We start from the raw sequence: 288,358 nt of genomic DNA on the forward strand, positions 1-288,358 counted from the left end.
TGAGAAAAAAAAAAAAAAAATTTTGAATGTTGAATGTTGAATATTGAAATCGAATGTTGAATGTTGAAATCGAATGTTGAATGTTGAAAATGGATACGAAAAAAAAAAAAAAAAAAAAAAAAAAAATTTGAATGTTGAATGTTGAATATTGAAATCGAATGTTGAATGTTGAAATCGAATGTTGAATGTTGAAATCGAATGTTGAATGTTGAAAATGGATATGAGAAAAAAAAAAAAAAAAAAAAAAAAAAAAATTTTGAATGTTGAATGTTGAATATTGAAATCGAATGTTGAATGTTGAATATTGAAATCGAATGTTGAATGTTGAATATTGAAATCGAATGTTGAATGTTGAATATTGAAATCGAATGTTGAATGTTGAAATCGAATGTTGAATGTTGAAATCGAATGTTGAATGTTGAAAATGGATATGAGAAAAAAAAAACAAAAAAAAAAAATTTGAATGTTGAATGTTGAATATTGAAATCGAATGTTGAATGTTGATATCGAATGTTGAATGTTGAAATCGAATGTTGAATGTTGAAAATGGATATGAGAAAAAAAAAAAAAAAAAAAAAAAATTTGAATGTTGAATGTTGAATATTGAAATCGAATGTTGAATGTTGAAATCGAATGTTGAATGTTGAAAATGGATATGAGAAAAAAAAAAAAAAAAAAAAAAATTTGAATGTTGAATGTTGAATGTTGAATATTGAACCAACTTGACATCCGTACCGCCTTGTCATTTCTTATCACGGAAACAAAATTAAATCAATTTGTAGAGAGCCGTGGTGTTTTGGTTAGTGCATCGGACTACTATCACTAAGGTTCCTGGTTCGATTCCCGTTTGAGATGAAAATTTCAGGAACTCATGCAATTTTCGGCTCTCCCTCGACACCATTTGCGAGTATCGGTATGGTCTTGAGGAAACGATGATAGTCCGTCGGAAGGGGACAAGAAATGGCTGACCCGTGTTAAGAGAGAGCCATAATCTTGCACGTTAAAGACATCCTTGTAGATTTCGAAAGAGTAAGCTTATGCCGCTACAAGGCAGAACTCGCACCCGCAACGTGGAAAGGGATTAATATAAGTTGCAAAACGTGTTTCCCAATCCACTATAAATAAATATGTTTAAACATAAATCAATTTCGTTCTTGACCATTTGACGATCCCTGTCTGGTGTTTGATTTTTTTTTTTGAAAAATACTGAGCACGCAAAATAAGCATTTGAATCACGAAGCACGTACAAAATTACATAAGCACAACATTTTGAACACCTAGCTGTTTTGCACGACTGAACGTGTAATAAAAAAGTAAAAACACGTTGAACGAGAAATAAAAAAAAGCGATCACGTTCCACGAAAATAACCCTTTACCACTCTCCATGAAAGTTAATGATTTTGCATCGTTTTTTTAAAGATAGTTTTACATGTTAAGAAATTCTATTTTTAGCATTAGTATTATCCGAATGGTTTAAAAATAGCCTATAAATAGAATATGCATAATTCATGAATCGTGACGTAGGGCGGTCTACGGGATCCCTTCTTCCGCTTACTAGCCAATCAAAATATTAAATATTTTAATCAAATAGGAACAACTAAAGGAAATCTTCCGTATCAAAGACATTGTCATCCGCAGCCAAGCCGTATGATGACCATAATTTAATAATTACCATTTATACTTCATGTCAAAATGCCATGTTTAATATAAAAAAAAAATTGACTTACAACAAACCAATGCTAATAAATTATCACTTAATTAATAGTAAGAGCACTGAGAAAACTTGCACTAGTCTATTAAAACTGGCGAGATATCTATAATTGTGAAATACCTTCATCTAAATTTTAACTTTAGTAATTATATTGATGAAAATTTAATAAGCTCTCGAAAGTGAAGAGAATATTTTAAGCTTTTTCTGCTATCCGAAATAACAATTGTGGAACATTTTGTATCAAAATCATTTGGCGATACAAAAAATCTTTTTCTTCTTTACGTAAATCTCTACAGCGTTGGATCCTACTCAGCTAGCTATGTTCTCTTATGGAATCATTGTTAAACATATTAATGTTTTCAAAAAGAAACTATTCCAAATGTTGAATGGAAATTCCCTAATTGAAAGTTTGAAATGCACAAATTTAATTAGGGACGTACATATTATTTACACGAATCAGTCTTAGTATTTTGACCATTATGCAGATTTTAAATGAATAGCATTTTTATCTCAATAAAATCTATGAACGGTTGGCAATGATTTAAATTAGTGTCTACTTCACGACAGTCTTGAACACTAAAACTTAATATTAAAAAAAGACACTGATATTTTTAGTGTATGGTACAGATTGGCTGTAACTGTGCACCACAATTCAACATAGAAACTTATTGTGGGAAAAAACCCGAGAACTCTCCATGTCAGACACTGTCAAACATTCAAATATTCTATCCACACTTATCTGTGTCCATACTTGTAGATAACAAAAAGCAAAAAAAAACATACATACAATGCCAAATCTTTATCATAAATAAGCATAGATATAATTGAATACTTGAAGTGCAATTATACAAAAATTAAGACTGATTCGTGCATCAGAAAAAAATATAGTGTAACAAGAAAATATATATAGTATAGTATGTAGGCATATTTGAATTCAAAGATAAAAACTAATGGCATTTGTGAAACTTCCAAGTCAAATAGACAAAAATATCTTTCTGCTTTATTAATCATTAATAAGAAAACATTTTTTTTAAACTTTCAAAGCAAGATGCAAATGATATGTTACTACTTAGAAATAGGAAGCTGACAATTGGAAAGTTGAAATTATCATGTTTGTTATAGATTCTACATTGACGTCGCCCTCTCTGTTAAAAAGGGGGATCCAAACCAATGACCCCCCCCCATTGGATCCGCCAATGATTAAACATAGAAGAAATGCAATCTTTTAATAAAAAAAAAACTGAAAATGTTTAACAATACGACACGGAGACAGAATGTTCTTTTTTTATTTTGCTGTTGCTGTTGCTAATTATCCACTGTTGCAATTATAGTTGCTTTCTTTTGGAGAAGTAGGTTGCTGAAAGAAAAAAAAATTGTTCAATAAAAGCAGTTATTTCATTATTTTTCAATAAATATATTTGTCATGTCATTTATATGCCAGAAGGTTATTCTTGAAATAATATCCTTTAATCCTGTAGAAAAATCTTTGTTATATCAATCACAATGTCAAACCAGGCCTTGCGGTCATAAAACTTTCGAGTCAGTTTTTTGTACCCGTACTCGAAAATCAACCAATCAAAATGCTGGATTTCATGTTTCGAGCATGATTTTTGTGCTCCGAGCACTGAGCAAAGTTTTATGACTTCAACCCCTGGTTTCACACTTCACTGATTTTAAGTGAACTAAAATTACAGGAGTTGAGCCATATAATTTATTATCAATTGTTTTAAATAACAATAAAGTATAAAACTTTATGAATATCACAGTTAGCACCCCTGATTTCATCGCGTTGAATATTTTTCAAGAATACACAAATAAAATTAACTAAAGTCTAAATAAACGGAAAAGCTGTGGAACAATAGTAAATGAAATTAAAATGAAAAGAAAAACATAGCGGATTCATCTTTAAAATTATAATTGCAAAATATAAGATGTTAAAATACCATAAATTATGTAAATAATTGTCTAATATAGTAACTTTATTCAAACTTAAACATTATTTGTACTCCAACCTAATGAAGGTACAACTGAAGGGGAGAGTACATACTTGCCAGGTTAAACGGCGTACGGTATATTGTAGTGATGTCCCCGATGGATTGTCAAATTTTGAAGGAATAGAACCAATTTACTGCTATAGCCATAACTAATTGTTGATATGACATGCAGTTAAAACTAATGTTATACAAATATTTTTTCTGGTAGAGTATTACAGGAGAGCAAGTGTGAGAGATAGTAAATGTGGGAGATAGTAAATGTGGGAGTGAGCAATTTTGAGAGAGAGAGAGCATGTGTGAGAGAGAGAGCATGTGTGGGAGCGAGCACGTGTGAGAGAGCGAGCGTAAGTGCGAGTAGGTGCGAGAGAGACAGTGAGTGTAGGTGCGAGAGAGAGTGTAGGTGCGAGAGCGAGTGTAGGTGCGAGAGAGAGTGTAGGTGCGAGAGAGAGAGAGCAGGTGCGAGAGAGAGAGAGAGCGGAGGTGTGAGAGAGAGAGAGAGAGAGTGTGTGGAGGGTGAGAATGGAGGGTGTGAGAGAGAGAGAGAGAGAGAGAGAGAGAGAGAGAGAGAGAGAGAGAGAGAGAGAGAGAGAGAGAGAGAGAGAGAGAGAGAGAGAGCGTGTGGAGGGTGAGAATGGAGGGTGTGAGAGAGAGAGAGAGAGAGAGAGAGAGAGAGAGAGAGAGAGAGAGAGAGAGAGAGAGAGAGAGAGAGAGTGAGGGTGTGAGACGTGAGAGAGAGGCCGTAAGCGCGAGTGAGGGGGCGGAGATGCGAGAGAGAAGGTGCAGGTGCAAACAGGTGCAGGTGTGTGACGTGAGAAAAGAGAGAGCTGAGTGTGAAAGAGAGTGCAGGCGTGAGAGAGAGTACAGCCGCAAGAGAGAGTACAGCCGCAGGTGTGAGAGAGAAGGTCAGTTGTGCGCAGGTGTGAGAGACCAGCACATGTGTGAGAGAGCAGCGCAGGTGTGAGAGGGAGTGAGAGAGAGTGCAGGAGAGAGAGCGTAGGTAGAGCGCAGGTGAGATAGAGAGCGCACAGGTGTGAGAGAGAGCGTGCGCAGGTGTGAGTATAAGGCGCAGGAGAGAGAGTGCGCACGTGTGAGAGAGGGAGCACAGGTGAGACTGAGAGAGAGAAGAGAGAGAAAGATCATAATAATAATAATAATAATAATAATATCTTTATTTAGAGAGAGTAACTCATTTGGATTACACCAATTTTCAATAAGGCTCTCTTAATACAATAATAATTACATAACAAATAAACAATGCATCAATAATAATGGTAAATAAAGATTATGTACAATTTAAAATACAATAAACAATTATGATATGGCATTACAGTAAAAATATGATGGTAATGTTAAAAGTACATAGATTTGTATCTATGTTTAAATTCGGATACTGTATTTGATTTTTTTATTGAATTAGGAAGAGCATTCCACACTTTTGGTCCATTGTACGAGAAACTAGACTTATACAACTCTGTATTTGGTTTTGGAATAATAAAATTATCTGAGGATGAAAATCTCGTATTATATTTTTGGTTTGCAGAGGCTGATACAATAAGACTGGACATATATTCTGGAGCTAAGCCAAGTGGATAAAGGTAAGCTTTAAAGAAGTTTATAGGTAATAAAATATCAAACAATGTATATTTTTGGAGATACTCCCTTAAATTTCTGAAACAATTTTTTTTTCTCAAAAAATTTAAAATCAAAATATGTATAAGTAATAAATTAAATAAATCGTATTCCTTTACATTCGATAAATACAAAAAAAAAATGGTTGGTGCTTTCAATATACTGCCAAAAAACTTCATAGGAATACGTAGTATATCTTGTTGATTGAGAAAAAAAATGGCGGAAAAAAGCTGATTCGGATTCTTACCGTATAATTAGCATTGTCATCATTTTAGTCTCAAATCGTAAGAAAGATAATCTAGAATCTGCTAATACTTTGCTTTTTAAACCATTTTATGAGCTATCAAAGTCTTCTATGAACAAAGGGGTTGACATGAAGCAAATTATATTACCCTGTATTGTAATTAAGAACAACTCCAATGAGTCCGAACATCTGACGAAACCCCAAAACCTGACCTGAATACATTCTTTGCATTTTTGGTTTGACTCGGCAAACGTTTGAACCAACATACTCCAGCACTCGAGCCGATCATGTTAACACGAGACCTCCGAGGCGTTTGTATATGTCAATGCGAATAAGTTGTCAGATAAATTTGGGTAAATCATAAATATTAAATACTAACAATTTATGCAAGTTTTTACTTAATCCCGCCCCGGTTTCGAAAAAAAGTCAAACATGTAGATCGAATTATCTCTCTTAGATAAATACTAACGACATTATTGACCAAACTTAAAAATCAATAACAAAGGATTAAGCTGCTAAATATTCCTGTTAGAAATAATGTATGCGTCTATTAAGTTATAATAGAATGTAACGGTACAATCTTAAACGAAAGATTTTTTTGGCAATACCTTAAGACTATTTGTTTTCAACGCATCCCGTACCCTTGATAGCAACGCCAAAAATTCACGCTAGACAGCTTCTAATGGGTTTGATTTTATTTGAAAATTATTCAATGAAATATCTCATTCAAATCAAAGTTCTCATGTTTTATCATATTGTAATCACTTATTTCACATTAATGGCACTAAACTTTAGGTTTTAGGATCAATATATTATTTATGATAAACGCTAATTTAAAAATGCAGCGTTAGATCGCGTAATGAATGACTTAACCTTTAGTTGTTAGAATGTTTTTGTAGTTCTAGAAGCGAACTATTTAAATGCATATCATTAATTGTATCTAAACGAATTAAAAATGTATAAGGCAGAAACAAGGGAGGTTAGGGTTTTCTCATTTAAAAAAAAAAACAAAAGTAGGTTGAGAACTAATTTTGTGATACGTAATTTAACCAAATAACTTGCTGAAGAGGAAAGACATATAATGTGGCCGTTCCCCCTCTCATGTTTTATGCCCCACCTACGATAGTAGAGGGGCATTATGTTTTCTGGTCTGTGCGTCCGTTCGTCCGTCCGTCCGTCTGTCTGTCCGTTCGTCCGTCTGTCCCGCTCCAGGTTAAAGTTTTTGGTCAAGGTAGTTTTTGATGAAGTTGAAGTCCAATCGACTTCAAACTTAGTACACATGTTCCCTATGATATGATCTTTCTAATTTTAATGCCAAATTAGAGTTTTTACCCCAATTTCATGGTCCACTGAACATGGAAAATGATAGTGCGAGTGGGGCATTCGTGTACTGAGGACACATTCTTGTTTACCTTGAGTTTATTGTTGAATACCTACAATTTTTACAAAAAATATCAAAAGTAGCAATGGAACAAATTCATTCAAATATGTGTAGTTTTCTTTCTTCGGACAAACAGAATATGAGATTATTTATTTCCAATATGTTTTATGAGTTATATTTCTGACAAATAACTTTCTTAAATTTCATTTCATAATAATTTAGCCGCTTTCTGTTTCAAAAAATGAGATTATATAAATTTACGCGTGCCAGTTCATGTCATGCATTCATTTGCATTGCATTTGTTAATCGTATCACGGTTTGTAGTGACAATCTTTTCAATTTACGTTTCAGGATATGAATTATAACTGTACAGTAAAATTTAACTGTCTTTTAATTATCGTTCATTGTTACTCTTACAGTGCTAATTTTATGTTTGTAAACATTCTCAGTTTTATTATTTCTTACGTAATCTTAATATTTTGGCAACCTAGCTGTAATCATCATCGTTTTTTATAATTTTTTGACTGAAAATTAGTTAAATTCAGCCACTGGACTGATACCTTCCGTTATTTGAAAGTAAAAAAAACTCTTCCAGTCTGTGACTTAGTTCCGCTAGTGGTTATGGGTTCTGTAAGCAGGTAAATGTAACATATAAAAAAGAAGATGTGGTATGATTGCCAATGAGACAACTGTCCACAAGAGACCAAAATGACACAGACATTAACAACTATAGGTCACTGTACGGCCTTCAACAATGAACAAAGCCCATACCGCATAGTTAGCTATAAGAGGCCCCGATAAGACAATGTACAACAATTCAAACGAGAAAACTAACGGCCTTATTCATATAAAAAAAATGAACGAAAAACAAATATGTAACACATAAACAAACGACAACCACTGAATTACAGGCTCCTGACTTAGGACAGGCACATACTTAAATAATGTGGCGGAGTTAAACATGTTAATGGAATCCCAACCCTCCCGTAACCTGGGACAGTGGTATAACAGTACAACATTAGAAAAACTATAAAAATCAGTTGAAAAAGGCTTAACTCATCAGATGGAGAAAAATACAAGTGGACGTGGCCGGGTACTTGTACATCCCGACAAAAAAGACACTAGGAACAGATCTGAGAGTACTCGCAGTTATCTGACTGCTAGTTCAAAGCCACTAACAACTAATTAAACAAATCATGCATCTAAGACTAAACTATCAATCCGTACACATCCAACATCCAATGGATTTAGTGTAAAGACATCATGAACAGCCAGAGAAAAACATGACCTTGTGCAATGCCAAGTTACAGGTATCGATTGTAGATCCATGAATGTTTATATGTACAGTATATAGCATACTAGTAATATTTAGTTTGCTTTTAATTTACTGATAACAAAATCAACATTTATACCAATAAAAACAATATTCAATGATCTTATTACAGTGTTTCATTGGTAACCTTTTAGAATAAGTTTATTTAAAGGAGCGATAAGTTTACATGGATCATTTCGAAATTTCCGGGCACGGTGAACAACATTTCCGTAAAAATGAGGATGTGCTATCCCGTTTGAAATAAGTTTTCTACAAGTACAACCAAACTTCAAAACCAAATCTTTATATCTACGGAAAAATTTATTGAAGATTTTAAGTAATTTATGGTAACGATATCCCTGGTTTAATAATTTACCAGTAATACATAGATTACGTTCGTTAACAACAGACACGGGCATAGCGAACGAGTTGTGAAATATAAACACCGTAAGATGGTGCCAAAGGGACATCACCATTTAAAAATGGAAAATTAACAATAGGGAACGAAAAATCGTTCCTTTTGAATCCAGGAAAGGACAGTTACTACCGAATAAATTTGATTTATTCAAAGTAAGATCCTTGGGGTAAATTTCAGTAGTATATTGAGAAAATTCTTGATTTTTTAATGAAAAAATATCCTCAAGATAACGGTAAGTGTTGTTGAATTTATCTATAAAATGCAATTTTGATTGGTCTTTACTGAGTTTAATCATAAACTGTGATTCGTAACACCACAAAAACAAGTCTGCTATTAAAGGGGCACAATTAGTGCCCATGGGGATGCCTACAAGTTCAACTTGTCTCATTGGCACTCATACCACATCTTCCTACAACTATCTTCAACTTTGTACTTGTTTGGCTTGATAACTTTTTTGATCTGAGCGTCACTAAATGAGTCTTATGTAGACGAAACGCGCGTCTGGTGTATTAAATTAAAAGCCTAGTACCTTTAATAGCTATGATAGGGATTTTGGAGTACAACAACAAAATTATCTACAGGAATCCTAAATCTGGATGGGGTTACCAGGATAAAGATTAACAAAACATGCAGAATAAATGGCAAAACAATAATGAATATAGCAAAAGGCAAAACAAACCAAGAATAGAGAATAATAGGTTGCTTAAATATAAATAAAAAATAGAAGGACCCTTAAATTAACACTCATACCATGTATTAGGAGACGTACGTTATATTATAAAAACAAACATCGGCATATTCCTATATCAGAGTTAACAAATGAAAATTTGTGTTCAGCTAGTTAAAGTAGATGAATCAGGAATCATAATTTCATTTTAATAAAAACTGAAAATTTAACTATTTTGTACATTTTTATGAGTGTGTGTGTGTGTGTGTGTGTGTGTGTGTGTGTGTGTGTGTGTATTACAGCTTTTTTCCTAATGCACCGAAGGGCGAAAGTTAGACTTTGGTTAGCTTGCTTGCTTTGTTTGTATATTGTACAATAATTATTGCAATTGGGATAACTTCAAATCAAATATAATATATACAGATTTAAGTTTGCCTATATAAATAGATTAACATCCTGTTATTATACGCGCTAAAGACCACTCGACCAACTGGGCTTCACAACAACAAACATTTCGGTGTCCGTGTGTTTCCTTTTCTCGTCAGTTTTTAATCTAGCGTCGTGATACAGTACGTAATATATAAGGCATGAAGTTGGAATTTTTACAGAATAGCCAAAGTTTTAGTCTACAAGCATTAGGGTATAAGCTCTAATTGATAATAAATAAATTTGGTGTATTTACTGTCAACTGATTGGTTAAAATTATTAGTTTTATTTTCAATGTTATCAATTTTGATGGCGACACGCCCACTCTGGCGTTGAGTATTCATACGCCAACATGTGTGTATGTTGTTATTGTCAAGATAAATAATATAAAAAGTTCTTGGAGCCTTATTTTTGATAGAAATTTATTTATAATGAATGGCAATAATTTATTTTGATTTTATTGAACCATAAAACTAATTTTTGACTCTTCACATTATTTTTACATAATCCACTTCGCGGATTATTCAATGTGAAGAGTCAAAAATTAGTTTTATGGTTCAATAAAATCAAAATAAATTATTGCCATTCATTAAATATATATTGTGTTGATATATAAGTTTGTTTTCTCGTCGTGTTTAATTTTTTATCGTTAAAAGTTAATACATGTATACGTGGGGATTAGTTTGATTGATATGTTGTGCATTTCACATGGTTATGAATCAATATTATGTTTAATAAATCCTGAATTATTACCATGAGACAAAGGCATGAAATAATTACAACACATTTTATTCAATCTAAAAGTTAGATTGAGAGTACATACGTTACTAAATAAATAACTGTTAAAGTTACACTGTGAATACTATTTTATTTACGTTGATCAATACAATACTTTTATATATAATATAAAACATATTGTAAGCATATTTCATATTGCGTATAACACGGTGGGTGACCCACGAGGATCAGGATCTGCCTATATTTCTGGAGCACCTGAGATCACTCTAGTTTTTATTTGGGTTTCGTGTTGATTATAATCTAAAGTTTTCTATGTTGTGTTTTGTCTACTGTTGTTTGTCTTTTTTTTTAGGTATGATGATGTCAGATTGTTTACGACTGACGAGTTGAATGTCCAGAGGCTGGTCTAGCCATTCTAAAAAGGGGGTTTCCAGCTACTGGAAAAAAGGGGGTTTCCAGCTATTTACCCGTTCAAAGTCATTGATCGTCCAGAAAAAGTGGGGTTCCAACCCCCGGACCCCCCCCCCCTTTGGATCCGCCACTGATGTCCGCCTTTCGTTTATTGTAAAAGTGATAACAAATGCAATCAAATAGGTATAGGCAAGATGGTGACCACTTCTACCTTCTCTCTAAAATATCTAATCATATTAGAATTATTCTTCGTAAAAACATATATCTGAAGTTTTTACACAGTCACTTAAAGATTATAAATATTTTTTATTAATGACAATATTGATAAGATATTGTCAACATATTGTTATTACGTTTTGTCAATCTAAAAGATATTGGAGACAATTTTATCTCAATAAATGGGTATTATTTTTTGACATACGAAATACATATTTCAAGATCTTGAAATAAAAAAGTTAAATACCAGTACTTGTTCTAACAGAATAAATAATCCAATCGTTATATTATGTTCACTATAGTATTGATCACTACATTAACGAAAGATGGAGAGAATCGGAGACGGTAAGGGCATGCATGAATTATTCGAGACGGAGTTGTACCAGTTCCTGAATTTCCTGAATTTTCCAGGTGCATAGCCTTTTGCTTGCCAGAAAAGTGTCAATATAGCGGACAAGGAATGAAAGACTTGTTATTAAAAAGATGTTTATGTATCCACTTACATATAAGAACATTCAATTGCCTTTTAGCCTTTTTACAAACATTGGATAGATGGCAATTAAAATTTTAAATTCAAATGTGACACTTCATCTTTCACATGAAATAGAAATACCAATAAAATTAAATAACCACCTTTTATGACGTATTTTTGAACCACATGGAAAAAGAGTAAATTCTATAGGATTATCCTTAAAATAGAATGTCTCGCTAATAGAAAATAAAATGCGAAAGAAATGTAATAACGTTAACACCACACTCCAAGGTAAATTGAAGAAAGGGCAGTCCGTTTAATTCGATTAACCCTTAGGGAGCTACCGTTTCATTTTGATTTTTCTTTTAGGGTGGGAGACTGGGCTGAAAAATTGTGAGCTGTATTTTTTGTAGTTGTAATTTCTGCCAGGTCTGCATTTTCATTTTTCGCTCTATTTCGTTCTGCATTCATCCTGCAATTTTTTTAAAACTCAAAACTCCTGTTTTGAATATTTTTTTCAAATTTCATCCTAGCGGCCCCCAACCCCTTTCCCACATAACAATCAATTGGTAGCTCCTTAGCGTTCGACTATATCTACGAATTCAACAGACTGACAAGCAACTATCCTATTCCTGAAATGGTACAAGCGTTTACAGACAAAAATGATGGATTAATTAAACCTGGTTTTATGGTGACGTTAGACACGTTTTTACTCATTTGAATCAATATCAAAGAAGTTATATGAAATAGAACTATTACTCCAGAGAGATATATGTAGGTGGTGCGGTTCTTTTGTTGTTGAGTGTAATTATTGCCAATCATATAAACACGAATACAAGTTAGGATGATCTGGGTCCTTCATTTATTATTCACTTTTAAGCCGTTTGTCTACTGTATATTCTAATGTATGTAAAAGTATAAAGTTCGATTCTTTTTTTGTGGGTTTCTTTGGTTGCTGAGTATAGTTAGTATCAATACCATACACATGAAAACAGGTATATAAGATAGGGTCAAATTAAAAGTCCATCTGATAGATAGATTATTCTCCTAAACTGAGACTTTTTCCCTGAGGAGAAGTCTTAAATCATATTCGATATCATGATATGAAATATATATAGCTCTCTAGGTACGATATCTCTAGGTACGATATTGTTGTAAGGCTAATTATTTAATGGTAAGTATAAATATTTTACTAGTCTTCTTGTAAGCAACAGGTTATTCTAATTAATATCTACAGTCATTGGTTTAAGTAATGGGATTTTAATTAACGACCTATTTAGTCATTCAAAAGATTGAATGAAATCGATTATTGTTATTCATTACGCTATGCTCTGTGAACATGTAAACATTTAAATACCTGTTAAAATGAAATGGTATATATATTCAATTTAAATAATCCGTAGCGTTATTCTCTTTTTAAAAGTACTTATATATGTATTCAACTTGAGATATTGCATTTGAAATTGCAGTATTTATTAATAAAACTTTTAGAATTGTAGACTGAGTCTATGTTTAAGGTGTATGTATACATCACCAAACGTAACTAGCAATAAATGGAATTATTGATCCACTATTGTAAACAATCAGGTGAAACTTGTTTACACGTTGCTATAGTAAATGTTTTGTTTATCATTATGGATGGTCGGCTAACTCTCTTATCAATTTCCATTTACGTATATATCCAGTATGAACTTGATTTATCTTTATTTTTTCTTGCATGATATTAAGTGCAACTAACTTTTAACCAATAAGATTTAAATCTTCACCTTTTACGTACAGATCCGCATATATTTTCTAAAGTTAAAACAAATTCTTGAACAAGTTTACTCATGCGCTTCTATGGGTGGTTAGATATTTAACATAATATATTTAGAAATTTTTAATCTATATAACGGTTTCCTGAAGTCTTTGTTGTGTCACGTGTCTGTCAAAGTAAACGGTAACGAGAATTGTTTACACTCTTGAATTTACCAATAGCCAAAGCAGTAACGGTAAGGCATTACATTTTTTACTGATACATTTTATTATTGATTGCTAATATTGCTTGTACAGTTTTATTGACATATTAAATTGTTTCCTGTCGTACACTGAAATCAGATGAAAGCAAAAAAAAAAACAACCCAAACAATAACCGTTTATTTCTAAATTAGGCATGATTACTTAGCAAAATTTTATTTCACATGCTATTTTTTTTATGGTACATGCATACACACAGTACAAGTAATGCCGGAAGGAATGAATAGGTTCAAATACGGATATAATATAACCGAGAAGCCCCGCCCGTCGAAAGAGATGCTATTAACCTCTCCCTTTTTCGTTATTAATTTTAAAGATCAGACGAAAATATTACATTTGAAACTGTGTCCTTTTAAAAATAGCGGTTACATCCCTTTTGCCATCGCGTTTATTATTTGTTTACTATGGATACGAAAAACATCTAGCGGACTGAATTTCATCAATGAGTAAAGAAAACTTATCGAAAAAAAAACAGGTTTATGTAACGATATAATGATTGATTGAGTCGCAGAAATCCCTCGTATTGACCGTTTGGCGAGTTTTTATAGGTCACATCTATTCGTTTGATGCATTTTGTATGCATATATGCATAAAGTTACATGGGAAGTCGTAAACATTATCTATAGAAACCATCGATCGATCAAAACGTTCAGAGTTAAATTGGTCATGCATAGTGAAAACATATTAAATAGACGGATAGGATTAACAATAACAAGTCAGGAATCAGATGCGGATTTAGGGTTGGAGTGGTCAGGCTACTCTTGTGGGGAACATTTTGATTGCTTTAATAAGAAATCACTGAATCATGACGGAACCGGGATCCTCTTTTTCGGTCCGTGCCCTCCCCCTTTTTTTTTGAAATCCTAGATCCGCCTCTGAGATAGATGTGGAACAGAAAATAATAAATCCTACTGAAACAAGTGGATGCTTGGTCAGAATCAAATATTTTGTCTAACAACCGGTCACTACAGATGACCGCTTCATAAAATAAAAAAAAAAAATTAAAGGATGTTCTAATCGGACTGGACGTTTTTATGTATATATATTTTACTAAAAGACCGCTCCTCTTATCAGCATCTGTCTTATTGTTAGTATGGAGAAATTGCCTTATTGTGTGGTATAGTTACGGACTCTGATCCAACCATTTTGAAATAGGGTATCGGTCCATATCTAGAACACCATGAAACGTTCACCTAATTATCAACAACACAATAAGAAAGGGGGGATGGTTCAAACCCCCGAATCTGCCCTGGATCCGCCAATTAGATATTCGAGGTATAAAGCAGAAATAAGGAATAAACAAAGGTAGTAAGAATATTTTGGTGCCATCTAATTTGTATGTAACAAAAAATGTAGGACACCAGGTGTCTATTAATAACCAAAGGATGTAGAAAAACAGACTAACTTTATGCATGATAGAAGATTTTTTTAACATAATTAGTATAAAGAAAATTTGAAATTCATGCATACCCCCCCCCCTTTCCCCTTTCCCCTAAATTGAAAAAAAACCCTCTGGATGAAAGGATGAAAGCTTACGTGTAAGGGGAGGAAATCGAAACTACGGTTGGTCTTGCTTTACATCATAAATATTTAGTCTTCCAATCTCATTTTAATCCTGGTGTAAATTATCCTTCTATATATCCTACTAAAAGAAACTTCAAGGACAATTTGTTACTCGGCAACAAACGTGAGGGGAATAGAAAAAAGCTCGCCCCCGTCCACAACGAAAAAAGTTTAAACAAGACTTAGTTATTACCTATTCACAACCCTCATTGCATTCTTTTATGTATACTTTAACAATCACTTTCTAAAAAATACAAAGTCAGTATTCTGTTTTACAATAAATTTAGTATAATGATCGTTTCAAACATTGGATTTAAAGAAAAGGTTTGGTTTAGAAAGTTTACAGTATGTTTATTGATTTTAAAATACAATTTATTATCCGCCTATGGTTGTCTGTCAAATTTAAATGAATTTAATATTTATAATACGTCTTTGTGTTATTTAATGTTACAAAGATATTTGATAGACAATAAAAAGACTGGATTTATATTATGTTTATTGTCAATTTTATATAGGGTGGAAGTTTTATAGAACAAATGCAGTGAAGTTAAATATTGACAATTTATATGGTTAAACACATTGAAAAAGATAGTAAACGTTCGAAGGATATGCTTAAATATTGTTAATTTATGTGGTTTAAACATTGAAAAAGATAGTAAACGCCCGAACGAAATCATTAATGAATTTGAATGACTTTACCCACGAACTATAAGCTTTGGGATCAAGGCCGTGACAAATCGATAATTGTTCTAAGTTTATAAACATACCGTTTTCATGTAACCTTATATCTTTAAAAACAATTTTGACATACAAGAGTCGACACACTGCGTTTAAAAATACCAACGGTTAATTATATGAATAAGATTCACTTAAATAGTATGTACTCTTTGTGAGTTGTAAAACAAACCGCGATATATATTTTCTTCCTTTTCAGACAAAATGGCAGAAGGTGGAGATATTAACGATGTTATCGCCTCTTTTAAAAAATTCAACTTAGTTGGATTAGCTAAAGGCAAAGACCCAAACAAAATGACCAACCAAGCATGGGGTAAAATGGTCCAGGATTGTATTGGAAAAGATACTACAACTAAACAGAGAATGGATTCCAGTGTATGGCCATACGTCAGTGATAAGGCAACTAAGTACGTAACAGTGTCAATGGGAGATATGAAGACAGTTTATCAATGATATTCAGGGGCGGATCCACTGAGCAATTAAAAAAGGGGGGAGCAGGGGTTTTCAACGCAAGAGGTGGTGATAACCATATGTCCCCATTCAAATGCATTTATCATAAAAAAGGGTGGTTCCGATTCAAGAAACCCCCTCTTTGGATCCGCCACTGTTATGATCGATACATTAAAAAAGAGGGACGAAAGATACCAGAGGGACAGCAAACTCATAAATCGAAAATAAACTGACAACGCCATGGCTAAAAATAAAAAAGACAAGCAGACAAACAAAAGTACACATGACACAACATAGAAAACTAAAGAATAAACAACACGAACCCCACCAAAAACTAAAAACACACGGTCTTTGATAACATTGCCTCTAATACCTAGTCAAACATCATTTTGTTCTTCAAATATAACTGTCCAATTTCAGTCTTGGATTTTCTTATATTATCTCTCGTGGCTTGCAACAGGGGAATAAAAAAAATCCACTCTGTTCAAAACAGGAAATAAACAGGAAAAGACATTGGGATATATGCATAAGCGAACGACAATTTATCTTCAAGGGAGAGGGGGCTATGTTTTTTTTCCCAAAAAATTATTCTAAACACCAATATGACGTATTAAAATATTGTGGTCAGGCCTAGTATATTCAACCACTTACTTATCATATAATTTTTACAGAACACTTGATCTAACCAATGCAGCCAAATGTAATGAAGCTTTGGACAGGGCTGCTAAAGTTTATAAAGAAATCAAAAAGAGCAAAGATAGCGAGGACGATATCCGAAAACAACTTGCAGCGAAAATTTGTAGCAGTAATCCAGATGTGAAAAAAGTTGTATGTACATAAATATCATTATGAAATTCAGATACTTTAATTAAAAAGTTTTTACGATTTGTTAAATTTTAAGATTACAAACTCGACTTTTAGGAGTTTTTCTTCTTCAGCAAAGCAGGTTTTGGCGAATTTATTATTTTTTTCAATTTTTATGTTAGGGGGGTTCTGTTCTGATTATCGTTAGGGACGACATCAAAAGTTTAACGTAGGATAAAAACTTAATTCACATAGTTTTTTTTCACTGACCCAACCCTCTCTCAACTTAATTTGGGAAAAAATGATTGACCAATATGGATATCATATATGTAAAATCGATGTAAAATAAACAGCAATTTTTACCATCCTTCATTCAACACTTTAATAAAGTAATTCGAAAAATCAATCAGAAATAACACGATGTTTTGATTTATATCAATTATATAAATCGAAACATAATTTCTCGTTTTGTTTATATAGATTAGACCGTTGGTTTTCCCGTTTGAATGGTTTTATACTAGTAATTTTGGGGCCCTTTATAGCTTGTTGTTCGGTGTGAGCCAAGGCTCCGTGTTGAAGGCCGTACTTTAACCTAAATGGTTTACTTTTTTAAATTGTTATTTGGATGGAGAGTTGTCTCATTGGCATTCACACCACATCTGTCTTTATCTATATAAAGGTTATTCCTGATTAATTTTTCGAATTATTTTATAATTTAAGGCGTTAAGAAACCTTTGGTGACCCCACAGTTTAAATGTCTATCGTAGGTACATCGTGAACAGTAGTCGTTACAGACAAACGTTCACGTAAATTGTCCCAGTCAATGGATGAATTTAATGTGTCAATCAATGGCCACAGCCACACTGTTTTGAATTTCATTCTAAGAATCGTGTTTTCATGATCCTAGCTCAAAAAATGTAATTATAAGTATTGAATGCTTCTTTTTGTAACTTTATAGGGTCGTAAAAGTGTTGACAGTGCGCACATTTTTAGAATGAAGCGCTTCCGCGCTTCATACAAAATGTACTTTGGTCAACGCTTTTACACCCCAATAAATTTACAAAAAGAAGCATTCAATTCTTAATTGATCTTTTGATGTCGTCCCTTCGGCGTGTATCATTACGATAAAAATAACGGACCCCGAAATGTCGAACGTTATACATTTGGTTGGGAAAAGGAAAGCCATTGTCAGGTCTCTGCATGAAGTAAGGTTTTTCTGTTGTATTACTCTTTAGTTTAAAAAAGAAGATGTGGTATGAAAGCCAAAGACCAACCGTACAAAGGCTGTATAGCCAGTCGTTAAAACTTCCATATATATATAGTGCCAATGCGACAACTCTTAACAAGAGACCAAATGACACAGAAATTAGCAACTATAGGCTTTAAGCTCTCTTTCATTTAAATAGTTTCATTTATTTCTAAAATGCCTTTATAGTTACATAATGATTATATTTTCTTTAAAGAAACTAAAAAAATATTTTTAGTAATTATATTTTCATTAAAGAAAGTAAAAAATATTTTTAGTCATTTTCAAAAACTTAATATTCTAATCAATATATGTGAAATTTGTTAGACTATAATATGTGTAATTAAGGAATGACTAATATTTTTTCTGTCTATGAGGAAATAACATTAAAAATTTGGTGCACAGTGAATAACGCGCGTAGCGCGTTATTTAACAGTGTGCACCGCATTTTTTTAAAAAGTTATTTCGAATAGACAGAAAAAATATTACAGTCATTTCTTATAATTAATTCTAAATTCCATTTTAAACCGTGGAAAACCATGAAAAAATGTTGATGACGTCACGGTCACATGACTAAATTATATCTATGGGCTGATAACAAAATAACGTCAGCCAATCAAAAAACGTGTTTCATCCAAAATTAAATTATTTTAAAATAATTCCAAGAATAAGTCAGTATTTCATGACTGCAACACGTTTAAAAGTCCTTATCACCTTTATTTTATAAATTTAGAAACATTCCTGCAAAGAGAATATGGTACTTTTGTCATAGCAATTTTAAAAGGAAAACCAAGGTTAACATCATATACTTTCCTTGTTTTTTCTAATAAATGGTTGTTTTTCATCCAGTGGCAAATATTACATGAACAATATGGACGATGACGTTTTTATGGCATATCAATAAGCACTTCCTAGTAGCAAGAACAACATAATAAGTCAGATTATGATACATAAACAAAACAATAGGTCCTCAATACATATTTTTGTTTGAAGTTTAGGATTTTTTTTTTGATGATTTTTTGCTTGCCTGATTCTTGAATATTTGTAGACTAAGTTTGCACATTTTTAAGCGTACAGGGCAAACATGATCTTTTTGGGTCTTTTTTCCAAACGTTAAATACACTTACACTTCTGACTGTGGTATAAAGCAACGATGATAACAAATGAGTATTAGTTTCATAGATTGCTATTTTGGTGAGTAACGCCTCTTGTCTTTTGGTTATTTCAGGCACAATCTTCTACAGGGGGCGTTGGCAGAATGACAGACACCTCAGGCTATACTGGTGCCCATAAAGAAAGATTTGACGAATCTGGAAAAGGAAAGGGCGCAGCAGGACGAGAAGATAAAAGTGACAATACAGGTTATACCGGCCAATACAAAGGGTCTGGTAGTTACGGAAAGAAATAGTTGCGAACACTTACGGAGAAATGACGTCATAGACAATGATGCTGCTTTGTGTGACTTGTTATATTTATATTTATATGCAATACGTAGAACCGTTGCAATATTTTTTGACTGTAGACAAATTTTGACTGTTCAATAAAATATATAAGTGTTTATACTTTAAGTTTATTATATATGTAAACCTATACTCATACCTTGACACAAAAAGATGAAGTTTATAGGTATGATAACTTTTCTAAATAATTTTGGTTTATTTTGCTGTGTAAATTCACTGTTAATAATTTGAATTGAATTGATATTAGAGTATAAAATTTAGAATGGAAATTGGGAATATGTCAAAGAGCTCGAGACACCAACCCGACAAAAGAGAAGATAACAGTCGAAGGTGGTATAGATGTTGCATTGAAAAGTTGTTCCGGCCCGGAATCGACCAGTATACGGAATTATCCAGCATGCTGCTCAATAACTACACAACCCTCAAGTTCCGCTGGAATCATCAAAGTGTTTGGATTGATTTAACACAAAGCACAAATGCTGAAACTAATTTCTGTCAGCAGTTTGATACTGCTAAATAATTTCTTCCCTATATCATTAATCATCAAAATGTCGAATTTTTAGTATTTTTGTTATACTTACTTTTTATATAATCATGATAATAGAATAATAGATATAAGAAGATGTGGTATGCATTTTTGACAAATGCTGTATTACCTATAAACATATTTCTGTAACTAAGTAAACAATTTTAACTTCTGAATCTGCTAAGGAGAAATTTTGAAATACATTTGATTTCAATGCAGAGTTTTTTCAGATTTTGTCATTGTAATGGCAAAAAATGTATTTTATTTCGAACATCCGGAATCAACCAAATCTACAGCGATGAGAAAAAAAGAGAGTATTTTCATACACAACACAAGCCATGTCTGTTTTGAATGAATGTTTTTTTCATAGAACTCTTACCACTGATAGCTTTGAAATTTAAAAAATGGCGACTGGAAACTTACAAATATCACGTGACTCGTGATGTACGTTGTAGATCCTTATTTGTTAGTAAGACGAATAAGGCGTGACGTCGAACAATAGTTGTTGACCATCTGCAGATAAACATTTATTGTGTGTATTGATATGTATCATTTTACATTAATTTAATTTTCAATGTAATGCGTCTTCTGAGTGGCTGACGTTGTTTTGTTTAGCAGCTCATAGACATGATTTTGTCATGTGACCGTGACGTCATCAGCGGTTTTTTGATGGTTTACTCCGGTTTAAAATGGAATTTAGAATTAATTTATAAGAAATGACTGTAATATTTTTTCTGTCTATTCAAAATAAATTAAGATGAGGAAATTCCTATTTAACCCCACTGGAACGTGGCGAGAACATGACAATGCTGGTGTTTATTCACCCTGTATGTCTATTTGTCAATTCGTACTGTTTTATTTTATACGTATGATCTTGCATTCTATTCGAATTGTCTGGCCTTCTATTCGAACTTTACTCACTCATCCTCTTCGTGCTTGTCAGCACATAAGGCAACCAGTAGGTTCGAGTACACAGTTATTTCGTAGTGCATTTCTTTTAGACAATAAATGGAAATAAAAAGAAATCCCACCTGCGCTTTCTCAATAATATTTTTACAGTGTTATGTACTACTTTTGGGACAAATTATATCAAAATTATAGAAAACTTCATCGGCTCTAACTCAAAATATGATCAATTTTATGTTCAGGGGGTCTTGAAATCTTTTGACAGCTTCCGAAATATTTATTATTAACCTTTTCAGCTGGACCAAATCACTACTTTACTTTAAATTTTTTTTAATTTTCTCCCCTACTTGCTATTTGAGGCATAACACACGAAGAAATAAATTTGGAAGGGGTACAAAAAAGATTGGCAAGTAATACACTGTCCACACTAGGGACTATATTCGTCACGTGGACAACGAAAATCAAGGACAACGAAAATCAAGGGACGATAACTGTGTACTCGGACCAGTAATCGCCACATTTGCCTGTCTTTTGCCTTCTTCTCAATCTCCTCCCTGGTTTTCCCAAGGTCTTTCATCTCTGATTCTACCATTCTGCGCTAGGTCTCTTTTGGCCTCCCTCTTTTTCGTCTATCATCTGGTGTCAATCACAAAGCAATCTTGATGATCTCCTCATTTCCTTTCCTCAATACAGGGCCAATCCAACGCCATCTCGTCCTTTTAATATCCGTCTCAATACAATACTGATTTGTTTTGTGGTACATGTCTTTGTTGGTTATAGTATTGGGCCACACTATCTTACAGATTTTCCTCAAGCAAGTGTAATGGAATGAGAAATGCTTTTTCAGGTCTGATTGGATAATTCTCCAGCATTCTGCACCATATAGAAGTACTGACGTCACATTGCTGGTTTATATTCTTATCTTTGTAATCAGACAGATCAAATTGACCTTCTCTTCCATATGGGCTGTAATTGGCAGCGTGCATATCTGGCTATGCTATTTCTGGCTCTTATATCTTTTTCTGTTACATTAGTGTTACTTAACATGCTTCCAATATATGTTAAGTTTTCAACCTCTTCTATTTTCCAAGTACACTGGTTGTATTGTGTTACTGTTGATGTTCATGAGCTTGGTCGGGCCTATACTTTGTGCTGTTTGATTTAGTCTGGTGGTTTTATTCTACAAGTTGTTCCTGTTGCTGGAAAGTAGACAGATATCATCAGCAAAATTTAAATCCTCAAGAAAAGAGTTCATGGTCCATCTGCTGCCTGTAATTTCAGTTCCCAATGTTGTTCTCATACACCAATCTATTGATGTGATGAATAAGATCGGAGATATAATACACCCATGTCGTACTCCAGATGTTACTTAGAACCATTCAGACCGTTATGTAATACACATCATTCATAGTTGTTGTAGAAAGCTTGTATTAAGGTGATTATTTTAAATGGTTCACCATATACTCTACGGATGACTTCTTTTTATACTGTCAAAGGCTCTACGAATGTCGATTAAATAAAGAACTAGTTGGTTTTGCCACTATATACTCTATTATATTTCTGATGGTAAAACTATGTTCGATACATTCTCTACCTGATCTAGACCCTGCCTGCTGTTTTGTCAGAATTTCAAATAGAATATCATTTATTCTGTTTAAAATTACTCTCAGTAGTATCTTGCTTGGTACTGGCAGCAATGTTATACCACGCCAGTTGTTATAGTCACTTCGGTCTCCTTTCTTGAGTATTTTTATTATAAGACCCTTTGCCCAATCATTTGGGAATAGTGTCATGACTCCTGATATGTATAAACAGTTCATGAAACATGCTTGTGCTAATTTCTATGTCTGTTTTGAGCATTTCAGCTGGTATTGCATCTAAACCAGGTGATTTCCCGTTCTTCAGTTTGCGTATTGCCTTCCTGATCTCATCCCTTGATACTTCTCCAATATCTATGTTTAGTTCCATTCCATTTGGAAAGTGTATCTAGGTATGTTGTCTTATCTGCTTTTGCTTTACGTTTTTCTTCTTTGACTTTGACTGAATATTCTTTCCTTAGAGTAGTTTGGATTCGTTCTGATTGTGTGCTATTTAGTTTTGTCTTTATGTAGTTTCTCTGCTGAATGCTAATTCAGGTGGCAAAACTGTTCCATTTTTTTCCTTAACGTTTTCGGGGTCCTAGAGTGTTTCTTGATGTTTCTTTAAACACAGTTTCAATCACACTCCATCCCTGTTCTATGCTTGGAATCTGTTTCTGAGCTCGATCTTAAATTTATTCAGAATTTCAGGTTGTTTTAGTTCAACTGTGTCGAAAATTTCCCTCTTGGTGGTTCTATTCCTTACTGCTTTTTTTTTTTTTTTTATCTTCAGCCTAATTGACCACAAATCAAGTGACAATCACTACCACAGTCTAGTCCCCTCATAGCTCTGACGTCACAAAGTGAGTTTTTCCATCTTCCGTTTAGCATCAAATGATCTATCTGGTTTTTGTCACGACCATTTGGAGAGTTCCAAGTGGTTTTATGGATGTTTTTGTGTGGAAAAAGTATACTTCCATTAACAAGGTCGTTATTTCCAAGAAAATCTACAAGTAGTTCTCCATTTTCATTTATAGTGCCAAGTTCATGTTTGCCATTACTCTTTCTCTATTTAAGTTATCATTTCTTACTTTAGCATTCGTGTCCCCTAAGACTATGAGGATGTCATGTCGTGGTGTTTTGCAAGTAATACTCTGAAGTTTCTCATAAAAAGTTCTTTTGTTTCATCATCTGCATCATTTGTTGGTGCATAGCATTGTATAATTGTCGACTTGGCATATATTGAATGAGATCTTGCAACAACTATTCTCTAATCTACTGGTGACCATTCAATGAGTGCACCTTTAGTCTTTTTGTTCATGATAAAAGCAACCCCTTGGTGATGATTATGATCCTTTCTACCTGAATATATAATCGTTTCATCAGTAGATGCACTAACAAATCCACAGTCAGTCCACCTGCGTTCGCTTACTCCTATAATATCAATATTGTATGATTACATCTCTTTAACTACCTAGGCAGTCTTCCCACATTCATTTTTATACACCACGCAATTTGTGTCCGGTATGATGTTTTTAATCCGTCCATCTATTCATCCGTCAGTCCTGTTCTTGTCATCGCAACATAATTTCACGAGACTCTGTAGATAATAAGGACATACTACGTAGATATGCATATCGACAGAAAATTATGATACAATTTTTTTTCTAGGAGTTGTGACCCTTTGAATTTATTAGCCTCAATATACTATTGCAACAGTTTGCAATCGCAACTCCTCTGAAACCACAATACATAATTTCATGAAACTTTGCAGATAATAGGGCCATACTACATGTATATAGATGTGCATATCGAAATTATGATTCATGTTTTTTTCTAGGAGTTATGCCCCGTTGAACTTGCCTTAATATACTACTTCAACAGTTTTTCATCGCATCTTCTCTAAAATCACACAACATAATTTATGAAACTTTGTAGATAAGAAAGACATACTATGTAGATATGCATATCGACAGGAAATTATGATTCAATCATTTTTCTTATAGTTATGCCCCTTTGGACTTATAAGGCTCAATATACTACTGGAACAGTTTGTCATCGCATCTCCTCTGAAACCATAACAACAGAATTTTATGAATCTTTGTATATAATAAGGCCACGTATATCGACAGGAAATTATGATTCAATTATTTTTCTAGAAGATATGCTCCTTTGAACTTAGAATGTTTGCCTAAATATACTACTGCAACAGTTTGTTATCGGTGCTCCTCTGAAACCACAAAACGAAATTACAAGAAACTTTGTAGTTAATGAGGAGATATTATGTTTATGTGCATATCCACAATTTTTATGCCTCACATACGATAGTAGAGAAGCATTATGTTTTCTAGTATGTGCATCCGTTTGTCCTTCCGTTTGTTCGTTCATTCGTTCGGTCGTTTGTTCCGCTTCAGGTTAAATGTTTTAGTCGAGGTAATTTTTGATGAAGTTGAAGTCCAATCAACTTGAAACTTAGTACACATGTTTCCTGTGATATGATCTTTATAATTTAAATGCCAAAATAAATTTATGACCTCAATTTCACGGTCCACTGAACATGATAAATGATAGTGCAAGTTTCAGGTTAAAGTTTTAGGTTAAAGTTTTTGTCAAGATAGTTTTTGATGAAGTTTAAGTCCAGTCAATTTGAAACTTAGCCCATATGTTTGCTATGATATGATCTTTCTAATTGAAATGTCACATTAGATATTTTACCCAAATTTCATGGTCCACTTGTCGCAGGAAAAATGGGTAACCAATATAACATCGACTTGGGATGAGGAATAAGTCACCATAAACCCATAAACTAGTCGTGGTAATGCTTGTGGGCCATTTCTGCATTTAATGAGTCGTCCAATTTATAAATACTTTATTATATAATCTGCAAGTATACAAATTGTAAACCAAGATTACAATTATGTTCCAATAAATATGAACAATATATTTGACTGAAATATTTGCATGCAACGGAGCTTTATTCTGACCTTAACTTGCATACCAAAATGCGGCTTTCAAGCCATACTGAATTCTATATATGAAATACTAAAGTAACTTTACTTTAATTGAAACATTTTAAACATGGCATAAATAATAAATAAATTTACAAGTACCTGCGGTGAGTTTAGTCTTCCGCCTTCCTGATTGTAAAAATGACCAGTGACTAACTTGAATAGTGAAATTGTATTAATATATATATGGTTAGTATTGCCGCGCTTTGAGCTCATGCATAACTCATGCTATTTGAATATAAATATATATCATTTAAATAATAATAAAGAATCACTTTAACTTTCTATTGTACTAATTTAAATATTGAGTACGTAAAGCAAAACATAGCGTATAAAGCTATAGTTTATTTCAAAATACGCAGCGCAAAACTATTGTCGTCAATCGTCAAGAAACATGAGTATGAAATATGAATATGATATGAATGGAAAACATATAACACTGAAAACACAAATAATATGAAATGCTTAATAATGAAATAAAATGGATAAATATATCCGGTGACACACTGAACATAGAAAATTATAGTGCGAGTGAGGCATCCTTGTACTATGGATATATTCTTTTTTTTTTATCAGTTGATAGATATATACCTCGTGCGGGATTCGAACCTACAACCTTGGAATTAACAGACTAGTGATACACTATGCCAACGACTTAGACCACTCGGATTATAACGAGCCCCTTTGAACTGGTAAAGGTATTTCGTCAATCGATATATATAATACCAAAATTTACGGTACGGGCAAATCCTTTAACCCTAAGCCATAACCGAGTACAAACGTTTAAAGTTGTTCGTACCAAAGAATAAATCCATAGAAAAATAAGGCGATGTGGTATGATTGCCGATATGTCAACTACAGCAAAGGGCATGGTTATTACATTAAACAAAGATCGGACAGACATACAACAAAACACGTAAGGTTGAGCAACATAATTCGGGGAATTCATGGTCAACTAAAAGAACCTGGTCCTTAATGGATTATGCCAATTTTAGAATTCAGTAGTGATTTTTCTTAGTAGAAATGTTATAAACAGGCAATAGATGACGTAAATTTACATTTTTATCAACCATATTTTAACAAAATGACACAAATAAAGATATACATAAAGTAAACGATTGATGACAAACGGCTTTCTAAAACCTGCCTGTGAACGGTTCTAAAAAAGTGAAATACTGTTAAAGTCTTGTTGCTACTACCGTCAATAAATATTGACTGAAGACACGACAAAGGTAACAAACACCCTGTGGTCGGGATGTACAAATTTTAAGAACAGTAGTCGATGATCCCTTTAAGCCTCGATTCGATAGATTTTTACAGCAATAACCATGCAAAGGGTTTACAGTTCGTTAAATTTGATTTTTGGTTGTGTGGTATCCCGAATAAAGAAAAAATAGAACCCCCCTTTTTTTTTTCATAAAATAAAAAAAAATCCATTTAGCAAAGCACTGGTTTCCTATTTTTTTTGAAATGCAATAAAATGTTTGTCTGACATCCGCAAAGGGAATGAAAACATATTAACATCAAGGTTGTTATGAACTATGGCTATATCTGAATTATAACATACAATCTATCACTTATATTCACTACATATTTCTGTCACTAAGTTTTATACTAGTCAAGGTGTTCATATCAGTAACTTACTAAAACATATTCTATTAAATCGTATAAAAAGGAAGTTCAAATCTGTATTTCTCCTGTTGAAAGAGTCCAAAATGAATTTCGAAGTGTTCGTATTTCTCTTGCTGAATTCAGTCCATTGCCAGGCTTTTTTGTTGGATACTGTCACTCAAATTTCGCCAACAAAGGATCAACCCCTTACCGATAAACATTTTGATATTCTTATGGACTTGCTGATGGAACAAAGACGGTCACAAAGAAAGCAAGATCAGGTTATAACACAAATAAGTCAAGCTTTGTTAACACTGCAACAGGAAGTAACGAGATACCAAAATCAAAATCAAAGTGGATCGGTCCATAATCGACTCCTAGAATGCAAAAACAAAACTGAGAAACTGCAACGCGAACTAGAAACTGTGATAGGAAACTTTGAAATCATGAAGAACGAATATATGCTGGTTGTACAAAACTTGACCAACGTTGACACAAAAGCTAACCAAATAAACAAGGAGATTGTGATGTTAAAAAATCTAAAGTCTGTTACAGATTTACGAAATATTTCCGACATTTTTAATAAAACTGACCGTAATGAACTAGAAATTAAAATGACAAATCATAGAATGAACGAAGTGATCAACGACGCTAATGCAAGAAAGCAAGATGTTATAGCTCTTTATAACAAAGCAGATTTAACAGAAAGCAATTTGGATAAACATTTGAAGAAATTGTCTGACAGGGGTATGTTCATTATGAGATTTTCGTTTTATATCAAAAGCATGTTAATCTAGGAAACTACACCTTTGACAGCTTAAGAAGAATAACAAAATTGAATCATGATTTCTTATAAGTTTCAAGAATCTCCTTAATGATCATAATTTATTGATTTTCTGAATATTTAGTGATACATATAAAACAGAAGATGCTGTGTGATATCAAATGAGACAATTTTTCACAAGAGACCAAATGACCCAGAAATTAGAAATTATAGGGTACCGTACAGCCTTCGACAATGACCAATGCCCATATCGCATAGTCAGCTAGGAAAGGCCCAAAATGACAAATGTAAAATAATTCAAACAAGAAAATTAACGGCCTAATTCATGTATAAAAAACAAATATGTACAATGTAACACAGCAACAAACGACATCCACTGAATTACAGGCGCCTGACTTGGGACAGACACATGCATACATAACATGACGTGGTTAATGATGTCAGCGGGATCCCAACCCTCCCCTAACCTTGAACATGCATTACTACAATCATTGTGTATAACGAGGCCTTCTCGCTATGCGTTTTCATAACTTTGGCCGTAACTAAAGAGAAAGACTTTAAACAACCTTAAATGAAGTATTAATCTTGGCTTTCACTAATATGTAGTATATTTAGCGGTAAATAAAACATGTAACCAGGCTCTTTAAAAAGTTGCTATTGAAAAGTTTGATAATTAAGCGCAAAAAAGAGTTCACTACAAGCGAATAGGTTGGTTGCTGCTTTTTACTATTAAAGTTCATTTGTTAATCTTACCTTATCCATATTTAATCATCCATATTAAGATCAAGAACAATTACAATAAATTCAGAATGCAAAGTAAAGCGGGCCATCCGGAATGAATGGCTTCAAATATGATATGCCACAGGAAAATATGATAGTCAGAGCAAGGACAAATATTCTAACCATAAACATGTCACAATGACTCCTTAGAAAAATCAATTATAACATTAACATCTTGGTGAGTTCAACGAAGTATTCACAATGTCATGCTTAGTACAGTGTCCAGATCATATGCCTCTATTCATTTACAATTAAACAAACGGAAAAAAAGTGTTTGAGGTTTACTGATTTTATTGTTTCAGAGGCCGTTTAAATGAGTGATTTTATCATAGTCTCCAACTGACTTTGCGGCATAATTCAAAAAAGTTCGGCTTTAAAACAATTAACATATTTGAATTTAGAACAAACGTAAATAATCATATTTCGTGTATCTCTATTATCAGTTTTATTATATCTATGATACTCAATAATGCGGCATCTCGCTAGAAAGAAATATATTACTGCACTTCACGGCGAGTTGAATCAATATATAAAAAAATCTCGTCATAATTAATGTATTAAGTTTAACCGATTACGTGAGGTTTTAGTACGAACAATGAAATTACTTATAGGTTGCAGTCTTGTAATTGACTACTTCATGTTGAACAGCTGATTTTTGAAATAAAAAAAAATGAAAAATGCAACATAGAAAAAAAAATTCATGTTCATATCATGTATGTACTAATGTGAAATTGTGATGTAATCGAAAAAAAGGGGGTCTTGCCACGAAGAATAAAAAGAAACTTAACCCTGAAGTCAAAACATTTTTTTTCTACTTTCTGTTTGCTGTTTTTACTAGGCCGCACCACTTCCAGTAAACCCGATATCCTTCCACCTTCCTGGATTGATATCCCCCAAAAGATGCAAGAATTTTTTTAAGTCTTTATTTGTGTTTCAATTCAGCATAAACCTATAATCAAACAGAAAAAATTGAGTTCAGAAAAAGATACAGAAAAAAATGCACTATTTTGTTTCCCTCCATGTTTTGACACGCACCGAAAACTGGAGTTGTAATACTAGACTGGTACCTATAACAATAATGACATGTCTTCAAAAAATAAATCATTTACTAAGTTTCATTTAGTAGCCATATTTGAACATAAAAAATGCAATTATAAGAACTGTTTGGTTGTATTAATAAAAATAACCCCACTATTAAAGCAATACCCCTTTCTGAAAATAGGCAAAATTTGGAAATCAGTCGTGTCTATCAAATGATCTGTTAATCTCATTCTAGCCTATCTTTATAAATGTTTTCTTATTATTTAGATACTATGAAGCTAGAGGAGTATTCTTATCTATTATTTTTATTTTTTTCCTTCTGTTTGATTGAACCAGATTCAATAGTTAACCCCTCCCCCTTTTTTCCATTTAATCTACCCAAGTAGGCCTCTTGTTTAAGTCAAATTGAAAAACCATGCAAAACTTTATCATATTGGAGAATTTGCTACAATACAACTACCTAGACACAAGAAAGACCCTACCTTTCTCTTTTTTGATTATACTGGTCTTTATACATGCCTACTTTATCATGGTTTTAGCCTGTACTTGACACACCAATGCATATAAAATTTGAAATAAAATTTAAGAAAAAACAAAATGAATACGTACTCAAGTTGGTGTTTTTTGGTAAGAATTTTGATAACTTGTCACACCTAATCACAAAAATCCTTGTCATGATGGATAGTTTTAGAAAAATTCTACTTTTTAAACAAATTTTTAACTCAAATATGGAATTTCCAATTAACCATGCAGTGCCTCAGATAGGAAAAGAAGTATAGACTCATGCAAAATGTACATTTTGTGAAAACTTTTTAACCAAAAGTTCATTTTATACATATTCTACCTAAATGTCAACAATTGAGCCATAATAATAATACCCCCACAGAAAAAAGAACACTTTTGTATGTAGCTGTCTCTTCAACTTTGCACTAATTTTCAATAAAACTGTGCAACTAGAATTTTCATCACAAGAAGAAGATTTCATTGAGGAAAAAATCTTTATATGTTCTTTTTAGTTGAAAATCATGTATGTAATACCATCAAAATCTCAATTTGCCTAAAACTGTTGTGCTTGATATCTATTTATACTTTTGAATGGTGTCTAGTATGAAAAAGCATAATTATTACATAATTTCAGTTTTTTCAGTGTAACTTGATACCTCATGATTTTTTTCTCTTAAAAAGTCCTTAAATCATGATGTTTTATCATTCTGGGCACACAAAAGTCCACATGAGCTACTTCATTGCAGTGAACATATAAAAAAATTTACCCTATGCAGGTTGCAGTCTTGTAATTGATTGCTCCATAGGCTTACATGTTAAACAGCTGATCTTTGAAATAAAAAAAAAAATAAAAAATGCTTCATAAAAAAAATTTCATGTTCATATCATGTATGTACTAATGTGAAATTGTGATTCCATCGGAAAAAAAGGGGATTTGCCATGAAGAATAAAAAGTTACGTAACCCTGAAGTCAAAACATTTCTTTTCTACTTTCTGTTTGCTGTTTTTACTAGGCTGCACCACTTCCAGTAAACAGGATATCCTTCCACCTTGCTAGATTGAAATCCCCTAAAAGATGCAAGAATTTTTTTAAAGTCTATATATATATATATGTTTCAATTCAGCATAAACCTATAATCAAACAGAAAAGTTCAGAGTTCAGAAAAAAATTCAGAAAAAATGCACTATTTGGTTTTCCTCCATGTTTTGACATGCACCGGAAATTGGAGTTGTAATACAAGACTGATACCTATACTATTAGTTACACAAATTACCTATACAATTAGTTACACAAATTACCCATAGTATTAGTTACGCAAATTACCTATACTATTAGTTACACAAATTACCTATACTATTAGTTACACAAATTACCTATACTATTAGTTACACAAATTACCTATACTATTAGTTACATTACCTATACTATTAGTTACACAAATTACATATACTATTAGTTACACAAATTACCTATACTACTATTTACACAAATAACCTATACTACTACATTGTACTAGTTACACAAATTACCCATACTATTAGTTACACACACAAATTACCTATACTAATAGTTACACAAATTACCTATACTATTAGTTACACAAATTACCTATACTATTAGTTACACAAATTACCTTTACTATTAGTTTCACAAATTACCTATACTATTAGTTACACAAATTACCTATACTATTAGTTACACAAATTACCTATACAATTAGTTACACAAATTACCTATAGTATTAGTTACGCAAATTACCTATACTTTTAGTTACACAAATTACCTATACTATTAGTTACACAAATTACCTATACTATTAGTTACACAAATTACCTATACTATTAGTTACATTACCTATACTATTAGTTACACAAATTACATATACTATTAGTTACACAAATTAACTATACTACTATTTACACAAATAACCTATACTACTACATTGTACTAGTTACACAAATTACCCATACTATTAGTTACACACACAAATTACCTATACTAATAGTTACACAAATTACCTATACTATTAGTTACACAAATTACCTATACTATTAGTTACACAAATTACCTTTACTATTAGTTTCACAAATTACCTATACTATTAGTTACACAAATTACCTATACTATTTATTACACAAATTACCTATACTGCTGCAAGTCACACAATTTGCTGGTATTTACTGACCAACTATATTGCATTAGGTCACTAGCACACTGTGTAACGAATTTATCTTAAGGACTTTCTCAACATGTAGTTTTTAGACCAGTGGTCTATTTGAGTGATCAAGTCTTCAATATTAAGAACCTACTTCCTTTCGTCTATATAAAATCAAATACCAACAATAAAAACTTTATAGCTTGTTCTTTGTCTTATTAATTTCTTCATTTGTTGTCCGGGTAAAACGTTTCAGATTTTTCCTTAACGGCATGTTTTTTTCAATAATTGGACGTAACACCATTACTAACCGTGTATTAAGATAAACCATGCCTACTTACCCCAATTGAAATATACATGAACACAATCTCCACGCGGTCGATAGGAATGTATAGGAGGTGAAATTTTTCATATTCTTAATAAACGTATTCTAAATACAAGGTTAGCTTCAAATAGCCTGTTGGTACATGTATTACAAATTCAAAATTAGGTGTGCCTATATTTACATGTATTTAATATTTTGATTTCAGTTTTTATTACTGCAAGACCAATAGAAGGCAATTATAACGCAGGACAGATAGTAACATACGAATCAGTGGAATTGAAAAATGGAATAAAGAATGTGACCTCATTTCAAACTTCCGGTATTTTTACGTGTGAAAAACGAGGCATTTATCAGATTTCAATTTTTATCACGACAAACCCACACACTTCGCGTTTTATTGTTTTCAAAAACAAAAACTATATAGCCGAAACTTTTAGTTCTTTTAAAAGTTATTATAGCACTGGATCGACCATAATTGTTACGCAGATGGAAGTTGGCGACACTATATTGGTCAAAGCTATAAGTGTAGCCTCCTATGTTTATAATAGTTACGAATCCGGTATTTCAATTCTGCAGTTACAGCGATAGACAATTTACAAATGCTGCTTTTAAAGTTATAAAAGAAATACCACGATAACATTTATAAGAAGAATTATATAATAATGCATATATTACATAACGTTGTTCAGTCTTTATTTTTCTATGTTGTGGTTTGTTCACTGCACCTTACATTTAATTGTCTGTTCGTCATATTCGTTTGCCATGAACTTGTCAGTTTGTTTCTGACCTACATGTATACTTTTGCATGTCTCTTTGGTTTCTCCCCCTCATTGCTGAGTTCGATCTGAAAATGATGTTTGGTTTTCATATTATGAGTGATTAAAATCCATACTCATTTATATGATTATATAGAAGGTTCATGTCAGGTAAAGGGTTACATTAAAGTTTATTGTGTTTCTCTGTTTTAAATTGCTTAACTTTTCAATCTTTTAAAGCATTTGTCAAATATGTGATTTTTATATCTATTTATTTCTGTGTTTGTGTGTGTCTAAAACTAATGCTGAGATGTTTCTATTGTGAGTGAAACACAAACGTCTGCCATTATTTGATTCATTAGGTTGATGCAATTACATTTATCATTAACTCATAACAAGTATATGATATGTATTATCGAGAATTGAGTTTGCTTTGACATGTTTAACGCAAGAGTCTGTGTAGATTATTGTTCACACAAAGCATAATACCTATACACTTGTGTCGTGGATGGTTTATTTTAACCCTGCAGACTATAATCGATGTTATTTCTTAGTGACATATGCAGGCCAGTGGGGAGGGTTGGTTGGAGTGTTGGAGGGTAAGAATTGGATCCACTCCTGAGTTTTTGGAAATTTGGATCCTCAATACTCTTCAACTTTGTACTTGTTTGGGTTTATAAATATTTTTGATTTGAGTGTCACTGATGCGTTTGCAAATCAACCGATCAAGAGATTTACCAACGATCCGGTTGATTTGCAAACACAATATGCGTTATATTCTCATATAAAAAAAATGAAATTAAAACTGTTATGCAGGAAGTGGCTGTACAACAAAAAATGACACATAAATGGATCAAAACTGTATCGTATGCCCTTAAATCTACTAGCTTTTCTTGAGTTACTTTGCTCCCTTTCTGTGTCTCTGTTTTTTCTGAATTTTATTAATTAATGACGTTTCATAGGTCAATGATCACATCGTAGTGACACGTAATACTGCGTAGAATAAACGTACAAAACCGCAAGAAAACGTGCGAAAACGTTTTTTAACCGTTGTGAACCGAATTAGAAACGTACTGACCCCTTGTAATACGTACTGAAACGTAGTACAACGTAGGTTATACGTAATAAAACGTATTAAAACTGAGCAAAACCTGTCCCGTGTATTTATCGAAAAACCTAACAAAACGTAACAATACGTATCAAAACTTGGCATAACCTAGTAAAACGTACGGACCATTAAAACTTGACAAAAAAATACATGAACGTAGCACTTCAAACGTACTAAAACCTAGCTGTCGAAACGTGACAGTCTGACTGGGGCTTAACTCAACGTCAAATCTGTGAATGTGTGACCAAGGCATATGCGACCGCCCTTGAGCATAAAACTGCATCTTACTCTAGTTGTGTTCATTTAACACTGAATAACCTGAACAGACGTGTAACTGCAGATAATACATTTTTCATGTGTGTATTAATTTAGAATTATTCAAACTGGACATTTTAAGTCATAATTGACTACCACTCTCTAAATAGTATATATATACGGTGCAGAGCTATAAGTATTAGTCGATATACTCACCATCTTGACATAATAACGTATCACATATATATTCTGATTTGTTGTTTTATGAAAGGCTGAAATAATTTGCTTAATAAAGGCAACGTTTGTCATAAATTTTACTTTGAAGTCGTCCATCTGTGTCAATATTGAGGAAAAATCAAGGTAATTAAAAGCCCCAGTCCCACTAGTCCACGATCACACCACGCTCACCGCGATCTAAAATAAATTCAGATCGTGGTGAGGTCGAGGTATGAACGGCATGGAAATGTTAATTTTCGTTGTTTTCACGATGATACTACGTCCTCATTACTCTTCTACAACGATCCCGCTACGATTGTACCACGTTTTCACCAAGCTTTTTCTACGATTATCATGATCTTACTACGCTCATCGCGTTCTCAATACGACTATACCACGAGTTATCCGATTGCAACACGACCGTACTAAGCTTCTACTGCAATTATAGCACGTTCTTACTACGATAATAATATACTACGCTCATACTACGATCGTACTACGTTCTCGTCAATAACGTCATTTAAGAAATAATTCATGGCAGCCGTAGATTTGTTTTCATTTAACCATGGGTTGGGCATTTATATTCGAAAAATAAATTGAAATGGATTGATTTGTTTATTCTGCTGTAGAATAGAAATAAATATATTGTGTCTGAATCTTTGCCTTCGTAAACTTGGGATTTTGATGTCGAAAATTGAGAATATCTGGCAGTATACATAAGTTGGTCGTAACGCGGAACAGCCGTTTTTGTGTATTACTGCGTTTGTGCTAAAGGTAGAGAAAATTGACAAGAGGTCCGAATTACATACACACAAACAAAACCTGGATAGATTTAATATTTAGTATATTTTATAATAAAATGACAATGAGAATGATGGTCGTAGTATGAACGTAGTCAGGTCGTAAGAACAGCGTGATGAGGACGGCATGGGTGTGCTAGAATCGTACTATAGTCTTGAGCAGCGTGGTATAAACGTGGTATAGTCGTAGAGGGAACGTAGTTGGGTCGCGGTGAGAACATGATGGTCGGATTGAGGTCGTAATAACGTCGTTGTAAGATCGTAGCGCAGTCTCTCCGAATATAATCACGCTTTCGATACGCTCTCGCTACGATGGTACAGCGACCTTTGCGATCTTACCACGAACTTAGTGCGCTCTCGCCACGCTTCTTCTACGATCTGATATCGCCACGACTGCACCACGATTGTTTTGAACATGTTCAAAGTTGGCCACGCTCATCACGATCTTGAAGACCTCACCACGACCGTGATACGACCTTACTGCGATCTGCACGATCGCACTACTAACGTCAAAATTTGCATTTTTCAAAGATCGTAGTGCGATCGTGGCCTAGTTGGACTGCGATATAAGAAACAGTCATTCTAGTATCAGTAGTATTCTTAATTATATTAAGTTCACTGGGATATATGCAAGTATTGCCTGAAATATGGGTTATTAAGTGCAATAACATCATTAATATATCTGAAAGTAAAATTAAAGAATTTCGCAAGGTGCTTTTTCTTTTTGTCTTTTAGAAGTTTTTGAATGATTCTGCTTCATACGAATTATACATAAAAAAAATCGGCCAGTAGGGTTGCAGAATTAGTACCCATTGGAATACCGACTGTCGACTGTTGAAGTATCAATCCTCCAAACTCAACAAATATATTGTTAATCAAAAAGTCCAGCATTTTGATAATATCATCTTCATATTTTCAGGTCGTTTCAGTGTGGTTCTTCACAAAATAAGAATTATTTTAACACAAAACAAGAAATATGCACCTACGAATTCCATTTTTATAGAAAAAGCTCTGTTTAATGAGATTGTGCAGTCGAACTTTCAATTGAGAATGGGGAATACTAGTTTAAAGCGTAGAAACATCAAAAGTCTTAATGTTCCTGCCTCAGTCTTAAATGAGAAAAAGAAAAACAGATTTTCTAGTCTCAGGATAAGACATTACATGTCGGAAAATTAACTATGTGTATTTTAGTTCCGATCAACTGTCATTAATTTATGTTCATTTTACAATGCATGTATTGCACACTTATTTCAATATTGAAATATCAATTATTAATACGTGTTAACTTGCTTTGTATTTCTGTAGTATGAATGATTTGCTTTGCTAAACAATGTTCCTGCACAATATTTACAAAAACGCATTATCTGAATTGTAAAACTTCTGCCAATCTAGGCACACCTCAAGAGAGGCACACCTCCAGAGTCGTGTTATAGTAAATGTTTTAATTTTTAATAAGTAAAGTGAACAAAAGTTTAGAAGCATTGGTTTATAACGCAAGCTTTTAAAGTAGAACATCTTCATTTTCACTGAACTAAAAATTTATTGTTGTTTACAATATTATACTCATTGGTTTTGATTGTTATTGTCTTCATCACTCGAAATCATGTTACTGTTGTGACGGGGATTTTATGGTTTTTTGTTGTAATGTTAACTTCCCAGGGAGGTCACTTGTTAAGATGGTATTACGGTTGTCTTCGGTGGTTTCTAAATTGGAAGACATGATGTTGATTTGCCTTCTCTCGTTTGCTCAGTTCTCCTACGGTTCTTGTAGGTAGAATGATGTCTGGACATCTGGGGACTACATGTCGTTGTTGTGGACTGGCTTGGCAGCGAGGGTGGGACTCGCGCCTTCTTACCCTTTTTAATGAAATAAATAAGACAACTCAATATGCTGGTTGGAACAAGGATTGTAATGTAATGTTTCTTTTCTTTTTGATCGTAAAATATTACAGGGCATAAATCATACAGATTAATAATAGATAACATTATCAATTGACAATAATACATGCATTTCTATCTCAAATATTGCTCGAATTAAACTTATTATATTTATTGAATTATTTCCTATTAATTTGCAATTAATTAATTTCATTTAATTACTTTAAGTAACATTATATAACTTACCTTTTTAATGAAATAAATAAGACAACTCAATATGCTGGTTGGAACAAGGATTGTAATGTAATGTACGGGCAGTAGACTTATATTTGCTTTTATAGTCACTATTCATTACCCGACATTCTTGTTCCCCAGACAAGATTGAGCTTCTTGGAATGTGTTGCCAAAACATTTATTGCTTCATAATATGCAAATTGTATGTATTTGTTTTTGAAAAGCATTTGGACTTTTATTTCTCAAATTAAATAAAATAATATTTTTGGAAGAATTTCAATTTCTGATCTTTATAATAATTGATAATTAAAGATTTGTTAAATTTTAATTAATATCTTGTGTACGTCAATCTTCGTATCTAAACTTTTTGATTGGTTATTAATAGCATTCTTGTGTGCCTAAATGTATTACTGAATATTCATGATGCTGTAGTATCTACAAATTCTGTGAATATGGTTATAACCTTGGATGTAGTATCAATTCGATATACATCTGTCCGTCGACCTAGCAACCTTCTAAACGCGTGCCAAATAACTAATGAGGTTCTTGACTTGTACTATTTTTGCTTAACACGAAGATAATGCTTGTTATTCGCTATCTTCTTTATGTGTTTTCTTTTTACTTTATTTTCCTATATCAACGAATCATTTGACATTTATATTATCTTTTACTTGGAACTATATTAATAACCTATAAACCTATATTTTTGTTTAAATAAGATCTATTTTATTTCAATTTCTAATTATTTCTAAAAACGTCCTAAATCCTTTCATAACATTACCCCCTTGTTAAGTTTGAAATCTCCTGATTTCATTTTTTTTTTTATATATATATGATTGTTTTGAATTTATTTTTTTGAATCTTATTATCTGTGATTGATATAACTTTTCCTATGAATTGTTTTTGCAATAAATGAAACACAAATACACATACATACACAAAAATATACAATGCATGCACAATGAAAAATATTAATATTATTATGCCGATCCTCTTCTGTGGTACAAAGGTCCACCTGCGAAAATATTGGAGATCTGTCTTTGGATGTACTCCAACACTCGAAAATAAGTCATATGGAGATCTGTGTCTTATGTACTCAATATGCAAGTGAATAAAATAACATATTCTCTCTCTCTCTCTTTCTTTGTCATTTAATTTATATTGATTCAAATTTAACCTGATTGTTATATTTTTTATTGATTCTGTTTTTACTTATTTTGTATTTATACACGAAGATCGGACTTGATTGTATGAATTCCACCAGATTTTTATAATTTTTACATATTTTTTTTTTTTTTTTTTTTTTTTATTTACTTAATTGCTTTTGATTTTATTTTTGTTATTTTTAATTCTTTAATTTTTCTACCCTCCTTTATGTGTATTAGAATTGTATTATAATCTTTATCAATAATATGTAAGTTATTATTATTCTGGTTTGTTATGAAAGTTAAATTAGTTATACATGTATATCTATATGACAGATTGTTCAGAAATCTCAACCTGTTTCTGAAGGCAAACTGCCAGTTTAGAAAAAAAAATATTTATGACTGCTCTCGCGTGCCAAAAATAAATGTATAGTGATGATTAACTATCAAAACATATGTTCATATCTCTGACCATCTTACATTTCTTACTTATTAACAAGGTATTAACGCATGTTCAATTGTCTGACAAATATTTACTATAATAATGATCTCTGTTATAAATTTATTTAGTTTCATTTTACTCTCTATTTTTGTTATGAATATATCTTATCTTTAATATATTTATATATATATATATCCTTGTCGACTTAGTTTTTAATAATAGTCTTTTATTTGAACAACTACAACAAAAACAAAAAGGATATGCTGCAATCATGTAAGCATCATTTTTAGAGTGATTTAATCATTTATTTTGCCTACCCGAGTAGACTAGTACCTTTGAGCAAGTGGCCTGGGGCTCTTATTTTTGCTCTTTAGTTGGGATTTTGTCTCGTCGACATTTTCCCTCGATAAGAAATATCTTCCCTCATTGTTTATAATGGGGAACCAAATATTTGAAACCTAATATTACGATCAACTGCACTCATTTTGATGTTTAAAAAGGACCTCGTTCAAGATACCTTTTATTTGAACCATATCTCCTTAAGTAATTGTTCATGTTCATGTTTATTTTTACCTATGACTTCATACTTTGCGAATACTAAAAATATCTGTTACTTCAGATTTTTATTTTGGTAAAGACTAAGCAATCGATTTTTAAGAATATAATGTTATAATTTAATGTCAGATATAAATAATGAGAGCAATCAAGTAGTTAGTTAATCAAATTTAGTTAAAATTGTTATAAAATACATTTGTATGCGAATTGAATGAAATGTCACTTTATTTTTCGTTTAGAAGTATTCAAATTTAATCTTTTTTATACAAATAATTTATTAATTAATTAATTTTTAAAATTCATTTTTTTTTTACTATATATGGTTTCAGTAGAGAGAGAGAAAGATAGTAAAAGCAACAGTCTTACCATACAATGTGAATACCACATAATACGCGTTGAAAATAAAATTACTGTCCATAGATAATATTGGAACTATTGTTAGAAAACATTACTATTGTTCGTATGTGGTTTAACAGTCTGTTCTTGTTTGGTCCTTCGGGTTGTCACACAATTGTGCATAAGTAACTAATTGTATCTGTTTCTGTAAGAATTGGACGAATCGTCATGGATCGTTTTGAGATTCGGGCTCACTAAATTGAGGTTCTATAGTAGCTATTTTTCAAGTGGCGATTGACCGGTATGGTATCGTTCGTAACATCACATAGGTAGATATTTATGAATTGGCTTAGGGTACTGTTTGTTTCCTCCTGATTGATAATTTTCTGTCTCCAACTGGTAAGATCGTTTGAATCGTCTCTTTCTTTGTCCTCATAAAGAAGGTTTGGGTCCTCCGCCAGTTGTTGTGACGGAGTTTTTCTCCGTCAATTGTTGTGACGGGGATTTTATGGTTTTTTTTTGTTGGTGGAGGAAACTGAACATGGAAATCTCTTGTTAATGTTGTTATGTTTTATGTTTTTTTGTTGTAATGTTAACTTCCCAGGGAGGTCACTTGTTAAGATGGTATTATGGTTGTCTTTGGTGGATTCTAAATTGAACAACATGGTGTTGATTTGCTTCCTTTCGTTTGCTCAGTTCTTCTACGGTTCTTGTAGGTAGAAAGATGTCTGGACATCTGGGGAATACATGTCGTTGTTGTGGACTGGCTTGGCAGCGAGAGTGGGACTCGCGCCTTCTTACCCTTTTTAATGAAATAAATAAGACAACTCAATTTGCTGGTTGGAACAAGGATTGTAATGTAATGTACGGGCAGTAGACTTATATTTGCTTTTATAGTCACTATTCATTACCCGACATTCCTGTTCCCCAGACAAGATTGAGCCTCTTTTGCAAACGATGGAAAGTGTTGCCAAAACATTTATTGCTTCATAATATGCAAAATGTATTTATTTGTTTTTGAAAAGCATTTGGACTTTTATTTCTCAAATTAAATAAAATAATATTTTTGGAAGAATTTCTATTTCTGATCTTTATAATAATTGATAATTAAAGATGTTAAATTTTAATTAATATCTTGTGTACGTCAATCTTCGTATCTAAACTTTTTGATTGGTTATTAATAGCATTGTTGTGTGCCTAAATGTATTACTGAATATTCATGATGCTGTAGTATCTACAAATTCTGTGAATATGGTTATAACCTTGGATGTAGTATCAATTCGACATACATCTGTCCGACGATCTAATAACCTTCTAAACGCGTGCCAAATAACTAATGAGGTTCTTGACTTGTACTATTTTTGCTTATCTTGCATCTTACATAATGTATGTTTCTTATGATTGATGAACTCTTTTCTTTGTATTTTCTTCTTGTTATATTTTCTGATGCCAATAAGTTATTTGACATTTATATTCTTTTTAACTGACTTAATAAATTAGAAATATATAATTTTTGTTTTTATAAGCTCTATTTTATTTCAATTTTTAATTATTTCTAAAAGTGTCCTAAATCCTTTCATAACATTACTCTTAATCAACATACCTAAACATTCATTTATATATCTTAATATATTATATACTACAGAACTAGCAATCAAAATCGCAAGTCAATCACCAGCTGAGAAAACTAGAAAATTACACTCAACAAAAACACACTGACAACTAAACACTAAACAGCCAGTTTAAAATTCAGAAACGTTCATCTTAATTATTATTTATACCAAAGTTCATGTTCCAAGTCTAAGACATCCATTTGATATCAATAAATATCTAAATATACCACATTTCCAATACTAAATCAACAGCCACATGCACAGATATTACCGTAAATTGTGATAGAGCGAAGGAGTTGACAGCTTTTTAGAAAGTCCTGTAACTAAATGTCAGACTCATTTTAAGATGTTCAAATGCACCAAATCTCATCAGCCATACCTGATATTTACTGTTCAATGAAAGAAATTATATGGTCCAGTCTCTTTCATCACTTAAAAAATAAAACCCACGTGTGTCTAATTATAAGTAGTAATATGAACTATTGTATATGGAGAATAAACTAGCAAATTAGTTATTGGATTACTGTCTTTTAACGTATTCATAACATCGCAATTTACTCATATATTACAATACTTATGTTTAATCAATACCAACAAACCAACCATACAATGATAAGCATTTGTTACGTAACTAAACAATAATGTAACTAATGGTGCAGGATTTTACCCTTTTGGATGACATAATACCGTTTCATCTTTCGGTATGGCAAGCCGTTTTACTATTTATTCTAACTTCAAGATACATAATAAACTTTATAAGACATCTAATATACTTTATGAGATATCTTATATAGTTTATAATATATCTTTTATAGTTTATGAGATATATTATTTAGTTTATAAGATATCTTATATAGCTTATGGGATATTTTATGTAGTTTATCATGTTTTAGTACGGTGACAAATAAAGTAAATTTGAAAATTTAATGGACCGAAACACCTCACGGCTAACTGTGGTCTTATTTTATAAATTAATATAATATCCTTTGATTCAGGCATGTCGTAGAGTGCCAAAGTGATGCAGATTTTTGAAAACTACGGTCAAAGGTCAAAAGGGGGGATTTAAAAAAATCAAAAATGTACACATTTTGGACAATTTCTCGAAACTCTCATGTTAATTGAGATTTTTTTTCTATGGAAGCATACCCTGGGTATGCTCCACGAATGTCGCTTATCATATTCATGTCTGATTGCCAGAGATTAGTGATACATACCTTCGATCGCAACATGTAAAAAAATGAAAAGAATATCTTTATCTACGTAAATTATCGACAAAAAATATCCATAATTAAGATTTAGTTATACAATGATATATGGCCACCAATAAAGATATTTTTGGGAAAGTTTTGTTCAAATGCTATAAAGAACAGAGGAGAAATAAGAACTGTAAAGTTTACACACGGTCAATGATGTAATAAAAAAGAAATAATGGAATTCTTGGCTGATTATTCAAACTTAAAAGGATGTTAGAACTATAAAAAATTATTAGTCTTCATGTTATTGACACTATAGTATACGAAGTTTTTTTTTATGTTAATAAATAAATTAGAACTAGAGCAAAAACACATTGAGAAGATGTGTCCCCCCCCTTTTTTTTATAAAACAACGACAAACATGGTGGTCGTTTGTTGATGTGGTTCATTAATATTTCTCGTTTCTTGAGTTGTTATATAGATAAGACCGTTGCAATGGTTTTCCCTTTTGAATGGTTTTACACTAGTCATTTTTTGTGGCTCTCGATAACTTACTGTTTGGTGTGTGAACTACAAACAAACACGATTATAATACACTAACACTAGACACAAATATGCACATCAATTTTAAAAGGTAACGGAATACTCTAGGAATAAAATAGATGTATTTGTTCAGATCACCATGTACCGATTGACCATTGCTTCTGGGATTATTTTAATCGGCGGTGAATTTTTTTTCACTGCAACAGATGTGTCAATATAATAAACAGCTGTGCCATGAGCGCATGATACGCCCAAAGTCTTGTGTGGAAGATTATGCAATAATCATAAATAGTTTCTGAGAAAGTTTTAAGCAATAACCATTTATTGTTTTTGAGACACGGCGGGACATGTGACCCCCCCCTGTTTTTTTTTGCAAACTAAATATCACTAAAATAAAATTTTGAATTAAACCAAAAAGTATACAGATCTTTAGATTAATATACATGTAACAAAGAAGCGTGTACAGTTTCAAGCAATAATCATAAATTGTTTTTGAGATACGGCGTGACATGTAAAAAAAACTCCCCTTTTTTACAAAATACTCAATAACTCAAAAATAAAATTTTGAGTTGTCACCAAAAAGTATACAGATCTTTAGATTAAGGTCAATTCCGCGAAATATTGCGACGTTTTGTACGAATTACGTCCCTTTGACCAGATTTTGCAATGTTAAAATTTCAACCGGCGACTTTTCAATGGGACAACGGTAAATCTGACGGAAAGTATGTATCTTCTAGGAGAATGAACTTGTTTGCTAAAATTGAAGAAATGCTACAGGATTTTGAAAATGAATATGAAAACAGTCATGAAGACGATCTTCAAAACGAAAATCAGGTGTTTGAGTTTGGATATCTGCCGACCAGTTAAAACAAGTGTAAAAACTGTTGATCACTGTTGCTCACCACTATTTCTACATAATTGTGATGAGGTAAAACAGTGCGGTCTCGGCAGTATATTGAACTCTGACACAAAATAGTACTTTTGATGTTATTGTTTACTTAAACTAACCAACAAATATGCAAAAATGAAACTTCTGGTGAAAGGGAAATATATTTAGACCATTTTGAGTCAAAATTCACTTGTCTATGAGTTTGCGTTAAAAATTCAGGATTAATGCGCTACATAGTACACTAATTTAAGATTTCCAGAAAATAGGGAGTTATTTTGGTAGTACCTGTGTTTTCAAGATCAGAAATTTCATATAAGACTTTAAACATTGGTTGAAAATTGGCATGTAGAAAGGTGATACATGTACAATTCAGGATATACCTGGTTTCCTTGAAGTTATATACCTATATAGAGTAATTTTCTTTCAGAACGACAGGTCATTCTTTTTCAGAATCAACCCGGACGATACCATCGTTCAATGATATATGCTCCAAGGCATAAAATAATGACCTGTGTGAGGTCATTATTTTCCTTGATAAACATGCAATCTATGATTTACTTCAAAACTTTATTTAGTTTTTTGTTGCCTATTTGGAATTTTATTTTTCAAATTTCAATCGATGATAGGTGTAAAAGAAACCGTCATTGTAGTCCCGCATTTTAATTTTGGTTGCTTACTTAACGTCCAGTGGCAAATATTTCATGCATGTTCAGAACGTTACGTTATAGATAATGCATATTTTAAGGTTTTTCTTGTCGTAGAACACAACGAGGGGTGTCAGGATTGATCAAATGAAAGACTGCAGGGCGTATTAAAACCTGAACGTATTAGAAAGGAATATCCCACTTTAGTGTTGTCGGTAAAATAGGATACTAAATTTTACAAATCTTTATAAAATTAAATTTTTGTTGACGGTATATTAGTCAGATAATGCATATTTTAAGGTTTTTCTTGTCGTAGAACACACCTCAGGGTGTCAGGATTGTCCAAAGAAAGACCTCCCTCCGGTCGGTCTTTCATTTGATCAATCCTGACACCCCTCGGTGTGTTCTACGACAAGAAAAACCTTAAAATATGCATTATCTATAACTTAAACTTACGGTAAAATATTTAGATAGCTGTGAAAATTGCAAGATTCGGTTGAACAGATAGGGATTTTTAATTGGTGGTCTGACACCTTTATTTTCGTTTTCCTCCCAAAATAACACAAACTGAATAATCATAAGAAAAGATGACAAATGCGACTATACCTATATAGAACACAGAGGCATGATAATTAATTCATTGTAGAAGGAAGAGAAGCGACACACAAAATTAGGTCTACTCGTTTACTAGTATAGATACTCTAACTTTTCTTTTACAGTACTTTGTATATCCCCATCCCTGTTTCACTTGAATTATTGTCAGCTTATTCGAATATGAGCATGTTTTCTGGCACGTTTAAAATAAATGCAATTCATCTAATGTTTGAATGTAAATTTACACAATCATGTAATTATAAACATTTAGCATGTTTTAAAAACAGGAAGAAATGTTTATAAGTGCAACACACGGTATTTTTGGACAAGAAATCATTTTTTCTTACACTTTAAAAATTCAAATGAAGTAAAACAAGAAATCAATCTGGTTGACGCAACAATGACAATCTGTTACACAGAATAATAGTGGTGCATTTCTTTCCAGTGGGTCTCAATCAACACTGATTTACAGAAATCTTGGTAAGAATTTAGTCTTAGATGCTTGATTTTTTTATTAGTTGTTATTGGCTTTGAACAAGCTGTCAGTAACTGCGTGTAGTGGCGGATACAGAGGGAGGCATGAGGGCGTACCCCCCTTTTTGCCTGGACTAAGACTAGACTTCGTAAACTTTGCCATTTCCCGTGTATTTAATTTTTATTAGACAATTCTTTTCATATAAAGATTTTTTTCGCCAGTATTTACTGATTATTTCAAAAGTAAAACTACAAAATACTGAACTCCGAGGAAAGTTCAAAACGGAAAGTCCCTAATCAAATGGCAAATTCAAATGATAAAACACATCAAACCAATGGAAAACAACTGTCATATTCCTGACTTGGTACAGGCATTTTCAAATGTAGAATATGATGGATTGAACCTGGTTTTATAGCGCTAAACCTCTCACTTATATGGCAGTCGCATCACCGTAGAGTGATTCGGTATGATTGAGTTGACCAGTTCGTCGAAAAAACGTCACTCAGTCATTTTGAAATTCAAATTACAGGAACACATTTGCAATTCTGAGCATGAAAAATCATGACACCTTCAAAGCGACAAAGGAGTGAGCAAGAACGTATTGACTTCTATTTCACAATTCAATTCCAAAAAGTTATACTTTATTATAATCTCATGAAAAAAGTTGCACATTAATATTATTTACCTACGAAATTAGGTTTAACCCCAAACGCCCGCGCCTATCTTAAAATAACATAGCTGAATAATTATCCCCAGTCAATATAAGCTCTGGATAGATTTAAAGCGCAAGGTTCGAGCCATTGTTTGAGGAGGCGGTCTGAGATCTGAGAGTATGGCCGTATTTAGATTGAAAACAACAATCTTGTTCACTTTTTGGCTAATAGAAACGAAAATTTCCAACAAAATAATATAGCATTAAATGAACATAATGAATAAAAAACGGGCGTATTTTTTTCGGGACGGGGGTTTGCATGAACTGATATATTGAATACTTTTATCAAGATCAGACTGCAACCTGCCTGCTGATGTGGCCTTTATGTCTCCATTTGTCGACCGTCATTCATAAATTCGTTGTCATTTCAGACTCATTCGTAGCCTTTGGTTAATTTTCAATTGTGTTGGGTAAAACATATCAACCAAACATTTGTATAAAAATTGCTTGTTTGTCTTTTTTAACTCTTGTCGTTCGTATTGTAAAATTCATCGAATAGCGCGGCGTGTATCTTGTTTACAACAAGAAATCTGTGAGTGTATGCTAACTTAACATACAACAAGCGAGAATTTTCCATGTCTATTTTTTACTGACAAGTCCCACATCAAATATGTCAGTTCATAGCTGTTGACCCATACTATAATTTTATGATAGACAATTTATGGGGAGAATACAACATCAAAAATGTCCAACTCTTACATTTAACAGCAACTATTAAATATACATGCCCACGTCTAGAACCGTTTAAAAAGTGCATTTTACACTTATTTTATGTTTTTTAGTAAAAAAAAGGTCCCAAAATTTGTTCGCCTCGCTCCCCTCGGCGAATTTAAAAAACTTCGCCCCACTTTGCAAAATCCTGCATCCGCCCCTGTATTCTATATGTAGTATGTCAAAACTGTCCATACAAAAACCCTATATTCACTGCGAAAAGACATCATGTAGCAGGAAATAAGCAGAATGGGGTGCAAGTTTGGGACATTAAAACTAAACTAGTCTTGTACGGTAAGACTAGATATCCCCTGTTTTGAAAATTATCACACCATTCGGAACAATTAAAAATATTTTTAAAGTAGCGAAAAGGAAATGAACCACATAAATTAATACTGGTCATAAATTCTCCGCTGCTGTCAGTCAGTCATTTAGATGACACTAAACTATTATACATTTAAATATTTAACCTTCTTTACGGTTGGAACAATAATTTAATATTCATACAACAGTTTTTAGACTATAACAAATGAAAAATAAACAAAAACGATGTTTCACGATCATTAATCCATCGCTACATTTTGTATTCTGACGTGTTTGTTTTTTTCTAATGGTGTTTTCTTTCACGTCCGCAATTTTGTTGAAACTTTCGATATTAAAAATAAAATACAAATCTTTTTAATAGATACATGTATAAATAGTTTATGGTTTAAAGAGTTATACATGGAATATTATCCTAATAAAAGAACATTCAGTGGATCCTTAAAAGAATTTTCTTACTAGTATTGATTCGTATGGTTGTCTCCTCAAAGGAAATTGTTTTATATATATATACATATATGGGTAAAAATTAACCGAATAAAAAATAAAAATGTTCCCTGAAAGTAGCATCTCAAATATGAAATAGAACTGTTTTCAATTCTATTTCACCCATAAAACTTGAAGGTCGAGAACGAGATTATATCGATCAATTCTATATCATACTACTACTATATACCTACTTAAAAAATTGGAGGGGTCCTGATTCCGAAATCCCGGACTTTAAAAAATGAAATCCAGAAGTCCCGAATTTAAAGTAATTTAAAATAAATCCCGCCATCCCGAAATTCGAAAAAAGAATTCCCGGATCCCGAAAAGATTAATTCCGAAATCCCGTGTTTAAAAATACCCGATCCCGGAGTTCCGTCCCGGTCCTTCCCCCTCCCTCATTTGTGTGGATGAACTAAATAACAAAACAAACATTTACGAGTCATGTCTCAGCCTACATTTTGTATGTGCGATTGTATTTTTTTTGTTTTTTGTTTTTTGTTGTTTTTTGTTGTTTTGTTGTTTTTTTTTGGGGGGGGGGGATTATTTTGGTAGGCATATTAAACATTAATTTGTACATCTGTTTTTAAGTTATATCTCAATCTCCGTATGTTTGGTTTACTTGTAAATGTTTTACACGATGTATCTTCTGGAAAATACACCGTGCTTCAAAGACCGTGCAATGTCTTGAGAGAAAGCGAAAATCAGAGAGAGAAGGACATTAATTTATTGTCACCTATAATAAGATCTCAGATGTATAAATAACCGCACGACACTCTCAATAATTTGTAGAATCGTTGATATAATGTTTGTTTATATATGCGATGTTAAGCAGTAGTATATGGACAGAACTCGATCTGTCGTGATATAGTACCAAATAACGAGCTATTACATGTTCCGCTGCTAAAGTAACCGTTGTTTTAAAAAATTTGCCAAATCATATATCGAAACGGAGAAAAAATGCAAACAGATGATCTACACGATAGTCTAAGAGATTTACGAATGGGTTACCCAAAAAAGTGACAAAATTCAACAATCTCCCATTAGAGCAAATATTAATAAAGATCACAACCCTGACCACATGCACACCTTCAATATATGTACAAACAGACAACAAAGTGAAAACGTTCTAGGATTCAAACTGTAGATGTTATGCGGATTAACTATAATAGGGGAAGGACGGCGGACAGAGGGACAGGGGTAACACCCCTCCCCCCACTTTCAGTTGCGGGGGCATAACAAATTATAGCTTCAATTACATCTTTTATTGCGTCAACTTGTAGATTGTAGACAGTAAACCTGATGATTTCTATTTTTATGTTTTTACTATTTTTGCGTTCATGTACTTAGTAATACAATGTATTTTTGTTTGAATTAGTAATTGTTTTAGATATGTGTATTGATAATGAACATACATGTATCATATTTTTATAACGTATAATTTCTTCCTAAAATGTTCCATAAAAGAGGGTCTGATTGGGGTTAACGGAATACAGAATAATGGGCAAAAATTGCAGCATAAAAGGCAAAATAAAAAAAAAAAAGAAAAGAAAAAGAGCATAATGGGGTGCCTAAAAATAAAGAATAGAGAATATTGGAAATAAAAAATAAAAATTAATGATAATTATCCAGATAAAAAGAATCTATCAATACGAAACACATATTAATCGTGCATAATCAACACGAAGAACGTTGGAAATAATTAGCATGATAACTTGACGTTATGTAATAAAAATAACGACGTCACGAATTTTGATGGTTTTTTTTTTGCCAAAATGTTGAGTTTGCGTCGCTTCTACATGGAAAACGAAGTCGGTGACCATATTTTTTTAACATCATTTAATTCGCAAGACAAAGAGGAAGAAAATGTTAATTCAAAAAAAAATTCTATGGAGCGGTTTACGTGATTTATACCGGAAAATTGTAGAAGAAAAATACAGATTCCCGCTATATATTTAATGTAATTTAGTACCCTCTCGGACCATTTTAAAAATGATTTTTTCGGGTGACATAAAGTTATTTTTACATTTTCTGATGTATATTTTCAATATCTAATCGAGTTCTAAATTTTTAAAAAATCTATGGACTAGTTCATTTACTGATCCTTGACCTTAAGCGCAACAAAAAAAAAAAAATAAAAAAATAAAAAAAAAAAAAACACACTACAATGCAACATAAAAATTTCATATATTTTTACAATTGACACCACAGAAAAAATATACCATTGCATTTATGTATAAGATATCATAACTAGGTTTAACCTACATATAGTCTAATCTTATCTTAAAATGTTGGAGTCACCGTTTGCCAAGTTGTCTAGGTAGTTCAACTACTGCATCACTAGCCTTTCAACATTGAAGTTAACATTGTGAATTTGAATCCCTCACGTGCCAGCTGCGCTCGACCCAATCTTAAATTGACTAGGGTTATTGTCAGTTTCCCTACCGAATGGCAATTGTTGACAGCCACAAAATAACAAACTAGTGCTGAAAGTGGCGTTGAATACAAAACAATCAATCAAATTAAGTAGAGAGTTTAAAGTTTTTAAAACAACGACACTAAAAGCGAAAAATTGGGTACAATTGTGTTCACATATTGTAGATATTGAAATGATATATAATTTCTGATTTAAAAGACTACCGTACATGTAAAAAATCGCTGATGTGAAATATATTTGAAAAAATGCAAATGTTAAACAAAAGATGTAAACCATTTTGCATATTCAATAATATTGAACAAAGCTAATCAACATATGTCACGTATGATTATTTTACACCTACAGCGAATAGAAAAATAAATACTTCAATTTCATGTACTATTTGAGTAGCCACTTGAATTAAAAGGTTATCTTATTATTATTAGGTTTGCTATTACAGATTGTGGTATTAAAGTGTTCATTTATTTTCTAATCAACGAAAATCCGTCTGATCTAAAATTGTCAGCATATGTTGTTTGCTAAGATATTTCTCTCTTTTTTTACACCTTGGGAGACGATTTATTATTTTCTGAACGTTCAATGAGTTATTTGTTTGTTAACAACTATTTGTATTAAAATAAAGCGATGTAGTATTATTGCCAATGAGACATCTATCCACCAAAGTTCAACGAAGTGGATGTATGCAATTATAGACAACCGAACAGCCTTAAACATCGGGAACAATCCATACCGTATAGTCGACTATAAAAGAACCATGCATGAAAAGAAAACAAATACATTTGAATTATATCACTCATATCAAACTTACAAATAAGAATAAAATACTCTATGGTTGACATACATCAGCAAGAGTAGGTAGAGAACGCAGAAAATGTTATCCTGAAACATTCCTTCAAAATTACATTAGAAATTGATATTCTTTTTTTATGAAACCACACACAGACATTCTAATATCATTTTATTAAGCATTGAGTAAGGTTTATGTGTACAAAAAGTCAAATTCACATTTCTACAAACTATAGCATACTGTGAATTAACTAAAGCATAAGTTGGCTTATTTAAAAACCAAACCCGTCTGTTCGGCTCTTGACGGTGACTTCAAACTTTTGTATTATCATATTTTCAGAGCTTGCAGCTAACAGTCATAATTTTTAATCTGATGCATTCAAGTACGTCGATTCCCATCTGAACAACCTTGAATATATAATCGATGTTAACAAATTTTCGTTTTAGTAATACAGTATCAGGATGAAATTTTGTTGTTTGATTGTAATCATCCTCTTCACAATTCGTGTTTCTAATGGCGGAAGTAAGTATTCTTTATGTTTAATCGTACACAGGTGGGTGCTGTCATCACTTATACACCATGTTCACTAAAGGCCTAAACAAGATTTTTTTTGACTGATTTTTTTTCTGCTAAAAAGGTTAGTATGTTACGGGTTCACTGTTGAGAATAAGGCGAAAGTCAAAACTAGTTCCGCATAATTGTTAAGTTTCAACATGATTCACATCAATACATAACTGTATTTACGTGCAAGACCACTTTTAATCAATAAATGAGACTTATAAAATATCAAAGTATACAGCGATTGTATACAAAAGAGGTAAGGGGACATTTTATATTGGAATAAAAACCAAAGACGACAAATGTTGATGTTTGAAAGACACAGTAGTAAAAAACCATAATCGTTACTTTAGTTTAAACTAGCAGTTTATATTTCGTTTGTGCTGTTCTGGTGTGCTGTCGTAAATTCATTGGAGTTGTTATTCTGTAGTTTACATGTAATAATGTACTATTATACTAATTATTTATATATTTCTATGTGCTAATGTTTTTGTGTTTGTTTGTCCTGTCTCGTAGTGTTGTAATTTTTTAGCGGAGTTTTGCCAACTTTGAAAAATATAAGCAGGAGGTTTGACTATCCATAAAACCAGGTTCAGCCCACCGTTTTGGTCTTAAAATGTCCCCTTTCAAGTTAGGAATATGGCAGTTGTTTCAGATAGTCCGTTTCTATGTATGTTGGCGTTTGATGTTGTTGATGTTTAACGATTCTGTTGTTTCTGGATTTTTTCCTCTCATAGTCAATGTGTTTAAGTTTGTTACCTGGATTTTTTTTATTATAGTAAAATTATGACTTTTGAGCAACGGTATACTACTGTTGCCTTTATTTAGTTACCAGTATCTCTATATGGAGCATGCTGAAATTGATGTAACGATTTTTTCCTTCAATTAAATTCGACAAAAAATTATAAATAACTTAATCTAATGTTTCTTTTAATTACATCTTATAGATAAAATGTTGTTCATATGAAGAATTCAACTTATATAAAAAAAGTAATTATGAAAGGTTTGGTTTTCAATCGATATGAACCTATTGTACTTTCCATAAAAGTATTACTGCAACGAAGATTTAAGATTATAACTAAACACATTATCCTAAAAGAGTTATTTTCTTATTGTATAACGCAGAGTTTGAAGCTCATAATGTCACATTGTGTTAAGGTGGTACCCAACACTTTCACTAAAATTGAATTAGCTCGTTTAATTTTCATAAAATTGTGTCAAAGTATTTACTTTGACCCTTTAACAAAAATTTGAAAATTTTAAAAAATTTTGAACCAACCGTTTTGTCAGAAAAATTACACTGGTTATATAGCAGTTTGACAAACACCAATTTTGATCATTGAGAAGCTTAATATTCCCTTAACAACACAACGTAATTAAAACGTTGAGCTGATTTTACAGAGTTACCTCCCTGTAGTGTTAGGTACCACCTTAAGAACTTTACTCTTTAGGACTCACTGGAGATTGTTTGTCTACAAATGGTACATGTGGAACAAGCGGTGTTACTTGTGTTGCTGCGTTTGGTGAAGGATGGATATATAAAGGAAAATGTTGTTATGGAAAACCATGTTGTAAATGTAAGTAATCTTATATACCATGCGACAGTTCCTTTACTTGTCCCTGCTATTCAAATAGAATGACACATAGGCATGTGTTGGAATAAAAGATCATATTGTAAATGAAATTAAACAATGTTGTTAGCAAATTATAGAATATCTTGTTGGTTTTCCCTCCTTTAGATAGTATTTCTTAACTGCAAAGAACTCCAATGAAAGCGAATACTACAAACCAACTTATTTTCGCAGATACTTAGTTTCGCGTTTAGCCTTTTCTAGCCCATTTCGACGCGATTTAATTTCGCGTTCTCAAATTTACGTAATGTAGCTAAGTAAGCAAAAATCCAAGTTTTACATATTCACGACGATTTATATTCGCGGTATTTTTCTTTTCGCGACAGTCGCGAAAACAAAAATCGCTTCCAAAAATTAGTTGGTTAACAGTAGTTAATGTTTCTTATGACGACGACAGTCCCATCTCATGTTTAGAAATAACATATACAGTGCCCTGAAAACTTTTAAATTTGAAATTTTAAACAAGATGTTCATGATGCGATCATGTTTTTGACATTGCTGCATGTATTTGGTACTGAGATGGTTTATTGCAAAGTTGACCTTAGAATGATTTGGTTAATTTTTGTATGTCATTTAAAAACAAAATATAGCCCTTCGAATGTTTCAGTCTATATACATCAAAGCATTCGGCTTAGAGCGTACCTTGTGAAGACTTCATAAAAACGCTTTAGACGCATGAAATTTACAAAGTGTTGTTTTCATTCTTTATGCTAGAGATTTCAGAATTCTGTTTTTTTCCGTGTTTGCTTTTGGCTTCGAACTTAACTTCATATTCACGTTTACGTAGTCATTGAGGTTTTCAGGATTATGTATGCCCAGTGTATATGCTCTTTCTTCAAGTTGCGTTTGAACTCCCGTTCTTCAGTCTTGGTCTACAAACTACCGTACATACATGTTTGATATCCTTTGAATTTATTTCATTTCGATTATTTATGAAAAATGGCTGACGATATATTTGGACGTGAATCAGCTGTTATAGGTAAATGATAAGGAAAAATTATTTAAAAACTTCTTCTTTTGAACCTAACATTCTACTAAAATATATTATTTTAATGAAAACCTACCAAGCCTTTGCTCTAATGTATAATCTGTTGAGCTTGGTATCAGAGCAGAACTTTTATATTTTTAACAGGCACGTGCACGTACATGTAATGCGATATGTTTAATATTTTATTTTACAGTTATCAAATATAATAAGATCAATCAATCAATCAATCAATCAATCAATCAATCAATCAATCAATCAATCAACCAATCAATCAAGTGATCAATCAATCAAATTATACTTTGAAAAAATGTTAATCTAAACAAATTATTTTTGTAAATAATTCCGCTCAAGCCGGTGCTAGGAGCCGTTTTAAACTTGTAGTGAGGTTAAAGTTTTTTTTAAGCTCCGTGTTGAAGGCCTCACTTTTTGATTTTGAGAACACCAACAAAAGCGCTCTTTGTGTGGTTTTGTTTTTGGGCCATGGATAGATACCCTATATCAATTTTTTTTCTATAAATGAATTATAGGTTTCCATTTTATCAAATTAAATGTAAAAAAAGATTACAGTGGAGAGAAAAGCTAACATAACAAAAAAAAAACTAACATGGCTAAGTTTTGAAGTTTAATATAATTGGTGAGTTTAATTTATAATCTATACCCTTTTTTTTGCACAGATTTTCCTGAAAGTAAAAACTACAGCTGTGGATTTGAGACTGTTGCATCATGTGTTTTTGAGGATTCCCTCCTTGATGATTTTGATTGGTCACGACAATCTGTAAGTTTTTCAAATATCTGGTCTGCAATTCACAAAAAATCCGTTCGATTTACGACCAATGATATATTATACGTATAGTTTGTCAAGATAGGCGGACGATATCAAAATGAATATTTAAACTCAAAAGTCGAAAGAAAATGAAATTATATGGCTCCGCCCACATAGTCCGTATTCATATCTACATTTGGGATTAGCTGAATTTATGGAGAACAAACTTATAAGTCAATGATATTTGTTATTAAAATGATTTAATATTTTAATATCTTGTTTGTTCACAGATTGTTTTTTCATTGTAAATGTTGTATTCTTGTCTTTTAGTTTTGCGAATATACTTTGACTATAAGCCTTTTTAAACTTTTTTTCTTTGTTACACTTTTGTTTGCTTTTAAAATTATTAAGATTGTAACAAAATGTTGATTGCTATACCACTATTTTGACATCTTTACTTATAATATCTCCTTGTTTTGTTCACAAATCGTTGTCAATTTAATGGAATTCTATGCGACTGTCATACAATTAGGAGATTTTGCTAGCTTTAAAACCAGGTCTAATCTACCATTTTTACATTTGAAAATGTCTGTACCAATTCAGGAATATTACAGTTGTTTTTCATTTGTTTGATGTGTTTAAGCTTTTGATATTTCCATTTGTTTACAGACATTTCTTTTTAAATTTTACTCGGAGTTGGTTATTTCTATTAATTTACTTTTTTCATAAAGTTATTCATATCTTGGATTAACGACTTTTCGTCTGCATAAAATATAAAGTTATAGTCAATGAAACATGATCAGGGTATTTCAGCTTTGTGAGGGAGTTCAACATAGATCGAACATTTTGAAACCACGAATTACAAACTGATTATTGTCAATATGGAAAGGGTGTTATTAAATAGATTAATTATTATTTTTATTATGAATTTAAGGGCTGACAACGGCTCGTTTCATTTTTTATATAGAAAGAAACTGTGCCTTACATTGTATTAACATGAGACAAAAACATCATGAAACTTTAAGATCATATGTGAACTACCATTTAACTTCAAAGGATGTGGGGTTACGTTTTTTTTTATAAAAAGATATTCTGATCCCCAATTTGATGACAAAAGTATTCTGTTCAAGCAGACGACAAAAAAAACCCATTATGAATGCAAATTTCCCCATACCTTATAGTGTTAAACTTTGCTAAAATAAATAATTTGATTGATAATAAAAAATATCCCTCCCCCTTTTGAAGTTAAATGTTTTCTCCCTAAACTGACTATATGAAGACATCTAAATGTCTTTTTTTGTGTCAGGTTTTAAATCTTAAACATAATAAACGGAAATCTAATTGTTGATCAGTGTTTAAACTTTTTATGATTTAGGGTAAGACACCAACTTCGAAATGGAAGACTGGGCCCTTAGCAGCGGCCGAGGGGACTTATTACATATACACAGAGGCCTCTGATAGGAGTAATGAAGATAAAGCTATACTCACAACCGAAGCTACTAGCTTACAAGCTAACTTTATAAGTACGAAGTTGGCATTTAATTTCATTTCTCCAGTGATTGCGTTCATTTAAATTTATGTTAACAAAACAAATGACTGACTGGGAGAAGGTTATTACCATACTTGAATGTACATACATGCCATCAGTAATGTCAGGACTGAGACAATATAAAAAATTCAGCTCATGATGTTCAAGGTCGGTTCTAGTTTAAGTTATTTTCTTTGTGGCTATCAACTTTCGTGATTTCTGAGAAAAAAAGTTGAATCCAGAGGATATAGATTTGTAGATTAAGGATAAACACATTTGGAATTATCTTAAACTACGTTTTTCATTGAGACGGTAATGTCATGACTGGAGGGAACACAATAAATCACTACAATGATATAAAACAAAAAGGGTTTGTCAGGAATGGTGAGGTGTGTTATACTTGGAAAACCTTAAAATTTGCTTTATTTCACTTATATACCATATTATTTCCCGGTAAAAACATGCAGATTTGGAGGATACTATATCCCATTTTACCGTTCTTGCATGAAATATTCTTTCTTGATGTCTTTAGGTGTTATTCGTGGCTCGGTACTTATACATCCCGTTAATGTGTTTGTATTATCTTTCCTTTTTGCAAAGTCAGCACCAAATCTTTGAGCTCACGCTTGACTTACAATGAATTAATCGAGGATGATTTGAAAATTTGAAAATTGAACTATTCACAACGAATCGTATAACATATAATGTCTTAATATTGAAGAACATGCCATATTTATCACACCTTTTGTATTAAAATGTACGTTTGTGCAAGGTCAATAAAAGCCGGGAGTTATCGAAATATCAATACTATTAGATCTCTTTATAGTATCTTGATTATAAGCTTTATTATTGCACATGTTGCAGCATGCCCTTATTGTCTGTCCTTCAAGTACCATATGAGAGGGGTTGACATAGGATCATTAGAAGTATTTGCTGGGGATAAAACATCTTCTTTGACAAGTATCTGGAAAAAAATAGGACCACAAACCGAAGATCCCGTTAAATGGGACACTGGAAATATAGACATACCACAATATAGTAATCTTGTTGTAAGTATAACTGTGGATTCATTTATTTTCTTGGGTACCAATTTTCGTGGATTATGGAAAACTATTCAATTCCGTGGTTTTCCTAAAGTCTGCATAGAAACCAATGGAAAATTGTAATTCTTTGAACATTTAAATTCGTGGTTCCCATTTACCAACGAGATCCACGAAGATTCGACGACAAATACTGTATCCATTGTATATAAATCATATATCAAATTAAAACTGCAACAGTAACTATGGTTATACCATAACAAAAATATCATGTGTAAGTATAAAAATTAACACAAAATAACTGAAAATGAAAGAAATGACAGTATAAACTTACATTATTTTTGCGTCAGATAATTTGTTTAAACCTTGAGATATACCATAAAAGTACATATTATCCCGAGTTGTATGTTTTTGTTGCCGATCAAAATCTATAAATATGTTCAATACATTTATTTATTAAGGGTAGCATGGCGATTTTTTTTTGCAAAAGGGATGGAATTCTCTTACTGGCTAAATCATGGTAAAAAATATTTACAGAAATATTTTGAAAAGTAATATTTCCCTCTGTACTGTCTGGATTTCCCAAATTATAAAGTCAATAACCTGTTGTTCAGTGGTTGTCGTTTGTTGATGTTGGTCATACGTATATTTGTCTCATTTTTTGAAATAGATATTCGACCATTATTTTTCCTGCTTAAAATTGCTGTACACTCATTATGGGGACATTTTTAGCGTGCTGTTCGGTATTAGCCAAGTCTCTGTGTTAAAAGTTATACTTTGACCAATTATGATTTACTTTGTACAAATCGTTACTCTAATGCAGAGTTATCTCTTTTGGCACTCATACCACATCTTCATATATCTACTTAATATATTAAAAATACATTTTATTCACTATATTTAGTAAAGAAAGCCTTTTGTATTTACTCTATCAAATATGGTTCTTCCACATTTTACAAGGCGGCACAAGTGTTCCCACTTTTTGTTTAATTTAGATTCAAATTACGTGGTATCTTTTTGATTCGCGTCACGGTGCGGAGCTATTTGTTTCAGTCGACATACACGCCATCTTGAGTAAATTACCTATCACATATAGATTCTGATAGATTGCATCATGATGCGGCAGAGATAATGCAACACCTATTGGCTAACAAAATGACATTAGAAATTACAGACTTTTCTCGTCTCTGGATAAGACATCAAATGCCGGAAAATTAACTATATGTATTTCAATTCCGATCAACTGTCGTTAATTCATGTTCGTTTTGATATGCAGTATGCACGATTTGCTTCAATTGCTAAACAAGGTTCCTATACAATGCATTATCTGTATTTCATAACTTCTGATAATCTAAGCACACCTCCAGTGTCGTGTTTATTTTTAATTGTTTTAATTTTCAACAAGTAATGAAACATTTTAGTGGCATTGGTATGTAACGCACACTCTTAAAGTAAATCCATAAATGCATCTAAATATACCACATTTGATAATACTAAATCAATAACAACATGTGAACATATTACCTTAAATTAGGAAAGAGCGAAGCAGTCCGTAGCTTTTCAGAAAACTCAAAACGGTATTGCGTTAAGGTTTACAACTTCTGAGAGAAGCATACTAGATTACACTTGGAAGTACATGTAAAACACTTTCAAGTATAAATGATATAGGTGAACAAAAAAGGATTACACACTATGAAGTTGGTGTCTTTGCATGTCAATTATATTTTCAAATATTCTTGTTTTTTTCCAGGTCACAATAGTAGGGTCCTGTGGTGTTGGAGCGAGGGGTGACATTGCCATTGATGATATTTTACTAAAGGCTGGTGCATGTTGTAAGCGTTACTTTATTATTATCATTGAGAATGGAAATGGGGAATGTGTAAAAGAGACAACAACCCGACCAAAGAGCAGACAACAGCTGAAGACCACGTACTGATGTGCAATTTACAATGTTATCAGGTAGTTTGTTCCAATCGGTTAAAGTTCCTTGGAAAATAGGATTCTTTTCTGTTCTGTGTTTTGCAAGACGGAATGTGAAAGCTGTTCGAGTTTGATTGTCTTGTTTGTCTTTTTTGTTTGATAAATGTATTATTCGTAGGTATTGTAACCTTTTCGTGTTTCCAACGCTTGAAGTGTTTCCATATTTTTTAGTAACTTACAACAATACATGGATAGCATTGAAAAAGTTCAAAGGAGGGATTCACGTTTTGTTACTAAAAAATATGGAAACACTTCAGGCGTTGGAAACATGTTCCAACACCTTGAATGGTGCAGCCTCTCTTACAGAGGAAAATATTCGAGATTAGTAATGCTATTTAGAATTGAACACGAAAAGGTTACAATACGTATATATTCGTATTCTACCTCTCGCTACATGTATAATAAAAAAATCGATGACAAACGTCCAAACCAGGATTGAAAAAAAAAATCTACGACTACCATGAAGTTTATCTTAATTTAATGATGTTCGCAAGAAGTGCTTTTGAAGTTTTCCCAGATATACAAAATCCACTCGTTTTATCCATTTTCATTATTTAGTGCCGTTACAATATTTTCCTCGCTAACCCCTTCTTTTCTTTATATTATGTTATGACATATAGTTTAACAATTACTATCTAAAATGCTATAAAATCCTTGTTATATTTTTATATTTTTTTTCATCTTTTTTAGATGCTTGAGAGTAAACAGACAAAGAAAGAACACATTAGAACCGAAACAATAATTGTTCGATATTGACAGTTAATTATACATAACACTGACCATGTTATATTTAAAAAAAAAAAGTTAACTTATAACAATGAGCATAATCCATTGTAACCATTGAATTAGAATTAATAAAACTTATTCAACAAAACTAACCAACTACCATTGATACACGTATAGCTAATATTATCTTAATTATATAACACAACTAGTATCGTTTTAATACACTGCAGTAATTAATGTCTGCAGCTATAGAACCGTAAATGCAAATAAAATTCAGAATATGAGAGAATTCCATTGTATTATCGAAAAGCAAATGAAAAAATGAATAAATGTGGATGTAATAAAATACTTCTGATCAGTTTCTGAGAAATAGGAGATGTCTTATCAAGACTTCGAAGTCATTAATATTGTAATAAAAACGAATATATCATTATACAAATGACTATTCGGTGAGCAATCCGTTTATTTCTTTTTTTTGCTGTTAGTTTTCTCAATCGAATAGTTTCAAATTCATGTGTAGGCCTTTTATAGTCGACTACAATGTGTTGTTTTCCTCATCATTGAAAGCATACAATTGCCTATAATTGCTTATACATCCACTTTATATGACCTTTGGTTGATATTTGTATCATTGGTTATCATACATCTTCTCCTTTTTTCTATGCTACACTACAATTTTTGGTGAGGTTGCTGCTTTTTTCTGTCTATATTTATTCAATTGCAACATTAGTGGGGCGGCTTAGTACCGAAATTTGACAAAATCATGCAAATGGTGATACAAGCATAGGATTTGGCACATACGTTCTTTAGGGTGTACTTTAGCATATAAGAGGGGAGGCAAACCAATTTTTTATTTTTTTCACGGCGGCCATCTTGAATTTAAAATTGATATCATTTTGCTAAATATTTGAAATTTTAAAAACAAATCGACACGTTTTAATGTGACTTTGGCCATGAAAACTATTTCAAATACAATGAAATGACATGAAAATATGTCAAACAGACAATAATTGTAAAAATGAATCAACACTTCCGGTTAGGGTTGTAAAAATTTCATACGATCGAGTTAAATAATAGCGGTAAGGATATGCTGTAAAAATGTCCGTTGGTATATAGTTAATTATTTGAGATATACAGGAAGGTCGATTTATATATTAATCTACCATATTTACCGATACTAACAGCTACATGATCACAATGTTGTACACATCTGGTTTAGAGGACTTGCATCTACAAGAACATGTTTTCTTGCAGCCACATTTTCCTCCTGGCAGGATTCTGCAATGGCTACCTACTGTGTCCTATTTGGAAACCACAACCCATTTACTGTCTCATTAATCCATCCCAAATCGCCCGGACTAGGTATTCAATTCACTTTCTGTCGTTTAATCGCTGAATGTCTTGAGGGATAGAGAGTGCATTTACTTCATGAAAAAGAGGGATTTGTTTGCCCTTATTGTATATCCTTCAGCTGACGATTTCAGTTGATCAGATGTGTGCCTGACATAAACAACATTTGGTCCAATTAGTTTCCCTACTATCTGTTGAGTAAGCTGACTAGCGAATTCTTTTCGCCATTTCAAAAAATTAGCTATTAAATAAACAAACTAAATCAACATCAACAATTTAACGATAGAACGATAACGCAAATATTGTCTGAATAAAATATCTCAAAACTTTTGATATTCAGGTCAAGGTATTATCCTTTTACCATCCGTATAGCACTTTTTTGTATTGAATTTCCCTGAATTCAAGTAATCCATGCAATTAAAAGTTTGCTTACAGTCAGCCTGATCGTTCCTTCTGTATCATTTAACTCCCGTGATATATGTACACTTTTCAGAGGAATACATCCCTCCTTCTTGTCTCAGTTCTCTCGCGTTAGAACATCCTGTCGATTCAGGTACGACTCAATGACTTAATAATTGGGCCAATCATGGAGTAATTTGGAGCACTTTAATCTTATAAAGCTGATACTGGACCCCACAAGTGGACTGATTTCAAGCAATGGTTAAGGACAAACGCCTAGTAAAGACAAATTCAGTGGTTGTCGTTTGCTTATGTGTTACATATTAGTTTTTCGTTCATTTTTAACTCACCTGACTCAAAGGGCCAAGTCAGCTTTTCTCATCACTTGGCGTCCGTCGTCTGTCGTCGTTCGTCGTCCGTCGTCTGTCGTCCGTCGTCGCTAACTTTTACAAAAATCTTCTCCTCTGAAACTACTGGACCAAATTTAACCAAACTTGGCCACAATCATCATTGGGGTATCTATTTTAAAAAATATGTCCGGTGACCCGGCCAACCATCCAAAATGGCCGCCATGGCTAAAAATAGAACATAGGGGTAAAATGCAGTTTTGGGCTTATAACTCAAAAACCAAAGTATTAAAAGCAAATCTGACATGGGGGGGGGGACAATTGTTTGTCAGGTCAGGATCTATCTGCCCTGAAATTTTCAGATGAATCGGACAACCCGTTCATAGGTTGCTGCCCCTGAAGGTTGAACTTTGTAAATACAGCTGTTTTTGAAAACCCTCCTCTTTTGGGGAGAAATTGAATATTTTTAAAAAATAATTTTGTTTACATACTGGTTCCCAGTTATGCTCTCTGTGTTCCATATCGCAGAGACATAACTTGGGAATGTTACCAGTAAATAAACACGTGCATATTGTTTACATTGAAATCTGTGGTAACCTTTCATTCGAGGTAGGGGTAGTTAAGAAAATTAGTGTAAGTTTAAACTCTGAAAAGTTCAGGCATATAAACGTTGAAAATATGCCGCACAGCCCTATATTTTGACCTTTGAAAAAAATTGTGGTGCAAATGAACTTTCAATTCTAGGATAAGATTTTTTTCAAAACTTCATAGTAAAAGTGGTAAAGTTTTAGCCGTAAAAGGAGTTCCTATGGGAAATTGCACTGTCAATATTTACAGAAATGCAACCTATATAGGGTGAAAAAGGGGGACATTCAGAATTTAACCAAATTTGCTTTATTTTACAGATTTTAAGGAAATTAACTCAAATATGAAGTTTTATAAATATTTAATGAAGATTGATAGAATCCTGGGCCTTAGATATGATGACTCAGCATAAATTCACAGTTAACAGTATGCATAGTTTACTTAAAGTCCTGGATACAAAATTAATTCATAATATTTGCATATTTGTAAGTTGAATTGTTATGAAGTGCTTATATTTACTCTTCGCAGTCATTGAAACTCATAGATCCTTCCTGAATATTATTTATAGAGTATTTGTGTCCTTTCGATAACCCAAAATTAAGCCGCAACACCTAAATCTGCTTTTTTTGTCACCACGGCATAATAAGTACAAGCTAGAAAAACAAAAATATCTCAAGAAAACTTATAATAGTGTGTTCTATCCTGAATATGTACTAAATATTCCAAATTGCTAGAAACAGCAGAATGATTTAGGAAATTTGAGGCCCCAGGGGCAAAAAAACATAGAAAATTGCCTACCCCTGGGTAATAAAACAAATAATTTAACTTGTAAATGCTATGCTTTTGTGATATTAAAGTTCTTGATATAGAAAACAATAACTATGCTTGGAAGTTATGCAAAAATCAGATGTTAGCAGTCATCTCTGCAACATGTTAAGTGAATTAATATCTCAGACTGGTATCTGCATACATACAACTATTGCAAATATGGCTTTGTTTGAACACTTCTAGTATATATAGTAGCTAAATTGTGTCAGATATATGGTTACAGATGTTACTGTTGTGACAAGAATTCTAAATTGACCATTTGAGGCAGAAAATGTGTTCTTTAATTGAGAAATAGGCATACAGTAAGATGTGGACTGGAGACAGAGGCTGGAATGGATACTTTATATAATCTTGAATGTTGTAATGATTGACTGCTAAACATTACATTTATAATATTCTGATATGCTTTCAATATGTTATCAAAACAGTTTTTAACAGGTCCTAGGCATTTTTTATCAGAAAATATGCAAATAGGGTAAGCTGGCAATAATTAAAGTCTTGTTTTCAAATTCTGGAAACAGGGGAGGGGGTATAAAATATATAGTAAAGAAAAACTTAGAGTATACACAGTGATTTCTTTAAGACTATAATTCTGATAAATGAGTATTAATGTGAGAAAAACTGATTTTAGAGAGTTTTCTATTTGAATAAAAGTCTGTATAGGTTGCACTTTGTAAATACAGCTGTTTCTGAAAACCCGCCTCTGCTGGTGGACTATAAGTCCCCTAGGATATCACCAGCCCAGTAGCCAGTACTTCGGTACTGGCATGAAAATACGGATTGTTTGTGTTATTAAAATTTGCTGTTACAAAATATCAGAAATTATTTTAAATTAAGGAATGTATCTCCCTCATGCAAAGCTCTGATTCCTTTCACTGATTTGGCTATACTTTTTGGACCTTTTGGTTTATTAGCTCTTCATCTTTTATATAAGCTTTGGATTTCAAATATTTTGGCCACGAGCATCACTGAAGAGACATGTATTGTCGAAATGCGCATCTGGTGCAAGAAAATTGGTACCGTTAGTTTTATTAGGGAGAAATTGAATATTCATAGAAAATTAATTTTGTTTACATACTGGTTCCCAGTTATGCTCTCTGTGTTCCAAATCGCAGAGACATAACTTGGGAATGTTACCAGTAATTAAACACGTGCATATTGTTTACATTGAAATCTGTGGTAACCTTTCATTCGAGGTAGGGGTAGTTAGGAAAATTAGTGTAAGTTTAAACTTTGAGAAGTTCAGGGCATATAAACGTTGAAAATATGCCGCACAGCCCTATATTTTGACCTTTGAAAAAATATTGTGGTGAAAATGAACTTTCAATTCTAGGATAAGATTCTTTTCAAAACTTCATAGTAAAAGTGGTACAGTTTAAGTTGTAAAAGGTGTTCCTACGGGAAATTGCAATGTAAATATTTACAGAAATGCAACCTGAATTGGTAATCTTAAGGAAATTTTGCTGTTTTTGGTTATTATCTTGAATATTATTATAAATAGAGATAAACTGTAAACAGCAATTATGTTCAGCAAAGTAAGATTTACAAATAAGTCAACATGACCAAAATGGTCAGTTGATCCCTTTAGGAGTTATTGCCCTTTATAGTAAATTTTTAACCATTTTGTAAATCTTAGTTATCTTTTACAAAAATCTTCTCCTCTGAAACTACTAGGTCAAATTAAACCAAACTTGGCCACAATTATCATAGAGGTATCTAGTTTAAAAATATGTCCAGTGACCCGACTAACCAACCAAGATGGCCGCCATTGCTAAAAATAGAACATAGGTGTAAAATGCTGTTTTCGGCATATTACTCAAATACCAAAGCATTTAGAGTAAATCTGACCTGGGGTTGAATTGTTTATCAGGTCAAGATATCTCTGCCCTAAAATTTTTAGATGAATCGGACAACCCATTGTTAGGTTGCTTCCCCTGAATTGGTAATCTTAAGGAAATTTTGCTGTTTTTGGTTATTATCTTGAATATTATTATAGATAGAGATAAACTGTAAACGGCAATAATGTTCAGCAAGGTAAGATTTACAAATAAGTCTAACGACCGAAATGGTCAGTTGACCCCTTAAGGAGTTATTGCCCTTTATAGTAAATTTTTGACCATATTTCATAAATCTTGGTAATTTTTTTCAAAAATCTTCTCCTCTGAAACTACTGGGCCAAATTAATCCAAACTTGGCCACAATCATCTTTAAGGTATCTAGTTTAAAAATTGTGTCCGGTGACCAGGCCAACCAACCAAGATGGTCGCCTTGGTTAAAAATAGAACATAAGGGTAAAATGCAGTTTTTGGCTTATAACTCAAAAACCAAAGCATTTAGAGTAAATCTGACAGGGTTAAATTGTTTATCAGGTCTAGATCTATCTGCCCTGTAATTTTCAGATGGATCAGACAACCCGTTGTTAAATTGCCGCCCTGAATTGGTAATTTTAAGGAAATTTTGCTTTTTTTGGTTATTATCTTGAATATTATATAGAAAGAGATAAACTGTAAACAGCAATAATGTACAGCAAAGTAAGACCTAAAAATAAGCCAACATGACCAAAATGGTCAATTGACCCCCTAAGGAGTTATTTTGTTTCCTTTATAGTCAATTTTTAACAATTTTCATAAAATTTGTGAATTTTTACTAACATTTTCAACTGAAACTACTTGGCCAAGTTCATTATAGATAGAGATAATTGTAAGCAGCAAGAATGTTCAGTAAAGTACAATATGTAAGATGTTCAAACACATCACCATCACCAAAACACAATTTTGTCATGAATCTATCTGCGTCCTTTGTTTATTAATCACATGGACCGAGGTGAGCGACACAGGCTCTTAAGAGCCTCTAGTTTTTTTTATTAATATGGCCGTTAGTTTTCTCGTTTGAATTTTTTACATTGTCTTATCGGGGCCTTTTATATACTGACTATGCGGTATGGGCCTTACTCATTGTTGAAGGCCGTACGGTGACCTATAGCTGTTAATGTCTGTGTCATTTTTGTCTCTTGTGGACAGTTGTCTCATTGGCAATCATACCACATCTTTTTTTTTTATAAACATTAAGAATGGGTATGAAATGAGGTCCAAAAACTTAATTCAACCGTCGATTTAAATCAAAAACTATCAAAGAACTACGATTTAAACATTGACATGTTGTAGTATGGATCAAATGTAATATATTTGTATAACCCGAAAAGAATAATCAACTGATATATGACCGGAAGTGATGTTTTATAACTTAAATAAGACAAATAAGCCTTCATTCACTCTATCTAGTAACATTGTGAATACATCCAATCAGTGTGTATGCAGAAAGGTACCTGCATTTGATGTCATTTGAAATCAAAGATGGCCGCCATGATGGGATGAATTTTTGTCCTGGCTACCCCCTTCATATGACTATATACACCTGAAGACATGTTCTCACAAAGTTTCATGCTTGTATCACCACTTGCATGATTTGTGTAGTAAGCTGCTCAACTACATGTATATGATACCTCATTAACATCAATTATAATTGAACTTTACATAGGGGTAAAGTTAGGTTACCCTGTTCCTTTATCAACTAAAATGGTGTTAAATTATTATCAATATCATTTTAATTGTTTTTATTAAATTTCAGAAGCCAAATCATAGCTCTTACAATATTACCTCCGTTAATGTTCAGATGTCTCGTTTTGCCATAATTCTTTTAAGCGTTCTAATCTATCTAAATGAAATGTTTTTTGTCATGATTGTTATTTGTTACGCAAACAAATTGACTTGGACGACTTATTCTGGATCACCTTAGTTCGATTTACATACAGGGCAATAAAGTTTAAATGACATTGAATCTATTTCTTTTTCATTGAATAATAACTGGCTAGTCTGTGGTGCCATATAATTATCACTGTCTGTCTGTCCCGCTGTCAACATTTTATAACGCATGATAATTCAAAATTGTTACATTTCATTTCTATTTTTACAAAGTCTTTATAAATAAAATGTTTATATCTTTAAAAGGAAGGTATATGTCAACTTTTGAGATATTTTATATATGACATGCTATTCCAAATTGTTTCCGGGTATGTCAAATCTTCGGCTTGAGAACATTCGAAAAATGTGCTTAAAACTAAGTTTCGTCTTGAGAAACATCTATATGTGCTAGGATTTCAAAAGAAATACAGAATATTAATAATACATCGGTTTAATTTTGAAATGGAGACCGATTTTTGGTGTCAAATTAAATGTAAGGGAAAAATAGTAATTAACAATAAATAATCTCAATTTTAATCACCTTCAGATCAAGGCCTTGAATGAATTGAATACAGCTGTAATAATATGATATTATGTTTTTTATAAACACTTTCCATTTTGTGGTTAAAATTCAAATTTTTGGTTATAAAACTCAAGGATTGAAACAAAAAACCTAACTCACGAAAAGTAATCAGATCATGTCCGACTTAAGTAAGGTGTAGCTAAAAGTGTAGCTTCCTTTTTTTTATTATGACAATTACAAATCCGGTATTTCAATTGTGGAGTTGCAGTGATAGACAATTTACAAACGCTGCTTGTAAAGTCTTAAAGACTCGTGGTATTCAGTGTGCACCACATTTTTTATATGAAAACATATTGCAGTCATTCCTTAACTATAACATCTTGTTCGGATCAGTCTTTCGTTTTCTGTGGTTTGTGTACTGCACATTACAGGTGTTTGTCTTTTCGTCGATTTTCGTTTGCCATGGCATTATCAGTTTGTTTTTGACATAAGCGTTTGAATTTCTCTTTGGTGTACCCCCCCCCCCCCCCCCTCTTTGTTGAGTTCGATCTAAGAATTGTGTTTTGTGTAACTATAGTGAGAGGATAAAGTCCATATCTATTTATATGATTAGATGAAAGGTTTACATCAGTTCAAGGGTTTCGATGAAGTTTATTTTCTTGCTCTATTTTAACTTTTCAATCTTTTAAAGCATAATGTTGTCAAATATGTGACTTCTATATGTACATGAGGCCCCTCATGGGGGGGTCCTAGTAATCACATAATCACCATTTTTTTGCCAATATAATCACATAATCATTAAATATTTGCTTATCTTTAGTAATCAAATAATCATAAACTAAAAATACAGTCCTAGGTAATCAAATAATCATGAAATATTTGGCTTAATAATCAAATAATCATTAAAAAAGCGGCCAAGTAATCACATAATCAAAAACCCCATGAGGGCCCTCGTACATGTACGTTCTGTGTGTGTATGTTTAAAACTAATGCTGAAATTGTGTCTATCGTATTTGAAATACAAAAATAGTCCATAATTTGATTTATTAGGTTGAAGCAATTGTATTTATCATTCATTTTTATATCATAAGTATAATCGAAAATTGAGTTATTATGGGAAGAGTCTGTGTAGATTATTGTTCGAATAAATAAAATTGAGAATAAAGCATAACAACTACACAATTGTATCGTCGATGGTTTATCATTATTATCTAAACACTGCAAACTTTATTCCATGTTATGTCACAGTGGAAAATGCAAAAACAGGGGGAGGGGTTCCGGTGAATGGAAACCCTTTTTGCTTGACAACTAATGCTTTTGTATTGGAACATATGGTGTGACCACCTTTTTATATGACTCGCATATATTGGAACCCAAATTTAAAAAATTACTGGATCCACGTCTGTGTTTCCTATATATGTGTAAAGTATTTGTCGCTGGTTTAATTTATGATAAGGATTGTATGACATGTCGTTTCCAAGATATTGCCTTGTATCGTCCCTTGACTTATTGTTTCATTTTTTTGTTTTTGTATGGTGTATATGTTGACAATTTTACACAAATAGTCGTGTAAGTATAAGAGAAGGTTTGAAATCCTACCTGAACAACATGATTAAGCCTGTGCATATTTGTGCTAGTCCTTAGTCAGGAATACTATGGTTACAATTAACACCTATATACAATCGTCTGTTTGTACATATGAATATTATGAGTATAACGAAATCGGAAAAAATATCTTTTTGGGATTAAACGTCTACCTTTTAAACTTGTGATTTTGTTTTAAAAAATTTGGTTCATTTATATGTTTTGGAGTTTACGATGAAGTCCATTTCGCCGAACGTATGTATACTGACGGACTTTAAAACGCAAAATCATGATTGATCCGCAGATAAAGTCTACTCATTTTTACCATACATCTCTTTAGGAAAATACAATATCTGACTTACCTGGGGTCATTGAACATACTGGATCGTTGTGCGAATTTCCTAAAGTGAGATTTGAAACCAATAAATGATTTTTTTAAAGGTTTTTCTTTGTTAAACAATTCTTTGAATCCATACTCCGTCTAAAATCAGTCAAACAATGTTGCAACTCCATATTACCGAGACTGAGTAACACAAATCTAATTCAGTCCATAAGAATATTGCCGGCTGGAAAACGTGAACGCGTTGTAATCAGACAATTTGACGACAAAAAACTCGTTTTACTGTTCTTCCAACAGCGATACAAGTAGACAGGATTTGTTGATGACCATCAATGACCAGTTCAATATGAAGTGATAATGCAATGTCAATAGAATTTGAATCCTGTACAAGACGGTTGCAACTCTAACTGCTAAACAGACATATTCATGTCAAACATGTTTCCAAATAACTAAAATCCTAAAGAATCGACTTCAGCAAAAACATCCAATGCATTGAGTTTAAACTGCAAAATTGACAAAAGATATTGAAATTGGTGGGAAAAAGGCAAAATCAGTAGGTACAAACAGAACTCAAAAGATGCCCAACAGAATTGGTGGATATTTTCTGACAATCAATTTGTCGTTAGTTACAGAGAGTCATTACATTCGACGGTGAAACATTTATTGATAAGGGGAGAACAGGGTTTCATTGCATACCATATGCATTTGATTTGAACATTAAAATGACGTATCTAATTCTAGTTTCGAACTGTTATATTTGTTAGAAAATGAAATAAAGAATGAATTATGTTCATCATTTGTTTCAAGAAAAATGCATCTTTGAAAATGGAATTTAAAAGAATAATATAATGTTGCGTTTCTAAAGTCGGTCAGTATACATAATTGTTTAGGAGACAGCTGAAGCCCGCCTTTATGTGTGGAATTTTCTTGCTGAGTTGAAGATCTATTGCTCTGGGTTTTGGAAGAGTTGTCTATTTGACATATCACCCGTTTTCATTATCAATACTGTGTTCAATCTTTTTTTAGAAGACAAGAGAGTTTTAACCACTTGTTGACATGTACACTTGATTTATAGACATCTTGCGTTAAGTTGGTTTGTGTAAAAAAAATATAAAAAGCAGAACTGTCCATTCATAACCATTTTTAGCCGAAATGTCTTCGAACTAGCGCAATTCATTCATTTGTTATTTGTCTTTAATCCGCTGATTTGTCAGAGTAGTCTCCCTTCTCACATCAAATGTCTCTAAAGGTTATTGGTTTTTGGTATGAGTGACAATGAGACAACTCTCAATCCAAGTTACAATGTGAAAAAAATAAACCTTTATAGGTCAAATTACAGCCTTTAACACGTAGCCTTGACTCACAGGGGACAGCAGCTATAGAGTACCGGAACATGATTAATGTAAAACAATCAAACCAGGAAAACCAACGGTCTGATCTATATAAAAAAGAGAAACGAAAAACATCAACACACGACACCTACTGATCATCAGGTTCCAGTTACATAGGATAGATGCAAACAAATGCAGTGGGTTTAACCTTCACCCTTACATGAAACAGTTCTATAACATTACAACTTAGGAAGATACACTGTAGCAAAGAATATCAATTGAAATGTCTTGAATAGATCAAAAAGAAATATAAAAAACAAGTAAATATACACTAAACAAATTAATTTGATTAATGACACAACATAAATACAATATGTATATATTCTATACTGTCAACTACTTGGATAGAATTTGTATAAAAGACTATGATTAGAACAATTTTGTCGGTCATTAACTTGTATTGAGATTTTCACCTGAAATAAACAAGATAAATCGACCCTCACAATAATTTATGATTCGCCTTAAGCACTCATTTCGAAGATCGCCATTGTTTGCTTTTTGATCGAATGTACAATGGGAGGGGCTTGTAATTCAGTGGTTATGATATCGGTTGTTAATGTACATTATGTTTGTTTTCATCTGTTGTTTTGTCAATTAATCTGGTCATTGTTTTTCTCGTTTGAATTTTTTTAAATTTCGTTATGTTAGAACCTTTTGTAACCAGTATGGAATTATATCATTTCTGTAAATAGTATCTCCTTGGCAATCGTACCTTTTCGCTTACTAGTAATTGTATAATTGAGTAAATTTCATCAATCTGGTCGATGGCCTACACAGTAATGTGTAGGTGTCACATTCACAGATTAGGTCGCCGGTTCCATTTCGGTATTAATATCACGAATGATCTCAAAAGTACAGATTCCGTCTTCCGATACGGATGTGATACGGATGCACAACGATGTAACTACGGGTTTTGACGTATCTTCCAACTGAAGGATAATGTAGGACAGGGGTCATTAGGGAGTAAAACGGATCAGTACATTAAAAACAGTTTAACAAGGATATACTACGGTTGTTTAAGTCGTAGTCAAATGTTGCGCATGTTCAAAAATGGTCACGGATCGATATACAAGTACGTACTACTACGTATGACTACGGCTACAATACAGAAATCCACAGACCAATTGATACAAATTGTCATAAATGATGCTGGCTAATATCCGTAAATAAGCCAGCGTCAAATCTGTGAATGTGTGACCGCCCTTGAGCTTATATGGTAAATTTCTGAAGCACCCGAGTCTGCACTAAAATTTGCAATTAGCCTTTTCAGAATCTAAAGCATCATGGGTAATTTCATTGTTCGTTACCCAAAGTGAAAAAAACGTTACGTCATTGGTTGAATTTCCATTGTTTATAACGTTTTAAACCAATCAAAACGCTTTGGTGAACGCTTTCGAAAATATAACCCAGGATGCATTAGATTCTGAAACGGCCAATTGTTTGACTGTATTTTACTCTAGTTGTGTTCATTAAACCCTGAATAGCTGAACAGACGTGTAACTGCAGTAATGATATTTTCACGTTGTGTGTATTAGTTTAGAATTATTCAAACTTGACTTTTTAAGTCATAACTCACTACCACTCTCTAAATAGTATTGTTGCTTTGCATCACGGTACATAGCTATAAGTGTTAGTCGATATACTTGCCATCTTGAAATAATTACGTACCACATAAATATTGTGATTTGTTGTTTAATGAAGGCTGAAATACAACAAACGTTATTTGCTTAATAAAGGCAACAGAAGTATACCGCTGTTCGAAAGTCATAAATCGATTGCAAGAAAACAAATCCGGGTTACAAACTAAAACGAGGAAGACACATCACCTAGAAGAGGAAAACAACAAAACAACAGAAACACTTAAGTGCAACAAAAAAACAAACGACATTGCAACACACACAGAAACTAACTATAAGATAACTGCCATTTTTCTGACTTGGTACCGGGCATTTTAAGAATAAATGGTGAGTTTAACCTGGTTTTGTGGCTAGCCAATTCTCGCACATTTATTGCAATGTTCAATAAAACACTAAAATGACAGTATTACATGACAGGACTACAGTACAAATAAATGCATATTTCCTCTTTATAACTTTCTGATTTTGATTATATCATCTTCAGTATATTTTCAGGTAGTTTTAGTGTGGTTCATCACAAAATAATAATTTATCTTAAAGAAATGTGTATCTACGATTTCCATTTTTATAGAAAAAAAAGCTCTGTTTAATGTGATTGTGAATTCAATCTTTCTATTGAACACGGGGAATAGTAGTGAAAAGCGTAGAAACATCAACATTAAGTATGTGTATTTCAGTTCCGATCAACTGTCATTAATTTATGTTTATTTTACTATGCATGTATTGCACACTTAAACTCAATATTGAAATAATAATCATTAATACGTGTTAACTTGCTTGGTTAATCTGCAATATGCACCATTTGCTTTGCTAAATCATGTTCCTGTACAATATATACAAAAAACACATTACCTGAATTGTAAAACTTCTGTCAATCTAGGCACACCTCAAGAAAGACCCAACTCCAGAGTCGTGTCTATTTTTAAATGTTTTAATTTTTAACAAGTAAAGTGAACAAAATTTTAAAAGCATTGGTGTATAACGCAAGCTCTTAAAGTAGAACAACATCATTTTCACTGAAACTAAATATTTACTGCTGTATAATTATACTTATTGGTTTTGATTGTTAATGTCTTTATCACTCGAAATCATGTTACTCTTAATCAACATACATAAACATTCATAATGTATATATCTAAATACATTATATACTACAGAACAAGCAATCAAAATCGCAATTCAATCACCGGAAACTAGAAAATCACACTCAACAAATACACGTTGACAACTAAACAATGAACAGCCAGTTTAAAATTTCAGAAAAGTTCATCCTAATAATTATATATACCAAAGTTTATGTTCCAAGTCTAAGACATCCATTTTATATCAATCAATATTTAGAAATACCACATTTCAATACTAAATCAACAGCCACATGCACACATATAACCTTGAATGATGATAAAGCGAAGAGGGTCACAGCTTTTAGAAAAGTTAATCTTTGTATGCTTTGGATTTCAGATGCAACTTGAAGATATTTGTAATTTAACACATTTCCAGTAAATTTCAGACTAATGTACCAAATCAATCAAGTCTCATCAAGCATACTCGACAATTACTGTCCAATGAAAGAAAATCATTGGTCAAGTCTTTTGCATAGCTTTAAAAAAAATAATAGTACGCAGAAATATGAACTATTGTAAAGGGAGAATAAACTTACAAATTAATTATTGAGTGTTGGATTACTGTCTTTTAGCGTATTCATAACATCTCAATTGACTCATATATTTACAATACATATGTTTAATCAATACCAACAAACCAAAAATATTATGATAAACATTTAGTATACGTGATTAAACAATAATGTAACTAGTGCTGCAGGATCTGACCATTTTGGATCACACAAGACTATCCGGTTCATTTTTCGGTATGGCTATTCGTTTAACTATTTTATCTCACTTAAAGATATCTAACACACTTTATAAGATATCTTATATAGTTTATGAGATAGTTTATAAAATTTATAAGATATCTTATATAGCTTATAAGATATATAGCTTATAAGATATCTTATGTAGTTTTTAAGATATATAATATAGATTATAAGATATCTTATGTAGTTTAAAATATATAGTTTGTAAAACATCCTATATAGTTAATCAGATATCTAATAAATTATATGATATATCTTATACACTATATAAGATATCTCATGAAATAAAGTTTTCTTGCTGTGTTAAAGACCAATTGGTGGCCTTCTGCTGATTTCTGCTCTTTGGTCGAGTTGTTGTGTATCATGTAGAGTTTAGAAAAATACCAGTTCATTTCTTTCTAACCTAAATTTTGAAAAGGTTGTGTGGCATTTGTTATCGTTTGCCGAACGCTGCAAAAGTAGAAACAAATACATCGTTCAATCAGTGTTTACTGACCCTTTTCGAACTTTCAATAATGCATGCAAATGTTGTTTCTAAACATACTTGTTACGGGGTTATTAAATGCCGCCGGGTTCCTTCAACCAACATAGTAATAAATCACTAGACTTTTCACCGTTTTCTCTATTTCATATGTATGGAAGTGTGATGCCTATAATTATGATTATTACTAACAGTGTTTCGGGATTTTTTGCTCATACTGGTAATTAAGCATGGATCCCTTTTAAAAAGTCTCCCAACTCATGCAACTATTGCCTTGATTTATCGAGTTATTCTTTTATATTTGTTTTGGCACCAGGGCAAAGATTTCACGGTATTGTATGTTTTTTTGCATATTGTTCAAATGTTTTCTTACAATTTAACTAAAATTCAAGGTTGAAGTTAGAAACGAGTTCAAATGTTTTCTTATAAATTTTACTAAAATTCAAGGTTGAAGTTGGAAACGAATGTAGCGTTGTACTAACAAACGATGAACGACATTTGTATCACGAATGACGCTTGTCTGTGAAATCCATGCCCAAGTTTGCAAAAATGTGAAAACATTTTCGAATATCTGAACAAATACTTTCAATATGTTTCAAAATACATAGGTTAATGGGGACAGGCCAATTTTTCGCGCCTTCACCCTTTTTGACAAAATCCTTTTTTTGTTTGTTTTTTCCATTAATTTCAATTACTTTCGTGTTTTTCAGTGTACTATGAACATAAAATATACTAGAAATAATTTGCAATCGCTATTTACTTTCAATTCACAGCGATCACTGATACATCTCATAGAGAGAAGGTACTTCGCTTTGTACCTTATCATCTATTTTCCTACGCGAAATCTAGGGAGGAATCACTTTTCTAATTTATTACATTTTGTAAACAACTCATTCCCTTTGGGTCAGTTGTCATGAATCGTTTCCGCAAATATTCCTCTGTTTAAAGTGTCATCACTCTAAATATATTTGACGTCTATCGACAGAACAGATCAGTTTTGCTCGTCGTATCGTCGTATTTTGATTCGTAACTGACGGAAGTATTGTATGGGCGACAATTCTAAATCCAGTTCCTTCATCTGATGTTTCTAATGTTATTGAACAACATCATAAGGTACGAGAGTTTCCGATAACAGTATAAACAAAAAATAAACAGTAAACTTTCTCTACTTTATTTATACTTTAAACTGTTGTGAAGAACTCTGGTACATTATCGTGTTGTTCAATAACATTGATAGTAATTAAGTTCATTTATATGTTTCGGAGTTTAGTGTGACGTCCATTTTATTTGAACTAGTACTCAACTGTCCTAAGAGGCCAGCTGAAGCCCACTTACGAGGTCGGGATCTTCTCGCTGTGTTGATGGTGGCCTTGGCTGTTCTCTGCTGTAATGGGACGTAAGAAAAAGGAAGGGACAACAGTTATTGTATCCCTGTAATGTAAAGTTAAGAGAAATACTAATTTATCACACACTAAAGATTTTCATATTTTGCAATAGACTTCAGAGAAAAAATATACAATTGAAATATATATGTATATATATTTTCTGTGCTTTGAAAGAGACATGTGAAATTCCGATGATGACGTCAAAAAAAAAAGTGTGAATCAGATAATCAATATATAACAACACCAAAAAGTACATACTTTGCACAATCAATTCGATAAACGAAGGAAAATATAGTTTGAACAAATCATGGTTGCATACCTTGCAAGTATCATTTAAGCACTTTAAAATCAATGACTGCGGTTAGTTCATTTGATCATGTTGATATATGCCTTTTTGTGCTTTTTGGTTAAATATTTGCTTGTTTTATCGGTAGAAAGATACTTATGGTACTTGTACATTCTGTAATTATTGTTTATGATATTCCCGTATTGTTGTCTTTCATTTTGCTAATGTGCTGTTTCTTTATGCCTTTTAAATTTGGTGTTACTGTGAAAACCTGTTTGTTGCTCGTCTTTTATTTTTGCTATATTCTTTGTCTATATGCCTTTTCATGTTTCTTCGTTACATAAATGACGTGGCTCTGTACTTATATATCCCGACATTTTGTTATTGTACTATGGTAATTTTTTGTATTCTTGTCTTTGATATTTATTAATATGCTTGGTCTGTATGCCGTTGTGTGTATCTTTATTTCATGTTTGTAGTTTTTATAGGGATTGGCACTGTATTTTTGGCACTTTTTACCTATTATGTTTGTTGTTTTGTTCGCGCATGATTTTGATTTTGCCATTTGATAAACGACTTTCCGTTTTGAATTTTCCTCGTAATTCAGTATTTTTTGTGATTTTACCTTTTAATTTGTGAGTATTACAAAATACGTTATCAAAATATCAAGACCAAATAACATATTTAATCAAATATTCTATTATTATTCCTTATTCTGTATTTTTCATGCAAAAAATATGGTGATGTAAAGATAATTGTATATAAAATAAGCTGATTACAAAGACATTTCTGTAAAAAAAAAGTACCAATGGGACGAATACAAATATTCCCGCTTGTTCAAACAATCCAAGGACGACATTAACAGTAGTCCATTCTCTGTTATGTCAAATTTAGGGAAACACCAGTTTATTACACACTTAAAATTTTCATATTTCACTCTAGACTTCACAGGAAAATATATAATTGCAGTATATATAAAATTGAGAATGGAAATGGGGGATGTGCCAAAGAGACAATAACCCGACTAAAGAGCAGAACACGTGGACATGGACGTCATACTTAACTCTAAAACATATAAATGATCTGAAATTAAAAAAAAAACATTCAAGACTCACAATGCCAGAGTATCCTTGCTTGAAACAGTCGGGGATACGCGAGGGGGAGGCGGAAGGAGGTAAAATGTTTTGTGAGATCTCAAACCCTTCTTTTAAAGAAACATGATGTAAAATTCTGCCGATAAAATCATAATGATTATGCTATAAGATATTCCAGATATTACAAATGCAACATCAAGATGTACATAATTTGCATAATCAATTTGATAAACGAAGAAAAACAAAATCTGTTACAAATCAATGTTGCATATCTAGTCAATATCATTGAGTACTTTAACTAGCCTTAATTAGCAAATATAACAAAAAACTTAATAAAAATTTCAGGAAAAACTGATAAACTTCTAAAACTGTCGTTTATAAATTTTGAAATTATTTAGAAACCAAGGTTTCCACTCCCTCATGCAAAGTTGACTTTAGATAAATTTGGCTATTAATTTTTGCTCTTCAATGGTTTAGGTACTTATCATGCTTATACATCCTCGGATTTTAAATGTTTGGCTTCGAGCGTTCCTGATGAAGGTAAATCCAGAAAAACGCTTCGGACGCATGGAATTATTAAACGTGTTGTTTTCAATTTTTTTATTGAAATTATAGAGAGATCAAAGTTTCTAGAAACTACTAAGTATTCATATATCTATGCAAGACAACAGTATATGTATGTTAAATAACGATTGAAACAGTGCATCATAAGCCTATGAAGTTTTATATTATGTATTTAATGTAACGATATACTTTATATTCAGGTTGTACTATAATAAACAATTCTTCTTCTTCTTCTTCTATTTATGACTTAACAAGATAACAGCATTATCACAACTTCTATAAATCATATCCCTATGAAGGAAAACGTATACTATAAACGAATAAGAAAAAAGAGCACTGCTTCTGATTTTTCTTGTCGATACGCAATATCATAAAATCACGATTTACTCATATATTACAAAACATATTTCTAACACTTAAACAACAATACCAACAAACCAAGAATACTATGATAAGCATTTGCAGGGTTCCATGATTAAACAATAACATTACTAGTGTTACAGGATCTGACCATTTTGGATCACATAAGTCCACCCGGTTTCGGTTTACTATTTTTTTTAACTTCAACATGTTTAAGATATTAAATTAACTTTGTAAGTTATATTATAAAGTAAATGAGATATCTTAAACAGTTTATAGGATATCTTATATAGCTTATAAAATGTCTTAAAAATATATGATTTATACGATATCTTATAGAGCTTATAAGATATCTTATAAATCATATGAGATATCTTATATAATTTGAATTATATAATTTATAAGATATCTTATAAATTTTATGAGATATCTAGATATCTCATAAAGTGAAGTTATCTCGCTGTGGTGAAGACCCATTGGTGGCCTTCGGCTGTTTACTGTTCTTTGGTCAAGTTGTTGTCTATAATGTAGAATTGAGAAATATACCATTCACCTATAATTTAAGATTTTCACATTCCACTATAGGCCACAACATTGCACTAAATATTTTTTTTGTCTGTGCTCTTTTACAGAAATATAAAATGACACACAAATTAACAACTATAGGTCACCGTACAGCTTCAACAATCGCAAGGCTTATCCCGCATAGTAAGCTATAAAAGACCCCGAAATGACAATGTTAAACAATTCAAACGAGAAAACTAACGGCCTAATTTATTTACAAAAAATAAACGAAAAACAATTATGTAACACATAAACAAACGAAAACCACTGAATTACAGGCTCCTGACTTAAGACAGGCACATACATAAATAATGTGGCGGGTTTAAACGTGTTAGCGGGATCCCAAATCTCCGCCTAACCTGGGACAGTGGTATAACAGAACAACATAAGAACGAACTAAACAAATTAGTTGAAAAAGACTTAACTCATCAGATGGACAAAAATACAAGTGGGAGTGGCCGGGTACTTGTACATCCCAACAACAAAAGACATTAGGAACAGATCTTAGATTACTCGCAGTTAACTGACAGCTAGTTCAAAGCCACTAACAACTAATAATAAAATCATGCATCTAAGACTTAATTATCAATACATACACATCCGACATCCAATGGATTTAGTGTAAAGACGTCATAAACAGTCAGAGAAAAACATGACCTTGTGCAATGCCAAGATACAGGTATCGACATATTGTAGATCCATGAATGTGTATATGTATATAATATACTAGTAATATTTAGTTTGCTTTTAATTTACTGATAACAACATCAATATGTATACCAATAAACAAACAATATTCAATGATCTTATTAAAGTGTTGAATTGGTAACCTTTTTGAATAAGTTTATTTAAAGGAGCGATAAGTTTACAAGGATTGTTTCTAAATTTCAGGGCACGGTTAACAACATTTCCGTAAAAAGTATTTAAGGAACGTTGAATAATATAGAACATATGTTACATTTGCAACATAGACAAATTCATAATTTGTATAATCAATTTGATTAACAAAGAAAAATAAAGTCTGCTACAATTCATTGATGCATACCTTGTCATTGAAGTAATGTAATTTTTTTGTACATGCGAGAATATGAACAAAACATGGACAAAACAGTTATGTGTTATTTTTTTTTTTTTTTAGTGCTTAAATGGAATATACATTAATCTGTTAATTAGTGCTTTATTCAAGGAAATGTTTCGAAAATATTTGTTTTGAAAGGATTAATGATATACCGTTATCTTTTTCTGTTGTGAATATTAGTTTGAAATGCAAATGCGTTTTACAAAATCTAACTACACTGTCTACAGTAAAATCGGATGCTATTTCATCAGTTGAAGGTAATTTTCATTTTCTGAGTTTTCTAATGACAGATTATAGATGGTTATGTCTTGGATAACGTTAAACTAGTAAAACAAAATATGAGTGGACCACAACAACAATGAATAATATATAGTACAAGTAATAACCGTGAAAACATAACAAATATATATAAAAACAACTGTTGACTGTTGTATGAAAATACAGTCAAATCTCAACTCACAAATGATAAACACTATAATTTACATGTATACTCAAACAGGTAGTTATACCTGTGCAGTGTTTGAAGTAAAATTACAGTATAATCTCAATATTTCAAATATTTACATGTATATACATATGATAAACAGGTAATTATACCTGTGCAATGTTTGAAGAAAATTACAGTACTGATAATCTCTGCATTTGTGTGAGGTATTATTTTCCAGTCATCATTCATTATGTCCTAGTCAGACATTCAGTTCATTAAATTGCTTTAATAGTCTGTCAATTTTATATCCTAAAAAGTTTCTTATTTCAATAAAAGTTCTGATCTCTTGTCTTAATATTTTGAGTGGTTGTATAACTTTTATTTTTTTGTAAGACATATAGTATACTTTATATATTGTGTAATGGATAATAGTTAAAAGTAAATTTAGTTCATAGTACTCTTTATCATGTATTTTATATCTCAAAGCTATGCTTTTTAGATTAATAACATGTCTTCCAATATTTAATTTCTTAAGAATGTGTTGTACTTTTTCCCAGAATAATTCAAAATATGAACATTTGAGGAAGAAGTGTTCATAATTTTCTATATGTTTACAGTGTAAGCAGGTATCTGTTTCTACTATATGCCATTGTTTTAATAATTGATTACAGGGAAGTATATGATAAAGTAGTTTCCATCTAAATATTTTATATCTATTATCATCTAAAAATGTAAAAATAAATTTTAATGTTTGATATGCTAGATTAGTATTTTCTAGTGTAACATATGATTTCCATTTTAAAAAGCCAATAGGTGTTTGCATTTCCTTTGCTTCAAGTAAGAAGATATAAATATCATGGTTATTTAGGGTTTGAATAGGTTTTTTGTTGATGATGTTCAGATTTTCTTTTGTGTTTATATTGACTTGTGTATGTTTAGAAGGTGAGTTTTTGATGATATTGGTCCACTGTTTTGGAATAGCTTTCTTCAGTTTTGTAAGCTCAGCTATCCAGTTTTCCTTATTTTTTAGTTTACTTAGTATGATGTCTGAGTTTATATTTCCATCTTTATCTAATAAATCATTTATAACCAGAATGTTGCTTTGTATCCAGTTTTTAAACAGTAAACATTTATTGTTGATGTTAATATATTTATTGCCCCATATTATTTGTTTCCTTATTTCCCAAAACATTGTAGGCTTTCGTATAGTTTTTTCTTTTGCTTTTATCCAGGTCTTTATTAACTGCATATAAAACTATGGGATTTATTTTATAATATCTTTTTCAATTATATTTATATTGGCTATATTCATCTTGAATATTAAAAAATTATCTCCTAACGTATTCAAAAAATATTTTGGAATTATCTTCCAATTTTGCTCATCATTTTCTTCAAACAATAATTGTTTTATCCATTTTAATTCAATTGTTGAAATATAGGTATCTATACTAATCATTTTTAATACCGCTTCCGTATAATTTTGCGACAAATTATCTCTTTTAATCATATCTATTTTTCCATTCCATATTTAATGAATGGCTATTATTCATTTTGAATTTATTGAACCATAAAACTAATTTTTGACTCCTCACATTGAATAATCCGCGAAGCGGATTATGTAAAATGTGAAGAGTCAACAATTAGTTTTATGGTTCAATAAAATCAAAATAAATTATTGCCATTCATTATAAATAAATTTCTATAAAAAATAAGGCTCAAAGAATTTTCTATATTAATTATATTAAAACAATAACAACGTACACACAAGTTGGCGTATGAATATACAACGTCAGAGTGGGCGTGTCGCCATAAAAATTGAAAACATTGAAAATAAAACTAATAATTTTAACCAATCAGAAGACAGTAAATACACCAACTTTATTTATATAGTTATATATCTTACTTTTAATGTTTTGTATAAAATCTTTTGGTAATATCATATTGCTTGCTATATATGTTAAGTTTGGCAGTATTAGAGACTTGACTACAGTTATTCTTCCTAGCATACTTAGCTTTCTTTTTGACCACATGTTTATAATTTTTTCAATTTTATCAGCTTGTTTTTGACAATTAAGTTTTTTACAGTTTTCTTTATTATAGCCAAAATAAATTCCTAAACTTTTTAGGTCCAATTGATTCTTTCGAATTTATCTTTAGTATGTTTAAGTCTGCCTAGTCAAATTCCTTCAGTTTTAGTTCTATTTAATTTTAATCCTGAGAATGAGCCAAATGTTTCTATTAAGTTCATGACTAAAGATATTTCCTTTTTGGATTTTAAAAATAAGGTTGTGTCGTCAGCCAATTGACAATTTTTATACTACAGTCTTTTCCATTTAATTTAATTTCGAACCCTTTGATATTTTTCTCAGATCTAATTCTGCATGCTAATACCTCCACCGCGAGTACAAAAATCAAAGCGGACAACGTACATCCTTGTCGAATTCCACGACAGATCGGAAAGGGGTTTGATATCCACCCATTATTTACAATGCACCCTGATATACCATTGTATATAGTCTAAACCCAGTGTATAAAATCTTTTTTAAATCCAAATTTGTTTAATGTTTGTATCATGAAAAGCCATTCAATTGAATCAAAAGCTTTTGAAAAATCTAGAAATAAAATTGCTCCTTCAACATTGAAGTTTTCAGCATAGTCAATGACATCTTGTATTTGTCTTATATTAAATCCAATGTATATATTTTTTACATAGCCCTTCTGGTCCGCATTAACAATATTGGGTAGAACTTTTTTTAGTCTTTGTGCAAGTGTTTAAGCAAGAATGTTAACATCTACATTTAATAAAGTTATTGGCCTATAGTTATCCAGAGATTTTGGATCATTTTTTTTAAAGATCAATGAAATTGCCCCCTTTTTTTGTGAATTGGTCAAACTTTTCTTGTTATATGACTCATTATATACTTTGGTTTGTATCTTTTGAATTTGGGGCCAAAATTTTCTGTAGAATTCTACATTAAGTCCATCTAAACCTGGTGCTTTATTAAGTTTCATTTCAAACACTGCTTCTGAAATTTCTTCTGATGTCACTAGCCCTTCTAAACTATTACTATCTTTATCTGAAAGTTTTTTTTTCTATTTTAGTATTTTGAATATACTCTTTAGTATGTAAGTTATCTTGATTTGAGGATTTATATAGTTTTTCATAATATTTTACTTCCTCTTTTAAAATTTCTGTTTGGTCTGTTATAGTATTGCCTTTATTGTCATACAATTCTTTTATAGTTTTATTTATTTGTCTTGATTTTTCTAAATTCAAGAAAAAAGCAGTATTTTTTTCACCTTCTTCTATCCATTTTGCCCTTGACCTTATTTGAGCTCCTTTAGTTTTTTCAAGGTATAATTGATTTTAATTTTCAGATATATTATTTATTTGCGAAAGTAGTTCAGAATTATTAGTACTTTCACTTTGGTCTAATTTAGTATTTAGCTTATTAAGGTCGTTTTAATAAGTTTGAATTTTATCTCTTTTTTGTTTTGCTTTTCGTTTGCCAAAATCTAGACTGATGTCCCGAACTTCAGATTTAAAGTTGTCCCACAGTATACCTAAATTTTCTGTCGTTTTTTCTATTTTTTTCATAACATTTTATTAGTTTTTCTATATTACAACAGTAGTCTCTATCATTCAGTATTGATGAATTTAATTTCCAGTATCCTTTTCCTTTGTTTACTTCTTGAGTTCTGATTTTTAATGAAATACCGTTATGGTCTGTTGATTTTAATATAATAGGCCTTATATCTGCTTTGACTATTTGTGATTTACATTCTTTACTTACAAGGAAGAAGTCGATTCTAGTTGCTTCTTATCTTGATTTTCTACGCCACGTATATTGAAGTTGTGTTGGTTTTTTTTATCTCTCCATATATCTATGAATTTGAAATATTTTATGAGCGTTTTAAGCCCGTGAACTGGTTTGTCGAATTTGTTTTTTGTTTTTTTATTTTTTGTATCATTAATTTTTAGAATATCATTAAAATCTCCTCCCATTATAATTTGACCTAAGCTATGTTCTAGAGTCCAGTCTTTTACTTTTTTAAAGAAGGCATTTCTTTTTTTTGTTATATTTGGTGCATATATATTTATAAGAGAATAGACATTATCTCCTAGTTCAACATTAATTGATAGATAACGTCCCTCCTGATCTTTAAATTCATTTATAATGTTATATTTTGTTTGTTTTGTAAACCAAATAGCTACACCCCTTGATGCGCTACTACCCCAACTATGAAAAATTTCTCCAGGTAAGTCATTATTTAAATTGTCATTCATACTTCTGGTAAAATCTGTTTCTTGCATCATTAAAATTTGACATTTTTGCTGTTTGCACCACTCAAATAATCTTTTTCTTTTTTCAGATTGCAGTAAACCTTGAGTGTTTACAGAACATATGTGAAGTGGATTAGGAGCCATTTGTCTGAAAAGGTAAGTTTGTTTACTTTTTTTATTTTCCTTCATTATTTGTTTGTTCTTTCCGTTTATTTTATTTATTCCGATGACGTACCTATGTATTGTTAACTCTGTCCTTAATTTAAATGACCTAGTTTGTTGGACCTTATAACATCTCATGTGTGTATTGACACTGTCACATGATGAGTGTAAATATAAACAGTACCACATGATTTTGCTATCATGTGACGTTTGTAAATAAAAACAATACCTTGTGTTTTCTATATTAGTTGATTCAAATTTGTTTATTGTAATGAGGGTTTTGCATAAGTTCTGATTTTTTCCCTGTTTAAATACCATAAACTAGTATGTATCTTGTAACAATATTTTTCATCCTTGCATGCAACTTAGCAGCATTTAAATTTAAATGTATACACTTGTTCACCAACTTATTTTTGCATACAATACAAATAATGTGACATCCTTTTGTCGCATTGGTTTCATTAAACCACATGCAGACTAAATATTTTTGTATATTTGTTTTGTATAAACATAAGAACATTGTTAATACAATGAGATATTTACAATTAAAAAAATACATTGTATATTTAATGTGTTATTGTGTCATATTACTATTCTTGCAGTTACTTTTTCTGCTTTTTTGAACAATTTTCTCTTTGATGTAATTCTTCTGGAGGTGACTTTTCGAATACGTTCAAAAGGCATTTCACATTTGTTAACTTTGGTGTTTTTGGTACTGTTTCACTAGTTGTATTTGATGTTCTAACAACATGTACATATTCTGACATATTACTTTGTGTTTGATTCTGTTTTTTTGCTTTTTTTTTCCGTCGTTCGTCATTTCTCCTGATATTGTCTTTTGGGGTGTTTTGGGTTTCCTGTGGAATTGACTGAGATGGATTTATGTTTTCTGTGTCGCTTTCTGATTTTCTTTATTGTTTAGATTTTCCTTGGATTCTGTTGATTTACCATCAGTTTCATTTCCTTCTTCATCTCCTGTTTGTGCTTTTGATGTTTCGTCTTCTTTCTCTTCCTCAGATTCTGAAATTTCTGTATTGTCTTGTTCATCCTCTGTGAACATACCTTCAGTGCACGCGTCTTGTTTGTGACCAGACTTCCCACACCCTTTACATTTTTAGTCGTTTGTACACTCACCAGCTATGTGTCCTTCTTCAAAACACTTTCTACAGATTATTTTCTGGTTGTTTCTTGGCTGTCCATAATGTATTATATTTGCAGAATACTTTCCTATTTTCAGAAATCTTGGAAGATGGTTTTCAAATTTCAGGCAAATGATTATACGGTCTCCTGTTTGACAATTTGTATTGAGATCTTTGTACCTTAACCGTTCTCTGCAGTGTGAACGTATTTTGATGTTATATCTTTCAAAAACATATAGTATTTCTCCGTCGTCTGCGGATAATGGTATGTCTTTAACCCTGACTCTAATACTATCTTCTTTGTCATATTCTGTGAAGCGGGGATTTCTGGTATAGATTGTCATGCTCTGACCTCTAATAGAAAGTCCTTTGGATATGAGTGTTTCTCTATAACTTTTTCTATCTAAATATATTCACCATAGACCTTTGACGCGTTGCAATCCTCGTATTGTATGCTTTTTAACTACTTGAGACAGGTTATAGAACATTTCTGTGTTGGAAAAGTTCCAGTATTTCTTTTCTATAGATTTACCATCAAACCGCTCTTCTACTAGAATAAATACTGGCGTTTGTGCTTGAAAGTTTGATGATAGCCCTATTGGATCTTCAACTTTTTTACTTTGTATCTCAGTCCTCACGGCCTCGGCATAGGACGCCATTTTGTCGTTGTCTTTGTGTTCAGTTTGTTTATCATTTTGAGTTGCCATTTTTACTTTATTTTATTTTGTATGTAAAAACTTTTTGTTTCCCACCTTACAATGATGAATGTTTATGTCATCTAAATCGTTTTCTGTATCAAATTCTTCAATTTACACTAGTAATACACCTTTTCTTTCTCTCGAGTCAGTTCGTGTCCTTGGAGCAAAAGGTGCTCTCGAAAAGTCCGTATGTGTTATACTGGCACTCTTTTAGTCTGTTTCAGAAATTGAAGCCAAATTGTATCACAAATGAAGCTCGTCTGTGATATCTATGCCCAAAATTGCAAAAATGTGGAAACCTTTTCGAATATCTTAAGAAATCCTTTCAATATAATTCAAAATGCATAGGTTATAGGGGACAGGACAATTTTTATTTTGCCCCCCCTTTTTTTTAATTCCATTATTTTTGTGTTTAACCTTGTAATATGAACATAAATATATTAGAAATAACTTGTTTTTACTCATCTTCGCTAGCCAAGGGTTACGATCCACTCCCGCTCTCTCCACCCTTGGCGGATTAAGCTAACATTTGTGAAAACAATGTTGCGCCACCTATCGGGAGATAAAAGTCACGCCCATTCCGAATACATTATTCTTAACCAATGGTAGCACTTGAACTCTTCAATTTAGAGGTAAAAACACAGTACCGTCTAGATTCTTCACACGTGGTAAAGCCGGAAACGAAAATATACGAGTCAACATTCATGTATAAGTGCATGAAACATACACAGGAACTTCTATTAGTTGATTAAAAACATTCAAGTTGTAACAAAATATAGTCGTATGTTTAGGGATGTAAAGACTTGTTGCACAATAAACACGTGGCAATTGTTTACAAACACCTTCTACATTTACATGTGATCATGTTATGTACGCTTTTTGATTGGATGCAGCGAGTTTCGACTGCAACCAATGAAAATCCTTATCCTGTGTCTACGAAATTTTATCTCAATCCGCCAAGGGTGGAGAGAGCGGGAGTGGATCGTAACCCTTGGCTAGCGAAGATGGTTTTTACTATCCACAGCGGTCACTGATATATTATATACAGAGAAGATATCTCACTTCGTACCTTATCACCTATTTTCCTACGTGAATTCTAGGGGGAATAACTTCCTATCAAATATTTAATTTCATTTAGGTCAGTAAGCTTTAACCGTTTTTGCAAATACTCCCCTGTTTAATGTGCCATGGCTTTAGATATAAATCGACCATCGTCATTTCGTCTTATTTTGATTCTTAATTGACGGAAGTATTGTATGGGCGACAACTTTAAATCCGGTTCCTGCATCAAATGTTCCGAATGTTATTGAACAACATAATAAGATACGAGAGTATCCCATGACAGTTTAAAGTATAAATAAACTGTAAATTTGCTCGAGTTTATTTAAATTTTAAACTGTTATAGGAAACTCTGGTACCTTATTGTGTTGTTGAATAACATCAAGAGTCGTGGTGAAGTGGTTAATGCATCGGACTACTAACACAAAGGTTCCTGATTCGATTCCCGTTCCGGGATGAAAATTTCAGGGACTGAATGTTCGAATCTCCCTTGACACCATTTGCGAGTATGGTCTTGAGGAAACGATGATAATCCGTCGGAAGGGAACGATAAATGGCTGACCCGTGTCAAGAGAGAGTCATATCTCTTGCACGTTAAATACACCATTGTAGATTTCGAAAAAGAACAGGCTAATGCCGCTACAAGGCAGCACTCGCACCCTCACCCGCAAAGTGGAAAGGGAATATCTATGACGAGTTTATTTAATACAAGTTACAAAACTTGTTTCCCAATCCACTATATATAAATATGTTGAAACTAATCAATAGTAATTAAGTTCATGTATACGCTTCGGAATTGTGTGTGATATCCATTTTCATTGAACAAGTTCACAAATTTCTTAAGCCAGCCTCCTGGTGCGGGATTTGCTCGATGTGTTGAAGAACTATTGTGGCCTTTGACTGTTTTTGCTATTTTGTCGGGTTGTTGCTCTTTGATGTATTTCCAATTTCCATTCTCAATTTAATAAAATTACTTTTGTTTGTCGCTGATATATAGATCATTGCAAATATCTCCCCACTGATCCATTCATGCACAAAACAAGTACTACTTGGCATATGAAAAAAGTAAATTAGAACTGTGAAAGTACTGTGAGTCGGTTTCACCAAAAAAAAAAATGGACTAAGATCGGTTGTAATTATACTGAATTGTTCATGACTTTTTTTATCAATCTTAGTCGTATGTTTTTTTTGTGAAACTGACTCCTGTAATGTAATCAGGTAAAACTAAGAAACATACCAATTTATTATACACTAACCATTTTCATATTTGACCTCAGAGAAAATGTATATCATTGAAATGTATAATATGTATAAATATTTTCTGTGATTTGAAAGAGACCTGTGAAATTCCGATGATGAAGTCAATTAAGATAGTGTGGATAACATAAACAAGATGTAACAACATCAAGATGTAAATAATTTACACAATCATTCGATGAACGAAGAAAAACAAAGTCTGTAACAAATCATGGTTGCATACCTTGTCAGTATCATTAAAGCACTTTAATTTGCGAGTATTACAAATATCAAGACCAAATGACGTATTAATAAATAAAAGAAAGATTACAGTTTCTGTAAACTATTTCCGATATATTTACCAGGCAAAACTATTTGTTTTGATGTTTAAATATGTTACAAAATAGTCCCAAGTCCTGTAAACCTTATACATATCTTCGTTTTGACAAAATGTTATATTAATGAATAAAGGAACGATCATAGTTTCTGTAAACATACTTTATGTCTATAGCAGGCTTAAATGTTTATATCAATAGTTAAACTCGTGAAAAGAATGATCGCAACTTCTATAAACTACATGTCCAATGAATGTAAGGACAACATATAATATTACCAATTATAAAAAAGGATCACAGGTTCAGAAATTTGTTGTTCATACCTTGTATCATCAACAGACATTTTATTTCATAATCAAACAAAGGAGTATTAAAAATTGTATGACGATCTACGTGGACATACGTTTTAAGATTTTCACATTTCATTCTTGACTACAAAGAAAAATATATAATTATACTTTACATATACATTATATTTACTCTTTAAAAGAAACATGTAAAAATTTGCTGATAAAATCACGCAATGATTATGTTGATCAAGAAGTAATTAATAAAGTTTGAATAAGATATTCGAGATGTAACAAGTGCAACATCCAGATGTACATAATTTGCATAATCAATTTGATAAACAAAGAAAAACAAAGTCTGTTACAAATCATTGTTGCAAAACTTGTGATTTAAGTAATTTAATTAGCCTTAACTTGCAAATACAACGAAAAAATACTTTTATAAGAAATATCATAACAAAATGATATACTACCAAATTAATGAAAGAACACAGTTTCTGTAAACGATACCCAACATCAATTTCAAGCAAAAACATTTGTAATAATGATCAATATAAAAATAAGAAGATGTGGTATAATAGCCAATTTGACAACACTCAACTAGAGACCAAATTACATAGAAGTTAACAACTATAAGTCAGCGAACGGCCGTCAACAATAAGCAAAACCCCTACCGCATATTAATGCAGCTATAACTGGCGTACAAACATATCAAAAGAAGGGTTACAAACCGTATGTCATATCTGCAATGGCAGAACAAAATAGTCTATTCATGAATAAAGGAAAAATCACAGTTCTTTAAACCTTTCTATTATATATCTTTACCAGGCAAAACAAAAATATATTAATCATTAAACATGTTATAAAAGAATGATCTCAACATGCACAACTTCTGTTGATGACATCCCTATCTGCAATGTAAGGAACACATATTATACCAATTAATAAAGGAAAGATAACTTTTTAAGAAAACCATACTCTTTATCTATATCGGGTAAATATAATTATATTTAGGATAAGAAATGTTAAAAGAATAATCCTATCTTAGATAAACAAAATCTTATATGTATGTACGGACAACATATCATATTACTGAATAAAGGGAAGATCACACGATCAGAAATCTGTGGTCCGTAAATTGTATCATCGACAGACAATTTTGTCATAAGCAAGTAAAGAAGTATTAAAAAAATGTGTGAACTACCTGTACTACATATACTAATTTGAAGAAAAGCTATTATATATGAAGAATGAACAAAAAAGTATAAAGTGTGAACTTTGCTAAGTGGTAATGTAAAATCAATTTTAAATAAAATTCAACTGATAACAAAACCATTTCGACTAACAAATATATTAATGTCACGAATAAAAATATATTCGCTTATTCACAGAATCCATTGAAGACAGTAACTGTGACCGTTCTCTGTAATGAAAAATTTAGGGAAACACCGGTTTATTACACATTTAATATTTTCATATTTTACTCTAGACTAAACAGGAAATTAAATATTTGCACTTTATATAAAAATAAGAACAAATAGGTCTTCAACACAGATAGACAATTCCGCTTCCGTCGGCGGGTTTCAGCTAGCCCCTAAACAAAAAAAGTTAGTTGAATATGGTCGTCATACTAAACTCCAAAGCATATAAATGAACCAAAATGATAAAAAAAAATTCAAGACTAACAAAGGCCAGAGGCTCCTTACTTGGAAAAGTCGCACATATGCGGCCGGATTAAATATGTTTTGTGCGATTTCAACCCCCTCATTAAAATAAACATGTAAATTTTTGCTGATTAAATCATAATGTTGATGTTATTAAATATTCCCGATATTACAAATGCAACATCAAGAAGTGCATAGTTTGATATAATCAATTTTATAAACGAAGAAAAACAAAGTATGTTACAAATCAATGTTGCATATCTAGTCAATATTCTTGAGTACTTTAATAAGCCTTAAATAACAAATATTACAAAAACAAAAACTTTAAATAGCTACCAGGACAAACTGATATATTAATGAAATAATAGAAAGATCAAAGTGTCTTGAAACTATTTCTATATCTTTACCATGCAAAATTATTTGTATTGAATTGATGACTAAATATAGTTAAAGGATTATCTCAACATCTATAAATCATATCTCTATGAATGTAAGAACAACGTATGGTATAAACAAAGAACGGAAAGACCACTGCTTTAGAATTCTTTGGTCTATGCACTATATCTTCAAGAGGACAACACTTTTTTTACAAACAAATTTAAAAGGGGTATAACAAATTGTGTTATATAACGCGTTTAAAAATTTATATTAAAGAAACACTTTCAAACATAAAAAAATTAAAGAAAAATAAAAAGTGTGACCTTTAGTTATTGATAAGCTTTTAGAATACTGTAAATTCATTTTATTTGTTTGTAACCAATTTACGAGGATTTCGTTGGTACATTGAAACCACGAATTTAAATGTTCGACGATTTGCAAATTTACTGTATGATTAAATGCAGATTTTTGAAAAACCACGAAATCAAATATCCACGAAAATGCAAGTTTTCCAAATCATGAATCAAATAAATGAATCCACAGTACATATTTGTTATTTATATTCTAATTCGTCAACTCAAACGAATATAAATTATTTAATAAATAAAACAACACATAAATAGGATAAGAGTGCCTACAGCTGTAGCAGCCTTTTTGGTGTTGGTCGACTGGCATAGGCAAGGATTTCCATACTCCACATGAAAAAATATCTGAAAAACGTGCATATGAAATAGAAATATAATCTACTATACTACTAGCTTACAATATAATTCAATGACCTTGCCAGATTTATTTTTCACACTGGCCATGTCAGTGAGACCTTGCCTATTAAATTTGGCCTTGTCATCAACACACGACCTTGCCAAAAAATTGGCCTTGTCTTTACTATGCGACTTTGCTCAACAGACTTGTCGTAAATTCTTACGTGAACTCAGCGTTCAATCTTATAGCTAAAACACTAGAAACGTATTCAGAAGATCCCAACAAGGACTTATTATTCATACCATGAATAAAAATGTTCTGATTTGGTTGAAATTCTAAAACATCAGTTACATATGGTTGCAAATGAGAACCTCTTTTAAAAATCATTGTCCAAATTTAAAATGACGAGGAAGGCCACTTTGGAACTATCAAAGTGCCTCTAGCCTTACATAGAATCAAATGTTTAATTGCTCTACAGACAACAGAAATTGGAGGAACAATCCAATTAACTTCATTATTCCAATTTTGCGTGAACGCATCAACTTCTTCAACACCTGGATTCCAGAATTTAGAATTAAACCTGGGTGATTTTTTATTTAAATTACTCGCAAACCTGTCCACAGTATGCGGACCCCACATATCAGCTATAAATTAAAAAAAATCTACGCTTGTTCCCCAGTCTTCTATATCAATGATTTTTGAAATATAATCAGCTTTAGTATTTTCAGATCTCGGGATCCAAACAACATCTAACGTAATATTCAATTCAGAACACAACTAAAAAATATGCATAGCTATCTCTTGTAAATGTACTTTTGTTCTTACTTTCTGAACAATGAAAACACAGTTATTATTATTTGTATGCCATTTAACACATTTATTTCCTAAACGGTTTTTAAAATACATCAATGCCAACAAAATAGCTTGACGTTCTCTCCATGTAGAACTCTGTATGGACTCTTGTAAAGTCCACATCTGATGAAAATTATTAGAGTCAATACCTATCGAGTAAGCACCAGCAGCTACATTACTAGCATCGGAATATACAATCACGTGGGGAAAAGAATAACCTGCTAAATGTTTTATGTTCAATCTTAAAATGTTATTCAGCCAAAATGAGAGCTCATTGAATACACAATCGGGACATTCCAATATTAACTTTAAATCCCACTTTACTCTGTTTTCAATAGCCCAGTGTAAATAGCGGGTCATTAAACTAGTTATGTTACCCATGACTGGAAACATAGAAGTTACCTTTCCCGTTACCTGAACCAATTTTCGTGCTGTGAAATTAGGAAAGTTATTCAAAACATCAACCAATGATGTTAGGGTATTTTCAATCCGTCTATCTGATATACTAATTGAAAAATCAGACGAATTCCAAACTAAACCTAACCACTCTAAACATTGGACTGGTTCAAAAATAGATTTGTCCATGTTAATAAGAAACCCTGCTTCTAACAAAGACGTTTTCACAAAAGATGAACATTCGGAAGCTTCTTGTTTATTTTTACCCATTCCAAGTCCATCATCTAAATGAAGCACACTATCTACGCCATTTTCTCGCCAGTATTTTACGATTGGACGTGAACATTAAGTGAATAGATATGGAGCAGATGAAAGACCAAAGGCTAACACTGTAAAACAGTAAAATTTATTGTTCCAGCAAAATCCTTAAGATCAAACTTAAACTGATAGCAATCTTTTGTGAAATAGTTTAAAGCCACTTTCCAGTCTTCAAATTTTATTCTTTCTTTTTTAATAAAAACATTCAGTTCACTTAAATCCAAAATCAGACGTTTTTTGCTCGAACTTTGAACTGCAACACTAAGCGGACTTACAACAAATGGTTGAAATGGAGTTTCAATAACACACCCGATATTAAGTAATTCTGAAATTGCTTCATTTACAAATTTAGAATGGACATTAGAAGCTTTGTTATTCTTAAATGACATAGATGTAGGAGTCTGCAAAAAAGGAATAACGTATCCACTTTTGATAGTATTTATAACGAATTCATTAGCACCTATGTGTTTCCAAAATTGTATGTGCTTGCGTAAACTATATTTCACCCCTTTTGCGACAGATGAAATATCAATATTATCAAAATATTTTGCATGTGACATAAACAGTTCAAACTGTCCGTAAAGATTACTTTCATCTAAAAAAGTAGTATAAAAATACTTATCATTAATTCTGTAGCCTTGTTGTCCCTGGGACACCTGGTTTAGTACTGAATAGGAGGGGGCACTGAGTTCGCCAGTGACCAAGTTGGTTGCAGTTGTAACAGATGTCATGAGATGAGGGTTCCCTCTGTCTGCCGGTCCGAAAGGGCGGCTGTTGGTAGTTGTTTTGTCTAACGTTATGTTGATTAGGCATAGGTGCAGAAGGAGCAGAAACAGTAGCTGTAGCGGATCTATAAGGATGAGGTCTTTTCTTTTCCTTAATACTCCTGATGGCACGGGTTTCTGCAGAACGAATGCGCTTCTCATCTTCAGAGTCGAAGGCAAGGTCGTCGCTTTCATATTCACGGACGGTTTTCCATCCTGCGGGAGATTTGTCTGCAATGCGGATGAGTTTCTTTCGCTTCTTAACCTTAGGGATAGCTCCAGATACCAATTTAAGACATGCTGTATCTTCATCAGGAATACGCTTCTGGAGCTTAACAAAGTCGGCCATGATTTCACAATTAAAGTTGAATTATATCTGGTTGCCCTCACCTTTGAGTTTAACTGAAACTTCCTGCTTGAGTTTGGTAGCAAAATTCTCGTTGCCAACTGTCAAATCTTTGTGTAGAGTAGCGATCTTCCCGTCAAGATAGGTTTTAAACAGAGAGAAAGTATCCACCAAGTCGTTATTCCCAGTATGATGTGCAGAAATACCATCACGCAACGAATGTACACTAGTACCAGCTGGCAGAGATTCATGGTCGGAATCTAGAAGTTTCTCGGAGTCAGACATACCACAATAACGAATGCTGCTACGTTGAACTATAGGCAAACTTCGAATAACTTAATTTTCTCAAACTTACCTCTTAAGTAATACTTAATTATGCTTTTCACGAAAATCATGAGGGCATATACACGTAAAACCGGCAATACGGGTATATGCCATCCAATCAAATTGAACGTAAACACACACCATGTGTTTGATATAAACACACACACGTGTTTATAGTAAACAATCACTTGACCGTTACAACGTCATGTGACTTAATACCTTTAATAAATATATATATAGATCGATTCCACTGATTCAAATTTCATCCCGACACTGTAGAAATTGGCCGAATTAAAACAATTTACTTACAAAGGTCAAGGACGACAGTAATTTCGTCGATTCCTGAACATGTATATTGTAAAGTTCACATAAATACCAGTGTATCACACATTTAGGATTTCACAATGGACCAAACATAACAATAAATATACCATTGCATTGATATATGCGATATCATAACTAGAATCAACTTAGTCTAATCTTATTTAACAATGTAGACGTCATAGTTTGCTTAGTGGTCTAGGTAGTGAAACTACTGCATCAATAGCCTTTCAAGAGTAAAGTTAAATCCTTCACGTGCCAGCTGCCACTACTCCAATCTTAATTGACTAGGATTGTCAGTTTTCATACCGCATGTCGATGGTTGACAGCCACGAAAAAACTAAATAGTGCTGAAAGTGGCGTTGATTACCAATCAATCAATAAATCAACTAACGTAGAGAGTATTACGTTTATTAATCAACGACACTTAAGATTGCAGATTTCAATTTTGTCAGCTTAACTTGATACCTAATGATTTTTTTCTTCTTTAAAAATCCTTAAATCATCATGTTTTGTCAATCTTGGGACAGAAAAGTCTACATGAGGTACTTCTTTGCAGTGAACATATGACAAAAATTATCCTATGCTGGTTGCAGTCTTGTAAACAGCTTCGTAGGCTTACATGCAAAACAGCTGATCTTTGAAGATAAAAAAATAAAAAATGCTACAGAAAAAAAATCATGTTCATATCATGTATGTAATACTGTGTAATTGTGATTTAATTGATAAAAAGATGGTCAAGCCACGAAGAATGAAAAGTTACGTAACCCTGAAGTCAAAACATTTTTTTTTGGTTTCTGCTTGCTGTTTTTAGTAGACCGCAGCACTTCCAGTAATTTTGATACCGTTCCACTTCCCTTGATTGATATCCCCCAAAAGATGCAAGTTTGTTTTTAAATCTTTACATATGTTTCAATTTAGCATTACCTTTTAATCAAACAGAAAAAAATGAGTCCAGAACAAAATTCTATTTTATCTATCTCCATGTTTTGACATGCACCGGAAACTGGAGTTGTAATACAAGACTTGTATCTAAAACGTAAAATTTGGTACAATTTTATTCACATTTTGTGGAATTAAAAAAAATACATACTTTAAAATTGTCTTTCTGGTTTGAAAGACTACACGTACAGGTAAAAATTGGCTGAGGTGAAATATATTTGAAGATGTGAAAATGATTTGCATAAGAATACAGATGTTGCACGCCCAAACAAAATTTTGCCTATTCAGCAAAATTCAACAAAGATAAACAACATATGTCACTAATTATTGTTTCACACCTACAGCATTCTTCGATTAGATACTTTAATTGCATCTGCTATTTAAGTAGCCACTTCCCTTAAACAAGTTATCTTGTTATCATAGGTCTACTATTACAGATTGCGGTAAGTGTTCATTTATTTTCTTAGAAACGAAAATCCGTCTGATCTGAAATTGTCAGCTTTTGTTGTTTGTTCAGATTTTTATACGCCCGTCAAAATTTTGACGGGACGTATTATGGTTATACAAATGTCCGGTGTCCGTCCGTCCGTCCGTCTGTCTGTCTGTCCGGCGTAAACATGTCGCACCGTAACTTTAGAACGACTTATCCAAATTTCATGAAACTTAACATAGTTGTTTCTTATGATGGTCAACTGATCTGCATACTTTTTGGTGAAAATAAGATTAAAACTTTTTGAGTTACGGCACAGGGGTGTGTTTTTTTTTACATGTCGCACCGTATCTCAAAAACAATTCTCGATTATGGCTTAAAACTTTAAACACTTCTTAGTTATATTAATCTTAATATCTGTATACTTTTTGTGATGATTCAAAATTTTATTTTTGAGTTATTGAGTATTTTGTAAAAAAGGGGGAGGGTTTTTTTACATGTCGCACCATATCTCAAAAACGATTTATGATTATTGCTTAAAACTTTACACATGTCTTTGTTATATTAATCTGAAAATCTGTTTACTTTTTGGTGATGATTCAAAATTTCATTTTCGAGTTATTGAGTATTTTGTAAAAAAAAAAGGGGAGTTTTTTTTTTTACATATTGTGCCATATCTCAAAAACAATTTATAATTATTGCTTAAAACTGTACACACTTCTTTGTTATATTAATCTAAAGATCTGTATACTTTTTGGTGATGATTCAAAACTTTATTTTGGAGTTATTGAGTATTTTGTTAAACAGGGGAGGTTTTGTTTACATGTCGCGCCGTATCTCAAAAATAATTTATGATTATTGCTTAAAACTTTACACACTTCTTTGTTATATGAATCTAAAGATCTGTATTCTTTTTGGTTTTGATTCAGAATTTTATTTTAGTGATATTTAGTTTTTGTAAAAAAAAAAGAAAAAAAAACAGAGTTGGGGGTTTCACATGTCCCGCCGTGTCTCAAAAACAATATATGGTTATTGCTTAAAACTTTCTCTGAAACTATTTATGATTATTGCATAAAACTTCCACACAAGACGTCGGGCGTATCATGCGCTCATGGCGCAGCTGTTTATTAGACACTGAAAACAAAAATATCCATTATGTAAATAAACGTAAGGTTATTGACACAATAAAACTGTTCTAAATCTTTTTATATGCTCAATTGGGCCAGTGGGCCAAGTGTTTTTTTTTTCATCACTTGGCGGCGTAGTCCGTCCGTAGTCCGTCGTTAACTTTCACAAAAATCTTCTCCTTTTGCATCTACTTTGCCAAATTTAACCAAACTTGGCTATAATCCTCATTTGAGTATCTTGTTTAAATACGTGTCCAATGACCCGCCAATACACTTTCAATGAGTAATTTGATTGTTAAGAGCTAGCTTTAATAAAAAAGGAGATATGGTATGATTGACAACGAGACAACGATCCATAATTTTTTTAATGAATGGATTTTAGCAATTATGAAAAACTTTACGGCGTTAAATAAATAGAAAACTTAATACCGCATAGCCGGCTATACAACACCCCGCCGACATCAATTGATCACAACACATTTGAATATCATAATATATGGGTTAGATAAAAGAACAAGGGGTAGGTAGAGAAAACAGGAAATTTGATTCTGAAATAATCCTTCAAAATTACATTTGAAATTAAGATAAAAAAAAAAAAAGGAAAAACCCACATAGAGGCATTAAAGTATTTGACAAAAATTAATAAATATTGCAATGTCTTTTTTTAAGCAATGAGTAATATTAAGGCGTACTGAAAGTTAAGTTAAGTTCACATATAAAGACATATATCATTGTTGTGAGCAGCCTAGAACATAGTGTATATATCTGAATCAACTCAATCATAAGGATAAATAAGTGCCTTTATAGAAAAAAAACAACAAAAAAACACCGTCTGTTCGGCTGTTTATTAGTGACTTCGAAGTTGAGTTTCAGCATATTTTAGAAGCTTGAAGCTAGCAATCAAAATTTATCATCTAATGCATACAAGTTAAACAAAACTTGCTACTAAATATGAAGCAATATATAATCGATGTTTACAAATTGTCACATTTTTACAAATTTTCTCTTTTAGTATTACAGTATCATGATGAAATGTTGTTGTTTGATTGTAACCATCTTCTGCGCAATTCGTGTTTCTCATTGCGGAAGTAAGTAACAGTTTATGTTAATTATTAAAGAGGTGGGTGTTATTACTCATACACTATATAAAACAGAATATGTGATATGATTGCCAATGAGACAACTCTCCACAAGAGACCAAATGACACAGACATGAACATCTATAGGTCACTGTACAGCCTTCAACAATGAGCTTTACCATACTCAATAAATTACCAAATGACTAAACAAGATGTATGGACTGTTGTTTTGTCTGCCAAAAAGTAATTTTGTGACAGGTTCACTACTTAGAATATCTTGGGGCAAAAGTCAAAACCAGTCCCGCTTGCATATTAAGTTGAATATGATTTCACAGCAATACATAATTTTATTTATGTGCAAGAGCACGTTAATTTAATCCATTAGACTTGTATACAATAAAGGTGAGGAGACATATAAAGTAGAATACAAAACAAAAGTCTTCAAGTGTTAATGTTTGAAGACACAATAGGAAAATGCACATAAGCGTAGCTGAAGGTGAAACTCGCTTTTTTATTTCGTATGTGGTGTCCTGGTGGGTTGTCGTAAATTCACGGAAGGTGTCCGTTGTTATTCTGCGGTTTAAATGTTGTAGTGTACTATTATATTATTTATTGATATACATTTTTCTAGGGTTATCATTTTAACGGACATTTTGCCAACATTATTATAAACATGATATAAGTGGGAGGTTTGACTATCCAAAAAACCAGATGTAACCAACCATTTTGTTTTTCAGAAATATGGCAGTAGTATCACATATTGCGTTTCTAGGTATATTGGCGTTTGCATTTGTTGTAGTTCAGTGTTTCTATTGTTTTTTTTCCTCTCAGAGTTGATGTGTTTATCTCGATTTAAGTTTGTTACCTGGATTTGTATTTGCTTAGTCAAGTAATGACTATTGTACAGTGGTAAACAACTGTTGCCTTTATTTAGTTACCGGCATCTCGATATGGGTTTTTCTGAAACTGATGTAACGAATGTTTCCTTCAATCAAATTCGAGTAAAAAAAACTTAATTCAATGTTTCTGTCAATTAATCAATTAATTTATCACAATAAAATGCTGTTTACATGAAGAATTCATCTTATAATTAAAAAACAAAATCGGTATAGTGAGATTTTGTTTTCAATCGATATGAACCTATTGTTCCTTTTTTTTAAGTCATTAATGCAATGAAGAATTTTACTTAAAGATAATGACTACTAAAATCCAGTTTATTTCCTAAAAAATGTTAATTTCTTATGGTATAATGCAGAGTTTCGAGCTTTCAATGTCACATTGTATTTAAGTACTCTACTATTTAGGACTCACTAGAAATTGTCTGACTTCAAATGGTAAATGTGCAAGAAAAGGTGTTGCTTGTGATGACGCGTTTGGTGAAGGATGGATAGACAAGGGAAAATGTTGTAATGAAAGACCATGTTGTATATATAAATGTCCAAGTAAGTTAACACAGAAAACATGCGATAGCTCTGGTCCCTTCTATTCAGAAGTCAAACATAGGCATGTATTGGAAAAACATCATGCTGTAAATTAAATTTAACAATGTCATATTGTAAGCAACTTGTGTGATAGTTTGTTGGTGTCCTCAAATTCCAAGAACACCAATAAAAGCGAGAAGTTCACGTGTTTGTGAATTGAATTGAGCCATCATTAAGGATACACCGGAAGAATGAGATTAAATTGTAAGAAGTTATTTAATAATTTCTGCTAAGTTTGGGGATTATAACCCGTTATTTTATAACTAATTTTTGAACCATAACGATTTGAACACATCGCGATTTGATTTATGTGATCTGAAAAAAATTCAGAAATGGAATCATTTAGTAACTCGTCCTAATAACGGCTACCTCTGTGCAACTTTGCTTACATGACAGGTTTTTTACATGATTCAAATGACCGATTTCATCCCGTTCTTTGTTTTTTAATCTACAGTTACACCTCTGCAGCTCATTTGTTTTTTGTTTGTGTTTTTTTGTGGTGTTGCTGTGCATGTATTTACTTTGTGTCATGAAAAGATAACAAATATAATTGTTTTTGTTTTTTCTAATAATAAATTATTAGTTTCAATTATATCAAAATAAATAATAGACAAACTAAAACAAAACAATAAGATAACTGTGAAGAGAAAGCTATCATAACGAAAACCACGACTTAATTTTGAAGTCTAATAGAATTAGTCCATTTTAATGCCTAATCTATATTTATTTTTGCACAGATTTATGTAGAAGTGCAAACTACAGCTGTGGATTTGAGGATCATTCATGTGTTTTTCAGTTTGATACCCTTGGTGATTATGTATGGTCATATAAAACTGTAAGTTTTAAGACAGGTTCTGCATTCTATAAAAAAAAACCAAAAAAAAAAAAACCGGTCGATTTACGACCAGTGATAGATGACAAGATGAGAATCGAACGATATCAAAATAAGTATTTAAACTCAAAAAGCGATTACACAAAATCTTTTTTTAACAAGACGACCTACTTATGTCAGCCAGTAAAATCAAAGTATAGCTATGTTTAGTGCAGATGCATGAACAAACAAAATTGACTATTCCGACTAACAACCCCTTTAAACTCCCTACTTTTTTTTCGGTTACAAAAGATAAAATGAATTTGTAAAAAAAATATTTGGCGATTTTATTTCTACAAACGTTGGCATACTTTTTTAAAATTATGAAATTAGACAACAAGTGAATAAAAATTAAATCAAAAGGGCAAATAGACCCTGGGCGAACAGGTAGTAGGCGAACAGCTACTAGGGCGAACGTGATTCAGGGCAAACAGATCCAGATTCCTGAATACACGATTATATGTTCAGATGAATTCATAATTAGTATTAAATGCCTATTCTTTCAAACATTGTTGTGTTGATGAAGCTAAATAACGATTCATTTTATAATTCATATGAATGTGTTACACTAAGCGCAAATAATAAAAATTCTTATTTGAAATACGGGGGTAAAATGGAACAGCTCAACATAACCATCTGTATACGGCTTTCACAGTTGATAAAATTACCGTAATTGTCCTTTTGAATCGGAATAATTCATGGCAGCCGTAGATTTGTTTTCATTTAACCATGGATTTGGCATTTATATTCGTATTTTTCTACTCGCTAACACTCGGAATAAAATGATCGAATACAAATGCTACACCCACTTCTAAATGAAAAAAATCTTTGAAATTCTTCATTATATTGCCCGCCCTTCGTATTCATTTCTACATTTTTCATTAGGCGAGTTTCAGAAGAACACACATTAAAGTCAGTTTATTTAGTACTTATATGATTTAATACCTTGTTTTTTCGCAGTTTTTTTTATTTTTATTTTGAATTAAAGGCACTTACAACGGCTAGTATTATCTCTTTTATAACGTAATTGAAAAAGAAATAATCTGTGCATTATCTACACAAGACAAAAATATCATTAAATACAAAAAATATATACAAATTAAAAACTAGCTACATGATTGCATCTACATGTCTTTACTTTTGTCATCGGATTGGTATTACTTAAAAAAAGTATATTTATCGGTTTATCATTTTTTAACGTCTATGTCCTCACTATGTAAACTATGTTTTTCTCTTTAGTTCACGTTTTAAACCTTAAACACGATAAACGGAAATCTAACTGTTGATTAAGTTTAAACTTGATGTTTCAGGGTAGTACAACCACGGCGGGAACTGGGCCCTTAGAAGCAGCCGAGGGAACACATTACCTATACACAGACGCCAATAATGGGGAAAATGGAACTACAGCTATACTCACAACAGCAGCTACTAACTTACCAGGTATCTTCATAAGTTCATTTGTTCAGAAATGGCGTTCTTTTAAAATTATGTTTACAAAAAAAAATGACTTACTCGAAGAAGGTACTTCCAGACTTGAAGGTATATACATGACTTCAGCAATGTCAGAACTGAGCGAATGCCAAACAGTAATCTCATGATTTTCAAGGTCGATAATAGTTGAAGTTATTTACTTTGTGGATATCAACTTTCGTGATTTCTGAAAAAATATCGTTTCTTCCAGAGGATCCTAATTTGTAGATTAATAATAAATACGATTGAACTTATCTTAAAAAACGTTTTTCACTGGGAAGGTAATGTCGTGACATGAAATAACAAACTAAATCATCCCAGTTGATATAAAACATCAAAGGTTTGTTAGGATTTGTCAGGGTTTGTTTGACAGTCTCAAGGTGAGTTATACGACAAGGAGAACTATAAAATAGCATTATGTCACTGATATACTATACACAATATTTTCCCTCTCAGAAAATGCAGATTTTCATGATAATGTATATCCTTTACCGTTCTTATCAAATTAGATTTTTTTCCCTGACGTCTTTAGGTGTAAAACCACTTTGAATTTCTCCTGTTAGTCTTCGTTGAATTTGCACTTTTCAAACAAAATGTCCAGAATGCACTCTTGATTTAAAAAAAGAAACACTCGCCCAGTTTTATCATAACCAGTACTATAAACAAACATTCACATACCATTCAATTGCATATAAGAAAAAAACTATCACTGGAAGCTAACCAATCTAATTGTCACTTGTTTTTGTTATATGTGTACAAGCAACATGTAAATTTAAGTTTCCAAAATATTCTATAGAAATCAATAAATTAAAAAAATAATGGTGGTTTGAAATACTTAAGATATATGATTATGACCAAGACATTTTTTTAATGCAATGATATGTAGGATTAATTTTCCTACAACTGTCAAATTCAAAGGAATATTTATTTTACCTTTTCCGTTTGCAACCGGATATGACGTACTTTGATTTGGGGGAACTTGACTTTAAGTGCTAACTCTTTTATACGTCTCAAGCATACGGTGACTTATTAATTGAGATGTAGACGTTAGTAATCACTGTCTTTTATTATTAGAAATAATTATTTTTGTAATTTTCTGAAGTGATTCGACGTTCCTAATACCCTGGGTCATGTGGTATGAGTTAGAACTGTGTTGTTTTGGTTCCTTTGACTCTTGTAGCCATATATTACTAAATTGAAAGTGAATGCTATATACGGTATTGACTCTTGTGCAAATTTAATTTCAACTACAAAATAATTTTGTTGACGTTTTGCTCAAATTTGAAATCAACTACGAAAACATTTTGTTTGTTTATTTGTTAAAATTGATTTTCAAATTGTGTAGTAATAATAAATAAACTCATCATAGATACTAGGATTGAAATGTATTATTACACAGCTGTGTCTCCTGGATCCCAGTAATAATTAAAAAGTAACTTGCCACGCCATTGTGTAAAAATAACCCAGACAAACAATAGTACACATCATAAAGACTAAGCAACATGAAACCACAAAGACTGGGAGTGCTCCTAAGTGCCCCGGAAGGGCGAGAAAATCCTGCTCTTTATGTGGTACAAGTGACTACAACTCCGAAACAATTATAAGTTGGAAGGTCACATTCGTGAAAAAGGGATAGGATTACAGTTACGACAATATTAACATATCCGCTATCCTCTGTGGAACGGATATTACATAAATTGCGATTTACGTCTGTAATTTACGAAAGGAGGATTTCAGAAGCACAATGAGGAATTCCTATTTTATGTCTTTATCACACATTTTGGACTAATATGTACATGTTTGCTTGGTCAATTATGGCAGAAAGTCAAGGTTTGGTTTGCCTTTGGTCTCATTTTGTCCTCTGACTTGATATGGGAATATAGGGCTAAAACCGAGGCCTACATTGAAAATGCCATATCATAACCTATAATATGTTTAATAAATAGATATGATGAAAAAATGTCTCTTGAAAATATCATTCACTGTTGAACAGTCAGAACGAGTTTAAAGCGATACAATATTGGCACAATTCACAGTTTTTTTTATCGTCACACACATATGAATTAGAAGAACTACATCTTTTTGAACTGGTGAATTATGAAACATATGAATTGTTTTTTTCTTCAGTATTTGGTTACAACTTATTACGGTTATCGTTATGTTGGTTCATATTACATAAGATATTTGTAAGAATCGCAAATACTGAATCAGAATATATCAATGTTTTGGTAGTATCAGTCAATAAAAAATCAAAAAAGAAGAGACAAATAAGAAACTAAAATTCCAAATAATTCTTGCATTCTTGTCAGCAGACATCTCAATACCAACTAAAATAGATCTCTTGATAGTATTTTGATTATAACCTTTATTATTGCAGCATGTCCTTATTGTCTGTCCTTCAAGTACCACATGATGGGGCCTCACGTTGGAACATTAGAATTTTTAGCTGGGGAGAAAGGATCTACCCTGAGAAGGGTATGGAAATACATAGGAGGATTAAGCTTTTCTCACGATGATTGGAGAAATGATACTGAAAACATTCCACAATATTGTAATCCTGTTGTAAGTATGACTATAGATTCATTTATATTCTTTGGTACCAACACCGAATTATTGAAAGTGAAACATATGACAGTATTAACTTACCTTTTTTTTTTGCGTCAGACACTTTGTAAAAGAAGCACCTAGAACGTCATGAATAATTTGTACTAATATTCTTGATCTTTAGAATTTGAAGTATCTAGGTACACACTGTCCAGCATAAAACTACGCAATGCAGCACACAAAAATACATCCAAAAGCACGTTTTCCAAGTGAATACAATAAGGAAATATAACTGAAAAATGAGTCCGATTAGGTTGGGACATTCGTCTTATTTACAAGCAACTTATTTAAAATACGATTTTTACAGAAATAATTGAAAAGTTTCCTTCTGTACCCTTTAGATTTGATTTCCATTATTATAACATGTTTAAAGTCAGTCCTCTGTTATTCATTGGTTGTTGTTTATTGATCTGGTTCATATGTATTTCTCGTTTCTCTTCTTTTTAATAAATATTAGACCATTAGTTTTTCGGCTTAGAATTAAATTTACACTAGTCATTTTGGGGCCCTTTCTCGCGTACTGTTCGCAAAACACTATCAAGTATAAATAATTTAAGTGAGAAAAAAAAGGATAAGAAAAAAAAGAAGGGGGGTGACATTGTATGCCAATACTATTTTGAAATATTTTTGTTTTATTTTTATAGTTCACCATAATAAGTACCAGAGGTGATGGAACGATTGGTGATATTGCCATTGATGATATTCTCCTCAGAACTGGTGCATGTGGTAAGTATATCAATGATATATTTCCTAATTAATATTTAGCTTACAATTCGCAATCAAATATATCATTTTTATTTAATAGAGAGAGGCGACTATAATTCAATTATGTGTATAGAAGTTAACATTGTTGACCTTTTTAACTAAAATCATAGCGCGTAGGTGTTTTTTTTTTCTTGTACAAATATTAGAAATATGTTGGATGAAAAAAAAATGTCTCCAGATTTAGCATTTCAAATTGGTATAAGTCTTATTTTTTACCACATGTATTGTTCATACAAAAGTTTGAAATGTGTCTCTACACTTGGTAAACATTATTCGAAATATCGATCATCAAAATATCTGATACTTTCAAAGCGTCATGAGGGAAATAAATCGATATCTAGACAAGATAACATTGAAAATGAAAATGTTTAGGAGACCACAACCCGACCAAGAGTGGACAAAAGTCAAAGGCCACAAATGAGTCTTCAATGCAGCGTGAGAATACACCCGGAGGTGGTCATAAGATGGTCCCTAAATAAAATTGTGTTCAAGTTCAGTGAAAATAGACGTCACACTCGACTCCAAAACATATAAATGAAGTAATATAAAAAAAAAACATATACAAGACAAACAAAAGCCAGTCGTTCCTGACTGTATGAGTTCGACTGTCTTTTAGTATCTTTTGTCTCTCGTATAGAAAAGGCTCAAAATGTAAAGGGATAAAACATATTTTGTGAGATCTCTACCCTCACCTTATACATCTAGCCAATGTAGAATAAAAAAAAATAGCAATATACTTGTTTGTGCACAGATGCTTATAAGCAAATACATCACGTTGGAGTAATTCATGGCGGTCGTAGATTTCTTTGTATCCTGGTCCGTGTATATTTGCGTCCATTCGTTTTTCGTTTTGAAATATAACATGTATAAAAAAAAAATATCAAAAGGGTTTTCGATTTTTCATTTTTGATTTTCGAAAACCAAAATTGAAAAGAAAAGGTTTTTTTTCGTTTTTGATTTTTCAAAAAACCCTAATGAATATCAAGAGTTTTTGTTTTGTGTATTTGATATTTCATAACGAAACACGAATGGACGCACCGTTTACCCCGACTTTTCTTTTCTACTTTTATGACATATAGTTTCAAAATTACTATCTGAAAATGTTATTGAATCTTTGATATATTTTCATATGTTTTTTAAGAAAAGTACTGCCAACGTTAAATGTTTAAAAGTCTAGAGGGAATTATTATTATGAAACAGAATAGCGAATATCCTTGCGAACATACACTTTCTTCTTTCTTCGACTAAAGAACAACTGTTGAAAACAAGACATCTCATGTATACATACCTTAAAAGCTTCCTGTTCGGTGCGAGTTAAGGCTCCATGTCGAAGGCCGTACTTTGACCTTTTATGGTTAACTTTTACAAATTAGAATAGAGAGTTGTCTCATTAGCATTCATACCACATCTTATCATATCTTTTTCAGATGCTGGAGAATAAACAGACAAAAAGAGAACACATAACAATAATTCGATATTGACAGTTAATTATAAATAACACTGATCATGTTATATTTAAAAAAAATGTGTTATTTTGTAACAATGAACATAATATATTGAAACCATTGAATTAAAATTAAAAGAATTTATTTAACAAAACTTACCTACTATCATTTATACACGAAAAGCTTATTTTAATAGGGTTTGTGTTGCTCAGTCTTCAGTGTTCTATGTTATGTATTGTGTTCTATTATTTGTCTGTTTGTCTTTTTCTTTTTTAGCCATGGAGTTTATCTATGAGTTTAACTGTCTCTCTGGTATCTTTCGACCCTCTTTTATCTATATCATTTAACACAATTGGTATCTCTTCAGTAATGTCTGCAGCTACAGAATCGTAAATGCAAATAAAGTTCAGAATCTGTTAGAATTCCGTTTTTTTTTCTTTCGAAAAGCAAGTAAAAAATATAAAAACCAAACACACAAAAAATCAATTGAATGTAAAATAAAATACTTCTGATCAGTATCCAATAAGTAGCAGATTGCTCGTTAAGATTGGAGGATTTTATCAACGTAATCAAACATGAATACATAATTATATAACTCACTATTATCTAATCAATGCCGTCCATTGTTTTGGATGATAGTTTTCCTAATCGAATTGTTTCATATTTTCGTGTTTCATCATGTCGGGGCCTTTTATTGGCGATAATACAGTGTTGTATTTCCTCTCAATTGAAGGCGTATGCTTACCTATAATTGCTGACATGCACGTCATATGGTCTTTGGTTGATAGTTGTCACATTGGATATCATACAACATCTCCTTATTTCTATGTTACAATATCTTTCTTGATGAGGTTGCTGCTCATATTAATTCGGTCTAAAACAGTTGAATGGCAACATACGTATGACACCTTGGTTACATCATAATTGAACATTACAAAAGGGTAAAGTTAAGTAGTGCTGTTCATTATCAATAATATAAATATATTATTATTATTAATAATATTATTTTTTTTGTTGATTTTAGAAGCCAAATCATGGCTCTTACCATATCCCCTTCGTTGATGCTCAGATGCCTCGTATTACCATAATTCTTTAAAGCGTTCTAATCTATCTGCAATTACATTATTATTTGTCATGATTGTTATTGGTTACGCAAAATAATTGACTTAGATGACTTCTTCTGGTTCACCTTAGTTCCGAATACATGTAGGACAATACGGTTTGAATGACATTGAATCTAATTTGTTTTATAACTAATAACTGGCTAGTCGGTGGTGGCATATACTAATCACTCTCTGTCTGTTTTGAGATATTCATATATGATAAGCTATTTTAGATCTAAATTGGTTCCTTGAATGTCACTGTTTCTTAGTTTCATACAAACCAGTTATTAAATTAAATATACAGATTATCTTTAGTAGATTATACAAGGCATATTTTGCTAACAGCAAAGGTTGGTTATATGGGCAAACACTTAAAGGCAACAGTAGTATACCGCTGTTAAAAAGTCACAAATCGGTTGTAAATGATAGATGTCTCTATATAGATGACTCTATATTTAATATTTTCAAAAAAGCGCGAGGTTTGGCTAGACACAAAACCAGGTTCAATCCACCATTTTTTTCTTAAAATGTCTTGTACTAAGTCAGAAAATGGCAGTTTTTATCTTATAGTTCGTTTCGGTGTGTATTACATTGTCGTTTATTTTTTTTGTTGCACTTTAGTGTTTCTATTGTTTCATTGTTTTCCTTTTATATGTGATGTGTTTTCCTCGGTTTTAGTTTGTAACCCGGATATGTTTTCCCTCAATCGATTTATGACTTTCGAATAGCGGTATACTACTGTTGCCTTTATCTATCCGATTACATTAGGACATGGTTGGTTGGTATACTAGTTTCAAGCCACGAAATCGGTCAAAAAGGAAGTGATTACAGTGTACGATACGCCAAAAAGACAGTTCAACCTTACTTGTACTTACACCTATGTGTCTTATGAATTTCACGTTCAAGTTAAAAAAAATATATAATTTTTTAAGTCAATCTCACGTTTGTCTACAGAAGACTAATCAAAAACGCTCGAATAAAAGTAAATATGTAAAATAAAGTACGAAGTTTAAAATCTTTCAGGAACAAAATTCAGGAAGGTTTTCAGATATGTATTTGAGGCTATTTTTTCATTCAGTAGACAATTCACGATATATTTAATTCTTCCAAGTTTGATAAACAGTTAATTAATAAGACCCATGGACATGAAAATTGCTTTCTTCTTAAAAAAAGAATTAACAGTTTTAGGCGACATATCAATGTATCGGGACATATGATTCTGACTAAAAGGTAGACAGTGTTGGCTATTTTTCTAGTTTTATGCATAACGGAATTGAATATGTCTTCATACTTAGGCAAATTATGAAGAAAAAAACCTCTATGATTGCATCACAAAAAATAGGAATATAGACTGGTACGATTAGGAATGGTTCATCATCGGTTATTTAACAGGCCAAGCTTGGTATCGATAAAACCAGTTAGAAAAAATGATGTGTAACAATGTACTTTCGAATGGCACTCCAATTAAATGGTAAGAATGTTTTTGCTTAGGGCGTCATTCACATTATGTAAATGTCGTAGGTTAAATGCGACTCAAAACGCCAAACTGGATAAAAAAAATCATCCGATCAATACAATACAATACGTATAAATGAAATATTCAAATGCAACGGAGGTTTAATCTGACTTGCACTTGTAGCAAGGAGTTGAAGCATGAACATTTGCCGATTGTTTGATATTTTACGACAAGCGTTGTTGACGAAACTTTCCGCAAATCTTTTCTTGGCTTCTATGGAAGCGAATAACTTTAAACGTGGCGTGGTATTGAAATTTTGTTATATTGAGTTGTAGCGTGTTAAACAGTTTCTATATCTGCCATATAGCAACAACTAAGTGATTTATATAGTATGTTGTACTGTTACACCACTGGTCAGGGTTAGATGGAGGGTTGTCGCTTTCAAACTAGTTTAACCCCGCCACATTCTGTAAGTGCCTGTCCAAAGTAAGGAGCCTGTAATTGTGTAATTGGTTGTCGTTTGTTGCTGTGTAACGTATTTGTTTTTTCATTCATTATTTTGTACATTAATTAGGCCGTTAGTTTTCTCGGTTAAATTGTTTTACATTAATTTTGTCATTTCGGGGAATTTTATCGCTGACTATACATGCTATACATTTGTCTTTAAAATACAACATGATAATATACCTTTGGTTTTAAGCGTATCCGATGACATATATATTCCAGGCCAAAACAAAAGTCCGAAAGACAATCCCGCACACATACCACATAACAAAATACACGTTTTGTGCAAACGGAATTCGGTTTCACACGTCTAGATAAGTCCAATAAAAACGGTCAACAACTGGCCAAAAAGAAAATGGGGGAAAATACAAACAGGAAAATACCATCGTCGATTCGTCTTATTTTGATTCTTAATTGAAGGAAGTATTGTATGGGCGACAACTTTAAATCCGGTTCCTGAATCAAAGGTTCCGAATGTTATTGAACAACATAATAAGATACGAGAGTATCCCATGACAGTATAAAGTATAAATAAACTGTAAATTTGCTCGAGTGTATCTAAATTAACTGTTATGGGAAACTCTGGTACCTTTTTCGATTTCCGTTCCGGGATGAAAATTTCAGGGACTGAATTTTCGACTCTCCCTTGACACCATTGGCGAGTATGGTCTTGAGGAAACGATGAAAATCCGTTGGAAGGGGACGATAAATGGCTGACCCGTGTTAAGAGAGAGTCATATCTCTTGCACGTTAAATACACCCTTGTAGATTTCGAAAAAGAGCATGCTAATGCCGCTACAAGGCAGCACTCGCACCAGCACCCTCAAAGTGAAAAGGGATTAATAAAGGTTGCAAAACTTGTTTCCCAATCCCCTATATATAAATATGTTTATTCTAATCAATAGTAATTGAGTTCATGTATATGCTTCGGAATTGAGGGTGATATCCATTTTCATTGAACAAGTTTACAAATTTCTGAAGCCAACCTCCTGGTGCGGGATTTTCTCGCTGTGTTGAAGAACTATTGTGGCCTTTGGCTGTTTCTACTATTTTGTCGGGTTGTTGCTCTTTGATGTATTTCCAATTTTCATTCTCAATTTTAATAAAATTACTTTTGTTTGTCACTGATTGATGGTTAGAAAATAAATGGTATGTTTTATATAGATCATGGCAAATATCTCCCCACTGATTCATTCATGCACAAATAAAATTGAGAATGGAAATAGGGAATGTGCCAAAGATACAACAACCCGACCATAGAAAAAACAACAGCAGAAGGTCACCAACAGGTCTTCAATGTAGCGAGAAATTCCCGCACCCGGAGGCGTCCTTCAGCTGGCCCCTAAACAAATATATACTAGTTCAGTGATAATGAACGCCATACTAATTTCCAAATTGTACACAAGAAACTAAAATTAAAATAATACAAGACTAAAAAAGGCCAGAGGCTCCTGACTTTGGACAGGCGCAAAAATGCGGCGGGGTTAAACATGTTTGTGAGATCTCAACCCTCCCGTTATACCTCTAGCCAATGTAGAAAAGTAAACGCATAACAATACGCAATTTAAAATTCAGTTCAAGAGAAGTCCGAGTCTGATGTCAGAAGATGTAACCAAAGAAAATAAACAAAATGACAATTATACATAAATAACAACAGACTACTAGCAGTTAACTGACATTCCAGCTCCAGACTTCAATTAAACTAACTGAAAGATTATGATTTCATCATATGAACATGAGGGGTTTAGTATCATACCATCATAGCATATATGAGAAAAACATAACCCGTGTCATGCCAACAACTGGTTTTTGAAAAATGTGTTTAGTTCCGATGCAAAGACCCTATAAGTGAATCAATATTAACGCCAAAATATGCAAACAAAACAAGTACTACTGGGGCATATGAAACAAGTAAAAGAGAACTGTGAAAGTACTATGAGTCGGTTTCACAAAAAAATTGGACTAAGATCGGTTGTAATTATACTGAATTGTTCATGACTTAAGATCAATCTTAGTCGTATGTTTTTTTTTGTGAAACCGACTACTGTAATGTAGACAGGTAAAACTAAGAGACATACCAATTTATTATACACTAACCATTTTAATATTTGACCTCAGAGAAAATGTATACCATTGAAATGTATATGTATAAATATTTTCTGTGATTTGAAGGAGACCTGTGAAATTCCGATGATGGAGTCAATTAAGATAGTGTGTATAACATAAACAAGATGTAACAATATCAAGATGCAAATAATTTGCACAATCATTCGATTCACAAAGAAAAAAAGTCTGTAACAAATCAAGGTTGCATACCTTGTCAGTATCACCAATGCACTTTAATTTGCGAGTATTACAAATATCAACACCAAATGACGTATTAATAAATAAAAGAAAGATTACAGTTTCTGTAAACTATTTCCGATATATTTACCAGGCAAAACTATTTGTTTTGATGTTTAAATATGTTAGAAAATAGTCCCAAGTCATGTAAACCTTATACATATCTTCGTCTGGACAAAATGTTATATTAATGAATATAGGAACGATCATAGTTTCTGTAATCATACTTTATGTCTATAGCTGGCTTAAACGTTTTTATCAATAGTTAATCTCGTGAAAAAAATGATCGCAACTTCTATAAACCACATGTCCAATGAATGTATGGACAACATATAATATGACCAATTATACAAAGGATCACATGTTCAGAAATTTGTTGTTCATACCTTGTATCATCAACCGACATTTTATTTCATAATGAAACAAAGGAGTATTAAAAATTGTATGAAGATTTACGTGGACACACGTATTTAGATTTTAACATTTCATTCTTGACTACAAAGAAAAATATATCATTATACTTTATATATTCATTATATTTACTCTTTCAAAGAAACATGTAAAAATTTGCTAATAAAATCACGCAATGATTATGTTGATCAAGAAGTAATTAATAAAGTTTGAATAAGATATTCGAGATGTAACAAGTGCAACATCCAGATGTAGATAATTTGCATAATCAATTTGATAAACGAAGAAAAACAAAGTCTGTTACAAATCATTGTTGCAAAACTCGTGATTTTAGTAATTTAATTAGCCTTAACTTGCAAATACAACGAAAAAATACTTGTATAAGAAATATCATAACAAAATGATATATACTACCAAATTAATGAAAGAACACGATACCCAACATCAATTTCAAGCATAAAAATTTGTAATAATGATCAATATAAAAATAAGAAGATGTGGTATAATAGCCAATTTGACAACACTAAACAAGAGACAAAATTACATAGAAATTAACAACTATAAGTCAGCATACGGCCGTCAACAATGAGCGAAACCCTTACCGCATATTAATGCAGCTATTACAGGCGTAAAAAGATATCAAAAGAAGGATTACAAACCGTATGTCATATCTGCAATGGCAGAACAAAATGTATGGAGAGTTGTCTCATTGGCACTCACACCACATCTTTCTATATCTATTGTCATGAATAAAAGAAAAATCACAGTTCTTTAAACCTTTCTATTATATATCTTTACTAGGCAAAACAAAAATATATTAATCATTAAACATGTTATAAAAGAATGATCTCAACATGCACAACTTCTGTTGATGACATCCCTATCTGCAATGTAAGGAACAAATATTATACCAATTAATAAAGGAAAGATAACTTTTTAAGAAAACCATACTCTTTATCTATTTCGGGTAAATATAATTATATTTAGGATAAGAAATGTTAAAAGAATAATCCTATCTTAGATAAACAACATCTTATATGTATGTACGGACAACATATCATATTACTGAATAAAGGAAAGATCACACGATCAGAAATCTGTGGTCCATAAATTGTATCATCGACAGACAATTTTGTCATAGGCAAGTAAAGAAGTATTAAAAAAATGTGTGAACTACCTGTACTATATATATACTAATTTGAAGGTAAGCTATTATATATGACGAATGAAAACAAAATATATAAAATGTGACCTATGGTGATTGGTAATGCAAAAACAATTGTAAATGAAATTTAGCTGATTACAAATACATTTCGACAAAAAAATGTACCAATGTCACGAATAAAAATGTACCCGCTTTTTCACACAATTCATGATCGACAGTAACTGTGTCCATTCTCTGTAATGTTAAATTTAGATAAACACCACTTTATTACACACGTAATATTTTCATATTTCAAGCTAGACTAAACAGGAAAATAAATATCAGCACTATATATAAAAATGATAACAAATAGGTCTTCAACACAGATAGACAATTATGCTTCCGTCGGAGGGCCTAAGCTGGCTCTTTAACAAAAAAGATGTACTAGGTAGTTTTAAATGGACGTCGTACTAAACTCAAAAACATATAAATGAACCAAAATGATAAAAAAAAAAAACTTTCAAGATTAACAAAGGCCAGAGGCTCCTTACTTGGAATAGTCGCAAATATGCGGCCGAGTTAAATATATTTTGTGAGATCTCAATCCCCTCTATAAAACAGACATGTAAAATGTTGCTGATAAAATCATAATGATTATGTTATAAATTAATATATTCGAGATATTACAAATGCAACATCAAAAAGTACATAATTTTCATAATCAATTTGATAAACAAAGAAAAACAAAGTATTTTACAAATCAATGTTGCATAACTCATGATTCGAGTATTTTAATTAGCCTTACCTTGCAAATACAACGAAAAAATACTTTTATACAAGTATCATTACAAAATGATGTACTACCAAATAAATGAAAGAACACAGTTTCTATAAACGAAAGACAACATCTATAACAGGCAAATGCATTTGTAATAATGATCAATATTAAAATAAGAAGATGTGATATAATAGCCAATTTGACAACACTCAACAAGCGACAAAATTACATAGAAATTAACAACAATAAGTCTTTGTACAGACGTCAACAATGAGCGAAACCCATACTGCATATTCATGCAGCTATAACAGGCGTCGACAAATATCAAAAGAATGGTTACAAACCATATGTCATATCTGCAATGGGACAAATTAGTATATTCATGAATAAAAGAAAGAGCACAGTATCTTTAAACCTTACTATGATATATCTTTACCAGGCAAAACAAAAATATATTAATCATTAAACATGTTATAAAAGAATGATCTCAACATACACAACTTCTGTTGATAACATCCCTATCTGCAATGTAAGGAACACATATAATATTAATGAATAAAGGAAAGATCACAGTTTAAGAAAACCACACTCTTTTATCTATATCAGGTAAACATATTTATATTTAGAATTATAAATGTTAAAAGAATAATCATAGCTTCGATAAACAGCATGTTCTATGTATGTACGGACAACATATCATATTACTGAATAAAGAAAAGATCACAGGATCTGAAATCTGCGGTCCATAAATTGTATCATCGACAGATAACTTTGTCAATAGCAAGTAAAGAAGTATTAAAAAAAATGTATAAACTACTACGTATACTAATTTGAAGATAAGCTATTATATATGAAGAATGAACAAAAAAGTATAAAGTGTGAACTTTGCTGAGTGGTAATGTAAAATCAATTTAAAAACAAATTCAACTGATAACAAAAACATTTCGACTAACAAATATATTAATGTCACGAATAAAAATGTATCCGCTTATTCACAGAATCCATGGAAGACAGTAACTGTGACCGTTCTCTGTAATGTAAAATTTAGGGAAACACCGGTTTATTACACATTTAATATTTTCATATTTCACTCTAGACTAAACAGACAATTAAATATTTGCACTTTATATAAAAATAAGAACAAATAGGTCTTCAACATGTTCAACACAGATAGACAATTCCGCTTCCGTCGGCGGGCTTCAGCTAGCCCCTAAACAAAAAACTATGTACTAGTTAGTTGAATATGGACGTTATACTAAACTCCAAAGCATATAAATGAACCAAAATGATAAAAAAAAAATTCAAGACTAAAAAAGGCCAGAGGCTCCTCCTTTGAAAAGTCGCATATATGCGGCCGGATTAAATATGTTTTGTGCGATCTCAACCCCCTCATTAAAATAAACATGTAAATTTTTGCTGATTAAATCATAATGATGATGTTATTAAATATTCCCGATATTACAAATGCAACATCAAGAAGTGCATAGTTTGATATAATCAATTTTATAAACGAAGAAAAACAAAGTATGTTACAAATCAATGTTGCATATTTAGTCAATATTCTTAAGTACTTTAATGAGCCTTGATTAGCAAATATAACCAAAAACAAAACTTTATATAGATACCAGCACAAACTGATATATAAATGAAATAATAGATAGATCAAAGTTTCTTGAAATTATTTCTATATATTTACCATGCAAAATTATTTGTATTGATGACTAAATATAGTTAAAGGATTATCACAACATCTATAAAATGACAAAGAACGGAAAGATCACTGCTTTAGAATTCTTTGGTCTATGCACTATATCTTCAAGAGAACAACACTTTTTTTTTACAAACAAATATAAAAGGGGTATAACAAATTGTGTTACATAATGCGTTTAAAAATTTATATTAAAGAAACACTATCAAACATAAAAAAATTAAAGAATAATAAAAAGTGTAACCTTTAGTTATTGATAAGATTTTAGAATACTGTAAATTCATTTTATTCGTTGGTAACCAATTTCGTGGATTTCGTTGGTACATTGAAACCACGAATTTAAATGTTCGACGATTTGCAAATTTACTGTATGATTAAATGCAGAAAAACCACGAAATCAAATATCCACGAAAATGCAAGTTTTCCAAATCATGAATCAAATAAATGAATACACAGTACAGGTTTGTTATATATAGATCGATTCCACTGATTCAAATTTCATCCCGACACTGTAGAAATTGGCCGAAGTAAAACAATTTACTTACAAAGGTCAAGAACGACAGTAATTTCGTCGATTCCTGAACATGTATATTGTAAAGTTCACATAAATACCAGTGTATCACACATTTAGGATTTCACAATGGACCAAACATAACAATAAATATACCATTGCATTGATATATGCGATATCATAACTAGAATCAACTTTGTCTAATCTTATTTAACAATGTAGAAGTCATAGTTTGCTTAGTGGTCTATGTAGTGAAACTACTGCATCAATAGCCTTTCAAGAGTAAAGTTAAATCCTTCACGTGCCAGCTGCGCACTACTCCAATCTTAATTGACTAGGATTGTCAGTTTTCATACCGCATGTCGATGGTTGACAGCCACGAAAAAAATAAATAGTGCTGAAAGTGGCGTTGATTACCAATCAATCAACAAATCAACTAACGTAGAGAGTATTACGTTTATTAATCAACGACCCTTAAGATTGCAGATTTCAATTTTGTCAGCGGAACTTGATACCTAAATTTTTTTCTTCTTAAAAAGTCCTTAAATTATGATGTTTTGTTTTTCTTGGGACAGAAAAGTCCACATGAGATACTTCTTTGCAGTGAACATATGAAAAAATTATCCTATGCTGGTTGCAGTCTTGTAAACTGCTTCGTAGGCTTACATGCAAAACAGCTGATCTTTGTAAATAAAAAAATAAAAAATGCTACATAAAAAAATGTCATGTTCATATCATGTATGTAATGTTGTGTAATTGTGATTTAATTGAAAAAAAGATGGTCAAGCCACGAAGAATGAAAAGTTACGTAACCCTGAAGTCAAAACATTTTTTTTCTTTCTGTTTTCTGTTTTCACTAGACCGCACTACTTCCAGTAATTATGATACCCTTCCACTTCCCTTGATTGATATCCCCCACAAGATGCAAGTTTTTTTTTTTAAATCTTTATATATATTTTTCAATTAAGCATTACCTTTGAATCAAACAGAAAAAAAAATTGAGTCCAGAACAAAATTCAGAAAAAAAGTTAACTATTTTATTTATCTCCATGTTTTGACATGCATCGGAAACTGGAGTTGTAATACAAAACTTGTACCTTAAACGTAAAATTGGGTACAATTTTATTCACATTTTGTGGATTCAAAAAAATACATACTTTAATAAATTGTTTGAAAGACTACACGTACAGGTTAAAATTGGCTGATGGGAAATATATTTGAAGATGTGAAAATGATTTGCATAAGATTACAGATGTTGCACGCCCAAACAAATTTTTGCATATTCAGCAAAATTCAACAAAGCTAAACAACATATGTCACTAATTATTGTTTCACACCTACAGCATTCTTCGATTAATTACTTTAATTGCATCTGCTATTAAAGGAGCCACTTCATTTAAACAAGCTATCTTGTTATCATTAGGTCTGCTATTACAATTTGTGGTAAGTGTTCATTTATTTTCTTAGAAACTGATCTGAAATTGTCAGCTTTTGTTGTTTGTTCAGATTTTAGACACTGAAAACAAAGATATTCATTATGTAAATAAACGTAAGGTGATTGACACAAAAAAAACTGTATTAATTATTTTCATAAGCTCAATTGGCCTAGTGTTTTTTTTTCATCACTTGGCGCCGAAGTCCGTCCGTAGTCCGTCGTTGTCCGCCGTTAACTTTCACAAAAATCTTCTCCTTTTGAATCTACTTCGCCCAATTTAACCAAACTTGGCTACAATCCTCATTTGAGTATCTTGTTTAAATATGTGTCCAATGACCCGGCCAATAAACTTTCAATGAGTAATTTGATTGTTAAGAACTAGCTTTAATAAAAAAGGAGATATGGCATAATTGGCAACGAGACAACCATCCGTATTTTTTTTAATGAATGGATTTTAGCAATTATGGAAAACTTTACGGCGTAAAATAAATAGAAAAATTTATACCGCATTTGAAATTTAAAAAAAAACACCAAAAAAACACATTTTACTCCTTGCTTGAAAAAAGACATTGCAATATTTATCTTTTTTTTTGTCAAATACTTTGACTGTCTAGTCAAAGTATTTGACAACAATAGATACATAGTGCAATGTCTTTTTTTAAGCAAGGAGTAATATAAAGGCGTACTGAAAGTTAAGTTCACATATAAAGACATATAGCACTGTTGTGAGCAGCCTAGAACACAGTGTATATATATGAATCAACTCCATCATCAAGGATAAATAAGTGTCTTAAACACCGTCTGTTCGGTTGTTCGGCTGGTGACTTCGAAGTTGAGTTTTAGCCTATTTTAGAAGCTTGAAGCTAGCAATCAAAATTTATCATCTAATGCATACAAGTTAAACAAAAATTGCTACTAAATATGAAGCAATATATAATCGATGTTTACAAATTTTCACATTTTTACAAATTTTCGTGTTTCTAATTGCGAAAGTAAGTAATAGTTTATGTTAATTAATAAAGAGGTGGGTGTTATTACTCATACACTATATAAAAAAGAATATGTGGTATGATTGCCAATGAGACAACTCTCCACAAGAGACCAAATGACACAGACATGAACATCTATAGGTCACTGTACAGCCTTCAACAATGAGCTTTACCATGCTCACTAAATTACCAAATGACTAAACAAGATGTATGGACTGTTTTTTAGTCTGCCAAAAAGTAATTTTGTGACAGGTTCACTACTTCGAATATCTTGGGGCGAAAGTCAAAACCAGTCCGACCTGCAGATTAAGTTGAATCTGATTTCACAGCAATACATAATTTTGTTTATGTGCAAGAGCACGTTAATTTAATCTATTAGACTTGTATACAATAAAGGTGAGGAGACATCTAAAGTAGAATACAAAAACAAAAGTCTTCAAGTGTTGATGTTTGAAGACACAATAGGAAAATGCACATAAGCGTAGCTGAAGGTGAAACTCGCTTTTTTATTTCGTTTGTGGTGTCCTGGTGGGTTGTCGTAAATTCTTGGAAGGTGTCCGTTGTTATTCTGCGGTTTACATGTTGTAGTGTACTATTATATTATCTATTGAAAAAAAAATTTCTAGGGTTGTCATTTAAACGGACATTTTGCCAACATTATTTTAATCATGATAAAAGTGGGAGGTTTGACTATCCTAAAAACCAGATGTAACCAACCATTTTAGTGTTGAAATGTCCTGTTCCAAGTCAGAAATATGGCAGTAGTATCACATATTGCGTTTCTAGGTATATTGGCGTTTGCATTTGTTGAAGTTCAGTGTTTCTATTGGTTTTTTTCCTCTCAGAGTTAATGTGTTTATCTCGATTTAAGTTTGTTACCTGGATTTGTATTTGCTTAGTCAAGTAATGACCATTGTACAGTGGTAAACTACTGTTGCCTTTATTTTGTTACCGGCATCTCGATATGGGGTATTCTGAAACTGATGTAACGAATGTTTCCTTCAATCAAATTCGAGTAAATAAAACAACTTTATTCAATGTTTCTTTCAATTAATCAATTAATTTATCACAATAAAATGTTGTTTACATGTAGAATTCATCTTATAATTAAAAAACAAAATCGGTATAGTGAGATTTTGTTTTCAATCGATATGAACCTATTGTTCCTTTTTTTTAAAGTCATAACTGCAATGAAGAATTTTACTTAAAGATAATGACTACAAAAATCCAGTTTATTTCCTAAATAATGCTAATTTCTTATGGTATAATGCAGAGTTTCGAGCTTTCAATGTCACATTGTATTTAAGTACTCTACTATTTAGGACTCACTAGAAATTGTCTGACTTCAAATGGTAAATGTGCAAGAAAGGGTGTTGCTTGTGATGATGCGTTTGGTGAAGGATGGATAGACAAGGGAAAATGTTGTAATGAAAGACCGTGTTGTATATATAAATGTCCAAGTAAGTTAACACAGAAAACATGCGATAGCTCTGGTCCCTTCTATTCAGAAGTCAAACATAGGCATGTATTGGAAAACAATCATGCTGTAAATTAAATTTAACAATGTCATATTGTAAGAAACTTGTAGGATATTTTGTTGGTGTCCTCAAATTCAAGAACACCAATAAAAGCGAGTAGTTCACGTGTTTGTAAATTGAATTGGGCCATCATTAAGGATACATCGGAAGAATGATATTAAATTGTAAGAAGTTATTGTTTTAATTTCTGCTAAGTTTGGGGATTATAACCCGTAATTTTATAACTAATTTTTTAACAATAACGACTTGAACACATCGCGATTTGATTTATGTGATCTGAAAAAAATTCAGAAATGGAATCATTTAGTAACTCGTCCTAAAAACGGCTACCTCTGTGCAACTTTGCTTACATGACAGGTTTTTTTACATGATTCCAATGACCGATTTCATCCCGTTCTTTGTTTTTTAATCTACAGTTACACTTCTGCAGCTCATTTGTTTTTTGTTTGTGTTTTTTTTTGTGGTGTTGCTGTGCATGTATTTACTTTGTGTAATGAAAAGATACCAAATATAATTGTTTTTTGTTTTTTCTAATAATAAATTATTAGTTTCAATTATATCGAAATAAATAAAAAAAACAAACTAAAACAATAAGATAAGATAACTGTGAAGAGAAAGCTATTATAACGAAAATCACGACTTAATTTTAAAGTTTTCATGCATCTATTTTTGCACAGATTTATGTAGAAGTGCAAACTACATCTGTGGATTTGAGGATCAATCATGTGTTTTTCAGTTTGAAAGCGGTCCCCGTGGTGTTTATGTATGGTCATATAACACTGTAAGTTTAAAGACAGGTTCTACAAAAAAAAAAAAAACAAAAAAAAAAAAACGTTCGATTTACGACCAGTTATAGATGACAAGGAGAGTTTGTTAAGAGAATCGGACGATATCAAAATAAGTATTTAAACTCAAAAAGCGATTACACAAAATCTTTTTTTAACATGACGACCTACTTATGTCAGCCAGTAAAATCAAAGTATAGCTATGTTTAGTGCAGATGCATGAACAAACAAAATTGACTATTCCGACTAACAACCCCTTTAAACTCCCTACTTTTTTTTCGGTTACAAAAGATAAAATGAATTTGTAAAAAAATATTTGGCGATTTTATTTCTACAAACGTTGGCATACTTTTTTAAAATTATGAAATTAGACAACAAGTGAATAAAAATTAAATCAAAAGGGCAAATAGACCCTGGGCGAACAGGTAGTAGGCGAACAGCTACTAGGGCGAACGTGATTCAGTGCAAACAGATCCAGATTCCTGAATACACGATTATTAGTTCAGATGAGTTCATAATTAGTATTAAATGCCTATTCTTTCAAACATTGTTGTGTTGATGAAGCTAAATAACGATTCATTTTATAGTTCATATGAATGTGTTACACTCAATACAATTATTAAGCGCAAATAATAAAAATTCTTATTTGAAATACGGGGGTAAAATGGAACAGCTCAACATAACCATATGTATACGGCTTTCACAGTTGACAAAATTACCGTAATTGTCCTTTTGAATCGGAATAATTCATGGCAGCCGTAGATTTGTTTTCATTTAACCATGGATTTGGCATTTATATTCGTATTTTTCTACTCGCTAACACTCGGAATAAAATGATCGAATACAAATGCTACACACACTTCTAAATGAAAAAAATCTTTCTTAATTATATTGCCCGCCCTTCGTATTCATGTCTACATTTTCCATTAGGCGAGTTTCAGAAGAACACACGTTAAAGTCTATTTAGTACTTATATGATTTAATACCTTGTTTATTCGCAGTTTTTTTAAAATTTTGAATGAAAGGCACTTACAACGGCTAGTATTATCTCTTTTATAACGTAATTAAAAAAAAGAAATAATCTGTGCATTATCTACACAAGACAAAAATATCATTAAATAAAAAAAAAATATATACAAATTAAAAACTAGCTACATGATTGCATCTAGATGTCTTTACTTTTGTTGTGTCATCGGATTGGTATTACTTTAAATAAAAAGTCTATTTATTGGTTTATCATTTTTTAACGTCTATGTCCTCACTATGTAAACTATGTTTTTCTCTTTAGTTCACGTTTTAAACCTTAAACACGATAAACGGAAATCTAACTGTTGATTAAGTTTAAACTTGATGTTTCAGGGTATTACAACCACGGCGGGAACTGGGCCCGCAGCAGCAGCCGAGGGAACACGTTACCTATTCACAGACGCCTACCATGGGAAAAAGGGAGATACAGCTATACTCACAACAGCAGCTGCTAACTTACCAGGTATCTTCATAAGTTCATTTGTTTAGAATTGGCGTTCTTTTAAAATTCTGTTTACAAAAATAAATGACTTACTAGAAGAAGGTACTTCCAGACTTGAAGGTATATACATGACTTCAGCAATGTCAGAACTGAGGAATGCCAAACAGTAATCTCATGATTTTCAAGGTCGATAATAGTTGAAGTTATTTACTTTGTGGATATCAACTTTCGTGATTTCTGAAAAAAATATCGTTTCTTCCAGAGGATCCTAATTTGTAGATTAATAACAAATACGATTGAACTAATCTTAAAAAACGTTTTTCACTGGGAAGGTAATGTCGTGACTTGAAATAACAAACTAAATCATCCCAAATGATATAAAACATCAAAGGTTTGTTAGGATTTGTCAGGGTTTGTTGGACAGTCTCAAGGTGAGATATACGACAAGGAGAACTATAAAATAGCATTATGTCACTGATATACTATACACAATATTTCCCCTCCCAGAAAATGCAGATTTTCATGATAATGTATATCCTTTACCGTTCTAATCAAATTAGATTTTCTTTTTCTGAAGTCTTTAAGTGTAAAACCACTTTGAATTTCTCCTGTTAGTCTTCGTTAAATTTGCACTTTTCAAACAAAATGTCCAAAATGTACACTAGATTTAAAAAAAGAAACACTCGCCCAGTTTTATACTAACCAGTACTATAAACAAACATTCACATAACATTCAATTGCATATAAGAAAAAAACTATCACTGGAAGCTAACCAATCTAATTGTCACTTGTTTTTGTTATATGTGTACAAGCAACATGTAAATTTAAGTTCCCAAAATATTCTATAGAAATCAATAAATAAAAAATAATAATGGTGGTTTGAAATACTTAAGATATATGATTATGACCAAGACATTTTTTTAATGCAATGATATGTAGGATTAATTTTCCTACAACTGTCAAATTCAAAGGAATATTTTTTTTACCTTTTCCGTTTGCAACCGGATACGACGTACTTTGATTTGGTGGTACTTCACTTTAAGTGCTAACTCTTTTATACGTCTCAATCATAAGGTGACTTATTAATTGAGATGTAGACGTTAGTAATCACTGTCTTTTATTGTTAGAAATAATTTTTTTTGTAATTTTCTGAAGCGATTCGGTGTTCCTGATACCCTGGGTTCTGTGGTATGAGTTAGAACTGTGTTGTTTTGGTTCCTTTGACTCTTGAAGCTATATATTACTAAATTGAAAGTGAATGCTATATACGGTATTGACTCTTGTGCAAATTTAATTTCAACTACAAAATATTTTTTGTTGACGTTTTGCTCAAATTTGAAATCAACTACGAAAACATTTTGTTTGTTTATTTGTTAAAATTGATTTTCAAGTTGTGTAGTAATAATAGATAAAGTCATCATAGATACTAGGATTGAAATGTATTATTACACAGCTGTGTCTCCTGGATCCCAGTAATAATTAAAAAGTATCTGGCCACGCCATGGTGTACAAAAACCCAGACCAAACATTATGAAACATATGAATTGTATTTTTCTTCAGTATTTGGTTACAACTTATTACGGTTATCGTTATGTTGGTTCATATTGCATAAGATATTTGTAAGAATCGCAAATACTGAATCAGAATATATCAATGTTTTGGTAGTATCAGTCAATAAAAAATCAAAAAGAAGAGACAAATAAGAAAACTAAAATTCCAAATAATTCTTGCATTCTTGTCAGCAGACATCTCAATACCAACTAAAATAGATCTCTTGATAGTATTTTGATTATAACCTTTATTATTGCAGCATGTCCTTATTGTCTGTCCTTCCAGTACCACATGATGGGGCCTCACGTTGGAACATTAGAATTTTTAGCTGGGGAGAAAGGATCTACCCTGATAAGGGTAAAGATATACATAGGAGCACAAACCGCTTCTTTCTATGATTGGAGAAAATGATACTCTAAACATTCCACAATATTGTAATCCTGTTGTAAGTATAACTATAGATTCATTTATATTCTTTGGTACCAATTTTCGGGGATCAAGAAAACTTAAACTTTCGTGCATATTTAATCTCGTTGTTTTTCTTAAGTCTGAATACAAGCTTTTGGAAAATTTGTAATTTGTTGAACATTTAAATTCGTGATTCCCGTGTACCCTGTAAATCCATGAAGATTTGACGAAAAATTACGTATCCATTGTAAATTAATCATATATCCAAATTAAGCTGCAATAGTAAATTTGGTTATACAATAACTAGATTAGCGGTCGTAAGTTAAAAAAAATAACACCGAATTATTGAAAGTGAAACATATGACAGTATTAACTTACCTTTTTTTTGCGTCAGACACTTTGTAAAAGAAGCACCTAGAACTTCATGAATAATTTGTACTAATTTTCTTGATCTTTAGAATCTGTCCAGCATAAAACTTCGCAATGCAGCACACAAAAATACATCCAAAAGCACGTTTTCCAAGTGAATACAATAAGAAAATATAACTGAAAATGAGTCCGATTAGGTTGGGACATTCGTCTTATTTATAAGCAACTTTTTTAAAATACGATTTTTACAGAAAAAAATGAAAAGTTTCCTTCTGTACCCTCTAGATTTGATTTCCACTATTATAACATGTATAAAGTCAGTCCTCTGTTATTCATTGGTTTTTTATTGATCTGGTTCATATGTATTTCTCGTTTCTCTTCTTTTTAATAAATATTAGACCATTAGTTTTTCTGCTTAGAATTAAATTTACACTAGTCATTTTGGGGCCCTTTCTCGCGTACTATCAAGTATAAATAATTTAAGTGAAAAAAAAGGATAAGAAAAAAAAGAAGGGGGTGACTTTGTATGCCAATACTATTTTGAAATATTTTTGTTTTCTTTTTATAGGTCACCATAATAAGTACCAGAACTAATGAAGAAACGATTGGTGATATTGCCATTGATGATATGCTCCTCAGAACTGGTGCATGTGGTAAGTATATCAATGATATATTTCCTAATTAATATTTAGCTTAAAATTCCCAACCAAATATATCATTTTTACTTAAAAGAGAGAGGCGACTATAATTCAATTATGTGTTTAGAAGTTAAGATTGTTGACCTTTTTAACTAAAAATCATAGCGCGCAGGTTTTTTTCTTCTTGTACAAATATTAGAAATATGTTGGATGAAAAAAAAAATGTCTCCAGATTTAGCATTTCAAATTGGTATAAGTCTTATTCTTTACCACATGTATTGTTCATACAAAAGTTTGAAATGTTTCTCTACATTTGGTAAATATTATTCGAAATATCGATCATTAAAATATCTGATACTTTCAAAGCGTCAAGAGGGAAATAGATAGATATCTAGACAAGATAACATTGAAAATGAAAATGTTTAGGAGACCACAACCCGACCCAAGAGTGGACAAAAGTCAAAGGCCACAAATGAGTCTTCAACGCAGCGAGAGAATACCGCACCCGGTGATGGTCATAAGATGGTCCCTAAATAAATTTGTGTTCAAGTTCAGTGAAAATAGACATCACACTCGACTCCAAAACATATAAATAAAGTAATATTAAAAAAAACATACAAGGCAAACAAAAGCCAGTCACTCCTGACTGTATGAGTTTGACTGTCCCTTTAGTATCTTTTGTCCCTCGTATAGGACAGGCTCAAAATGTAGCGGGATAAAACATAGTTTGTGAGATCTCAACCCTCACCCTATACATTTAGTCAATGTAGAATTAAAAAAAATAGCAATAGACTTGTTTGACCACAATAGTAATGTGCACAGATGCTTGTAAGCAAATAAATCAAGTTGGAGTAAATTTAATGGCGGCGGTAGATTTCATTGTATCCTGGTCCGTGAACATTTGCGTTCATTCGTTTTTCGTTTTGAAATATCAAAAAAAAAACAAAAAAACAAAAAAGTGTTTTCATTTTTCGTTTAGGATTTCTTAAATACCAAAACGAAAATCAAAAGTGTTTTCGATTTTTCATTTTTGATTTCACGAAAACCAAAATGGAAAAGGAAAGGTTTTTTTTTCGTTTATGATTTTTCAAAAAACCCTAATGAATAATGAATATCAAGAGTTTTTGATTTTTGTATTTGATATTTCATAACGAAACACGAATGGACGCATATACACGGACCGTTAACCCCGACTTTTCTTTTCTACTTTTATGACATATAGTTTCAAAATTACTATCTGAAAATGTTATTGAATCCTTGATATATTTTCATATGTTTTTTTTAAGAAAGGTACTACCAACGTTAAATGTTTAAAAGTCTAGAGGGAATTATTTCCCGCAAAATTTTGAAAGGCTAATTTCTCGAAAACAAGTAAATGGTTCCTTCATTTGTTCTGATTTTTTAGTTCCTTTATTCATATACCATCAATTTATAAAAAGTTTTTGAAACAGAATAGCGAATATCCTTGTGAACATACACTTTCTTCTTTCTTCTACTAGAGAACAACTGTTGAAAACAAGACATCTCATGTATACATACCTTTAAAGCTTCCTGTTCGGTGCGAGTTAAGGCTCCATGTCGAAGGCCGTTCTTTGGCCTTTTATGGTTAACTTTTACAAATTATGATAGAGGGTTGTCTCATAAGCATTCATACCACATCTTATTATATCTAAATAGTGTATGTCAAATATCATTGAAATTCCTAAGCGAAAAATAGGGAGATTGTTTCAATTTTTCTCTTTCTTTTTCAGATGCTGGGGAGTAAACAGACAAAAAAAAAAGAGAACACATAACAATAATTCGATATTGACAGTTTTAAAATTATAAATAACACTGATCATTTTATATTTAAAAACATGTGTTATTTTATAACATTGAACATGATATATTGAAATTACAAGAATTTATTCAACAAAACTTACCAACTATCATTGATACACGAAAAGCTTATTTTAATAGGGTTTGTGTTTCTCAGTATTCAGTGTTCTATGTTGTGCATTGTGTTCTATTATTTGTCTGTTTGTTTTTTTATTTTTTGTAGCCGTGAAGTTTATCTATGAGTTTGACTGTCTCTCTGGTATCTTTCGACCCTCTTTTATCTTTATCATTTAACACAATTGGTATCTCCTTTATACACTGCAGTAATGTCTGCAGCTACAGTATCGTAAATGCAAATAAAATTCAGAATCTGTTAGAATTCCGTTTTTTTTCTTTCGAAAAGCAAGTAAAAAATATAAAAACCAAACACACAAAAAATCAATTGAATGTAAAATAAAATACTTCTGATCAGTATCTAATAAGTAGCATATTGCTCGTTAAGATTGGAGGATTTTATCAACGTAATCAAACATGAATACATCATTATATAACTCACTATTATCTGATCAATGCCGTCCATTGTTTTGGATGATAGTTTTTTTAATCGAATTGTTTCATATTTGTCATGTCGGGACCTTTTATTGGCGATAATACAGTGTTGTATTTCCTCTCAATTGAAGGCGTATGCTTGCCTATAATTGCTGACATGCACGTCATATGGCCTTTGGTTGAGAGTTGTCACATTGGATGTCATACAATATCTCCTTGTTTCTATGTTACAATATCTTTCTTGATGAGGTTATTGCTCATATTAATTCGGTCTAAAACAATTGAGTGGCAACATATGTATGACACCTTGGTAACATCATAATTGAACATTACAAAAGGGTAAAGTTAAGTAGTCCTGTTCATTTATCAATAATATAAATATATTATTATTATCAATAACATAATTTTTTTTGTTGATTTTAGAAGCCAAATCATGGCTGTTACCATATTCTATTCGTTAATGCTCAGATGCTTCGTATTGCCATAATTCTTTAAAGCGTTCTAATCTATCTGTAATTACATTATTATTTGTCATGATTGTTATTGGTTACGCAAAATAATTGACTTAGTTGACTTCTTCTGGTTCACCTTAGTTCCGAATACATGTAGGAAAATACGGTTTGAATGATATTGAATCTAATTTGTTTTATAACTAATAACTGGCTAGTCGGTGTTGGCATATACTAATCACTCTCTGTCTGTTTTGATATATTTATATATGATAAGCTATTCTAGATCTAAATTTGGTTCCTTGAATTTCACTGTTTCTTAGTTTCATACAAACCAGTTATTAAATTAAATATACAGACTATCTTTAGTAGATTATACAAGGCATATTTTGCTAACAGCAAAGGTAGGTTATATGGACAAACACTTAAAGGCATCAGTAGTATACCGCTGTTAAAAAGTCACAAATCGGTTGTAAATGATAGATGTCTCTATAGAGATGACTCTATATTTAATATTTACAAAAAAGCGCGAGGTTTGGCTAGCCACAAAACCAGGTTCAATTCACCATTTTTTTTTTCTTAAAATGTCCTGTACTAAGTCAGGAAAATGGCAGTTTTTATCTTATAGTTCGTTTCGTTGTGTATTACATTGTCGTTTGTTTTTTGTTGCACTTTAGTGTTTCTGTTGTTTCATTGTTTTCCTTTTATATATGTGATGTGTTTTCCTCGGTTTTAGTTTGTAACCCGGATATGCTTTCCCTCACAAATGTATTTGAGGCTATTTATTCATTCAGTAGACAATTCACGATATTTTTAATTCTTCCAAGTTTGATAAACAGTTCATTAATAAGACCCATGGACATGAAAATTGCTGTCTTCTTTTAAAAAAAATTAACAGTTTTAGGCGACATATCAATGTATCGGGACATATGATTCTGACTAAAATGTAGACAGTGTTGGCTATTTTTCTAGTTTTATGCATAACGGAAATGAATATGTCTGCATACTTAGGCAAATTATTAAGAAAAAAACCTCTATGATTGCATCACAAAAAAAATGGAATATAGACTGGTACGATTAGGAATGGTTCATCATCGATGATTTAACAGGCCAAGCTTGGTATCGATAAAACCAGTTAGAAAAAATGATGTGTAACAATGCACTTTCGAATGGCACTCCAATTAAATGGTAGGAATGTTTTTGCTAAGGGCGTCATTCACATTATGTAAATGCCGTAGGTTAAATGCGACTCAAAACGCCAAACTGGATAAAAAAAATCATCCGATGAATACAATACAATACGTATAAATGAAATATTCAAATGCAACGGAGGTTTAATCTGACTTGTACTTGTAGCAAGGAGTTGAAGCATGAACATTTGCCGATTGTTTGATATTTTACGACACGCGTTGTTGACGAAACTTTTCGCAAATCTTTTCTTGGCTTCTATGGAAGCGAATAACTTCAAACGTGGCGTGGTATTGAAATTTTGTTATATTGAGTTGTAGCGTGTTAAGCAGTTTCTATATCTGCCATATAGCTACAACTAAGTGATTTATATAGTTTGTTGTTATGTTGTACTGTTACACCACTGGTCAAGGTTAGAGGGAGGGTTGTCGCTTTCAAACTAGTTTAACCCCGCCACATTCTGTAAGTGCCTGTCCAAAGTAAGGAGCCTGTAATTGTGTAATTGGTTGTCGTTTGTTGCTGTGTAACGTATTTGTTTTTTCATTCATTATTTTGTACATTAATTCGGCCGTTAGTTTTCTCGGTTGAATTGTTTAACATTAATTTTGTCATTTCGGGGAATTTTATCGCTGACAATACATTTGTCTTTAAAAAGCAACATGATAATATACTTTTGGTTTTAAGCGTACCCGATGACATATATATATTAAAAAAAAAAAGTCCGTAAGAACAATCCCGCACACATACCATATAACAAAATACACGTTTTGTGCAAACGGAATTCGGTTTCACACGTCTAGATAAGTCCAATAAAAACGGGCAACAACTGGCCAAAAAGAAAATAGGGGAAAATACAAACAGGAAAATACCATCGTCGTTTCGTCTTATTTTGAGTCTTAATTGAAGGAAGTATTGTATGGGCGACAACTTTGAATCCGGTTCCTGCATCAAATGTTCCGAATGTTATTGAACAACATAATAAGATACAAGAGTATCCCATGACAGTATAAAGTATAAATAAACTGTAAATATGCTCGAGTGTATCTAACTTAACTGTTATGGGAAACTCTGGTACCTTATCGTGTTGTTGAATAAAATCAAGAGTCGTGGTGAAGTGGCTAATGCATCGGACTACTAACACAAAGGTTCCTGGTTCGATTTCCGTTCCGGGATGAAAATTTCAGAGACTGAATTTTCGACTCTCCCTTGACACCATTTGCGAGTATGGTCTTGAGGAAACGATGATAATCTGTCGGAAGGGGATGATAAATGGCTGACCCGTGTTAAGAGAGAGTCATATCCCTTGCACGTTAAATACACCCTTGTAGATTTCGAAAAAGAGCATGCTAATGCCGCTACAAGGCAGCACTCGCACCAGCACCCGCAAAGTGAAAAGGGATTAATAAAGGTTGCAAAACTTGTTTCCCAATCTCCTATATATAAATATGTTTAAACTAATTAATAGTAATTAAGTTCATGTATATGCTTCGGAATTGAGGGGGATATCCATTTTCATTGAACAAGTTCACAAATTTGTGAAGCCAGCCTCCTGGTGCGGGATTTTCTCGCTGTCTTGAAGAACTATTGTGGCCTTTGGCTGTTTCTACTATTTTGTCGGGTTGTTGCTCTTTGATGTATTCCCAATTTTCATTCTCAATTTTAATAACATTACTTTTGTTTGTCGCTGATTGATGGTTAGAAAATAAATGGTATGTTTTATATAGATCATTGCAAATATCTCCCCACTGATTCATTCATACACAAATAAAATTGAGAATGGAAATGGGGAATGTGCCAAAGAGACAACAACCCGACCATAGAAAAAACAACAGCAGAAGGTCACCAACAGGTCTTCAATGTAGCGAGAAATTCTCGCACCCGGAGGCGTCTTTCAGCTGGCCCCTAAACAAATATTTACTAGTTCAGTGATAATGAACGCCATACTAATTTCCAAATTGTACACAAGAAACTAAAATTAAAATAATACAAGACTAACAAAGGCCAGAGGCTCCTGACTTGGGACAGGCGCAAAAATGCGGCGGGGTTAAACATGTTTGTGAGATCTCAACCCTCCCGCTATACCTCTAGCCAATGTAGAAAAGTAAACGCATAACAATACGCACATTAGAATTCAGTTCAAGAAAAGTCCGAGTCTGATGTCAGAAGATGTAACCAAAGAAAATAAACAAAATGACAATAATACATAAATATCAACAGACTACTAGCAGTTAACTGACATGCCAGCCCCAGACTTCAATTAAACTGACTGAAAGATTATGATTTCATCATATGAACATCAGGCACAATCCTTCTCGTTAGGGATTTAGTATGATACCATCATAGCATATATGAGAAGAACATAACCCGTGTCATGGCAACAACTGGTTTTTGAATAAATGTGTTTATAGTCGCCGTCAGCTGAAATTCGTAGCGGTTATCGGTAAAAATAATCTAAACTATCAATCGCGTTTACTCGAGATATAGTTTTTTATATTCCATTCATAAATCGCATTTAGAAAAACCACTACTGACCTACCTATTAAGTGATCGCACTGTCATAATCCTGACCTTCACATTTTCATAGACGATTTTGAATGGTGGAATCAGCCATTGTTTTTACCGGAAGTGTTTCCGTGGAGTTCAAGTTCAGAAAATTTACATAAATTTCGGACATCTCGGATTTTTTCTACAATTGCAAGGTAAGACCCAAAGTAATCTATAATTGCAGACGATAATAATACAGACAGTACAATTTTTAACTTTGTTGTTTTATTGTTAATTAAGAATATACAAAACAAGAAATATGCCACCAAAGTTAAATAATTTGGTAAAAACCAATCAGGTATAAAACTGATGAACCAAAATTGGCAAAAAAAATCAACAAAAGAAGCACAATAATTATGAAAATGACAAAAACAAATGAACTGCCAACTGAAATTTGTAAAGAAAAGTGTTATTGTGTTACATATATTATGACTATTTTCACAATACCTGGACTATCAAGGCATGAGTAAAGAATGGCAAAACTCTTTTCAACTTAATCAATTCCATTTATAAATAAAGATTCAGAAGCATAATATATATATGTTAAATGGATGGGTGGGTGGGGAATAAGAAAGGTAACATAAGAAGTGTATGTGTTACCCATACATGGATATTTCACACCTTAATCTGCTTCTAAACTAACTTGCTGCAACCAACCTTAAGAAGTTAAGACTACTTTAGCCTTACTCTTTAACTTGAAATTAACCCCACTGGCCCAACATAATGCATTGCCTGGAGAAGGAAAAAGATATAACTATAATATAGGAGATAACCTCAAAATACAGTCTTTTAGTCTTACAACAGATAAATGTCTAGTCCATTTAAATACATAGGGCCTAAAATAAAATATTGTTTGTTTCCCCAATCCCGACCGACCCTGCAAAAACAGTGCTACTCTTAAAATTTTATTGTCAAATTTAAGTCAAATATTATTTTATTCATTTCCGTTTTTCAGGCTTGCAGGATCGTCAAATGCTGTTCAAGCTTTTTAGAAAAAATAAAATTATTTCCCTACCTTCTGTCCCATACCTGTCTTTGCAGGGTCGGGATTCGGGAAACAAACAATATATTAATTAAGCCCTAGCATGATATCTATGATATAAATAAATGCCTGAATTTTTAGTATGTACTATTCTTAACGTCAATATAAACTATATATATTCAACTAGTATCAGTCTTATTCCATATTTATGCTCAATAAAATTTTTCTTTTTAGTATGTACTATTCTTAACGTCAATATAAACTATATATATTTAACTTGTATCAATCTTATTCCATATTTATGCTCAATGAAATTTTTCTATCTTCACACATAAATTTGAATCTAATTTGAGTTTGGATTATGTCCCCTTGATCACTGTTAAAGCTATCACTTTCACTTGGCATACTTGGCAAGTACTTGTTTTATTAAAAAAATAAAATTTAACATTCCTTGAAACATTATAAAATTTACCACACTTGTTTTATCAAAAAATTGAAGTGTAACATTCTATGAACATTATTATCATTTTCCTAATTTTTTATGTACTTTTCAGACAAAGGACTTGTTGAGAAAACTTTACCAGTTTTTTCTGATGGAAAAGGGTATGAAGCGACCATGGATGCTTCAAAACCCAATGAGAAGACTGGTGAAAGCAACAGGTAAAATTAATCAATTTTTTTATTTGATTTGAAAAAAAAAAAACAACAATTGGACATTTCATTAGCACACTTGAACATTTTCAATGTCAATTAAAAAAATCAAATTGTGTATATACATTTGTATTCTATTCCATTCAAAAGAAGAAATAGAAGAATTTCAGTATTAATTACATAAAGTATAATTCTAACAATAACGTCCTTCTAAAAATCCATTCTTTAAGTCTAAATAAAAAAGATGTGTTTCCAATTACCATATAAGCACGGCTAAAATCAAAATGAAACATAGACTCAATCTAAAAAATGTTAAAATAAAAATAAATCCCTAAACTTAATTACCCTTTTCTTTTCAAAGAAGTATTACAAAACACACCTATTAATTTTGTTTGGCCTTAAGTCTAGACAAGATATTACATTGTTTATGTTCTACCATCAAAATTCAGCAAAAACAAAAGGTGGTGAAATATATGGTGAAAGTCTTCAATATTGATGTTTTGTTCAACATAATTTACAATTATATATAATAACATTGCATGTATTGCATTGATAAAAACAAAATGGTAAACATTTGTTTAAATAATTCTCAATGAAAATTACAGGCATTAAACAGTCCACCCTGAGAGGGTAAATCAATGGAAATGATCCTGTGCAGGATGTGGTCAAGTCAATTCACAAGGATTATGTCCAGAAAACTGTCACCAAGACTCAGAAGGTGGATGATTTCGACAAAGGTGTGGTGAGGAGGATCATCTATGATCTACACAAGAAATCCCAGACGGTGACCATGCCAAAGCTGCAGGACGCTCTGAAAAAGAAGGACATTGACATTTCCATATCTACAGTGTCGAGAACAGTGCATTTACTAGGGTTTCGGTAATTATTTCAAAATATTTTGACTTACCGGTCATCCAATCTCTAAGCCAAAAATTTCATTAAAGTGAGAATATAAATACATGAAATAGGGAATGGGTCAAAAATAAAACCCGACCAAAGAGCAGAAAACAGCCAAAAGCCACCAATACAGTGAGAAAATCCTGCACCCGGAGGCGTGCTACAGCTAGCCACTTAACAAAATGTATACTAGTTCAGTGTTAATAGACGTTATACAAAACTCTGAACTATATCCTTCATTTTCATTATTTTTTTTTATAATTTGTAATGGAACAGATATAAAACATGCTGAAAGTGTATATATATTGGGTATTTCATCTTTTTTGTCAAAATCATGGGACAGGTGAACATGTATAATTTTTAATTTCAATGCATATAATCAAAATGTTACTTGTACTCATGGAGGTCCAGGAAAACAAAGAATACATCTGAAAATATCTAAACTTAACAATGTTGCATACAAGTTTAAAGATTTAGATTTAAGTTCTCCATTGCGGATCACACTTACAAGACTAATGAATTTCTTTTCTGCTATTAATGCATTAAGCTACCAGAATACATCAGAGTCATCTAGATTTAACTTTACACATACTCCAGGTATTGCTTGGCAGGCAGTAACTTAATGATTGACACTACATGTATATAAAGCTAACAGCCTGAAAATAAAAACAATACATTCTTATCTAATATTAAAAAATATACAAACAAACGTATTATCTATTATCATGATTATTAAAATACATCATATACAAACATATACATGTATGATTTTTTTTTCAGGTTCTACAAGAATGCGACAAGAGAGGGAGGACATCGTTCTCATGATAATGGCATATCTTCGTAAGATACATAAATTTAGGCAGCAAGGGCGTCATATTGTATATCTGGATTAGACTTGGTTAAACACCAATCATGTGGTAAAGGGTGACTGGTTGGATGTTCCCAGCACGTCCATGTCTGTCTTTGAGCCACACTGTAAAGGTACCCATCGGAAAGTACCTTCTGGCAAGGGTACTAGATTGATAATCTTAGATGTTGGCTCCTCTCAACAAGGCATAATCCCCGGATGTGGTCTTATATTTGAGTCGAAAACCAACAGCTCTGATTATCATGACGAGATGAATAAGGAGCACTTTACAGAGTGGTTCAGAGATACACTTCACCCTAAACTGCCTCCTCGGTCTGTAATTGTAATGGACAATGCTCCGTATCACAGTCACTTAGATCCTGACTCAAAGGTACCAAACACGAACAGCAACAAGTCAGAGATCTCGGCATGGCTGGAGAAGAGCAATGTTCAGTATGATAAGAAAATGAAAAAGACCGAGCTGCTTGATTTGGTGAAGCCAAAAAAGCCTCAACCTAGGTATATAATAGATGACCTTGCATCAGCTAATGGCCATGAGATTTTACACACCCCTTCTTATCAGTGTGAGCTCAATCCCATCGAACTGGTTTGGTCTTACTTATAAGGCAATGTAGCTAGAAATAATTCTAGTTGCAATGAAAAAGGTATTAGTCAGCTTTTTTGGAGGCCAAGTCCCATGTCGATGCGGAGCGCTGGGCTAAATTTGAGACTCGCGTGGTAAGGGAGTTTGAGGAAAAGCTCAGGAAACTTGATGGTTTCAGGGATGAAGACGTCAATCCAGTGGTGATTGACATGACAGACGATGACAGTGATGACAGTCAAAAGACTATTCCTTACATGTTTTCTGAGGGGGAGGGGGAGGGGACTAATGAAAATGACGTTGACTTTGAGGACAGTGTCCCTGATACCATCAATGATGCTGATGAGATTTTGTGCAATACCTGTGGTAGCACTGAACCACCCAAATCCATTCAAAAGGACAAGTATATATCCTGGTTTCAGTGTTATACTTGTGATCAGTTGGTACACAACAGGTGTTGCACAAAACCTGCTCTTGCGAGGAATGTCTGTCTTCGATGCTTTTCCATTCTTAACCACCGGAACCTCAGTGAACCACTGATTTCGCCAATTGAAGATATGGAAGAGTGATGTCTTTCTTTAATGCCATTAAAATAGTTACATGTACATACCCTAAAGTCAGTTAATTAAAGAATATTTTTAATCTTATAAGCAATAAAACATTTTAAGTCAGTAAGGCATGTAAGGGGCAATACTATTCAAGTTATGCTTATTTACTTGAAGATGTTATATGTCAGATTTAAATATTTTTAAGTTTCTTCACTTATTCTTTTGAAAATTTTGATACTAAAGATTTTTTGATACAAACCCTTATCCTAAATTTTGGGTGTTCAAAACATAAAATTGTTATTTTGATTGCCAATATTTTTTGGACAGTTCAACCTATTATTTCAGAAACTAACACATATATATCATAGCTGTGCACGGCCTATAAAACTGCCTCCTGGAGACTTGTAAATGAGCAGCTTTTGATTATTTCATTGTTGATAGTTTACGCAAATAAAGCATTACATTTATGGAAAGAAAATAAGACTTGTATCTTTATACATATGAACATGAAGTACAAGTCAAATATCTGTGATATATTTATATTGGTTGTACTTAATTGACTTCAGCTGAAGATATTTATTTCTTATTAAGATTATTGATATATTTAAATTTAATGATATGAAAAGTAATAAACTGAATGTTAATGGTTATTTTTATCATGTTGGTTAAGTTTGAATCATAAATTGTTGTTATTATAATCATGCATGTATATTTAGATATTAGATCATAATTGTTGTTAAAATACTCCATCTCAATTATCATTTCATCAAACCTGCTTTGAAAAACAGCCGTTGAAACATGTATATATAGTTGAATAAGAACATATAAATCTGTGGAAGGTGAAAAATTTGAAATTAAGATAAAGAACAGCAACAAAAATGTTGTTCCTTCAATTATGATCTGTGCATTATTTATAATTTTCATTTAATATGGATACATTTGTGACCAACATTAAAAGACAAATAAAATACAGGGGGCGGCTTGATACAACCCCCATATTCAAGCTTGATACAGCTCTGAATTTAGATTGTGATTAAAATATTGAGACAGCATAGGTTTCAGGCATGTGACATGGTATTAATGAAGAAGCTCCAAAATTTGGAATCAGACTTTAATGCAAAAATATAAGATGTACAAAGATAGCAAATGAAACAATTCATCAAAAAGACAAATGACTCAGAATCAACAACTGCAGGTAACCATTCAGCCTTCAAGAATGAGTTAAACCCATACAGCTCAGTCAATGGAATCACAATTGTAAAACAATTCACACGAGAAAAATAACAGCCTGATTTATCATGTTTATGGTCCAAAATACATAGATTAAGAATATCAAATAATCTCAAGATTTCAATTAAATAAGAAATCAAAGTAAGTTTATCTAAATTTAATTTTGGTCCTCAATATGGACCAAATTAAAATGGAGCCCAAAATCCAAATAAATATTTGAAAACAGTAAACTGTCATAGTTACAATGTATAGGAAGATGTGGTGTGAGAGCTGATGAGACAGCTCTCCATCCAAATAACAATATATAAAAGTAAACCATTATAGGTCAATGAACAGCCTTCAACACAGAGTCTTGTCTCACACCAACTGCAAATTCAGGGAAGTGCATTTATTGTTGCGATTTTGTAATTTTATACCAGAATGTGATTAATATTTTTGTGATACCTAAATAAATGCCTGGGTAGTGTTGCTATCATGACCACAAGTTGTTTTTAAGAGTAAGCATGGTAAGAAATCAGTGCATAAAATAAAGAAAGTATATTTTATATATTGCAAGTAAGCATGGTAAGTAAGTTTGCATTTATTTTACTGTGTGTATTGCTATATAAAAAAGAAGATGTGGTATGATTGCCAGTGAGTCCACAAGAGACAAAAATGACACAGACATTAACAACTGTAGGTCACAGTACGGCCTTCAACAATGAGCAAAGCTCATACCGCATAGTCAGCTATAAAAGGCCCCTATTAGACAATGTAAAACAATTTAATTAAAACGAACGGCCTTTTTTATCTAAATAAAATGAACGAAAAACAAATATGTAACACTTAAACAAACGACAACCATTGAATTACAGGCTCCTGACTTGGGACAGGCATATACAAAAAAAAGGTTGCGGGGTTAAACATGTTAGCGCTATCCCAACCCTCCCCTAACCTGGGAACTATGTTTTCCTTTGTTCTTCATTGGCTACAGATATAGAGGGAAAGTTGACATTTCACAAAACATATTTAACTCCGCCTCATTTTAATGCCTGTCCCAAGTCTCTGGCCTTTGTTAGTCTTGTATGTTTTTGAATTTTAGTTCATTTATATGATTCAAAATTTTGTGTGACCTTCATTTTCAATGAACTAGTACACAGTTTTATTTAGGGGCCAGCTGAGGACCACCTGCAGGTGCAGTATTTTCTCCATACGTTGAGATTCATTGGTAGCTGTCATCTGTTTTCTGCTCTTTGGTCGGGTTTTTGTCTCTTTGACATATAGTCATATTCACCATTTCCAATCTCAATTTTTTGTACATAGAAGCAGAGAAAACCTGAGCTCAATGAAACAATTATCCACCAGACCAAATGACATAGATATAAAGAAACTATTGGGTCACATAAGAGCCTTCAACAATTAGCAAACCCATACTGCATAGTGATTTACATGTATAATAGGCCCAAAACCACAATTAATTCCTCTATCATTTCTTTATAACGTTTTCTCGCATTAAAAAATTTTGCCTATTCTTTTTGTCTATTTTTTTGTGCGTGTAATGTACAGTACAAGTCCAAAACAATATGCAATTTTCAGAATCATTGAAATTAGGCCAATACACATCCATACCCCTATAGGCAAGTCAAGAGATGTTCCGAAACATGTAAATATTACCTTTTTGCACCTGGCCTAATCACTCTTTCCTGATCAAAATCAGTTAAAATAAAACATCCAAAAGTTTATTTCAGCTCTCTTCTTTCATTTCCAACCCAGAAAAGCTACGAAATGTATGAGAAAGGGAAAGAAAAAAAAATAAAGAAAAAATACACTATAATTAAAGGTAACTATATTCGTGAACAACGAAAACCGGGGTCATAAATTGTGGTCTTGGGCCAATAAGGGTACATGGATCCGCCATTGACATAGAATCTTCAATATAAATACAACAAAATTTATATAAATTGAACAATGACCTTGTGAATGAGGATCTCTATGTGGACATTTAGTTGTGAACAAGAATTGTTTTGGCTTTCTAAGTATTCTAATTCCATTAAAAATAATAAAATTATCATTCAGTGTTGTCCATTGTATTAATAATTTTTTTTTAAATTTATTATATGTATATTTATATGGGGTTCGTGTTGTTTATTCTTTAGTTTTCTATGTTGTGTCATGTGTACTATTGTTTTTCTGTTTGTCTTTTTCATTTTTAGCCATGGCGTTGTCAGTTTGTTTTAGATTTATGAGTTTGACTGTCCCTTTGGTATCTTTCGTCCCTCTTTTACTACTATACAAAGCAAATAAAGTGTGCACATTAACACAGGCTACAGTGAAGAATTTTTTTAAACAATATCTTATGAAGGTGATTTTTTTCTTTTTTTTAATACTTTTTGCCCAATATTCTCTATTCTTTTTATTTGAGCACCTCATTATTCTTTATTCAATATTCTTTATTATTGGGGTTCTTTATTTCTAATAAATTGTGCCGGTTTTGTAAACCCCATTCACACCCTTGTAAATGATAGATATACAAGGTAAGATGAACCTAGCTACATGTAGTTAGACAGACATGTCTGCCTATCAACCTATTTATAAAAGTTTTGAGTTTTTCGTGAAACATAAACCTACATTCAATTTTCCAATGGCCTCATCATTGTTGTACAAATTCCTCTTGTCTCTCTATTTTACATGTCAATCAATTCAACCAACAAATCTCTACGGTACTCTTATAATCAGCAGATGGAGCTTTTTTTAGCATCTCTCCCCAAATTTAGTTTGGCATCTTCTGCATGAATGGAAAATAAAGTAATTATCACTAGTCTCTGGCATACGGCTAGTGGCAAAATGTCTAGACCTGCCAAAATTTAATAAAAATCCTGAAAGATGTTAGGAGCAACCCTCTAAATTAGGGATATCCCTTTATAGAGGGACTGTCTCAGACAGGTGACCAATTTACTGTTGTAGATTTAAAAAAAAATAATGAATAACTTGATCCAGATTTTTTAACTTAAAAACGGGAAAATTCATTATATTTGGAACAATCTTTCTAATAGAGGGTCCAATTTTTTTAAATAGTACATGTATATAAAAAGATATACAAGTCCATGAATATTGCAAAATTCTTTGACATGTTTTTGATAAAAAATATACCAGGTAGATGTATATGGATTTAGTTCTTAGGGAAAAGTTTTTTCAAGTTATATAAATATTTGCTCATATCTACCAAAGTGGTTTTCATAAACAAAAAATAATCACAAGAAATGTATTCCTTACATGTTAAGGGCATAAAAAGGGAGAGTCATTACATTGGGTGGTTGTTCCCAACTTGTAAACAAGTTTTAACACTCCCCTAAAGCTTGCATCAAGTTGTGATACTGCTGAACAGCTCACATGATACAAAGTTTGTTTTTCAAATTTTTATAAGATGATCTTTTTTTCTCAAGATTTTGCACACAATAATCAACCGTATAAAACACACACACACAGACAGAAAATAATGAATTAAATAAATTTTCACCTTTATATTCAACCGTGTATAAAAGCCTAAACAGGATTCTACACGTACCACACTACAGATACAGAACTTGAACAAATTAATTAGCCTTTGGGTAATTAAAACATTGCATCGTTTGTATGTTTTAATACTCGTGATGATATTCATTCTTTTAATTATTTTTTTTTATTTCATTAACCTACAGAAGTTATAATTCTACTTACCGTACATTTTTTCATTGATACTCCGTGTAAAACGTCATTCTGTTGAATTGCGGGTGACATTGAAGTTGTCTTGTCGATTACATTACATGTGTTATTGTTTACATGAAAATACGCGAGAAATGTTGATCACATCATTATGCTCCGCCTCCGGAAGTGACGAATGCTTATCAGCTGCTTATGTAAATAAAGGATCCTCATAGAAACAAAGATGGCGTAATTACAATGGAAAACATTCTAGGAAATGTGAAGGTCAGGATTATTACAGTGCGATCACTTAAAAGGTAGGTCAGTACTGGTTTTTCTAAATGCGATTTATGAATGGAATGTAAAAAACTATATCTCGAGTAAACGCGATTGATAGTTTAGATTATTTTTACCGATAACCGCTACGAATTTCAGCTGACGGCGACTATAGTTCCGATGCAAAGACCCTATAAGTGAATCAATATTAACGCCAAAATATGCAAACAAAACAGGTACTACTGGGGCATATGAAAAAAGTAAAAGAGAACTGTGAAAATACTATGAGTCGGTTTCAAAAAAAAAAAAATGGACTAAGATCGGTTGTAATTATACTGAATTGTTCATGACTTAAGATCAATCTTAGTCGTATGTTTTATTTTGTGAAACCGACTTCTGTAATGTAAACAGGTAAAACTAAGAGACATACCAATTTATTATACACTAACCATTTTAATATTTGACCTCAGAGAAAATGTATAGCATTGAAATGTATATGTATAAATATTTTCTGTGATTTGAAAGAGACCTGTGAAATTCCGATGATGAAGTCAATTAAGATAGTGTGGATAAAATAAACAAGATGTAACAACATCAAGATGCAAATAATTTGCACAATCATTCGATTAACGAAGAAAAACAAAGTCTGTAACAAATCATGGTTGCATACCTTGTCAGTATCATTAAAGCACTTTAAATTGCGAGTATTACAAATATCAAGACCAAATGACGTATTAATAAATAAAAGAAAGATTACAGTTTCTGTAAACCACTTCCTATATATTTACCAGACAAAACTATTTGTTTTGATGATTAAACAGGTTAGAAAATAGTCCCAAGTCCTGTAAACCTTATACATATCTTCGTCTGGACAAAATGTTATATTAATGAATAAAGGAACGGTCATAGTTTCTGTAAACATACTTTATGTCTATAGCAGGCTTAAATGTTTATATCAATAGTTAAACTCGTGAAAAATATGATCGCAACTTCTATAAACTACATGTCCAATGAATGTAAGGACAACATATAATATTACCAATTATAAAAAGGATCACAGGTTCAGAAATTTGTTGTTCATACCTTGTATCATCAACCGACATTTTATTTCATAATCAAACAAAGGAGTATTAAAATTGTATGACGATCTACTTGGACATACGTTTTAAGATTTTCACATTTCATTCTTGACTACAAAGAAAAATATATCATTATACTTTACATATACATTATATTTACTCTTTAAAAGAAACATGTAAAAATTTGCTGATAAAATCACGCAATGATTATGTTGATGAAGAAGTAATTAATAAAGTTTGAATAAGATATTCGAGATGTAACAAGTGCAACATCCAGATGTACATAATTTGCATAATCAATTTGATAAACAAAGAAAAACAAAGTCTGTTACAAATCATTGTTGCAAAACTCGTGATTTAAGTAATTTAATTAGCCTTAACTTGCAAATACAACGAAAAAATACTTTTATAAGAAATATCATAACAAAATGATATACTACCAAATTAATGAAAGAACACAGTTTCTGTAAACGATACCCAACATCAATTTCAAGCAAAAACATTTATAATAATGATCAATATAAAAATAAGAAGATGTGGTATAATAGCCAATTTGACAACACTCAACTAGAGACCAAATTACATAGAAGTTAACAACTACAAGTCAGCGTACGGCCGTCAACAATGAGCAAAACCCTTACCGCATATTAATGCAGCTATTACAGGCGTAAAAGATATCAAAAGATGGGTTACAAACCGTATGTCATATCTGCAATGGCAGAACAAAATAGTCTATTCATCAATAAAGGAAAAATCACAGTTCTTTAAACCTTTCTATTATATATCTTTACCAGGCAAAACAAAAATATATCAATCATTAAACATGTTATAAAAGAATGATCTCAACATGCACAACTTCTGTTGATGACATCCCTATCTGCAATGTAAGAAACACATATTATACCAATTAATAAAGGAAAGATAACTTTTTAAGAAAACCATACTCTTTATCTTTATCGGGTAAATATAATTATATTTAGGATAAGAAATGTTAAAAGAATAATCCTATCTTAGATAAAAAAACATCTTATATGTATGTACGGACAACATATCATATTACTGAATAAAGGAAAGATCACACGATCAGAAATCTGTGGTCCATAAATTGTATCATCGACAGACAATTTTGTCATAAGCAAGTAAAGAAGTATTAAAAAAATGTGTGAACTACCTGTACTACATATACTAACTTGAAGGTAAGCTATTGTATATGAAGAATGAAAACAAAATATATAAAGTGTGACCTATGGTGATTGGTAATGCAAAAACAATTGTAAATGAAATTTAGCTGATTACAAATACATTTCGACAAAAAAATGTACCAATGTCACGAATAAAAATGTACCCGCTTTTTCACACAATTCATGATCGACAGTAACTGTGTCCATTCTCTGTAATGTTAAATTTAGATAAACACCACTTTATTACACACTTAATATTTTCATATTTGAAGCTAGACTAAACAGGAAAATAAATATCAGCACTATATATATAAATGATAACAAATAGGTCTTCAACACAGATAGACAATTCTGCTTCCGTCGGAGGGCCTAAGCTGGCTCTTTAACAAAAAATATGTACTAGTTAGTTTTAAATGGACGTCGTACTAAACTCCAAAACATATAAATGAACCAAAATGATAAAAAAAAACTTTCAAGATTAACAAAGGCCAGATGCTCCTTACTTGGAATAGTCGAAAAAATACGGTCGGGTTAAATATGTTTTGTGAGATCTCAATCCCCTCTATAAAACAGACATGTAAAATGTTGCTGATAAAATCATAATGATTATGTTATAAATTAAGATATTCGAGATATTACAAATGCAACATCAAAAAGTACATAATATGCATAATCAATTTGATAAACGAAGAAAAACAAAGTATGTTACAAATCAATGTTGCATAACTCATGATTCGAGTATTTTAATTAGCCTTACCTTGCAAATACAACGAAAAAATACTTTTATACAAGTATCATTACAAAATGATATACTACCAAATTAATGAAAGAACACAGTTTCTATAAACGAAAGACAACATCTATAACAGGCAAATGTAGTTGTAATAATGATCAATATTAAAATAAGAAGATGTGATATAATAGCCAATTTGACAACACTCAACAAGAGACCAAATTACATAGAAATTAACAACAATAAGTCATTGTACAGACGTCAACAATGAGCGAAACCCATACTGCAGATTCATGCAGCTATAACAGGCGTCGAAACATATCAAAAGAATGGTTACAAACCATATGTCATATCTGCAATGGCGGGACAAAATAGTATATTCATGAATAAAAGAAAGAGCACAGTATCTTTAAACCTTACTATGATATATCTTTACCAGGCAAAACAAAAATAATATAATCATTAAACATGTTATAAAAGAATTATCTCAACATACACAACTTCTGTTGATAACATCCCTTATCTGCAATCTAAGGAACACATATAATATTAATGAATAAAGGAAAGTTCACAGTTTAAGAAAACCACACTCTTTTATCTATATCAGGTAAATATATTTATATTTAGAATTAGAAATGTTAAAAGAATAACCATAGCTTCGATAAACAGCATGTTCTATGTATGTACGGACAACATATCATATTACTGAATAAAGGAAAGATCACAGGATCAGAAATCTGCGGTCCATAAATTGTATCATCCACAGATAACTTTGTCATAAGCAAGTAAAGAAGTACAAATGTATTAAAAAAAATGTATAAACTACTACGTTTGAAGAAAAGCTATTATATATGAAGAATGAACAAAAAGGTATAAAGTGTGAACTTTGCTGAGTGGTAATGTAAAATCAATTTTAAATAAAATTCAACTGATAACAAAAACATTTCGACTAACAAATATATTAATGTCACGAATAAAAATATATCCGCTTATTCACAGAATCCATAGAAGACAGTAACTGTGACCGTTCTCTGTAATGTAAAATTTAGGGAAACACCGGTTTATTACACATTTAATATTTTCATATTTTACTCTAGACTAAACAGGAAATTAAATATTTTCACTTTATATAAAAATAAGAACAAATAGGTCTTCAACACAGATAGACAATTCCGCTTCCGTCGGCGGGCTTCAGCTAGCCCCTAAACAAAAAAAGTTAGTGAATATGGACGTCATACTAAACTCCAAAGCATATAAATGAACCAAAATGATAAAAAAAAATTCAAGACTAACAAAGGCCAGAGGCTCCTTACTTGGAAAAGTCGCACATATGCGGCCGGATTAAATATGTTTTGTGCGATCTCAACCCCCTCATTAAAATAAACATATAAATTTTTGCTGATTAAATCATAATGATGATGTTATTAAATATTTCCGATATTACAAATGCAACATCAAGAAGTGCATAGTTTGATATAATCAATTTTATAAACGAAGAAAAACAAAGTATGTTACAAATCAATGTTGCATATCTAGTCAATATTCTTGAGTACTTTAATAAGCCTTAAATAACAAATATAACAAAAACAAAAACTTTAAATAGCTACCAGGACAAACTGATATATAAATGAAATGATAGAAAGATCAAAGTGTCTTGAAACTATTTCTATATCTTTACCATGCAAAATTATTTGTATTGAATTGATGACTAAATATAGTTAAAGGATTATCACAACATCTATAAATCATATCTCTATGAATGTAAGAACAACGTATGGTATAAACAAAGAACGGAAAGACCACTGCTTTAGAATTCTTTGGTATATGCACTATATCTTCAAAAGGACAACACTTTTTTTTACAAACAAATATAAAAGGGGTATAACAAATTGTGTTATATAATGCGTTTAAAAATTTATATTAAAGAAACACTATCAAACATAAAAAATTAAAGAATAATAAAAAGTGTGACCTTTAGTTATTGATAAGCTTTTAGAATACTGTAAATTCATTGTATTCGTTTGTAACCAATTTTCGTGGATTTTGTTGGTACATTGAAACTACGAATTTAAATGTTCGACGATTTGCAAATTTACTGTATGATTAAATGCAGACTTTTAAAAAACCACGAAATCAAATATCCACGAAAATGCAAGTTTTCCAAATTATGAATCAAATAAATGAATCCACAGTATAGGTTTGTTATATATAGATCGATTCCACTGATTCAAATTTCATCCCGACACTGTAGCAATTGACCGAATTAAAACAATTTACTAACAAAGGTCAAGGACGACAGTAATTTCGTCGATTCCTGAATATGTATATTGTAAAGTTTACATAAATACCAGTGTATAACACATTTAGGATTTCACAATGGGCCAAACATAACAATAAATATACCATTGCATTGATATATGCGATATCATAACTAGAATCAACTTAGTCTAATCTTATTTAACAATGTAGAAGTCATAGTTTGCTTAGTGGTCTAGGTAGTGAAACTATTGCATCAATAGCCTTTCAAGAGTAAAATTAAATCCTTCACGTGCCAGCTGCTCTGGACTCCCATCTTAATTGACTAGGATTGTCAGTTTTCATACCGCATGTCGATGGTTGACAGCCACGAAAAAACTAAATAGGGCAGAAAGTGGCGTTGATTACCAATCAATCAACAAATCAACTAACGTAGAGAGTATTACGTTTATTAATCAACGACACTTAAGATTGCAGATTTCAATTTTGTCAGCTTAACTTGATACCTAATGATTTTTTTCTTCTTTAAAACTCCTTAAATCATCATGTTTTGTCAATCTTGGGACAGAAAAGTCTACATGAGGTACTTCTTTGCAGTGAACATATGAAAAAAATTATCCTATGCTGGTTGCAGTCTTGTAAACAGCTTCGTAAGCTTACATGCAAAACAGCTGATCTTTGAAGATAAAAAAATAAAAAATGCTACAGAAAAAAATCATGTTCATATCATGTATGTAATACTGTGTAATTGTGATTTAATTGATAAAAAGATGGTCAAGCCACGAAGATTGAAAAGATACGTAACCCTGAGGTCAAAACATTTTTTTTTGTTTCTGTTTTCTGTTTTCACTAGACCGCACCACTTCCAGTAATTTTGATACCGTTCCACTTCCCTTGATTGATATCCCCCAAAAGATGCAAGTTTGTTTTTTAATCTTTATATATGTTTCAATTTAGCATTACCTTTTAATCAAACAGAAAAAAATGAGTCCAGAACAAAATTCTATTTATTTATCTCCATGTTTTGACATGCACCGGAAACTGGAGTTGTAATACAAGACTTGTATCTAAAACGTAAAATTTGGTACAATTTTATTCACATTTTGTGAATTTAAAAAAAGTACATACTTTAAAATTGTCTTTCTGGTTTGAAAGACTACACGTACAGGTAAAAATTGGCTGAGGTGAAATATATTTGAAGATGTGAAAATGATTTGCATAAGAATACAGATGTTGCACGCCCAAACCAATTTTTGCCTATTCAGCAAAATTCAACAAAGATAAACAACATATGTCACTAATTATTGTTTCACACCTACAGCATTCTTCGATTAGATACTTTAATTGCATCTGCTATTTAAGTAGCCACTTCCTTTAAACAAGTTATCTTGTTATCATTAGGTCTACTATTACAGATTGCGGTAAGTGTTCATTTATTTTCTTAGAAACGAAAATCCGTCTGATCTGAAATTGTCAGCTTTTGTTGTTTGTTCAGATTTTTATACGCCCGTCAAAATTTTGACGGGACGTATTATGGTTATACAAATGTCCGGTGTCCGTCCGTCCGTCCGTCTGTCTGTCTGTCCGGCGTAAACATGTAGCACCGTAACTTGAGAACGACTTATCCAAATTTCATGAAACTTAACATAGTTGTTTCTTATGATGGTCAAATGATCTGTATACTTTTCGGTGAAAATAAGATTAAAACTTTTTGAGTTACGGCACAGGGGTGTGTTTTTGTTTACATGTCGCACCGTATCTCAAAAACAATTCTTGATTATGGCTTAAAACTTTAAACACTTCTTAGTTATATTAATCTTAATATCTGTATACTTTTTGGTGATGATTCAAAATTTTATTTTTGAGTTATTGAGTATTTTGTAAAAAAGGGGGAGGGTTTTTTTACATGTCGCACCATATCTCAAAAACGATTTATGATTATTGCTTAAAACTTTACACATGTCTTTGTTATATTAATCTGAAAATCTGTTTACTTTTTGGTGATGATTCAAAATTTCATTTTCGAGTTATTGAGTATTTTGTAAAAAAGGGGGAGGGTTTTTTTTTTACATGTTGTGCCATATCTCAAAAACAATTTATAATTATTGCTTAAAACTGTACACACTTCTTTGTTTTATTAATCTAAAGATCTGTATACTTTTTGGTGATGATTCAAAACTTTATTTTGGAGTTATTGAGTATTTTGTTAAACAGGGGAGGTTTTTTTTACATGTCGCGCCGTATCTCAAAAATAATTTATGATTATTGCTTAAAACTTTACACACTTCTTTGTTATATGTATCTAAAGATCTGTATACTTTTTGGTTTTGATTCAAAATTTTATTTAAGTGATATTTAGTTTTTTGTAAAAAAAAAAAAGAAAAAAAAACAGGGTTGGGGGTTTCACATGTCCCGCCGTGTCTCAAAAACAATATATGGTTATTGCTTAAAACTTTCTCTGAAACTATTTATGATTATTGCATAAAACTTCCACACAAGACGTCGGGCGTATCATGCGCTCATGGCGCAGCTGTTTATTAGACACTGAAAACAAAAATATCCATTATGTAAACAAACGTAAGGTTATTGACACAATAAAACTGTTCTAAATCTTTTTATATGCTCAATTGGGCCAGTGGGCCAAGTGTTTTTTTTTCATCACTTGGCGGCGTAGTCCGTCCGTAGTCCGTCGTTAACTTTCACAAAAATCTTCTCCTTTTGCATCTACTTTGCCAAATTTAACCAAACTTGGCTATAATCCTCATTTGAGTATTTTGTTTAAATACGTGTCCAATGACCCGCCAATACACTTTCAATGAGTAATTTGATTGTTAAGAGCTAGCTTTAATAAAAAAGGAGATATGGTATGATTGACAACGAGACAACGATCCATAATTTTTTTAATGAATGGATTTTAGCAATTATGAAAAACTTTACGGCGTTAAATAAATAGAAAACGTAATACCGCATAGCCGGCTATACAACACCCCGCCGACATCAATTGATCACAACACATTTGAATATCATAATATATGGGTTAAATAAAAGAACAAGGGGTAGGTAGAGAAAACAGGAAATTTGATTCTGAAATAATCCTACAAAATTACATTTGAAATTGAGATGAAAAAAAAAAAAAAAAAAAACCCACATACAGGCATTAAAGTATTTGACAAAAATTAATAAATATTGCAATGTCTTTTTTTAAGCAATGAGTAATATTAAGGCGTACTGAAAGTTTAGTTAAGTTCACATATAAAGACATATAACATTGTTGTGAGCAGCCTAGAACATAGTGTATATATCTGAATCAACTCCATCATAAGGATAAATAAGTGCCTTTATAGAAAAAAAAACAAACAAAAAAGCACCGTCTGTTCGGCTGTTTATTAGTGACTTCGAAGTTGAGTTTTAGCATATTTTAGAAGCTTGAAGCTAGCAATCAAAATTTATCATCTAATGCATACAAGTTAAACAAAACTTGCTACTAAATATGAAGCAATATATAATCGATGTTTACAAATTGTCACATTTTTACAAATTTTCTCTTTTAGTATTACAGTATCATGATGAAATTTTGTTGTTTGATTGTAACCATCTTCTGCGCAATTCGTGTTTCTAATTGCGGAAGTAAGTAACATTTTATGTTAATTATTAAAGAGGTGGGTGTTATTACTCATACACTATATAAAAAAGAATATGTGATATGATTGCCAATGAGACAACTCTCCACAAGAGACCAAATGACACAGACATGAACATCTATAGGTCACTGTACAGCCTTCAACAATGAGCTTTACCATACTCAATAAATTACCAAATGACTAAACAAGATGTATGGACTGTTGTTTTGTCTGCCAAAAAGTAATTTTGTGACAGGTTCACTACTTAGAATATCTTGGGGCGAAAGTCAAAACCAGTCCCGCCTGCATATTAAGTTGAATATGATTTCACAGCAATACATAATTTTATTTATGTGCAAGAGCACGTTAATTTAATCCATTAGACTTGTATACAATAAAGCTGAGGAGACATATAAAGTAGAATACAAAACAAAAGTCTTCAAGTGTTGATGTTTGAAGACACAATAGGAAAATGCACATACGCGTAGCTGAAGGTGAAACTCGCTTTTTTATTTCGTATGTGGTGTCCTGGTGGGTTGTCGTAAATTCACGGAAGGTGTCCGTTGTTATTCTGCGGTTTACATGTTGTAGTGTACTATTATATTATTTATTGATATACATTTTTCTAGGGTTATCATTTTAACGGACATTTTGCCAACATTATTATAAACATGATATAAGTAGGAGGTTTGACTATCCAAAAAACCAGATGTAACCAACCATTTGGTTTTTCAGAAATATGGCAGTAGTATCACATATTGCGTTTCTAGGTATATTGGCGTTTGCATTTGTTGTAGTTCAGTGTTTCTATTGTTTTTTTTCCCTCTCAGAGTTGATGTGTTTATCTCGATTTAAGTTTGTTACCTGGATTTGTATTTGCTTAGTCAATTAATGACTATTGTACAGTGGTAAACTACTGTTGCCTTTATTTAGTTACCGGCATCTCGATATGGGTTTTTCTGAAACTGATGTAACGAATGTTTTCTTCAACCAAATTCGAGTAAAAAAAACTTAATTCAATGTTTCTGTCAATTAATCAATTAATTTATCACAATAAAATGCTGTTTACATGAAGAATTCATCTTATAATTAAAAAACAAAATCGGTATAGTGAGATTTTGTTTTCAATCGATATGAACCTATTGTTCCTTTTTTTTTAAAGTCATTACTGCAATGAAGAATTTTACTTAAAGATAATGACTACAAAAATCCAGTTTATTTCCTAAAAAATGTTAATTTCTTATGGTATAATGCAGAGTTTCGAGCTTTCAATGTCACATTGTATTTAAGTACTCTACTATTTAGGACTCACTAGAAATTGCCTGACTTCAAATGGTAAATGTGCAAGAAAAGGTGTTGCTTGTGATGACGCGTTTGGTGAAGGATGGATAGACAAGGGAACATGTTGTAATGAAAGACCATGTTGTATATATAAATGTCCAAGTAAGTTAACACAGAAAACATGCGATAGCTCTGGTCCCTTCTATTCAGAAGTTAAACATAGGCATGTATTGGAAAAAAATCATGCTGTAAATTAAATTTAACAATGTCATATTGTAAGCAACTTGTAGGATAGTGTGTTGGTGTCCTAAAATTCCAAGAACACCAATAAAAGCGAGTAGTTCACGTGTTTGTGAATTGAATTGAGCCATCATTAAGGATACACTGGAAGAATGAGATTAAATTGTAAGAAGTTATTTTTGTAATTTCTGCTAAGTTTGGGGATTATAACCCGTTATTTTATAACTAATTTTTGAACAATAACGATTTGAACACATCGCGATTTGATTTATGTGATCTGAAAAAAATTCAGAAATGGAATCATTTAGTAACTCGTCCTAATAACGGCTACCTCTGTGCAACTTTGCTTACATGACAGGTTTTTAAATGATTCAAATGACCGATTTCATCCCGTTCTTTGTTTTTTAATCTACAGTTACACCTCTGCAGCTCATTTGTTTTTTGTTTGTGTTTTTTTGTGGTGTTGCTGTGCATGTATTTACTTTGTGTCATGAAAAGATAACAAATATAATTGTTTTTGTTTTTTCTAATTATAAATTATTAGTTTTAATTATATCGAAATAAATAAAAGACAAACTAAAGCAAAACAATAAGATAACTGTGAAGAGAAAGCTATCATAACGAAAACCACGACTTAATTTTGAAGTTTAATAGAATTAGTCCATTTTAATGCCTAATCTATATTTATTTTTGCACAGATTTATGTAGAAGTGCAAACTACAGCTGTGGATTTGAGGATCATTCATGTGTTTTTCAGTTTGATACCCTTGGTGATTATGTATGGTCATATAAAACTGTAAGTTTTAAGACAGGTTCTGCATTCTATAAAAAAAAAACAAAAAAAAAAAACCGGTCGATTTACGACCAGTGATAGATGACAAGGAGAGTTGGTTAAGAGAATCGAACGATATCAAAATAAGTATTTAAACTCAAAAAGCGATTACACAAAATCTTTTTTTAACAAGACGACCTACTTATGTCAGCCAGTAAAATCAAAGTATAGCTATGTTTAGTGCAGATGCATGAACAAACACAATTGACTATTCCGACTAACAACCCCTTTAAACTCCTTACTTTTTTTTCGGTTACAAAAGATTATATGAATTTGTAAAAAATATTTGGCGATTTTATTTCTACAAACGTTGGCATACTTTTATAAAATTATGAAATTAGACAACAAGTGAATAAAAATTAAATCAGAAGGGCAGATAGACCCTGGGCGAACAGGTAGTAGGTGAACAGCTTCTAGGGCGAACGTGGTTCAGGTCAAACAGACCCAGATTCCTGAATACACGATTATATGTTCAGATGAATTCATAATTAGTATTAAATGCCTATTCTTTCAAACATTGTTGTGTTGATGGAGCTAAATAAAGATTCATTTTAAAATTCATATGAATGTGTTACACTCAATACAATTATTAAGCGCAAATAATGAAAATTATTATTTGAAATACAGGGGTAAAATGGAACAGCTCAACATAACCATCTGAATACGGCTTTCACAGTTGATAAAATTACCGTAATTGTCCTTTTGAATCGGAATAATTCATGGCAGCCGTAGATTTGTTTTCATTTAACCATGGATTTGGCATTTATATTCGTATTTTTCTACTCGCTTACACTCGGAATAAAATGATCGAATACAAATGCTACACCCACTTCTAAATGAAAAAAATCTTTGAAATTCTTCGTTATATTGCCCGCCCTTCGTATCCATGTCTACATTTTTCATTAGGCGAGTTTCAGAAGAACACACATTAAAGTCAGTTTATTTAGTACTTATATGATTTAATACCTTGTTTATTCGCATTTTTTTTTCTTTTGAATTAAAGGCACTTACAACGGCTAGTATTATCTCTTTTATAACGTAATTGAAAAAGAAATAATCTGTGCATTATCTACACAAGACAAAAATATCATTAGATAAAAAAAATATATACAAATTAAAAAACTAGCTACATGATTGCATCTAGATGTCTTTACTTTTGTTGTGTCATCGGATTGGTATTACTTAAAAAAAAGTCTATTTATCGGTTTATCATTTTTTAACGTCTATGTCCTCACTATGTAAACTATGTTTTTCTCTTTAATTCACGTTTTAAACCTTAAACACGATAAACGGAAATCTAACTGTTGATTAAGTTTAAACTTGATGTTTCAGGGTATTACAACCACGGCGGGAACTGGGCCCTTAGGAGCAGCCGAGGGAACACATTATCTATACACAGACGCCAATAATGGGGAAAATGGAGATACAGCTATACTCACAACAGCAGCTGCTAACTTACCAGGTATCTTCATAAGTTCATTTGTTCAGAAATGGCGTTCTTTAAAATTATGTTTACAAAAAAAAATGACTTACTAGAAGAAGGTACTTCCAGACTTGAAGGTGTATACATGACTTCAGCAATGTCAGAACTGAGCGAATGCCAAACAGTAATCTCATGATTTTCAAGGTCGATAATTTTTGAAGTTATTTACTTTGTGGATATCAACTTTCGTGATTTCTGAAAAAAATATCGTTTCTTCCAGAGGATCCTAATTTGTAGATTAATAATAAATACGATTGAACTTATCTTAAAAAACGTTTTTCACTGGGAAGGTAATGTCGTGACATGAAATAACAAACTAAATCATCCCAGTTGATATAAAACATCAAAGGTTTGTTAGGATTTGTCAGGGTTTGTTTGACAGTCTCAATGTGAGTTATACGACAAGGAGAACTATAAAATAGCATTATGTCACTGATATACTATACACAATATTTTCCCTCTCAGAAAATGCAGATTTTCATGATAATGTATATCCTTTACCGTTCTAATCAAATTAGATTTTCTTTCCTGAAGTCTTTAGGTGTAAAACCACTTTGAATTTCTCCTGTTAGTCTTCGTTGAATTTGCACTTTTTAAACAAAATGTCCAGAATGTACTCTTGATTTAAAAAAAGAAACACTCGTCCAGTTTTATTCTAACCAGTACTATAAACAAACATTCACATACCATTCAATTGCATATAAGAAAAAAACTATCACTGGAAGCTAACCAATCTAATTGTCAATTGTTTTTGTTATATGTGTACAAGCAACATGTAACTTTAAGTATCCAAAATATTCTATAGAAATCAATAAATAAAAAAAATAATGGTGGTTTGAAATACTTAAGATATATGATTATGACCAAGACATGTTTTTAATGCAATGATGTGTAGGATTAATTTTCCTACAACTGTCAAATTCAAAGGAATATTTTGTTTACCTTTTCCGTTTGCAACCGGATATGACGTACTTTGATTTGGTGATACTTGACTTTAAGTGCTAACTCTTTTATACGTCTCAATCATAAGGTGACTTATTAATTGAGATGTACACGTTAGTAATCACTGTCTTTTATTATTAGAAATAATTATTTTTGTAATTTTCTGAAGCGATTCGACGTTCCTGATACCCTGGGTCATGTGGTATGAGTTAGAACTGTGTTGTTTTGGTTCCTTTGACTCTTGTAGCCATATATTACTAAATTGAAAGTGAATGCTATATACGGTATTGACTCTTGTGCAATTTTAATTTCAACTACAAAATATTTTTGTTGACGTTTTGCTCAAATTTGAAATCAACTACGAAAACATTTTGTTTGTTTATTTGTTAAAATTGATTTTCAAATTGTGTAGTAATAATAGATAAACTCATCATAGATACTAGGATTGAAATGTATTATTACACAGCTGTGTCTCCTGGATCCCAGTAATAATTAAAAAGTAACTGGCCACGCCATGGTGTAAAAAAACCCAGACAAACAATAGTACACATCACAAAGACTAAGCAACAAGAAACCACAAAGACTTGGAGTGCTCTTCGGTGCCCCGGAAGGGTGACAAGATCCTGCTCTTTATGTGGTTCAAGTGACTACAAATCCGAAACGATTCTAAGTTGGAAGGTCACATTCGTGAAAGAGGGATAGGATTACAGTTACGACAATATTAACATATCCGCTATCCTCTGTTGAACGCATATTTCGTAAATGTCAACCAAATTGCGATTTACGTCTGTAATTTACGAAGGGAGGATTTCAGAAGCACAATAAGGAACTCCTATTTTATGTCTTTATCACACATTTTGTACTAATATGTACATGTTTCCTTGGTCAATTATGGCAGAAAGTCAAGGTTTGGTTTACCTTAGGTGTCATTTTGTCACAACCTGTACCTTGAGAAAATGCCCGGTGACCTATTATTTTTATTATCTTTTTGAACATATATCAAAATATATTTCTGCATTAGGTCGAAAGCCATATGACTTGGAAAAATCAATCCGACAGTCACTTTTTGTAAACCGCATGTGGTTATTTTTGTACTTATTTTATGTAAAATTATGTAGAACAATATATTATTTAAAAGCAGTGTTAAATTAACTGTAACATTATACCCATAATCATATTTTTTAGACCGAAAAAAAAACCAAATTACATCCTTCATTTCCAACAAAATTGAAACATATCTTTTTAGAATCACCTAACAATGAGCTATCGTGTGATCCTAAAACTGACATTTAAATCAAATTTTCATATTTTTATATACAAACATAAAAAAAATATAAGGTAAGGGCTAAAACGACCTTCAATTGTTCTTTGAATAATTGGTTTTTAATTTTGAGAAATGGTTTCTTTTTTTTCAGCTTGATAATTACATGTCATTTGTCATATTGGCCCTGGTATCATTCCTCGGGTCAAAGCCCTCTGGCTTGATATGGGAATATAGGGCTAATACCGAGGCCTACATTGAAAATGCCATATCATAACCTATAATATGTATAATAAATAGATATGATGAAAAAATGTCTCTTGAAAATATCATTTACTGTTGAACAGTCAGAACGAGTTTAAAGCGATACAATATTGGCACAATTCACAGTTTTTTTTTACCGTCACACAAATATGAAGTAGAAGAACTACGTCTTTTTGAACTGGTGAATTATGACACATATCAATTGTATCATTCTTCAGTATTTGGTTACAACTTATTACGGTTATCGTTATGTTGGTTCATATTGCATAAGATATTTGTAAGAATCGCAATATATCAATGTTTTGGTAGTATCAGTCAATAAAAAATCAAAAAAGAAGCGACAAATAAGAAAACTAAAATTCCAAATAATTCTTGCATTCTTGTCAGCAGACATCTCAATACCAACTAAAATAGATCTCTTGATAGTATTTTGATTATAACCTTTATTATTGCAGCATGTCCTTATTGTCTGTCTTTCAAGTACCACATGATGGGGCCTGACGTTGGATCATTAGCATTTGCAGTTGGGGAGAAAGGATTTCCCCATGATTCTATTTGGACATACGTAGGAGGACTAAGCCAATCTCACAATGATTGGATAAATGATACTCTCAACATTCCACAATATTGTAATCCTGTTGTAAGTATAACTATAGATTCATTTATTTTCTTTGGTACCAATTTTCGGGGATTAAGGAAAACTTAAACTTTCGTGAATATTTAAGTTCGTTGTTTGAATACAAGCTTATGAAAAATTTGTAATTTGTTGAACATTTAAATTTGTGATTCCCGTGCACCCTGTATATCCACGAAGATTTGACGAAAAATTACGTATCCATTGTATATTAATCATATATCCAAATGAAGCTGCAATAGTAAATTTGGTTAGAAATAACTAGATTAGCCGGTCGTAAGTTAAAAAAAAATAACACCGAATTATTGAAAGTGAAACATATGACAGTATGAACTTACCTTTTTTTTTGCGTCAGACACTTTGTAAAAGAAGCACCTAGAACTTCATGAATTTGTACTAATATTCTTGATCTTTAGAATTTGAAGTATCTAGGTACACACTGTCCAGCATAAAACTACGCAATGCAGCACACAAAACTACATCCAAAAGCACGTTTTCCAAGTGAATACAATAAGGAAATATAACTGAAAAATGAGTCCGATTAGGTTGGGACATTCGTCTTATTTATAAGCAACTTATTTAAAATACGATTTTTACAGAAATAATTGAAAAGTTTCCTTCTGTACCCTTTAGATTTGATTTCCACTATTATAACATGTCTAAATTCAGTACTCTGTTATTCATTGGTTGTTGTTTATTGATCTAGTTCATATGTATTTCTCGTTTCTCTTCTTTTTAATAAATATTAGACCATTAGTTTTTCGGCTTAGAATTAAATTTACACTAGTCATTTTGGGGCCCTTTCTCGCGTACTGTTCGCAAAACACTATCAAGTATAAATAATTTAAGTGAGAAAAAAAAAGGATAAGAAAAAAAAGAAGGGGGGTGACTTTGTATGCCAATACTATTTTGAAATATTTTTGTTTTATTTTTATAGTTCACCATAATAAGTACCAGAGGTGATGGAACGATTGGTGATATTGCCATTGATGATATTCTCCTCAGAACTGGTGCATGTGGTAAGTATATCAATGATATATTTCCTAATTAATATTTAGCTTACAATTCGCAATCAAATATATCATTTTTATTTAATAGAGAGAGGCGACTATAATTCAATTATGTGTATAGAAGTTAACATTGTTGACCTTTTTAACTAAAATCATAGCGCGTAGGTGTTTTTTTTTCTTGTACAAATATTTGAAATATGTTGGATGAAAAAAAAAAAGTCTCCAGATTTAGCATTTCAAATTGGTATAAGTCTTATTCTTTACCACATGTATTGTTCATACAAAATTTGAAATGTGTCTCTACACTTGGTAAACATTATTCGAAATATCGATCATCAAAATATCTGATACTTTCAAAGCGTCATGAGGGAAATAAATCGATATCTAGACAAGATAACATTGAAAATGAAAATGTTTAGGCGACCACAACCCGACCAAGAGTGGACAAAAGTCAAAGGCCACAAATGAGTCTTCAATGCAGCGTGAGAATACACCCGGAGGTGGCCATAAAATTGTGTTCAAGTTAAGTGAAAATAGACGTCACACTTGACTCCAAAACATATAGATGAAGTAATATAAAAAAAAAACATATACAAGACAAACAAAAGCCAGTCGTTCCTGACTGTATGAGTTCGACTGTCCTTTTAGTATCTTTTGTCCCTCGTATAGAAAAGGCTCAAAATGTAAAGGGATAAAACATATTTTGTGAGATCTCTACCCTCACCTTATACATCTAGCCAATGTAGAATAAAAAAAAAATAGCAATATACTTGTTTGTGCACAGATGCTTATAAGCAAATAAATCAAGTTGGAGTAATTCATGGCGGCCGTAGATTTCTTTGTATCCTGGTCCGTGTATATTTGCGTCCATTCGTTTTTCGTTTTGAAATATAACATGTATAACAAAAAAAATATCAAAAGGGTTTTCGATTTTTCATTTTTGATTTTCGAAAACCAAAATGGAAAAGAAAAGGTTTTTTTTCGTTTTTGATTTTTCAAAAAACCCTAATGAATATCAAGAGTTTTTGTTTTGTGTATTTGATATTTCATAACGAAACACGAATGGACGCATATACACGGACCGTTTACCCCGACTTTTCTTTTCTACTTTTATGACATATAGTTTCAAAATTACTATCTGAAAATGTTAATTGAATCTTTGATATATTTTCATATGTTTTTTAAGAAAAGTACTGCCAACATTAAATGTTTAAAAGTCTAGAGGGAATTATTTCCCGCCAAATTTTTAAAGGCTCATTTCTCGAAAACAAGTAAACGGGTCCTTCATTTGTTCTGCTTTTTTAGTTCCTTTATTTGTATACCATCAATTTATTAAAAGTTTTTGAAACAGAATAGCGAATATCCTTGTGAACATACACTTTCTTCTTTCTTCGACTAAAGAACAACTGTTGAAAACAAGACATCTCATGTATACATACCTTAAAAGCTTCCTGTTCGGTGCGAGTTAAGGCTCCATGTCGAAGGCCGTACTTTGACCTTTTATGGTTAACTTTTACAAATTAGAATGGAGAGTTGTCTCATTAGCATTCATACCACATCTTATCATATCTTTTTCAGATGCTGGAGAATAAACAGACAAAAAGAGAACACATAACAATAATTCGATATTGACAGTTAATTATAAATAACACTGATCATGTTATATTTAAAAAAAAATGTGTTTTTTTGTAACAATGAACATAATATATTGAAACCATTGAATTAAAATTAAAAGAATTTATTTAACCAAACTTACCTACTATCATTTATACACGAAAAGCTTATTTTAATAGGGTTTGTGTTGCTCAGTCTTCAGTGTTCTATGTTGTGTATTGTGTTCTATTATTTGTCTGTTTGTCTTTTTCTTTTTTAGCCATGGAGTTTATCTATGAGTTTGACTGTCTCTCTGGTATCTTTCGACCCTCTTTTATCTTTATCATTTAACACAATTGGTATCTCCTTTATACACTGCAGTAATGTCTGCAGCTACAGTATCGTAAATGCAAATAAAATTCAGAATCTGTTAGAATTCCGTTTTTTTTCTTTCGAAAAGCAAGTAAAAAATATAAAAACCAAACACACAAAAAATCAATTGAATGTAAAATAAAATACTTCTGATCAGTATCTAATAAGTAGCAGATTGCTCGTTAAGATTGGAGGATTTTATCAACGTAATCAAACATGAATACATCATTATATAACTCACTATTATCTGATCAATGCCGTCCATTGTTTTGGATGATAGTTTTTTTAATCGAATTGTTTCATATTTGTCATGTCGGGACCTTTTATTGGCGATAATACAGTGTTGTATTTCCTCTCAATTGAAGGCGTATGCTTGCCTATAATTGCGGACATGCACGTCATATGGCCTTTGGTTGAGAGTTGTCACATTGGATATCATACAATATCTCCTTGTTTCTATGTTACAATATCTTTCTTGATGAGGTTATTGCTCATATTAATTCGGTCTAAAACAATTGAGTGGCAACATATGTATGACACCTTGGTAACATCATAATTGAACATTACAAAAGGGTAAAGTTAAGTAGTCCTGTTCATTTATCAATAATATAAATATATTATTATTATCAATAACATAATTTTTTTTGTTGATTTTAGAAGCCAAATCATGGCTGTTACCATATTCCCTTCGTTAATGCTCAGATGCTTCGTATTGCCATAATTCTTTAAAGCGTTCTAATCTATCTGCAATTACATTATTATTTGTCATGATTGTTATTGGTTACGCAAAATAATTGACTTAGTTGACTTCTTCTGGTTCACCTTAGTTCCGAATACATGTAGGAAAATACGGTTTGAATGATATTGAATCTAATTTGTTTTATAACTAATAACTGGCTAGTCGGTGCTGGCATATACTAATCACTCTCTGTCTGTTTTGATATATTTATATATGATAAGCTATTCTAGATCTAAATTTGGTTCCTTGCATTTCACTGTTTCTTAGTTTCATACAAACCAGTTATTAAATTAAATATACAGACTATCTTAAGTAGATTATACAAGGCATATTTTGCTAACAGCAAAGGTATGTTATATGGGCAAACACTTAAAGGCAACAGTAGTATACCGCTGTTAAAAAGTCACAAATCGGTTGTAAATGATAGATGTCTCTATATAGATGACTCTATATTTAATATTTACAAAAAAGCGCGAGGTTTGGCTAGCCACAAAACCAGTTTCAATTCACCATTTTTTTTTCTTAAAATGTCCTGTACTAAGTCAGGAAAATGGCAGTTTTTATCTTATAGTTCGTTTCGTTGTGTATTACATTGTCGTTTGTTTTTTGTTGCACTTTAGTGTTTCTGTTGTTTCATTGTTTTCCTTTTATATATGTGATGTGTTTTTCTCGGTTTTAGTTTGTAACCCGGATATGCTTTCCCTCAATCGATTTATGACTTTCGAATAGCTGTATACTACTGTTGCCTTTATCTGTCCAATTACATTAGGACATTGTTGGTTGGTATACTAGTTTCCAGCCACGAAATCGGTTAAAAAGGAAGTTATTACAGTGTACGATACGCCAAAAAGACAGTTCAACCTTACTTGTACTTACACCTATGTGTCTTATGAATTTCACGTTCGAGTTAAAAAAAAAATATCGCGTTTGTCTACAGAAGACTAATCAAAAACGCTCGAATAAAAATAAAATATGTAAAATAAAGTTCGAAGTTTAAAACCTTTCAGGAACACAAATTCAGGAAGGTTTTTACAAATGTATTTGAGGCTATTTATTCATTCAGTAGACAATTCACGATATTTTTAATTCTTCCAAGTTTGATAAACAGTTCATTAATAAGACCCATGGACATGAAAATTGCTGTCTTCTTTTAAAAAAAATTAACAGTTTTAGGCGACATATCAATGTATCGGGACATATGATTCTGACTAAAATGTAGACAGTGTTGGCTATTTTTCTAGTTTTATGCATAACGGAAATGAATATGTCTTCATACTTAGGCAAATTATTAAGAAAAAAACCTCTATGATTGCATCACAAAAAAATGGAATATAGACTGGTACGATTAGGAATGGTTCATCATCGGTGATTTAACAGGCCAAGCTTGGTATCGATAAAACCAGTTAGAAAAAATGATGTTAAACAATGTACTTTCGAATGGCACTCCAATTAAATGGTAGGAATGTTTTTGCTTAGGGCGTCATTCACATTATGTAAATGCCGTAGGTTAAATGCGACTCAAAACGCCAAACTGGATAAAAAAAAATCATCCGATAAATACAATACAATACGTATAAATGAAATATTCAAATGCAACGGAGGTTTAATCTGACTTGTACTTGTAGCAAGGAGTTGAAGCATGAACATTTGCCGATTGTTTGATATTTTACGACACGCGTTGTTGACGAAACTTTTCGCAAATCTTGTTTTGGCTTCTATGGAAGCGAATAACTTCAAACGTGGCGTGGTATTGAAATTTTGTTATATTGAGTTGTAGCGTGTTGAGCAGTTTCTATATCTGCCATATAGCCACAACTAAGTGATTTATATAGTTTGTTGTTATGTTGTACTGTTACACCACTGGTCAAGGTTAGAGGGAGGGTTGTCGCTTTCAAACTAGTTTAACCCCGCCACATTCTGTAAGTGCCAGTCCAAAGTAAGGAGCCTGTAATTGTGTCATTTCGGGGAATTTTATCGCTGACTATACATTTGTCTTTAAAAAGCAACATGATAGTATACTTTTGGTTTTAAGCGTACCCGATGACATATATATTAAAAAAAAAAGTTCGTAAGAACAATCCCGCACACATACCATTTAACAAAATACACGTTTTGTGCAAACGGAATTCGGTTTCACACGTCTAGATAAGTCCAATAAAAACGGGCAACAACTGGCCAAACAGAAAATAGGGGAAAATACAAACAGGAAAATACCATCGTCGTTTCGTCTTATTTTGAGTCTTAATTGAAGGAAGTATTGTATGGGCGACAACTTTGAATCCGGTTCCTGCATCAAATGTTCCGAATGTTATTGAACAACATAATAAGATACAAGAGTATCCCATGACAGTATAAAGTATAAATAAACTGTAAATATACTCGAGTGTATCTAACTTAACTGTTATGGGAAACTCTGGTACCTTATCGTGTTGTTGAATAAAATCAAGAGTCGTGGTGAAGTGGCTAATGCATCGGACTACTAACACAAAGGTTCCTGGTTCGATTTCCGTTCCGGGATGAAAATTTCAGAGACTGAATTTTCGACTCTCCCTTGACACCATTTGCGAGTATGGTCTTGAGGAAACGATGATAATATGTCGGAAGGGGATGATTAATGGCTGACCCGTGTTAAGAGAGAGTCATATCTCTTGCACGTTAAATACACCCTTGTAGATTTCGAAAAAGAGCATGCTAATGCCGCTACAAGGCAGCACTCGCACCAGCACCCGCAAAGTGAAAAGGGATTAATAAAGGTTGCAAAACTTGTTTCCCAATCTCCTATATATAAATATGTTTAAACTAATTAATAGTAGTTAAGTTCATGTATATGCTTCGGAATTGAGGGGGATATCCATTTTCATTGAACAAGTTCACAAATTTCTGAAGCCAGCCTCCTGGTGCGGGATTTTCTCGCTGTCTTGAAGAACTATTGTGGCCTTTGGCTGTTTCTACTATTTTGTCGGGTTGTTGCTCTTTGATGTATTCCCAATTTTCATTCTCAATTTTAATAAAATTACTTTTGTTTGTCGCTGATTGATGGTTAGAAAATAAATGGTATGTTTTATATAGATCATTGCAAATATCTCCCCACTGATTCATTCATACACAAATAAAATTGAGAATGGAAATGGGGAATGTGCCAAAGAGACAACAACCCGACCATAGAAAAAACAACAGCAGAAGGTCACCAACAGGTCTTCAATGTAGCGAGAAATTCCCGCACCCGGAGGCGTCTTTCAGCTGGCCCCTAAACAAATATTTACTAGTTCAGTGATAATGAACGCCAAACTAATTTCCAAATTGTACACAAGAAACTAAAATTAAAATAATACAAGACTAACAAAGGCCAGAGGCTCCTGACTTGGGACAGGCGCAAAAATGCGGCGGGGTTAAACATGTTTTTGAGATCTCAACCCTCCCGCTATACCTCTAGCCAATGTAGAAAAGTAAACGCATAACGATACGCACATTAGAATTCAGTTCAAGAGAAGTCCGAGTCTGATGTCAGAAGATGTAACCAAAGAAAATAAACAAAATGACAATAATACATAAATATCAACAGACTACTAGCAGTTAACTGACATGCCAGCCCCAGACTTCAATTAAACTGACTGAAAGATTATGATTTCATCATATGAACATCAGGCACAATCCTTCCCGTTAGGGGTTTAGTATCATACCATCATAGCATATATGAGAAGAACATAACCCGTGTCATGGCAACAACTGGTTTTTGAATAAATGTGTTTATAGTCGCCGTCAGCTGAAATTCGTAGCGGTTATCGGTAAAAATAATCTAAACTATCAATCGCGTTTACTCGAGATATAGTTTTTTATATTCCATTCATAAATCGCATTTAGAAAAACCACTACTGACCTACCTATTAAGTGATCGCACTGTCATAATCCTGACCTTCACATTTTCATAGACGATTTTGAATGGTGGAATCAGCCATTGTTTTTACCGGAAGTGTTTCCGTGGAGTTCAAGTTCAGAAAATTTACATAAATTTCGGACATCTCGGATTTTTTCTACAATTGCAAGGTAAGACCCAAAGTAATCTATAATTGCAGACGATAATAATACAGACAGTACAATTTTTAACTTTGTTGTTTTATTGTTAATTAAGAATATACAAAACCAGAAATATGCCACCAAAGTTAAATAATTTGGTAAAAACCAATCAGGTATAAAACTGATGAACCAAAATTGGCAAAAAAACCCAACAAAAGAAGCACAATAATTATGAAAATGACAAAAACAAATGAACTGCCAACTGAAATTTGTAAAGAAAAGTGTTATTGTGTTACATATATTATGACTATTTTCACAATACCTGGACTATCAAGGCATAAGTAAAGAATGGCAAAACTCTATTCAACTCAATCAATTCCATTTATAAATAAAGATTCAGAAGCATAATATATATATGTAAAATGGATGGGTGGGTGGGGAATAAGAAAGGTAACATAAGAAGTGTATGTGTTACCCATACATGGATATTTCACACCTTAATCTGCTTCTAAACTAACTTGCTGCAACCAACCTTAAGAAGTTAAGACTACTTTAGCCTTACTCTTTAACTTGAAATTAACCCCACTGGCCCAACATAATGCATTTCCTGGAGAAGGAAAAAGATATAACTATAATATAGGAGATAACCTCAAAATACAGTCTTTTAGTCTTACAACAGATAAATGTCTAGTCCATTTAAATACATAGGGCCTAAAATAAAATATTGTTTGTTTCCCCAATCCCGACCGACCCTGTAAAAACAGTGCTACTCTTAAAATTTTATTGTCAAATTTAAGTCAAATATTATTTGATTCATTTCCGTTTTTCAGGCTTGCAGGATCGTCAAATGCTGTTCAAGCGTTTTAGAAAAAATAAAATTATTTCCCTACCTTCTGTCCCATACCTGTCTTTGCAGGGTCGGGATTCGGGAAACAAACAATAGATTAATTAAGCCCTAGCATGATATCTATGATATAAATAAATGCCTGAATTTTTAGTATGTACTATTCTTAACGTCAATATAAACTATATATATTCAACTAGTATCAGTCTTATTCCATATTTATGCTCAATAAAATTTTTCTTTTTAGTATGTACTATTCTTAACGTCAATATAAACTATATATATTTAACTAGTATCAATCTTATTCCATATTTATGCTCAATGAAATTTTTCTATCTTCACACATAAATTTGAATCTAATTTGAGTTTGGATTATGTCCCCTTGATCACTGTTAAAGCTATCACTTTCACTTGGCATACTTGGCAAGTACTTGTTTTATTAAAAAAATAAAATTTAACATTCCTTGAAACATTATAAAATTTACCACACTTGTTTTATCAAAAAATTGAAGTGTAACATTCTATGAACATTATTATCATTTTCCTAATTTTTTACGTACTTTTCAGACAAAGGACTTGTTGAGAAAACTTTACCAGTTTTTTCTGATGGAAAAGGTTATGAAGCGACCATGGATGCTTCAAAACCCAATGAGAAGACTGGTGAAAGCAACAGGTAAAATTAATCAATTTTTTTATTTGATTTGAAAAAAACCCAACAATTGGACATTTCATTAGCACACTTGAACATTTTCAATGTCAATTAAAAAAATCAAATTGTGTATACTAGCATATACATTTGTATTCTATTCCATTCAAAAGAAGAAATAGAAGAATTTCAGTATTAATTACATAAAGTATAATTCTAACAATAAAGTCCTTCTAAAAATCCATTCTTTAAGTCTAAATAAAAAAAGATGTGTTTCCAATTACCATATAAGCACGGCTAAAGTCAAAATGAAACATAGACTCAATCTAAAAAATGTTGGAAATAAAAATAAATCCCAAAACTTAGTTACCCTTTTCTTTTCAAAGAAGTATTACAAAACACACCTATTAATTTTGTTTGGCCTTAAGTCTAGACAAGATATTACATTGTTTATGTTCTACCATCAAAATTCAGCAAAAACAAAAGGTGATGAAAAATATGGTGAAAGTCTTCAATATTGATGTTTTGTTCAACATAATTTACAATTATATATAATAACATTGCATGTATTGCATTGATAAAAACAAAATGGTAAACATTTGTTTAAATAATTCTCAATGAAAATTACAGGCATTAAACAGTCGACCCTGAGAGGGTACATCAATGGAAATGATCATGTGCAGGATGTGGTCAAGTCAATTCACAAGGATTATGTCCAGAAAACTGTCACCAAGACTCCGAAGGTGGATGATTTCGACAAAGGTGTGGTGAGGAGGATCATCTATGATCTACACAAGAAATCCCAGTCGGTGACCATGCCAAAGCTGCAGGACGCTCTGAAAAAGAAGGACATTGACATTTCCATATCTACAGTGTCGAGAACAGTGCATTTACTAGGGTTTCGGTAATTATTTCAAAATATTTTGACTTACCGGTCATCCAATCTCTAAGCCAAAAATTTCATTAAAGTGAGAATATAAATACATGAAATAGGGAATGTGTCAAAAATAAAACCCGACCAAAGAGCAGAAAACAGCCAAAAGCCACCAATACAGTGAGAAAATCCTGCACCCGGAGGCGTGCTACAGCTAGCCACTTAACAAAATGTATACTAGTTCAGTGTTAATAGACGTTATACAAAACTCTGAACTATATCCTTCATTTTCATTAATTTTTTTAATAATTTGTAATGGAACAGATATAAAACATGCTGAAAGTGTATATATATTGGGTATTTCATCTTTTTTGTCAAAATCATGGGACAGGTGAACATGTATAATTTTTAATTTCAATGCATATAATCAAAATGTTACTTGTCCTCATGGAGGTCCAGGAAAACAAAGAATACATCTGAAAATATTTAAACTTAACAATGTTGCATACAAGTTTAAAGATTTAGATTTAAGTTCTCCATTGCGGATCACACTTACAAGACTAATGAATTTCTTTTCTGCTATTAATGCATTAAGCTACCAGAATACATCAGAGTCATCTAGATTTAACTTTACACATACTCCATTGGCAGGCAGTAACTTAATGATTGACACTACATGTATATAAAGCTAACAGCCTGAAAATAAAAACAATACATTCTTATCTAATATTAAAAAATATACAAACAAACGTATTATCTATTATCATGATTATTAAAATACATCATATACCAATATATATACATGTATGATTTTTTTTTTCAGGTTCTACAAGAATGCGACAAGCAGAAGATTTGTGTCGGAGAGGGAGGACATCGTTCTCATGAGAATGACATATCTTCGTAAGATACATAAATTTAGGCAGCAATGGCGTCATATTGTATATCTGAATGAGACTTGGTTAAACACCAATCATGTGGTAAAGGGTGACTGGCTGGATGTTCCCAGCACGTCCATGTCTGTCTTTGAGCCACACTGTAAAGGTACCCATCGGAAAGTACCTTCTGGCAAGGGTACTAGATTGATAATCTTAGATGTTGGCTCCTCCAGATGTGGTCTTATATTTGAGTCGAAAACCAACAGCTCTGATTATCATGACGAGATGAATAAGGAGCATTTTACAGAGTGGTTCAGAGATACACTTCTCCCTAAACTGCCTCCTCGGTCTGTAATTGTAATGGACAATGCTCCGTATCACAGTCATTTAGACCCTGACTCAAAGGTACCAAACACGAACAGCAAGAAGTCAGAGATCTCGGCATGGCTGGAGAAGAGCAATGTTGAGTATGATAAGAAAATGAAAAAGACCGAGCTGCTTGATTTGGTGAAGCAAAACAAGCCTCAACCTAGGTATATGATAGATGACCTTGCATCAGCTAATGGCCATGAGATTTTACGCACACCTCCTTATCAGTGTGAGCTCAATCCCATCGAACTGGTTTGGTCTTACTTAAAAGGCAATGTAGCTAGAAATAATTCTAGTTGCAATAAAAAAGGTATTACTCAGCTTTTTTTGGAGGCCAAGTCCCATGTCGATGCGGAGCACTGGGCTAAATTTGAGACCCGCGTGGTAAGGGAGTTTAAGGAAAAGCTCAGGAAACTTGATGGTATCAGGGATGAAGACGTCAATCCAGTGGTGATTGACATGACAGACGATGACAGTGATGACAGTCAAAAGACTATTCCTTACATTTTTTCTTAGGGGGAGGGGGAGGGGACTAATGAAAATGACGTTGACTTTGAGGACAGTGTCCCTGATACCATCAATGATGCTGATGAGATTTTGTGCAATACCTGTGGTAGCACTGAACCACCCAAATCCATTCAAAAGGACAAGTATATATCCTGGTTTCAGTGTGATACTTGTGATCAGTGGGTACACAACAGGTGTTGCACAAAACCTGCTCTTGCGAGGAATGTCTGTCTTCGATGCTTTTCCATTCTTAACCATCGGAACCTCAGTGAACCACTGATTTCGCCAATTGAAGATATTGAACAGTGATGTATATACCCTAAAGTCAGTTAATTAAAGAATATTTTTAATCTTATAAGCAATAAAACATGTTAAAGTCAGTAAGGCATGTAAGGGGCAATACTATTCAAATTATGCTTATTTACTTGAAGATGTAATATGTCAGATTTAAATATTTTTAAGTTTCTTCACTTATTCTTTTGAAAATTTTGATACTACAGATTTTTTGATACAAACCCTTATCCTAAATTAATAATTTTTTTTAAAATTTATTATATGTATATTTAATAATATACAAAGCAAATAAAGTATGCACATTAACACAGGCTACAGTGAAGAATTTTTTAAAACAATATCTTATGAAGGTGATTTTTTTCTTTTTTTTAATACTTTTTGCCCAATATTTTCTATTCTTTTAATTTGAGCACCTCATCATTCTTTATTCAATATTCTTTATTATTGGGGTTCTTTATTTCTAATAAATTGTGCCGGTTTTGTAAACCCCATTCACACCCTTGTAAATGATAGATATACAAGGTAAGATGAACCTAGCTACATGTAGTTAGACAGACATGTCTGCCTATCAACCTATTTATAAAAGTTTTGAGTTTTTGGTGAAACATAAACCTACATTCAATTTTCCAATGGCCTCATCATTGTTGTACAAATTCCTCTTGTCTCTCTATTTTACATGTCAATCAATTCAACCAACATATCTCTACGGTACTCTTATAATCAGCAGATGGAGCTTTTTTTAGCATCTCTCCCCCAATTTAGTTTGGCATCTTCTGCATGAATTGGAAATAAAGTAATTATCACTAGTCTCTGGCATAGGGCTAGTGGCAAAATGTCTAGACCTGCCAAAATTTAATAAAAATCCTGAAAGATGTTAGGAGCAACCCTCTAAAATTTAGGGATATCCCTTTATAGAGGGACTGTCTCAGACAGGCAACGAATTTACTGTTGTAGATTTGAAAAAAATGAATAACTTGATACTTAAAAACGGGAAAATTCATTATATTTGGAACAATCTTTCTAATAGAGGGTCCAATTTTTTTAAATAGTACATGTATATAAAAAGATATACAAGTCCATGAATATTGCAAAATTCTTTGACATGTTTTTGATAAAAAATATACCAGGTAGATGTATATGGATTTAGTTCTTAGGGAAAAGTTTCTTCAAATTATATAAATATTTGCTCATATCTACCAAAGTGGTTTTCATAAACAAAAAATAATCACAAGAAATGTATTCCTTACATGTTAAGGGCATAAAAAGGGATAGTCATTACATTGAGTGGTTGTTCCCAACTTGTAAACAAGTTTTAACACTCCCCTAAAGCTTGCATCAAGTTGTGATACAGCAGAACAGCTCACATGATACAAAGTTTGTTTTTCATATTTTTATAAGATGATTTTTTTTTCTCAAGATTTTGCACACAATAATCAACCGTATAAAACACACACACACAGACAGAAAATAATGAATTAAATAAATTTTCACCTTTATATTCAACCGTGTATAAAAGCCTAAACAGGATTCTACACGTACCACACTACAGATACAGAACTTGAACAAATTAATTAGCCTTTGGGTAATTAAAACATTGCATCGTTTGTATGTTTTAATACTCGTGATGATATTCATTCTTTTAATTTTTTTTTTTTTATTTCATTAACCTACAGAAGTTATAATTCTACTTACCGTACATTTTTTCATTGATACTCCGTGTAAAACGTCATTCTGTTGAATTGCGGGTGACATTGAAGTTGTCTTGTCGATTACATTACATGTGTTATTATTTACATGAAAATACGCGAGAAATGTTGATCACATCATTATGCTCCGCCTCCGGAAGTGACGAATGCTTATCAGCTGCTTATGTAAATAAAGGATCATCATAGAAACAAAGATGGCGTAATTACAATGGAAAACATTTTAGGAAATGTGAAGGTCAGGATTATTACAGTGCGATCACTTAAAAGGTAGGTCAGTAATGGTTTTTCTAAATGCGATTTATGAAAGGAATGTAAAAAACTATATCTCGAGTAAACGCGATTGATAGTTTATATTATTTTTACCGATAACCGTTACGAATTTCAGCTGACGGCGACTATAGTTCCGATGCAAAGACCCTATAAGTGAATCAATATTAACGCCAAAATATGCAAACAAAACAGGTACTACTGGGGCATATGAAAAAAGTAAAAGAGAACTGTGAAAATACTATGAGTCGGTTTCACAAAAAAAAATGGACTAAGATCGGTTGTAATTATACTGAATTGTTCATGACTTAAGATCAATCTTAGTCGTATGTTTTATTTTGTGAAACCGACTTCTGTAATGTAAACAGGTAAAACTAAGAGACATACCAATTTATTATACACTAACCATTTTAATATTTGACCTCAGAGAAAATGTATACCATTGAAATGTATATGTATAAATATTTTCTGTGATTTGAAAGAGACCTGTGAAATTCCGATGATGAAGTCAATTAAGATAGTGTGGATAAAATAAACAAGATGTTACAACATCAAGATGTAAATAATTTGCACAATCATTCGATTAACGAAGAAAAACAAAGTCTGTAACAAATCATGGTTGCATACCTTGTCAGTATCATTAAAGCACTTTAAATTGCGAGTATTACAAATATCAAGACCAAATGACGTATTAATAAATAAAAGAAAGATTACAGTTTCTGTAAACCACTTCCTATATATTTACCAGGCAAAACTATTTGTTTTGATGATTAAACAGGTTAGAAAATAGTCCCAAGTCCTGTAAACCTTATACATATCTTCGTCTGGACAAAATGTTATATTAATGAATAAAGGAACGGTCATAGTTTCTGTAAACATACTTTATGTCTATAGCACAGGCTTAAACGTTTATGTCAATAGTTAAACTCGTGAAAAGAATGATCTCAACTTCTATAAACCACATGTCCAATGAATGTAAGGACAACATATAATATTACCAATTATAAAAAAGATCACATGTGTAGAAATTTGTTGTTCATACCTTGTATCATCAACCGACATTTTATTTCATAATCAAACAAAGGAGTATTAAAAATTGTATGACGATTTACGTGGACACACGTATTAAAATTTTCACATTTCATTCTTGACTACAAAGAAAAATATATCATTATACTTTATATATGCATTATATTTACTCTTTCAAAGAAACATGTAAATATTTGCTAATAAAATCACGCAATGATTATGTTGATCAAGAAGTACTTAATAAAGTTTGAATAAGATATTCGAGATGTAACAAGTGCAACATCCAGATGTACATAATTTGCATAATCAATTTGATAAACGAAGAAAAACAAAATATGTTACAAATCATTGTTGCAAAACTCGTGATTTAAGTAATTTAATTAGCCTTAACTTGCGAATACAACGAAAAAATACTTTTATAAGAAATATCATAACAAAATGATATATACTACCAAATTAATGAAAGAACACGATACCCAACATAAATTTCAAGCATAAAAATTTGTAACAATGATCAAAATAAAAATAAGGAGATGTGGTATAATAGCCAATTTGACAACACTCAACTACAGACCAAATTACATAGAAGTTAACAACTATAAGTCAGAGTACGGGCGTCAACAATGAGCAAAATCCTTACCGCATATTAATGCAGCTATAACAGGCGTAAAAAAGATATCAAAAGAAGGATTACAAACCGTATGTCATATCTGCAATGGCAGAAAAAAATAGTCTATTCATAAATAAAAGAAAAATCACAGTTCTTTAAACCTTTCTATTATATATCTTTACCAGGCAAAACAAAAATATATTAATCATTAAACATGTTATAAAAGAATGATCTCAACATGCACAACTTCTGTTGATGACATCCCTATCTGCAATGTAAGGAACACATATTATACCAATTAATCAAGGAAAGATAACTTTTTAAGAAAACCATACTCTTTATCTATATCGGGTAAATATAATTATATTTAGGATAAGAAATGTTAAAAGAATAATCCTATCTTAGATAAACAACATCTTATATCTATGTACGGACAACATATCATATTACTGAATAAAGGAAAGATCACACGATCAGAAATCTGTGGTCCGTAAATTGTATCATCGACAGACAATTTTGTCATAAGCAAGTAAAGAAGTATTAAACAAATGTGTAACTACCTGTACTACATATACTAATTTGAAGAAAAGCTATTATATATGAAGAATGAACAAAAAAGTATAAAGTGTGAACTTTGCTGAGTGGTAATGTAAAATCAATTTTAAATAAAATTCAACTGATAACAAAAACATTTCGACTAACAAATATATTAATGTCACGAATAAAAATATATTCGCTTATTCACAGAATCCATTGAAGACAGTAACTGTGACCGTTCTCTATAATGAAAAATTTAGGGAAACACCGGTTTATTACACATTTAATATTTTCATATTTTACTCTAGACTAAACAGGAAATTAAATATTTGCACTTTATATAAAAATAAGAACAAATAGATCTTCAACACAGATAGACAATTCCGCTTCCGTCGGCGGGCTTCAGCTAGCTCCTAAACAAATAAAGTTAGTTGAATATGGACGTCATACTAAACTCCAAAGCATATAAATGAACCAAAATGATAAAAAAAAATTCAAGACTAACAAAGGCCAGAGGCTCCTTACTTGGAAAAGTCGCACATATGCGGCCGGATTAAATATGTTTTGTGCGATTTCAACTCCCTCATTAAAATAAACATGTAAATTTTTGCTGATTAAATCATAATGTTGATGTTATTAAATATTTCCGATATTACAAATGCAACATCAAGAAGTGCATAGTTTGATATAATCAATTTTATAAACGAAGAAAAACAAAGTATGTTACAAATCAATGTTGCATATCTAGTCAATATTCTTGAGTACTTTAATAAGCCTTAAATAACAAATATTACAAAAACAAAAACTTTAAATAGCTACCAGGACAAACTGATATATTAATGAAATAATAGAAAGATCAAAGTGTCTTGAAACTATTTCTATATCTTTACCATGCAAAATTATTTGTATTGAATTGATGACTAAATATAGTTAAAGGATTATCTCAACATCTATAAATCATATCTCTATGAATGTAAGAACAACGTATGGTATAAACAAAGAACGGAAAGACCACTGCTTTAGAATTCTTTGGTCTATGCACTATATCTTCAAGAGGACAACACTTTTTTTACAAACAAATATAAAAGGGGTATAACAAATTGTGTTATATAACGCGTTTAAAAATTTATATTAAAGAAAAACTTTCAAACATAAAAAAATTAAAGAATAATAAAAAGTGTGACCTTTAGTTATTGATAAGCTTTTAGAATACTGTAAATTCATTTTATTTGTTTGTAACCAATTTACGAGGATGTCGTTGGTACATTGAAACCACGAATTTAAATGTTCGACGATTTGCAAATTTACTGTATGATTAAATGCAGATTTTTGAAAAACCACGAAATCAAATATCCACAAAAATGCAAGTTTTCCAAATCATGAATCAAATAAATGAATCCACAGTACATATTTGTTATTTATATTCTAATTCGCCAACTCAAACGAATATAAATTATTTAATAAACAAAACAACACATAAATAGGATAAGTGTGCCTACAGCTGTAGCAGCCTTTTTGGTCTTGGTCGACTGGCATAGGCAAGGATTTCCATACTCCACATGAAAAAATATCTGAAAAACGTGCATATGAAATAGAAATATAATCTACTATACTACAAGCTTACAATATAATTCAATGACCTTGCCAAATTTATTTTTCACACTGGCCATGTCAGTGAGACCTTGCCTATTAAATTTGGCCTTGTCATCAACACACGACCTTGCCAAAAAATTGGCCTTGTCTTTACTATGCGACCTTGCTCAACAGACTTGTCGTAAATTCTTACGTGAACTCAGCGTTCAATCTTATAGCTAAAACACTAGAAACGAATTCAGAAGATCCCAACAAGGACTTATTATTCATACCATGAATAAAAATGTTCTGATTTGGTTGAAATTCTAAAACATCAATTACATATGGTTGCAAATGAGAACCTCTTTTAAAAATCATTGTCCAAAATGACGAGGAAGGCCACTTTGGAACTATCAAAGTGCCTCTAGCCTTACATAAAGTCAAATGTTTAATTGCTCTACAGACAACAGAAATTGGAGGAACAATCCAATTAACTTCATTATTCCAATTTTGCGTGAACGCATCAACTTCTTCAACACCTGGATTCCAGAATTTAGAATTAAACCTGGGTGATTTTTTATTTAAATTACTCGCAAACCTGTCCACAGTATGCGAACCCCACATATCATCTATAAATTTAAAAAATTCTACGCTTGTTCCCCAGTCTTCTATATCAATGATTTTTGAAATATAATCAGCTTTAGTATTTTCAGATCTCGGGATCCAAACAACATCTAACGTAATATTCAATTCAGAACACAACTAAAAAATATGCATAGCTATCTCTTGTAAATGTACTTTTGTTCTTACTTTCTGAACAATGATAACACAGTTATTATTATTTGTATGCCATTTAACACATTTATTTCCTAAACGGTTTTTAAAAGACATCAATGCCAACAAAATAGCTTGACGTTCTCTCCATGTAGAACTCTGTATGGACTCTTGTAAAGTCCACATCTGATGAAAATTATTAGAGTCAATACCTATCGAGTAAGCACCAGCAGCTACATTACTAGCATCGGAATATACAATCACGTGGGGAAAAGAATGACCTGCTAAATGTTTTATGTTCAATCTTAGAATGTTATTCAGCCAAAATGAGAGCTCATTGAATACACAATCGGGACATTCCAATATTAACTTTAAATCCCACTTTACTCTGTTTTCAATAGCCCAGTGTAAATAGCGGGTCATTAAACTAGTTATGTTACCCATGACTGGAAACATAGAAGTTACCTTTCCCGTTACCTGAACCAATTTTCGTGCTGTGAAATTAGGAAAGTTATTCAAAACATCAACCAATGATGTTAGGGTATTTTCAATCCGTCTATCTGATATACTAATTGAAAAATCAGACGAATTCCAAACTAAACCTAACCACTTTAAACATTGGACTGGTTCAAAAATAGATTTGTCCATGTTAATAAGAAACCCTGCTTCTAACAAAGACGTGTTCATGAACATTCGGAAGCTTCTTGTTTATTTTTGCCCATTCCAATTCCATCATCTAAATGAAGCACACTATCTACGCCATTTTCTCGCCAGTATTTTACGATTGGACGTAAATATTAAGTGAATAGATATGGAGCAGATGAAAGACCAAAGGCTAACACTGTAAAACAGTAAAATTTATTGTTCCAGCAAAATCCTTAAGATCAAACTTAAACTGATAGCAATCTTTTGTGAAATAGTTTAAAGCCACTTTCCAGTCTTCAGATTTTATTCTTTCTTTTTTAATAAAAACATTCAGTTCACTTAAATCCAAAATCAGACGTTTTTTGCCCGAACTTTGAACTGCAACACTAAGCGGACTTACAACAAATGGTTGAAATGGAGTTTCAATAACACACCCGATATTAAGTAATTCTGAAATTGCTTCATTTACAAATTTAGAATGGACATTAGCAGCTTTGTTATTCTTAAATGACATAGATGTAGGAGTCTGCAAAAAAGGAATAACGTATCGACTTTTGATAGTATTTATAACGAATTCATTAGCACCTATGTGTTTTCAAAATTGTATATGCTTGCGTAAACTATATTTCACCCCTTTTGCGACAGATGAAATATCAATCTTATCAAAATATTTTGCATGTGACATAAACAGTTCAAACTGTCCGTGAAGATTTCATCTAAAAAAGTAGTATAAAAATACTTATCATTAATTCTGTAGCCTTGTTGTCCCTGTGACACCTGGTTTAGTACTGAATAGGAGGGGGCACTGAGTTCGCCAGTGACCAAGTTGGTTGCAGTTGTAACAGATGTCATGAGATGAGGGTTCCCTCTGTCTGCCGGTCCGAAAGGGCGGCTGTTGGTAGTTGTTTTGTCTAACGTTATGTTGATTAGGCATAAGTGCAGAAGGAGCAGAAACAGTAGCTGTAGCGGATCTATAAGGATGAGGTCTTTTCTTTTCCTTAATACTCCTGATGGCACGGGTTTCTGCAGAACGAATGCGCTTCTCATCTTCAGAGTCGGAGGCAAGGTCGTCGCTTTCATATTCACGGACGGTTTTCCATCCTGCGGGAGATTTGTCTGCAATGCGGATGAGTTTCATTCGCTTCTTAACCTTAGGGATAGCTCCAGATACCAATTTAAGACATGCTGTATCTTCATCAGGAATACGCTTCTGGAGCTTAACAAGGTCGGCCATGATTTCACAATTAAAGTTGAATTGTATCTGGTTGCCCTCACCTTTGAGTTTAACTGAAACTTCCTGCTTGAGTTTGGTAGCAAAATTCTCGTTGCCAACTGCCAAATCTTTGTGTAGAGTAGCGATCTTCCCGTCAAAATAGGTTTTAAACAGAAAGAAAGTATCCACCAAGTCGTTATTCCCAGTATGATGTGCAGAAATACCATCACGCAACGAATGTACACTAGTACCAGCTGGCAGAGATTCATGGTCGGAATCTAGAAGTTTCTCGGAGTCAGACATACCACAATAACGAATGCTGCTACGTTGAACTATAGGCAAACTTCGAATAACTTAATTTTCTCAAACTTACCTCTTAAGTAATACTTAATCATGCTTTTCACGAAAATCATGAGGGCATATACACGTAAAACCGGCAATACGGGTATATGCCATCCAATCAAATTGAACGTAAACACACACCATGTGTTTGATATAAACACACACACGTGTTTATAGTAAACAATCACTTGACCGTTACAACGTCATGTGACTTAATACCTTTAATAAATATATATATAGATCGATTCCACTGATTCAAATTTCATCCCGACACTGTAGAAATTGGCCGAATTAAAACAATTTACTTACAAAGGTCAAGGACGACAGTAATTTCGTCGATTCCTGAACATGTATATTGTAAAGTTCACATAAATACCAGTGTATCACACATTTAGGATTTCACAATGGACCAAACATAACAATAAATATACCATTGCATTGATATATGCGATATCATAACTAGAATCAACTTAGTCTAATCTTATTTAACAATGTAGAAGTCATAGTTTGCTTAGTGGTATAGGTAGTGAAACTATTGCATCAATAGCCTTTCAAGAGTAAAGTTAAATCCTTCACGTGCCAGCTGCGCACTACTCCAATCTTAATTGACTAGGATTGTCAGTTTTCATACCGCATGTCGATGGTTGACAGCCACGAAAAAAACTAAATAGTGCTGAAAGTGGCGTTGATTACCAATCAATCAATAAACCAACTAACGTAGAGAGTATTACGTTTATTAATCAACGACACTTAAGATTGCAGATTTCAATTTTGTCAGCTTAACTTGATACCTAATGATTTTTTTTCTTCTTTAAAAATCCTTAAATCATCATGTTTTGTCAATCTTGGGACAGAAAAGTCTACATGAGGTACTTCTTTGCAGTGAACATATGAAAAAAATTATCCTATGCTGGTTGCAGTCTTGTAAACAGCTTCGTAGGCTTACATGCAAAACAGCTGATCTTTGAAGATAAAAAAATAAAAAATGCTACAGAAAAAAAATCATGTTCATATCATGTATGTAGTACTGTGTAATTGTGATTTAATTGATAAAAAGATGGTCAAGTCACGAAGAATGAAAAGATACGTAACCCTGAGGTCAAAACATTTTTTTTTGTTTCTGTTTGCTGTTTTTAGTAGACCGCACCACTTCCAGTAATTTTGATACCGTTCCACTTCCCTTGATTGATATCCCCCAAAAGATGCAAGTTTGTTTTTAAATCTTTATATATGTTTCAATTTAGCATTACCTTTTAATCAAACAGAAAAAAATGAGTCCAGAACAAAATTCAGAAAAAAAGTGGACTATTTTATTTATCTCCATGTTTTGACATGCACCGGAAACTGGAGTTGTAATACAAGACTTGTATCTAAAACGTAAAATTTGATACAATTTTATTCACATTTTGTGAATTTAAAAAAAATACATACTTTAAAATTGTCTTTCTGGTTTGAAAGACTACACGTACAGGTAAAAATTGGCTGAGGTGAAATATATTTGAAGATGTGAAAATGATTTGCATAAGAATACAGATGTTGCACGCCCAAACAAATTTTTGCCTATTCAGCAAAATTCAACAAAGATAAACAACATATGTCACTAATTATTGTTTCACACCTGCAGCATTCTTCGATTAGATACTTTAATTGCATCTGCTATTTAAGTAGCCACTTCCTTTAAACAAGTTATCTTGTTATCATTAGGTCTACTATTACAGATTGCGGTAAGTGTTCATTTATTTTCTTAGAAACGAAAATCCGTCTGATCTGAAATTGTCAGCTTTTGTTGTTTGTTCAGATTTTTATACGCCCGTCAAAATTTTGACGGGACGTATTATGGTTATACACATGTCCGGTGTCCGTCCGTCCGTCCGTCTGTCTGTCTGTCCGGCGTAAACATGTCGCACCGTAACTTGAGAACGAATTATCCAAATTTCATGATTTTTAACATAGTTGTTTCTTATGATGGTCAAATGATCTGTATACTTTTTGGTGAAAATAAGATTAAAACGTTTTGAGTCACGGCACAGGGGTGTGTTTATTTTTACATGTCGCACCGTATCTCAAAAACAATTCTTGATTATGGCTTAAAACTTTAAACACTTCTTAGTTATATTAATCTTAATATCTGTATACTTTTTGGTGATGATTCAAAATTTTATTTTTGAGTTATTGAGTATTTTGTAAAAAAGGGGGAGATTTTTTTTACATGTCGCACCATATCTCAAAAACGATTTATGATTATTGCTTAAAACTTTACACATGTCTTTGTTATATTAATCTGAAAATCTGTTTACTTTTTGGTGAGGATTCAAAATTTCATTTTCGAGTTATTGAGTATTTTGTAAAAAAAGGGGAGGTTTTTTTTTACATATTGTGCCGTTTCTCAAAAATAATTTATGATTATTGCTTAAAACTTTACACACTTCTTTGTTATATGAATCTAAAGATCTGTATACTTTTTGGTTTTGATTCAAAACTTTATTTTGGTGATATTTAGTTTTTGTAAAAAAAAAAGAAAAAAAAAACAGAGTTGGGGGTTTCACATGTCCCGCCGTGTCTCAAAAACAATATATGGTTATTGCTTAAAACTTTCTCTGAAACTATTTATGATTATTGCATAAAACTTCCACACAAGACGTCGGGCGTATCATGCGCTCATGGCGCAGCTGTTTATTAGACACTGAAAACAAAAATATCCATTATGTAAATAAACGTAAGGTTATTGACACAATAAAACTGTTCTAAATCTTTTTATATGCTCAATTGGGCCAGTGGGCCAAGTGGTTTTTTTTCATCACTTGGCGGCGTAGTCCGTCCGTAGTCCGTCGTTAACTTTCACAAAAATCTTCTCCTTTTGCATCTCTTTTGCCAAATTTAACCAAACTTGGCTATAATCCTCATTTGAGTATCTTGTTTAAATACGTGTCCAATGACCCGCCAATACACTTTCAATGAGTAATTTGATTGTTAAGAGCTAGTTTTAATAAAAAAGGAGATATGGTATGATTGACAACGAGACAACGATCCATAATTTTTTTAATGAATGGATTTTAGCAATTATGAAAAACTTTACGGCGTTAAATAAATAGAAAACTTAATACCGCATAGCCGGCTATACAACACCCCGCCGACATCAATTGATCACAACACATTTGAATATCATAATATATGGGTTAAATAAAAGAACAAGGAGAAGGTAGAGAAAACAGGAAATTTGATTCTGAAATAATCCTACAAAATTACATTTGAAATTAAGATAAAAAAAAAAAAAAAAAGGAAAAACCCACATAGAGGCATTAAAGTATTTGACAAAAATTAATAAATATTGCAATGTCTTTTTTTAAGCAATGAGTAATATTAAGGCGTACTGAAAGTTAAGTTAAGTTCACATATAAAGACATATAGCATTGTTGTGAGCAGCCTAGAACATAGTGTATATATCTGAATCAACTCCATCATAAGGATAAATAAGTGCCTTTATAGAAAAAAACAAACAAAAAAACACCGTCTGTTCGGCTGTTTATTAGTGACTTCGAAGTTGAGTTTCAGCATATTTTAGAAGCTTGAAGCTAGCAATCAAAATTTATCATCTAATGCATACAAGTTAAACAAAACTTGCTACTAAATATGAAGCAATATATAATCGATGTTTTCAAATTGTCACATTTTTACAAATTTTCTCTTCTAGTATTACAGTATCATGATGAAATTTTGTTGTTTGATTGTAACCATCTTCTGCGCAATTCGTGTTTCTCATTGCGGAAGTAAGTAACAGTTTATGTTAATTATTAAAGAGGTGGGTGTTATTACTCATACACTATATAAACAGAATATGTGATATGATTGCCAATGAGACAACTCTCCACAAGAGACCAAATGACACAGACATGAACATCTATAGGTCACTGTACAGCCTTCAACAATGAGCATTATACTCAATAAATTACCAAATGACTAAACAAGATGTATGGACTGTTGTTTTGTCTGCCAAAAAGTAATTTTGTGACAGGTTCACTACTTAGAATATCTTGGGGCGAAAGTCAAAACCAGTCCCGCCTGCATATTAAGTTGAATATGATTTCACAGCAATACATAATTTTATTTATGTGCAAGAGCACGTTAATTTAATCCATTAGACTTGTATACAATAAAGATGAGGAGACATATAAAGTAGAATACAAAACAAAAGTCTTCAAGTGTTAATGTTTGAAGACACAATAGGAAAATGCACATAAGCGTAGCTGAAGGTGAAACTCGCTTTTTTATTTCGTATGTGGTGTCCTGGTGGGTTGTCGTAAATTCACGGAAGGTGTCCGTTGTTATTCTGCGATTTACATGTTGTAGTGTACTATTATATTATTTATTGATATACATTTTTCTAGGGTTATCATTTTAACGGACATTTTGCCAACATTATTATAAACATGATATAAGTGGGAGGTTTGACTATCCAAAAAACCAGATGTAACCAACCATTTTATTTTTCAGAAATATGGCAGTAGTATCACATATTGCGTTTCTAGGTATATTGGCGTTTGCATTTGTTGTAGTTCAGTGTTTCTATTGTTTTTTTTTCCTCTCAGAGTTGATGTGTTTATCTCGATTTAAGTTTGTTACCTGGATTTGTATTTGCTTAGTCAAGTAATGACTATTGTACAGTGGTAAACAACTGTTGCCTTTATTTAGTTACCGGCATCTCGATATGGGTTTTTCTGAAACTGATGTAACGAATGTTTCCTTTAATCAAATTCGAGTAAAAAAAACTTAATTCAATGTTTCTGTCAATTAATCAATTAATTTATCACAATAAAATGCTGTTTACATGAAGAATCCATCTTATAATTAAAAAACAAAATCGGTATAGTGAGATTTTGTTTTCAATCGATATGAACCTATTGTTCCTTTTTTTTAAAGTCATTAATGCAATGAAGAATTTTACTTAAAGATAATGACTACTAAAATCCAGTTTATTTCCTAAAAAATGTTAATTTCTTATGGTATAATGCAGAGTTTCGAGCTTTCAATGTCACATTGTATTTAAGTACTCTACTATTTAGGACTCACTAGAAATTGTCTGACTTCAAATGGTAAATGTGCAAGAAAAGGTGTTGCTTGTGATGACGCGTTTGGTGAAGGATGGATAGACAAGGGAAAATGTTGTAATGAAAGACCATGTTGTATATATAAATGTCCAAGTAAGTTAACACAGAAAACATGCGATAGCTCTGGTCCCTTCTATTCAGAAGTCAAACATAGGCATGTATTAGAAAAACATCATGCTGTAAATTAAATTTAACAATGTCATATTGTAAGCAACTTGTATGATAGTTTGTTGGTGTCCTCAAATTCCAAGAACACCAATAAAAGCGAGTAGTTCACGTGTTTGTGAATTGAATTGAGCCATCATTAAGGATACACCGGAAGAATGAGATTAAATTGTAAGAAGTTATTTAATAATTTCTGCTAAGTTTGGGGATTATAACCCGTTATTTTATAACTAATTTTTGAACCATAACGATTTGAACACATCGCGATTTGATTTATGTGATCTGAAAAAAATTCAGAAAGGGAATCATTTAGTAACTCGTCCTAATAACGGCTACCTCTGTGCAACTTTGCTTACATGACAGGTTTTTTACATGATTCAAATGACCGATTTCATCCCGTTCTTTGTTTTTTAATCTACAGTTACACCTCTGCAGCTCATTTGTTTTTTGTTTGTGTTTTTTTGTGGTGTTGCTGTGCATGTATTTACTTTGTGTCATGAAAAGATAACAAATATAATTGTTTTTGTTTTTTCTAATAATAAATTATTAGTTTCAATTATATCGAAATAAATTATAGACAAACTAAAACAAAACAATAAGATAACTGTGAAGAGAAAGCTATCATAACGAAAACCACGACTTAATTTTGAAGTCTAATAGAATTAGTCCATTTTAATGCCTAATCTATATTTATTTTTGCACAGATTTATGTAGAAGTGCAAACTACAGCTGTGGATTTGAGGATCATTCATGTGTTTTTCAGTTTGATACCCTTGGTGATTATGTATGGTCATATAAAACTGTAAGTTTTAAGACAGGTTCTGCATTCTATAAAAAAAAAAAACCCAAAAAAAACCGGTCGATTTACGACCAGTGATAGATGACAAGGAGAGTTGGTTAAGAGAATCGAACGATATCAAAATAAGTATTTAAACTCAAAAAGCGATTACACAAAATCTTTTTTTAACAAGACGACCTAATAAAATTTAAATCAAAAGGGCAAATAGACCCTGGGCGAACAGGTAGTAGGCGAACAGCTACTAGGGCGAACGTGATTCAGGGCAAACAGATCCAGATTCCTGAATACACGATTATATGTTCAGATGAATTCATAATTAGTATTAAATGCCTATTCTTTCAAACATTGTTGTGTTGATGAAGCTTAATAACGATTTATTTTATAATTCATATGAATGTGTTACACTAAGCGCAAATAATAAAAATTCTTATTTGAAATACGGGGGTAAAATGGAACAGCTCAACATAACCATCTGTATACGGCTTTCACAGTTGATAAAATTACCGTAATTGTCCTTTTGAATCGGAATAATTCATGGCAGCCGTAGATTTGTTTTCATTTAACCATGGATTTGGCATTTATATTCGTATTTTTCTACTCGCTTACACTCGGAATAAAATGATCGAATACAAATGCTACACCCACTTCTAAATGAAAAAAATCTTTGAAATTATTCATTATATTGCCCGCCCTTCGTATTCATTTCTACATTTTTCATTAGGCGAGTTTCAGAAGAACACACATTAAAGTCAGTTTATTTAGTACTTACATGATTTAATACCTTGTTTATTCGCAGTTTTTTTTATTTTTATTTTGAATTAAAGGCACTTACAACGGCTAGTATTATCTCTTTTATAACGTAATTGAAAAAGAAATAATCTGTGCATTATCTACACAAGACAAAAATATCATTAAATACAAAAAATATATACAAATTAAAAACTAGCTACATGATTGCATCTACATGTCTTTACTTTTGTTGTGTCATCGGATTGGTATTACTTAAAAAAAAAAGTCTATTTATCGGTTTATCATTTTTTAACGTCTATGTCCTCACTATGTAAACTATGTTTTTCTCTTAAGTTCACGTTTTAAACCTTAAACACGATAAACGGAAATCTAACTGTTGATTAAGTTTAAACTTGATGTTTCAGGGTAGTACAACCACGGCGGGAACTGGGCCCTTAGAAGCAGCCGAGGGAACACATTACCTATACACAGACGCCAATAATGGGGAAAATGGAACTACAGCTATACTCACAACAGCAGCTACTAACTTACCAGGTATCTTCATAAGTTCATTTGTTCAGAAATGGCGTTCTTTTAAAATTATGTTTACAAAAAAAAATGACTTACTCGAAGAAGGTAATTCCAGACTTGAAGGTATATACATGACTTCAGCAATGTCAGAACTGAGCGAATGCCAAACAGTAATCTCATGATTTTCAAGGTCGATAATAGTTGAAGTTATTTACTTTGTGGATATCAACTTTCGTGATTTCTGAAAAAATATCGTTTCTTCTAGAGGATCCTAATTTGTAGATTAATAATAAATACGATTGAACTTATCTTAAAAAACGTTTTTCACTGGGAAGGTAATGTCGTGACATGAAATAACAAACTAAATCATCCCAGTTGATATAAAACATCAAAGGTTTGTTAGGATTTGTCAGGGTTTGTTTGACAGTCTCAAGGTGAGTTATACGACAAGGAGAACTATAAAATAGCATTATGTCACTGATATACTATACACAATATTTTCCCTCTCAGAAAATGCAGATTTTCATGATAATGTATATCCTTTACCGTTCTTATCAAATTAGATTTTTTTTCCTGACGTCTTTAGGTGTAAAACCACTTTGAATTTCTCCTGTTAGTCTTCGTTGAATTTGCACTTTTCAAACAAAATGTCCAGAATGTACTCTTGATTTAAAAAAAGAAACACTCGCCCAGTTTTATTCTAACCAGTACTATAAACAAACATTCACATACCATTCAATTGCATATAAGAAAAAAAACTATCACTGGAAGCTAACCAATCTAATTGTCACTTGTTTTTGTTATATGTGTACAAGCAACATGTAAATTTAAGTTTCCAAAATATTCTATAGAAATCAATAAATTAAAAAAATAATGGTGGTTTGAAATACTTAAGATATATGATTATGACCAAGACATTTTTTTAATGCAATGATATGTAGGATTAATTTTCCTACAACTGTCAAATTCAAAGGAATATTTTTTTTACCTTTTCCGTTTGCAACCGGATATGACGTACTTTGATTTGGTGGAACTTGACTTTAAGTGCTAACTCTTTAATACGTCTCAAGCATAAGGTGACTTATTAATTGAGATGTAGACGTTAGTAATCACTGTCTTTTATTATTAGAAATAATTATTTTTGTAATTTTCTGAAGTGATTCGACGTTCCTAATACCCTGGGTCATGTGGTATGAGTTAGAACTGTGTTGTTTTGGTTCCTTTGACTCTTGTAGCCATATATTACTAAATTGAAAGTGAATGCTATATACGGTATTGACTCTTGTGCAAATTTAATTTCAACTACAAAATAATTTTGTTGACGTTTTGCTCAAATTTGAAATCAACTACGAAAACATTTTGTTTGTTTATTTGTTAAAATTGATTTTCAAATTGTGTAGTAATAATAAATAAACTCATCATAGATACTAGGATTGAAATGTATTATTACACAGCTGTGTCTCCTGGATCCCAGTAATAATTAAAAAGTAACTTGCCACGCCATTGTGTAAAAATAACCCAGACAAACAATAGTACACATCATAAAGACTAAGCAACATGAAACCACAAAGACTGGGAGTGTTCCTAAGTGCCCCGGAAGGGCGAGAAAATCCTGCTCTTTATGTGGTACAAGTGACTACAACTCCGAAACAATTATAAGTTGGAAGGTCACATTCGTGAAAAAGGGATAGGATTACAGTTACGACAATATTAACATTTCCGCTATCCTCTGTGGAACGGATATTACATAAATTGCGATTTACGTCTGTAATTTACGAAAGGAGGATTTCAGAAGCACAATGAGGAATTCCTATTTTATGTCTTTATCACACATTTTGGACTATTAATATGTACATGTTTGCTTGGTCAATTATGGCAGAAAGTCAAGGTTTGGTTTGCCTTTGGTCTCATTTTGTCCTCTGACTTGATATGGGAATATAGGGCTAAAATCGAGGCCTACATTGAAAATGCCATATCATAACCTATAATATGTTTAATAAATAGATATGATGAAAAAATGTCTCTTGAAAATATCATTCACTGTTGAACAGTCAGAACGAGTTTAAAGCGATACAATATTGGCACAATTCACAGTTTTTTTTTATCGTCACACACATATGAATTAGAAGAACTACATCTTTTTGAACTGGTGAATTATGAAACATATGAATTATTTTTTTCTTCAGTATTTGGTTACAACTTATTACGGTTATCGTTATGTTGGTTCATATTACATAAGATATTTGTAAGAATCGCAAATACTGAATCAGAATATATCAATGTTTTGGTAGTATCAGTCAATAAAAAATCAAAAAAGAAGAGACAAATAAGAAAACTAAAATTCCAAATAATTCTTGCATTCTTGTCAGCAGACATCTCAATACCAACTAAAATAGATCTCTTGATAGTATTTTGATTATAACCTTTATTATTGCAGCATGTCCTTATTGTCTGTCCTTCAAGTACCACATGATGGGGCCTCACGTTGGAACATTAGAATTTTTAGCTGGGGAGAAAGGATCTACCCTGAGAAGGGTATGGAAATACATAGGAGGATTAAGCTTTTCTCACGATGATTGGAGAAATGATACTGAAAACATTCCACAATATTGTAATCCTGTTGTAAGTATGACTATAGATTCATTTATATTCTTTGGTACCAACACCGAATTATTGAAAGTGAAACATATGACAGTATGAACTTACCTTTTTTTTTTTGCGTCAGACACTTTGTAAAAGAAGCACCTATGAATAATTTGTACTAATATTCTTGATCTTTAGAATTTGAAGTATCTAGGTACACACTGTCCAGCATAAAACTACGCAATGCAGCACACAAAAATACATCCAAAAGCACGTTTTCCAAGTGAATACAATAAGGAAATATAACTGAAAAATGAGTCCGATTAGGTTGGGACATTCGTCTTATTTACAAGCAACTTATTTAAAATACGATTTTTACAGAAATAATTGAAAAGTTTCCTTCTGTACCCTTTAGATTTGATTTCCACTATTATAACATGTATAAAGTCAGTCCTCTGTTATTCATTGGTTGTTGTTTATTGATCTGGTTCATATGTATTTCTCGTTTCTCTTCTTTTTAATAAATATTAGACCATTAGTTTTTCGGCTTAGAATTAAATTTACACTAGTCATTTTGGGGCCCTTTCTCGCGTACTGTTCGCAAAACACTATCAAGTATAAATAATTTAAGTGAGAAAAAAAAAGGATAAGAAAAACAAGAAGAGGGTGACTTTGTATGCCAATACTATTTTGAAATATTTTTGTTTTATTTTTATAGTTCACCATAATAAGTACCAGAGGTGATGGAACGATTGGTGATATTGCCATTGATGATATTCTCCTCAGAACTGGTGCATGTGGTAAGTATATCAATGATATATTTCCTAATTAATATTTAGCTTACAATTCGCAATCAAATATATCATTTTTATTTAATAGAGAGAGGCGACTATAATTCAAATATGTGTATAGAAGTTAACATTGTTGACCTTTTTAACTAAAATCATAGCGCGTAGGTGTTTTTTTTTTCTTGTACAAATATTAGAAATATGTTGGATGAAAAAAAAAATGTCTCCAGATTTAGCATTTCAAATTGGTATAAGTCTTATTTTTTACCACATGTATTGTTCATACAAAAGTTTGAAATGTGTCTCTACACTTGGTAAACATTATTCGAAATATCGATCATCAAAATATCTGATACTTTCAAAGCGTCATAGACAAGATAACATTGAAAATGAAAATGTTTAGGAGACCACAACCCGACCAAGAGTGGACAAAAGTCAAAGGCAACAAATGAGTCTTCAATGCAGCGTGAGAATACACCTGGAGGTGGTCATAAGATGGTCCCTAAATAAAATTGTGTTCAAGTTCAGTGAAAATAGACGTCACACTCGACTCCAAAACATATAAATGAAGTAATATAAAAAAAAAACATATACAAGACAAACAAAAGCCAGTCGTTCCTGACTGTATGAGTTCGACTGTCCTTTTAGTATCTTTTGTCTCTCGTATAGCAAAGGCTCAAAATGTAAAGGGATAAAACATATTTTGTGAGATCTCTACCCTCACCTTATACATCTAGCCAATGTAGAATAAAAAAAAAAAAAAATAGCAATATACTTGTTTGTGCACAGATGCTTATAAGCAAATACATCACGTTGGAGTAATTCATGGCGGTCGTAGATTTCTTTGTATCCTGGTCCGTGTATATTTGCGTCCATTCGTTTTTCGTTTTGAAATATTACATGTATAAAAAAAAATATCAAAAGGGTTTTCGATTTTTCATTTTTGATTTTCGAAAACCAAAATTGAAAAGAAAAGGTTTTTTTCGTTTTTGATTTTTCAAAAAACCCTAATGAATATCAAGAGTTTTTGTTTTGTGTATTTGATATTTCATAACGAAACACGAATGGACGCACCGTTTACCCCGACTTTTCTTTTCTACTTTTATGACATATAGTTTCAAAATTACTATCTGAAAATGTTATTGAATCTTTGATATATTTTCATATGTTTTTTAAGAAAAGTACTGCCAACGTTAAATGTTTCAAAGTCTAGAGGGAATTATTTCCCGCCAAATTTTTATAGGCTCATTTCTCGAAAACAAGTAAACGGGTCCTTCATTTGTTCTGCTTTTTTAGTTCCTTTATTTGTATACCATCAATTTATTAAAAGTTTTTGAAACAGAATAGCGAATATCCTTGTGAACATACACTTTCTTCTTTCTTCGACTAAAGAACAACTGTTGAAAACAAGACATCTCATGTATACATACCTTAAAAGCTTCCTGTTCGGTGCGAGTTAAGGCTCCATGTCGAAGGCCGTACTTTGACCTTTTATGGTTAACTTTTACAAATTAGAATAGAGAGTTGTCTCATTAGCATTCATACCACATCTTATCATATCTTTTTCAGATGCTGGAGAATAAACAGACAAAAAGAGAACACATAACAATAATTCGATATTGACAGTTAATAAAAAAAAAATGTGTTATTTTGTAACAATGAACATAATATATTGAAACCATTGAATTAAAATTAAAAGAATTTATTTAACAAAACTTACCTACTATCATTTATACACGAAAAGCTTATTTTAATAGGGTTTGTGTTGCTCAGTCTTCAGTGTTCTATGTTGTGTATTGTGTTCTATTATTTGTCTGTTTGTCTTTTTCTTTTTTAGCCATGGAGTTTATCTATGAGTTTAACTGTCTCTCTGGTATCTTTCGACCCTCTTTTATCTTTATCATTTAACACAATTGGTATCTCTGCAGTAATGTCTGCAGCTACAGAATCGTAAATGCAAATAAAGTTCAGAATCTGTTAGAATTCCGTTTTTTTTCTTTCGAAAAGCAAGTAAAAAATATAAAAACCAAACACACAAAAAATCAATTGAATGTAAAATAAAATACTTCTGATCAGAATCTAATAAGTAGCAGATTGCTCGTTAAGATTGGAGGATTTTATCAACGTAATCAAACATGAATACATCATTATATAACTCACTATTATCTGATCAATGCCGTCCATTGATTTGGATGATAGTTTTCCTAATCGAATTGTTTCATATTTGTCATGTCGGGGCCTTTTATTGGCGATAATACAGTGTTGTATTTCCCCTCAATTGAAGGCGTATGCTTGCCTATAATTGCTGACATGCACGTCATATGGCCTTTGGTTGAGAGTTGTCACATTGGATATCATACAACATCTCCTTATTTCTATGTTACAATATCTTTCTTGATGAGGTTGCTGCTCATATTAATTCGGTCTAAAACAGTTGAATGGCAACATATGTATGACACATTGGTAACATCATAATTGAACTTTACAAAAGGGTAAAGTTAAGTAGTCCTGTTCATTTATCAATAATATAAATATGTTATTATTATCAATAACATTATTTTTTTGTTGTTGATTTTAGAAGCCAAATCATGGCTGTTACCTTTTTCCCTTCGTTAATGCTCAGATGCTTCGTATTGCCATAATTCTTTAAAGCGTTCTAATCTATCTGCAATTACATTATTATTTGTCATGATTGTTATTGGTTACGCAAAATAATTGATTTAGATGATTTCTTCTGGTTCACCTTAGTTCCGAATACATGTAGGACAATACGGTTTGAATGACATTGAATCTAATTTGTTTTATAACTAATAACTGGCTAGTCGGTGTTGGCATATACTAATCACTCTCTGTCTGTTTTGATATATTTATATATGATAAGCTATTCTAGATATAAATTGGTTCCTTGAATGTCACTGTTTCTTACAAACCAGTTATTAAATTAAATATACAGACTATCTTTAGTAGAATATACAAGGCATATTTTGCTAACAGCAAAGGTTGGTTATATAGGCAAACAATTAAAGGCAACCGTAGTATACCGCTGTTAAAAAGTCACAAATCGGTTGTAAATGATAGATATCTCTATATAGATGACTCTATATTTAATATTTCCATAAAAGCGCGAGGTTTGGCTAGCCACAAAACCAGGTTCAATCCACCATTTTTTTCTTAAAATGTCCTGTACTAAGTCAGGAAAATGGCTGTTTTTATCTTATAGTTCGTTTCGGTGTGTATGACATTGTCGTGTGTTTTTTGTTGCACTTTAGTGTTTCTGTTGTTTCATTGTTTTCCTTTTATATGTGATGTGATTTCCTCGGTTTCAGTTTGTAACCCAGATATGTTTTCCCTCAATCGATTTATGACTTTCGAATAGCGGTATACTAATGTTGCCTTAATTTATCTAATTACATTAGGACATGGTTGGTTGGTATACTAGTTTCAAGTCACGAAATCGGTTAAAAAGGAAGTGATTACAGTGTACAATACGCCAAAAAGAGAGTTCAACCTTACTTGTACTTACACCTATATGTCTTATGAATTTCACGTTCGAGTTTAAAATCTTTCAGGAACAAAAATTCAGGAAGGTTTTGACAAATGTATTGTAGGCTATTTATTCATTCAGTACACAATTCACGATATTTTTAATTCTTCCAAGTTTGATAAACAGTTAATTAATAATACCCATGGACATGAAAATTGCTGTCTTCTTTAAAAAAAAGGATTAACAGTTTTAGGCGACACATCAATGTATCGGGACATATGATTCTGACTAAAAGGTTGACAGTGTTGGCTATTTTTCTAGTTTTGTGCATAACGGAATTGAATATGTCTTTATACTTAGGCAAATTTTGAAGAAAAAAACCTCTTTGAGTGCATCACAAGGAATAGGAATATAGTCTGGTACGATTAGGAATGGTTCATCATCGGTTATTTTACAGGCCAAGCTTGGTATAGATAAAACCAGTTAGAAAAAATAATGTGTAACAATGGACTTTCGAATGGCACTCCAATTAAATGATAGGAATGTTTCTGCTTAGGGCGATATTCACATTTTGTAAATGTCGTAGGTTGAATGCGACTCAAAACGCCAAACTGGATAACAAAAAATCATTCGTTAAATACAATACAATACTTATAAATGAAATATTCAAATGCAACGGAGGTTTAATTTGACATATACTTGTAGCAAGGAGTTGAAGCATGAATATTTGCCGATTGTTTGATATTTTACGACACGCGTTGTTGCATGACGAAACTTTCCGCAAATCTTTTCTTGGCTTCTATGGAAGCGAATAACTTTAAACGTGGCGTGGTATTGAAATCTTGTTATGTTGAGTTGAAGCGTGTTAAGCAGTTTTTATATCTGTCATATAGCCACAACAAAGTGATTTATATAGTTTGTTGTTATGTTGTACTTTCGAATGGTTAGAGGGAGGGTTGTCGCTTTCAAACTAGTTTAAACCCGCCACATTCTGTAAGTGTCTGTCCAAAGTAAGGAGCCTGTAATTGTGTAATTGGTTGTCGTTTTATTGCTGTGTAACGTATTTGTTTTTCGTTCATTATTTTGTACATTAATTAGGCCGTTAGTTTTCTCGGTTGAATTGTTTTACATTTGTCATTTCGGGGAATTTTATAGCTGACTATACTTTTGTCTTTAAAAAACAACATGATAATATACTTTTGGTTTTAATCGTACCCGATGACATATATATATTCCAGACCAAAACAAAGTCCGTAAGAACAATCCCGCACACACACCACATAACAAAATACACGTTTTGTTCAAACGGAATTCGGTTTCACACATACGTCTAGATAAGTCCAATAAAAACGGTCAACATCTGACCAAAAAGAAAATATGGAAAAATACAAACAGGAAAATATAAGCAGCAAGCGGGACAGGGACTGCGTTCTTTTCCCCGAGCAGATCTAGATGACTTCACACACCGTTAATGAATTAAGCAGTATTTCAGTAATATAATAATAGGTGGTGTTAAATTGATTCAAACCTGACTAATGAAGCGTGATGAATAGAAACTGTTGGTCAGAATAAGCTGCTCGCATATAATTTTTTCCCTTTGTCCTTTTTATGAATTTAACTTGTATGACATATATATTTGGTAGTCACCTAATGACTTATTCACTTCTTGTTTTCTCCGGCAGTTAATTTGGTTCGATATATAATACAGTCGTTTAATCATTGTAGAAGACTATATGTTGAGTCATAAATGTTTATTTTCCTAACTAGGAGTAGGCTCATTAGCATGTAACGGGTTAGAATAGTTTTTGTTTTATTTTTCAATCTTCCTTTGTAGTGTGTTTTTTTTTAATATCTAATTGTATACAGAATAATATAATATAAAGATCCCAAGAAAAAGAGACAGATAATGCATATGAGAAAAGTCAATGAATTAAAATAGATTAATAAATATATACATGTATATAGATTATACCACAATACAATGTTGTTCGTGATTTTCTACCCCGAAAAAAATCCAGCTTTCAAAATGTGAGCGTGAGTCTTGTACAGTATTTCAAAAACAAACATTTATTATCAGAAATGGACGACCAAGATGTGGGTAAATTTGGCTTTAAACTTTAACAGTAATCATTAACAAATGATAACAGGAAAATAAATGCAACAGTTGGATCAATGTGTGATTTATAATAAAGACCCAATGCAACTGATGAGAACCAGTGTACATGCACTTACAATAAGAGAAATCTGGTGCTAGTTGGCGATGATTGAAATAATTTAGTTAAAAGCATGCACGATTGTTTCGTTATGTCATGAAGTTGACAGAAATGGAAAAGCAAACAAATTAGATTTTTATTAGTATACAATGTAACATAAATGACTGTAATATCAGAAAAACTCATAATAATTTTGTTACATTTTCATAACATCTTATTTTTAATATACTTTTCATTCCTTGAATTGTTTCAAAATCATACGGCATTTAGTCATTCAGTTTTTGATAAATATGGAAATCGAAAATAAAAATAATGTATTGTTAAACTGCATGTATACAAACAAAGTTGAAATTTAAGAAAACATTTTCAATTTGAAAAACATTACATATATATCGAAAATAAATTACTATGGGCGAACAGAAGCTTAAAGCACTAACATTAGTTAAGTGTATAACTGTCAATTAGATAGAAAAGTCTGGAGAATTGTAAAATTATTGTTATTTCAATACTAATTATCATAGGGTATTCGATATACGGTATCTTTGAACCATCCTAAGTCAGAAAACCTAGCAGTGTTTTGTTATATCTGTACAAGTCATGTGTTTATGTATGTTAGTTTTTGTGTCTTTCAAAACACAAACAATAAACAGAACTAATTACAGGATAAAGACAATAACTGTTTAATGTCTTTAAATATCAGCTGTATTTGTACTCGGCTCGAAACAGGTGTAGTAGCTCGCTAAAAGCTCGCATATACCTTGTTTCCTAGCCTCGTACAAATACAGCTGATATTTAAAGACATTAAACAGTTATTGTCTTTTAAAATGTTGTTGATGTGCATTTGTTTAAATACAGTTATATGTGTTGGTTTCTTTTCATTGCGGTTGTTGTGTCCTTTGTTTAACTAGTCGTTTAGATTTGACAGTGGTATTGACATTTTGTTATATTGATTCCTATAATTGACATTTAAGGGTATTCGTTTTCGAGATTAATTTAATTTATCATTTTATGACTAAAATATGCCTAGTATATGTCAATAAGAGAGCAGCCCAATGTAATCACCTCTTAAAAAAGGAAAGCAATACGTGAACATAAGTTCGCTGACTGCTCACCAAAAGACTGTTTCAACTTTCATGAATGTTTGATATATATTTCAAGGCTAGAAGCACACAAGATTCATTTGAACTCCTATATAGAGACTTATTTCGGTCTCATAAAACATCTCAAATTTAAGGATTTCCGGATTTTCTTAAATCAATCTTAATATTCTACAGGGAAACTATGTTTTAAAAATATCTTATTTTCAGAAGTTTTATGAATACATAAACATCCTCTAAACCCCTCCCCCCATTTTATATCAAAAGACATGTAGGTATGAAAAGATACCAGGATTAACATGTTGTACACCAGACATGAGTTAAGTCTACAAGAAATCATTAGTGACGTTTAATGAAAATAGTTAATAAAATGCAAATAAAGTACGAAGTTAAGTAATCTATTCCCATGGTGGAAAATCCTTGGCATTTCGAAAATGTCAAAAGTTATAAACGGACAGTTACTTAAAAGAAAGAAAATAAAAAAATGATTGTGCTTGCAAATAACATGTCAAGATTTTACTACCGCGTCCTAAATTTAGATCAGAAAAGCGTAAATTCGCATTCGCGAGTGAAATTAATATTTATGCCTGAACGTGGTATTTTTGCGCAAGAAGTAGTAAATAGAAAGCATATGCACTGATACTCTGGATAAGAATACGCATTTCCGCCATACCACATATTAATCTAATAGTTGAATTCGGATGTCAAACTACATACAAAGTGTTTTAACTCTTGATTCACTGACATTTTATTCAGGTTTTTTTTTTTTGTGAACGCAAACTGATAGTGTGTTAAATTTGTTATGTTTTATGGCACCAACATTCCTCTAAGGTCCACACCACCGCTAAAGTCCACAAATATTTCCCGCTAAAGTCGACAACGCCGCTAAAGTCCACAAACTTTACGCTAAAGTCCACAAAATGTCCTCCACTAAAGTCCACAAGAAAACGCCGTTTAAGTCGTTAAAGTCCACAATAAGAAGTTCCGCTAAAGTCCACAAAAAAGGACCGTTAAAGTCCAAAGATTTTTTTTTTATTATAAAAAAATCAATTCGCTTTTTATACTCGTACGGTCTAGGTACGAGATCGAACATACACCTGTATTTGGACCACATTTGGTTTATTTGTAAAATTTATCAGTAGTTAAAAAATGAAATAACATTTTCAAATGAATACAAAAGTAACGCTACATTGTAACTTTATCAGTTAATCTCCTGTATTAGTCATGTTGAATATGAAATTTGTATTCAAATGCTCACTGGAATTGAAGTTATTGGAAGTACATACATGTATAATGTTGGAAGATACGTATACGTTTTTAGAATATTCAAAACTTTAATAGAAAAAAAACGTCAAGCCAGTAAACGGTCAGAAAGATGTGTCAACTACAATTTGTTGTTACATATATGAGCATTGTTTCATGCAAATCTACGTTATGTTAAGGGACTATTTCATGCAGGACTTTAATCAAAATTGGTACCAATGGAAGCAGAGTTCTCATTAGTTTATTTATTTGTTTGTTTGGTAATATAATAACACAAGGTGTATATTTTATCTCAAAATTTGATTTGCATCAGGAGAAAAACAAAAATAACCGAAAAAAATTATGACCAAATAAACAAATATCTATTCTGCGTCTTTCAACAAATGGTTAGTGAAAATACAACTGTAAATACCGTCATATATAGTTTTGAATAATTTTTTTATGATTTTTACATTTTTTCACTGACCGATTTATTTATGCTTTGAGAAATTCAGAACTAATAAAAAAATATATTGTTACGGTTCGGGTCTGTAGACCTCAAACTGTTTTATGTTACACTATACATTTTAAGTCAACCTTGGTAGTAGGTTACTTCGCTGGTTTTCAACCATTGGTAGCATGGCTTGTAAAGGCACTGGTTTGTATATATAATAAAACACTTAAAATTAATAACAGAGTCAAAATCAACTCCTAATCAATTTAATACACAGTTAATAGAAATATTTCACACAAATATAATAATCCCCAGAGACCCCCAGTGGAACGTCAAGCGTCAATCATAATGTTTCGGTTGTAAATTCCGTAGTAGTAGTGAAACGATCTAGTCAGAAGCCAGTCTATCATTAAATGGGGAAACCTACTCAATATAATCAGGTAGCAATGTTTGAACAGTTGCTGATGGTAATTTCTCAGGTATAATTTACAGTGTATAATATTGAAAGGTCCCTGGTATTGGGTTGCAACGTTAGAACCAGAGCCCATACAAGATGCCCTTTATATACTTAGCGCCCACAACCCACATCCCCATGGTTTTCGTGGGCAATTCTACGGCACTTCATTGGTTGGTTGCCCGAGGGGTTATAGGTCCCACGGCAAGCACATGCGCAATCAAGGTAAATAAATGGCGGCCTCCAGTAAACGTAGGAGAAATATAGAACAATATATGAAAAGGGAACGATGGAAGCTTAGCATTAACAAATGATATGCCCAGTTACAATATATAAACAGTTTATAAATATATGATAAAGGTGAGAAAGCGTAACATTGATAACCCGGAGAAAAATAAGGCTGGTAACATTTCGGGACCCCCCTTTGGACAAACAGTGAGACGAACTCTATATCCTATCATTCCCAGTTGATATAACAATAAATACATACATTAATAATATAATTCGGACACGGTACCTGAAATAGAAAAGTGTTCGTACATATAATCTCAGTCACAGAATTATCCAGACTTAAACGGCAGCGACCGCAAACGAAGTAAAACAGAGAAAGTGTAGTCTGGGTAATAAGAAAAAAAATAATCATAGCTTTACATAAAGCGTTACATAAATATACTTATTATACTTAACCGTTATCCCTATTTTGTAACAATATGTATATGAGCATCGGAGGATAAAGCCAATAGGAACGTTCATCTTGCATTGAACACGAACACCAACAATTGTGGAACTATCATAGATTTCCATTACGTAACTTTCGTTTTGGGTTTGTAACCGATCTATAAACATCTTATACTCATTGTGCATGAGTAAATATAGAGACAGAACTAGCGAAATTGTCTTCAGTCTATTATTATAAGCACTGGTAAATAGGAGTAAATAATACCACGTTTCTGAAATGTGAAGCTAGTGTCTGGGCTCGGGCGAAATATGAAAATGTGTTATCGCTGTAATTGCGTTAATCAATAAAAACAGAAGTATGTACAAAGGGAGATAAATAGAATTAGCCTCGAGGTTTCGTTGATTAACTTTTATTTTTAACAACAAATACGTTCAAGAGAATTTCAACCGATGGATTTTACAGCAGTTACATGTTGCGTGCTCATCAAACAGTTATTATATGAACATTATGACAGACTATTTCTCATTCTTGTCATGTTGCACTTCAATTCGTCCTTTCAGTTCTACATTCTTTTATGTTTTATGATACGCCCAAGAATTTAGTTAAATCACAGAACAAAAGTAATCAAATAACATAATAATGTTTTAGTGATAATAATATATCCATTACATTTACAAAGTCGATATATTCAAAACAACCGAATTAACCGTTGACGGAAAAAAAATTGCCAAATTTTTGACAAAAGCATATGACCTCTACATAGAATAGAAAGATATTTAAAAACAGGTAAAATGTTGATTATAGATGATCACCAAATATACCTTATTATATATTTTCATCTTTACCTAATACTATTTAGAAATAACAGTAGTTTACCAATATTTTACTATCGTAAATGTTATTAGAAATAAATCAAACTTAAAAACAAACAAAGCAATACCAGATGAGCCTATCTGTATGCATGTATCACTATAGTGGAGTGACAAATCGGGAAAAGTCGCTTAGTTAAGGAGTTTAATGGACCGAAATACCTCACGGCTGAAAATGCACATGAAGATAGAGTAAACATTATACTTTCATTTTAGCCCTGTCGTAGAGTTTCCCACGGTGCAGTTTTTTGTAAAATCGTGTAAAAGTGAGATTTTTTGATTTTTTTCTTTTTCATTTTCAAACACGAGAACGCTTATAATAAATTCCCGAATGAAGATATCATAAACAAATTTGGCATCATATGAAAGAGTGATGTGTCAGCTTTTATTTGACATCAAGCTTTAATATCAGATGAACATATAAATTGAGTGAATTGGCCGATTTTCAAATGTATGTAACATTTTTGTCAATCTTACCGTCTATCAAAGTCTATAACATTTCTTATATATATCACCAATAGTAAATTTTCACAAAATATAGTGGAACAACCAATACTTAAGAAGTTTTGATATATAAAAGTTTGATAGAACATAAAAATCAACTTTTACGAGCATTTTTATAAAACTCATCACATAGCAGTATTACGACTCAATTTTCACCTCAATGATTCATGTTACGTTCCCCTTTCCTATTTACCCCTATCATATGAAATGCAATGAATTTAATATGCATTTTCTTAAGTTTTATAAAAAAGAATGTATATTTGTATCAATAGTTGTGTCGATGTGCTTGAATAAGTACAGATGCCAAGGTTTAATAACTTTTGAGGTGCTTTAATTTATTTTTGTTTTTCGAAAATACTAATTTTAAACCACATTGGAACACATCCGAAAAATTCCAGAAATTATTGTCGGTGCGAATTCCATTCAACAGTGGGTCTCATTGGGCTCCAAGCGTGACGCGGGATTGCCGATTTTAAGTAAGCGTGAAACGTGAAAGTCAAATTATTGTGCCGTGATAACGGGAAAGTCTAGCGGGACATGGAAATTTACAAAAAAAAAGAGAATTGTTTAGAATACGTAAATAGTGTAATTAAGCGGGATACAAGAATCTGACAAAACAGAAAGCGGGACTAATAGAGTAGCTTAGATCATGTTATTAAGCCTTTACATGTCCAAGAAGAAAACATGATCATGTATTTGAATAAGTGAGAGAGAAAAAAACTTTCGTGTAACGATGAATCAACTTTCCTTAAAACACGCTTCATGGCATTACAATGACTGGTATACAATGACTATTCTGGACACAAAAGTCATACAACAAGCTAAGCAATTAAGGTATGTTGAGTCATTTGAGCGTGCCAATATTGTTTTAAATCATGACGCAAATTATCAGGCAGGCCATCTAGTGGTGAGTTTACTCGTAATAAATAACTTCAAGGACAAGCCGCTTCAACATTCAGCATGCATTGTTAACTATTTGATGAAATTAAAAATCATTTGCGTCTGATGTTTTAAATTAATCGGGACATGATGTTGCTTTTCAGATACTACAGTGCAGCATGTCTTCATTCATTAAGTCTACAGGATTATTTGTTAGCGAAAGAAAGAAAAAAACATGTTCGTTGTCGTATGTGCCATTTACATTTGTTTACAGATATTGCATTTTGTGAGAAAAAAAATCTAAAAAGATGTTTATGATCGTTCGAGATTTTAAATCATTTCTATCTTTACAATGAATTCAAGGTATTTTGCCTGGTTAGCAAATGACATTTTTTTTCAAATGGCTAATGATTACAATGCACTCTCATTTGATACTGAACGGAAATGTATACTTAGGCTGAGTGTGTGATATTCCTTTATGAAGAACCAGTACACCCCTGATTAAAATATGGTATTGGTATTGTCCAAAGTCTTTATGTAAAATGGTACAACAGTTATTGAGATTTGGCCAATGACTGCTTTAAAACCATAAAAAAAATTGTGGTATGATTGCCAATTTGAAAATCGCCACAAAAGACAAAAAATACACATACATTTACAACTATAGGTCACTGTACGGCCTTCAACAATAAGCAAAGCCCTTACCGCAAAGTCGGCAATAAAGAGCCCGAATTGACAAATATAAAACAGTTCAAACGAGAATGTGGCGAGGTTAAACATGTCATTGGGAGTCCACCCCTCCCCTTACATCGGACATTGGTGTATATAAAAAGAAGATGTGGTATGATTGCCAATGGAATAACTCTTCACAAGAGACCAAAATGACACAGATATTTACAACTATAGGTTACCGCACGACCTTCAACAATGAGCAAATCCCATACCACATAGTCAAAGAGACAATAAGGTTTATTTCAAATGGTGGTAGATCCAAATTGTTATTCAAGTCATTGAATGCAGATCAATAAGGGATTGTATGAAATTTCTTTGTGCACCGGAATATAAACATGGGTTGATAAAATTTGAATGTACACTGTAACTATGCACTAGCGCACTACAATGATTTTGATTTGGAAGAAAATGACAAAATATATATCGGGATATTTTCAAAATCTATAGACTGTGAAGCAATTTTGTGTAGGATTTGTAAGGGACTGAAGCGGCATATATAAGAATTATTCTGCCGCCTCTTTTTGCCAATGAACAGATATGAAAAGTTATTCCAGGGGTTGCATCATGTTAAAATCATGACAGCTATGTTTTTTTTCTTCTTATAAGGTCTTATTCTTTGATGTCAAACAAGATAAATTGTGATTTTCGACTGAAGACGTTTCTTCAACCAAAGCCACAAGACAGTTTTTACCTACTCACGACATATGCAACTTTTTAAAAGGATGTCTGGCACACCAACAGAAACTCGCGGCGCACTTACAGGATGCGATACGTCTTCTACAATCGAGATTGGCAAAAGAAGACAATAACAAGGAGTCGGGAAAACATGCATGTATCAAAATTTGTCATTCTATCTGGTTCTTATATTGACACATATTTTGCAGTGAAAATCAAATGATCCCAGAAGCAATGGTCAATCAGTACATGGTGATCTGAATAAACTCATATTGTCGGCGCCATACAATGACATCCACTTTTTTTTCTCTAGCATTCCGTTACCTTTTCAAATTGATGTGCATATTGATGTCTAGTGATAGTGTATTATAATTAAACATTGACAGCACCTTTCGAAGCGTAATATCCATGTGAATATTTATTTACATACATATCGGGCTTTCAAGTCTGCTATATATTCCATTGTCATAGATATAAGAAGATATGGTATGAGTTCCAATAAGACATCAAGGTCATATAACCATTAAAGGTCAAAGTTAGGTCTTCAAAACGTAGCCTCGGCTCGCACCGAACAGTAAGGGCTTCAAAAATTGATTAGTGTTAAACCAATGCAATGGTATAATCTTTATAAAAACTAGAAACGAGAAACATTTATGAACCACATCAACAAACGACAACCTTGTCTGTTGTTGTTTTATATAAAATAAAAAAAAACGGGGGACACATCTTCTCAGTGTGCAATTGGTCTAGTACCGATTTATTTATAAGAATAAAAACAAACTTCATGTACTATAGTTTAATGAACATTAGGACTCATTTTTATAGTTCTCACATCCTTTTAAGTTTAAATAATCAGAAACGAATTTCATCATTTTTTTTCAATAACACTATGGACAGAGTGTAAACTTTACAGTTCTTATTTCTCCTCTGTTCTTTATGACATTTTAACAAAACTTTCCCAAAAATATCTTTATATGTGGCCATTTATTATTGCATAGCTAAATCTTAATTATGAATATTTTTTGTCGATAATTTCCGTAAATAAAGATATTTGTTTCATTTTCGTACATGTTGCAAGCGAGGGTACGTATCACTAATATCTGGTAATCAGACATAAAGATGACTAGCTGTATTTGTGGAGCATTTGTAGCGCATGCTTCCATCGAAAAAAAATCTCAGCAAACATGAGAGACTACCGAGAAATTGTCCAAAATGTCTAACATTTGAAATTTTTTTTAAATGCCCCTTTTGACCTTTGAACGCAGTTTTTAAAAATTTGCACCACTTTGGCACTATACGACATGCCTTAATCAAAGGATATTATATTTATCTACCAAATAAGACCAAGATTAGCCATGAGGTATTTCGGTCCATTAAATTTTCAAATTTACCTTATTTGTCACCGTACTACTAGTCTTGCTAATCATATCAGTAAATTTTGCTGCGTCAATATTTGTTTTAACGTAATAAAATGTCAATGATATTAGAATTTCGAAAGGTTTTTTTTCAATCCGTGATTCTAGTTCGTAAACCATAATTTAATATTTAACGAATCCATTAATACACCTAACCCTAACCTTAACCTTACCCTTTCCCTATTTATCTAAGAATGCACTCTCTAAATAGCTGCAACATGAAATAAATGAAACATATAGTTTTACAAATTACAAGTAACAATTTGACGATAAATCAGAAACTTGAAATTAAAATTAATATTGTATTGATACATAAAGTTCCGTTTACGGGATATACAATAATTATTGAATAAATAATTATGATGTTAGTGTTTTAACCAATATGTTCCTCATTTGTAGTAAAATACGTACGTATAGACGTTCTTCGGCTAATACAAGTGATGGCACTACGCTTTTTTGACGTTTTATAGTATGTTGTCACCTAGAACACCACTTTAAATGATGATTATGGTAAAAACGAAGTCGATGACTGGATTTGTTTTTCAATATTATTTAAAAGAAGATTAATGTATACCAAACATCATCTGTAGAGGAAATAAATATGGATTGTTACATGTTACAGTAGATTTGATCATTTTAAGAAAAAAATTGACTGATTATAAAAGCTGTTTATACAAATATGACAAACGAATACGTGTTCTGAAAGACTTAATTCAGTTGATTTTCAAACTTTTAAAGGGGTTAAAGCCTTATGTTATCGAGGTTCAGTTAAAGTTTAACGAGCCCAAATTGAATACAGAATATATCAACAATATGTGACATAACCCAATTACTGAATCGATTTTGTCCTTACTGAACAGGATACATGTATCGTTAACCACTGTATGGTATCAATCAAAACAAGGTGAGATTAGTTATGTTGATTACGTTGTTCAAAGTAATTTACAAAGATTACGGACCTATTCATAAACATGATGATTTTGAAATGTACCGTTTACCGGTATAACATGTTTACTGTATTGATAAATGTAAGAAAGAACATATCAATGAAGCTAGAGACGACAAAACCGTGGTTGATAATATCATTTGATTTTCAAAACGGTATATAAGCTATACATTTAAAGTCTATATTCTCAACTTTTCAAAGAAGACATGATTTTAATCAGTTATTTTGTTTCGTTCGTTTGTTTTGCAAATGGATTTTTGCTTGAAGGGAAAACGCTCCAACCTCCAACAACAAGCTCTCTGATAACTGACGTTCATTTTGATGTGCTGATGAAGTTGTTGCTAGAACAAAGAGACAATCAGAGGAAACAAAATCAGATCATTGCGCAGTTGCAGAGAGATCTGCTTACCACACAACAGGAAGTCACGAATAAATATTTGGATCTTAACAAATCTTCTCTCAACGGAACAGTAGAAAAACAGTATAACCATCTGCTTAATAGAACAGATACACTGCAAAATCGCGTTAATATCCTCGAACAACAATATACAGCTTTACAGAATGAATATCTTCAACAACAAACAATGCATAGTGTCGACATTATGCTCATGCATCAAAACGTCTCGAAGTTAGATGTTATTACTAAGGATTTGGGAAATGAATTATCGTCATTAAAACATTTAAAGACTGTTTCTGATTTGCAAAGGGTAAACGATATTCTTAATGAAACAAAACATTTAGAGAATGAAATGCAGAAAACCAATGGCAGAGTTAACATTCTTGAAAATAACCTAGAAGCAAGAAAGAATGATGTTCTTGCACTTTTTAACAAGGCCGATCTTACAGAAAGAAAACTAGCAAAACGATTGAATGAATTAGATAATAGAGGTAAGTTAACATATATTTACTATCAACTCATTTGACAAAAAATTTATAAAACTTGATTATGGGCCTTTCAGTTAAATCATGACTGTAATTGAACAATCCTCTAGGTAAGAAATTGTGACGTTTGTTTGAAACCTGTTTTAACACATAAGAGATAATTTTCCAAAAATGCATGCATCTAAAACTTATTTATAGCCTGATGGCTTTGTAATTCATAATGGACATTAAGGATGTGATGGATGTTGGTCATTATTTGATGTGGGTTGGTGTTTTTTCCCCGACATTATCACACCAATATAAATACTTTCAAATCATATACATTTACAATATTGACACAACACATAAATTACAGGGACCTCGTTGATCGAGTGGTCTAGGTATTTAATATGGTAATCACTAGCCAGTAAATACTGAGGTTGTGAGTTCGAACCCCGCTCGTGCAGGTGCACACGACTCCAATCTTAATTCAGTAGGAACGTCAGTTTTCCTATCGAAGGTCAGTGGTTTTCTGCGGTCAGTCCGACCTCCTCCACCAATAAAAGTTGGCCGCCACGAAGTATCCTAAATGGGGTGCTTAAAAGTGGCATTAAAACATCAAATATATAAATAAAATCATAAATTATAATTTAAAATGCTGATCATTATCCATTGTTGATCGTAAAAATTACTTCCATGCTGCTGAAAATGAATACTATATTACATTCACATACACTCCGAAACATTTAATTGTACTTGCATATCCAAAAGCCGGCTATATTGTTAAAACATTTGCAAAGAAGCAACGCGGTGGAAAACTTATTTTCATTCTGTCTATTATTCTGGCCCGATGTCGTTAAATGTGCCTATACTGAAAAATCTCAAATTTATGATAATGCCTTTTACAACTGACATTTTTGTTAGCTAAATATTGTAGGCACAATAAAGATATGCAATAACAGAACAGCTGACTCATTGACAATCATACCACTATTTATTTTGATATTTGTACAAGCTTTGTTTTACTAATTGTTTTACTACTCCTAAAAGTTATGTTTTTTAACTTCAGTTGAATTATACATTGATCATTAGATCATCCCAATGAGATAACTGAATTTCTGTTTTATCTGTATATCTTTTGTTATATTTCAGTTATCCTGGTGGCAGGGGCAACCAGAGGAAATTATACAAATGGACAAAACATACTTTTTAGTGACATTATCATTGCAAATGGTGTAGGAAATTTTACCTCTTTTAAATCTTCAGGGATTTTTACATGTGAAAGAAGTGGCATTTACCAAATCGCTGCATATATATCATCCAATGCACACCATTGTGCATTTAGTGTTCGCAAAAACAAGACTTTTATTGGAGACGCATTTGGATCAGTCAGCGATTATGTTTATGATTTTGAAACCATGACTTTCGTTTCTGTTGTACAACTTAACGTAAATGATACCCTTGAAATTTATTCCGATAGCACTGACGACCAGCTGATATATGGGAATAGAGAATCTGGCATGTCAATTGTACAGATTTTATAAATTTGATTAAATATGATCTTCCAGAGATAATTCGTATATCATTTATTGAATATTTTAAAATGTTAAATAAGACAAATAGTAAACCAAATTATTTTCATGAATACCTCATTTTGCGTTTAGTCGTTTCTGGCCAAAACTTCGCGCATATTTAATTTGACGATATCAAACACATCAAACGAATGGATAACAATTGTCATATTACTGTTGGTGCAGGCATTTTTTTACGATGAAAATGGTGAATTAAAACTGGTTTTAAAACGTTATTCTCTTACTTGTATGACATTTGCATCCCAGTTCATTATATTGACACAAATGTGTGAACAAAACAAAAAGACACAATAAATTATAATGTCACAATGAGGGGTACAACTAGTCCAGCAAAATAAGTTTGAACTTCGAATTAATTGCAACAGAAAATGTTTTAGTTCTCATTTAGCCCCAAATATACACAGAAAAAGTCCCATAACATCTAACTTGAGGAACACTCAAATTTTGCATTTTCAAATTCTTATGGAAATTACCATTGTAAAGGGAGATTACTCCACAAAAAAATAGTCCTTTTTTGTAAGTTTTTGGTTGATTTTTCTTAAAATTCATGTAAAATGTGATACTTTGGTGGGGTTATAAATACTTAAATTGACTACATTATATAATCTTCTGCTCATTTGAAAAAATGATGTGAATATTTGGTATTGTTTATATCATTCTGTAAAATTAATTATATTTGTTCAGCATCTTCCTTGTTTTAAGAAACTTTAAACCACAGAAAGAAGTTTTATTCAATTTGAGATTTTTTACCTTGACATGCTGAAAAATCTAATAAATGGTCAACTAAGGGACGACATCAAAAGTTCAATGTAGGATAAAAAACTTAATTCACATAGTTTTTCCACTGACAACCTCCCCCCCCCCCCCCCCCACCCCCTCTTAACTTAATTTGGAAAAAAATTGATTTACCAATAGGGATATATGTAAAAATCGATTTTAGATATACAAAACTTGTAGAATTTTAACCTCCCCCACCCCCAAACTATTTGATTTAAGTTTTTTATCCTACATCGATCTTTTGATGTCGTCCCTAATGAATTATTAAATCTATGTTGTAGCATGATAAAAGATTTAAAAACACCTTTAGAGTTGTTTGTTATACTTTAAAGACGGCTAAAATATAAAGACTTAATACATGCTGCTGAATAGAAGCGGTAAAGTTATAACTTGGTATAATTTTTGATGGATATTTCTGCCTTTTTATGCAGAGTTATCTCCCATATCACTGCAAATCTCTATAGGAATTTTTGAATAAATATTTTTTAGTTTTCCTCAAGTAAGATTTTACGGGACTTTTTTTTCTGTGTATATCTTGTGTATAATGCTAAATATTATTTTTTTTAAATCTTCTGTTGCAATAACTTCAAGGTTAGGGTCAAATTTATGCTTGATTGACTGGACTAAACAGCAACACTAATCCTACGAAGAACCGGGTCGACCTTGAAGGGCAAGCAGATCCTGCTCTACATCTGGCACCCGTCATGTTACTCGTGCCCTTACAAAGCAGGTAAAAAGTCTAATTTGGTAGGTCACATTCACGAAAAGGGAACGGGAATGTAGTTACGACATAAGGAATAAATCCGATATCATCTGTGAAACGAATATTCCACAACAGTCAACCAACTCGTGTGGGAGTAAAATCTACGAAGCGATGAGTTCAACTTTACTAAGATATCTAATGATAATTGTTATTATTTACTCGGATAAATTTTATAAATAATGATCGGCCCTATCATAATGGTGAATTAAATATAAACGAAGTTCTAAGGATGGTTCTTCATACACAAGAAGGTATTCAGTGATTCATGTGGTTGCTGGGCTGATATACCAATTATAAAAAATAAGAGAATGCGGTACAATAGACAATGGGGCAACTATCCACCAAAATTCAAATGAAGTGGATTATTGGCAACCGTGAGTACGTCAACAGGCTTTACAGACTCCGACTTGAAAAACATAAAACAAAATAACTAAGAAAAATAACGAACTCGCTTATGACAATACAAATTATGAAAAATAATATAACAGACATAGAACAACGACAAATACTGAACTACAATCTTCTGATTTGATACTGACACAAAGAGAATGAGGCGGGGGATTATACCTTTTGGCACTCTTGTTGCCCTGTCCGTTTGCCTTCATACAACTAATAGGTCGTATAATGTGAAACTAGATGCATACGATATTCCGAGAGAGAGTAAAATAATATCAAACATTATATTAATGTTCCTAAGCTGATCTTTTCTCTATTCTATAAAACAAAGCTATATTCAACTCGATAATCAAACCTTCACAAAGAAAAAAAAAGATAAAAATAATAATGATAATGATAATAAGAAAAAAGTTTAATACAGAGCTTCTATGATTTAATTCTAGTAATCAATTAAGAATGTTTGCAAGTCAAACCAATGTAAAGATCATTCCTTTCTGCTTATGATTTGCAACTAGTAACTGATTTGTTTTTCTATTATAATAACCTGTTGCATCTTGAAGACCATCTCTGGCATAAAGTATTTTCTTATATTCCTGTCCATTAACGGCTAAAACAATCACATTCTTAAAAGTTTTACCAATTGCATACACGTTACCCTCATTATCTACAGCAATACCACTTGGAATCTGCAGGACGCTTTCATTTTTAAATGACCATTGTACTATACATGTACCTCGTAGATCATAACATGTCATATAATTTGATTTGTTATTTGTATGGTACATTGAGTACCCAAACATTGCAACGTAACAAAAACGAGGCATTTCCTGTCGAACTAAATAACCTATTGAATTATTGTACGAAAAAAAACCAAGCGTATTCCTTTTGGAGATGTTGAACATACAAATCTAGTGTATTTTACCGCTTTTCCGTAATAATAAGTATCAACATTAATCTTAATTTCAACGATGCATGTAACATGTGTAACAATAACTACACTAGCGGACCAGCGTCAAAGCTTGACAAACTAATTAGATAAAATATCGTGTTTGTTTAACGTTCAGCAGAAATTATTTGAATATAGATTTTTGTTGGTAATAAAAACTACAGATACAAGTTACATTTTCATTTTTTTCTGAGGATTTTTTTAAGAACCTACCGGATGCGTCTTAGTTGTGTGTGCTGTTGTTTGTTTGTCTTTTTCATTTTTAGCCATGGCGTTGTCAGTTTGTTTTAGATTTATGAGTTTGACTGTCCCTTTGGTATCTTTCGTCCCTCTTTTAGTTGATTATTATTACTATTTCTTGATTTTTATTACTTTGTTTTGTTAAGCCCAAGTGAACTGTTTACAAGGTGGCAACTGAGCAACAGATGAACATTTGAAATTACAAAAAATGACTTCCGTAAAATATTCAGTATGCCTTCGGAATATGTAAATATTAAGCTTGTAAACAACGACCATATAGGAGTCTAGGCATAAATTGTTCTTGTTCATGTAATGTAAAACATGACAACATTCTAATAGTATGTTCGAATCACACACCTGTTGATCTTTTATCTTCCTATATTCAACCACGACATGTCGACAGTATTTTTCAGATCACGATTCTTACCTTTCTTAAGGGAAGTTTAAGTACAATCTTCTATGATGAGCCTTCCATGGGGTTTTTGATTATTCGATTACTTTGCCATTTTTATAGTTATCATTTTATTACCAGAATAAATATTTTATGATTATTCGATAATCTAGGTCTGTATTTTTGACTATTTGTTTATCTTGTTAAAAAATAATTAATTATAATGTAATTATATTGGCAAAACATTTGTGCTTATTTGATAACTTGGACATCCCCATGTGGGTCTCTATAATTTATTAATCAAACATCACGCAATCGTGACAGTGAACATTTACTTATGGCAGTTTTCCAATATTCTGTCAGACAGATTGTCTAGAAATAAATATCATAAGGAAGTTAGAATATTTTTCAACAATATAATTTGTTGGGTTTTCAATAAATTGTTGTCTTACTTCATGTTCATATTCATAATTCTTGAAATTTTAGCATAATATAATTTACATTTTTAGTAATATTACTGGTATTCACAAACATGGTTTTGATAACTTGATAAGCTTACAGATGTAAATTCACTTACACTTTTGGTAAACTAAGATTTACATAATTTGATGTCTATATTGCACGTTAAGACAACAATACTATGTATTTGTATTTATGAATAAAATTGACTAGTAGCTACATACAACTGTATTATAAAAAAAAGCATTTTCAGTGGTTAAACAATTCACCTGTTTATAACCTAAATGACTACGGGTAATCTCATTGTTCGTACACCAAATGAAAATAACATTACGTCATTGGCTGAATTTCTATTGTTTATCACTTTTCAAACCAATCACAACGTTTTGGTGTACGCTTATGGAAATAATTTGTTGAATCGAATGTTGTTCTATTCTTGTAGTTATTATTATAATAAGTATTTTACTTCAGCACTACTTAACATATACACACTTATTGAACATTTTGTGGATCACGCTTTTAACATATTCAAGAGGATTGATGATCAGAGTTTTTAAATTGTTGTCAGACTTTCTGAAATGTCTTTGATGATTGATAAGCATTGGTCACATAGTTGATTTACTTGCTAAATTAAAAGGTAGTTTAGATGCATGTTATATATGAGTCTGCTGCAATTCCCCTTCCACAAGCCTTTGACTACATGTGTATACATTCAATATATTGCCAAACATAAGTTCATGGATCAATCTGTAACAGTTCTATGTCATAATTGTCAAACTATTACATGTAGTCAGAAATTAAAAATATAGCTTAAATAAGAAAATACCATTTAAAATAGAGGCTTTTTGAACAACATCTTGTTAAAATCACCCGTTTAGCATTAAAAAAAAACGCTGATCAAGACGTGTAATAACGATTAATATATTTCAATGATTTTAGTCCATTTTACTGAACTGTATACGAGGGAATACAACAAAGGTAATACAGTTAAAATATTATAATTTCTATAACAACTTTAGCAAGATGTTACTTTTTATTGTAGAAAGAATCAAAATACATTTTTAAAGCTTTCAACTTTTTTGTCCATGATAAAACACTTGGCATAAAACATATAACTAACTGTTTTGAACACAATTAAGATTATTAAAAAAAAAAGGTAATGTAATTTTTTTTGTATACTCACTGTTACTTGCATTAATGAAGGTAAACTATTAGTATTCTAATGGTATTTCAAACAACATACATAATCTTTACGCGTTTTTGAAACATTTAAGGACATACAGTTTGTAACGACATTTTATCATCAAGGTAACACGTAGCACTGCATAGTTTAAACACATTGCAGTTCAATATGTCTCAATCTGTCAAAATATGAACAAATTAATGTTCGAAATAATTCCCAAAGCTCTCAAATGAGGCATATGAAAAATTAAGGGCTGACACTTGTTATATACAGTGAACATGTACCAACTCAACATCTTTGAACACTTAAAGAATATTTGTAAGGCAAAGTTTTATGCTAATACAGTCAAAGTGGTCAATTGTAATTTTATAACAGCTACTATGGCGACGACATTATATTGCAAAAACGTAGTTCATCAATTGCAAGCTGAAGTGTTGTTTTATCGATGCAGTCCTGAACTGCAAAACACACTTTGAGCAGACTCGTTGACCACTTTCCAAGTTAACTTAAGACATTTATATGAGTCAAGGTTTTTTTAGGACTGCAGGAGGTCATCTTCGGTTCAGACATGTGAACACGTCTGTTATGAACAAACATGTGAACACGTCTGTTATGAACCAGTCCCGTGGACATGTCTACTTCTAAAAGACATTTGGACAGGGCTGCTCCAGACCAGACCAGACCTTAAGACAGGTCCGTTCTTGACCAGACTTAAATACAGACACATCTGACGCCATCTTGGATTATCTTGATAGCATGTTTTCTTACTATATCGGTATACTTAACGGTTTGACAGACTAAATTTACTTAGATTAACAAATGGCTGTAATATGGCGCGTAGCAATGGTTTATATCTACTGTGTACATTTTGTACTATGTTAATAAATCGTTGTTTTGTAATGTCAATTTTAATAAACTGATTTGTTTTATGATTATTTGAAATTAATTGAAATGATTGGAGAATAATCACATGCTAGTTATTTTCGGTATTTTAATCTATATTGTTCACTGCCTCAATGTGCGGTTCTCTTTAACATTACATTGATATATGACTGCAAATCATTCAAATAGTCAGATCATTTTATGTAATATATCCACAGTGTGTTTGAACGATTAGTTTTCATCGATTGAATTAAATGGGTTTTTGACATGTCCATACATTTTCTTAATACTACTGGAACAATATTACTGCATTCTATAAATACATATGAATGAAAGATATTGAGGGAGAATATTTCTTTTGTGCACGTAACATTATATATTTCTAATTTTAATACTTTGTATTCATACACCAATTCCTTTCTTGAGAAGAATACAAGGTGTGACAAATCAAAGTTTTTAACGACCTTGACTGGCTATACAGCCCTTGCACAGTCGGTCCCTCAATTAACAATGTGTGTTCAATAAACCAAGATATGTCACTCTATTTCAAATGCTTGTCTATAATTCCATGGTTTCAAGTATCTTAAAGTTGTCAATTATATGTCATTGTTGATCAAATTTTTACTTAAATTGCGATGAAATATTCTGAAGTTACGTAATATTTTATAGACATAATCAAGGGAAAAAAGTTTTGATATGTTCCAATTTAACACATAAGCTTTCATTCTTTTCTATATCAATTTACTCAATCCATAGAATCAATGTAAAAGTTAAGTATGTAGCCTTGGACTTGTCCATGAAATGCGGATGGGTTTATGGTCCCGATGAAAATAAAATTATAAACATCAGCAGACTGTAAAATTTAATAAAAAAAGAACAGTTTTGTCTGCTTTTTCATTCTTCACTACGACGATGATTGCGCATCATGTATAAGTCATGTTAGATATATGCTACGTACTACTTATTACGCAATTCATTTTAGAGTAAAAAAAAGCCAAATCAGTTTGTTTTATTTATAGATTATAAAAACACAGGTTTACTGAAAAAAGCTTAACCTTAATAAGTAACATAAATGTTACGCAAGTATAAATTTGTCCATCTATATCATACTAAACGTATCGGCATGAGATATAATTACATGAATTTGGTAACACAAATTTTAACATAGAAAAATTATAGACATTTATAAGTGTAAGCTTTCAATTTTAATGTACGTTTTGATTTGAAAGATTTCAATTGTCTTTTCGCAACGATAGTTTAATAATTCGTATTTGCTAGCCTCTGAGTCTGCACTTCGGTGTTGATATGAACTTCATTATTATATTTCGGATCATTGATGCTATTCAACTGAACTTTAATTTGCTTTTTTTTATGTTGATTTTGTCGTGACTAATTTGTTTTGTGGACAAAATACAGACGCGTAAATCATTGACGCATTAGAAAAATTAGATCAGCGACAGGACCCACAACAAATCAATTTGTTCGAGTTTGAAGTGCAATACCTGATTCTCAGATTGAGAAGCTTAATTTTTCCATAACACTAGAACGAGATAACACGTTCAGCTCTGTTTTTACAGAGTTATTTCCAAGAAATGGTATGAATCACCCGAACTCGGTGTTGCTGTTGTATTTTTAATATCTAACACTAATTGTGTTAAATAAGTAACACCATGTGTTCCTACCAGATATTGTTCTGCAGGATATATGTCATTGGATAACCAAACTGCTAGTCCTAATTGTTACTTTGACAGTACACAGTACGTCAGAACACTGAAAGTGATAGGCTAGTAAACCAAATGCCGTTTGGTTGAAAATTCGTTCGACCTTTTAAACATTTCTTGTAAAAATCAACGTTCAGAGAGACCGCAATAGAGGAGGGCGCAACATTACCAGGTAGATATTATGTTTTTTTTTAATATATATTTTTCAACTTTTCCCTTTAATTATTGTGCAATGTCGTCATGTTAAGTTTTATTATGTTGCTCAATAAACGTTAAACATAATAATGCTAAACGATATCTTATAGCTTATAAGACACTACACAATTTTAACAAATGATTTTGCTTCGTAATTTACAAAACCATCAACACCCGAATTTATGCTAGTGTTGAAAATCAATGAATTTGCATGAGTACATGTACATACAGGTGCAGATGGTTCGTTTGAATCATCTTGATTATCGAACTGATAAGTTTTTGTCGCAAAAATGTAGTTTGAAATCATTTCAAACATGTTTTTGATCATCGTCCCATATAATGTCTTGTATAACTATTTCAAATGATTTGCTTGATCTTGATCTTAAATGTATGAGATATCAATAGCAGATCAATGAATGTGGTAGTTGTTTACAAGTATGGTAAGGTGGCGTTTGTATGAGAAGCACATTTTCTCTTTCTAAAAAATAAATACCACTAATGTGTAGGAAACCTAAACATTTTTCATAAAACTTTCGCTTTAAAAATTATATGGATATCCGATTTAAACGTTTCAAAAGCATTTCATTATGATAGTCATCGACAATTGTCAACAAGCGTTCCCTTTTTTTACACATTTCAAACAAACATAATTGTCAAAAAACATAACAAAAAATGTTTTTTTAGTTACAATTTTCGTTGGAAATAATTAGATAAAAAAAATATGTCTGGCTTATATACATTGCATATCATTTAGAATTATTGTATTCACATAATTATATATTGTACGTACGATTGTTTTATAGCTATATATCTGATAGTTTAGATCGTGCTAGTCCTATAGATAAGTGCATCTAAACCACATATCATAGCGGGACAAGACACACCAGAATTTTGTTTTGTCATTGAAGGCCTTGGACATATAGGTTAGTGAATGCATTAATCAATAACAGGTTGTATTTGTCATTGAAGTGTGGAAAGGTTAACAGCAAGTGATTAGTTATGGCTTTAAGTTGAACATTTTTCTCTACCTTTTAAATTCTGATCAAAGTTCGGAAAGAGAGCAATAAAGTCAACCTTAATGGCTAAAAATTACCAACTGTTTCTGATCGTTTTTATTGTAGTGTGCTTTTCTGAAAATGTATGCTATGCACAGTTCACACTAAGACAGGACAAGCAAGATTTGTTGTAATTGAAGGCGTTTGAAATGGAGGTAATTGAATTCTGTATTGGTACATGATTAAACACAATAAATATCACACATTTGTGTGAATAATTACACTGATGAGTATCAACTTAAATTCTTTGAACAATATGTACGATCGAAGAATGCTTTACACGATATGCTGTGAGAAATAAAGCATCTTTATTTCATTTTATACATAAAACATGTAAAATGTATAACTACTCGAAATTTCAGCACAATATTTGTATTAGTTTTTTTCTTCCGTTGCCGGGATTCAAAATCGTGTAATTGAGATATTGAGACAACTATCCACAAGATAATACATAACGTATCTACAGAAACAAACGAGTAGCATTATACTTTTTAATACAGTTCTTTTATAAAGATGATCTCCTTTAATGAGTTTGTTATTCAATATATCTATATACTAATAGAATTTTTGAAATAAGAGATAACTTGAATATTGAGAATCTACCTAAAAACTTGACTGCTATCTTTAACGTGTTTAGATACATTCATAAATTGACTACACGGTTTGGTTAACTTACTTTAGGTAGATAAACTATACATCGACATTTCGGATAGGAAAATATCAGTTCATAATAGGTATATTTTTTTGCCTAAATCCGCAAATTGACTATAAAAGAGAAGTACTATTTGAAATAAAAAAACAATTAAAAATGTTATAAGTAACTGCACTATTCAGGGTGATTTGTCAAATATCAAATAGTTTTGTTTGTTCAAATCAAATTATCAACTTATACATTCAAAGGAGGTTAACTCCAAGTACTTTTTTTTTTATAACAAAATGATATCAAAAGTTTAAATGTTTGGATAACAAGTTCGGTTACACCATTTATTTCTTTTCGTAAAGGTTATTTAAAACTTGTCTTCTCATACATGTATCTATTTTCAAAATTCTATATGTTAGATGTCCTTGTTTTCTGCGAAAACTAAGTATATTTTAAAAGACGTCTTGGTTGAAAAAAAGCTAGGTGACCAATACTTTTTACCATATTCCAAAATCAACATTGTTAAGAAAATTACATCCGCAAAAACACCTTATTTATAAGGCAAAAAGAGCAATTGAAGACAAAATGCAAAGGAGGCTGTATCTTCATTAAATAAAAACAACTTACATCAACCAACTCATATGCAAACGGTTTAGATATATATATATATATACTAGAACACACCCGCGAAATCGCGGGGAAATAGAGCGTATGTAAACTGAAAAATAAATTATAACTGAGGAATTCCAGGAGAGCTATCAAAAGTAGAAGGAACTTGGGGACTGGCCACATTTTTTTTTGCCCTCCCTATTTTTTCTAAATACTGATTTATATTCTCTCTGTTTTTCTGTATACTATGAACAAAAATAATTATATATATATACTATAAGAACTAAATAGGTCACTAATATATAAAAAGTCACCCAGTAAAATATATGGACGCCTATATTTTCGTTTTCCTCCAAAAATAACCCAAACTGAAATACTTTAAGCAAGGATGATAAATGCTAGAACACACTTGCGAAATCGCGGGCATCCAGAACGTGGTTGAAAGTATGTAAAGTGTTGTAGGATGAATGTTTGTATAACAAACAAAAAAATAATGACTGGAGAATTTCAGGAAAGATAATAAAAGTTATAGGTACTTTGGGACAGGACAACTGTTTTTCTAGCCCGACTCCTAATTTTTTTCCTTCAAAACTCTTATAATTTTTTTTAATTGATTAAGACAGAGACATATATTATATGTCTCTGATTTAGATAATGTTAGCGTTTATGTGTATATTATGAGCATACATTACTATAGTCCAAATAATTATGACGTCTGGCAAGGCTATTTTATTTTTTTTCTTGGACGCCTTCCTACGAAGGCGTCCCAGAAAAAAAATAAAATAGCCTTGCCAGACGTCATAGTTATTTGGACTAACATTACTATAAATAAAGTGTATTTGCTTTTTACTATATCAACTCTCAATTTACTAATCGATCCACGGCGGTCATTGACATATTATATAGACCCTCTCTATTTAATAAACCCAGTGACTGTCGTGGATAGTAAACTTGAAAATGATAGAAGATAGCAAATACACGTTATTCATAATCCTTGGTATGTACAAAGTACAGAAAAAACGAAAACCGGATGTCTAGTTTGACTTGAAATTTCGTCTAATGACGGAAGAATTTCCGGACGCAGTTTTTTTCGTTTTTCTCCCAAAATAACCCTAACTGAATAATCATAAGAATGGATGACAAATGTGACAATACATGGTACTTTTAGTACACAGAGGCATGATGCTTAATATATTGTGGAAGGAAGAGAAGCGACACACAAAATGAGCTCTTCTCGTTTAATAGTATAGATACAGGAATCAGTTAAAATTGTTTCAAATAAATAAACGAAAAAAAAATGTCTGACTTATAAACATGTATATTGCATAGAAGACTTTAAATTAATATATTCATTTATAAATTTTGCGGACGTTTAATTATTTACAGCTATTTTTTTATCTTTTAATGATAGTATATCTGTATATAAGTGCATATAAAGCACAGTTCATACCGAAACCAGACAAACCAACAGATTTTTTTCCTGTTATTGAAGACCGAGATGATGGAGGGAATTGAATAATGATAATACACATGAATATTACACGTGTGTGGGAATAATTACATATGTTATTATCCCCTACATTGTAATAGAATGATGTTTATTCAAGTCAATCATGTATATTACAGAAGTACGACCAATAAATGCCATACACAATTTGCTGTGAGAAATTGGTCAACTTCTATGTGTGTGCATGATTTACATACATATCTTTTTTTTTAAATGTCAACACATTTCATTTTATAAACCCTTGTGTAAAATAACCCGAAGTAGACAGTAGAACAATTCTACTTGGCCAAGGAAAATATATATATGGAAGACTATGTTATTTTTTTATCTTTTCAAACGCTTTCAAATTATTTATAGATAAATGAAGAAAAAAAATGTCTGACTTATAAACATGTATATTGCATATACTTTTTACCATATTCCAAAATCAACATTCTTCAGAAAATTACATCTGCAAAAACACTTTATTTATAAGGCAAAAAGAGCAATTGAAGATAAAATGCAAAGGAGGCTGCATCTTCATTAAATAAAGAACAACTTACATCAACCATCTCATATGGAAACGGTTTAGATATATATATATACAGGAATCAGTTAAAATTGTTTCAAATAAATAAACGAAAAAAAAATGTCTGACTTATAAACATGTATATTGCATAAAAGACTTAAAATTATTATATTCACTTATAAATTTTGCCGACGTTTAATTATTTACAGCTATTTTTGATCTTTTTAATGATAGTATTTCTGTATATAAGTGCATATAAAGCACAGTTCATACCGAAACCAGACAAACCAACAGATTTTTTTTCTGTTATTGAAGACCGAGTTGATGGAGGGAATTGAATAATGATAAAACACCTGAATATTACACGTGTGTGGGAATAATTAAACATGTTATTATCCACTACATTGTAATAGAATGATGTTTATTCAAGTAAAAAATCATGTATATTACAGAAGTACGACCAATAAATGCCATACACAATTTGATGTGAGAAATTGGGCAATTTCTATGTTTGTGCATGATTTACATACATATCTTTTTTTTAAATGTCAACACATTTCATTTTATAAACCCTTGTGTATAATAACCAGAAGTAGACAGTAGAACAATTCTACTTGGCCAAGGAAAATGTATATATGGAAGACTATGTTATTTTTTTATTATTTCAAACACTTTCAAATTATTTATAGATAAATGAAGAAAAAAAAAATGCCTGACTTATAAACATGTATATTGCATATAAGACTTGAAAATAATTTTCTTAACACTTTTTTTCTCTTCAATGCGACAAAAAGTTAAAATATTAAATATAAATATTAATACATTCTTTAAGACAAGACATGTATACTATTTTTGAATTATCCCTGTACACACAACCGAAAACAAAAGCACTAGACAGAGGACAAGCCAATCTTGATTTCTTGTTTAGGCCCAAAGTTAACTATAAAACCACTTTGGTTTATCACTGACTATCCAATGCATATGAAAACCACAAATGTAAATTCAATTTCTTGTTTGCACTGAAATGAAGTAATTTTCTGAAACAAATTGACATTTATCAATCAATGACAGGATGTATTTTGCACTGAGTTGTAGAAACATTAACAGGAAGTCATCAGTTAATAAAAATGCTGTTTGATAGAAAATTTGTTTGACTTTTTAAAAACTGAATGTGCATATCGAAGTTCGAAAACAGAACAAAAGAGTGATCAGGATTGATTAACATTACCAGAATATATTTGTAACGATATTTTAAATTTACATAAAAAAAAAGATAAAGACGGAACAGAATTTCAACAAAATGTTTTTTGTTTTGTTTTTAGAGGTAATCGACAGCTGAACTGATACAGGATTAACAATCTAAAATTGATATTAATGTGAAACTTATGTTTTCATTTACAAGTATCACTTTTTACCAGAAAAACAAAAAAAAGCATTATGCTGGAATACATGAATGTTGCCCCTAAGATAAAATTATTTTTGGAACGACTTGACGTTTATCAATCAATAATAGGATGTATTTTTCTCTGAGTTGTAGAAAAATTATCAGGAAGTAATTGGTTAATAAAACATATGTCACTTAGTTGAAAAGTTTGTCGACCTTTTAAATGCTGCATATCATAATCAAAGTTTGGAAAGTGAGCAATAGAGTGAGAAGAATATCTCAACATTACCAAGTAAGATATGAAACGATTATTTAATATATATTTTTTATCTTTATTTAATGTTTGTGCATTTCAATCTTTTTTTATCACGCTTGATCAATAAATCGTTTAAATACTACATGTATTTATAACGATATTTTAAATCTTAAACGACTTAAGACAATTTTAACAACATCATGAACATGTTTTTATATTTTATTTAATTTTTTTATTTACAAATCCATCAACAGTCAACAACTATTCAACTGGGTTATATTGTACATATATGTAAGAATTAGAAATTATTGACTTTACATGTGTGACGTGTATATACAGGGGCTGATGGTTTTTAGGGAACATTTAAATTATAACATTTATAAGTTATTGTTTCTAATATTGTAACATGAATTTGATTAAAACTTGTTTCTTTTATACTTTTACGAACTTTTTAACTTAATCGTACCTAACGTTAATCCGAATGGAATGAGATATGAATATGATATAAATGAATGTTGCGCTTGTTTCAATGTTATATAGTTAAGTGCCTTTTGACAGTGATAAACACAAATTCTCTTTCTGAAAATAAATACCACTGTTGTTTTGGAAATCCAATTATCATAATAGATAACGACCATTATCGACAAGCATCTGTTTACATTCATTTGTTATTCACAGCATTTTGACAAACACGTTACAATTTCATTTTTGTTCCTATCTACTTTAAAAAAACAATATTTTATTAAGTTGAATAATAATGTTATAAATATCTAGGTACGAAATTCTTTTAATTATACATTTGCTGCCTTCGTACAAGAGCTAGAAATAAATAAGAAATAGATTCAAAATTCATTAGCGTGAATTTCCTATTAAGAAAGGGTCAATACTTGCTTGGAATCTATTGAACCAAGAGTTCCAACTGATAAATATTGAAATAATTTATTTGCGAATGTTATGAACGCCTTGGAAATAGAGTTAATTGAATGCTTACTTGATAAATTAAAGGGTAAAACTTTTTATTGAAATAAACAACAATTACAAATGAGTTACCATGGTTACGGTTTTATTCAGGCTTATTCGTCAAATATCAAACATTTGTGTTTGTTCAACTGAGGCATTTAAAGGGAGATCACTCAATTATTATTTTTTTTTATTTGATGACAAAATGATAGATAAAGTTTCAATTTTAACTTGTTGCAAGAAAACAAGGTCGGTGGCACCATATTCTCATATTTCATTTCAAAATTATATATAATAGATTTCTTTGAAATCACAAAGACCGTATTTATTAATGAACAATTTATGCAAATTTAGTCATCTTTGACTTCTTACTTGAAAAATAGCTAGGCGACCACAATATTTCTTCAAATACAAGCAAACATCTACATTCTGATTAAGATTCTGATTAAGATTAAGCAAATTCTACATGTAAACAGAAAAACTAATATTCCACCAAAATTCAAAGGCAAATAGAGAATTTGCAGAAAAGTTTACGGTGAATAAATGAAAATTTACATCATCACACTCATATGTTTACGGTTTGAAGATAAAATTCACGAACCATTTAAAAGTGGTCTTAATGAAAAGAAATATTATTGACCTATTAACATATAAAATTCTTTTATTTACTTACATATTTTACGGACTTTTATTTTTTTACAGCAATTTCTGATAGTTTTGATCATATATTCCTATATATAAGTGCCTATAAAGCAAAGATCATACAGGGACAAGAAATGGTAGAAGATTTTTTTGTTATTGAAGGCCTTTTAATGGAGGTTAAAAAATGTATCAACCAATAACAGGATGCATCAATCAATAACAGTTTTCATTTTTCTTTTAGTTTAAAAAAAGTTACAAGGAAGTGATTGGTTAATAAAAAAACATTTGCCGCCAAGTTGTGAAATTCGTTCGACTTTTTAACTACATGTGAATATCAAAATTTGGAAAGAGAGCAACAGAGTTAGCGGGATGGCTAAACATTACCAGGTAAGATTTGAAAGGATTAGTCAACATATTTGTTAGCTTTTTTCTTGACTATTGATAATTTTTGTCGTGTTTTTTTTTTTGGGAGGGGGGGGGGGGTGCTCATTAAATCGTTTTATTTCATATTCAAGTATTCAATCAATGTTGGTCTAGAGATGATTTTTTTTCGAGACAAAAATATATATATATTCCGCTAGGTGGAAAGTTCATTCGATCGACCTTTAATTAACGAGAAGATGAAAATTCGGAACGAGAGCAATATAGTTAGAAGGTGAGATCTCCAAAAAAAGATATATGTATACCATTGGTCTACCTTAATTCTAAGACAAAAAAAAATGAAATTACAGAAAAATTCAGATGAAGATGAAGCTATGTTTTCGGCTACTACAAACCAACCTATATAATCACGGTTTAACAGTATAAATACACGAATCAATTGCAAAACTTTTCAAATAAAAGGTTGTATTACAAATATATGTACGTTTATTTTCTTAAAGCTATTTCTGATTGTTTTGATCATGGTATTCATATCTCGAAGTACATGCTCAGTACAGTACACAAAGGAACTAGACAAGCCAGATCTTTTGCTGTTATTGAAGGTCTTATAAATAGAGGTAATTGAAGCTGATTTTAAATATGATGATAAACTTTGAGTATTACACATTTGTGTCATAAATAATGAAAAATAAATGAATTTGGTGTATTTACTGTCTTTCTGATTGGTTAAAAGTATTACTTTTATGTTCAATGTTGTCAATTTTGACTCTTGACATTTTTACATAAGCCGCTTTGCGGATTATTCAACGTGAAGAGTCAAACGTTAATTTAATAGTTCAATAAATTCAAAATAAATAATAGCCATTCATTTAATATTGTTATCCGCCATATTGCAATGCTAGAAGTATAACATGTATAACATGTTGAATGTTTATCGCCGTCATTAAATAAGGTTACAGTCGTACGATTGAAGACAGCTGTACATAATTTACAGTGATAAAAAGAACAACTAATATTTCTTTCTATGCATCAAATATACATAAATTTCTTTTAAATAATTATAGATATTTACATATTTGTTTCATAATACATTGGCTAGTTTCACTAAGCTGTTCTAACACCTGTTATAAGATATATCTTAGGACATGACTTATGATCCTTGTATGACTTTTCTATATGATGCATCAGACCTCGCTTCGAAGCTGTCTTAAGATTATATTAACAAAGATATCCTTAACCTGTCGCAAGTACTTTTAAATATTAACATCGATTTATGTAAGTGTAGTATGACTTTCCCATAAATTGAATGTTTTAACTGTTATAATTAGATAATTAGCAAAATTAGTATAAAAGTACGTGTAATTAATATAAAAAATATACAAACAATGCACCACTAAATATTTTGAATACAAAATACAAAACTGAGAAAGAAAAATGATAGCGAGTTTATCAGTATATTGAAATTAAATATTTCGAGTTGATATCAAGTGATATTCAATCATCACTCGTTTAAAAACCTATAACTTCATATACAACTATTCCTTTTTTTCTAGAAAAAATAAAATTCACGGATTTTGCCTCACATGAATGTTGCCCCTGAGATAAAAATATTTCTAGAAACCCATTGACATTCATCAATCAATATCAGGCTGTATTTTTCACTGAGTTGTAGAAAAAATTCACAACAAACGCGTGTTTAAACATATGTCAAATGAATAGAGATTTAAAACAAGAAACATTCAATTAAAATGACAGCATTAACGTTTATATAAAGCAATATTTGAATAAAATGTTTTGTAAAAGATCATAACTTCACTTTTCTTCCTATTCATAAAATATGTCGTGAAATGACAAAATAACGACAACCTAAACAGTTGTGGTCATTGGTATACTATAGTCAGTGATCTTTGTTCAAAACAACAACCTCCACATGTGTAAAACACTAGGTTCTAATGATACAACAAGGATACACAGACTTTAGTTCGATTAATTGGATTCTTTCGCAATGTCAGTGGCAAATGTATAAGACATATTAGGAACAAAGTTCATATTTTTTAGGAATAGTGAAGAATTTTTAATACATAGATTCTTATGTGAAATAAAAAAAAAAAATACGCGTTTTCGACTTTATAACATAACTTGGAAATCATTTCTATTAGTAAACAACATATAAGAATAAACCCGAATACTATCAATAATTCTAATACAGATTTTTAATACATAATGTTGAAACCTATACTGAGAACACCAGAATAAAATCTTTCCCGGTGTTAATATTCTGACCATCTCTTGTTAAAAGCGGTAAATGTTATGCTTTTTAATTTAGCAACCAAACTCCCCTTTAAATTTACAACTGTTCTTTATATAGTTTCCGATCATTGAAAAGTTATTTCTTCTATTTTAGTTAATGTTGAAATATCTCGATTATTCATTCAGAAAAAGATGAAAGTTCTTACGTTATGTATTCCTTTGCGTTGTTTAAGCTCGAACTCCAAGTTTATTCTAGGTCTTATAAGTACCAAACTTGCAATGTATAATTTTTTTTTATTGATTACGTAAAATAATTTGAAAAATGATTCCAAGGTCCAAATGTTCCATTGTTCGAAAGTTCACAAATTGTCACACGGACACGTTATAGTATAATGGTCTTTCCGGTCTTGACAAGAATGGATTAATTTCATAAATGTGTTCCTTCTCCTACTAACAAAGAGAGGAATACATGTCTTCTTTCTATATCTTTCTTACTTTTAATGTTCTTTTACATCTTCCTGATGATGATGATGATTGGGTTTTTAGGGTCAGTCTATCCTTTTATATAGCTGACTATCGTACATATCGGAGCAGAGCTTGACCTGCTTAAATTGTCCCTTTTCATTTTTCACCGATTGTGTTTTTATTGCTGGTACGGAGTGTTAAGCCTTGGTGATAGTTTTGCAGCATCCTAAGTCTCTCTCTTGAATTTGGTTCGAGGTCAACATATGCGGTGGTTTGTTTAGTAGGTCAAAGATGTCGATGTAAAACCCTAAAGTCAATCCTAGTAATTAGGCGCTGATATGCCTTTTTGGGGATTTTACTAACGGATGAAAATCTCCTTGTCGGTGACAGCTTCTACTGGTTCCTGACTGTACCTTGTTGGTGTGAGTTGTGTTCCTGGTTTCTGTATGACTACTATAGTTTACTCTAGCCTTTGATTTTTGTTGTGGGATGGAAGTTTGTGTCACCTGAAAGATGGTTGCTTGTTTACTTTTGCAGGGACGACTCAGTTGTTCTGGAGAACGTATCAGATTATTTAGCCTTGTTCCTAGTGAGCTGTACTGCAACTGGGTAAGAACTAGCCAACATATCCCTTTGTGTCCTTTTCCATCACATTTCATGGTAACAAGTAAATTCATTTGGTAGATCCATAATGATTGTCCACAAAAATGATCGATTCAATGATAAAATCACGAATTTTCCATCTTCCTTGTCTGTACAAGTTAGTTTATATGCTTCGGGATACATGTTTTAGCGAAACTGTGGTCACAGGTGTACTAATGTCAAATATGATTATATATCAAAACATAACATTTAATTGACAAGTTAGATTTGCATGTGTACATTCAAGTAATAATAAAATAATTGTACAAATCCCCATCGTGTTACGTATACATTTTTTCCTGCCAACTAGGACCTTGTGAAAATGTTAACATCCGGTCAGCGTGCGGGTCTAGTACAATACAGGGTTAATATTCATTAAATATTTACATGTTCTTGTCTTGAATACATGTATAAATATAATTTACAGCTTGACGTAGATCTTCATTCGTTTTATCGTTACTATATGAATAGTATTGTTTTTTCGTTTTTCTACTTTTTTTTTTAATACACCTTATTTGACTTCCATCGAGCGGATTTTACAAAGGGAAGGGGATATAAATAGCACACATTTTGCGTGTGCCTTCACCATGTTCTTGGTATCTGATGTTAAAATAAATGTGCCTGTTGAGATATACTCATTTACAAAATTAACTCTGTGAATCGAGGCATTGTTATCTTGAAATATGTAAAACTTTTGTTTGGCTGAAAGTAAGAAATGTCGGAAGTCGGAAGCTGGTATTTGAAATTTTAGACAAAATAAAATGTCTTTTCAAGTTGTTTTTTTTAACTGTGTTAAATATTTCGAATCTGTGTTCATTTCTCAGATATGTGACCTAATTCATATTTCTACAAATACTATTACAAATTTAGACTTTACACTGACCTACATGTATGTGTGGACGTTGTAATTCTCTAAACGTCTTTATTTTTTAGTTTTGTTGTAATACCTCATTAAAACTATACTGTTTCAATTAATTCGACATCAGTTAAGACAATTGATAAGTTAATCTGTATTGAACTATGAAGGCATGGGACTTTTAAAACAGGGATCAAGGGTAAGGATTTGAGACCAGTATTATATTTGACTCTACAAAAAAAAAATCATCAACATTGTGTAACAGTACCGCTAATATATGATGGTTTATTTATATGATTATCTGAAATTACTTTTCAGCATTCTATATAAGTATAGCGTATGAATAAAAAATGTAGAACCTAGAAATTATATTTTTAATATATGACCTTCCAATACCACCCTATTTGTATTCCTTTCGAAATGAAGGAAAATGTGTTGTTGCAGTGCAGACAACCATATTCAATGCCAGGAAGCATTACACATTAAAACATTTTTTTTGTTTTTCTACTATTTTTTAATACACCTTATTTGACTCCCATCGATCGGATTTTACAAAGGGAAGGGGATATGTATAAATAACGCAACCTTTGCTTGTGCCTTCACTATGTTCTTGGTATCTGATATTAAAATAAATGTTACATGTAAAACTTTTGTTTGGCTGAAAGTAAGAAATGACGGAAGTCGGAAGCTGATATTTGAAATTTAAGACAAAATAAAATGTCTTTTCAAGTCTTTGTTTTTACTGTGTTAATTATTTCAAATCTGTGTTCATTTCTCAGATATGTGACATAATTCATATTTCATGAAATCTAGGTCCTTACTATCATCAAATTTCAGACTTTACACTGACCTATGTGTGGACGTTGTAATTCTCTAAACGTCTTTATTTTTTTTAGTTTTGTTGTCAAATACCTCACTAAAACTATACTGTTTCAATTAATTCGACATCAGTTAAGACAATTGATAAGTTAATCTTTATTGAACTATGAAGGTATAGGGGTTAAACAGGGACTACATCGTCCCATAATGAAGCATACGCAAAGCTTTTCTCCGACAAAAATGTTCATCAACATTGTGTAACAGTACCCCTAATATATTATGGTTTATTTATATGATTGTCTGAAATCATTTTTCAGCATTCTATATAAGTATAGTGTAAATGTGTTCTTGCAGACAAACATTATATTCAATGCCAGGAAGCATTACACATTAAACCATTGCAATTTTATCTTAAATATGTAAATTTTTACAAGGAATAATTTTTAAACAAAGATGAAGGTTGAACATATATACATCTACAAAACGTTGAAAAACTTTTATCACTAAAACATGATCAAAACATTGTCACAAAAGGACAACGATCCTGAGGTTTCTTGAGGTTGAAAGCGTCATGTGTTCAGGAAACTTGCACAAAGGGATACACGTTATTACAAAACCAAGCAATTAGTACTAATTGTTAATTCGATAATGGTCCTGGTCTTGCTTATAATAGAATTAAGAATCAGACTCAATTAAGTATGTGAATAAATCACAATTTATAAACACGAGTCTGTAACCTAACAGAAATAACAAACTGTAAAATACAGTACATAAATCTGTAAGCAAAATATATGATAACAAAATATTCGGGCTATAGAACAATGAGCTGATCTTCATACCTCGGGAAATGTATTTTGATCTATTGCATAGTTACATATAACTAACTGTAAACTGACACCTGCAGACAAATGAGCACATGTAAGACAGGTTAACAATGCTCTTCAATACTGTACTTGTTTGGCTTCATAGATATTTTGATATGATCGTCACTGATGAGTCTTATGTAGACGAAACACGCGTCTGGCGTACTAAATCATAATCCTGGTACCTTGATAACTAATTAATCACGACTCCTGATTTTATAATTTTAAGGGTTACACACATGTGTACTTATTGGTTTTTTTAGGTAAATTCATAATAAAGGAATACAATAAGATATTTGAACATAGATTTATGATGGGAGTACAAATTACAGATACAAGTTACATTTTTATTTTCTTCTAAGGTTTATTTTAAGAAACCACTAGGACGCGTCATAGTTGATTATCTATAACTATTTGTTGATTTATTAAGCCCGAGTGAACTTTTTAAAAGGTAGAAACTGAGCAACCGATGGACATCTGAAATTACCAAAAAGAAATGACATCCGTAAAATATTCAATATGCCTTCGAAATATACAAATATTAATCTTGTAAACAACAGCAGGATAGTTATAAACTGTTCTTGTTCATGTAATGCAATGACCTTGATTACAATCTAACAGTTTGTTCGGAAAATTACCTGTTGATCTTTCCTCAACCACGACATGTCGACAGTATTTATCAGATCACGATTCTTACCTTTCTTAAGGGATGTTTAAAGTTCAGTCTTCTATGATGACCCTCATCATGGGGTGTTTGATTATTCGATTACTTTTACCATTTGTATAGTTATTATTTTATTAACAGCCCAAATATTTTATGATTATTTCATAATCTAGGAGTGTATTTTTGACTATTTGATTTTCTTGTAAAGAAATGATTAATGATAATGTATTTAAATTGGCAAATTAATTGTGATTATGTGACATCCCTATGAGGGACCTCTATAATTGATTAATCAAACATCACGCAATCGTGACAGTGAACATTTACTTCTGGCAGTTATACAATATTCTGTCAGACTGAACGTCCGAACGTTATACATCAGCTAACAAGCAAGCTAACCAATGATTCTACCTTTCTCTACACACTCAATGCAATCAGCTGCAAATCTAATTTATTCATATCATGACGTCTGAAATCGTTAATGTAGTCCGACAATGTTAACTATATTTTTACTTCAACATGTTATGTTAATCAAATGCTTTTCTAATCTTATAGTTATTATTATAAGTCCGTTCCTTTACCATGTTTACTTCAGCACTACTTAATATTTACAAACAAATTGAACATTTTACGGATCACACATTTTAACATATCCATGGGGGTTGATGGTAACAGTTTTCAAATTGTTGTCAGACTTTCTAAAATGTCCGTGATAATTGTTAAGCAATGGTCTCGTTGTTGATGTACTTACTAGATTAAAAGGAAGTTGAGATGCATGTTATATATGAGTGTTCAGCAACTTTCCCCCCAAAGCATCTGACTACATGTGTACATTCAATATATTGCAAAACATAAGTTCATAGATCAGGCAGTAATAGTTCTATGTCATAATTGTCAAACAATTACATGTAGTCGGAAATAAAAAATTAGCTTTAATCAGAAAATACCATTTAAGATACTGGCTTTTTGAACAACATCTTGTTAAAATTATCCGTTTAGTATGAAACAACGGCGACCAAGACGTAAAGTTGTGTTTTAACCGATGCAGTCCTGAAACTTTGAGAAGATTCGTTGCCCGCTTACCAAGTCAAGCTTTTTAAGACTGCAGTAGGTCTTCTCCAGCTCAGACATTTGGACATTAGTTATCAAAGGTACCAGGATTATAATTTAGTACGCCAGACACGCGTTTCGTTTACATAAGACTCATCAGTGACGATCATATCAAAATATTTATAAAGCCAAACAAGTACAAAGTTGAAGAGCATTGATGATCCAAAATTCCAAAAAAGTTGTGCCAAATACGGCTAAGGTAATATCTGCCTTGGACATGACAAGTCTGTTATGAACCAGTCCAGTGTACATGTCTACTTCAGAAACGACATATGGACAGGGCTGCTCCAGACCAGTTGATTAGACAAGGCATAAATACACGTCTGCTTATGACAGGTTGTCGTATTTTAGATTTGTTTTATGAGACCTGACCATTCATAATATTTTTACAATAATTATATTGTTCTCTTTTTCAATACAGAAAAATGCTGTACTCGTTAGCGTTTATAAAGAACACTATACTGTATACTCTAAAAACAAAATACATCAGACAATTCCGGTTTTCTTCCATGTTTTTAAATGATGATGGTTATATGTATTTATTTATATTTTATCAATTAGAATTAGACGATTATCATTTTTCATACACTAAATATTTCAACTGGCCAATATTGACAGAATTTTCTATGAAGGAAAAAATCTAGCACAATTACAAATTGGATCTATTTTTGAAAGTGTTAGCTTTGTCGTCTCTGAGATTGCGTAAAATATCCGTAACTTCAAGTATAGCCACCACATGCATGTACCATATGAACAAAATCAATGCTGGGTGAAAGGCTACGAGGCTTAACAAATTGCGTACTCGGCAATGATATATCTGATGCCATTTCAGATTGTCTTGATAACAAGCTTTTTTCCTATTATCTCAATATACTTAACGGTTTGGCTGACTAAATTTACGTATATCTAACAGGTGTAATATTGAGCATCGCAATGGTTTATATCTACTGTGATACTATGTCGATAACGTTGATTTGTAATATCAATTTCAATAAACTGATTTGTTTCATGATCATTTGAAATTAATTGAAATGATTAGAGAATTATCACTTAAGTTTATGTTGACAAATGTAAGAAATAAGGAAAATGTAGTCTGCATTAAAGATGAGAGCAATTTCATTGATTGACAAACTATATTGAAGCTCTTCTAAGACAGCGGATCATATATTGCCAGCTAATCATGATATTTATTTGAATAGTTGTATTTATATGGTTTATTGCCTCAATGTGCGGTTCGTTTTAACATTATATTGATCTAGGACTGCAAATCTTTCAAAAAATGTATAGTTAGGTCATTCATAAGTATACAATATATCCAAAGGGCGTTTGAACGATTAGTTTGCATCGATTGAATTATATTGGGTCTTTCACCTGTCCATACATTTTCTTAATACAACTGAAAAGTTATTACTACATTCTAAAAATGCATATGAATAAAAGACATTGAGGAAGAACATTTTGTTTGGAACGTAATATTATATATTTTTTAATTTTCATACTTTTTATTCAAACACGAATTCCTTTCTTGAGCTTAAAAGGGTAACAATACAAGGTTTGACAAATGGAAGTTTTTAACGCCCTTTTATGGCTATACAGCCCTTGCACAGTCGGTCGCTCAATTAACAAGGTGTGTTTGATAATCCACGATATGTCGCTCTATTTCAAATGCATGTCTATAATTACATGGTTTTAAGTATCCTAAAGTTGTCAATCATATGCCATTGATGATCAAATCTTTCCTTAAATTGCGATAAAATATTCATATTTTATAGACATAATCAAGGGTTAAGTTTTTGTTCTTATCCTAAGCATACAAACTTAGCCGTATTTGACACAACCTTTTTCAACTTTTGATCTTCAGTGCTGTACAACTTTGTACGTTTTTTCGCTTTCGATCTTTTATATCTGGGCGTCACTGGTGAGTCTTGTGTGGACGGGGCGCGTTTTTGGCGTATGAAATTTTAATCCTGATGCTTTTTGTTATTCATTAATCATGTGTTTCTTTGTCTAATACGTTTTCCTATTTATTTGTATTGTAGTCCTGTAATATTATGTTGTCATTTCTATGTTATATTTAACATTGCCATTAAAGTGCGAGGTTTGGCATGCCACAAAACCAGGTTCCACCGACCATTTTTCCCTTTAAAAATGTCCTGTACCAAGTCAGGAATATGGCCATTGTTATATTATAGTTCGTTTCTGTGTGTGTTACAATTTAACGTTGCGTCGTTTGTTTTCTCTTATTTTTGAGTGTAAATTGACATTGCGATAAGTGGTGTCACGGTACTTGTCTTTCCCAAATTCATGTATTTGGTTTTGATGTTATATTTGTTATTCTCGTGGGATTTTGTCTGATGCTTAGTACGTTTCTGTGTGTTAGTTACATTGTAGTGTTGTGTCGTTGTTCTCCTCTTATATTTATGCGTTTCCGTTAGTTTTAGTTTGTTACCCCGATTTTGTTTTTTGTCCATGGATTTATGAGTTTGATGAGCGGTATACTACTGTTGCCTTTATTTGATATGTTCCAATTTAACAAATAAGCCTTTATTCTTTTCTATATCAATTTACTCAATCCATAGAATCAATTTAAGAGTTAAGTATGTAGACTTGGACTTGTTCGTGAAATGCTTATGGGTTTGTGGTCCCGATGAAAATGAAAATATAGACATCAACAGACTGTAAAATATAATAAAAAAAGAACATTTGTGCCTGCTTTTTCATTCTTCACTGCGACGATCCTTGCGCATCATGTATAAGTTATGTTAGGCATTTGCTACGTACTACTCATTGCGCAATTTATTTTAGAGTAAAAATAAAACAAATCAGTTGGTTTTATTTATGGATTATAAAAAACACGGGTTTACTGAAAAAAAACCTCAACTTTGATTAATAATTATAAGTAACATTAATGTTACGCAGGTAAAATTTTGTCCATCTATATCATACTAAAGGTACCGGCATGAGATGTTATGACATGAATTTGGCAACACAAATTTTAACATAAAAAAGACTACAGACATTTATAAGTGTAAGCTTTCAATTTTAATGTACGTTTTTATTTGAAAGATTTCAATTGTCTGTTTGCAACGATGGTCAATGAATTCATATATTACTAGCCTCTAAGTCTACACTCCTGTGTTGATATGAACCTAATTATTATTTTTTCGGATTAATGGTGCTCTTCAACTTCACTTAAATTTGCATATTTAGTATTGATTTGGGCGTCACTCATGTTTTTGGCGACAAAACATGGGCCTTGCGAAAACAAATGACATATCTAGTTTTTTATGTTGAGTTGATTCATAAACAGTTATCAAAGGTGTCAGGATTATAATCTAATACGCCAGACGCGTAAATCATTGACGCATTTGAAAAAATAAGATCAGCGACAAGAGCCACAGCAAATCAATTTGAAATGCAATACCTGATTCTAATATTGAGAGGCTTAATATTTCCATAACAATAGAACGAGATAAAAGTTCAGTTGTTTTTACAGAGTTGTCTCCCAGAAATGGTATGAATAACCTTAACTCGGTGTTGCTGCTGTATTTTTGACAAAAATGTTTGATATCTAACTCTAATTGTGTTAAATGAGTAACACCATGTGTTCCTACCAGATATTGTCCTGTATGGTATATTTCATTGGATGACTAAACTGTTAGTTCTTATTGTTACTTTGACAGTAAATAGTACGTCGGAATACTGAAAGTGATAGGCTAGAAAACCATATGCCGCTTGGTTGAAAATTTGTTCGACCTTTTAAACATTTCTTGTCAAAATCAACGTTCGAAGAGACCGCAATAAAGTGAGCAGGATGGCTCAACATTACAAAGTAGGTATTAAAGGATTATTCAATATATATTTTTCAACTGTTCCCCTTATTATTGTGCAATGTCGTCATGTCAAGTTTTATTATGGATGTTCAATAAAAGGTTAACACAATTTTAACAAATGATTTTGCTTTGTAATTTACAAAACCATCAACACCCGAAAGCCATTCAACTCAGTTTCATTGTAAACGTTTACTAGTGTTGAAAATCAAAGAATTTACATGAGTACATGTACATACAGGTGCAGATGGTCCGCTCGAATCATCTTGATTATCGAACTGATAAATTTTTGTCGCAAAAATGTAGCTTGAAATCATTTCAAACATGTTTTTTATTATCTTTCCATCTTATGTCTTTTAGGACTATTTAAAATGTTTTGCTTGATCTTAATCTTAAATGTATGAGATATCAATAGCAGATCAAAGAATGTGGTAGTTGTTACCAGGTGTGGTAAGGTGACGTTAGTATGACAAACACATTTTCTCTTTCTAAAAAAATAAAAATTACTAATGTGTAGGAAACCCAGTTATTAGTACCAAACATTTTTTCATAAAACGTTCGCTGTCCAAACTTTATGGATATTCGTTTTAAACGTATCGAAAGCATTTCATTAAGGCAGTCACCGACCATTGTCAAAAAGCGTTTGTTTTATTACACTTTTTAATTGAAACAATTTGTTAAAAAACAGAACAAAAACATTTTTCTTAAGTGACAATTTACGTTCTAAATAAATGAATAAGAAAAACATATGTCTGACCTATATACATTGCATATCATTTGAAATTATTATATTCACAAATATTTTTAACGTACGTTTATTTTTTCATAGTTATATCTGATAGTTTTGATCGTGCTATGCCTATTACTAAGTGCATCTAAAGCACATATCAAATGGGGACAAGACATACCAGAATTTTGTTTTTTTATTGAAGGCCTTGGAAATAGAAGTTATTGAATGCATCAATCAATAACAGGATGTATTTGTCATTGAAGTGATTTGTTAATAAAGCATATGGCTCTTGATTGGATATTTTTCACGACCTTTTAAATTCTGCGTCAAAGTTTGAAAAGAAGCAATACAGTCAACAGAATGGCTAAACATTACCAACTTTTTCTGATCGCTTTGATTCATCTGGAAGTGTATGCTTTGCACAATTCACACTAGGACAGGACAAACAAGATTTGTTGTTATTAAATGCCTTTGAAATAGAGGTAATCGAATTATGTATTAGATAAAATACAAAGTTAACAAAGAAACAGGCCGGTAACAACCGTTGCCGGATAGATTTTATGCACGAGTAGTATAGTCAAGGTCCGAGGCGATAGCCGAGTACCTTGACCTGACTACAAGTGCAGAAAAACTATTCGGCTGGTTGTATCCGGCCTGTTTCTTTTGTTACTTTTGTTTTTTATCTGACTTGTATGACGTTGCAAGTAATAATACTTTAAGCAAGACTAAACATTTGAGAAACTTGGATAGCCATAAAGCAGTAAATGTAAGTTATAATATAAACACATTTTGTTTTCATTTCCCTGCGACCGAGAGATTTTTTTCTAGAAAAAAATTCAGGAATCTAATAATTTGATAAAAAAAGAACCATTTGAAGTAAAAGATAAATGTTGTACATATTTAAGACTTTTTAAAATGCAACTTCGTAAAAAAGTAATATATTTAGGAATATTTTAGTGGTAAGATAACGTTTAATTTTTATGAACAAAACGAAAAGCGGGGAGGAGGAGGGGCTATTTCATTTTAAAATACACAGGCTGTGATCTTTATTTTTGATGAAAAAATGCAGGATGAGCCATTCAATCCTCCCATTCCCCCTTAAACAAATCGAAAAAATCGCGCGTTTGTTGCCAAATACATGAATTCAATATGCAGTGGTGGGGGTCCCGGGGGTTGGAACAACCCTTTTTTGAAGATCAATGCATTTAAATGGGGACATAAAGTTGACACTCCCCCCCCTGTTTTGTTCTGGATTTAGACATGGATCCGCCACTGATATAAATTGATAACAATTGAAAGGTATCAAAAGAATGAATTACCTACTTCATTAAGGAATGAAATATTTATGAAAACAAATGGATTTTGTCTTAATATTATATATATTCAGGAATATACTTTGATTTTTTTTTAAATTCATGCTCGTCTCTAGATCTGCAAGTGTCGATCGGGATTAAACACGTGTTACTATATGATCCAATCGTAGCTTACCGCCCAAAATTGATGAAATAAGTTGAATGATTTTCTTCTAATTTTGCTGCTTATTTGGAAGTGTATTACATGAACACTTTTTGTTTATCGGATCAATCGTGCATTGGTGAGTTGATAGGGATTTTATCTTTTGATATTAGATTTGATTTCTATTTACTTATTTCATGTCTTATTTTTATTGAAATGTTCACGTCAGTATCATCCTTTCTTTACTTTCAACATTGTCCAAAGTACTATCCATGTCCTTATATTGAAGAAAACATTTATTGACCGAATATTGTGCTTCATAAAGCCTTTAAGGGGGCGGTGTGTTCTTTTTTGAGTACATTAACTATTTACTTTTCAACGCGATCACCCAAATGTTTTTGTTTAAATTAGCACTAAGGGCAGATCCAGTCATTTTAAAAAGGGGGTTACAACTATATGTCCCCATTCAAATGCATTGATCGACCAACCAAAAAGGGGGTTCCAACACAGACCCCCCCACCCTGGATCCGCCAATGAGCACTATTAACGGTATTTGGAAAATCAGGAATCATTCAAAACATTATTTTGTCATTTGCTTGACCATAATAATTTTTTTCCCCCTAAAATTTGGGATCAAAATATCTATTTTAGGAGAAAACCATACCCCACTATTGAAGTTAAATGTCTAACCCCTTAGTGTACTGATGTGAATGGTATTTAACTGGAAATGTTTGAAAAAAGATATTGATACTAACGTAAATATTTTGATCAACAAAAAGACAGGAAATAAGTCGATGAACCAAAAAATCTAATTGAATGTTAAAGTGCCCATGAACTCACTGATCATGCACGAGTGATTCTATTCATAAAAAGTGTCCGTGTAACAACTAAATAGAGTCCGTGTATTGTCTAAAAAGATTCCGTGTAACACCCGTTAATGTACTGTTTGCGGGGGCAAAATCGTACAAGAATTTATACATGATTAAACACAATCAATATCACACAATTGTATGAATAATTACACTTATTAGTTTCAACTTAAATTCTTTGAACAATATTAAGTACGACCGAAGACTGCTTTACACAACTTGCTGTGAGAAAGAAAACAACTTTATTTCATTTTATACATAAAACATGTAAGATATATAACTACTCGAAATGTCAGCACAATAATATTTTTGTTTCTACTTCCTTGGCCGATATTCGAAATTGTACTATTGGGATATCGAGACAACTATCTACAAGATAGCAAATAAAAAGAGAAGATAAATGGATGTTTTGTTTGTTTTCATGTGTGGACTACTGCAGTTTTACAAACACAAACATATATTCTCTTTCTAGAAATAGATACCATTATCATGTAGGGAGTCTAATTATCATAATGAAACATTTGCATAATATCTCTGTAACCTACATAGATATATGAAGATGTGGTTTGATTGCAAATGCGATTACTCTACATTCAGGTGAAAATTTATAAAATAAACCATTATAAATCAAAGTACGGTCTTACGAACAATGCATTTCGATAAAAACGTATCAACATAATTCCATAATGATATTCACCAAACATTGTAAACAAGCGTCAATCTTAAAGTTGTCAATCATATGCAATTGTTGATTAGATCTTTCCTTAAATTGCGATGAAATATCATATTTTATAGACATAATCAAGGGTTAAGTTTTGATATGTTCCAATTTAACAAATAAGCCTTTATTTTTTTCTATATATATCAATTTACTCAATCCATAAAATCAATGTAAGAGTTAAGTGTGTAGCCTTGGACTTGTCCATGAAATGCTGACGGGTTTATGGTCCCGGTAAAAATAAAATTATAAACATCAGCACACTGTAAAATTTAATTAAAAAAAAACAGTTTTGCCTGCTTTTCCATCCGTCACTGTGTCGATCCTTGCGCATCATGTAAAAGTCATGTTAGAAATATGCTGTGTACTACTCATTACGCACTATATTTTAGAGTAAAAAGCAAATCAGTTGGTTTGATGTATAGATTATAAAAACACGGGCTTACTGAAAAAAGCTTAACCTTAATATAAATGTTACCCAAGTACCCAAGTACGCAAGTATAATTTTGTCCATCTATATCATACTTAAGGTACCGGCATGAGATATTATGACATGGATTTGGTAACACAAATTTTAACATAGAAAAATTACGGACATTTATAAGTGTAAGCTTTTGATTTGAATGTACGTTTTGATTTGAAAGATTTCGATCGTCTTTTCGCAACGATGGTTAAATATTTCATATTTGCTAGCCTCTGAGTCTTCACTCCGGTGTTGATATGAACTTAATTATTATATTTCGAATCAACTTAATTTTAATTTGCCTTTTTTTGTGTTTTCAATATCTAACTCTAATTGTGTTAAAAAAGTAACACCATGTGTTCCTACCAGATATTGTTCTGTAGATTATTTGTTATTGGATGACCAAACAGCTAGTCCTAATTGTTACTTTGCCAGTACACAGTACGTCGGAACACTGAAAGTGATAGGCTAGAAAACCATATGCTGCTTGGTTGAAAATTCGTTCGACCTCTTAAACATGTCTTGTTAAAATTAACGTTCGAAGAGACTGCAACAGAGTGAGCATGATGGCTCAACATTACAAGGTAGATATTAAGGATTATTCAATATATATTTTTCAACTTTTTTCCTTATTATTGTGCAATGTCGTCATATTAAAATTAATTATGGTTGCTCGATACAAGTTTAACATATGTTTAACGATATCTTATATCTTATAAGACACAACACAATTTTTACAAAATTAATGATTTTGCTTTGTAATTTACAAAACCATCAACATCCGAAAGCCATTCAACTCAGTTTTATTGTAAATTTATGCTAGTGTTGAAAATCAATGAATTTACATGAGAACATGTACATACAGGTGCAGATGGTTCGTTCGAATCATCTTGATTATCGAACTTCTAAGTATTTGCCGTAAAAATGTAGCTTGAAATCATTTGAAACCTGTTTTTTTATTATCTTTCCATTTTATGTTTTTTTTTTTACTATTTCAAATGTTTTGCTTGATCTTAATCGAAAATGTATGATATATTAAGAGGAGATAAATGAATTAATACTGCGACTAGTTGTGTTTATTTCCCAAATATAGTAACATAGCTTTAGTTTGTATTATGCCAATTTCATCATGTAACACTTTCTTCAAAATCAGGGGTCTATTAAGGAGGTAGACCTAGGTTAAGGGAAAAAACTCTGAAAATCATCAGTACGTTTGTGTCACCCATTTTCATAAATATGTTCTAAGCTTCTTGGATACATAGATTATTTTCAATCTGTTTCAGGTAAATGCTTAAAATTCATTGACGAAACTTGACGTTTACAAACGCATAACTGATTTAAAGAGTTATCTCCCTGAACCAAGTTCTACCCCCTTAAGGGATGAAAATAAGTTTCACATTTGTGTTACGAGTTAAAACGCTATCAATGTATTAATTTTAACTGCAATATCAACAAATATCAGCTTTAATTTAGGTTAATGTCATAAAGATATAATTTGTTCTGTACTCGGCGTAAAACTTGGGAAGGGCTCGGTAGAACCTTGGCCTTCCCCAGTTTCTCAGCCTCATGCAAAAAAGTGTATACTTTCCTGACATTGATTTTATATTGTATATGTGGTAGTTATTTTCCAGTGTGGTACACAGGCAAATTTCATTCACATCAATTTCATATGAATTTAAATTCATGTGAATCTCATGTTAAATTCACATAATTTTCACCTCAAACGAGCTTATACGTGGAAACTCACGTGCAATAAGAGGTTGTGAGTTTCATGTGAATCTCATGTGAAACTCATGTGAATTTCACATGAAAATCACGTACATTTTGTTCATGTGAAATTCACATGAATTTTTTTAATAGAGCATTTCAAATAACATTTAAATTTTCAAATTTAATTAAAATCATGAAAAATATCAATTTGTTTTGTTGTAAATTTCACGTGGAATTCATGTGAAAAATTTCACATCCGATTCATATGTAATTCAATTCACGTGATATTCAGATGAAAAATTTCACGTGATATTCAGATGAAAAATTTCACGTGATATTCAGATGAAAAATTTCACGTGAGTTTCATGTATAAGCTCGATTGAGGTTAATCTCACCTGGAATTTTTCATGTGAGATTCATGTGAAATTCATGTGAGCAAATTTTGCCTGTGTATGGTGACTTTAGTTTGACAATTACATGTTATTTTTCAAAAAAAATAAATACCACTAATGTGTAGAAAACCAAGTTATTTGTACCAATTTTTTTATTGAAGTAGGAAAATATACAGCAAGAGATTGGTTATTAAAACATAAGGCTCTACAAGTTGATCATTTTTCGTGACCTTTTAAGGAGGTAGACCTAGGTTAAGGGAAATAACTCTTAAAATCATCAGTACGTTTGTATCAGCCATTTTCATAAATATGTTCTAAGCTTATTGGATACATAGATTATTTTCAATCTGTTTCAGGTAAATGCTTAAAATTCCTTGAGGAAACTTGACTTTTACAAACACATAACTGATTTAAAGAGTTATCTCCCTGTACCAAGGTCTACCCCCTTAAATCTGCGTCAAAGTTCGGAAAGAGAGAGTAACATAGTCAACAGAATGACTAAAAATTACCAACTTTTTCTGATAGTTTTGATTGTAGTATGCCGTTCTGGAAATGTATGCTGTGCACATTTCACACTAAGACAGGACAAACAAGATTTGTTGTTATTTAAGGCTTTTGAAATGGAGGTAATTGAATTCTGAATTGGTACATGATTAAACACAATAAATAACGCACATTTGTGTGAATAATGACACTTATTGGTATCAACTTTAATTCTTTGAACAATATTACAGAAGTACGATCGCAGTCAGCTTTCCAAAACTTGCTGTTAGAAATAGAGCAACTTTATTTCCTTTTATACATAAAACATATAAATGATAGAACTATTCGAAATTTCAGCATAATAATGTTATTTTTTTCTTCTTCCCTTGCCAGGATTCGAAATCGTGCTTTTTGGACAACTATCCACAAGATAATAGATAAAGTATCTACAGAAAAAAAGAACGAGTAGCATTATACTTTTACAGTTCTTGTATAGAGATGATCTCCCTTAATGAGGATTGTATTCAACATATCTATATACTAGAAGAATTTTTGAAATAAGAAATAACTTGAATATTGTGAATCTGCATAATAACTTGACTGTTATCTTTAACATGTTTAGACATATTCATAAATTGACTAAACGGTTTGGTTGACGTACTTGAGGTAGATAAACTGTACGTCGCCATCTTTGCTTTGAAACTATCAGTTTATAATAGATATAGTTTTCGCTTAAATTGGCAAATTGCAATAAGAGAGTAGAACTATTTAAATAAAAAACAATTACAAAATTAATGTAACAAGAACCCGCATTATTCAGGCTAAATTGTCAAATATCAAATCGATGTGTTTGTTCGAATCAAATTATCAACTTATACATTCAGAGGAAGTTAACTTTTTTTTTTATAACAAAATGATAGAAAACGTTTCAATGTTTGGATAACAAGGTCGGTGACATAATTTTTTTTTCTTTTGGATAAGGTTCTCATACATGTATCTATTTTCAAAATACTTTAACATAGATTTCTTTGATTTCTGCGCACACTAAGTATATTTTAAAAGACATCTTGGTTAAAAAAATAGCTAGGTGACCAATAGTTTTTACCATATTAAAAAATCAACACTCATTGAAAAGAATAAGAAAATTAAATCCTCGAAAACACCTTAACTCTCAAGGTTGTATCTACGGTAAATAAACCAACTCGTATGCAAACGGTTTAAATATATACATTCAAGAATCAGTTAAAATTGTTTCAAATAAATAAACGAAGAAAAAAATGTCTTATAAACATGTGTATTGCATATAAGACTTAACATTATTGTGTTCAATTATACACTTTACGGACGTTTAATTATTGACAGCTGTTTCTGATCTTTTTAATTATAGTATTTCAGTAACTATATAAGTACATCTTAAGCACTTATCATACATTGTACCGGAACCAGACACACCAACATATTTGTGTTATGTTATTGAAGACCGTGGTGATGGAGGGAATTGAATAATGATAACACACAAGGAATATTACACGTGTGTTGGAATAATTATACGTGTTAGGTATCTACCATTTGATTTTTAATGTGGGGGGGGGGGGGGGGGGGGTAGGATGAAAAATTTGGTCCTGCTTTTTTTTTAGTTGAAATCTCTGTCCTGCCTTTTTATTTTTTACTCTATTCGGTCCTGCCTTTTTTTTTACTAGTTATCCTGACTTTTTTTACACAAATTGTCATCCTGTTTTGTTTTTTTACCAAGTTGCTCATCCTGCCTTTTTTTTACTCGAAACTCCTGTCCTGCCTATTTTTTTCAAATTTCATCATAGCCCCCCCCCCCCCCCCCCCAATAAAAATCAAATGTTAGCTCCCTTATTATCCACTACATTGTAATAGCATGATGTTTATCCTCGTCGTTCATGCATACGTATCGTTTTTTAAATGTTAACACATTTTATTATATAAACCCTGGTGTATAATAACCCGAAGCAGCTCAAGGACGCATGCCAGTACAACATTTCCCCTATAGGCCAAAGAATATATATACATAGAGGACAATGTTATTTGTTGATTATTTCAAACACTCTCAAATTATTCAAAATAATTATAATTTTCTTAACACTTTCTTTCTCTTTAATGCGATAAAAAGTTGAAAATATTAAATATGTATAACAATACATTCTTTATGACCAGAAATATATAATATTTTTGTTTTATCCCTGTACCCGCAACAGAAAACAAGACCACAAAACAGGTGACGAGCCACTGTTATACTCTTGTTTCGGCCCCACATTAAATTATAAAATTAATCTGGCATACCACTGATTATCAATGTATATGAAAACTTAACATGTTAATGCAATGTCTTATATGCATGACTACACGAGTGTTGCATCTGGATGAAATTACATCTAGAAACAAACTGACATTTATCAATCAATAACAGGATGTATTCACATCTACGTTTTAGAAATATTAACAACTACGTTTAAGAAATATTAACAGGAAGTCATAAGTTAATAAAACATGCTGATTGATTGACAGTTTGTTTTACCTTTTAAAATCTGAATGTGAATATCAAATATCGAAAAAGGAGCAATTGAGTGAGCAGGATGGATCAACATTACCAGAATATATTTGAAACGATATTTTAAATTTTACATAAAAAAATGGTTGTTTTATTACTTTTTAGTTTTGGAACTTACTAAGCCATTAACAGTGGAAATCCATTCAACTGAGATTCATTTTAAATATTTGCAAGTGTTAAAATTGATGACTTTCCGTGTTTTACATGTACATGCAGGTTCTTTTGGACCATTTAAGTTATAACTTACATAAACATACTCAGATGCATTTGAATTGACGATATGAATACACGAACCATTTGAAAACGTTTCAAAAAAAGATATAAGAATCTTCACTGTGCATATGACGTAAAACAATTGTACTAACTTATTATGTATAAATGACTAGCGTTTATTTTTTACAACTAGTTCTGATAGTTTTGATCATATTTTTCTTTCCACAGTTTATGCTTAACTAAATGCATACCAGAACCAGACACGCCAGACTATATTTTTCGTTATTGAATGCCTTGGAAATAGAGATAATCGATACTGAATTGATACAAAACTTTAGTTGATATATCTGTGAAACCTTTATTTTCATTTACAAGTATCATTTTTGACCGGACGAACAAATAAAGCATTATGCTGGACTACATGAATGTTGCCCTAAGATAAATTATTTCTGGAACAATTTGATGATCAATCAATTAAAAACAGGATGTAATTTTCACTGAAGAAAAATTATTAGGAAGTGATTGGTTAATAAAACATATGTCACTTAGTTAAAAAGTTTGTCGACCTTTTAAATGTTGCATATCAACATCAAAGTTTGGAAAGAGAGCAATAGAGTGAGAAGAACTTATCAACATTACCAAGTAAGATATGAAAAGATTATTTAATATATATATCTTTTTTCTTTAATTTTTGTGCATGTCAATCATATTATTTGTTTATAACGCTTGCTCAATAAATTGTGAAAGTATCACATATATTTATAACGATATTTTAAATCTTATCAGATCCAAGACAATTTTAACATTTTTTTGTAGTTACTAAAACCATCAACAGCCAACAACCATTCAACTGAGTTACATTGTAAATATATGTTAGGGTTAAACATTAAGGATTTTATATGTGTGACATGTACATATAGGTTCTGATGGTTCTTCGGGATCCTCTAGATTATAACCTTTATAAGTAATTGTCTCTAAAATTGTAACATGCGTTTGATTAAAACTCGGTTTTCGTTATGTTTTCATCTTTTTTTTCTCAGAACTATATATTATATACGATTTTTTGGCTTGATCTTATTTAACTTTAATCCGAATGCAATGAGATATAAATATTAGATGAATGAATGCTGTGCTTGTTTCAATGTTGTACGGTTAAGTGCCTTTGGACAGTGATAAACACAAATTCTCTTTCTAAAAATAAATACCACTGTTGTGTTGGAAATCCAATTATCATAATAGTTAACGACCATTATCGATAAGCGTCTGTTTTCAGTCATTTGTTATTCACAGCATTTTGACAAACACGTTACAATTTCATTTTTGTTCCTATCTACTTTAAAAAAAAACCCAATATTTTATTAAGTTGAATAATAATGTTATAAATATCTAGGTACGAAATTCTTTTAATCATATATTTGCTGCATTCGTACAAGAGCTAGAAATAAATAATGAATAGATACAAAATTCATTAGCTTGAATATCCTATTAAGAAAGGGTCAATACTTGCTTGAAAGCTATTGAACCAAGAGTTCCAATTGATAAATTAGAAATAATATATTTGCAAATGTTATGAACGCCTTGGAAATAGAGGTAATTAAATGCTTAATTGATGCATTAAAGGGTAAAACTTTTTATTGAAATAAACAACAATTACAAATGAGTTACCATGATTACGGTTTTATTAAGGCTTATTCGTCAAATATCAAACATTTGTGTTTGTTCAACTGAGACATTTAAAGGGAGATCACTCAATTTTTTTTATTAATTGATAACAAAATGATAGAGAAAGTTTCAATTTTAACTTGTAGCAAGAAAACAAGGTCAGTGACACCATTTTGATTTATGTTTAGATTCTTCTTAAACCTATCTTCTCATATTTCATTTCAAAATTATATATCATAGATTTTTTTGTAATCACAAAGATCGTGTTCGTTAATGAACAATCTATGCAAATTAAGCCATTTTTGACTTCTTTCTAGCTAGGCGACCACAATATCTTTTTCAAATACAAGTAAACATCTACATTCTGATTAAGATTAGGCAAATTCTACATGAAAACAGAAAAACTAATGATCCACCAAAATTCAAAGGCAAATAGAGAATTTTCAGAAAAGTCTATGGTGAATAAAGAAAAATTTACATCATCACACTCATATGTTTACGGTTTGAAGATAAAAGTTCACGAACTATTTAAAAGTGGTCTTAATAAAAAAAAATATTACTGACCTATTCACATGCATATAGCATATGACGTAAAATTGTTTTATTTACTTATATATTTTACAGACTTTTTTTTACAGCTATATCTGATAGTTTTGATCATATATTCCTATATATAAGTGCATATAAAGCACAGATCATACAGAGACAAGAAATGGCAGAAGCTTTTTTTGTTATTGAAGGCCTTTGAAATAGAGAAGAAAAAAATGTATCAACCAATAACAGGATGCATCAATCAATAACAGGATTCATTTTTCATGTATTTAGAAATTATTTGCCGCTAAATATTACATGTGAATATCAAAATTTGGAAAGAGAGCAACAGAGTAAGCGGGATGGCTAAACATTACCAGGTAAGATTTTAAAGGATTAGTCAACATATTTGGTAGCTTTTTTCTTGATTATTAATGATTTTTGTCGTGTATTTTTTTTTGGAGGGTATGCTCAATAAATTGTGTAATTTCATATTTAACATGTTTAAGTATCCAGGAAATGTTGCTCCATAGATGATTTTTTTTCGAGACAAATATATATATATATATATATCCCACTAGGTGGAAAGTTTATCGTTCGACTTTTAATTATTGAGAACATGAAAGTTCGGAACGAGAGCAATATAGTTAGAAGGTGAGATTTCCAAAAAAGATACATGTATACCAATGGTCCACCTTAATTCTGAGACCAAATAAATGAAATTACAGAAAAAAATCAGATGAAGATGAAGCTAAGTTTTCGGCTACTACATACCAACCTTTATAATCTCGGTTTAAGAGTATAAATACACGAATCAATTGCAAACTTTTCAAATAAATGAAAAAGAAAAATAATGAATTTTACTTAACTATGCGTATGACATTTAAAGGTTTTATTTACAAATATGTACGTTTATTTTTTTAAAGCTATTTCTGATTGTTTTGATCATGATATTCATGTCTCGAAGTACATGCTCATTACAGTGCACGAAGGAACTAGACACTCCGGATTTTGTGCTGTTATAGAAGACCTTATAGATAGAGGTAATTCAAGCTGAATTTAAATATGATGATCAACTTTGAGTTCTACCCATTTGTGTCATAAATAATGATAAATTAATGAATTTGGTGTATTTACTGTCTTCTGATTGGTTAAAAGTATAACTTTTATTTTCAATGTTGTCAATTTTTATGGCGACATGCCCACTCTGACATTGTATATTCATACGCCAACATGTGTGTACGTTGTTATTGTTTATACATGTATAAATAAAATAATAAGTTCTTTGAGCCTTAGTTTTGCTAGACATTTGTTTATAATGAATGGCAATAACTTATTTTGAATTTAATGAACCATAAAATTATTTTTTGACTCTTCACATTTTTACATAAGCCGCTTCGCGTATTATTCAACGTGAAGAGTCAAAAGTTAATTTAATAGTTCAAAAAATTCAAAATAAATAATAGCCATTCATTTAATATTGTTATCCTTCATATAGCAATGCTAGTAGTATAACATGTATACCATGTTGAATGTTTATCTCCGTCCTTTAATAAGGTTACAGTCGTACGATCGAAGACAGCTGTACATAATTTACTGTGATAAAAAAAACTAATATTTCTTGTAATGCATAAAATATAAGTAAATTTCTTTTAAATAATTATAAATATTTACATATTTGTTTCATAATACATTGGCTAGTTTCACTTAGCTGTCCTAACACCTAGCCTGTTATATCTTAGGACATGACTTATGATCCTTGTATGACTTTTTTAGATGATGCATCAGACCTCGCTTCGAAGCTGTCTTTAGATTATATTAACAAAGATATACTTAACCTGTCTCAAGTTCCTTAAACTTTTAAATATTAACATCGATTTATGTAAGTGTAGTATGTCTTTTCCCATCAATTGAATGTATTAACTGTTATAATTAGATAATTAGCAAAACTAGTATAATCACTCGTTTAAAAACCTATAACTTTATATTCAACTATCCCTTTTTTTCCAAAAAAGAAAATTCACGGATTTTGCCTCACATGAATGTTGCCCCTGCGATAAAAATATTTCTAGAAACCCATTGACATTCATCAATCAATATCAGGCTGTATATTTCACTGAGTTGTAGAAAAAATTCACAACAAAATCTTGATTTCTTAACATATGTCAAATGAATAGAGATTTAATACAAGAAACCTTCAATTAAAATGACAGCATTAAAAGTTTATATAAAGCACTTTTTGAATAAAATGTTTTGTAAAAGATCATAACTTCACTTTTCTCCCTATTCATAAAATATTTCGTGAAATGACAAAAAAACGACAACTTAAACAGTTGTGGTTATTTGGTATACTATAGTCGGTGATCTTTGTTCAAAACAACAACCTTCACATGTGTAAAACACTAGGTCTAATGATACAACAAGGATACACAGACTTTAGTTCGATTAATTGGATTCTTCCGCAATATCAGTGGCAAATGTAAAAGACATATTCGGAGCAAAGTTCATATTTTTTAGGAATAGTGAGATAATTTTTAATACATAGATTCTTATGTGAAATTAAAAAAAAAAAATACGCGTTTCCCGGTGTTAATATTCTGACCATCTCTTGTGAAGAAGCGGTAAATTTTATGCTTTTTAATTTAGCAGCCACACTCCCCTTTATATTTACAACTGTTCTTAAAATAGTTTCCGAAAAGCTATTTCGTTTATTTAAGTTAACGTTCAAATATCTCGATTATTCATTCAGAAAAAGATGAAAGTTCTTACGTTATGTATTCCTTTGCGTTGTTTGAGCCCGAACTCCAAGTTTATTCTACGTCTAATAAGTACCAAACTTGCAATGCATTAAAAAAAAATCATTGATAACGTAAAATAATTTGAAAAATGATTCCAAGGTCAAAATGTTCCATTGTTCAAAAGTTCACTAATTTTCACACGGACACGTTATGGTATAATGGTCTTTCCGGTCTTGAAAAGTATGGATTATTGTGATCAATGTATTCCTTCTCCTATTAACAAAGAAAGGAAGACATGTCTTCTTTCTATATCTTTCTTACTTCTCACGTTCTTTTTCATCTTCCTGGTGATGATGATGATTGGGTTTTTAGGGTCACTCTATCCTTTTATATATAGCTGACTATCGTACATATCGGAGCAGAGCTGGACCTGCCTAAATTGTTCCTTTTCATTTTGCACCGATTGTGTTTTTATTGCTGGTACGAAGTGGTTAGCCTTGATGATAGTTTTGCAGCATCTTAAGTCTCTCTCTTTCGAATTTGGTTTGAGGTCAACATATGCGGTGGTTTGTTTAGTAGGTCAAAGTCGTCGATGTAAAACCCAAAAGTCAATCCTAGTAATTGAGGGCTGATATGCCTTTTTTGGATTTTACTAACGGATGAAAATCTCCTTGTCGTTGACAATTTCGACTGGTTCCTGACTGTACCTAGTTGGTGTGAGTTGTGTTCCTGGTTTCTGTCTGACTACTATAGTTTACTCTAGCCTTTAATTTGTGTTGTTGGGTGGAAGTTTGTGTCACCTGGAAGATGGTTGCTAGTTTACTTTTGCTGGGACGACTAAGGTATCTTGGAGGACGTATCAGATTATTTAGCCTTGTTCCCAGTGAGCTGTACTGCAATTGTGTAAGAACTTGCCCAAATATCCATTTGTGCTCTTTTCCATCACGTTTCATGGTAACAAGTAAAGCTTTTTATTCATTTGGTAGATCCACAATGAGTGTCCACAAAATTGATCGATTCAAGATAAAATCACGAATTTTCCATCTTCCTTGTCTGTACAAGTTAGTTTATATGCTTCGGGATACATGTTTTAGCGAAACTGTGGTCATAGGTGTACTAATGTCAAATATGATTTTATATCAAAATATAACATTTAATTGACAAGTTAGATTTGCATGTCTACAAGTAATAATAAAATAATCGTATAAATCCCCATCATCTTACGTATACATTTTCTTCCTGCCAACTAGTACCTTGTGAAAATGTCAACATCCAGTCAGCGTGCGGGTCTAGTACAATACAGGGTTAATATTCATTAAATATTTACATGTTCTCGTCTTGAATATAAATATAATTCACAGCTTGACGTAGATCAGCAATCCATAACCTTCATTTACTTTATCGTAACTATAAGAATAGTATTTTTTTTCGTTTTTCTACTATTTTTTAATACACCTTATTTGACTTCCATCGATCGGATTTTACGAAGGGAAGATGATATGTATAAATAGCACAAAATGTGCTTTTGTCTTTACCATGTTTTTGGTATCTGATATTAAAATAAATGTGCCTGTTGAAATGTACTCATTTACAGATTTAACTTTGTTAATCGATGCATTGTTATCTTGATACATTTAAAACTTTTGTTTGGCTGAAAGTAAAACATTTTAAAAACGTCAAAAGTCGAAAGCTGATATTTGAAACTTAAGCATGTTAAGACTAAATAAAATGTCTTTTCAAGTCTTGTTTTACAGTGTTAATCATTTCAAATCTGTGTTCATTTCTTAGATATGTGACATAATTCATATTTCTGCAAATCTAGGTCCTTACTATCATCAAATTTCAGACTTTACACCGACCTATGTGTGGACGTTGTAATTCTCTAAACGTCTTTTTTTTAAATACATCACTAAAACTATACTGTTTCAATTAATTCGACATCAGTTAAGACAACTGATAAGTTAATCTGTATTGAGCTATGAAGGTATAGGGGTTAAACAGTGAACAAGGGTAAGAATTTGAGACCAGTATTATATTTGACTCTTACACGTATTTAACTACATCGTTCCATAATGAAGCATGCGCAAAGCTTTTCTCCGACAAAAAATTTCATCAACATTGTGTTACAGTACCGCTAATATATGATGGTTTATTTATATAATTATCTGATATTATTTTTCAGCATTCTATATAAGTATAGCGTATGAATAAAAATGTAGAAGTTAGAAATTATATTTTTAATATAAGGCCTTCCAATACCACCCTATTTGTATTCCTTTCAAAATGATGGAAAATGTGTTGTTGCAGACAACCATATTCAATGCCAGGAAGCATTACACATTAAACCATTGCAATTTTATCTTAAATATGTAAATTTTTACAAGGAATGATTTTTAACACTACAAACTCCTCAGAGTCTGAATTGACCAGTTTTGTGCTCGACCAGTAAAATCGAGCACACATTTTACTCGACTAGTCTCGACATTGTCTCGACTGTACTTAACTGTACTTAAGTGTACTCGACTAGGTCTCGACTTTACTTAATTAGTCTGATTCAGTACTTCATGATCTTTGTGTAGTCTGAAATGGTCTTGACCAAGGCTTGACCTGTCTTGACTAGTCTCGACCTGTCTCGACTAGTCTCGACTCAGTTTCAACCAGTCTCGACCTGTCTCGACTAGTCTTGACCTTCAAATTTAGTTTTGATTGGTGTAAATCGGCCCATCTTACTAAATTAAATATTGATCTTACAAAATTCAAGCTTATTAGGCAGTTTGATTTATTGCTGTGAAATGAAAGAATTTAATTTTACAATATGTAAAAATAAAAATTATTATATAAAAATTCAGATAGGCATCTTTAATTTTTTTAATAACTTTTTCAAATCAACTTGGATTTTCATCAAACTATGCAGCTATCTTGCATATATATCAAGCTTACTGAATCCCATTTCATTCAGTTTTTTGTTGTATTGCTGAAAAATTTAAGAATTAAAGTAATCTTGGTAAAAAAAGCTAGGATTTGCAATTCGGACAAAATAGAGATAGTACACTTTAACTTTTTTAATAACTTTTCCAAATCAACTTGGATTTTCATCAAACTATGCAGCTGTCTTAAATGTATACTAAGCTTACTAAATCACAGGTCATTTTGTTTTTTTTTTGTTGTATTGCTGTCAAATTCAAGAATTAAATTAATCTAGGTAAAAAAAGCTAGAATTTGCAGTTCGAAAAAAATAGAGATAGTACACTTTAATTTTTTTTTTATAACTTTTTAAATTCAACTTGGATTTTATTGAAACTATATAGCTACCTTGGTGATGTATTCATCTTACTGAATCCCAGGTTGTTATAAAGTTTGTTGTATTGCTGTCAAATTTAAGAATTAATTTAATCTAGGTAAAAAAAGCTAGGATTTGCAGTTTTGACAAAATAGAGATGGTACACTTTAATTTTTTTCATAACTTTTTCAAATCAACTTAGATTTTCATCAAACTCTACAAATATCTTTGCAATATATTGATCTTACTGTATCATAGGTTGTTATTTTGTTTGGTGTATTTCTGTCAAAGTTAAGAATTTAATTAACCTAGGTCAAAAAGCTACAATATTAGAAATATATCTTTTCTCATAATTTGGAAAAAAAGTATATATAAAATAGTTATATAATTCCTTTAATGTTTTATTCCTTTTGATATACACTATATAAATATATCAAAAAGGGATGAAACATTAGAAATTATTAAAATAGTGTTTCTATTGGTGAATTTTGTTTTGTGGTGATTTATAAAGCAACACCTTCTGCTTGGGGCAAACTTATTAATAAGATCACATCTACCAGAGAGTTTTAAATTCTAAATAACATTTATTCAAAGTTGCAACATCCTGTTAAATCTAAATCGCAGGGCTTTTAATTCACTAGATAAGTAATACACGAGTTTAAGAAAAGTAGGGCTTTCTTTTTACCTGTAAAACTCACGTGTACTGATGTAATTAAATCATGTATAGTGCCATGTCATTAAATTTGACAACAAATTATTTTAAAACTTCATAACAACCTGGGATTTAGTAAGATCACCAAGGTAGCTATATAGTTTGAATAAAATCCAAGTTGATTTGAAAAAGTTATTAATAAACTTAAAGTGTACTATCTCTATTTTGTTCGAACTGCAAATTCAGGTTAAAGGAGTAGGTTCAGTAAGGCCCCTTTTTGGCCCCAAAATATAGCAGTTTTACAAAATTATTAAAATGTAAACCTTTAGTTATTTATTCGACAGTAGAATGCTTCTGCTGAATAAATATGGGGTGTTTTTGACAATACAATGCACATATATCCGGTACTAGCACCATTAAGTCATGCTAAATTACTGAAATCCTCATAATTCTAGCATTTTTACCAAAAACCATCTGAAAAGTGACATTTTTCGGCATATTAGGTAGATTTTTTCATATTTGAGCTTGAATCGGATCGTTTTTAATGACTAAATCTGTTAAAATCTTTCACATAAACTAATTAATTCAAGTGAAATAGACACTTAAGTATTTAAAAAGTGGTCAACATCTTTCGTCAGATGAACCTGAAATTTGAGGCCAAAATCGGTCCTTACCGGACCTACTCCTTTGACAGCAATACAACAAAAAACAAAATAACCTGGGATTCAGTAAGCTTAACATATATCTAAGATAGCTGCATAGTTTGATGAAAATCCAAGTTGATTTGAAAAAGTTATAAAAAAAATTAAAGTGTACTATCTCTATTTTGTCCGAATTGCAAATCCTAGCTTTTTATACCAAGATTACTTTAATTCTTAAATTTTACAGCAATACAACAAAAAAACTAAATGAAATGGGATTCAGTAAACTTGATATATATGTAAGATATCTGCATAGTTTTATGCAAATCCAAGTTGATTTGAAAAAGTTATTAAAAAAATTAAAGTGTACTATCTCTATTTTGTCCGAATTGCAAATCCTAGCTTTTTATACCAAGATTACTTTAATTCTTAAATTTTACAGCAATACAACAAAAAACTAAATGAAAAAGGATTCAGTAAGCTTGATATATATGTAAGATAGCTGCATAGTTTGATGAAAATCCAAGTTGATTTGGAAAAGTTATTAAAGAAATTAAAGTGTACTATCTCTATTTTGTCCGAATTGCAAATCCTAGTTTTTTTTTACCAAAATTACTTTAATTCTTAAATTTAACAGCAATACAATAAAAAACAAAATGAAATGGGATTCAGTAAGCTTGATATATATCTAAGATATCTGCATAGTTTGATGAAAATCCAAGTTGATTTGAAAAAGTTATAAAAAAAATTAAAGATGCCTATTTGAATTTTTATATAATAATTCTTTTTTTACATATTGTAAAATTAAATTCTTTCATTTAACAGCAATAAATCAAACTCCTAATAAGCTTGAATTTTGTAAGATCCATATTTAATTTAGTTAGATGGGCTGATTTACACCAGTCAAAACTAAATTTGAAGGTCAAGACTAGTCGAGACAGGTCGAGACTGGTTGAGACTGAGTCGAGACTAGTCGAGACAGGTCGAGACTAGTCAAGACAAGTCGAGACAGGTCGAGCCTTGGTCAAGACCATTTCAGACTACACAAAGATCATCAAGTACTGAATCAGACTAATTAAGTAAAGTCGAGACCTAGTCGAGTACACTTAAGTTCAGTTAAGTACAGTCGAGACAATGTCGAGACTAGTCGAGTAAAATGTGTGCTCGATTTTACTGGTCGAGCACAACAACTGGTCAATTCAGACTCTGAGGAGTTTGTAGTGTAAACAAAGATGAAGGTTGAACATATATAAAACGTTGACAATCTTATATCACTAAAACATGATCAAAACATTGTCACAACAGGACAACGATCCTGAGGTTTCTTGAGGTCGACAGCGTCATGTGTTCCGGAAACTTGCACAACGGGATACACGCTGTTACAAAACCAAGCAAGTAGTACTAATTCATGTAATTGTTAATTCGATAATGGTCCTGGTCTTGCTTATAATAGAATAAAGAATCAGGCTCAATTAAGTATGTAAATAAATTACAATTTATAAGAACGAGTCTGTAACCTAACTGGAAGCACAAACTGGTACACTACAGTTAATTAATATGTAAGCAAAATATATGATAACAAAAATATATGATTATTTATCGATTGACATCACATGATTCTTAATCTTTGATTAAAGTAACGTTTAACATTAAATTTACATTTGAAGTATTAATAAAGTATGATTTCATCCTATTGTGTATACTGTATACACAATAGGATGAAATCATACTTTATTATACTTCAAATGTAAGATTGTATGTGCTAAATCTTATCCTATTTCACTGTTTATGTGCAGTGTTTATGATAATATTGCTGGAGTTAATTAAAATATAATTTATGCAAGCCATATATTTGTTAAAAATTTACTCATGGAGTGGGCAATAATATTCGAATTTATCCTGAGGATAATTGGTAGTAGTAGGCATGTTTTGTTATGAAAAGCATTACTAGAAATATTAAACAAATCTAGAATATATGCATTTTCTGATCTTTCTAGCAACTTAAAAGGAACAACTATTTATTGTAAATGGGTTAAGCCTCTCGATTGTTCAACGTACAATGCATTTTTTGGAATTGAATGTAATTTGTGTTTGTGAAACTCGACAAACTTCGCGTAAAAACGTTAATCAACACAGATCATTAGTCATGTGCCCACAACGGATAAAAAAGCACAAGACAGGTACAGAGTCCATCTTGTCCTCTTGTTTAGGCCTAAAAATTAGATTATAAAATTATTTTGTTTATATCACTAAATATTGATGCATATCATACATTCATATGATAACACCTTCTTACATGTAAAGAATGTTGCGTGAAATGATAAAATAACGACAACTAAAACAATTGTGGTTATTTGGTATACTATTGTCAGTGATATTTGTTCAGGGTTACAACCTTCACTTATGTAAAACACTAAGTTCTTGTAAGGATTTTTGAAAAAAGAGGTATAAGTTACTTTTGGAGTTTTAGAAATAAGATTTTTTTCTCTTTTATACCGCTTAACCTCGGAATGTCATGAATGTTGTTGTATGGTGTTACATTACACCTTAATTTCCATGTAGTGAAAATGTTATATCATTATACATTTTATTTTTAACAATATGTACTCTTTAACTATTAATGTTATTTCTAAAATATAAGAATTAATCTGTAATTATAGTCATATTTTGTATGCTTAACTCTTAAACTGATACTGTCAAAATTCCAATTTAAATATTTCTAACTGTTATTGTTGAAACCATTTAAACAGACGGCAGATATCAAACATTTTAATTCAGCCGACACATTTTCTTTAAAATTTACATTTTTCTCAAATAAGTGCCATCTCTTCAAAAGTTTGTTTTTTTACTTTGACGTGGAAATATTTTGATTGTTCATTAAGAAAAGAATAAAAGTTCTTACGTCTTATATTCCTTTACGTTGTTTAGCTTCCAAGTTTATCCTAGGTCTAACATACACCAAACTTGCAACATATAACGAAGCCGATTTTGAAATTAAATCATTAATTACGTTAAATTATTTAAAGAATGTTTCAAAAGTTTAAATGTTCCATTGTTCCGAAGTTCACTTATTGTCAAACGGACACTATATCTTGTGTTGATTGTATTCCTTAGCCTAGCCACTGGAGGAAAAGGTCTGAGGGTATCACTTCTTCCTATTTTTTCATATTTCTTATATACTGATACATCCTATATCTTCCTGATGATGATGATGATAATGATGATGTTGAATAGGATTCTAGGATTCTTTAAGTTAGTGCCGGCTATCGTACTTATTGGAACTAAGCTGAATTTCCTCTTCTTTTCGCTATTTTTTGTTCCAACTGCGGGGTTAGTGCTGGTACGGTTGTTAAGTAGTTATGATAGTTTTGCAGCTACTAAAGACTCTTTTCTTCTTTTTTTAGGTTCAAGGGCGACGTATCCAGTGTGATAAGTAGGTCAGAATCGTCATCAAAGTCAATCCTACTACTCTTGCAACGTCATGTTTTCGAAGTTTAGTAAATGAGGCGATGTCAAGGGTTAGACGGACGGGTGTCAATGTTGATGACAATTTCGACTGGTTTACCTCTGTACTGGTTGGTGTAGTTTATTTACAAACAATTGTGTCCCTGGATTCCGTCTGATTGTTGAAGTCTATGCTGGCCTTTGTGGTTTGCTGTTTGGAGCATTTGGAATCACAATTGTTTGTGTATCTATCCAGTCACCGAAACGCTGAGCGTTGTGTCTTCATGAAGAAGGCTGCTTGTTTATCTTTTGCAGGCCCGGCTTAGGTTTCCTGGCGGACGCGGCGGATTCTTTAGACTTGACTCAAGTAAGCTGTATTAAAACTTGGTCAGAATTGGTATGAATTTGTATTCTGGCTCTTGTCCGTCCAATTTTATAGTTACAAGTAAGGCTTTTAATGCATCAGGTAAACCAAAAGTTTGTTTACGGATCGATTCGAGATTTAAATCACGAAGTTATCTTCCTCGTTTGTACATGTTAGTTTATATGCTTCAGGATACATGTTTCAGCGAAAACAGTGGTCAAGTGTACTAGTGTCAAATATGATTACATATCAAAATATAAAACTTATTTGAGAAGAACACACTCGTATGTCTGTAGGTTATGATTAAAGTTTTGTTCCAATCCTTATTGTGTTACATTTTCTTCCTGCCAACTAGTACATGTAGTACCTTGTGAACACGAAAAAAACTGGTAAGCGTGTGGGTATAGTACATGAAACGATTAATATTGATAATTCATTGTCTATTTTTCTAAACCCTATTGTGTTTTCTTTCGTCCTTGTATCATGTGAACATGAAAACATCCGGTAAGCGTGTTGGTATAGTACAAGACAGGGTTAATACTTAGTATATTTACATGGTCTTGTCCTGATTTTACATTTATTTTGCCGCTAGATGTTGAGCAGCATTATATTATCATTATGTATATAACCGTACCTATATAATAGTACATTTTCTATTTTTGACTGTTTTATTTTACATCTTCTTTATTTTCCATGGATGGGATTTTACAAAGTGAAGCATGTGAAGGGCATATGTAAAAATCTCACAAAATGTTATTGTGACTTCTTCACGTTCTGGTATATATTTGATTCCATATGAAATTAAAATTAATGTGCCTGTTGAGATATACTCATTTACAAATTTAGCTCTCTGAACCTAGACATTGTCATCTTGGTATTGTCAAACATTCGTTTGTCTAAAAGTAAGTAATGTCAAAGTTGGAAGTTGATATGTGAAATTTAAGAAACATGTAAAGTCTTTTCTTGTATTTTTTAAATTTTACTGGACAGGTCTTAACACGATATGTCCAACGTCAAAGTTGTGTACTTTCTCAGATCTGATCCTATTTTCTTCTTAAATGGTCTAGATCTTTATCATGTTTATCAAAATGGGCAAATGTTGAGAGTAGGAGGTAAATCATGTGTAAGAATTTTCATTTAAAAAAAGAAAGTGACATGTTTTATCATATTTATATTTGACAAAAAGAGAATACTTTTGTTTAAATAATTATTTCTCAACTTTGCCACATAAAGAGAGGCAACTGAAACGTCAGGGAAGATAATGCAGATAAAGGTTTGATTGCAATAAAATGTGTTAGGAATTTACCTATTTTTATATAGCAAGAAAGCGAGTCCCGTTACTCCATTTCTTTTTTTCTTATCTGAAAGCACAACTTTAGATCTATCTTCACATATTTTATCTCAAAATTATATGCTGTAGTTTTGGTTTGGTTAAATGGCAAGAAATTATGGTTTCCATGAATACTATATACAAAATCTGTCAATTTTGCACATTCTGTAGCGTGAAAATAAGCACCGTGGCCCATCATTTTTATTAATATTTTGATAAAGGACATGCTATGAACTACATTTTAACAAACTATTAAAACATTCTATGGATTTTAGTGTAAACAATGTATAATCCACCTTTCTTCTTTTTTCTTTCTGTTTTTTTCTTTTTCTTTTTACAGTAAAGTTTCTTCTGTTTATTTGTTTTGTTTCTTTTCATTTTTACATATAATATGATACAAGTACTGTTAAGTTAGATGGAAATATTAATGCCTTAAATATACATCATTTTGGTAGTAAGTCCTAGGCTACAATTGTCGTTCCTTGATTTTCGTTTTCCCCAGTGTTGACATTGAATTACTTGCCAATATTTTTTATACCCCTTCCAAATTTATTTCTGCATGATTTATGCCTCAATTTGCAAGGACATGTCAGGGGGTGAAATTACACTGTAAAAAAAAATTGTTCCAGAATTTTAAAGGAAAGTAGTGATTCGGTTCAGCTGGAAAATGTTAAAAATTAGCACTTCGGAAGCTGTAAAAAGTATTCAAGACGCCCTAAACATACAGTTGTCCATATTTTGAGTTAGGGCAGATGAAGTTTTCTATAATTTTGATATAATTTGTCCCACAAGTAGTACAATACACTGTAAAAATTTCATTGAGAAAGCGCAAGTGGCATTTTTTTAATTCCCATTTATAATCTAAAAGAAATTTACTACGAAATAATTGTGGTCTCGGACCTCTGATGGAGAATCGACTCATTATATTGACAATCATGCCACATTTTTTTTATAACCCATACCTTTTGTGCGTCCAAAGCAAAGCATATATCTTATGTATTAATTGTTATTACGATAGTTGTTCAGGTCTTGTTAACAATATATTGTGCAATCAGGTTGAGTTCAGTACGATATTGATCACACTTTGCCGGAACGAGCCTATAACTTTTAAAACTAACTGGAAACACAAGCTGTGTAAACTACAGTAAATCTGTCAGCAGAATATATATATACACTGTAAACTACAGATATGTCTGATGTATTTATTTAGTGGCATTACAGACTTCTTATTCTTTGATTGAGGTAAAGGTTTACCTTTACTTAGGTTTGAAGCGTCCTGAAAGACAGTATTACCCAATTATGTATACACAAAGAGCGACAACTTTAAAATTCTATTGAACAAATCGTATCATAATTCACTACGTATGTGCAATGCATATTTATGATAATAGTGTTGAAGTTCTTTTGATAAATAAATTATAGTGTTTGAACTTGACAAATCAACGATGTAAGGATGGGGCTTAGAAACAGGGACATGCGAGGATTTTTCCGCGTGTCGAGACGAATCCTTATGTCATTGATTGATCAACATGATCAAGTCAATACATGTACACTATTATTGTAATTTAGAAAAAAAAACAATTTTATTTGTTGTTTATTCTGTTATTGATATCTGTTTATTTATTTATTTGGAAAACACCTTTTTAAGGCATCAATACTGGCTAGGCATACACGTCATGTAGTATTTTCATTTACGGGTAACTGTTTTTAGAATAACAAATACAACTTATCAAATTGTTTTTTAGAACATTAGTCAATATGTAATCTTTTGTCAGTTTTTGAATTTGCCTTTTGATTATTGACTGACCGTTTTGAATCTTCCCATGAGTTGTTTTTTATGATTTTACATGAAATTACTACAACTAATTAGATTACAAGTTTCTTCCGAGAAGAAACTGTACTGCTGGTGTTTTATTCTCTAATACATTTTTTAATTGATAGCATAATGTATGATGAATACAAATAATACAAAGAGCAAACTGTCTATCATGTCGCACGGAGTTACCAAAGTCGTCTTTTGCCTCACGAAACACTGTAGCATTTAATTTTATGTGATGCACGAATTACTTTCGGGATACGTGAGAGCTACATATGTTTAGCATGTTTATACATTCAGATACTTTTTAGAAATCGAAAACCTGTTTCAGTAATCTAAAATATGATTACTTAATAAAGAGTATTTTACTGTTTTGTTAATATTTCCATATTATTTGTTATTTTTCTTCCATTTTTTTATATTCCATGGTAAATTGCACTGTAATTGATCGTTCTATTGCACCTGTGAGCAGTCTTTTTTAATTACCTGTAATGACCTCTTATTTTGAAATCTGATTAGTTGAACGGTATTCATGTTGTCTAATCAAATTGGGTCTTTTAAACGTTCTTGGTATAGCCGTTAAATATTTTGAAGAATATTTAATATGTAGACTTTAATGATTTCTTGCCATTTAAATCACTCTGATTTCATGTCTATTTCATTGAAAAATATTGGTTGTACATGTTTGCAACTTACACATTATAATTTATACAGTTGTTACTTTCATGTGTTTTATTTCTAAAAAAATTCTAGAAATGACTCAGTATGTATTAGGTAATTAAACAATTATTAAATGTGTAATAGTGCAAAAGATCCAAATATATTTCCCTCGGTATGAAAATCATCTCATTGTTCTATTGCCCTCAGTCGTTGGCCTCGGGCAATAGAACAATTAGCTGATATTCACACCTTGAGAAATATATTTTGATCTATTGCATAGGTACGTATAAATAACTGTAAACTGTTTAAAAACACCTGCAGACAAATGAGCACATGTAAGACAGGTTAACAATGCTCTTCAATACTGTACTTGTTTGGCTTTATAAATATTTTAATATGAACGTCACTGATGAGTCTTATGAAGATGAAACGCGCGTCTGGCGTACTAAATTATAATCCTGGTATCTTTGATAACTAATTAATCACGACTCCTGATTTTATCAGTAACTTTACAGGAAAAGTGTATTAATTATACGCCGGAATTAAACCGGTTTATTATATTACGTGTGTTTGAGATTGTTACATGAGTTTTTGCAGATCTACATTGTTATTTTCTGCGGTAAATGAGATTTAAAGTAACTGAAATAATAACATTTTTTCATTATTTTTTTTTATATAAGAAGATGCCAAATATTTATAACAGTGAAAGTTCATTGTTTTATTCTGCACAGAATGCGTGACCCGTATTTGGAGATTTCCCAACCCAGGTTATTTCTAGAAATGTAAACAAGTTACATAGTTGTAGTATGAAGCAGTGTTTTAGTACGTAGCAGTGTTTTAGTCTGTCGTATACCCAATAAAAAAATATAAAGTGGATATGAAGTAAATGTACATGAGACAATATTAATATCAATACATAGTAAAACCTAAATATGGAACGTTTTTATTGTTGTCCTGCATCTTCAAGTCACCATGCTGTATTCAACAACGATAAATATTTCTCATAACTGGTAGTATGTTTAAGTTTACCAATTGCATTGGTTTGAGCAGAATTCGTGGTTAAGCATCATCCAAGCTAACTTCCTATTTTTCTGACTGTTTTTAATACTTTTAAATTTAACCAAACGTGAATAGAAATGTCAACAGTATGTAGGATATCTCAACCTTTCCTTCGAGGAATAATTTGATATTTGTTTGCTGTATATTTTTATATCTTTTGTCAAACGAAGTTGGGTAAAGGATTTAGTGTTTCATTTGTCCATCATAAAGTTAAAGTCCAACTGTCTAGTATTAACATAATTATTTATAGTGGATTGGGAAGCAAACTTTTGAAATTTATAGTTATCCCTTTCCCCTTTGCAGGTGCGAGTGCTGACTTTTAGTCTTCCCTTTTTCGAAATCAAAAAGGTCGTATTTTAAGAGGAAGAAATAAGGCTCTCTCCAGGGGCGGATCCAGGATTTTTGAAAGGGGGGCGAAGTATTAAAATTTTGCCGAGCGCAGCGAGTCGAAAAATTTTTGGGACCTTTTTCTAGCCTAAAAAAACATAAAATAAGTGTAAAATGCACTTTTTGAACGGTTACTGACGTGGGGCATGTTTTTTTTTTATAGTTGCTGTAAAGTGTAAGGGTAGGAAATTTTTGATGCTTTGTTCTCCCTATTAACTGTCTATCATAAAATGATAGTATGGATTCAAAGATATATGTACTGATATATTTGATTTATCAGTGAAAAATTGACTGGGAAAATTCTCGTTTGTTGTATGTTTAATGAGCCTAACCCCGTTAAATTTCTTGTTATAAACAAGATATACGACGGGCTATTCAAAGAAATTTACAATACGAGTTAAAACAAACGAACACGCATTTTTATTCAAATGTTTGGTTGTTATGTTTCACCAAAACAAAATGAAGGGAAGTGACGGGTTTGAAATCAACAAAAGGCTACGAATGAGTCTGAAACGACAACGAATTTATGAACGAAGGTCGATAAATGGAGACATAAAGGCCACACCAATCAGGCAGGTTGCAGTCTGGTCTTGAGGAAAAAAAACCAATATATCAGTTCGGCGAAAGAGCAGAAGTGCAACCCCTCCCCCCCTGAAAAAAATACTCCCGTTTTGTATTCATCATGTTCATTTAATGCTAAATGATTCTGTTGGAAATTTCGTTTCTTATAGCAAAAAGTGGATAGGAGTATTGTTTTCAATCAACATACGGCCAGAATGTTTGTTCAAGGTAAAAATCAGAGTCAGATTTTGTTCACTCATATATCTCAGACTACCCCCTCAAATCAAATGGTCTGCACCTTAGACTTTAAATATATCTAGACCTTATACTGAGTGGAGATCATTATTCAGCTACATGTAATATGTTATTTTAGACCACGTGAAAACTTCGACTCATCCGAAATTTCAATTTCGAGTCAACCGAGTAAGATACAACGAGAGTTACATTTTAATTAACTTATGTTCTTTAGAATAGAATGTGGTGTTTAGGGTTAAACATGATCAATCCTGTGTCGCTTTGCAGGTGTCATGATTGTCAGTCTCAGCGTAAGCACTGTGTTACTGTATTTTGGATTTCCAAATGACTAAGTGGCGTTTTTTCGACGCACTCGTCAACTCCACCATAGAAAATCACAGGACTTTGACATGATAAGAAAATGCCAGCGAAAAATATCTTTATAAGTAAAGAATTGTCGCATAAAAATTCAAGACACGGGAAATGGCAAAGTTCACGAAGTCAAGTCTGATTAATCATTTTACAAAGAAAAAAAAAATACCGAGCAAAGGGGGCGTGTGCCCTCTACGCCCCCTCTTGATCCGCCACTGTTTGACATGATAAGTAAATACCAGCGAAAAATATCTTAATAAGTAAAGAAATGTCGCATAAAAATTTAAGACACGGTAAATCAGTTTAGTCTGATAAATCATTTTACCAAAAAAATATAAAAAAATTCAAAGCAAAGGGTTGGCGTACGCCCTCTACGTCCCCCTCTGGGTCCGCCACTGCTGTCTTAAAACGGGTTAGCCATTGGTTTGAGCAGAATTCGTGGTTAAATATCCGCCTTGCTAACTTTCTATTTTTCTGACTGTTTGTTGATACTTTTAAATTTCACCAAACGTGAATAGAAATGAAAATATTATGTTTAGGATTGCTGAAGAGGGACGAAAGATACCAAAGGGACAGCCAAACTCATAAATCTAAAACAAACTGTCAACGCCATGGCTAAAAATGAAAAAGACAAACAGAAAAACAATAGTACACATGACACAACACAGAAAACTAAAGAATAAACAACACGAACCCCACCAAAAACTAGGGGTGAGACGAAAGGCTTCATTTAAGTCCGTATCTGAAATGAGGAATACAAATATTTTGTCAGTAGATGCAACCTTGATAGTCACGTGTTCCAACATCAAGTCTTGATAATGAATTAGGTGATATTCCATTTCATCAACTTCATAATTAACTTATATCTTATAGCATTAGCATAACTAATTGGATTGGACCAGTTCTATCAATTGAGATTTAAAGGCAACTCAATACAAAAATTAATGATATAATATTTTGCATTTTTTACTCCAAAAACCTTCATATTTCCAGCCCAAAAATTTATTGCGTCCACCAATTAATTATCTTGTCCTAAATGTTTTGAGTCTCACGACTGTTCCAAGGACAATGTAGTTACAGAATTGAATATAATTTGTGTGGATTATTTTAGGTTGATGAGGAGGAATCAACGCAAGCCGGAAAATAAATTTCACGGTTCTTAATAATGCATTTTAATAATAGTTATCAAAGGTACAGTGGAGATCAGTTCTAACCTCTCATGAATTCTGTCAGAATCTGTCAGTAGAACTGTTCTAGAACAGTATGTAGAACTGTCAGCCTGACACCTTTTAGTCAGTTCTAGGTTAGAACTGTTCTAGCTAGAACTGATTTGGTCAGTTCTACCTAGAACTGATTTGGTCAGTTCTGCCTAGAACTGATTTGGACAGTTCTATCTAGAACTGACCCTGACAGTTCTAGCCTAGAACAGTTTTAGACAGTTCTAGCTAGAACTGACCAAATCTTTCTAGAATAGTTCTACGGTTAGAATTGATTTCAAATTCTACGGCTAGAACTGATTTATAAATTCTACGGCCAGAATTAATTTATAAATTCTACGGCTAAATTTGATTTATAAATTCTACGGCTAGAATTGATTTATAAGTTTTAAAAAAAATATTTGTCTTAATATAAAGGCTTCGGCAAAATAGCGATTAATATTATATAGAGTTTTGCTATTTTGCCGGTTTCATTTCAGATTTATAATCGGCAAAAGAACATGTTCAACCTCGCCATATTCTGCATGTATGTGCCTGTTCCAAGTCAGGAGCCCGTAATTCAGAGATTTTCTTTGGTTGATGTGTAACATAAAATTGTTTTTCTTTCATTTTTTGTACATAAATTAGGCCGTTAATTAGTATTATGGGGGAGGGGGGGTTATTATTTGAATTGTTTTACATTTGTTATTCTGGGAGTCAGGATGGCTCGTTATCACATAACAAAATTATCTGACCTCATTAACCAAATGTAATATCTGTTTACGAGTAGTTTTCATACCTCGGACGGTCCTGTTTAACACAAATCTTTTGACCACATCAATCTTAACTGACATTATTTGCTCTTTCTTTCTGCAAATCTATATAGCTGCACACGGTACTTCAGTTTTAAGAGGGACTGTACAATACAAGTTACAGCAATATTGGAAAACAATTTTGTTCGCATCAATTTATAGATCCAGCCATTTTAAAAAGGGGGTGTCCAACTATATGTTCCCATTCAAATGCATTGATCCTCAAAAAAGGGGGTTCCAACTCCTGAACCCCCCCCCCCCTTTTGATCTGCCAATGAGCATGTCCTCTTTTTATTCAAAATATTGAATCATAAACAAATATCAGTAGTTTTCATACTTCAGACTGAGTCGTATAATAAAATCTTTTGACCGCATCAACCAAAACTTACCATATTTGCTTTTTTTTATGTAAATCTAAATAGCTGCACAGTAATTCAGTTATAATTTAAGGTCAAGAGAGACTGTAGTATATAAATAACTACAATATTGGAAATCAATTGAGAGTGCCAGCATTTCCTATCAGAAACAAATATCAGTAGTTTTCATACCTCAGACTCTGAGCTCAGACTGACAGTAACATGTAATCATGTAACAAAATTATTTGTCTACATCAATCAAAACTGACCATATTTGACAGCATCAACCAAAACTGACCATATTTGACCGCATCAACCAAAACTGACCATATTTTATCGCATCAACCGAAACTGACCATATTCATGATATTTGCTCTTCTTTATGTAACTCTTATAGTCGCATAGTAAATCTGTAATATGTTTATGTAAGGATGGATTGTAAAATCATGAAAATACAAATGATAGAAATATTGGAACACAATGCTACCTAATTTCATTTGCATCAATTTAGAATGCCAGCATGTCCTCTTTGTATTCAAAATATTGCATCATAAACAAATATCAGTAGTTTGTATACCTCAGACTGACTGGTACAACATGTATCTCCGCATCAACCACAACTGACCATATTTGCACTTTATTATGTACATGATGTCAATCTTAATAGCCGCAAAGTAAATCACCTATATTTTTATATCAGGATGGATTGTTTAATATAAATGAAAGCAATATTGGAAAATAAAATTATGCTCACATCAGTTTATAGTGCCAGCATGTCCTCTTTTTCATCCAAATTTTGAATCGTAAACTAATTTCAGTAGTTTTGATATATCAGACTGACTCATGAATATAACAAAATTATTTGTCCGCATCAACCAAAACTGACCATATTTGACAGCATCAACCAAAACTGACCATATGTGACAGCATCAACCAAAACTGACCATAATTACACTTTGTTATGTAAATCTTAATATATATATATAGCCGCATACTAAATCACTTATACAGCTACTAAACCACTCAACGTTCCCTCTTACACGGAACGAACACGGAAGGAACACGCGAATGGAATGAAATGAGAACGAACGAGTTAAATCAGTCTGAATCGTGTATCTCCACTCATTTCGTTTATTAAAGTCAACTCGCGATCGTGTTTTTCCGCTCAAAGTCGTGTGTGAACGAAACGAACGAAACGATCAATATATTCCGTGTAAACAAACATGTTTCGTTCAGAAACTATACTATTTCACCTGATTGGTTGTTTGGCGATTTTGCTAGTTTTCAAATTTCCAAATGAAACGAATTAATATACCAAAGTTAATCGGTATATTGTACTACTCATTGTTTATTTATGAATAGAATTCATTACATTACTTCGTTATTGCATTTAAAATAAAAATGATAACTCTGAAATGAATAGATAAATAGTAACATAAAAAAAATATTTAAATTATTAAAGGCAAACAAGATCAATTTAAATATCAAAATACCTTCTCTTCTTAAAAAAATTGGATGCAAACATTCTTTATTTTATTATTAAAGTTGTCATTTTTTCTATTTATTTTCATATTAGTGAGATGTACATCGTAAAAGACGTGAAAAATTTAAGGAGTATCTCAGAAACATAATTTAGTGGCAGTCGCTATCCCTGGTTAAAATAAATAGAATATATTATATTATGCTTTCAAAACATTTGTGTGTCAATCTTTTTCGTTATCCAAGTCAAACAATTTGCATAGTTTTCTTTATTAAAGAAATGAGTGACCCTATTCGTGCTTGTAAATTATTTTAAAACTAACGCCCATTAAGTTTTTCCAACAAATAGATAAAAAATCTTATTTCGTTTCACGGAGGGAAAACATTTTTTTCGATGACTTTATTGTAATCATTTCCCGTCTTTTACATTAGCGTATGATCCGTATATTTAACCTTTTTCAAAATAACCTAGTACTTCCAAAGTCAGTCAATTTATCTGTAAGTGCACGCATAGTCCGCTATCATATGCATGTACAGTGTATTTGTTTTTATTTTTTATTCAAGTGCAAATACTAGCTAGTAATGATTGGTTGTTCGTTTCTTGAAGTCCAGTGTCACATATATCATGAATTTTCAGGACGAATTACGCTCACAAATATACTTACATAATGTAGCAAGAATATTCAGTGAAGAAAATAAAAATTTATTATATTGTGTTTTCTGTTTACATTTTGTGTACCTAAATGACTCAACACAATTACAACTAGTGTGGATCTAGCCGGCGATAATATTCATGAGGCTAGCCGTCAATAATATTCATGAGATCAAAACCGCGTTCGATGAAATGTTTTGGGTAGTTATTAGATTGTGACAATAAAATAACTTTTGCTGTTAATATCCAATATGGTTATGCTATTTATAGCAATATAAAGTAATTAGGAAATAGTAAGCCAATAGGTGTCTTCTGCAAGGTCCGCGTCATTTAAAATGAAAGTAAATGAAAAGTTTAATTGCATTGCCTCACACAACACAAAACAATTATGAACATTAAAATGTTGTTATTATTGAATCAATGTAAACTATAGTAATTAAAACAAGATGATTAAATATAGGGTAATTAAATGGAATTAATTGTCATATGGGCATTCCATAATCTGTTCGTTGTCTACAAATATAGTCCAATTCTAAAACTAAAATATACAATACATACGATAGTATCACACAATTAAAAAGATCAGAAAAACAAGAAACATAGTTTGTTGAAGGAATATAATAAACAGAAAAATAGAAACTGTCAATTACTATTTCAATGACATAATTCTTCAAAATTACGGAGATCAATAAGAGTCTTTAATCTCAACATTACCAGTCCATTTAATTGCCTCTAAAATGTCCCATAGCACTTATGCCCTAGACCCGTACGAGTTAGTCAGAAAAGGATAAGGGGGTACCCTGGTATATCACAAATTCGAAAATGAACTATTGCCGGCTGGCCAAACGAAGAGATTCTCCACGTGGGCAATGATACCAGAGGAAGAGGTACTTATTGCCTTTAAAATGGCCCATAGCACTTATACCCTAGACCCGTACGAGTTTGTCAGTAGAGGGTTCAAAGGGGGGATATGGTATCCCGGATACAACGAATTCGAACTGAACTATTGCCGGCTGGCCAAACTAAGAGATTCTCCACATCGGCCATTATACCAGAGGTAGAGGTTGGTATTGCCTCTAAAATGGCCCATAGCACTTATGCCCTAGACCCGTACGAGTTAGTCAGAAAAGGATAAGGGGGTACCCTGGTATATCACAAATTCGAAAATGAACTATTGCCGGCTGGCCAAACGAAGAGATTCTCCACGTGGGCAATGATACCAGAGGAAGAGGTACTTATTGCCTTTAAAATGGCCCATAGCACTTATACCCTAGACCCGTACGAGTTTGTCAGTAGAGGGTTCAAAGGGGGGATATGGTATCCCGGATACAACGAATTCGAACTGAACTATTGCCGGCTGGCCAAACTAAGAGATTCTCCACATCGGCCATTATACCAGAGGTAGAGGTTGGTATTGCCTCTAAAATGGCCCATAGCACTTATGCCCTAGACCCGTACGAGTTAGTCAGAAAAGGATAAGGGGGTACCCTGGTATATCACAAATTCGAAAATGAACTATTGCCGGCTGGCCAAACGAAGAGATTCTCCACGTGGGCAATGATACCAGAGGAAGAGGTACTTATTGCCTTTAAAATGGCCCATAGCACTTATACCCTAGACCCGTACGAGTTTGTCAGTAGAGGGTTCAAAGGGGGGATATGGTATCCCGGATACAACGAATTCGAACTGAACTATTGCCGGCTGGCCAAACTAAGAGATTCTCCACATCGGCCATTATACCAGAGGTAGAGGTTGGTATTGCCTCTAAAATGGCCCATAGCACTTATGCCCTAGACCCGTACGAGTTAGTCAGAAAAGGATAAGGGGGTACCCTGGTATATCACAAATTCGAAAATGAACTATTGCCGGCTGGCCAAACGAAGAGATTCTCCACGTGGGCAATGATACCAGAGGAAGAGGTACTTATTGCCTTTAAAATGGCCCATAGCACTTATACCCTAGACCCGTACGAGTTTGTCAGTAGAGGGTTCAAAGGGGGGATATGGTATCCCGGATACAACGAATTCGAACTGAACTATTGCCGGCTGGCCAAACTAAGAGATTCTCCACATCGGCCATTATACCAGAGGTAGAGGTTGGTATTGCCTCTAAAATGGCCCATAGCACTTATGCCCTAGACCCGTACGAGTTAGTCAGAAAAGGATAAGGGGGTACCCTGGTATATCACAAATTCGAAAATGAACTATTGCCGGCTGGCCAAACGAAGAGATTCTCCACGTGGGCAATGATACCAGAGGAAGAGGTACTTATTGCCTTTCAAATGGCCCATAGCACTGGTACCCTAGACCCATACGAGTTTGTCAGTAGAGGGTTAAAAGGGGGGATATGGTATTCCGGTTTACAACGAATTCGAACTGAACTATTGTCGGCTGGCCAAAATAAGAGATTCACCACATCGACCATCATACCAGAGGTAAAAATTGGTATGGCCTATAAAATGGCCCAGAGCACTTATGCCCTAGACCCGTACGAGTTTGTCAGTAGAGAGTTCAAAGGGGGGATATGGTATCCCGGATACACCAAATTCGAACTGAACTATTGCCGGCTGGCCAAACTAAGAGATAATCCACATCGACCATTATACCAGAGGTAGAGGTTGGCATTGCCTATAAAATGGCTCATAGCACTTATGCCCTAGACCCGTACGAGTTAGTCAGGAAAGGATAAGGGGGTACCCTGGTATATCACAAATTCGAAAATGAACTATTGCAGGCTGGCCAAACGAAGAGATTCTCCACGTGGGCAATGATACCAGAGGAAGACGTACTTATTGCCTTTAAAATGGCCCATAGCACTGGTACCCTAGACCCATACGAGTTTGTCAGTAGAGGGTTAAAAGGGGGGATATGGTAATCCGGTTTACAACGAATTCGAACTGAACTATTGTCGGCTGGCCATAATAAGAGATTCACCACATCGACCATCATACCAGAGGTAAAGGTTGGTATGGCCTATAAAATGGCTCATAGCACTTATGCCCTAGACCCGTACGAGTTAGTCAGGAAAGGATAAGGGGGTACCCTGGTTTATCACAAATTCGAAAATGAACTATTGCCGGCTGACCAAACGAAGAGAATCTCCACGTGGGCAATGATACCACAGGAAGAGGTACTTATTGCCTTTAAAATAGCTCTGAGCACTTGTACCCTAGACCCGTACGAGTTTGTCAGTACAGGGTTAAAAGAGGGGATATGGTATTCCGGTTTACAACGAATTCGAACTGAACTATTGCCGGCTGGCCAAATTAAGAGATTCTCCACATCAACCATCATACCAGAGGTAGAGGTTGGTATTGCCTATAAAATGGCTCATAGCACGTATGCCCTAGACCCGTACGAGTTAGTCAGGAAAGGATAAGGGGGTACCCTGGTTTATCACAAATTCGAAAATGAACTATTGCCGGCTGGCCAAACGAAGAGATTCTCCACGTGGGCAATGATACCAGAGGAAGAGGTACTTATTGCCTTTAAAATGGCCCATAGCACTTGTACCCTAGACCCGTACGAGTTTGTCAGTGGAAGGTTAAAAGGGGGATATGGTATTCCGGTTTACAACGAATTCGAACTAAACTATTGCCGGCTGGCTAAACTAAGAGATTCTCCACATCGACCATCATACCAGAGGTAGATGTTGGTATGGCCTATATATAGCTATAAAGTGGCCCATAGCACTTATGCCCTAGACCCGTACGAGTTAGTCTTGAAAGGATTAGGGGGGTTCACTGGTATATCACAAATTCGAAAATGAACTATTGCCGGCTGACCAAACGAAGAGATTCTCCACGTGGGCAATGATACCACAGAAAGAGGTACTTATTGTCTTTAAAATAGCTCTGAGCACTTGTACCCTAGACCCGTACGAGTTTGTCAGTACAGGGTTAAAAGAGGGGATATGGTATTCCGGTTTACAACGAATTCGAACTGAACTATTGCCGGCTGGCCAAACTAAGAGATTCTCCACATCAACCATCATACCAGAGGTAGAGGTTGGTATTGCCTATAAAATGGCTCATAGCACGTATGCCCTAGACCCGTACGAGTTAGTCAGGAAAGGATAAGGGGGTACCCTGGTTTATCACAAATTCGAAAATGAACTATTGCCGGCTGGCCAAACGAAGAGATTCTCCACGTGGGCAATGATACCAGAGGAAGAGGTACTTATTGCCTTTAAAATGGCCCATAGCACTGGTACCCTAGACCCATACGAGTTTTTCAGTAGAGGGTTAAAAGGGGGGATATGGTATTCCGGTTTACAACGAATTCGAACTGAACTATTGTCGGCTGGCCAAAATAAGAGATTCACCACATCGACCATCATACCAGAGGTAGAGGTTGCCATGGGATGGCCTATAAAATGGTCCATAGCACTTATGCCCTAGACCCGTATGAGTTAGTCTTGAAAGGATAAGGGGGGTACCCTGGTATATCACAAATTCGAAAATGAACTATTGCCGGCTGGCCAAATGAAGAAATTCTCCACGTGGGCAATGATACCAGAGGAAGAGGTACTTATTGCCTTAAAAATGGCTCCAAGCACTTGTACCCTAGACCCGTACGAGTTTGTCAGTAGAGGGTTAAAAGGGGGGATATGGTATTCCGGTTTACAACGAATTCGAACTGAACTATTGCCGGCTGGCCAAACTAAAAGATTCTCAACATCGACCATTATACCAGAGGTAGAGGTTGGTACTGCCTCTAAAATTGCCGATAGCACTTATGCCCTAGACCCGTACGAGTTAGTCAGGAAAGGATAAGGAGGGGGTACCCAAGTATATCACAAATTCGAAATGAATTATTGCCGGCTGGCCAAACGAAGATATTGTCCCCGTAGGCAATGATACCAGAGGAAGAGGTACTTATTGACTTTAAAATGACCCATAGCACTTATACCCTAGACCCGTATGAGTAAGTAAGTAGAGGGTTAAAAGTGGGGAAATGGGATACCGGTTAACAACAAATTCGAACTGAACTATTGCCGGCTGGCCAAGCTAAGAGATTCTCCACATCGACAATTATACCAGAGGTAGAAGTTGATATTGACTCTAAAATGACCTATGGGCCATTTTAAAGGCAATAAGAACCTCTTCCTCTGGTATCATTGCCCACGTGGAGAATCTCTTCGTTTGGCCAGCCGGCAATAGTTCATTTTCGAATTTGTGATAAACCAGGGTACCCCCTTATCCTTTCCTGACTAACTCATACGGGTCTAGGGCATAAGTGCTATGAGCCATTTTAGAGGCAATACCAACCTCTACCTCTGGTATAATGGTCGATGTGGAGAATCCCTTAGTTTGGCCAGCCGGCAATAGTTCAGTTCGAATTCGTTGTATCCGGGATACCATATCCCCCCTTTGAACCCTCTACTGACAAACTCGTACGGGTCTAGGGTATAAGTGCTATGGGCCATTTTAAAGGCGATAAGAACATCTTCCTCTGGTATCATTGCCCACGTGGAGAATCTCTTCGTTTGGCCAGCCGACAATAGTTCATTTTCGAATTTGTGATATACCAGGGTACCCCCCTTATCCTTTTCTGACTAACTCGTACGGGTCTAGGGCATAAGTGCTATGGGCCATTTTAGAGGCAATACCAACCTCTACCTCTGGTATAATGGTCGATGTGGAGAATCTCTTAGTTTGGCCAGCCGGCAATAGTTCAGTTCGAATTTGTTGTATCCGGGATACCATATCCCCCCCTTTGAACCCTCTACTGACAAACTCGTACGGGTCTAGGGTACAAGTGCTCAGAGCCATTTTAAAGGCAATAAGTACCTCTTCTTGTGGTATCATTGCCTACGTGGAGAATCTCTTCGTTTGGTCAGCCGGCAATAGTTCATTTTCGAATTTGTGATATACCAGGTTACCCCCCTTATCCTTTTCTGACTAACTCGTACGGGTCTAGGGCATAAGTGCTATGGGCCATTTTAGAGGCAATACCAACCTCTACCTCTGGTATAATGGTCGATGTGGAGAATCTCTTAATTTGGCCAGCCGGCAATAGTTCAGTTCGAATTCGTTGTATCCGGGATACCATATCCCCCCCTTTGAACCCTCTACTGACAAACTCGTACGGGTCTAGGGTATAAGTTCTATGGGCCATTTTAAAGGCAATAAGTACCTCTTCCTCTGGTATCATTGCCCACGTGGAGAATCTCTTCGTTTGGCCAGCCGGCAATAGTTCATTTTCGAATTTGTGATATACCAGGGTACCCCCTTATCCTTTACTAACTAACTCGTACGGGTCTAGGGCATAAGTGCTATGGGCCATTTTAGAGGCAATACCAACCTCTACCTCTGGTATAATGGTCGATGTGGAGAATCTCTTAGTTTGGCCAGCCGGCAATAGTTCAGTTCGAATTTGTTGTATCCGGGATACCATATCCCCCCCTTTGAACCCTCTACTGACAAACTCGTACGGGTCTAGGGTACAAGTGCTCAGAGCCATTTTAAAGGCAATAAGTACCTCTTCTTGTGGTATCATTGCCTACGTGGAGAATCTCTTCGTTTGGTCAGCCGGCAATAGTTCATTTTCGAATTTGTGATATACCAGGTTACCCCCCTTATCCTTTTCTGACTAACTCGTACGGGTCTAGGGCATAAGTGCTATGGGCCATTTTAGAGGCAATACCAACCTCTACCTCTGGTATAATGGTCGATGTGGAGAATCTCTTAATTTGGCCAGCCGGCAATAGTTCAGTTCGAATTCGTTGTATCCGGGATACCATATCCCCCCCTTTGAACCCTCTACTGACAAACTCGTACGGGTCTAGGGTATAAGTTCTATGGGCCATTTTAAAGGCAATAAGTACCTCTTCCTCTGGTATCATTGCCCACGTGGAGAATCTCTTCGTTTGGCCAGCCGGCAATAGTTCATTTTCGAATTTGTGATATACCAGGGTACCCCCTTATCCTTTACTAACTAACTCGTACGGGTCTAGGGCATAAGTGCTATGGGCCATTTTAGAGGCAATACCAACCTCTACCTCTGGTATAATGGTCGATGTTGAGAATCTCTTCGTTTGGCTAGCCGGCAATAGTTCAGTTCGAATTCGTTGTATCCGGGATACCATATCCCCCATTTGAACCCTCTACTGACAAACTCGTACGGGTCTCGGGTATAAGTGCTATGGGCCATTTTAAAGGCAATAAGTACCTCTTCCTCTGGTATCATTGCCCACGTGGAGAATCTCTTCGTTTGGCCAGCCGGCAATAGTTCATTTTCGAATTTGTGATATACCAGGGTACCCCCTTATCCTTTTCTGACTAACTCGTACGGGTCTAGGGCATAAGTGCTATGGGCCATTTTAGAGGCAATACCAACCTCTACCTCTGGTATAATGGTCGATGTGGAGAATCTCTTCGTTTGGCTAGCCGGCAATAGTTCAGTTCGAATTCGTTGTATCCGGGATACCATATCCCCCCTTTGAACCCTCTACTGACAAACTCGTACGGGTCTCGGGTATAAGTGCTATGGGCCATTTTAAAGGCAATAAGTACCTCTTCCTCTGGTATCATTGCCCACGTGGAGAATCTCTTCGTTTGGCCAGCCGGCAATAGTTCATTTTCGAATTTGTGATATACCAGGGTACCCCCTTATCCTTTTCTGACTAACTCGTACGGGTCTAGGGCATAAGTGCTATGGGCCATTTTAGAGGCAATACCAACCTCTACCTCTGGTATAATGGTCGATGTGGAGAATCTCTTAGTTTGGCCAGCCGGCAATAGTTCAGTTCGAATTTGTTGTAAACCGGAATACCATATCCCCCCTTTTAACCCTCTACTGACAAACTCGTACGGGTCTAGGGTACAAGTGCTCAGAGCCATTTTAAAGGCAATAAGTACCTCTTCCTGTGGTATCATTGCCTACGTGGAGAATCTCTTCGTTTGGTCAGCCGGCAATAGTTCATTTTCGAATTTGTGATATACCAGGGTACCTTCTTATCCTTTTCTGACTAACTCGTACGGGTCTAGGGCATAAGTGCTATGAGCCATTTTAGAGGCAATACCAACCTCTACCTCTGGTATAATGGTCAATGTGGAGAATCTCTTAGCTTGGCCAGCCGGCAATAGTTCAGTTCGAATTCGTTGTATCCGGGATACTATATCCCCCCTTTGAACCCTCTACTGACAAACTCGTACGGGTCTAGGGTACAAGTGCTATAGGCCATTTTAAAGGCAATAAGTACCTCATTCTCTGGTATCATTGCCCACGTGGAGAATCTCTTCGTTTGGCCAGCCGGCAAAAGTTCATTTTGGAATTTGTGATATACCAGGGTACCCCCCTTATCCTTTTCTGACTAATTCGTACGGGTCTAGGGCATAAGTGCTCTGAGCCATTTTATAGACAATACCAACCTCTACCTCTGGTATGATGGTCGATGTGGAGAATCTCTTAGTTTGGCCAGCCGGCAATAGTTCAGTTCGAATTCGTTGTAAACCGGAATACCATATCCCCCCTTTTAACCTTCTACTGACAAACTCGTACGGGTCTAGGGTACAAGTGCTTTGGGCCATTTTAAAGGCAATAAGTACCTCTTCCTCTGGTATCATTGCCCACGTGGAGAATCTCTTCGTTTTGCCAGCCGGCAATAGTTCATTTTCGAATTTGTGATATACCAGGGTACCCCCCCCCCTTTATCCTTTCCTGACTAACTCGTACGGGTTTAGGGCATAAGTGCTATGGGCCATTTTAAAGGCAATGATATAAATTGTTAATGTCAAGATTAATGACTGAGATTGGTCTCCGTAATTTTGAAGAATTATATGTCATTGAAATAGTACTTGACAGTTTTTATTTTTCTGTTGTTTTTATTTCTGCAATTAACTATGTTTCTATTTTTTCTGATCTGTTTAAATAGAAAATACTGTCTGTATTGTATGTTTTAGTTTCATGATTGGACAACGAACAACGAACAAATTATGGAATGCCCATATGACCATCAATTCTCTGTAATTCCTAAATTTCTATACTAGTATTCAATCATTTTTTTTATTTATTGTAGCTTACATTAATTCAACAATCACAAAATTTTAATAAGAACTGTTTTTTACTTTATTTGTTTGTTGTAATGTCCCATTAAATTTCTATATTTAATTATATTTATTTCAACTTGTTATTGCTTCAGTTTACATTATTTCTCTTATCACAGAATGTTAAAAGACCATTACTTTGTTTTATATTGATGGAAGCATTTGCATTGTTTTTATTACATTTACAATGTTATTTAAAGACGCAGACCTAGAAGTCCTTGAAGAAGACCAAAAGTTAATTTAGTAAACGCGGACCTCGAAGAAGACACCCATTGACATGCCTGTTTGAAGTAATATCACATATAAATAGGAACGTTATTTAATCATAGTTATCGTTCATAGTTTCTAACAACACTTCTTCGAACGCAAGTCATCTCATGAATATTATTGCCGGCTCATGAATATTATTGAAGGCTGGCCTCATGAATATTAACGCCGGCTGCTATCGACTGCTAGATCCACACTAGTACAATTAAACGGTTGATTTAATTAGAAAATATATCTAACGCACATAAATAAAGACGTTTATAAAATACAGAAAATTAACTAGAAATAAGAGAAGGGAATCATTCTAAAAGTTATTGAAAAAAAAATAAAACTGCCTTGAATATCTAAAACAAATGTATATAATTATATATGCAAATATTGGAAATGTCTTGAAAAGTACAAAAATGTAGGATAAAGACCAAATATTAAAAACAATATATTCTTAAGAAATATTTAAAACATATTTGTTTTTTTGTTAAATGTGAGTAAGTGACCATTGGCTTGGAAATAGAAATACATCACTCTTTATTTTTGCCTTTTTTTTTGCGTTCTTCGAAGATTGCAAATACAAAGCTTTGATCGGAATCTCGCTAATTGATAACAGTTTCCAGAGTAACACCTTTTTATTTCTCGTCCATATAATTTACATGTTGATTTTTAGCATCCGTCTATCACATCTTCACTCTTTGAAGTTTCACATCTGGGTTGAAAAATAACAAGTCGTTATCTATTTCACAATTGGGAACTTTTCTCTTGTTTGAACAGTCAAAATAAAATCGTGATAATGTAACTGTTTAATCACGTTTATCATCGATAAAATACGATTTAGTTTAAATTGTAATAAATCTGAAAATTGCTAATTGTTGTACACTTGTTTCAGATATATTTAATCGTTGGCAAAATTGTTATAGCAAAGTTATTAATTGCCTAAATTTTAATGTGTTTATTTATAATTTTCGGATTAAGCTTGATGTCCAAGGTCACTGAACTAGTACATATTTTTGTTAAGAGGCAAACTTAAGCACGTCTCCGGGTGCGGGATTTCCTCTATGTGTTGATGACCCATTGGTGGCTTTGGACTGTTTTCGACGCTTTAGTCGGGTTGTTGTCTCTTTGACACATTCCTCATTTTCATTCTCAATTTTACGTCATGTTAAGTTGGAAATCCAGGATAATTCAAGGATAGTCTTATTAAATACAAGTATCTATGATGAAATAAGGAAATATTCATGGGCGGATCTAGCAATTTTTTAAAAAGTGGGTTCCAACTCAGGATAAATTGAAGTTCCAACCATATTACCACATTCAAAGGCATTGATCGTTAAAAAAAAAGTTGGTCCTAACCCCGTAACCCCCTACTGAATAAGAATTGAACGACACCGTTATACTTACGACAAACAGGTACTTATTCAAAATTGATATTAAAACATATAACTTCGAAAAAATACTTATAATAGCAACAAATTAGCATATATTCTTTTTATTTTATAATGTATGATAGCTTTGTGAATTGATTTTTAGCTTATTTTGTTACGTTTTCTTAAAGTACAGTGGCAAGTATTTCACTTATATTCCGGACGAAAAAGTAGTTATAACGAAAAAATACAATAATAAAATGTGTTCATCAAAATAAAATAAGAATTTTGACAGCTACTGAACAATAAAAAAATATTTTGAGGGCGTACATTTTGAGAGAATAATATTCGCCTACGATAAAAAAAAAAAATCCTTTACTGTAACGTAGTATATACAGAAGGACAAAATACATTGAAAGATGGTACACTCCTACATCCTTATATTCTTGCATTACTATACAATGTTGTAACTTTTAAAGGATTCAATTAAAAGCAGGAGGTATCGGGTTTTTTTTTTGGCATAAACAAATATTGCAGTGTGTTTCGTTTTGCTCCCCTCGGTGAAATTATAATATTTGCACGCCCTCACCTAGATCTAGATCTGAAATTAGTTGTTATGTTAAAATAAACAATAATTTACATTAAGCGATGTATTATTGTTGACCATTCGAGATTCTTTTTTTTCAATCCGTCTTCAGCTGAATTTGTGATTTTAATATTACTATGCGGGACGCAAGGGATTTCAAATCGAAAATAAATGCAAAAAAATGTGAAGTTTTGTGTCTTTCAAAACACGAACAAAATACAGAATTAAATACAGGATAAAGACAATAACTGTTTAATAATTTTATTCTCCTCAAAAACATTTTTGTAAAAAAAAATTCATGGTGTGCATTTTAACCAAACTGAATAATTCGCGTCTGAAACACAAATTAAAACAAAGCTATCAAATCAAATTGGTATTATGGGTAATATGAGAACACAACGGGTGCCACATGTGGAACCGGATATGCTTTCCCTTCCGGAACACTTGAGATCACCCAAGTTTTTGGTGGGATTTGTGTTCCTCAGTCCTTGGTTCCTATGTTGTGTTCTGTGAACTATTTTTTGTCTGTTTATCTATTTCATTTTTATCCATGGCGATGTCAGTATTTTCGATTTATGTTTGAATGTCCCTCTGATATCTGCTATCTTTTGCCCCTTGCCCCTCTTTTTAAGCGCAATATTTCCACGATGAATAAATTGGGGTTCTAATGATGTACTGGTTGGTTGTTGGTTTTTGTTTGTTCTTTTTTTCGGGGGGGAAGGGGGGGGGGGACCATATATATATCTTATATGCAGTATAGTGATAAAACGGCAAAGACGAAATCATGTACTTTTCAGGTAAGTAACTAACGTGCATGCGATATCTTAACAAATGTTAAGGAACTTTTATTCTAAAAATGATCCTAGTAAGATCAGTTTCACATTTAACGGCGCATATCTAATCTACAAATCCGAGCTATTAAATCACGCGATAATTCCCGAAAGATAACTAAATTGTTGAGGGTTACGATTGATAAGCAGTGACCATGCAAACATGGACACACACTCTCCCGATTAAGTGTTTAAGTTCACATGAACACTATGAGAATCATTTAAATAAAAGAAATAAGAATTATATTGACAAGACAACGTTATTTAGGGATGACATCAAAAGATCGATGTAGGATAAAAAACTTAAATCAAATAGTTTGGGGGTGGGGTTCAACATGACTGCAAGTTTTGTTAATCCAAAATCGATTTTACATATATCCATATAGTTAAATCATTTTTTCCCAAATTAAGTTAAGAGGGGGGTGTGGGTCAGTGAAAAAACTATGTGAATTAGGTTTTGTATCCTACATTGAACTTTTGATGTCGTCCCTTACAATGACACATTAAAAGATTATAAAACGGACTACGGCTGTGTTTTGGGTTGCAGTAATTTATTTACGATCTCAAATGCTCCTGGCTTTAATTGTACCATTACAGCTAATTTCCTAATGCTTGTGGAGTAAAGCTTCAGTTGGCTTGCTTGCTTTTTTTGTATTAACGTTAGCTCAAGCACTATCATAAAGATTGACTTCTTCAAATAATATAGACAGGGATTTTTAAAACAAGTATATGTTATATTAAAATTTGATTAAAAGTTATCCCAATTACAATACATATACAAACAAAGCAATCAAACTTACCAAAGTCTTACCCTGCATGAATAAAGAAATTAGCTGTAATTGTCACGAAGAAGTACTTGTATTCACGCTAAGGTTGTCCACTTTACGGGAAGAATAAATTAGATTCTCAATTCGTTTACATAATATAATACTATTAAGTCATAAAATAAGAAGTCAATTAACTTCTAAGCCATGTGGAATACTCATTTTACTTTTTACTTTTTACCTGTACAATCTTACTATCCATGCAGATGCAAATTTATACCCTTTTCTACTTACAGTTACTGTAACTGGGCGACCATTTGATTAATTTAATGAATAATCAACTATGAATAATGGACGTACTTCAGCGCGGTTCAATTCTTGTACACAAATGTTTCCTGCATTTTGTGTTGTCGATAATTCCCTTTCATCAATCAGGCCTTGGACCGAATTATTTATTAGTTCCTACTAGTATATTATATTATAATTAAAAGATCGGTTATATGATACTAAACCTAACTGAAGGCACGGAATCCCTTTGCATATAAGAAAAAAATATTTAAGACAAACTGCGAATTGATACAGGAACAGAACTGAAATTAAATGTATCTCTGATGTTTAGGTTGTTTATCTTTTAAACAAAATATTTCTGTTTTCGCGAAAAATGAAATTGACACTCATCGATGTAGCGCAGTAAGCAAAAGAAAGCAATCGACAGATTGATGCTTTCTTTGACCATTTCATTCATAAACACAACTGTTAGAAAGTCTTTACAGCAACAGGATTACTTATTTCCTGGTTTGAATTGTTTTGTTTCGGAACCTTCTTAGAGCTTACTATTTTTCTATATGATGACTTATGGTTGCTTTCATCTGTCATTTACTCTGGTTAATAGTTGTCTAGTTTACAATCATACCACATATTTTTTTATTTCAAATTTATGTTATTCTCTGTATAAACGATCAAGCTATTCATTCTGAGTAATATATAAAATTAACGAATATTAATTATATGTCACTTTGATGTACCATAATTATCGCGGGATTTAAACTCAAACGTGCATAGGATTTTGAGACGTTGACCTTTAATAATTCACATCTATACAAACTGGACCCCTGTTGTGTTCACCTCGAAGTGCAAACCTACATGTATAGATGGAACGGCGGACCAGTTTAACATCTATAAGCCATTTTGTCTCTGGTGGATATTTGTTTCATGCGAAACATAGCTTTTTATTCGTTTTCTCGTCCTTTATACGCTATATAAATATAGGAAGATGTGGTGTGAGTGCCAATGAGACAACTCTCCATACAAATAACAATTTAAAAAGTAAACCATTATAGGTTAAAGTACGGCCTTCAACATGGAGCCTTGGCTCACACCGAACAACAAGCTATAAAGGGCCCCAAAATAACTAGTGTAAAACCATTCAAACGGGAAAACCAACGGTCTAATCTATATAAACAAAACGAGAAATATAATTATTTGTTATCATAAGTTCCGAACACTGACCAGTCGATGAAATGCAACTGCACTATTTGTCTAATAAAATTGAGAATGGAAATGGGGAATGTATCAAAGAGACAACAACCCGACCAAATAAAAAACAACAGCAGAGGGTCACCAACAGGACTTCAATGTAGCGAGAAATTCCCGCACCCGGAGGCGTCCTTCAACTGGCCCCTAAAGTTTTACACGAATTTGCGACGAAGCATATTGTATAATATCTATTGAATATTCTTTTCTTAGTATAATTGAGATTTTTTTTTTATCCCGGTTTAATGTTAATATTTCTTGTAAAATGTGATATATATGAATTAACGAAAATTCATAACTCTTAACTACATTTTTGGGACTTTGCACTAAATATGACTTTTTGTCCTTACTGACACTAAAGTACAATTTTGTAGATGATTTGTTGTAAAATTTCACATTACTTTAAGTCATGAGTACAATTGATTAGGAAAGGAAAATTCTATGTCGTGCATAAACGGAATAGAACACGGAAAAAAATATTCTTTATACAACATGTATATATCTGGACAAATTTCTTTGTTTCAAAAGAGTTTTGATTCAATATTTGAAGGTTCTTTTTTATTGCAAATTTTAAGACAAAGCTGAAATATCTACACTATATTATTTATGGTTTTCTAAAATGCTTTCAGGGGCGGATTCAGGATTTTGGAAAGGGGGGCGAAGTAATAAAGGACAAGGTATGATAAGAGGCGTTTTTGGCCCCGTTCCCAAATAAGTTTATATATACATCATTGATAGCCTTAGTATAGAAACTATTCAAAACTATGATTTTTTTATGTTCCGGTGAAAGGAAGGTTGCCTAGCAACGGTTTTAATAAATAGCCAAATTATCACATATGCATTGCTTTCTCATTACACATTAGCATAATTCAAAATAGTATAATTGTTTGTTTAACAATAACTTGAGTTTGCAAATAAAAAGTCACTTCAATTTCAGTTTTCAAAAATGCTTAGCAACACAAATTTTGCCTAGCAACGGTTCAAAAATTTGTAATTTCGGCCATCTGAGGTATAAATATAGCAATATTTAAAGATTTAGCTACCGTAAATGATTTTTCTTTCATATATATGATGTCTGAGTCATCATTATTTTTTCAAGAAAATGAAATTGACCATAGCAACCTAAAAGTTGCTTAGCAACAGCCGAAAAAGATAGATATCAAATTGAACTACAGAAAAATCCTTTTGATTTTTAATCGTACATCTAATTTGTACAATTAGAGTAAAACCAGGTTAGATTGGTTAATACATGGAAGAATAACTAGCAGTAAGAAATGAAAGTAAGTCAATTGTATATCATGCTGATAGAAAGATTAGCAACCAAAATAGTGCTTAGCAACGATTAAAAAATGTTTTTTGTTTTTTTTTTTGTATACCGAAGTAGGTTTTTTGGTATCATTATTATATCTTGATGAAGTAAATATTAAATTATATGCTGTTACCAAAAACAGGGTTGAGATCTTAAAAAAAATTGTTTATCCCCTCCGCATTTTTTCGCATGTCCCAAGTCAGGAGTCTCTGACCTTTGTTAGTGTTGTATGATTTTTAATTTTAGTTTCTTGTGTATAATTCGGAGTTCAGTATGACGCCAAATATTACTGAACTAGTATACATATTTGTTTAGGGGCCAGCTTAAAGATGCCTCAGGGTGTGGAAGTTTCTCGCGTGGCCTTCAGTTGTTGTCTGCTCCATGGTCGGGTTGTTGTCTCTTTGACACATTCCCCATTTCATTCTCAATTTTAGTATTAATTAAAAGATAGCTATCAAGGAATTGGTCGGTTTAATAAAAAAAAAGCATAAATACAAATTGCATTGTCACATAATAATTAGTAAGTATAAACATTAACAAGTTAATAGGTAAAATAAACAAGAATGTGTCCCCAGTATAGTATACCATGAAAATGGGGTAACATCTCTAATTTGGCATTAAAATTTGAAAGATCATATCATAAGGAACATGTGTATTTAGTTTCAAGTTGATTGGACTTCAACTTCATCAAAAACTACCTCGACCAAAAACTTTAACATGAAGCGGGACAGATGGACGAACGGACGGACGGGTTAACGGACGAACGAACAGACGGATGCACAGACCAGAAAACATAATGCCCATAAATGGGGCATACACAAACTTTTGAATTATACAAGAAGTGGCAC

The 288,358-nt window shown here is 32.1% G+C and overlaps 10 protein-coding genes, 1 long non-coding RNA gene and 1 pseudogene across 18 annotated transcripts; 9 read left to right on the top strand and 3 right to left on the bottom strand.

Annotated features, from left to right (window-relative positions):
• The first annotated feature begins 13,325 nt into the window (after positions 1-13,325).
• LOC139481873 (tubulin polymerization-promoting protein family member 3-like) lies at positions 13,326-19,991 on the top strand. The gene is made up of 4 exons (XM_071265384.1): positions 13,326-13,610; positions 16,133-16,340; positions 17,055-17,211; positions 19,662-19,991. The coding sequence occupies exons 2-4, from the start codon at positions 16,138-16,140 to the stop codon at positions 19,839-19,841; spliced, it is 540 nt and encodes a 179-aa protein (XP_071121485.1). The 5' UTR covers positions 13,326-13,610; positions 16,133-16,137; the 3' UTR covers positions 19,842-19,991.
• A 7,598-nt stretch (positions 19,992-27,589) lies between these two features.
• Positions 27,590-33,699, top strand: LOC139483255 (uncharacterized). The gene is made up of 2 exons (XM_071267284.1): positions 27,590-28,268; positions 33,317-33,699. The coding sequence occupies exons 1-2, from the start codon at positions 27,626-27,628 to the stop codon at positions 33,697-33,699; spliced, it is 1,026 nt and encodes a 341-aa protein (XP_071123385.1). The 5' UTR covers positions 27,590-27,625.
• A 12,978-nt stretch (positions 33,700-46,677) lies between these two features.
• Positions 46,678-57,753, top strand: LOC139482514 (MAM domain-containing glycosylphosphatidylinositol anchor protein 2-like). The gene is made up of 5 exons (XM_071266427.1): positions 46,678-46,791; positions 52,687-52,762; positions 54,250-54,375; positions 56,092-56,192; positions 57,556-57,753. Exons 2-5 carry the CDS (start codon positions 52,702-52,704, stop codon positions 57,751-57,753), a joined length of 486 nt encoding a protein of 161 aa, XP_071122528.1. The 5' UTR covers positions 46,678-46,791; positions 52,687-52,701.
• Positions 51,879-163,719, top strand: LOC139481878 (MAM domain-containing glycosylphosphatidylinositol anchor protein 1-like). Its single transcript, XM_071265395.1, has 8 exons — positions 51,879-51,898; positions 153,953-154,028; positions 155,327-155,464; positions 156,241-156,338; positions 157,707-157,836; positions 160,780-160,964; positions 161,896-161,977; positions 163,547-163,719. The coding sequence occupies exons 2-8, from the start codon at positions 153,965-153,967 to the stop codon at positions 163,558-163,560; spliced, it is 711 nt and encodes a 236-aa protein (XP_071121496.1). The 5' UTR covers positions 51,879-51,898; positions 153,953-153,964; the 3' UTR covers positions 163,561-163,719.
• On the top strand, positions 58,577-61,560 carry LOC139483536 (epidermal growth factor-like protein 6). The gene is made up of 3 exons (XM_071267553.1): positions 58,577-58,757; positions 60,499-60,580; positions 61,419-61,560. Exons 1-3 carry the CDS (start codon positions 58,605-58,607, stop codon positions 61,424-61,426), a joined length of 243 nt encoding a protein of 80 aa, XP_071123654.1. The 5' UTR covers positions 58,577-58,604; the 3' UTR covers positions 61,427-61,560.
• Positions 78,157-130,833, top strand: LOC139481876 (MAM domain-containing glycosylphosphatidylinositol anchor protein 1-like). Of its 7 annotated transcripts, XM_071265392.1 has the most exons (10): positions 78,157-78,280; positions 86,668-86,734; positions 98,925-98,944; positions 101,071-101,146; positions 102,442-102,579; positions 103,356-103,453; positions 104,800-104,929; positions 107,337-107,521; positions 108,208-108,289; positions 109,756-109,922. In XM_071265392.1, exons 4-10 carry the CDS (start codon positions 101,083-101,085, stop codon positions 109,767-109,769), a joined length of 711 nt encoding a protein of 236 aa, XP_071121493.1. In that variant the 5' UTR covers positions 78,157-78,280; positions 86,668-86,734; positions 98,925-98,944; positions 101,071-101,082; the 3' UTR covers positions 109,770-109,922. The 7 variants fall into 7 exon arrangements, with proteins under 7 accessions (XP_071121493.1, XP_071121491.1, XP_071121488.1 ...); XM_071265390.1 differs by lacking the exons at positions 98,925-98,944; positions 108,208-108,289; positions 109,756-109,922 and adding exons at positions 128,843-128,927; positions 130,664-130,833 and having other exon boundaries at positions 78,174-78,280; XM_071265391.1 differs by lacking the exons at positions 78,157-78,280; positions 98,925-98,944 and adding an exon at positions 81,827-82,123.
• Positions 96,289-97,244, bottom strand: LOC139483537 (uncharacterized; annotated as a pseudogene).
• A 6,153-nt stretch (positions 163,720-169,872) lies between the features above and the next one.
• LOC139481875 (uncharacterized) lies at positions 169,873-172,146 on the bottom strand. The gene is made up of 2 exons (XR_011654720.1): positions 171,607-172,146; positions 169,873-171,012 (listed from the first exon to the last, which is right to left on the bottom strand). It is a non-coding gene; the product is annotated as an uncharacterized lncRNA (long non-coding RNA).
• A 64-nt stretch (positions 172,147-172,210) lies between these two features.
• LOC139483256 (uncharacterized) lies at positions 172,211-172,810 on the top strand. Its single transcript, XM_071267286.1, has one exon. It carries the CDS (start codon positions 172,211-172,213, stop codon positions 172,808-172,810), a length of 600 nt encoding a protein of 199 aa, XP_071123387.1.
• Positions 172,811-175,027: 2,217 nt separating this feature from the next.
• Positions 175,028-194,470, top strand: LOC139481877 (MAM domain-containing glycosylphosphatidylinositol anchor protein 1-like). Of its 2 annotated transcripts, none has more exons than XM_071265394.1 (8): positions 175,028-175,068; positions 185,482-185,557; positions 186,851-186,988; positions 187,765-187,862; positions 189,014-189,143; positions 191,557-191,741; positions 192,421-192,502; positions 194,060-194,186. In XM_071265394.1, the coding sequence occupies exons 2-8, from the start codon at positions 185,494-185,496 to the stop codon at positions 194,071-194,073; spliced, it is 711 nt and encodes a 236-aa protein (XP_071121495.1). In that variant the 5' UTR covers positions 175,028-175,068; positions 185,482-185,493; the 3' UTR covers positions 194,074-194,186. The 2 variants fall into 2 exon arrangements, with proteins under 2 accessions (XP_071121495.1, XP_071121494.1); XM_071265393.1 differs by lacking the exon at positions 175,028-175,068 and adding an exon at positions 183,435-183,514 and having other exon boundaries at positions 194,060-194,470.
• Positions 180,981-182,021, bottom strand: LOC139483257 (uncharacterized). Its single transcript, XM_071267287.1, has one exon. The coding sequence runs from the start codon at positions 181,749-181,751 to the stop codon at positions 180,981-180,983; it is 771 nt and encodes a 256-aa protein (XP_071123388.1). The 5' UTR covers positions 181,752-182,021.
• A 13,725-nt stretch (positions 194,471-208,195) lies between the features above and the next one.
• Positions 208,196-210,782, top strand: LOC139483538 (repetitive organellar protein-like). Its single transcript, XM_071267555.1, has 2 exons — positions 208,196-209,021; positions 210,147-210,782. Exons 1-2 carry the CDS (start codon positions 208,340-208,342, stop codon positions 210,536-210,538), a joined length of 1,074 nt encoding a protein of 357 aa, XP_071123656.1. The 5' UTR covers positions 208,196-208,339; the 3' UTR covers positions 210,539-210,782.
• The last annotated feature ends 77,576 nt before the right edge of the window (positions 210,783-288,358 follow it).

This window comes from Mytilus edulis, chromosome 7, assembly GCF_963676685.1.
Source record: "Mytilus edulis chromosome 7, xbMytEdul2.2, whole genome shotgun sequence".
NCBI lineage: Eukaryota > Metazoa > Mollusca > Bivalvia > Mytilida > Mytilidae > Mytilus > Mytilus edulis.

Excerpts from the sequence above, each read along its gene's own strand:
- LOC139483538 (XM_071267555.1), top strand. The coding sequence starts at position 208,340 with ATGATTTTAATCAGTTATTTTGTTTCGTTCGTTTGTTTTGCAAATGGA. Across the intron at positions 209,022-210,146 it reads GAATGAATTAGATAATAGAG|TTATCCTGGTGGCAGGGGCA; the intron begins GTAAGTTAACAT and ends GTTATATTTCAG.
- LOC139481878 (XM_071265395.1), top strand. The coding sequence starts at position 153,965 with ATGATGAAATTTTGTTGTTTGATTGTAACCATCTTCTGCGCAATTCGT. Across the intron at positions 157,837-160,779 it reads AGCAGCTGCTAACTTACCAG|CATGTCCTTATTGTCTGTCT; the intron begins GTATCTTCATAA and ends TTATTATTGCAG. Across the intron at positions 160,965-161,895 it reads CACAATATTGTAATCCTGTT|TTCACCATAATAAGTACCAG; the intron begins GTAAGTATAACT and ends TTATTTTTATAG.
- LOC139483255 (XM_071267284.1), top strand. The coding sequence starts at position 27,626 with ATGAATTTCGAAGTGTTCGTATTTCTCTTGCTGAATTCAGTCCATTGC. Across the intron at positions 28,269-33,316 it reads GAAGAAATTGTCTGACAGGG|TTTTTATTACTGCAAGACCA; the intron begins GTATGTTCATTA and ends TTTTGATTTCAG.
- LOC139481873 (XM_071265384.1), top strand. The coding sequence starts at position 16,138 with ATGGCAGAAGGTGGAGATATTAACGATGTTATCGCCTCTTTTAAAAAA. Across the intron at positions 16,341-17,054 it reads GTCAGTGATAAGGCAACTAA|AACACTTGATCTAACCAATG; the intron begins GTACGTAACAGT and ends TAATTTTTACAG. Across the intron at positions 17,212-19,661 it reads ATCCAGATGTGAAAAAAGTT|GCACAATCTTCTACAGGGGG; the intron begins GTATGTACATAA and ends TGGTTATTTCAG.
- LOC139482514 (XM_071266427.1), top strand. The coding sequence starts at position 52,702 with ATGAAATTTTGTTGTTTGATTGTAATCATCCTCTTCACAATTCGTGTT. Across the intron at positions 52,763-54,249 it reads TCGTGTTTCTAATGGCGGAA|GACTCACTGGAGATTGTTTG; the intron begins GTAAGTATTCTT and ends TTTACTCTTTAG. Across the intron at positions 56,193-57,555 it reads TTGATTGGTCACGACAATCT|GGTAAGACACCAACTTCGAA; the intron begins GTAAGTTTTTCA and ends TTTATGATTTAG.
- LOC139483256 (XM_071267286.1), top strand. The coding sequence starts at position 172,211 with ATGAATAAGGAGCATTTTACAGAGTGGTTCAGAGATACACTTCTCCCT.
- LOC139483536 (XM_071267553.1), top strand. The coding sequence starts at position 58,605 with ATGAGAGGGGTTGACATAGGATCATTAGAAGTATTTGCTGGGGATAAA. Across the intron at positions 58,758-60,498 it reads CACAATATAGTAATCTTGTT|GTCACAATAGTAGGGTCCTG; the intron begins GTAAGTATAACT and ends GTTTTTTTCCAG.
- LOC139481876 (XM_071265385.1), top strand. The coding sequence starts at position 82,103 with ATGCTATTTCATCAGTTGAAG. Across the intron at positions 82,124-101,070 it reads TGCTATTTCATCAGTTGAAG|TATTACAGTATCATGATGAA; the intron begins GTAATTTTCATT and ends TTTCTCTTTTAG. Across the intron at positions 103,454-104,799 it reads ATGTATGGTCATATAAAACT|GGTAGTACAACCACGGCGGG; the intron begins GTAAGTTTTAAG and ends TTGATGTTTCAG.
- LOC139481877 (XM_071265394.1), top strand. The coding sequence starts at position 185,494 with ATGATGAAATTTTGTTGTTTGATTGTAACCATCTTCTGCGCAATTCGT. Across the intron at positions 186,989-187,764 it reads TTGTATATATAAATGTCCAA|ATTTATGTAGAAGTGCAAAC; the intron begins GTAAGTTAACAC and ends ATTTTTGCACAG. Across the intron at positions 187,863-189,013 it reads ATGTATGGTCATATAAAACT|GGTAGTACAACCACGGCGGG; the intron begins GTAAGTTTTAAG and ends TTGATGTTTCAG.
- LOC139483257 (XM_071267287.1), bottom strand. The coding sequence starts at position 181,751 with ATGTCTGACTCCGAGAAACTTCTAGATTCCGACCATGAATCTCTGCCA.